This window comes from Phascolarctos cinereus, unplaced genomic scaffold (assembly GCF_003287225.1).
Source record: "Phascolarctos cinereus isolate Bilbo 61053 unplaced genomic scaffold, phaCin_HiC Scaffold_5;HRSCAF=322, whole genome shotgun sequence".
Lineage (NCBI taxonomy): Eukaryota > Metazoa > Chordata > Mammalia > Diprotodontia > Phascolarctidae > Phascolarctos > Phascolarctos cinereus.
Window position 1 is genome coordinate 294,188,874 of NW_027555958.1, and position 287,747 is coordinate 294,476,620.

The 287,747-nt window shown below is 44.4% G+C and overlaps 7 protein-coding genes across 20 annotated transcripts; 3 read left to right on the plus strand and 4 right to left on the minus strand.

The window, feature by feature from the left end:
* Positions 1-17,178: 17,178 nt before the first annotated feature.
* On the minus strand, positions 17,179-34,611 carry HEXIM2 (HEXIM P-TEFb complex subunit 2). The gene is given in 4 exon segments (XM_078155956.1): positions 17,179-30,382; positions 31,945-32,074; positions 34,281-34,338; positions 34,341-34,611. Coding segments are annotated over 4 exon segments (1,167 nt in total). The 5' UTR covers positions 34,524-34,611; the 3' UTR covers positions 17,179-29,586.
* Positions 34,612-41,532: 6,921 nt separating this feature from the next.
* On the minus strand, positions 41,533-43,750 carry HEXIM1 (HEXIM P-TEFb complex subunit 1). Its single transcript, XM_020997454.2, has one exon. It carries the CDS (start codon positions 43,003-43,005, stop codon positions 41,932-41,934), a length of 1,074 nt encoding a protein of 357 aa, XP_020853113.1. The 5' UTR covers positions 43,006-43,750; the 3' UTR covers positions 41,533-41,931.
* A 5,426-nt stretch (positions 43,751-49,176) lies between these two features.
* Positions 49,177-67,508, minus strand: ACBD4 (acyl-CoA binding domain containing 4). Of its 9 annotated transcripts, XM_078155958.1 has the most exons (12): positions 67,403-67,508; positions 65,143-65,613; positions 64,798-64,931; positions 64,531-64,697; positions 64,028-64,148; positions 63,841-63,925; positions 63,443-63,563; positions 62,845-62,931; positions 61,397-61,497; positions 61,154-61,238; positions 60,204-60,340; positions 49,177-51,979 (listed from the first exon to the last, which is right to left on the minus strand). In XM_078155958.1, the coding sequence occupies exons 4-12, from the start codon at positions 64,616-64,618 to the stop codon at positions 51,929-51,931; spliced, it is 876 nt and encodes a 291-aa protein (XP_078012084.1). In that variant the 5' UTR covers positions 64,619-64,697; positions 64,798-64,931; positions 65,143-65,613; positions 67,403-67,508; the 3' UTR covers positions 49,177-51,928. The 9 variants fall into 9 exon arrangements, with proteins under 9 accessions (XP_078012084.1, XP_078012086.1, XP_020853015.1 ...); XM_078155960.1 differs by lacking the exons at positions 49,177-51,979; positions 60,204-60,340 and adding an exon at positions 55,639-55,868; XM_020997356.2 differs by lacking the exons at positions 49,177-51,979; positions 67,403-67,508 and adding an exon at positions 55,660-55,868 and having other exon boundaries at positions 64,531-64,637; positions 65,143-65,504.
* Positions 67,509-67,564: 56 nt separating this feature from the next.
* Positions 67,565-95,149, plus strand: PLCD3 (phospholipase C delta 3). Of its 4 annotated transcripts, XM_020997350.2 has the most exons (17): positions 73,660-73,954; positions 74,557-74,643; positions 77,885-78,046; positions 78,377-78,605; positions 80,329-80,458; positions 83,644-83,872; positions 84,262-84,463; positions 84,887-85,031; positions 86,270-86,422; positions 86,721-86,825; positions 89,466-89,636; positions 90,908-91,067; positions 91,781-91,897; positions 92,784-92,950; positions 93,505-93,640; positions 93,848-93,997; positions 94,391-95,149. In XM_020997350.2, exons 3-17 carry the CDS (start codon positions 77,914-77,916, stop codon positions 94,477-94,479), a joined length of 2,316 nt encoding a protein of 771 aa, XP_020853009.1. In that variant the 5' UTR covers positions 73,660-73,954; positions 74,557-74,643; positions 77,885-77,913; the 3' UTR covers positions 94,480-95,149. The 4 variants fall into 4 exon arrangements, with proteins under 4 accessions (XP_020853006.1, XP_020853007.1, XP_020853011.1 ...); XM_020997347.2 differs by lacking the exons at positions 73,660-73,954; positions 74,557-74,643 and adding an exon at positions 67,565-68,171; XM_020997348.2 differs by lacking the exons at positions 73,660-73,954; positions 74,557-74,643 and adding an exon at positions 67,565-68,171 and having other exon boundaries at positions 86,724-86,825.
* Positions 95,150-99,002: 3,853 nt separating this feature from the next.
* Positions 99,003-156,185, minus strand: NMT1 (N-myristoyltransferase 1). Its single transcript, XM_020997412.2, has 12 exons — positions 155,926-156,185; positions 129,789-129,900; positions 126,419-126,563; positions 113,934-114,052; positions 112,921-113,012; positions 110,597-110,713; positions 109,451-109,621; positions 108,654-108,762; positions 106,425-106,595; positions 105,425-105,592; positions 104,240-104,377; positions 99,003-103,062 (listed from the first exon to the last, which is right to left on the minus strand). Exons 1-12 carry the CDS (start codon positions 156,060-156,062, stop codon positions 103,042-103,044), a joined length of 1,500 nt encoding a protein of 499 aa, XP_020853071.1. The 5' UTR covers positions 156,063-156,185; the 3' UTR covers positions 99,003-103,041.
* Positions 156,186-164,116: 7,931 nt separating this feature from the next.
* Positions 164,117-186,667, plus strand: DCAKD (dephospho-CoA kinase domain containing). Of its 3 annotated transcripts, XM_078155961.1 has the most exons (6): positions 164,117-164,629; positions 172,617-172,786; positions 178,120-178,291; positions 178,869-179,072; positions 183,016-183,103; positions 185,936-186,667. In XM_078155961.1, exons 3-6 carry the CDS (start codon positions 178,180-178,182, stop codon positions 186,210-186,212), a joined length of 681 nt encoding a protein of 226 aa, XP_078012087.1. In that variant the 5' UTR covers positions 164,117-164,629; positions 172,617-172,786; positions 178,120-178,179; the 3' UTR covers positions 186,213-186,667. The 3 variants fall into 3 exon arrangements, with proteins under 3 accessions (XP_078012087.1, XP_020853234.1, XP_020853236.1); XM_020997575.2 differs by lacking the exon at positions 172,617-172,786; XM_020997577.2 differs by lacking the exon at positions 172,617-172,786 and having other exon boundaries at positions 164,117-164,437.
* A 75,749-nt stretch (positions 186,668-262,416) lies between these two features.
* Positions 262,417-272,255, plus strand: C1QL1 (complement C1q like 1). Its single transcript, XM_020997782.2, has 2 exons — positions 262,417-263,241; positions 271,417-272,255. The coding sequence occupies exons 1-2, from the start codon at positions 262,642-262,644 to the stop codon at positions 271,594-271,596; spliced, it is 780 nt and encodes a 259-aa protein (XP_020853441.1). The 5' UTR covers positions 262,417-262,641; the 3' UTR covers positions 271,597-272,255.
* Positions 272,256-287,747: the final 15,492 nt, after the last annotated feature.

Here is a 287,747-nt window from a genome sequence, read left to right on the forward strand (position 1 = left end):
ACATTTCGCTGAATCAGTGTCTGGGGAGAGGAAGGCAGTCCTGAGAGGGCTCTGAAAATTAGTGGAGACAAGAAGAACCCAACTTTGACTCTCCCTCTCTTCACAACCATTTGCAGAACCACAAATAAGAATTTTTATTAAGGGGCAGTTAGGTGGTACAGTAGATAGAGCACTGCCCTGGAGTCAGGAGGATCTGAGTTCAAATGTAACCTCAGACACTTGACACTTACTAGCTGTGTGACCCTGGGCAAGTCACTTAACCCCATTGCCTAGCCAAAAAAAAAATTCATATTAGAAGGTGGGGCAGGGCCCAGATTCCACGTAGTCATGGGGAGTTTGAAGGCAGAACCATGGCTTCCTTTGAGTCCAGAGCTGGGCAGGCAATACTGACCTGATGTAACCCTTTCAACTGCCAAAGTCACTGTACACTGGTCACCATAAACTCCAGTACCCCTAGATGGTACATCCCCCACTTCATTTCCTGGAAGAGGATATAGAGGTGGAGTAGAGGGTGGAGTGAGGTCTGGACAAAAGTTCCTCAAGAAAACACTAGGAATCTGCTGAAACCCTAGACACCATCAACCCTTGTTCTAAAATCTAGTCCTTGCCCCTTGAGCTCTGTTGGGGCTAGAAAGCAGTCAAGACCTTGAGCTCTGGGGCTACTATCCCTTGATATTAGAGGAAGCAGCTACTATAAATCCCCCATTATATCTTATTGAATTCAGCAACAAGCATTTTACTGAGTGCATAGGCACATTTAACACAATGTGTTTAAGGACCAGGCAGGCACTGTGGGGTATGCAGAGATTCCACTCAGTAAACATTCAAGCACCTACTGTGTGCACAAGACATTGTGCAAAGTTGGGGATACAGAGATAAAAATGTATCTACCCTCTTCGGGCTTGCATTCTAGGGAAGAGAGAGGATAGAACCTGTATGCAGATAAGTTATATAGGGCTATTTGGGGAAGGAGAAACCATTAACTGGGGGATAAAAGTGGGGAAGAGAGGGATTATGGGGGCTTATTTCAGCCCTTCAAAGAGCTTACAATTTAGTATGGAATATAATAAGTATGCACAATTGTAATATATACTAGAATGTGATGAGTGCTACCAATTCACGGAGGAGGGGGCATTTGATGTAAGAACGACATCTAAGGTGGAAAGGTTAGCATTTCACAGGTCAGAGACAGAGGATGAGGACATGCTGATGGCAGTGAGCAGCCTGAGGAAAGACGGGGAAGGACGTGGAACGTTCAGCAGTTTGCACTCACTAGAACATATGTTACGCAAGAGGGACTGATGGGAATTACATCTGGAGCCAGAGCTTGGAAGGCCTTGAAGGAGTCTGTATTGTATTCAGCAGACAACAGGCAAAAGCTTCGAAGCAGAAGCCAAGGTGGTCACGTGAGTGGTAGTGGTGGGATAGTCTAACTGGAAAGCAACAAGCCTTTATTTAGCACTTACTGTGTGCCAGGCACTGTGCTGCTCACAGCAACACTAGGAGGTAATATGGGAGGTGGAAGACCGGGAGGGAGCTGTGTATTGTCTGGGGGTGCCTGCTGTGGTCCCCACACCTGGGATGCTGTTATCTAATAATAAGTGCAATTATTATTCTCCAGGTAGGGACACCGAAGAAGACAAATTAAGTGGCTTGCCCAGGGTTACACAGCTAGTGAGTGTCTCAGGCCAGATTTGAATTCAGGTCTTCCTAACTCCAGGTCCAGGGCTCTATCTCCTACACTATCTAGCCACCTAGATGGAGAAGGTAAAACTGGAAGCAGAGAGACCAGAGGCTTTTACAATGATAATAGCTAACATTATAAGGTGCTTACTATGTACGAGGTAATTTATAATTATTATCTTGTTTGACTCTTACAAGAACACTAGGAGGTAAATGCCATTATTATTCCCATTTTACAGATGAAGAAACTGAGGTTAAATAACTTGCCCAAGGTCACACAGCTAATGTCTGAGGCCAAATTTGAACTCAGGTCTTCCTAACTCCGGAACCAGTGATGTATTCATTACACCACCCAGCCACCTACACGGAAGAGGTGAAACTGGAGGCAGAGAGACCAGAGGCTGTGACAATAGACTAGATGACAGGCCCTGAACCAGGATGATGGCAATTTAAGGGCTCACAGCTTCAAGGGACCTTAGAGTCCTAGTCCAACCTCCTCATTTTACAGATAAGGGAACTGAGCCCCAGGGAGTTGACATAAGTCTTGGCCAAGGTCACACAAGAACTAAGTTAGAACCCAGGTCCTCTGACTCAATGTACTTCACCACATTGCATAAGAGAGAATTTCAAAGGCAGATCCTGGGGGCCCGGCAAATGGTTGTTTTGATGTGGAGAGATAAACCCTTCAAGGTTCCTGGTCGCTGGCTCCTCCATCCCCTCCTTTCTCCCACTCAGGTCCTCTCTCTCTGGCCTGGAAGACCATGCAAGGTTCTCAGTGAAGCGCACAACCTATTTCCCTACTCCTGAAGTGTAGGCTGACAGTCTATAATGGGTCTGTGCTGCCCCCTTCTGGGAAAAGGAGGTCTAACACCCAGCACAGGGACTGGTGAAGGGCAAGGTCAGGGAGACCAGTTTTCCAGGGTGCCATGAAGAGTTCCCGGGATACTGTCCCGTGTGACATTTTAACTTCTCTGAGACCCCGCTTCCTCATCCATAAAGCAGATCTCATTCTATACAACTCTTGTTCATTTTTACCCCTTGCATAAATCCTGAGTAGGCATGCTATGCAATGTACTTCAAGACTTTGTCTAGGTCTTTGAACATCACATGGGATCAAATTGCCCAGTCCGTCTTTTATCTGCAAAATACACTTGGCGGGGCAGCTAGGGCACAGTGGATGGGACCAAGGGCCTGGAGTCAGGAGGACCTGAGTTCAAATCCCACCTCAGACTACTAGCTGTGTGAATCTGGAAAAGTCACTTTAACCCCATTGCCTCCAAAAAAAAAACAAACCACACACACTTAGCCTTGCCTGTCTCACAGGGTGGCAATGAGGATAATGTGGAAACACACTGTAAACTGTGAAAGGATATGCAAGTGTAAGGTGTCAATATTTTGCTCACAGAACCATAGAATTTCCCAGCTGGGTGGGACCACAGAGGCAATGTTGTCCAACTATCTGACCAGGGATCCCCTCTGCAACAAAGTAGACAAGTAAACGCCAACGTCTGCTTGCAGAATTCCAGAGACGGGGATCTCATTACCTTCCAAAGCTGCCCCTGTTACTTGGACAGCACTAATAGGAAGTTTTTCCTTGAATGGAACCTAAACCTCACTCTGAAATTTCCACCCATTGCTCTTAATTCTGCCCTCTGGGGCCAAACGGAATCAATCTAAATCTTCTTGAACCAATCGGTTTCTTGGATACCTGGGAATGGCTATCATGCATGCTCCCTGTACGACTCCTATTTTCCAGGCTAAACATCCCACTTCCTTCAGCTGACCCTCTGATCACACCATCTCTACTTCTCTCATCATCCTGGTCACCCTTCTCTGGGCCCTCTAGCTTGTCAATGTTCTTACAGGCGAAGGACTCAGTGCAGAATGAGACAAATGTTTTTTTGGACGTGGCCCATGTGGAAATTTTGTTTTAATTGACTATTTGTTGTTGTTCAGTCCTTGCAGTTGGGTCCGACTTTCTTGGAGTTTTCTTGGCAGAGACACTGGAGTGGTTTCCCATTTCCTTCTCCAGCTCATTTTATACATGAGGAAACTAAGGCAAAGAGGGTGAAGTGACTTGCCCAGGGTCATACAGCTAGGAAGAGCCTAAGGCTGGATTTGAACTCAGGAAGATGAATCTTCCCAATTCCACTGCACCACTCAGTTACCCCTTCATTGACTATATATTTTTATGAGTTTTGTTTTTCTTGTGTTCTCAATTGGGAAGGTGTTGGGGGGGGGATTGGGGAGGAGAGTAAGAAGGAAGATCTTGGCTGTTTAAAACATTAAAAAAAAATTTTTTTTTAAACATGCAGTACCCAGAATGCAACATAAGCTTCCATATGCAATCTGACCAGGGCAAAAAAAAAGTTTATATTTACAGTCCTTGGTTGACTAATTGATGGTGATTAAAGTGATGGCCATGGTGAGTAGTATCTGAGTTTCATCTAGATACACTCTGACATATGAGATCCTGAGAGATCAAGAGGGTGAAACTTCCCTGAACTTTGTACAGTCATGTATTCATTCATCCAACAAGCATTTATTAAGCAACTACTGTGTGCTAGGGGCAGCTCGGTGGCACAATGGATAGAGCACTGGGCTTGGAATCAGAAGACTTTTCTTCCTGAGTTCACATCTGGCCTCACGTACTAGCTATGTGATCCTGGGCAAGTCACTTCACCCTGTTTGCCTCAGTTTCCTCATTGTAAAATGAGCTGAGTTAGGAAAAGGCAAACCGCTCTAGCATCTGTCAAGAAAACCCCCAAAATGGGGTCACAAAGAGTCGGACATGACTGAACAATAACAAAGCTGCATTAGGAGCTGGGGATACAGAGACCTAAACAAAATAACTCCTGCCTTTACATTCTATTGAGGGAAACAAAAGGTATACATATCCTTGTAGTCCACGCTTTTACATCACCTCATACTCAAAGGGGAACCGAGGGTCCAGGAAGTTCTGACAGCAGGAGACAGAGCATAATTCGTGAGACATCCTGCTGGAAGTGAGGCCACCCCAATTCTCTAGAGAAAACAGCAGAGAACAATGGAAGCTGTTTAACTCTGTGACCTTGAGCCTCCCTGGGACTCAGTTTCCTCATCTGTAAAATGAGGGCTGGAGCAGATAGCATTCTAGGTCCCTTCTAGCTATAGGTCTATGATCCCACGACAGTGGAAAATGTCCTATCCCAAGTGGACTTGTGCCAGAAGCCACACAGAAGGGAGATGGAATATCGCTATTTAAATCCAAACCTCTCATTTTACAGATAAAGAAACTGAGGCACATGGGGATGAAATAGCTTGCCCAAGGTCATACGGGTAATTAGGTGATCAGAATTCAAACTCAGGTCCATAACTGGCTTCCTCCCTTCCGTCCACTGACTTTGGAGTCAGGCTTCCAGGTTGCCATTAAGGGGACAGGAAGCTACAGGGGCTGGGGCTTTGGGGACTTATGCTGCTACATCCAGAGATGCAAGCATCCAATGAAATCCTAAATCATGGATCAGAGACAGGAGCCTCCATGGAAGGCCATTCAGAGACAGGAAAAGATGCTGAGTGCTAAGACTGCCATCTATCATGAATGCCACTTTCCCTTTTTTTTCACGGTCTATGATAAAGTAAATCCTTTCCTATAGGAGCCTATGGTCAGGAAACCCCCAGTTACTCCTGAAGATCTAGGAGGTCAAGAAGGAGGAGGTGTAGGAGATGGCTGGAGGCAGAGGTCTTACAAAGAACTGCTTACTAGATTTCTTTTCACTTTCTGCCATGTACAACAAAGTATGTCATCACAGTATGCCAAATCTTTGAATATATGAATATGGGGAGTTGAGAACTTAAAATGGAAAGGAGACAGAAAGTCCATAAACTGTATATGGGCCATAGTCTTCATATTTTAGTATCTTGAGTAATATTTGTTAACCAAACATATTCCATTTCATCCTTTAGATTAATTCCTGACCTGACCAGTAGGGTTTGCACCAAATCTCCAGGTGCAGCCACAGAAGCAGACGGCTTAGGATGGGAGAGGGAGGCAGTCTAGATGGCATTATAGGTGGGTCCTCTGATGGCCAGTGTAAATACTACAGCCTTTTAGGAAGGCTGATTCCCTCTCATGCCAAAAAAAAAAAAAGTGGGCTGGTAGTCCCAATAGACAGAATACCACCTGATGGGCAACTCAGATACTGAACTTGAAGTTCACAATTTATTAAGGGAAAGATCAGAATACTATAGATGTGGAGCCTTGGCAGGGGTATGGGGGTGGGAGGCCTGGCTGGGCAGCAGAGGTTAAGTGATTAGCCCAAGGTCATGCAAAGAGAAGCCCCAAGGACTGCTTTCAAATCCAGGATCTCCTGACCCCTACACCCAGTGCACTTTCTGTTGTACCATACTGAGCAATGAACCTATATGATAACAACACCAGCTAGCTATGTGACCCTGGGCAAGTCACTTAACTCCTACTGCCTCAAAAAATAATAATAATAACAGCAGGCAGTCTAAGTTCTAAAGTTGTGAGAGGAGGGTGGGACCACTGTATGATCAGGTCCTTTGACTCAATGGATTGGGGAGAAGAGGAGGAGACTTGAGCTGGGTCCTAGAGGATGTACAGGATCTTCATAGGTGGGGGATAGGCAAGAGAACAGTAGGAAAGAGCCCTGCATATTTTTTATAAAATATTTTAATAATGGCATAGTTGACATACTTAAAAAATTTGAAGAAGAACAAAACTTTGAGAGATAGTAAGTATATTGGATGACTAAGTCAGAATCCAAAAACACCAGACTGAATTTAATAAGATGAAATTTACTAGGGATCCATGGAAAATCTTATGCTTGGACTCAAAAAGTCAACTACACAGGTATGTATTTTTTAATTCAGTTTTATTTTATTGTCAGGCCCAAATTCTCTCCCTCCTACTTCCTCATACCCACACTCACCCCACATTGAGAAAGCAAGAAAAACAAAACCCATTATAAGCATGTATAATCAAGCAAAACAAATTTCTGCATTGTCTATGTCATATATATGCATATACACACAGATATCATATATACACATGTGTATACATATATAAATTGACTACATCTTTATATATGTGTGTGTGTGTATACATACAACTAAAAAGTTGTTACTAAACATATATGAATACATATAAGTACATACATATGTGTATATATACATATACATATATATATATACACATATATATATGTATATGTATGCCTCAGTCTGCACTCTGAGTCTATCAGCTCTCTCTATCTGGAGGTAGGTAGCATGTTTCATCATGGGTCCTCTGGAATTGTATTTGGTTATTACACTAATCAGAGTTCCTTAGTCTTACAAAATTGTCTTTTATCATATTGTTGTTATTATATACATTGTTCTCCTGGTTCTGCTTACTTCGCTTTGCATCAGTTCATATGAGTCTTCCCAGGTTTTTCTGAAACAATCCTCTATCATTTCTTATACCACAACAGTACTCCATCACATTCACATACCCTAACTTGTACAGTCATTCACTAACTGATGGTCACTCCCTCAATTCCAATTCTTTGCCACCACAAAAAGAGCCACCATAAAAATTTTTGTGTATATGAGTCCCTTTTCTTGGTCTCTTTGGGGTATAGACCCAGTAGTGGTATCACCGAGTCAAAGGATGTTCATAGTCCATTAGTTTTGGAGGTAATAGTTCCAAATTGCTTTGTAGATTGACTGGACTAGTTCAAAGTTCCACCAATATCCACAAGTGTAAAATGGGGAAGTACAGTTAGGTGATACTAGTTTCTTCGAAAAACATCTGGAATTTTTAGTGGACTGCAAACTCAAAAAAGCTGAGGCAATTTTAGTTTCTGTTAAGTTATTTAATCGGGGGCAACTAGGTGGTGCAGTGGATAGAACACCAGCCCTGGAGTCAGGAGGAACTGAGTTCAAATACAGCCTGAGACACTTGAAACTTACTAGCTGTGTGACACTGGGCAAGTCACTTAACCCCGAATTGCCTAGCCCCCTCCCCAAAAAAAGTTATTTGATCAGTCAACAAGCATTTAATAAGCATTCACTATGTGCCAGGCACTGTACTAACCTCTGGGGATGTAAATAGAAACAAAAAAAGAGTCCCTGCCCTCGACCAGCTTACATTCTAATGGAAGAAGACAATACATAAAGGAAGAGCTGAAAAGGGGAGGGGAGGTGCCCACATGGGGGAATGGTGGTGAAGTCCAAAGAATGATATAGTCAGAGCCACCAAAGAGAGATATGGTGTCCAGGATGAACAAGGTGATAGCTCTGCTATATTTTTGCTCTAATGTGGAGGATAGCAGTCGTTATTAACCTCTATTTGCTGGACCAGCAGTCCTCAGACTTTTTGCTCTCTAAACCTTTTTACACTGTTAAAAATTAATAAGAGGGCTTTTGTACATGTAGGTTGCAGCTATCAATATATACCACATTCGAAATTAAAACATGTTAGTATTATTATGAAAATAGCTTTAACCTCATGGACCCCTTAAAAAGAGTCTTAGAGATCCCCAGACTATACTTTGAGAACTACATGGTAGACATATACTCAGTTCTTGAGCTGTTTCTTTCTGCTTAAGTTCCTGCTTCTCAAGAACCAGATCCCTCTGGTTCCTGCCTTCATCTTTCTTTAGAGTGATAAAACCTTTATATATCACATGCCTTAACCCCTTGACTCTGAAGGTATTGTGTATAAAGATTTATGTCTCTATATGCAATCCTCATTTTCATTTCTACTTCGTATATGGAAATACTTATCTTCTTTGGAGTTTATTAAGCTCAAAATTTAAAACAAAAAAGAAATTGAATTCCCTTGATGGATAATTACTATGGTAGCATGCTATCTAACTGAAGGATTAAGGAAGCACTGGAAACACAAAAGCAGATCTGAACTGTTTACACAAGGAAACATAAGTAAATACAAACTGTGTTGAAAGTAAAGAGAAAGCAATTTCAAGGGGAACACCAGCAACAACTTGGGGGAATCAGGACAGGACTCCAGTAGGGAGGGGCACTTGCGCTGATCTCTGAAGGAAGCTATGAAGGGTCTTAAGAGGGACAGATAAAGAGGGAGTGCATTCCAGGTATAGGAGAAATCTTGTGAAAAGGGAAATGGGATATCACGTACAAAGTACAGCAAGCAGGCCAATCTGGCTAGAATTCAGAATGCATGATGGAGAGTGAGTACAGTGAGTGGGGAGGGGTAGGGTGGGCTGGAGCCCGACCGGTGAAGGGCTTTAACTGCCAGACAGAGGAATTTGTATTTTATCCTGAGGCAAGAGGGAGTCGCTGGTGCTTCTCAGGTAGGATGGTGGCAAATGCCCTCCTGGTTTAGTCTTTCCATTGGCAGGGGGCTCTCCTCGGATGGAGACCATTAGATCTGGCACTGTCCCACCTTGGGTGCCACTGCCCTTTGGTCATTGGCCCTTCATTTAAGAACAACTTCTCATTGAGCAAAGCTAGCAAAGGAAGTGATGGTCAGGGTTGGCAAGGCCGAGGGACTCCCTATTTCGAGAGGTAATCCATCCTCCTTGGCTGAATACTTCAGAGCAGCCAGTGTGTTAAAGTGGAAACAGAATTCAATTTGGAATCCAACAACCCACATTGGAATGCCACCTCTGCCACTTAATTGAGAGACTCTTAAATTTCCTTTTCTGTAAAATAAAAAGGTTGGACTAAACAATCTCTAATGTCCAACTCTTATTGCCTTAACCTTAGTGTTGACAAAGGACCATACTTTCTAAAGGCTCTATCCTAAGGACCTTTTGGGTATTTGAGGTCACTGGGTAGCTCAGTGAATAAAAGGCTGGACCTGCAGTCAGGAAGACCTGAGTTCAAACCTGGCCTGAGATACTAGCTGTGTCACTTAATTGCTGTCTGTCTCAGTTTCCCCATCTGTAAAATGGGGGTGATAACAGAACTCTCTCCCAGGGTTGTTGTGAGGATCACATGAGATAATATGAGTAAAAACACTTTGCAAACCTTAAATCATTATATAAATTCTAGCTATTGTTAATTTTAGACTTCGATACAATCAGAAGCGTTGAAAGACAGGGCTCTCAGAAACACTGAAAAATAAGATGCAAGGGCTGAGGCAAAGACGGTGTCTTTACTCACTCACCTTGGTGACTCCCACCTTAGGCAGGACTATATCTAAGTCCCTTCATTATCCTGATCACCTATGTTCATAAAACAGCCTTGTGATTTTTACTTGATTTCTCAAATTGGCTTTCTTACTGGAGAAGGGATTTTTATATTAGAAACTCTTCTACTGGCTTTCTGATGTCCATCAGTCCATCTTATGAGTCTGGGCAGAGAAAGGCAGTTTTCTCAGGGCCTTTCTGCAGCCTTTGCTAGGCAGATCTCCAGGGAGCCCAGAGGTAGCAATGACCTGGTGGGAGGACGCCTCTCCTCCTCTTGGGAGGCTTGTGAATATCAATGCACCAGCTGCACTGGCTTCTTTATGATTTGTCCCCAGCCTTCCCCTTACACCCCTATCCAGGGCAAGAATCTATTTTAAAAACACCTGCCACCTACACATCTCTGGAAGAGATGATGCAGGATACAAAACAAAAACAAAACAAAATCTGCCATTCCCTTCACAGAGATTATGGATAAATGTAAACAGATGAGCATATACATGGTTATTTGAGGAGGGAAGAGAGAGCCCTAATGACTAAATGGACCAGGAAAGGATTCCCATAGGAGCTGAGGCTGGAAGGAGACCAGAAATTCTAAGAGGTGAACAGGAGGAAAGAGCACATTCCAGGTATGGGAAGAAGCTTGTGCAGAGGCCCTGGGGCACACAGATCAAGTTCCAAGTTCAGAAAACAGTAAACGGCAGCCCAGTTTGACTGGAACACAGAATGTGTGGAAGTGACATGTCTGGAAAAGGGGTGAGAATCTTTAAGTGCCAAACTGAGATGTTTCTATTTTATCCTAGAGGTAATAGGGAGCCACTCAACATTCCTGAGCAGGTGAGTGACATGGTCAGACTTGGCGTTTTAGTGGAGTTATTTTGGCAACTGTGTGAAAGGATGGGAGAAACTGGAAGCCAGGAATTTAGTCAAGAGGCTTTTGTAACAAAACGTTATGAAAGGATGAAAGTCTGTGGGTATACTAGTAAAACAGAAATTGACTGGATATGGAGGGATGAGGGAGAGGGAAAAGTTAAGGATGACTCCAAGGCTGCAAATCTGGGTAACTAGAAGGTTGCTGGTGGTACCTTCAACAGATATAGGCGAGTCTGGAGGAGGGAAGGAGAAGGACTGAATTAAGTGCTTATATGGACCAAACACCAAATTAAGAGCTAGCAATACCATGCAAAGAAGATCCCAGCCCTCTAGGAATGTACATTCTAATGGGAAGACAATACACATAGGGGAATCAAGGTCAGAGAAAGGCACTTTAGACAGGAAGTTTACCAAGATGGGTAAATGGGTCCATAGGAGATTAGATGGACACATAATTCCATAAATAATAGCAATACTCATCTGACCATGGCTCCAGAACTAGGATAGAGAGGGCACTGATTAATGTGCAAGGTTTCAGGTGAAGCTGTTGAGATGGCCCAGAGATGGTCAAGAGTCTGGAGTCAGAAGACTGACTGCAGTCTTCCTGAAATAGCCAGGAGAGACGGGCACCAAAACCATCCCTTCTCTACCCAGCTGCCAAAGTGATTTTTTTTTTTAGTGAAGCAATCAGGGTTAAATGATTTACCCAGGGTCATACAACTAAACTGTATGTCTTCGCATTTTTTTGTTTTTTTATTTTTATTTTATTAATTTTTTATTTATTTTTATTTTTTGCTTCGGCAATCGGGTTAAGTGACTTGAGGGTCACAGAGCTAGTAGGTGTCAAACGTCTGAGGTCAGATTAGGTCACATTTGAACTCAGGTCCTCCTGACTCCAGGGCTGGTACTCTATCCACTGCCCCACCTAGCTGCCCCAAAGTGATTTTCTTAAAGCATAACTCAATAAACTGCAGCAGCTTCCCATTACTTTTAGGGCCAGCAAAATATATGTGTGTGTATATGTATATACGTGTATGCATGTATATGTATATACAGATATGCATACCTATATAAACAACACATATACGCATACATATATACAGGTAGGTTATACATGCATGTGTGCATGTATGTATACTCTACCCATGTACATGTGTGTATATGTATACTATACCCATGTGTGTATGTGTATATATTTCAAATGCCAGGTGTGTATGTACACACATGCTCTTGTGCGCGTGCGAGCACACACACACACACACACACACACACACACACACACATCCTCTGGCATCTGAAACTCTTCACAATCTGACCCCTCCTAGCTTTCCAGTCCAGTACTTTTCTCACTCTCCTCCTCTAGTCTGCCTCTCTCTCCCTCTTCTCCTCCCTCCCTTCGTCAGCTTCAGTGTCTGCTAAGTCCCTAGAAGCATCCCTGTAGCTAGACACTCCTTCCCCATCAGGTACTGATTTCCCACCTAAAACATGGTGTCTGACCTTGAAGGATAACTAAAAACCCTAAAGAGAAGAGCCACCATTCCTAACTACCTGGAAAGGCACCTTCCAATGATCTAGAGATCACCTAGGCCAACCTCCTCCTTTTACAGAGGAATTATGCAGGAAGGGCCATAAGATCACAGGCTTTTCTGATGCCCTGTAGCTGGAAGGAGCTTAAAGGCCATTGAGTTAAATTAAATCCCTCTTTTTACTGATGAAGACACAAGCAGCTTAAGTGACCTACCCAGGGTTATTTGGTTCATAGTAAGTCTTGAGGCAGGATTTGAACTCAGGTCTTTTGGACTCCAAACCCAGTCCTCTAACCATTGTGCCTTGACTATTAAGAGATTGAATACTGTCTAACTTGACTTATCCATTTGGAGGTAGAAATGGGATTTAAACCTAGTCTCATCTTTATCAGGCTAACTTACAAAGTTAAGTATCATCCTAAATGAAAAAAAAATGGACATTTAACAAACTGAAAGACTTTCAGGTTTTTGTGACAAAAACCCTAGAACTTAAGGGGAAATTTGACATGTAACATCTAGGAAAAATATAAGATAAACATTAAAAACCAATTACAAGGAACTTAATAAGGTCAAATTGTTTACCTTGTATATATTAAAATATTAGCAGTACTCTAATGATTATCATCATTATTTGGGTAATTTGAAAGAAAGGCACAGGCTGAACTGAATATGATGGGGTGATTCTAAAAAAATAAAACTGTGTAGGGAGACATAAAAAGGAGTAATTATCTCATACAAATGAGGCATAAAAGGAAAAATTAATACAGAAGAAGCTAGAAAGGGGGAAGGCCAGTAATGCTGGAACTTTACTCTCATTGGGAGTGGATTAAAGAGGGAATTATATATCTAGAAGAATATAAAAGTCTTTAAATTAAGAAACAAGAGGGCAAGGGGATTGGGTGGGGGAGAGGACAAGGAAGAAACTCTTAGAGGGGTGGGTAGGTTAAGGAATAGGAGGGCAAGGTAGCCAGTAGAAGTAAAGCAGAGGAGTGAAGATGGATAGTGAGGAAAAATAAGGAGGAAAATACACAAGTAATTGTAGCTTAGAATGGGAATGGGACAAATTTACCCATAAAATGGAAATGGATAGCAGATTAAAGATTTGAATTCAACAACATGTTGCTTTCAGGACACATTATGAGAGATATATACAAAAGATAAAATAAAGAGTGGGAATAGAATTTGGCATGTTAAAAAAAAGCAGGTATGGTAATTAGGAACTCAGAAAAAGTTAAAGTTAAAATAGATTTAATCGAAAGTGAAAAATAAACTATACTTTGTGTCAATAATATTATTCAATATTGTTTTAGACCATTTAAATACCTAAATAGTATAAAATACCTGAGCATATACCTGCCAAAACAGACACTGGAACTATATGAACATAAAATATTTTTATATAAATAAACTCAGATCCAAATAATAGAATATTTATTGTTCATGAGTAAGCAAAGCAATGTAATTTTTAAAATGGCAATTTTACATAACTAATCTATTTATTTAATGTCTCCCCAATTAAATTACCAAAAATTATTTTATTGAATTAAAAGAATAATAACAAATTTCATCTGGAAGAACAAAAGGTCAGGAACTTCAAAGAAACCAGGGAAAAAAGATGTAAAGGGAGTAGATTCAGTAGTATCAGACCTTAAACTATTTTATGAGGTGAGAGCATTGTTGAAGTGTAAAAAGAGTAATTGTGATTATTTTAAATTAATATTTTCTTATATAAATAAAACCTATGTAGCCAATAATAGAAGGAATGAAGAAAAGTGGGGGGGGGGGTTTCATCGACAACCTCTCAAATAGGATGTGATTGGGTTGGAATATTGCTGTAGTATAGGAAATGATAAGCTGGTTGATTTAGAGAAACATGGAAAGACTTGAATCTATGACGGAAGATGCTATCCACCTTCAGAGAAACAGATGATAAGAAGAAATAAGCATAGTACAGTCTTATATATATATGTGTATGACTGTATATATGTGTATGTTTATAGATATCTATGCATATGGATATATATCCACACTTAATTGTAGCCTTCTTTAGGGTAGTTAGTGGGAGGAGGCGGGGAAAAAATAAAGTAAAAAGTACACAGCAAACAAAAGAAAACCACCACGGAAGCAAAGAAAAGCTGGACACCCTTGAAAACAATGTGTAGTATTTATTATATAGGTTTTCTTGAAATGGAAATTTATCATATTATATTGAATCCTCTCTTATGGTCTGCTGTGTACATGGCAGTTTTTTTTTCTCATTTTATATTTAAGTTTAAAATTTAAAAAATTTACAAAAAAAAAATCAGGCTAACTTCATCCCCAATAACTATGCTCACTACAGTTGGCTTAATTACCAGAGTGACTAGATTCTACAATAGGGCTCTGGTGGCTGATGTCACCATCCTGAACACCTCCTCCTCCTCCTCCTCCTCCAGTGACCACAGAAGCCACCCCCTCCCTCCCTCCGTTGTCTCGGGTCAGCCACTGGTCTTTCGTAGTCTGACTGCAGAGGAGGCCCCAGGGATTTCAGAGCAGAGATTTGACTAGTCTTGCATCCGGAGGGACTCTGCCCCGAGTCCCTTGCTCGCGCGGGTCGGGAGGAAGGCTTCTCCTCCTGCAATGTACGGCCAAGGCCAGCAGATGTCGGTGTCGAGCTGAGACTGAGAGAAGGGGGGGCGGGGGGAGAAGGGAGGAGAAGCATGTGGGCGTTCGAGAGACCAAATCTGAGTTGTGTAGTTTCTGCCGAGGATCCAGGCTCCGCCGCCGTCTGGGGGGCCTTGGGTGGTGGGGACAGCCTCCTGATTTGCACATCCCGCCCCCCACCTCCGAAAAGCCCCAGCCCCTTCCCAGATTCAGGGTGAGGGGCTGGATCTGTGCCCTTGGAATGGACCACGTCGGATGCCCGCTGGAGAAGGGGTCGGGAGGGGAGGCTGCCAAAGAAAGGGATGGAGCCTCGCTAGGCGTCCTCCCCAGCGCCTGGCCCCAGGCCAGCTATTTTCAAAACACTCACTCCGCCCATTTCCTTCCCCCAGGCTTGGCCGGGGGCCCTTTCCCCAGAGACCGACCCTCGGGGGGAGAGCGGGGAGAAGGAATGAGGGTCACGGGGGTCTGGTCTGAGCTGGAGAGTAGGAGGAGGATGGGGGTGCGTAAACTCTGTACTGCTTTCTCCTTTCAACGCTGTCTCCTCGGTTACACTTTCTGCCGCAGTGAGACAGAGATGAGAGAGGAAGGATGTTTAAAGAGGTGATCCAAGACCAGCCCACAGAGATTCCCCACCCCCACTCCCTGCAAAACACCCTCAGGGGACAACGGGATGTGCCCCGTTTTAGCGGAGTAAGGGGCAGGGGGAAAGGAGAGCGGCTGTTGCCTGAGCCCCTGGAAACATCCCAATGTCCGAGTCACGGAGGTTTTCCCCGGCTGCCTTTGGGAAAATCACCCCACCCCACAGTCAGGGTGCCTTCTCTTTCTTGCCTTAGGGGTACCTTATCAGCCCCACTCCTACTGTGATGAGGGACCATATAGGAAAGCAATAATTAGGTTTGTATACTGAAAATAGGAGAACTGATCGAAGCTAACTGTTTGGGGGGGGGTTACAAATGTACACAAGTCCTGTTCAACTCCCCCCCCTCAAGATTTAGGTGGATTTAAAGAGCACCCCATATGGATGGGGTATGAATAATCATAATGTAAATTGGGTTGTAGACATGCTGGTGTTTGTCCTGAGCCAGAGCTGTCTGACAGATGGGCTAGACGATGGTCATGACAAGAGTAGAACCCTTAGGTATGGGACTCCAGGCAGCAGGCATGAAAGGCATCTTAGAGCTTTTAAATGAACTGGGAGTTCAGAAAGCATGAGAAAATGGGAGAAAGCTGCATTAACAGCCACAGGGAACAGTCATTATAAAAAGACTTAAAAGCCGAGAGCAGGCTCAAGGAAGACTGCATCACCAGGAAGGAGACAGACTGGTTCAGGGAGATTTCTTTTCTAAAAGGAAGACCAAGAGAGTCTGAGCTAGTAAGGATTTGGGTGTCTGGACCTGAGAGGTGGACACTTGACAGTGCCCCCAGGAAGTTGACTTAGACTTTTGGGGAGGGGAGGGAAGAGCGGAACTAGAAAAGAAAAATCAAAGAATCTAAAGATTGAATCTAAAGGTGCAATTTGTTCCTTGTCTAACTGGAAAGAAAACCAGGAATAATCACCTAAGAAATAACGGAATCAGCTATGTAAATACAGAATGGATGTCATTTGAAAAAAAGGCCTGAGGATTTTTAGTGGACAGAAAGGTAAGCATGAGTCAGCAGTGTGACCTGTCAATAGAAAACAGCTAACTTAAATTGGAGATGAATTCACAGAGGCGCAGAATCCAAAGTGATGGAGGTGACTGATTCCCTAGTCAGGCAACATCTAAAGTACTGTATTCCATTCCAGATGCTGTATGTTAAGAGGGACATTGACAAACTGGACTTGGTCCAGAAGAGGGTATCTGGTGCAGTCAGAGGACTAGAAATGATGCTGAGGACTGGAGAAACTAGGGATGATTAACCCTGAAAAGAGAAAAGTGGGAGCAGCACACATGGTAGCCTGTGTCACAGGTGTGGGCTACATGGGATACCTGGAATGCAGCAGCAGCCGCTACAGCAGCCCATACCCACTTGTTCACTTGAGCCTATAAAAGGCAAGGATATCACTTTATTGGTCACCCAGTGATGGAGTGTAAAATTGGATTCATCTTTCCCAGGGATGCTACACTCAAGTCACCAGGCATGTCATCTGGTTGAGTTTCTCTCTTGTGGGTACATGTGTGTAAGCCTCCTAAATGTCAGAGTAGTGGATGATAAAATATAGCTCAGAATTATTGAAAAATTATAGGAATAATCCATGGCTCTGTCTGCATCCCCCATTTGGAATTTCCCTTCTCAATAAAAGATTCACACACACACACTTATTAGTCACTTAATTCGCTGTGGCCATATGGTTTATTAGACACAACAATGCCAGGAAAATGGAGAACCTCCACCCAACAGCCTCCGAGACCCTCTCTACTGTTTCAAGACTCCTCATACTTGATTCCCCTTCCCAAATTCGAAGATCCATTGCCACTGGCCTACTAGTCTTCTTTGAACTAGACATTTCATGTGATTCTGTTTCTGAAATACTCTGCCCCATCACTTCTATCTCTTAGTTTCTCTGGCTTCCTTCAAGGCCGAGCTCGATTCTCACCTTCCTCAGGAGGCCTTTCTTCATTACCTGCGGCCTTTCCCCTTTCGGATTACCTGAATCTACCCTGTATGTACCTTGAATGTTCCTATTTGTTTACAGGTTGTTTTCCTTATTAGGATGTGAGTTCCTTGAAAGTACAGACTGTTTTTGCCTTTCTTTGTATCCCCAAGACATAGCCTAGTGCCTGGCACACAGTAGACCCTTAATAAATGCTTATTAACTCATTGACTCCCAACTTTTCTTTCTGGGGTACATATGTCAGGGCTTGATCCAGGAGTAGTTAGACCCCCAAAGTTCAAAGGAAAAGGGTTAACTGAGATCCTGTCTGCAACTAGGTCTGTAAACCCAGGTTAAGAGAAAAGGGGTGCTGATGTGCAGGCCCCCCAGCAACAGATCCCAGAATAGGAGAGTCAAAGCAAGAGGAAAGCAGGGAGGGCAAAAGGTTCTCAACAGCTGCCGAGCCCACTCCCGTTCCTTCAGGGCTGGACTCTGAGTCTGGGCCGCCCTTCAAGCTAGTCTTCATGCTTAGTCACCTCCCTGATGGTTTCACCCCTGGAGCCAGGCTGGTCTCGGTCCTCCTGCCATCAGCAGCTACTGGAAGTAGAGGGGGCCTAATCCCAAAAGTCGTGTTCTTTCTGCTCTCTCTACCCCCCAAGAAGGGGGTGACTCTCAAAAAAGAAGTGACTCTTGAGGGCAATAGAAAAGGAGGAAATGGGAAGACCTGAGTTCAAATCCTGCCTCCCACACTTGATCACTTGATACTTAGCAAGTCACTTAACCCCAACTGCTTCTCCAAAAAAGAAAAAAGAAAAAAGAAGGAAATGGAAAACTCTTAAAAACCTGCATGCTTCTGGCAACTTGTGGAAACTTCCTCAGGACCTCACCAATCTATTTCCCATTATTGGGAACTTTAGGGGATCTAGTCTGTTCTGGGACAAGGACTATGTTCGTAGGAACATTAATACATCAAAGAAAGAGGAAAAATACAATACGCATAAGAATATTTGCAGCAGCTCTAGAAATGAGAAGGATATTCCTCGACTGGAAAATAGTTGCGGAAAAAGACGGTATATGAGTAATGGAATATTATTGTGCCATAAAATGGAGTTTCACAGAAAACTGGGAAGACCTCTGTGAAACATGCAGAAGGACTAGGAGAACAATGTACACAAAGGCAACACTGTAAAGGAAAACAGCTTGGAAAGATTTTAAAACTATGCCCAATGCAATGGCAAACTGTAATTCCAAAGAACCCAGGATGAAGCACATGACCCCACCCACTCACTCACTCCTGCCATGGAGATGACTAAATTGCAGAATGCGACATTTTTAGACACGGCCAATGTGGGAATCTGTTTTGTTTGACTATACATATTTGTTATAAGAGATTTCTCTTTTTTCTTTTTAATTGTTTAATTGTGGGAAGAAGTAGAAGGTAGAAAAAATAAATGGTTATTAATTGGAAAAAAATTAAGCTAGAAGGAAATAAATGAATGAATGACTAAATAAATACACATATGTACATAAATGAGATACCAGTACAGCTATCTTTGAGTGTTTAAAAGGCTATTATGTAGAAGGATTAGATATGCTTTACTGCCTGGTCATCTCCCCATCATGCAACTACAAGTACATTCTTCCAAACTCTCCTTTGTCCAACTATAGTTCTGAGAACAGTCTCTGTAATAAAGTCAAGGATCATGTCAAGGGACATGTCAGTCATTAGCCCTATAATTCCCATCATCACTCCTTTTTTATTTCCATGTCCAAAACACTTCTCTCCAGCCATCATTCATATAAATATACATGTTTCTAGATATACACAGGTAGCTAGGTGGCACAATGGATAAAGTGCTGGGCCTGAAGTCACAAAGACTCATCTTCCTGAGTCCAAATCCAGCCTCAGACACTTATTAGCTGTGTAACCCTGGGCAGGTCACTTAACCCTGTTTGCCTCAATTTCCTTATCTGTAAAATGAGCTGGAGAAGAGAATGGAGAAGAAAATGACAAACTGTTCCAATATCTCCACCAAGAAAACCCCAAGTGGGGTCACAAAGAGTTGGACATGACTGAAAACAACTGACCAACAACATCTACATATGTATATATGTATGTATGTATGTATGTGGGTATGTGTATATATGTGAGCATATAAATATGGGGTATATATGCATATATATGTGTATGTATATGTATTTGTATGTATGTGTATATATGTATGTGTATGTGTGTGTATATGTGTGTGTGTGTGTGTGTGTGTGTGTGTGTATATATATATATATATATATATATATATATATATATATATATGTACACTAATGGCAGAGATCACCTTGGTTGCCTGTATTTGCATCTGTAGCACTGAGCACAGTGCCTGGGACATAACAGACCCTTAATAAATGCTTTTCATCCATTCCGTCATTCATTTGTCCCCAGAGAACAGAACCAGAAGCCATAAATGAAAAGCATTTCTTGAGGTCTTACTATGTGCCCAGGGAGATACTAACATACAAGAAAGCTTCTGCCACTGGGCTGACATTCTAATAGGATGAGACAAAATATATAAGGGATTGGTGGCCAAGAAAGGGTGTTTTGGTCTGGTAAGTCACTGGAATAGTGAAAGGACCTTAGGAAAGTTGATTGATATGCCCTTTCCCAGAAGCAATGGTAGTATTGACTTAATTACAACTCCTAGAGTAAGAAGGGGGGGGGCAGGAATACTGGCTTCAGCACAGCTGCTGGAAAGGACACAGCCAGTACACAGTGGCTAGAAGTGTGGTATGATGGGCCAGGGCCAGGGCCAGGGCCGGGCAGATAGATCCACCTACATGAGTTTGCTCTTTCATATCAGGACAGCCCAGTCCTAGAGTGGGAGTTCAAAAACTGAGCTGATCAAGGCTCCTGGGGCATGGTTTCTGGAAGTTCATTGGTCCACAGGGTGTAAGATCAAGGCAAGTGGCAAGATGGCCAATAAGTCAGGTATGTGTGCAAGAGATAGCTCCAACAAGCTGACTGTCAAATTTTCATTGTGAGCAGTTACACCTCAGAAATCAGCAACTACTACAAATCAAGGCTTGAGTTATTGTTTTATTGTCTAAATTTGAGATAGTGATGGAGAAAATGTTAATAATTCAGATTAAACTTGATGGGTTGAATACATTTTCTGGAGAGCCATTTGTTAAACATTATCAGCACACTCCCAGGGAGGCTGCCTGGAAGTAATAGATGGAAGTGTGAGGCAGCATATATGGTATTTGGATAAACCTGCCAAGTAATCAGAACTGTACTCCTCCCCAATAAATGGATAGACGGATGGATAATAAATAGATAATAAATAAATAGATGCCTCACTAGGTAAGGAGTTGTCTGTCACCTGAGGTCTCCAAGTGAAGCATAGCTGACTCTGTGTTAAGATGGAGAAGAGGGAATTCCTATTCAAGTGCTGATTGGTCTGATTTCTGAGCATTTATTGAGAGCTTACTGTGTGCCCAGTGAGATACAATTATAAAAGTGAGAAAGCCTCTGACCTTGGACTTATTATCTAACAGGGTGAGACAGAGAGAGGAGTGGTGGCCAGGCAAATTGATAGCCCAGAAGTAATGATAATATTGACCTAATTCTTAAGTCCCTTCCACCTCTGAGGTTTTGATTCTAGAACCCAAGCAATGAATGAAGCTTCAACAAAGCTTGTCTAAGTTAAGAGCTTGTGTACCTGTAATTTACTTAATTTGTCTACAATTTATACCCTGAGATTTCCTTATGCTGTAACAATTTTTGGATTACAAAAAGTGGCTCATTGAGCATGTGCTGAATGAAAGAGGGTTCCAAAAAGAGTCAGAAGGAGAAAGACTGTGGTCTCAAGGGTACATGGTCTCCAGAGTAAAACCCGTCAGTTTGTTTGGCCCACTTTCTCACAGTGCTATCCTAAGGATGAGGCCCCCAAAGGTTTCAGTTCACTTCTGGTAGAGCGCTCTAGGCCAGGATAAAGGGGTGGGTGGGGGGGCCGGCCAATGTAATCTCCTTGGGTATAGCCAGTAAAAGAAGATGAACCAGTCGGGGCCCAGCTGCCCATGCTGTCCCTTTGCCAGAAACAGTTGGGGCCTGGGCCTGCCCCCACTCCTCCCTCCAAGTCTACAATGGCCTTTCTGTCTCCTGATCTGGAGGGGGGTAGGGGTGGAGAAAGGGGCTGAGCTGCCTCCCCCCAGAAAGAAGGCGGATAATATCTCCAATGGGAGACAAGGGCACGGGGCCCAAGGGCACAGGGCGGAAAACTGTCTTTTGTCCCCCTCCCCCACCTTCCACCAGGCCTCAGAGCTGAGGGCTTAGGCAGTACTGTCCCCCAGATATACATACACACATACATACAAATAGGTCATAGGTCAGGTTAGGGAGAACACTGCAGACCAAGGGTAAGTAAATGTCAGGACAGCCCGGAGGAAATCCCCAGGAAAAGATCACGTAGACAATAATGCATTGCAAATTTATTCAAATGACCCATAACCTTCCCACCCCTAAGCCTCACCCCAAATCCACTAGTAAGGAAAGATTCTAGAAATCCTGTCTAGTCCAAGGCCTTTATTTTGCAAGTGAGGAAACCGGGGCCTTGAAGAGTTTAAGTGCCCAAGATCACGGAAGGCAGAGCTGGGTTTCCAACCCAAACTGTCTGACTCTAAATCAAGCATTCTTTCCACTGGAGATCTCCCCTCCCTCTGAGACCATCTCTCACATAGCTGCCTCCCTAAAAGGCAGGTTTGACCATTCACCTCTCTAATTCAAAAAACTTCAATTGCTCCCTATCATTTCCAAGATCAAAAGTAAAGGCTTTTAAAACCCTCCACAACCTGGTACCTTCTTACCTTAAGAAGGCAACTGGTGGCTGGTTGGATAGAACTTACTCAGGGTTCTGCAGTCAAGAACACGAGTTCAAATCCGACCTCAGACAATTACTAGCTATGCATGAACCTGGACAAGTCACTTAACCCCTGACTGCCTTAATTTCCTGAACTGTAAAATGGGGACAAACAATAGCCCCTACCTCCCAGGGTTGTGGTGATCAAATGAGGCAATATTTGTAAAGTGTACAGTACCTGGCACACAGTAGGCCCTACTTAAATGCTCATCCCCTTCCCTTTCCAGGCTTCTGACACCTCACTCTTCTCACCTTGGTTTACTGTCCTGTGTCACTGCCCTCCACCTCCATCCAGTGTCCCTTCACCAGCTCTCCCCAAGCCTGGAACGCTCCCCCTCTTCACCTCCACCTCCTGGCTTCCTGTTCAAACCAAAGCTAAAATCTCACCTTATACAGAATCCTTTCCCAATCTCTCTTAGTGCTAATGCCTTCCCTTTGCTGACTGGCTCCAATTTATTTTGCTGTCTTGTTTCTACATGGCCGTTCACATGTTGTCTCCCCCATTAGACCACGACCTCTTTAAGATTAGGGGACCATCTTCTGCCTTTCTTTGCATTGCCCAGCCGTTAGTACGGTGCTGGTGCATGTTCAGTCTGATTCTTTGTGACCACATTTTTGGGGTTTTCTTGGCAAAGATCCTTTCTTCTCCAGATCTCTGGTACATAGTAGATGCATACCTGTTGACTTGAAGACTTGCACTGAGCCAGGACTGGTAAAAAGAAATCATTATAATAGTCCACACTGCTATGGAAACTTAAGGTGGACAAAGCCATTTTCCACACACCAGGTATAATTGCCCCTATTTCACAAGTGAGGAAACTTAAGGTCAGAAAAAAAGTATATCTCATGCACAAGGGTCATACAGCTAGCAAGTGCTGGCTAGGTCTTCCAACCAAATCCAGTACTCATCTACTAAGCTCAACCTGCCTCGGGGTGTTGCTTCCACTAATTAAAAAGCACACAAAGCTCTCTGGTCTTTGGAGGACCCTGAGGAGGAAAGGGGAGACCAAGGAAGAGAGAGAAGGCTCACCAACATCAAAGGCCAGGAAGCCTTAGCTGTACGATGCAGGGTGGAGCTGGGGGAACAGTAGGCTGGGCCCTTTCCCCACTCCATTCTCAAATCAGGGCTGCCCTCCAGCTAGCTACCCCCTGGAAGACTTCTTGGATATGTATTTATGACCGCACACAGCTACTATGCCAGGCCCAAATGCCAGGCTAAGCAAAACAAATGCATGCCTTGGCAACAGGAGTCCCAGGAGATGTGGGGGTCAGGGAAGTGGCAGAAGTGTGGGGGGGGTGTTTCTTAGTTTGATTGAGCTGATAATTCAATAAATATTTACTTAAGACCTGGTGCCTACCCTCAAAGAGTCTGTGATCTAGAATAATTTCAACAATTAAATTTCAGAATCCTGCACTGCCTGTTCTCTACAGAAGGAGACCAAAAGGTACGTTTATGTACGTGTCTTTGAGGGTGCGGGAGTAGGAAACAAGGACCTCATGACCCTTTGCAATTCACGTCCTCTCCTTGGGTCATCTGCAAAATGAAAGGTTTAGACCAATTGTTCTTGAAGGTCCCTTCAGGCTCAGGATGGGGCAGAAGGTATGGGAGAAAGTAGAAGTGATATGGGGAACAGCATGAGTGAGGCTCAGGTGGATGATAGATGAGGACACGCTGGCTGGCTAGAGTAAGCACCAGCAGAGAGCATTAGGCATTAGGCACGAGGTGGGCTGGGAGAGGCCATGTTGAACAGTCTGGATTTGATTCAGATGGCCAATAAGGAGCTACCGTAGGTTCTTTATCGGCAGAAGAACAAGATGAGAAGGCTTGTTCCAGGAAGATGATTCCTACAGCTGAGCTCCAGGCCTCCTCCCGGACTTTTTGTCTGTCACCCGTTCCCCTATGGCTTTAGATTGGTAGCACCCCATGGTGGTGATGGTAGAAGTGGGGGTAACGACAAGGGCCATGCCTTTTTAGCTTGGGCACTGATAGATTTGCCTCTCCTAACATCATTTCACTGACTTCAGAAAAAAGGCAGAAAAGGAGGAAGCCCCTTCCCCCACGCCTATGAGAAGCAGCATGTGCTCAGGCAGGTGGCCCTGTACATGAATTCCATGTGCCACATGCGCCTGGGGCAAGGGGCTGCCAGGGTGGAAGGGGGCAGGGGTGGAAACTGGGTGCTTGCCAGAGTGAAGCTCTATGTCTACATCCCCAAAGAGCTGAAGGACAGAGGGCACTCTGCTGGGCAGAGCTGGGCAACTGCCACAACCAGCCTTCTTTCTGGTCCTCAATGGATCAGAGGTCTCATCACCCCCAATGTCCAAGAGGGTGTCTGGTGGGAGTGGCTGGGGCCTGGGATCTGGGAGCAGATAAAGGCATCAGCCTTTTCAGCCAGAGAGGAAGGTAGGAGGCTAGGGGGTGGGGGAAGTCAGGACTGGCAGCCTGTAGGCAGTTCTGTAGAACCCATTTGCCTCCCTCCCAACCAGGGCTTAGGCTCTTGCACATGCCCAGAATGCCCCAGATTTGTGGCAAAAGGCAGAACTGTACCTAGCACCCCCACTTAAAGGGCCAGTACCCTCCCTGGCCATATTTGGCACGTACAAGTGTGTGCACGAATGCCCGTGCCTAAGCATTCACACACCCACCTCCACACGCCCACCCACAGTCCCTCTTCTGGTATTCCTCCCAGGATGGCAAGATGACATTTTTTTTGCCCTCCACCATTACCGTCCTTGGTCCCTTCCAACCCTCTTCCTAAGCAATTTAGTCAATGTGGAGCCCCCAAGGCCATAGTCTCTTCCTTCCCCCACCCCCATGTCTGTTGAACCTTTAGGGCAGAGTGGTCTTTGTTTGGGGGCTTCAGGAATCTTATGGCCTGGACCTCAGTCCTTGAGATCTGATATCAATCCTATAAAAGTCCCTTGGATATTTTCATATCCAAGTGTAGCACAAGTCTAAGACCTCAGAAATGAATTGGGAGGGGGCACCCCCAGTCTAAGTATCCTGGGGGTTCTCTTGCTTTGACTCCCCACACCTCCCAATTTAAGCCTGATAAGGGCAGGCACGTGGATAGCAGAGAAGTATCTCTCTGGGAAGGGAATGGGGACAGAAAGGGGAAAAAAATGAGGCCTAGAGCTCTGTGGGCTTCCCCGGGCCCATACCCAACAGGCCCATTTTGCTGAGGGAGCCTCTATCACCAGAGGTGCAGGGAACAGGATCTTCAGTGCATTCACTGGCATCAGAATAACATGCTTGGTTTTTAGGGTGCTGGACTGGGGGAAGAGAGGTAAAATGAGGCTGGCGGTGGTAGTAAGGAGGGCTGACTGAGAACTAGGATGTTGGTTCAGGTGCCCCACTGGAATAAAAAGATAGCACAGCTCTGGGAAGTCAGGAAGACCTAAGTTCAAATTCTATGCCAGAGACCTGCTGAATGTGTGACCCTAGACAAAGTCACTTAGCTTTCACAGGCCTGTTGTGAGGATGGAACTGGAAAATGTAATGCAGAAGACTTTTTAAAACCCCAAATTGGTGTGGTGGCAGTCTTAATCTGAACTATGCTTAACCCGGTAGACTATATGAGGAGTTCCATCTAAACCCTATTTCAGCTTACAAAGCTTTTCTTTGCCTTTATGAGGGCTGATTTACATTTCACCACCCGTGGAGCAGTTAAACATTCCCCCTCCCCCTGCTAGTTTATAGTAGTGATAATTTCTTGTCTCATGTCTCTAAGATAAAGTGTTAAAAAAAAAATTCTCCCCTCATAGCCTTCCTCACCTATCTTTCAACACTGTATTACCATTCACCACCACCACCACTAGCTACAACAGGGTTTCTTCATCTTTATTTTGTGTTTTAGGCCCCTCTGGCAGTCTATGGACCTCTCCTAAGAATAATGTTTTTAAATAATGGAAAGAAATGCTACGTTTTAGTTAGAGGCCAATGAAAATAAAAATGTAATCCCACCTAAGTTTACAGGCACCCCCCCCAAATCTGTCCACAGTTGGTAGACCCCAGGTTAATAGCATAATAATTAATAATAATAATCTACAAGGTCCTTCAGTGCCCCTATTCAGTTTTTCCTAGAGAAGTCCCCCATTCTGTCTTCAGGCAGCCTAGGCCCCTAACATCAGGGTCCTGGAAGGCATGAGATCAAATGTGTCAAATATCATTTCTGCTCTACCTTCAACCCTGGGGGAACTGAGGACAAGGAGTCGGCTTGGTCAAGGGGGGTACTCAGGCATGGGGAGGACTTCCTCAGGGCAGGAAGGGATCTTCCTTAGCTTTTCTTCCTCTAATGCTTTCCCTCCCTCCCTCCTTCCTCAAAGTAAGACAATTTGGTTGAAAAGTGCCCGACAGTGGCCTCTGCTACTGAAACAAATACGGGGTGGGGGCCTTTAACAATCTCCCCAGTGGTGATGTTTCAGGCAGCTAGAGAGAAGGTAAGTGTTTGTGTGGGCCTGGAGGTGGGAGGCAGAGAAAGAACAAGCTGGTCCCTTCTTTCCCTGTAATCTCCCCTGGTGTCAGCTACCCCGCTAAGGACTGGTCCAAATAACTCACCCTTCCTCCTCCCAGCTCTAATGAAAGCTTTCCATTTAAAGAGGACAGTTTAACACCTATGGCACAAGCAAGCTCACACAGATCTGGGCTGGGGTACTGCTATAGTTATATAACCCATTCATCTCCACTTCCCTCTCACCCTTCTAGATCTATAGGCCTCCTCTAACACCCCACAAACACTCATCTAAATCCCCTCGTTAACTCTAGCCAATTCTTTCAAACATAATTCCTTCAGTCTTTACCCTCTCAGTCCCTACCTCCATCAGACTTCTTCAGTGCCCAGAGTAATGTCTCCATCCCCCACCCCCTGAAGGATATCTTCCTTCTGCTCCCCTTTGTAATGTCCCCTGCTTAGGCATGATTGCACACAGACAAGCCAGAAACTTGTCACCTGAAAATACAAATCCCCCAAGCATTTGTTCCCAAGGGCATAGCTTTGCTTTATCTAGAAAATCCTTCGGGGGTAACCTTTGATACTCTGGTCCCTGGTGAGAGAATCTGTCACTGTACCACTGAACCATCCGGAAAAGTCCCCTACATCCAACCCTGCCCCAGTCAGGTGCTAGAGGGGGCTAGCAGCAACAGGGCCTAAGCACCAGCTGACCCTGTGACTTGTCAGCAATTCCAACTATCTCCCTTTTCTGGGCTGTCTCTAGCTCAAAACACAGTCTCCCTAATTACCTTCAGGAGAAGGCAATCCCCTTCAGGGACTTTATGGGAAGGGGGGGTGGATTTTACAATTTGGGCTGAACCGAGTCTGATCAATCTCCTGCTTTGGCTCAAGCAGGGGGCTAATGTGAACCCCAGGGCTCACCCGTGAGTAGATTGAATCCTCATGCTGTATCTCAAAGGATCATTACAATAAACCTTGAAGGAACATCAAGGCTACAGTGGAAAGAGCATTTGATTTAGCATCAGGGGACTAGGGTTCAAATCCTGGTGCTGCTTACTGCCTGTGTGACCTTGGGCAAGTCATTTAACCTTGGTGGGCTTCAGTTTCCTCATCTATAAAACAAGCACATTGGATCTGGCCCTTTCCAGCTTTAAGTCCCATTTAACTCCCCTCCTTCTAATCCCAGCAGAGCTGGAAAGGAGAGCCCTGCCTGAAGGGGCTGGAGGTTTGCGTCCATTACCAGATCTCAAAGGTAAAAGGCAGACCTTGTTTTTGCTGCTCCTCTGCCCTAAGCTCTAACAATCAACTGAGCTGAACCTAAGGAAGAGACCCTGCCATAACCTGGCTGTTCCATCCCACTCCCTTCAACTTCAATTATGTGCACTGATTCAGAGAAGGTGAGCTGGGCTGATCATGGCCCAACTCTGAATACTCCCCTTATAGCTCATACCTGACGAAGGACTGTCCCCATTAAAATGTCAGGATCTTCGCTAGAAGAGAATGTTTCATCCGCTGCATTTGTATATCCCCAGTGCTTGGCACACAGTAGGCATTTAAATAAATGTTTGCTGATTGACTTAGGGGATGGATATCAGCCCCTCCTCTACTTCTGTTGAGTATACTGCCTTTTCTATGGCTTCCCTCACTTCCTAGGGACCTACTACTTAAAAAGCACATGCGAAGGCAGGGAACATAGAATATACACAGAATCCCAAAATGGCTAAGGTGAGGTCAAGATTGGATGTCCAGGCCACCCAGATGATCCTGCTTTTGCATAGCTAGCAGGTAGGTGGCACAGTGGATAGAATGCTGGGCCTGGAGTTAGGAAGACCTGAATTCAAATCCTGACTCAAGACACTTACTAGCTATGTGACCCAGGCTGAGTCACTTAATTGCTGTTTGCCTCAGTTTCCTTATCCGTAAAATTGAGATTATAATAGCACCTATCCTCCAGGGTTACTGCAATGATCAAATAAGGCAATATTTGTAAAGCACTTAGCACAGTGTCCGACACATAGTAAGCGCTATATAAATGCAAGCTATCATCATCATTACTGCATAGTACAAGCGTTCTGATGTCAGCTCCATTTTCTTGAAGGAACAACAGAGGTGGGGAAATGGAATGGAGCAGGCCATTCTCTGGACATTTTTCCTTTGCCTAAGAGAGGTTACTGTTCTGTTTTAGGATGTGAGTGATAATGGTCCTAAGTCCCTTAATTCTTAGCCCAAGTAGCCATTAACTCAGGGAAAGTCAGATCTCCTTGGAGATTCAGGTGGGGCCCCAGCTGAATAATTCTCATCCCACCTGGAGGGGTGACGAGTTGGGTCTAGTACAGGTCTCTCCATCTCACAAGGATGTCTGGAGGGTCCTTCCAGACTCCATGGTGCAATATCCACCTAATTCCTCTTTACCCTCATCAAGACATTTTAATTTTACTAAAGAAAAAAAATAAAATGAGACAACAAGATAACAAACTCAACTTGTCCTCACCGAACTTCTACTCTGGGGCAGCATGCTGGAGAAGGAAAGAGAAGTTCAAACCTGCAACTTTGTTCCTAGTGGTCTCTGTCCAGAACTAGGCCTTGAGTCCCAAAATTTACGTGCAGGGCTTCTCAGGAATACAGATGGTGCAAGTCTCCTTCGATGCAGTGCTGGGCAGGTGAAATGAGTACAGACAGAATGCCTTCTCCTTGCCCCACCCTCCCACATTTGCTAGAAAACCTCTAGAGTGCTACCAGGGGATGCTGGGGAGAGGTTAGCAAAGGGCTCCCTTAGGTGCCCAGATCCTCTCTAGGGCTACTGCCCTCTCGGCCCCACATTTCATTCTCTCGTCGAAGCCTCTGGTTCTCCATTTTCAGTCGCTCCACTTCAGCTGCCAGTTCCTGGGCCCGGTAGCAGGGGTGAGGACCAAAGGGGTTTCGCTGCTGTTGCAGTCGCCGTGTCTCCTCCTCAGCCTGTGAGAGCCGTTTCTCCAGCTCTAAGTAGTCCCGTACCAGTTCTTCCTTACTTCGGCCCTGCAGGCTCTCCACGTGGTAGTGCTCATAGGCTTCTGAGAAATCTCTTTGGAGGAACTCACCCTGGGCCTTCCCTCCACCATCAATGTCCCCAGTTCCCCTACCTTCCTCCTCATCTTCCTCTTCCCATCCAGAACCCTGGTGGGGTAACCCCTGGGGGTTACCCAGGTCTGGTTCCTCCAGGTCATGGTCATCCATCAGGAACTGAGTGGTATTGTAGGGGGCCACAGCCTGCCCCTTGGCAAACATCTCCTCTCGAACCCTGGAGGCTCGCTGGCTTTGCTGTTCATCTCGCTGCTGCTTCTCTGCCCAGCTCAGCTCCAGGTAGGGCCTCCAACGATGCCTTTTGCGTTTTGAGGACCGACGCCTATGTTTCCTCCGACCCAGTGCCTCAGCATAGCCACAAGCTAGGCTCTCAGTCTGGGATATCCCATTCTGTTCACTGCTGCCATTGATGGTCCTTGCTGGCTCCTTCCACTCCACTGGGCTGTCCATCCCAGGGTTCAGGGGCCTACAACCACCAGGGTCAGAAGACTCGGGTGGCACACTGGGGCTGGAAGAGATCCCAGAGTCCTAAGATTAAAGAGAAAAGAAAGGGAAGTGTGAGAGCTCGGACAATTAAGACACTGGGCTGTGGCCCTCGGATAAAACAAGACAACAGAGTGAAAGGGGGTATTCAGAATTTGCAAGTGTTGTGCAAAAGGAATAGGGACATAAACATGCAAACAAATTTGTAAAAATAAATAATTTAAGAGAACAAAAAAGAAATTAGGTAGTGGGCAGGGAGAGGAGATCAATACTAGACAGACCTGTCCTTTCTATGAAATTCCATTTGGGGGTAGAAAAAGAAGATAAATCGGGCTGACTGAAGACAGATTCTTATTTTCTTTAAGAAGGGTGATTCTGCAGCAAAATCCCCCTCAGTGGGTAATGGTGACAGCCAAGACGGAGAGAGAGAAAACAAATAATGAGGAAGGGTATTTTGTGCGTTTGAGAGACTAGGAAGTAATCTATTCAGCTCAGCATGAGTCTGTCAAATGAGGGGGCACTCCCTCACTTATGTTGCTGTGATGAGAACGGTGTGCAGGGGATGTGTACTACGTTGTAGTGAATGCATATAAGGTGCATATAAGGGTACTCACAGTATGCATGCATTAAGTGTGTTTTTTTCACAACATACATATTATTTTGTGTGTGCAAGACTACGCATGTGAGAATATGCTGGGAGGTGTATCACTCTTGGTGAAGGGTTTATATTTGTCCTTAAGGATGCTGGAGAGGAGCTATTTCAGAAGAAGGACAGAGTGAGGGGATGTGAGGGTGTGGGGAGGTCAAGGGACTCTCTGCAACATATTAATTACCAATTCAAAGGCACAAGAGAAAAGAACTCAGAGGGACAGACCCTGTCTCAGTCAAAGGGGTTCCCTCTAAATAACAACATGGCACTGCTCCACTTGGGAAAAGCAAGTCAGGTAGGGGACATTAGGACAGCACCTTTTCCCAAGCCCACCAGACAGGAATTCCTACGCAAACTAGTTCCTTCACTCCAACCTAGCCTTACACCTCTAAATGCCCAATTGTGGCACTTTTTTCCTCTTTCAACACCTCCACCAGAAAGTCAAGATTAAATATGAATCCTGGGCCGGTTGGGGGAAAGTGTATGTGGTGGGAGGAGGGGGATTTTCTATCAGGAGATGACTTAGCTCTGGGAATTCTACAAGGTGGTGAGCACAGACCAGGAAGAGGGGAATTGTAGACCATCTGAGACACAAGGGGCCTTAAGAAACCACAGACGCTAAACTGAAGCTCAGAGTGGCTGTGACTTACCCAAGGTCACACTGATAATAAATGGTACAGTCTGGCCTTGAGCCTAGGTCTCCAGGTCCCTAGTTAACTCTTCTCAAATCCAAAACAAACTGCAGAGACACTTTTTCTATGGGATTTGGCCCCCAGCTTCTACAAAATGGGGTGATGTCTGATATTTTCCCCCACATCACCAGGCCTGATAGTTATGCTCTGGGTATGCTCTCCACATCATCCAAGTATCTGTCCCTTCCAGACATTCAAGTTCAGGACACGGGTCTAGGTCATTCCCTGTCAAGAAAGCAGCCTTACCTTTGTCTCCTCCAGATTAGCACAGGTTCAAGAAGGCTCCTTCTTCCAGGAGGTTTGGGAGTAGTGATGGGGAGGATGTCTCTCCTTCCTCTCAAAACAGCGAGTAGAAGCTTCTCTATGGTTTTCTGTGCTGTAAAGGAGAACAAAACAAAAGCCTTATCCCTAACTTCAAGGGGGGATTTTCTCAGTCTCCTCCTGGGACTCCTTGAGCAAAGGGAAGAGGCCATTTTGTGGCAGGTAAACCTGAAAAGAACTCACAGTAGAAAGAGGACTGAGGCTGATCTCCTAGAGCCTGGGGGAAGTTATTCTATTCCCCAGCTCCCTCCCACACCCCAAGTTAAGTAAGGTCAAATTTAGACTGGGCTCAGAAGCCAGATTTTTCCCCTACGGCCGATCTCCCAAACAAATCTGCCCTCCTTCTGTGCCACCTACACCAGGATTGAGAACTGCCAACCCTCTGATTACAGAACACTAGAGACTTGGATGGGGTGCGGGTAAAATCTACCACAAGCAAGACAGCTGATGACCAAGTCCTTCGTTTCACTCCTAAACTAATATGACGCTTCTCCATAGGCCCGATGTTTAAAGGTGGAGGGGGAAGTGGGTAGAATTGGCAAAGTAGGCCAGGCATCACCCGTTACCACCACCCCACTCTAAGATGTGAAAAGCTGGGTGGAGGGTGGCTAATGAATTAAAACTGAGGGATCTAAGGACAGGGGAGGGGCAGTAATTTTATAAGAGCAAGATGAGAGGAATGTAATGAGATTCCTAGCCGAGGCTAAAGTCTCGCTGCAATAAAGGGGACAGAGGGAGAGCCTGGGGAGACGACTTGTACGAACAACCCCTTGCTAAAGGGTCATTTACTCTGATGAGGTTTCCGTAACCACCGACACCAGTTCTTTCTGACTGAGAGGTGAGAGAGCCGAAGCCACCTTCCCCGGGAAGCAGAGCCTCTCCCATAGCCCACATGCCTAGGGGTACAGCGTCCATGCCTGCAAGGACCAGGCCCTGCTCCCTCTTGGCCCGTGGTACCGGAAGTGGAAAGAAGGGGGAGGAGAAACTGGAGTCCGAACTGACGGGGCAAGAACCCCGCGCATTTGGTAGCTGCATTCCCCCCAAAACACACAATTTCCTGGAAAGGGTAGTGAGGCTCAATTCTACTGGATGACGAGATGGTTGGAGATGAGAGCTTTGGGACTGTAAACTGACCTATTTGTTGCCAAGGGCTGCCACGCAAGACAACGGCCGCGTGCCTGCGCGGCAGCCTCTTGCCTGCAATTCCTATTGCCTAAGCCCTGTACCTTGAAGCGACTTCAGCAACCGCTCCAGCAAGCCGCAAGCGCACGAGGACGTCGAGGAGCAGCGGGGGTGGGGCGAAGTGGGGTGGGGTGGGGCGGGGCGGAGTGGGTGGGAAGACAGTCAACCGCGATACCTGCTGGGGATTGTATTTTCTCTAGTCAGGAAAAGAGGACCAGAATCCCGTTCACTTCCACAGCCACTCCCTAAGAACTCCAACACCCAGCAGGCCCAGTTCGGGCGCACCGCCTCTAGGTCTCTGATTGGTCAAGAGCGCTTGTCTCTATGTCCATCCTTATCACCATTCGCTGGTTGACGAATCGAAGGCGGGGACACCACTTCCCCGGCCCAGTTCAAGAAGTTATCGATGGAGTAAAGCGTTCCAGGGTTGGAAATAGATTCGAAAGTGGGGTGGGGGTGGGGAGCGAAGCGAAGGGTAGAAAGCTGACCGGCGGGACGCGTCTGGAGCGCATGCGCGTGCGGAGGGATCCGTGGCCCAGGAGGGAGGGGAGGGGAAGGGAGGGAAGGGAGGAGGCTGGGAAGGCGGGCGACGAAGAGTCCGGGGCCGCCGCCATTTTGGGCTGGGAGGAGGTAGCGGAGGGAGTCGCTGCGCTGTGAGAGGACCCCCGTGGGGGGGCGGGCCGGGCGCGGGGAGAAGCCTGGCCAAGTGGGGGCTGCTCCGGGGGATGGCAGGGAGCGGCCCCTGGGGGCAGAAAGAGGGGGGTGGAGGAGGAGGACCGACCCCAGGGCAGGGCCGGGCCTGCGGCCTCGCCCCTCACGGAGCCCTTGGCCTCCCTGCGCCTCCGCCGTTTGACCTAGGGGCCTCGGAGAGCACCCCGACCCGGAGCGGGGCGGCAGGGGGGAGCGCGATCAGGCCCCAGCCCTTTCAGCGCCCTCGGGGCCTCACGGACGGTCCTAGCGGCCTGGGGAGGGTCCCCGGGGGCAGCCCCTCGCCCCGGCCCCGCCCGCCAGCCCAGTGCAGCTGCCTCCCTACCACGAAACCCTTCTGGAGCCAGCCAAGGGGTGGGGCGGTTAGAAACCTTCTGGAACCCTAAGCTTGGGGGATCTCCAAGCGCGCTCGGGGCAGGACCTCCACCCCACCCCCTCCATCCCCGTCCAGCGCCAGCTTTCTCAGAACACCGTCCTCCTTTCTGCTTAGAACCAACTTGGGGGGGGGGGGCGGAGGGGTAGGGCCGGACCCTCAAGTTTAATTTCCTCATACCCTCCTTTCCCAAACTGACACCCACCCCTGTAACTACAAGTGAAGTCGGGGAGGGGGTCATGCGCCCCTTTTAAATATTGGGGACAAAACCCAAATACCCAGCTCCGGCACGTCTAGGAAATGAAGCGTAGCTATCCGTTTTCTTAGGCCAATGGGACATCTGTTTGCATTTTGAAATCTGAGCGTAACGTTTGACCCAAAAGCCCGTAGAGAAATGTTTAGGAGTAGAGGGTGGGGGAAGAAAATCGTTTCAATCCAGTCTATGCAAAGTTCTAAAATTAAAGAATTCCGTTTTACCAAACAAGGTGTAGGGTTGTGGGTTGGGAAGTATTTTGTGGCATCGGTTTCATTGTTACTAGGAGCTTTTTACCCGGCACTGTATGTCACTGGAGTGATCTCTTGCTTGCGTGATCTTGATCCAGCCTTTGCTGCCACATAAGGGAGAATAGAATTTTGAGCTCTTCTCTGTGGCAACTGCATGATAAACCTAACTTTCAGTCTTCTCTCTCTCCGTCTCGATTTAATTGTATTGCTACTGCATCATCTGCCTAAAGAGTAAAGCTGTGATATGGCGTTACTAGCAAAAGCAAAGAAGATAATTTTGAAAGCTTGGCACAGAGAGAAATCTGTAATATTTGATGTTCTAAAATAACAGGTTATTTATTTTTAAAGTTACAGTTAATTTGATGCCAATTTAGAACCTGAAAGTGGGTAAGATTTTCTGGGTGACTGGTGTGTGAATAGTGCTAGAATTGAGACTCTTACTGCCTGATAAGCCTGTAGTGCTCTGTTCAATTCTCATTGCCAGGAATAGTCCAAAATTAATCATTCCAGTGGCTTTGATACTCAAGTAACCTAAATGAGCTCAGAACTGAAGCTTATAGCTCCTATGGTACCTCTTTAAAAGTAAAAAGGGTTTGGGGGGGGTTTGAGAGGGTTGGTGGTGGTGCTCTAATTGTAGCCATTTTTCTATCTTCTCAAATTGTTTCTAAAGGAAGACTGAGAACCACAAAAGCTGAATAACAAGATTTGTATTTTAATCCAGATTTGGAACAACCACCCCACTAAATAGACAGCAGTTCCCTTGAATTAAATTCTCAATTGGCTGTCCCTTAGGTATCAGTCTGTAGATGCCAGAGTAAAAAGGTGTATTAGGAAAAGAGTGTGCAGGATTGGGAATTTTAGAGCTAGAAATTCCTTTCTAGATCATCTGTATAGGTGGTCGGTAATTCATGATTTGGGCAAAGGATGACTATTGTATTTGACTTCACACATATATGCACACATTCTGGGTACCAACATTTATTGATCGTGTTTTTGGGAACCATAACCCACCTGACTGCATCTAAGGTCAACCAGTAAGCTGTTCAGAACCTCAGTAAGAAAACTAGAATGAAACTTTTTTAAATGGACAAAACTTGAGACTGGTGGTTAAGAACTCCAGGTTCTATTTCTGTCTGTGCTACAACTTCAGTTTGGCTAGGTGCCAGATATTGAAGATGAGGCCAAACTGCTTTTTTTTTTTTTTGCTGAGTCTAATGTTCACCCGGTGTTCCATTATTTTAGGGGCTTTTTGATATGATACAAAGGTCATTCAGAACAGTTCAGTAGCCTGCTTCAAGAAAGTATCATGGTAGCATCAGAAGTTAATTCCAGCATTGGTGTTAGACAGTAATTTTTGGATAGTGCCCTTTACCTTATGGCTAGGTTCTATAACTCCGGCAATGTATAGAGAGATTATTGATCAGTGGCAAGATTGAATTTTTTTCCCCCAGCAGTTTTTTGTTGCATATTTCCTTTTCTTATGATTACTCTTGCTCCTGTCTCCTAAGGCCCCCAATCTCCTATAAAATTATTCAAAGACTTTGTGGTTTAATAAGTACTGATGATTTTCCCACACCCCACCCTAATGAATTTGGAACCATCTTGCTTTTTTTCTAATCCCCAAATGAGCTTCCAGGGTTGATCAGGATTTTCAGTGTTGTGTATTAAAAGCAAGCTTCCAAAGTCATTTTTTATTTCCTGCTCTGACCTATTGTGGATGGAAAAAGTCCTAGTGAACAAGTGGTGTTGTCTTTATTAGTTTTACTTAGATGAAAGTGTTTGGAGCGCTCTAATGCTCTCGTGTTGTCTTTAAGGAGGATATTTTATGGTTACAGCAGACCCAGAACTTTTTAACACTTAACACATTGAACTAGATAAGAAAAATTCCCTCCTGAATTTTTTCCTCTTTTCCTCTTATTTTTAAACCAAATGTTGCTATTGGTACTTTCTTTATAGAGGGAATGATCATACTTGTTATATTAAAACACTTAACCATACAATCTTGTAACAACTCTAATGGTTTTGTGGACATTCAGAATATTTATTAGAAAATTATGATTATTCCTGTTGGTGCCCACCAAAGGTTCTTGCTGCAACATTTACCATAATTAAACCCATCTTTGGGTGGAAAAATGCTATTCAGGAGCAGATTATCACAGCTAAAATTAATGATATATCAAACTGATCCCCCACCTCACGTCCACCATTCTTTTTTTTCTACATGAACAGAATGGAATGGCCAGCTCTCCAGTATTCAACACAGCTGGCCAAGATTGAATCAGCTGCCATCTAGACCAGGGTTCTAACCTTTTTTATATCATGGACCATTTGGCAGTCTGGTGAGATCTATAGACTCCTCAGAATAATATGCTTTTTAAAGTTCATAATTGAAGGAAATGCTAAATTTCAATTAGAGCTTAGTGAAGATATATCTTGTCCATTCAAGTTGAGGGATCTCCTGAAATCAGCAATCTTACTCTGCCAGATGGTCTGTTGTTCTACATGTCCTATTTTAAGGAAAACCAACAGTGTCACCACACTGTACTTAGTAAGTGTAAAGTGATCACTGGCCTCAAGAAGGGACTTGTGATTACCTCAAATCTGATTAAATGTGGTCAACTATTTAGCTGTGAGTTTTCCAATCCTTTTGATATACCCTGCTTTCTCCCGCCCCACTCCTTTTTGGGCTTTTTTTACTAGTCCTTCAGGCAAGGAATATTTGAAAAATCCTCTGTTCTAGGGAAATACTTTGACGAAAATGAAAGCCCTAAGCCCAAAAGGAACCCAGAGAGTAAATGTTTTCTACTGCATGCCAGGATCCCTTTTCAAATTCTAATCTTAATGATAATGCTCCCTTTGAAAACTATAAACACCATAGAAGGTGAAAACATTTGTTTCATTAGATTCTGACAAACATGCCATAGGCAGCCATTTTACAAATGAAACTTAGGATGGTAAGTGGTATAGCCAGGACTACACCTGGTCAGAAAAGACTCATTTACAATGATATTTAAAAAAAAAAAAAGATTTGATACCTTTTTTGTCTTTAAATCAGTCATTTCCAAGCTCATCCTCCTTTGAACCCTATCTTATGACAGAAAAACACAAGTGTCAGATGCAAATGACAATCTGGCAATGTATATAATATTCAGTTCTAGTCATTTCCTTTTCTGCTATGATAGTGGAGGAATGTTTCATTATGTTTTCCTTTTTTTTTTTCCCCGTTACTTAGAGTTAACTTCCTCTTAGAGATTTTTCCATTTGCAGGAAATATTTTTAGTTCTGCTTACTTCGCTCTATCAGTTCATGTAAATCTTCTCACATTTCTCAGACATCCTTATATTTTTAAACTGCATGATTCTATTACGTTTGTGTTCCATAGTTTTTTCAGTCATTCATCAACTAAGGGGCACTTCCTTTGCGACCACCAAAAGTGTTATGCTTATTTTGGTACAATGTGTCCCAAAGTCTTAGCAGAGTTTAAAACTGCTCTGACCGTTTGGGGCATCCTATATATTGCATCTTTTTTTTCTGACTCCATGGGTATATTCCCAGTAACTGTGTCAAAGGATTTGGACAGGTTAGTCACTTTTTTTGCATAATTCCAAACTGGAATCCCGAATAGTTGGACTAATACTGTACTCTCCCACCACAATATTCCATCAGTAGTGTATTAGAGCACCTGTCATTCTCTCCACTGGTTCTCAACTTTTATCATTTTTCCAGTTAGCATTATATAGGTGAAATCGCAGATATTTAAATTCCCATTTCTCAACTATTTGTTTCGAGCATGTTTTCATGTGGTCATTTATAATTGACAGTTTTACCACTTATAGGAGAATGGCTCATGGTCAGTTCAGGTCCCTCTGTATTTTGGATATGATACTCTTACCATGATTCCTCCCCTTTAAGAACAACCAGCATCCTTCACCATAACCAAATGAAACTAGGACTCGAAAGAATTGGTAAAATGGGTAAGATGCAAGCTAGCCATTGGAGAATCTCTTTGAATCACAGCCCCACCCAGAATTGCCTGGCCTCATTCAGAATTTGAGCTCAGAATTACACCAAGAGGTGACAGTGATTAAGTACCATTGAGTATTTAGGGTACAGCTTAGCCAAACCTAAATATTCCTTGCCTTGTTTGGTAGTCACCAGAAAGTTAAATGGTCCTTTTCTAATATGCAGTAATTCTCAAGCTTCTTGGTTTCAGGACCCCTTTACACTCTTTAAAATTGTTGAGGATTCCAAAGAGTTTTTATGTGAGAGTTATATCAATGTTTATTAAAAATTAAAACAATTTTAAAATAGTAATTTAAATAAACCACTGCATGTTAACATTTTATGAAAAATAACTCACAAAATTAGAAAATGGCATTCATTTGCATATTTTTATAAATCTCAATGCCTGGCTTAATAGGAAAGAGTTGAATTCTCTTATTTCCTGCTCCAATCTGTTATAATGTTGTTTTGGTTAAAGTATATGAAGAAAATCTAATCTCATGCTGATAGATAGTTGGAAAAAGGAGCACTTTCAATAGGCAAAGTCTTATGAAAAATTTTGACCATTCTGAAAGGGTCTTTCAGGGATCCCCTGGAATCATATGGGTCCTTGGACCATATTTTTGAAATCCACTCTGCTAAGGGAAAGGAAAAAATCTGGAATTTCTAACACCTAAACATGTCCTATTGATCAGTTCTGCCAAAAGAAAAATGTCAAGGGGTTGCTGTTATCATTAATTAGAATGGATTTAAGGATCATTTGTGGATTCAGTGCAATACCCTGTTAGAACAGATAATTAAGTTGGCTTATTTTCTCCCTGCCAAGAATGCTATAACTAGCTAAGTGTTTTATATAGTCCCTACCCTTATTGTAGAAAGTTATGGTACTTCTATCTTGGACAGGAAAATTAAAAATTATAACACAGAACAGTTTTAAGGTTGAATTTCCCATCTGTAAAATAAGGGCATTCCAAGAGCAAAATTCATAGGAGATTACATGACTCAGGAAAATCAGTCATTCAAAAATTATTTGGAGTGGTAAAAGTAAAACTACTTTAAAAGATAACAGCTAGATTTTTGCCAAAAGGTGACCATAGGATTTCTTTATTATGAGTAATAGTTATATGATTTCTTTCCAAAATTCCTTAAGACTTCATTCTTCCAATGCTGACAAAAGAAGATCTAAATAACCTGCCTTTTTACTACGTATAAGCCCTATGACCAAAGGTTAACTGTTAACACTCAAACTTAAAAAAACTACTACTTAGTATGCAAAGCCAGAGGGCAGTGTTGTCGTTCTGCCATCATAGAACAGTTTGCTGGTGCTGCTGTATGATGTCATGTTAGAAGGAGAATTGAAAACGCAAAAACTATTTACCAAAATAAACCTTTAATGTCATTTAGTCCAAAGGAAGAACTGATAATACATATTTCCAGTGGAACATCTGTCAGAATAAGGCCAGCTCAGCATTTAGTAGTCAATCTTGTCCAACTCTGACTGGTTGTAATTTCCCTGGATTTGTCCTTTATCCTAAAGATACATTTTGGTATTTTATTTTCACCCTCTGAATTTTCCTCTAGTTACATAATAGTATGTTCCAGTCAGGACAGAGTTTTGGGTCTTTCCCCCTAATGTTAACCTGCAAAATCCTCTTAATCAGAACTCCTATCAAGGAGTTAAGTACCTTGATTTTTCTCTTAGGTTCCACTGGTACATATGAACATGTTAATTGGAAACCATTTAACAGACAAGTTAGACAGAACATTTAAAATGGCTACCATTTTATAAGGGCTTAGATTGGCTGTGATTTTTTGAACCAGATACCAATGAAGTGGTGTGGTATGGAGAGTTCGTTCACATTCCCTTGAGTCAGTATGGGGCAGAAATTACCTTGCACACACTGATCATCATCCTAAGAATTAGGAGCAGGGCAGTTGAAATATCAACAGCTCTTTCTCTCTCCTGGGAATCAAGACAATACCTCAGTGGTGAGCATTTAAGATTTCTCACTACCTGCCTTAAGGATTTAAGCACTAATCCATAAACCTGTAGTTTCTTCATGGTAAGCAGCTACCCTGTTGAACAATTAGGTTCTTGGAATTCCAAAATAGCCATTCCCTCTTTTAAATACATTTTTTCCTCCACAAAAAGAGGAGCAGCCCAAGTTTATCTAATCTAACTATAGCCAGCACTTAAAAAAACAAAGGGTTTACCAACAACCACTTCCAGAACTCCATCCAGCTTCACTGGAGGGTGTAAGATTGCTGAAAACCAACTTGTACCAATGAAATTGGGACTGTCAGTTGACTCTTGCTAACTGCCAAATTTTATTTACATATTTGTCAGCAGGTTTTTTGAATGGCTATTAGGAAAAAGAGTTAAGTTCCAGGCTCTGGAATTATAAACATGCAAAACCTTGCTGCCACCTCCTGCTGCCCCAAACATCTTGCAGTTTCCTTTCCAGCAGCACAGGAAAAAAAAAATACCAAGGCACTAGAAAGCAAGCACAGAATTAACATTGCGGTACTTTGCCTATTATGTATTGTATTGAACATTGAAAATTTACTAAAAAGGGAAAAACGTATATAAATTGGAGAACCTCCCATTAAGGCTGCATAACTGTTTTTTGCCTCACTGACCAAATATGCCTTTTTTAAACACCCCAGGATTAATACAAATCCAAAAAAAATTCTCTCCCGGAGAATATTACCTTGATATCTCTAGAAATCACACTGAAACTATGTTACATTTATAAATATTAAATTTATTGTAACTATAGAATGGACTTAATGGTTTTCAGATTTGGGCACCTTACAACTCCCTGTTTTGAGGGTTTTTTCCTTTTTTTTTTGGTTAAACAGAAAAATGCATTATAATTTGAGTCAAATTTACTTACATCCAAAAAATACACATTCATCTCTTCTAGTAAGAACAAGAAAGCAACCCTTCAGATTCACATAATTAAAGAACAAGGAAAAAAAAACCACTACATTATAGCTAAAATTTTAAAACAATACAAAGCCATGGGGTTTTTCATTTTTGATTATGTCATAAAAAGGTTCACTGTCATATACACATGTATATAATGTTACATTCCATCACCGTACAAAGTCCCATTTTTCCCCTCCCCCAAAAAGTTTGACTAGTCTCCAAACTTGGAAAGAGGCACTCTCTCCTGCTGTCTGTGCAGTTCGTTCTCTTTCAACAACTGGAGATTCTCGGCTTTTAGCCTATCCAGCTCCAACTCTAGTTCTCTTACCCGGGAGTCCTCCCCAAACTTCTTGCTCTCCAACCGCAGCCGGTTGTTCTCGTCCTCCATCCTGGAGAGACACTTCTCCAGCTCCATATATTCTTTGATCAATTCCTGCTTGCTCATGTTTTGGAGGCTCTCCGCATGGTACCGTTCATAGGTCTCGGAGAAGTCCCGCTGGAGAAACTCACTTCCGTCTCCCCCCATCCCATCACTGCCCCCGTCCTCCTCCCCTGCCTCCTCCAAGAAGTCCTCATCACTTGTATCGTCCGACTTGGCCACCGCCCGCTTGGAGTAGAGGCCGGTTTTGAGGTCCGGCTCCTCCTGATCGTGGTCGTCCATCAAGAACTGGGTCGTATTGTAGGGGGCAACTGGCTGGCCTTTAGCGAACATCTCGGCTCGAACCCGGGATGCCCGCTGGCTCTGCTTCTCGTCGAACTTCTTCTTCTCCTCCCAGGTCAGCTTGTAGTAAGGCTTCCAATGCCGCTTCTTTTTGGAAGGCCTCCTCCTGTGCTTCTTCTTCCCCAGCTGTCTTTGCTGTTGCTGCTGTCGCCAAGCCTCCTCCTCCTCCCCGACAGGAACTGCAAACTTGTCGCCCCCATAACCTTGGCACGACTGCGGGGGCTGGGCTCCGGGCCTTTGCCCCTCACCCAACGGTGGTGCAGCAGCAGCAGCCCCGACAGCTGTCAGATTGTCAAGGTTCTGGCCCTTCTCGCCCCCCTCTGGGCAGCCGGGGTCTAGGCACGCCACAGTCGCCCTGGGAGGCGAGGCTGGGGCTGGGTTCCCTCCTCCCTCCTCTTTTCCAAGGATCTCATCAAGTTCAGGAGAAGCTCTCGATTGCCACCTACAGTCCTCCCCGGGGGGCTCGGTATAACGCTCCGCTCTGCCCATAGCACCTGTACAGTTGGAAGAAGTTTGAGAAGTCTGTTGCTGCTGCTGACACTGAGACAGAAATGGCTCGGCCATGACTGGACGGAGTCCTCTTCTGGAAGAGTTGGAAGTAATATTTTTTTAAATAGCCACAAAGTCCCTTCTTTTCTCTTTTAAAAGAAAAAAAAATCTTTTTAAATGTCCCGCGGGTCTTCTCTTGAACGCCGGCAGCACTGATGGACGGAAGTATTCTATTGTCAAGCCTTCCGCCTACAAACTCCACTCCAAACTTGGAAAGGGCGCTTCTGGGTCAGCAAAGGGTTAAGCACCCCCTAGACCGTCGGGCGGGCTAGCTGGCGGGACCCAAGATCTGCAGCACCAAAAACAGTATGTATGCGGGTGTACTGGGGGAGGGCTCGCCTCAGGCCCTCCCCCCCACCCGAAGAGTTGGGGGCAAAGCCAGCGAGAGTAGCAGAAGCAGCAAGGTGAAAAGTCCAAAGGGTTAAAAAAACCCAGCCCCGAAAGGGTTAATGCCACCAGATGACGCGCCCGCGAGGGCCTGGGTCCGTAAAGGGTTAAATCCCCTGCCGCAGAGCCCACAAGGGGTTAAAGTCCCAGGACCACTTCCGACCACTTCCTCCCACTTCCACGGGTGTCGCTCCGGCCCCTGCTTCCCCGCTCCCTGGCCCCGGCCGGAGCCTCAGCCGAGAACGGACAAACTCATCTCCCCCTTGGCTCGGCGCTCTGCTCTGAGCTCTCCTCCTCCTCCGCCTCCTCCTCCTTCTTCCCCCCTCCCCCTTCCGACAGCACTGCTTCCGCCTCCTCCTTTACTTTTCCCCCTCCCAACCTGCTTCCTTCACCTGCCAACTTCCAACTGCTGCCTCCCAGCTCTCTGTGCTGCTTTATATAAAGGAGCCAACCCGCCCCGCCCCCGCGCAAGCGCGCCGTAGACTCCTCCGCGGCACGCCGGGACTCGTAGTCCACTGTCTCTTGGGACTAGCGTCCCCATGCGTTGGCCAGACCAGCCAATCGTCAGGCACGCGGAGGGTGCCTCCCAGCCCCGCCTCCTCGACCGCCGGATCGGTGCGACCGAAACGTGCACTGCTATAGGACACAGTGACCGAGATGAGCGGAGCGAGGCTAGCCAATCTCGGGAAGATTAGGGCGGGTTCTGGACGGTACCATGGTGTTTCAAGAGTAGGAGAAAATTCGCCAGCTCCAAATGAGGCTTGCAGCGTAATTGTTCAAGAAAGATACGTTTTAAAGGATAGTGTCAAATATTTTCCCCAGTGAAACAATTCTGAGGCTCGTCAATGTTCCCTGTACTAAAGGTAAAATGGTTCATTCCAAAAAATAGTCCCCGAGTATAATCGGCTTTTGACCCCTTCACAAAAAGGTATTAAGTCGAGGGAGTTGAGGATAATATCAGAATCTGCGTCCAAATCAGAGTCAGAGCCCAAGGGACTGCCAATATTAGGTTTTCAGAAAAAAGTGATCCTGAGAGCGCCATTTGCGGAGGGATACCTAAAACATACACCTTTTGAAACCCGGAAGGGGCGAAAGAAGACGTAAACAAATCAAGAAGAAACGTGTGCCGGCTTAAAGACACAGGGAGGCTCTCGCAACCCAGTCTCGGCCTAGGCTGAAGTGGTTGACTGCGTTCCTTTGCCACGGGTTCGAGTCTCACGTCCTCGTGGATTCTTCCAGAGGCCTATAGAAGAGGGGGAAAGGGTGCTGGCCTGAGAGGCTTGGCCCTGGGTTCAAGGCCTGCAGGCGAAGGAGAGGGAATTGTAGCTCGCTTCCGGTTCTAGCGCCATCTCTGGCTTCCCTGCCTTCTAGAAGCCTCCTCCGCGCCCCCCCCATCTCTGGGCCCGGGGCCCTGTCTGGGGAGGGGGAGGGGGGAGGGGAGAGAACCTTGATCGGAGAAAGGGGGCTAGAATTGGAGATTGAGCCCGTTCGGGGCTCTGTGGTCGCCCACCACTTCCTAGGGGTAGAATCCATTCTTCCCTAAACGTTAATACGCTTTGAGATCTTCCTAATAGGCCTTCTGTCTTCTTTTCCAATCATGCTCCACTGCACTGCCCCAGGGTTGTTCCTAAAACACAGGTCTGATCGTGCCCCCTCCCCTCCCCCCCCAAGCGGCAGTGGCTCCCTGTCGGTACCTCTAGGACCAAATCTATTGGAATGCATGCTTTTTTCGTGTAGGGATTGTTTCATTCCCCCCCCCCGTATACAATAGGTGCTTAATAAATGTGTGATTGATTAATTGACTGATACAAAGGCCTGTTTAGGCATTTAACACATCCTCACGTGTTCTCTAAGGTCTCCAGCCATGCTGTTTGTCACACTGAACATTCTGCCTTCTGCCCTGCTGTTACACAGGCTGTGTCCCCCATTATCTGTAATACACCCCAAGTGTTGAGCACAGTGCCTGGCACATACTAGGAGCCCAATAATGCTAGTTGATTACTGACTGACTTCTGCTTCTTCCAATCCCAAGCCTACTTCGAAGCTCAATCAAGTGCCTCCTCTTATAAGAGGCCTTTCCTGATCCTCCATTTGATAGAGCCTTCCCTCTCCCCATCCCCCTACCATTACTTTATACCTTGTTGTTCAGCAACGTCCAACTCTCAGTGACCCCCTTTGGGATTTTCTTGGCAAAGATACTAGAGTGCTTTGTCGTTTCCTTCTCCAGCTCATTTTACAGATGAGGACACAGGCAAACAGAGTTAGATGACTTTCCCAGGGTCACATAGCTAGTAAGTTGGTTTTTTGTGTTTTTTTGAGGGTATTTGAACTCAGGGTTTCCTGACTCCAAGGGTATATCCAGTATACCACCAAGCTACTCCTGTTTGTGGGAGATTTGAACTCAGGGTTTTCTGACTCCAGGGGTGTGTCCTCTATACCACCTAGGGGCTCTTTCTATGTGTATTTGTTGTCTCCTCTCCTCCTTCCCCCCCCAACCTGTAAGTTTCTTGAGGGCAGGAATTGTTTGTCTTTGTCTTTGACTCCCAGTGACTAACAAAGTGTTTAGCACCAAAAAGGCAATTGATAGATGCTTGCTGATTGATTGATTGATTGATTGATCCTCTAGAGATTTGCCTGGGTCCTGGTTGAGGGGCGCTTTCTTGAAGGAAAGCTGGATGAGAACTGAACCTTTAAACGTTAAGACATTTCCTTTCCTTAGCCCATCCATGAAGGATATAACCCTGTATTACTAGACTGAGTTCTTGGAGAGGGGTTAATGGATTTTGGATTGTCTAGTCTCTGAGGGAATTGCAAGCAGGTCTTGTGGCTATGAATTTGGAGGCCTAGTTTCTGATTGCACCCTGCCAACTAACTGCCTTTTCCCTCTCTGAGGCTGTTTCATCCGTTGTAAAATGGGAGCCTTGAATTCTGGAAAACAGTTTGCAACTAGGCACAAAAAAGAAAAAAAAAAAACCTTAGCAGTCTGTAACTAGAATCCCCTTTGACCCACTGATAATCCTGTAAGGCCTAAAGAAAGAGGAAAAGGGTCCAAATGCACCAAAAGATAGCTCTTTTTTGTGGTGACAAAGAACTGGAAACTAAGGGAGTACCATCAATTGGGAAATGGCTCAACAAGTTACAGTATGTGAACGATGAAGGAGAAAACTGGAAAGATTTGTGTGAACCAGTGAAGAGTGAAAGGAGCAGAGTAATTTATAGAAAGACAATAATATTGTAAAATCAAAGAAGTTTGAAAAACCTAGGAATTCTGATCAGGGTAATGACTAACCATGATTCAGAGGATTAATGATGAAACATGCCACCCACCTCCTGACAGAGAGATGAAGGGCTCAGAATGCAGAATTGGAATTTTTTTGTCACGTCTAATATGAAATTTGTTTTGCTTGACTATACGTATTTGTAACAGGGATTTTATTTTTCTTTCTTTTTCATTGGGGAGGTATAGGTAGATAAAGGCAGATTTTTGCTGATAGGAAAAATAAAATTTAATTTAAAAAAAAGGGAGAGAAACAGCATAGTCCCTGGCACAAAGTGAAGTACTTATTGATGAGTTTATTTCATTTAAGCCTCATCACAACTCTGTGAGGAAGGTTCTACAGGTATCACCACCACCACCACCACCACCCCATAGTCTAATGTTAAGGCAAGTAGACTTTAGTTCCATTTTGGGATACCCTCAGTGAAGCTGTCCTTGTGAGACAGTTTTGAGGAGTTATTTAAGCACTGTGATGGAATCTGTCTGACCAAGTAAGGGAGAAAGGCCTAGGTCCCCTGAGTCCTTTGGGAGACATTCCTGGTAGGGGCTTGGAATTAAGTGATGATACCAGACAATCATTTATTGAAGACCTGCTGTCTGCCAGACCCTGTGAAAAGGGCTTTACAAATATTATCTCATTTGATCCTCACGATAGTCCTGGGAGGGAGGTGCTGTTGTTCCCATTTTAAAGATGGAGTAAAAGGTTAAGTGATTTGCCCAGGTCACATAGCTAGTAAGTGTCTGAGGCTGGATTTGAACTCAGGGCTTCCTGACTCCAGGCCCAGCCCTCTACTTCACCACCTAGCTGCCTCTAATTAATTTAATTAAATGCCTCTCTTTGCTGACTTAACATCTGTCAACCATCCTTGGTTATACACATCATCCTTCACTCCCCCCCCCACCACCACCACATCCAAATCCTTCCCTATCTTCCTTCTCTCTTGTGATCCTTCCACGTCCAATTTCTGGGTTTTAGTCTTTCCATTCTGGCAGTCTTGATATCCAAGAGTGGAATATTAAATAGCCTAACAGGTCCCCCTGCCTCTAGTCTCCCATCCATTTTACACACACAGGCCAAAAAGTAATCTCTTCCTGAAATGCTGCTTTGCACAGGGAGCCCCACCTTCCCCACCCTCAGCTAAGTGATAAAACCTCGTGGAGTCCCGAGCCCAGACAACACTGTCCTCCAAAAGAGTTAAGTCCTCACTGTGTGTTGATGACAGATGAGAAGTTTACAGGCTGAGCTGTGCAGCTCTGTGAAAGCAGAAGTCCCTAATTATATGAGAAACAGCCTTGGAGTGCCCACTGACTCTCTGGAGTCTGCAGTACATCTGGATGAATCTTTCAATGGATCCTAATTTCAAAAGATCATAAATGAAGTGGTGGAAGGAACCTCAGAGATCATCTTGTACAACTCCCTCATTTTACAGAAGAAAAATAAATGAGGCCTCAAGAATGGAAATGCCTTGTCTGAGATCACATATGTAGTGAGAGTCAGAGGTGGAATTTGAACCCCCGGGTGCTCTGATTCCATAATCAATATACTTTCCCTTCAGTTCTCCCAGAAAGTCACAGGCCCACATCCCTTCCCCCGCCAAAAAAAGTTTCTAACAGATGAGGAAATTGGGACACAGATTGTGATTTGTCCAGGGTCATACAGTTAATAGATGTCATTGGTAGGTTTTGTTTTGTTGGGGCTGGGGGAGGTTTGTTTTTTCTATTTCCAAGGCAGCTAATAGGCTCAGTGGCTAGAGCTCTGGGCCTAGAGTAAGGAAGACCTGAGTTCAAATTTGACCTCAGACATTGTATGACTCTAGACAAGTCACTTAGCTGCTATCTGCCTCAGTTTCCTCATCTGTTAAATGGGGATAATAATAATAATACTTACCTCCCAGGATGGTTGTGTGAGGATCAAATGGGCTAATAATTGTAAAGCTCTTAGCACAGTGCCTGGCACACAGGCACTATATCAATGTTAGTTATTATTACCTATTTTTAATGGCTTTAAACTTAGGTTTTCAGACTTCCAAGATGATTGCTCTTTCTACTTAGATCTTCTAACCGCAAGAGTAGGCCTTTTGGAATTATACGCTGTCTCTAAATTAGGATGTGTCAGAAGGGCTGGAGCAGAGGTTCCCAAAATGGGCGATGCCACTCCCAGGAGGGTACTGGAATGATTCGGGGGGCAGTAATAGCCTCAATGCAGTTGGGAGGTGTTGAATAAAAATAAGGGGGAGGCGGAAGAATAAGGAAAGAAGAGAAGATAAATTTGAAAACCATACATTTTGGGGGGCAGCCAGATAGAGTAGCAGTCCTGGAGTCAGGAGGACCTGAGTTCAAAATCCGGCCTCAGACACTTGACAATAGCTGTGTGACCCTAGGCAAGTTATTGGGACAGCTAGATGGTGCAACGGATAGAGCCTCAGACACTTAACACAACTAGCTGTGTGACCCTGGGCAAGTCACTTAACCCCATAGCTTGGCCAAAAAAAAATTAAATTAAAATATTTTTAAAAATCACACATCTTCATCTTGTGTAACAGTTAAAGTCATAGTGATTACATCATTTTTCAACTAAACACACAAAATGCAAGTTATAACTGATCAGTGGTCAAGTCCAACATCAGGTCTTAACAAGCAAGTGTTGGTTAGTGAGTACGTTGAACATCGTAGGGAAGTCCAGCATTCATCAGCAGGAATATGTGTGTGTAATGATACAGTTACATGATGAAATATTGTGTCATGAAAATTTCAATACAGTAAACCCATAGATTTAAATTATTAAATTTAAGATGTGTCATTTTAAAAAATTACATATTTTTGAAACAATACAAGTTTAAAAAAAATGTTAAAGGGTTAAAGAAAATAGATTTCCAGGGGGGCATGGAGTAATTTTCTTTTTTGAAAAGGGGGAAGTATGCCAAATAAGTTTGGGAACCTCTAGCCTGGAGCTTCCCATAGAAAGATACCCATAGAAAACTGGTCATTAAAAAGGGGTCTTTCAGAAATTACTCATATATATGATGGCACAGTGGATAGAGGGCCAGGCCTGGAGTCAGGAAGATTCATCTTCCTGAGTTCAAATATGGCCTCACTTACTAGCTGGGTGACCTGGGCAAGTCACTTTACCCTGTTTGCCTCAGTTTCCTCATCTGTACAATGAGTTGGAGAAGGAAATAGCAAACCACTCCAGCATCTTTGCCAAGAAAACCCCAATATGAGGCCATGAAGAGTCAGACTCGGACTGAACAACAACAAAAATGGTTTAATCAATGGAAATCACATTAATGAAAATGCATTATTATTTGATTTGCTGCTGGGGTGGGACAGCTTTCCATATGATTAATAGCTGAAGCCTCTTGTCTCCTCCTATACTTTATCCATACTCTAGTATGACCTCCTTGAGAGCAGGGAGTATGTTTCTTTTTCTATCTGTATGACCAGGGCTTAGCACATTTAAATGCAGTATTAACAACTTAATAACTGTCTTTCATATGCTGCTCCATATCTCTACAGCCCTTATTCTCTCCCCAAACTCTTAAGAACCGATTTCCAGCTACAGAATTTTCAGCTGTGTTTCTGTGTATGTTGTGGATCATGACATCTTCCCACTGGAATGGGAGGTCCCCAGTGGCAGGGACTTTGTTTCTTCCATTGAACTGGGAACTCCCTGAAGGCAGAGCCCTTACAGGGCTTGATGGAAAAGAGCACTGGATTTTGATATTAGGCAAGGGCTGGTGGGAATCCTTGGCCTGTGTCCCTTATTGTCTGTATGGTCTGGGGTAGGCTGCTTACTCCCTTGAGGGAGCATCTCCATTCAGGCCCTTATTACTCCTCACCTGGACTATTACAACAGCCTGCACTGCATCCTGCACCATCTACAGGCATCCTGACCTATGTTTTTCCACTGGACTCCCATGCCTGGAGGAGAGAGTGAGGCTGCTGACCTTGCACAGCTCTTCCTCACTTAAATCCAATTCACTTGCAAGTCAAGACCCTCCCAGTGTCACTGGTCCCCTTGGAGAACAAAGGACAAACAACAATGACAATAGCCTACTAACTGATCTCCTCCCATCATACCTCCCTTCTCCAATCCATCCTCAACCCCTCCAAAAATGACATTCCTAAAGCACAGGGCATGGTGAGCACTTTGATGCTCAATAACTCTAAAGGTTCTTTATTTAACCCCTAGCATCAACTAGAAACTCCTCTCTTTGGCCCTTAAAGCTCTCTACCATCTGGCCCCTTATCTTTCCTCTCCAGGATCTTGACATTGGGGCCAAATTGGCCTATTTGCCATCTTCACCCGTGACATTTCATCTCCATGTCCCATCTTGGTGTCTTTGCCTAATGCAGGAAGTAATTAAAAGATAATTTCCTTGAGGACAGAAACCTGTTTTGCTTTTCTTTTTATATACAAAGTGTTTGGCAAATAACAGGTGATAAATAAATGCTTGATTTAAACCCGTTCAAACCTGGCTCCAACTGCTTTCCCAGCTTCTGTGTTCATATGAGAACACACTTTTATATTACTCCCTTTCTATTTGTCCGTAGTCAAGCTAAACTTGACTTTTGCTGTTCCTCACACTTGACATTCCATCTCTCTCCTCAATCTCCATGCCTTTGTAAGGGGCTGTTGCCCACGTCTGGAATGCACTCCATCCTCCCGGCTCAGCCAAATTTTCTTCCTATCTTCACTCCAGTCCTCCTACTTCAAGCCTTTCTGAATTCCCCTCAGCTCCTTCTCCCCACCCCCACCCCATTACTTTGGATTTATTTTGTATATATTTATATGTGCTAGAATATACATAATATATGTCTGTATTTACATATACATATTATATATATATATACACACACATATACATTACATTTACATAATACAAAATACAGGTATACATTTACATATACATAATAATACAAAATATATGTTTATATTTATAGTCTTTCTAGTCTATTGAAATAGATTGTAAATTCCTTGAGGGCAAAGAATTTTGTTTTTCCTCTTTTCATTCTCTCTCTGCATTTGCACAATGCCCAACAAATTGTAATCAATAAATATTCATTGATTGCTTCATTTCTGTCACAATAAAATGACAGGTTTGGACTAGACCAACGATTCTTACCCTTTTCCCTATCATGAACTCCTTCCTCAGTTTGGTGAAGCCTATGGACCCATTTGGGACTGTTAGGTGTCGCTGCAATCGATAGAGCCCGGGGCCTGCAGTCAGGAAGACTCCTCTTCTGGAGTTCAAATCTGGCCTCAGACACTTACTATGTGACCCTGGGCAAGTCACTTAATCCTGTTTGCCTCAGTTTCCTCATCTGTAAAATGAACCGGAGAAGAAAATGGCAAACCACTCCAGTATCTTTGCCAAGAAAAACCCAAATGGGGTCACGAAGAGCCAGACATGACTGAAAAAAACGTTAAAACAATGAAATGTACTCATTCTCAGAATAATTTTTTTAAATTTTCAATTTATTTATCAGAATAATTTTTAAATGCATAAAATAATTACATAGGATTACATAAGAAACCAGTTATATTGAAATAGTTACCAAAATATTGTTTAAAAACAAGTTCAGGGACCCCAGGTTAAGAACTGTTGCCCGAAGCAGACCTTTTCTTCCTAAATGCACTAGATGACCTCTAAAGTCCCTTCCAGTTTCAAATCTGTGATTCTATGAACCAGTGGTCATAGTGGTCATCTCCCACATCAGACAAGGCGCTTCCTTTGAACAAGGAATTTCTCTCCCACCAAGCTAGGAGTTCTCTTACAGAAAATGACTTTATCCAAATGGAATCTGGAGGTGAATATCTCATCTTTCTCACCCTCATACCCCAATTCATAAGAAGCTCCTGTAGAACGGTTTTGTTTTGTTTTGTTTTTTAATCAGTAGGAAAGAGAAGAGGTCACTCTAGAGTAGAAAGAATGAAGCATCTGCAGGCAGTTCAGCATCAGGGAGCCTTCATACATTACTGGCAAGAGTCAGCCATCCTAGCCTGCAGCTCTAGGCTTCCCTGAGACTGCCTAGACTTTTCCAACTAGCAGCCTGGGTTCCCATCCCCTAGTTTTTCCCTGTTCTGCCCTTGGCCATCCTTATCACAAAGGCTTTATAGAGTCCACAGCCTATAGCCCTGGGCTTTACCCGAGGTGGGGAAGGGAGCAGCACGGCTTTGGGGAGCTTCCGGAGGATTTGTTTTGTTTTGTTAGGCAATTGGTGTTGTGACTTGCCCAGGATCACATAGCTAGTAAGTGTCAAGTGTTTGGTCTGAGGCTGTATTTGAACTTGGGTCTTCCTGACTTCAGGGCCGGTGCTCTATCCACTGCACCATCTAGCTGCCCCCCCCATCTTCTGAACTTGAGTGGGAGAACCTGGCATCCAGAGGACTGAATATTGAACAAAGATAACAGCTGGCTAAGTGAAAAGTTGATTGACATTATATACAAAGAAGAGGCCACAGCACCTCTGGGTGGAAGAAAATAGGAGAATAAGGGGAAGTCAATTTTTAAAAATTAATGAAAAATTTTTCAAGCTAAAAAGTATTTCCATAGAGGAAGTGGGGGTATGGAGGGATTCTCCTGTCCACTCTAGTTAATACAAGAAAGTGTCTTCCTTTCCTGGATTTTCAAGAGTCACATGAATTAAGGGGCAGGGCGTGGTGGGCTAGAAGCAGAGGGAAAATGAAGAGGGCATTAAAGGAAAATCTCAGAAAATTCCAGGCTTTTGGCTTAAGGCAAAGAGTAAGGAACTGGAAAAGCTGGGGGTGGATCCCAGGAGAGGTGATGAAGGGGAAAGCACTGAGCAGGCCTGGAGGCCGAGCCAAAGCCCTGGGATGGGCAGATGACAGAGTCTTGGTGTGCCAGAGAGGAAAAAGAACCATTTGCAGCCAACACCATACACACACATGCATACTCAGACTCCCATTCTTGCACAGAATCACTCGTCTGCAACAGACACAGGAGGCTCCAGATGTGCACACACAGACAGACACACATAAGGAGGCTAGGACAGACAAACACAGATGCCTATAGCCAGCCTCAGCCTTGGCCCACTCCCCTAGCTGAGTTGTCGGAGGGCTTCCTATAAAGTGGCTTATTAACACAGATAATCCGGAAAGAAGGTCTTAAAGTCCCGTCCCCCCGCCCCACCCCCGAGAAAGGGGTCAGATTCAGGGACTGATAGCCGCACCTTTTGGGGAAAGTTTGTGTGGGTGAAGCTGCATCCCAGCACTCGGGGCTGGGGTAGATCTGGAAGGGGGTGCAGGACTTGGAGGGGGGCGGTCGGAGATTCAGGGGTTCGGAAGGAGAGGATATCTGGAGAGGGACCAAGGGGCAGTGCCTAGAGAAGGGGGCTGGGTGCGAGGATCAGTGCCAGGAGCGGGGATAGGGCGGGGCTGCCAGCTGGATGGAGGAGGGGGTCCAGTCGAGACCCGGGGGCGGCGGCCGTCCTCGGGCTCGCTCCGGCCTCCAGCCACGGCGTGACCGTGACCGTGACGCCACGCGCAGCTGGGACCGCCCCCTCCTCTCCCTTCCCCTAGGCCCCGCCCCGACGCCGCAGGACCATGCCAGTCCGCGGGCCGGGGGAAGGGGTACTGCGCTCAACCCCCCGCGGGAATCCCGGGATGCTCGCCAGAACCTCAGACCCTCCGGGGCCGCGGGGATAGGAGCCGGACGGGGCGGGTCATGCGACGTTGTCCAGATGCAACCTTCGCCCCAGTCCATTTCCCCTCCCCCCACTCGCAGGCGGCTGTTTTCTTCAGATTTGGGCACCACCCCAGGACACTGAGACACGCAGACACCTCCCTTCCCTCCCCCAATTCTTCCGAGGCTCACCGTAGCCCGCAATCTGCCCCTCACCCCCGGGGGGCTCTCGTCTTCATCCCCCTCCACCCCTAGGGAGCCCACCCCATCCCCCTTCTGCAGCAACGACTTCGGAATCTCTGCATAAAACTGCTGGTCAACAAACAGAAGGGAGGGGGCCCCGTCGTGGTTGGGGGTGGGGAGCCAGTGTCCATAGCAGGGAGCCTGGCCCTACTCAGCCCTTCAACCCCAGCCCACTCCCCATGCCTGCGTCACCCCATTCCCCCTTGGGATGGAACCTCTCCAGAGCGGAAAGTTTCATTTATTTTAATACTTAAGGATCTTCTGAGCGGATGAGAACCTGAGTATAATCCAAAGGGTAGAGGGGACATGTGACCAAAAGCAAGTTCGGTGCCTCCCCCACCACTCCCCTCCCTTCCCATCGATATAGATCTCTCTGTCTGTCTGTCTATCTATCTGTCTGTCTATCTGGCCTCTCAACTGCCTCTGGAAAGCAGCCTGAAAAAGCCTCCCCAAACACCCTTCTCGCAGCAAGTCAACTCTTCTCTTCTACCAAACAGCTAGAATAGACGCCCAGGCCACTGCCTCAACTTGCCTGAGCTAAGGTACCTCTGGGAGGGACTGGGATGGGGGTGGGGAATGACAGTCAAGTGACCTGAGGCCGGTGGGGGAGGGAGCTCTGTGGGAAGGTGGGAGGGAGAAACGCAGCGGTAACGATCTGGTGCTGGTGGTGTCCCAGCATCGCTGGTGCATCCTGAATCACCAAGGGGCCCTGGGGCTCCCCCATGCCATCCACAGTCGGGGAAAACGAGTTATTTGCCCTCCTGGAGGGGAAGGGCCGCAGCCCAGAGCAGGGGCCACCAAAAAGGGCTGAACTTATTCCATTCAGCAACCAGCAAATACTGATTGGTCATGGAATTCCAGAATATCACCTAAGAGGCAGTTCCACTGGGTAATTTTACAGGTGAAGAAACTGAGGCCCAAAGGAGGGAAAACGATTTACCTAAGGTCACACAACTACTTAGTGACATAGCTCATAGACTGAAGAATAAGGGTTGGAGAGGACCCTTAGAGATCTAGTCGGACACTCTCATTTGACAGGTGAGGAAAACGAGGCCAGCTGGTGAGGTCCAAGCCCTCCCTGCTTCCCCAGGAAGGCTCAGGTGCAGTGTGGGAGACTGTGGAGGGCTAGGAAACAGGAGGCACCTTCCTCCCCCCTCCCCCCATCATCCCCTCTGGCAGCAGCAGTGTCCCCTAAGGTCCAATCACCTCTTCTGTCTCCGAAACTGTTGGTAGAGCCACTGGACAACGAATGGCCACAGGAGGAGGAGAAGGAGTGTGGGGGTAGAGAGCTCCAAGGCCCAGGGCCCCTGCTGGGATGGGGGATTCTACAGGAGGGAAGGAGAGGATAAAGGTGGGGGGAGAGGCCCACAACCTGAACCCAAGCCTAAACTCCCCTCAGCCCTTGACCCAGGTCAGTCTCCTCAACACTGGCCTCTTCCCAATATCCCAATCAATCAGTCTCCCCTCTAGTCCTCTCCCCTCCCTAAGCCTGCCCCGCCCTCACCCTCCCAGCCTCTCTTAGAGATGATCAAGCCAACAAGGACAGGGCCAGGGAAGGATATACCAACCAGGAAGGCACGCAGTTAAGAGTTAGTTCTTTTACCCAAAATCTTTACCTGCAGCCCCAATCTTGCTATCTTTCATATGGTGATCTTTAAAACTCTACTTTCACATAGATGGCAGTGAGTGTGTGTGTGTGTGTGTGTGTGTAGGAGTTATTGGGCCCAAATTAAGTTTAAGGCTCATTCACTACCCCTACCCCCATTAAGGCCCTCAAACTAAACTCAGGCCTTCACATTCTATTAAAAAAATTTAATACACTCTGAGGTATGAAAGCAAAGGAAGTGAACATTAGATTCAAGGAGAAAGATCCTGTAGCAATGATGAAGGAGGGTCAGTAGAGATTGGGTACTGATGTCTAACCTTATGAGTTCCCAGGGATGGTTCTTATATCAATCGGGGGATAGGTGATGTTCAATAGTGAATGACTCTTTATGATCCCATTTGGGGTTTTCTTGGTAGAGGTATTGGAGTGGTTTGCCATTTCCTTCTCTAGCTCATTTTACAGATAAGGAAACTAAGGTAAACAAGGTTAAGTGACTTGCCCAGGGTCACACAGCTAGTAAGTGTCTGGGGATGGACTTGAACTCAGGTTTTCCGGACTCCAGGCCTGAAGCTCTATCCACTGTGACACCTAACTGCCAACTCGAGGGATAGATAGGGTGAAGTTAATGGTGAAGGGAGAAAGTCCCAGGGCCAAAGGTAGGTCACCTCTGGATTGGTTCCAAGGAAGAAGCAATCGGAGTCCAAAGGACAAATGCCTTTTCCCACCACGCTTCAGCTGAAGCCACTATCTAAACCCAGAATATCCCCTTCCCTCTTCCACACCACCATCCCTTTTAAATCCTATCCATCTGTTAAAGCACAGCTCAAGGGCCACCTTCTCCAGGAAGCCTTCCCTGATCTCCCAATCTGTATCAACCTTGACTTCCTTTACACTCACCTAACAGTGTTGTGCACCTGTAATGTATAATTGTAATCTGTGTATGTGCCATCATCCACTAAAGCCATATTTGATGCTTTGATTGTGAGCTGAAGGGGCCACAGGCTTTTGAAGGCTATGTGGATGGGCTTCTAGTGCATTAAAGAGCCTGCTTGCCCACTGCTTAAACCAGCCTGGCTAAATTCAGAGACGCTCATCCTCCTTATGAGGTCGAACACCAATTACTGAACTATGACCTATGAGTCCATAATAAGATTTAAAGACTATTTAGTAAATTTCAGACTAAGGGCACTTAACCTGGACTCCAGAAACTTGATTAGTTGATATTAAAAATATTTCGATCATGATTTTAGTATAATTGGTTTCTTTGTAATCTTAGGTATTTGATTTTGTACATTTAAAAACATCCTTCTGAGAAGGGGTCAATAGGCTTCACCGTAATGCCAAAAAAAAAAAGTTAAGAACCCTTGTTTTAGAGGGATCAAAATTTGCATCATCTGAAGAACACAAACCCTTCCAGTATGGAAGACGTTGTAAGCATGCCACATTCTCCTACAAGACTGCAGAGATAGAAGACTTACCCAAAATCACACAGCTAATGAGTGGCATAGCAACAGACTGAAGAATATAGGCTCCATGAGGGTAAGAATGCTACTTTCCAGTATATTTGCATCAAGGTTATGCAATCATTGGGCACTTAAGAAAAAATGTTCCTTGACTTGAACATAACTGAGATACCAGCTAGTGAGACTGGAAAAATAGATTCACTGGGTCAGGATGGAGGCCTGGATCAGATAAAGGGCTGCCCTGCCCCCCCACCTCCACACTGCTATGAGGGTAGCTTATACATCTTTTCTCCAAACACCCTCGGGCCCAGCCCCCACATCTTTGGGAGGGTTTCAATCTAATGGGAACGAGAAAAGATGAGGACAGGCTTTAGAAAGCCGTGTCAAGTATTCCCAGGTCCTTCCCCGAGTCCCCAGTTGCTGAAGGTCAAAGTGTGATAACTATCCTCGCCTAGCTGGGAAGTCACAGCGGTCTAGTGATTGCTTAGTAAGTCTGATGCTTCTGGACCCCAAAGATATTGGAGTGGTTTGTTTGCCATTTCCTTCTCTAGTGGATTAAAACAGTTAACTTGCCCAAGGCCAGGGAGCTAGTGAGTGTCTGAGGCCAGATTTGAACTAAGGTCTTCTTGACTCCAGGCTCTTGATCGACCCACTGGGCAACCTGGCTGTCTCCCATCTCACCCAAGTTCTAAAATGGAAACCTTTGGCAGGGAAAGGGGTGGCAGGAGGGGTAGGGGAGGCAAAGAATAAGAACTCGAGGACTTTCTACATGCAAAACATGTCATCAACCATAAGAAGCCAGAAGAGAGGGAAGGGAGGCCCCCAAGAGTCCCTGCCACTCCCTAGATTTGGCCATCTCCCACTTGAGGGCTTTCCAAGGCCAGATTTGGCTAGATCAGGAGATCAGACCTACTTACAGGCAAACTTTTCCTCTGTAGTCAGAAGACCTCAGGACTTCAGAGACAGAGACAGAGAGAGAAAGAGAGAGAGAGAGAGAGTGTGTGTGTGTGTGTGTGTGTGTGTGTGTGTGTCTGTGTGTGTGTGTGTGCACGCTACTGCATCTGTGTATATATATCTATATATAGGACAGCTAGGTGGTGTAGTGGATAGAGCTCCGGCCCTGGAGTCAGTTCAAATCCAGCCTCACACAGCTACTAGCTGTGTTACCCTAGGCAAGTCACTTAACCCTATCTGCCTCAGTTTCCTCATCTATAAAATGAGTTGGAGAAGGAAATAGCAAATCACAAGCTGTGTGACCCTAGGCAAGTCACTTAATCTGGTTTCCCTCAGTTTCCTCATCTGTAAAATGAGCTAGAGAAGAAAATGGCAAACCACTCCTTGCCAATGGCAAACCAATCTTTGCCAAGAGACCCCTAAAAGGGGTCACAAAGAGTTGGACACAACTGAAACAAGTGAACAACATATGTCCACATATATGCCTCTAGAGATCCGTCTGTGTGTGACTGTAATGAAGAAGGAATAACTGTCAGGACTGCTACAGATGGGGGGGTGAGAGCAGGCACAGGTGAGAGCTCTCACGGCTGTTCAGTGTTAGGGGGCACTGGCTGCCATCTCTTACCCCTCCCTCACATGTAAGTATGAGCAGCCTGGATAGAACAGGAGGGTTAGGGGGTGTCAGCCCCGCTGCCCCCAGGGACAGTTCAGCCGAGGCAGCTAGAAATCGGGAAGGGCCTAGTATTGCCAGCATTCCTCCTACTCCCCCTTTCTGTTCCAGGAGCCAGTCTCACTTTCTGGATTGAGGAAGCACAAAGAGAAGGGCTGCCTTGGGGGGAGAAGATCCTACACACTCGTTGCCTGGATGCTGAATTACAATACTGGGAGCAAGATCCTTGAGGAGAGGAGCCTGGGGCCCCGAAGGCACTGGAGAGGCCAAGCCAGGACAGGAACCCAGATGTAATTCAGAGGCAGCTGCGTGGCACAGCTGATAATGCTGCAGTCAGCTGAATACCACCTCAGGTACTTAATAAGCTAGGTGACCTCTCAGCCTCAGTTTCCTCATCTGTAAAATGGGGATAATAATAGCATCTCTCTCTCAAGGTTGGTGTGAGGATCAAATGAGATAACATATATAAAGCACTTTGCAAACCTCAATGGTCTATATGAATGCTAGTTGCCGCTGCTACTACCATGACTGCTACTACTATTATCCTAGAAAAAGGTTTCTTGGTTTCTAAGGGGACTATTGCTACTACTACTGCTACTACTACAGCTGGTATTGCTACTGCTGCTACTATTACTACTACTACCACTATTATTATCCTGGGAAAAGGTTTCTTGGTTTCTAAGGGGACTACTATTACTACCACCACCACCACCACCACTATTATTATTATCCTGGGAAAAGGCTTCTTGGTTTCCAATGGGATTACTATTACTACCACTACCACTACCACCACCACTATTATTATTATCCATGGAAAAAGGTTTCTTGGTTTCTAAGGGTGGGAAGGATAACAGAGGGCCACAGATGGGTAAGCTGAGGGAAAAGGGCAGATCTGGCTCAAATCCCAGTCTCTCACTGGCCCCTTTCTTCCTTCTGATTGGTGGCTGTTGCAGGAAGGGGGGCTCACCTGTGTAGGGCGGGGCAGGCTCTCCAGACACCTCAGCCTCCCCTGGACATCCTGCATGCTCTCTTGCAGGGCTTGAACTGTACTGGCCAGCCAGGCTTCAAACTCCTGGGGACCCGGGGGAGCCCTTCCTACCATCTCTGCACAAAAAAGATAAAAAGAGGGGCTGTCCTCATTCTGTGGCATCCCCCTGGACCTGCCCAGGTTCAGATGCCTGGTAGGGTAGGTGAAGGGCAGGAGTAAACCAAACCTCCAAGTACTCAACTGTCCCTTGCATTTCTATAGGATTTTTGCCTGGGGCATCGAGGTGGCACAGTGGATAAAGCACCGGCCCTGAAGTCAGGAGGACCTGAGTTCAAATCTGGCCTCAGACCAAACACTTGACACTTACTAGCTGTGTGACCCTGGACAAGTCACTTAACCCCCATTGCCTAAAAAAAAAAAATGTATTTTCTCAAAGCCTTCCTAGCACATCTATGAAGCCTGAGCTATTTTCACACCAGTCCTGGAAGGACAGGGATTATTCTCCTTAATTTGCCCAGAAGGTTGAAGTCGACTAGATGAGACTGGAACAGAGGGCTAAGAAGTCCTGAAGGGAGGGGGTGGCTCTGCCTCCTTCACTGCTGTCCGTAGAGGGGCACAGGCAGAGGAGGGAGAGGCAGGGACTTTGCCCAGCCCCACCCCCTACCCCTTTCCCCAGTAGCTTGAGGTTCTGAGAGCCAAGGGCATCTGCCTGTGTGGCAGCCCTGGGCAGAAGGCTTAACTTCCCAGTGCCCTCCCCAACCCCTCTCTAAATTAAAATACTAACCCTGGACTTTCATCCCAGCAGTGTCCCAAAGGGGAGGGTGGGGATGGAAGAGCCAGAGGTGAGGGCAGGTGCTAGGGACAGAGGAGAGAAAGAAGATCCCAGAGGAAAGGAAGGTAGGGGGAGGGCAGGGCAGGGTTCGAGTCACCTCTCTCTCTTGGAAGCAAGTGGTCACTACTGACATCAGTCTCTCCTTCATGCGCCAACTTCAGCTCTTCCTGAAGCCACTCATCCTGGAGGGAGAAATCCCAGGGCAGGAGAAACTCAGACTCCATCACCTTCCTGATTCTCCCCCCAAGCTCGATCCCCTGGGTCTTGAAGGCTTGGGTGGGAGAGGCAAGGCAGGAGTAGCCTTGAGAATGGGGTGGCAAGGATAGAAGAAACATCTCACCTGCTCAGGCTCTAGCTGTTCCAAGGAATCACAGAAAACCTCAGAATCCAGGTCCATGGAGGCTCTCCCATGGACACTGGGCACCCTGGGTAGCTGTGCTTCTGTGAGAGGAGCAAAAAGAAAAGGGGTGAGGGAAGGGAGAGGGCTGCTGGCTTCCCAAGGCCCAGGTAGAGGCAGCAGCTAGTGCTCTCTATGGTCAGGGGGAGGGGAGAAGGGAGGGGGAGAGAGAGAGAGAGAGAGAGAGAGAGTAAAAGAAAAGGAAAAGAGAGAGAACAAGAGAGAGGAAAAAAGGAAGGAATGAAGGGAAGAAGGGAAGAACAGACCCAAGGAATCAAGGACACAGGTCAAGTGAATAAGGCCTTGGGAATAAGAACCTCAGAGCCATCCTATTCCTTGACCTCTGGCTGATACATCCTCCTTTCTAAGCTCGGTGCTCTAGAACCCAGGGGTTCCACGGGGCATGAAATATGAGTATACCCATTCTCAGGTTTTATCTTCTCCTTCTAACACTTCTTCGTGGGGTGTGGGGAGGTCAGGGGGGTTGGTCCTTCATCATTTTATTATCTGCCCCAGCTGACTCCTCCCCAGTCCGCTTTTTTTTGGTGTGCTTTTTGGTGAGGTAATCAGGGTTAAGTGACTTGCCCAGGGTCACACAGCTAGTAAGTGTCAAGTGTCTGAGGCTGGATTTGAACTCAGGTCCTCCTGACTCCAAGGGCGAAGCGCTATTTACTGCACCACCTAGCTTCCCCCTAGTCCATTTCTTAACCTCAATTCTATGAACTTTAAAAACAATTGATAACTATATTTTAATATAATTGGTTTCCTTTGTAATCTTATGTCTCCTGTTTTATGCATTTAAAAAGCCAATTCTCCTGAGAAGGAGTCCAAAGGCTTCACCAGACAGCCAGAGGGGTCCATGACACAAAGAAGGTTAAGAACCCAATACAGGGAACAGGATATGTGCTCCCCCCTAGTCTGCATTGTAACCAAACTTGCTTGCTTGTTGCTTTCAGGGGGAAAAAACACACCCATGTATTTCCACATATATACACACTCACATGTGTATATATATATATATATATATATATAATTTCCATTTCCCACCTCCATGACATTGCATGGTAAGCATAGACTATACCTCATGCTTGGAATGTTCTCCTTCTTGGTCCTACCTCTTGGACCCTCCTCTCCCCTCCCCCCCAGCTCCCTTAAAGGCTTAGATCGAGTCTCACCACATACAAGTGGCCTGTCCTGACTCCCCCAGTTGACAGTGTCTCCTCAAAATGATTTTCTATTTAGCTGTGTGTGTATGTGGTTGTTTTTTCTCTCTGGTAGACTGTAATTTCCTGAAGGCCAGGATTATTTCATTTTCCTCTCTTGTATCCTCAGTCTTGGCACACAGTATACTCAACGTTGTTGAATGAAGTCAAATCTAGGTAGATAATGACCTGATGTCTGGCAGGCTGGTTCCTCAGGAGGTGGTAGGGGCTCAAGGACGGTTCTCATGTCTCCATTTGGCATCTTCTCCTTCTGAGCTGCAAGGGGAAGGAGGTGGGACAGATCGACACATTCCACCCAAGTCAGCCCCCCAGATTCCCCTTCTCCCCGCCCCCAAATACAAACATATCTATTTATTTCCAGGCAAGAAACAACAGCAGTAAAAACCTGCACCAATCCCACATCCTCCCCCTACCACCCTCATAAACAACCATGGCACTGATTTTAGGGCTTCCTTTCATGTGGAATTGGAAAGACCATGGGTTTTGAAGTTGGAGAACCTGAGTTCAAATCCACTTTCCTATTTCTAATCTATGTGATCCTGAGTGAGTTACCTCACCTCATTGGGCCATGGTTTCCTAGTCTGTAGAAATAGGGGTATTGACAAGATGATCTCCCATAACCCTCTAGGGATCCCACAGTTCCTTCTTCCATGGCTGGGTAAACCCCTTCTCTCAGCCCCATGATGATAAGCTGAGCAGTTCAGAACCTTGGCCTGACTCTGAGTCTTCTCCATCCAGTGCTGGCCCTTTTGAGGGGGAGTCTGACCTGTGAGTTTCTTCAAGAAGGTCTCTGGGGGCTGAGGCATGTCAGGGATCATCTCGTACAAGGGTACAAAGTAGTCAAACATGCCATCGTCCACCTCTCCCAAGGGAACCGTGTCTATCACCTTATGGGAAGAGGAAAAAAGATGGTGGGTAACCCGACAGTAAATGTTGCCACCCCTGTCACCACCCAACTGTGTCCACTGAAGGCTCAGCCCTGGCTTAAGAACCACTGGGGAAGGAGTCAAGGGAGGCAGAGGCTGGCCTGCTGGCTTGGTTCACTATGAGAGAATTGGAGTGGAAACAGCATTGGTTAATAGGAGGGAAGATAAGGGTCACTGAGAGCAAGCACCAGAGTCCAAATGACTCTACACTTGGGAGGAAGCACGAGGAAGACTTTACCTTCTGGGCCACCACCTTCATCTCTGCAATATAAGCCGCCATTGCCTCCTCCTGGCTCATCCTGCCCAGACTGTGCCAGGCATCCCTGGAGGGCAGAGTTCTGGTCACCAAAGAGGCCTCCATGAAGGGACACTGCCCCAAGAGGACAGTACCATGGAGCTGGGGCAGGGGGAGGAGGGTGCATTACCATTTATAACGTCCAATAGGGTCCCAGAAGCCAGGCCTGGGCACATGACAGGGTCCCTGGGTAGCCTGCTTGTAGTAGCTGTAGAAACGCAACATCTCCTCATAGGATGGGCGATAAGAACCTGAGTGGTTGGGGTGGTGAGCAATAAGAAAGCCAAGAACCATCAGATCCCCAGCTTCAGGGGGAAGAGGCTGGGGGAACTTTGGAGTGTTCAGAGAAACAGAGCTTTGCTGATGCTGCCTAAGGACATGCTCCCTGGGGTGAGGAGAGGGCTAAAGCTGAGTGCTGTGGTGGGAGGAGGCTTACCTAGTGAAATATCAGGTAAGTCAAGGTGTCCAGGGCCAGAAACTTCTCCTCTACTGGAAACTTGTGAAGACTCCAGGGAATGACTGGGGGAAAGGGGGGACCTCCAAACTACAGCTTGGAATCAGCGAGGATAGGGAACACGGGAGGTAAAGGGCAAGGGGGGTGGGGTGGGATGGGGAGACTGTCACTGGCCTCACCATTCTTGGGTAAACTCTGGATGACAGTAACTGCTGCGTGGAATTGCTTCTGGCAGTCTGGCTCTGAACCCTGCCTTTCTGTCCCCATCCTGAGCTAACTGTAGCCACTGGAAATGAAGAGGAGCTTGGGTGGGTGGTGGTGAAGATTACCGTCTCTGGAAGACTTCCTATAATGACAAACTTGTGAGAGTGCTCATCTTAGACAGGGACTGCAGCACCGGGGCCACTTTTCCCCCAACTCTAGCCTCCCATACTCCATAGCCCCACCTTTCCGATGAGAAAACTGAGGTCTTCCTTTATAGGGATTCACTGAGAATCCAGAGCGGAGACTCGAGTCTTTCCCAAAGTTGGACGGGTTCTCCCCAGGGCAGGTGGGTCCCAGGATCGGTTTGGAGCTGGTCCTGAGCCCCGGAGAGTCAAGTGAGCAGAAAGGACGGCTTGTGCCCCCAGTATCTTCCCCCTCTCCAGATATGCCCTTAGCTGTTAAGCTCCCCTTCCCCAGATGTGTCCCTAACCACCGCGCACAACTCCCAGGGACGCAGCCCTCCAGCATGCAGCCCTCCACCCCCGGGTCCCCCCATGCCGGGGGTCCCAGCGCCTCCTGGCACTCACCCCGGCTGCCCCTCCTCGGCTCGCCGGGCTCGGACGGGGGGGGGGGGGAAGTGGCCCCTCTCCCTAGTGCCCAAGGTTTCCGACTGACCTCCCGGCGCAGTTGGAGAGGTTCAGGGCGTAAGGAAGAACGGGCAGAAGCCTCAGCCAATAAGCAAGTCCGTTTCACTCTCGCCTTCCGCTTTTCGTCCACTAGGCGTGGGTCTTTCAACTTTATGCAAATCACCGTGCTGCTGATTCCCAATCTGGCGGTAGCATTACAGCTCTCCCCGCCGCCCCTCCGCTAAGACTGAGGAAGGCGGTCAGCGCCCTCTGGTGGAACAGAGAGGCGCCTGACGCGAAACCTGTGCGTCCTCTTGCGGGAGAAGGGGACCACAGCCACCTGGGCCCGGGAATCGACGTGTCAACTTGCTGGGCGTTAGTCAATCAAAAGCTGGGTTCTCTGGTTGAATTGAGTTGGATTTCCGAGGGACACTGAAGAAGAGAGACACGAGGAGACATCACACATGCGAGGCAGTGGCGGAAATTTGAGGAGAATAGGGGGGATGACAAAAAGGAGGATGTATACGTCAGGGGTGGGGTAATTGCGGACTGTCAGGAGTGCGTTGCATGCCCCAAAGTAGCAATAGGTGGCGCTGTGCTCACGGATTTCTAACCCTGACCCCTAGGCACACGGCCACAGACACCCAAACGTACTGTCCCGGTACCCGTGCACATCTACACCTCTACTCTCTTGGGAAGAACTTAGATGCTGCGTGCATCGGTGACGCATAAAGCAGTCACGCATATACGCACCCCAGCTCATCACTGCATTCGTCACTGAATATCACGTACACAAACTCCCACAGGGACACCTCGAGGGAGAGGGAGGTGAGAACCTGGGCCCTAGGGAAGCTTGGCTGACGTTCTGGGAGCAGGAACCGCAATCCAGGGCTCCAATCTCCAAAGCAGGAAATTGGAATCCGAGCAGGCACTGTTTTCACTTTTTTGTATTTGTATTCTCAGCTCTTTGCATACGGTAAGTGCTTAATAAATTCATTTAAAAAATCGATTCTTTTATTCATTCATTCGTGCTAAGGTTGCCAAGGCCTGCTGATTTTACCTTGGTAACATCTCTTTGCATCCACCCCCTTCTCTCCTCTGACACTGCCACTGTCTTGGTGCAGGCCCTTATCTCCTCATGCAATCACCTGCTGGTTGGTCTCCCTACCCTAAACCTCTCCTCACTTGGGTCTATCCTCCACTCAGCTGTCATAGCGGTCTTTCTAAAGTGCAGGTCTGACCATGTCACTTCCCTAATTAATAAACTCCAATGGCTATCACACCTTCAAGATCAAATATAGAATCTGCTTAGCATTCAAAACCCTTTATAACCAGCCCACTCTCTCACCTTTCCAGTTTTATACCTTGTACCCCTTTCTCCTCCTCCTTGTCCCCACCCCCAACAATCCAGTGACAGTAACTTCCTTGCTCTTTCTCGAACAACACTCCATCTCCCGAAATGGGGTATTTTTTTTTTTTGGCCAGGCAGTTGGGGTTAAGTGACTTGCCCAGAGTCACACAGCTAGTATCAAATGATCAAGTGTCTGAGGCTGGATTTGAACTCAGGTCTTCCTGACTCCAGAGCCAGTGCTCTATCCACTGCGCCACCTAGCTGCCCTCTAAATGGGGTATTTTCATTGTCTGTCCACCATGCCTGGAACGCTCTCAGTCCTCTTCTCCACCTCCTGGTTTCCTTGACTTCCTTAAAGTCCTAGCCAAAATCCTACATTCTACAGGAAACTTTCCCCAAACCTCCTTAATTCTAGTGCTTTCTCTCTATTGATTATTTCCAATTTATCCTGCACATAGCTTGTTTGCATGTTTGTCTCCCCATTGGTCTCTGAGCAAAGACTGTCTTTTGCTTTTCTTTTTATCCCCAGCACTTAGCATTGTGCCTGGCACAAAGTAGGCGCTAAATGAATGTCTATCGATTGATTGACAAAGTCCCTTCCACCTCAACTCCAGTGAACGAATTCTTTCCTCCTTCCTGTGTACGGGTATTTATCTGATAACAGAGGAGGCATCCTCTGGCGTCATGAGGGTTAATCCAATGACATCACGAAGCTGAAGTAGTGGAGGGGGAGATTCCTCTCTCCTCCCTCCTTTCTGCATCCTTCTTTGCCCTCCTCTTTCTCCACCTTCCCCAGTTCTCTGACACCCCGAGTCCCCAGTTCGGTCATCGCAGGTCTAATCCAGTCTCCGAGTTGGAAGAGTTCCATACCTTTGACCAGGTGGCTTTTGCCCATCTTTATTTCCCTGACACCACACCCGACTGCCCGAGTTTGAGAGAGGAGGAGGAGCTTAGTGCACAAGGGAGAAGAGGAGGCCGGAATCCAGAGTCTTCAAGGGGCCCGGGAGCCCTCGCAAGTCCAGCACCGGGGCTCGAGGAAAAGCCGCGGCTGCTTTCCCCACTTCCCCGTCGCGGCCCCACCCCCACCCCCACCCCCACCCCTCCCACGCTAAAGCTGGAGCGACCTCTTGGTGTTTCCGAGTCAGTCAAGTTCAGGGTTCACGGGGATGGGGGAGGGGGCACACAGGGTGGGCATAAGGGGCACGGAACGAACTGAGGGGAGAGTTTTGATAAGGTGAAGCACCGCACAGTCACAGTCGGGTAGGGGTCACACAGCTTGGCCTCAATTCCTAAGACCTGGGAAAGCGGGAGATCCCGCCCCCATGGTCCTGGCCTCCCTCTCTCCCTCCCTCCCCTTTCCTTCTCTTCCCACCCTCTTCTCTAGCTCACTCCGCCTCCTTGTCCGGCTCCTAGTTTCTCACTTCGGAACCTAGGAGCCAGAGCCCTGGCCGGGCCCCGGACGTCTATTCGTCCCTGCGCCCCGCCGCCACTGTGTCCCCAGACCAGACTCTGCCTCGGACTATGCCGTGCCCCCGATGGAAGAGACGGAGCGGCAGGGAGCTGGAGTCCTCGTTCCGGATCCTGGTCTCGGACGGCAGGAGCCAGGAAGGGGCCGCGCTGCGAGCGCTGAAAAAGATGGGTTAGTGACAGGGGTCGGGTCGGGGCCAGGAGGCTGGGGAACCCGGCCTGGGTTGATTTGGTGGGGCGAAGACAGGGCGTTCTGTAAAAGGGGGAAGAGGTCTGGGCTGCGCCGTCGGGTCTAGAGTGTGAGTATAGGCTGGTGGCCGCGCCACTCCGCTGGGGACTCCCTGCCCGGGCAGTCCTAGGATGGGACGAGAAGTCCAATGCTTTTCTCCCTGCTAGGGTAGCCATCAGAAAAGTGTTAGGCTGTGAAAAGAACTGGAGGTTGGGGGCTGTAGAGGCGGAGGTCGTAGGAATTCGGCTGGAAAGCTGAAGGCGTTAAACAGGACTCGTCCACGGTCTCCCTCCTCTTGGACTCCAGAAACTGACACAGAAAAGTTACAAAAGTTTGTTTGCAAGGAAAGTGATCTGGTAGAGGGGCAAAACCTTTTTCCTGTGGAAACAGTTCTAAATGGTTGTCAGGTTGCTATGCCAACTCACAAGCGCCTACGTAACCCGTAATGTATTATATTATATTATATAAGGTATCAAATTAGATTGTGAGCTCGTCGAAGGCAGGGACTTCTTTTTGCATCCCCAGCGCTTAGTACAGTGCCTGACACACAGTGGGCGCTTAGAAAATGTTTATTGATTGATGTAGGGAAGGACTCTATACACTGAATAAAGACCAGAAAATCATAGATTTGGAACCTGGAGGAACCTTAGAGTCGTCTGGTCCAATCCTCCCCAAAAGAGGTACAGATAATTTGAGATTTGCCCAAGGTCACCTAGCTCAACATTAGAGACAGGAGTGACAACTGGGGAGGTAGGCTGAGGATTATTAGATTTATAGATTCTGGGAACTTGCATTTAAATGTTGACCTTACTTGCTGCCCGCCAGGCAAAGTGACAGTGGACAAGTCACTTTACCTCCTAAGGTGCTTGTTTGTGTATCAGATCAGATGCACCCCACCTGGTGAAGAAAAGGGAATGAGCATTTATTAAATGCCTGTTATGTGCCAGGCAAGGTGCTAAGCACTTTACAAATATGATCTTATTTGATCCGTTGGGCTGACCATGAAAAGTTCCTTGATTCCACATGTTAGGTGGATCCCTCTTAAGGATCTGTGGGAGAAGAAGAAGCAAGGAGTTTGAGAGAACAGTTGTGTAGGAACTCAAGGATCCTTGAAGCATTTAATAGTAAGAGTGGTGACAGTAATACTCCTTACCCCAAGCAATGTCCCTTTAGTTTAATTTGTTAAATGCCATGTTATATACAAGATGCTAGTATTAGAACTAATAGTAATAATTATAGCAATAACAGTAATTGGTACTCTAGGAGTGGACATTAATAGAGCCATACCAACAGAGAGGCAGCCTGGTGATTCGAACAGGGAGCTGGTCTTGGAGCTAGGAAGACTTAGGTTTTAATTCTGCCTCTAACATATACTGACTGTGAGACCTTGGGTGAATCATTTAACCTCTCTACCTTTCAGTAGAGGACCAAAGGTCTGGATAAAAGAATAGAGTTGGGATGGGGGGTGGGTAGGGAGGGAAGATTGTCTTGGCTCTGCCATTAATGTGTAACACTGGGCAATTTACTTCCTCCCTCTGGGATTCAGTTTCCTCCTTCCCAAAAAGAGGTCTACTGGATTACTTGATGAAGTCTTGAAGATAAGATTTTCTTCTAATAGGACATTGTATGATTTCAGTGATCTAATAGGATTATTCTAGCTATATCATTATGGTTTGAATAGGCTTGTGTGAACTGACCTGGTAATATACAACTATCACATACACACATATGTATGCATATATGTATATATAATTACATGGAAATATGTGTATGTAATTTTTATGTGCACAGGTTGCCTTCTGCCAACCTGGAATACTGCTTCATACACAGAAATACACATTTTGAGACACACCTGCCCTCACCAGCTATCTTTGAATAGGGAAAATGTACAACTGCATAGGGGAAAGAATGCTGATCAGAGGTCAGAGGATCCTGCCTCTGCACTGTTCCCAGGGAAAGTCATCTTCCACTTAAAAACCTTCAGTGAGGGGGAAAGCTCCTACCTCCTGGGGCAGCCTAGTTCACTTTAGGACACTTATAATTACAGAAGGTCAACTCTAATTACTTGGGCATCCAGATTCCTCTATAGTCTCTTCTTTCCATGTGTCACTTTTCATGTTTGTATGACCTCTTCCCACAGTGCATGTATGGAAAGCCAGCAGGCTCCCCAGTCCTCAGCAGTTCCATTGGCTAGACACAGACTGAAGTCCCTGGCTCCCTCCCTCCCTCTACCCAGTGGAGGTGATATTCCAGGGAAGATAATGCATATGAAAGAAAGCACTTGAAAATCTTTGTCTCCACTGTTGCTATGGAGAGAGGGCTGGGCTTGAAACCAAGAACCGCTGGGTTCAAATCCTGCTGGGTTCCCTTACTAAATGGGTGACTGTAAATTTCTTAACCTCTTTATGTCTCAGTTTCCTTATCTATAAAACAGAAATAATAATTGCACAAGGATTATTGTAAAGATTAAGAGATGAGTCTAGGTGCAAAGCTGAGAATCCAGAAGACTCTCCTCAGGTCTGGGTGTGTGAAGCATGAAAATGACCTTCAGGAGTTCTGAGATTTGACCCCCTCCAGCCTTTCTTGTGCTTTTATACTTACTCATCTTTTTCCAGTGGCTTGAGCATATGTCCCCAAGCTATGGATTCTTTCTTTGAAGTTGGGGAGATTTTATCTCAGATACAGCAGACTAGAGAATGCTTTTCTAAGTGGGACAGGTTGATAGAGAGGGCAAGGGAGGGAGGGATTAGGGTATAATGGGAGAACCCAAACTTGTAGGAGAGGGGAGGGAGACCTGTCTCACAGTTGGGGAGGACTCAGTGATGGAGCCAGGCATCCTGACTCCCAGCCTCCTACCTCTGGACCCCACTTTGAATCCCAATCTGCGTGAACAGGACATAAGGGTTGTTTGCAGGACCAAGCAGGCCTCCTGATTGGGGGACGTTTGCCCAGGGGTGAAGGACTCCTACTTCTGGGTACCTCCACAGTCAGGGTCCCCAGAAGGGCAAAGCCTGGGCTGTGCCAAATGTTCCTCCTTCCCTTTCTGCCCCACCCCACCCCCACCCCACCTCCAATCTCCCCCCCAGGTCCTCTCTGAAAAGATGAATGGGATACACCAGGCCCCTGGAAGAAATATCGGGAGAGAATGAGAAAGAGGCTTGGGTTTGGAGTCAGAAGACCTACGTTTGAATCCTAACTCTGCTCTTTACTCGCAGAACGCCCTTGGATAAGTCACTTAGAGGCAGCTGTCACAATAGATAGGGTATTGGGCCTGGAGTCAGGAATATCTGAGTTCAAATCCTGCCTCAGACATTTCCTAGCTGTGTGATCCTGGATAAGTCATTTAACCTCTGCCTCAGTTTCCTCATCTCTTAAATAGATATAATTATATCACCTACTTCCTAGGGCTGTTGTGAGCATCCAATGAGATTATAATTATAAAGCCTTTAGCACCATTCCCAGCCCATAGTAGGTGCTATGTAAATGCTAGCTATTATTATTCCTTAATTTCACTGGGCCTCAGTTTCCTCTTCTATGAATTAAGAGGCTTGGACTAGTTGACCTTTGACCAACCCTCTCCCTCCCAGGCTTCTGTGAAAAACCCGCCCCCTACCGTATAATTCCCTAATCCCTTGACCATTGTCAGACCCTGGTTGCTGAGTGTACAGAAACCCTGACTTTTCTAGTCATAGGACCAATCAGTAGGCCAGGCAGCAGGCTGAAGGAACGCTCTCCTTGGGCAGGGACCTGGCTGGCTATGTTCTCCTTGAGCCCTCTCTTGAAAGGTGAGTCTCCAGGGCTGGGTAGGGTCCCTTTTCCTGTCCCCAGATTGTTCCTCTCTAGCCAGCCCTGTGAAATGAAGGTTGGAGAAGGTCTTGGAACAAAGGAAATTTAAGCCTGGCCAGCCCTGGTGGGAGGTTCAAGGGCAGGACTCAGCACTGATGTTGGTAAGGAGTGGAAAGGTATCTTGCTGCGTCCCAGGGGAGCTGGCTCTATCTGTGTGGCCTCCCCTCTCCTAGTCTCAGTTCCTCTGTAGCTTTCGTGAGAACTGACTTCCATTCGTTGATAAATGTCCTGTGACTTTCATGTTCCCATTAACCCTACTGAAGCTGGACCCTTCCTCAGAGCTCTCAAGGCTCTCCCATGGGTGGGCAATGCAATCCTAGGCACACCCACCCTCTCCTCCTTTGATAGCAGGTTCTAGGGAACCAGAGGCTCCTTCCTTAACTTTTTCTTTCCTGTCTTTGTTATCCTTTTGAATGAATTGTTCTAGAGTTCTTTGTACTTGGCACCAATGCTAGTCAGGGTGGGGCTAGCCAGGGGGAATCTAGCTGGGGGAGTTGTTGATTAAGAATCCCAGTGCAGAGTGGCAAATATTGGACTACAGGGCTATGAGGGGACTCCAGTGATGTGATCAGAAGCTAGCTTTTTCTTCACAGATTGGGATGGGGAAACATGCAGACCTCCTCAGTGTTTTATCCTGCCTGTGTCATCAGGAAATGCCCCTCTTCCCTCTCCCCCCTAGCCCTGGGGTGGGGTTTGACTTTCTGCATGTCTGACATTCCTGCTGCCAACTCACAAATCCTCTCCAGGCTCTCCTGAACAGGCGTACATCGCTCTACATATGCACGCACGGAATGCCCTATGCACATATCCTCTCAGCACGTAGACTGTCACCGGCTTTGCTTTGGAGGGCCCAAGCAAGGTCTCTCCCCAAGCCAGTACCTGGAACCTCCTACAAAGGGTCCAACCCCATGCCTTGGGCCAGAACAAAGAAAGCTGCTCCCCCACCTCCAAGGCCCCCAACTGCTAGACGTTTTCTTTTTAAGAGGTCAGTGGAGGACAGAGCATAGAGGCCTAAGCACATTCTCACCATCTCTGGGCCTGGCTTATGGAAGGTGCCTGGACCTGGGTGCTGATAGGAGCTAAAAATAACTCCAATGGGGGCTCCTGTGAGGGAGGACAGGGGCAGCCACTCTTCCTCTCTCTCTCCTACCTCTGTCCATTCCCCTTCAGCTGAGAAGGGTGGACAAGGAAAGGATCTGCCCAACCTGGGGAATGGGATAAAATCAGAGAGAGATCCATAGCCCTGATCAGGGTTGCTCATATACCTAGTTCCCTCTCCCAACCTGGGTAGGTATGGCTAACTACCAATGTTTTGCCTTGATTTCCCTCCTTGTAAACCAAAGGACATGAAGGAGGGACTGTGGGAAAAAAATGTTTTGGGGTCTTCTGGTGGATAGGGCAAGAGGAGGAGAACAGGGTCTGACATCTTCCCTACTATCCATGGGGCTCCTCAGGCCATTCCTCCCTCCCTCCTCCCTTCTCTCCTCTCTTAAAGTGTTTTAATGTCTTTACATGGTTATGTCAGGAGAAAGAGAATAGGGTCTGACATCTTCTTTACTGACCACCTTTCTCCTCTCCCCCTACCCCTTTTCCCTCTCACTCCCTTTTCCCTTCTCCCTTTCTCCTCTCCCCCTCCTCTCTTCTTCCTCTCCCCTGTCCCTTCTCCTTCTTCCTTCTCTTCTCTCCCCTGTCCTCTCCACACTTGCCCTCCTCCCCTTCTCCTTTATCCCCCTGTCCTCCTCCCCTCCTCATCTCTCAGCTTCCTCTCCAGCCACATCACTGAGCAAGCAAAGGATGGTGGGCACAGCTGGATCTTCCAGCAGTTACCTGGGATGGAGGGAGAAGTGGTCACTGGGAGATGGTGCCACTGAGGTTGAAAGGTTTGAGCTGGGAAGTAATACTACTACTACTACTACTAATAATAATAATAATAGCATTTTCATAGTGCTTTAAGATTGGCAAAGTGCTTTACATATGTTACCTCATTTAATTCTTATAATCCTTATAATCACCCTTTGAAGGTGCTATTATTAGTCCCATTTTACAGAGAAGACTAGTACAAACTGAGAGGCTCTTGCACCTGTTTGGGTCAAGCCCAGAGCAGGAATGAGGAAGAAGATAAAACATCAGGTGCTGGTGACACTTACATTTCATTTGGTTGGTGACAGCCTGAGGCTCATACCTAACTCCTGGCTTGGGCCTCCCCAGCAGCTCCTATCCTCATTCTCCGCTGATCTCTCACTCTCCTGGGTTTGGGGTGGGGGGCAGGCAGGGAAGATAGGTGAGTCTGCCCATTTCCCAGGCTTGTAAACTGAGGCATACAAACCCCAGACAGACCTCTCATTCTGTCAATTGCTGTGTTCTACCTTGCCCCTTCTCCAAAGGATAGGAAGGGGTCCTAGGCCAATGCCTGGAGGCAGGCTATGTGAGTACTCAAGAGGGCAAAAGGTGATGGGGGAATGACATATCCTTCTCCCAACAGGTCACTCTGGTGTCCAGAGGTGGCCCTGGTGAAGAACAGGTGGTTCCATTGACCCCAGAAGATTCTGTCAGGGCTGTGTGTGTATATGTGAGTGCTTAGTGAATTAGCCACTGTCTTGGGGAAGCCACAGCAGAATTGTCCGGGTGTGGGGCAACACCACAGACCATTAGGCTGTTTGCAGAAAGAGTTTGGGTAAACCAGCCCCCGGGAGTGAGTGACTCACCTCCATTTCCGGTATTAGTCATTTGCTTCCAATGTGTGGGGGGCAGGGAAATGGGAGAAGAAGAGGGGGCTGGGCCCAACAGCTGTAACTCTGAGGCAAGATTGGTTGGTAGCTGTCATGGGAACAAGGGTTGGTCCATCCCCCCGGCTCTCTATTTGCCAGGGAAGTGGTGGGAGTGGGCCCTCTGCACTCAACCCAGTGCCAAAATAATAATAACTCACATTAAAGAAGGAAAAAAGTATTGTTCACCAAATGTTTATCATCTGTCATCCTCTGAGCCTCACAGCAGCTCACTGAAGTAGGTAGCACCATTATGATGATAATGGTGCTACCTGCTTCAATGAGCTGTACGTTTTCCAGATGAGGAAACTGAGTTGAGGACCTTGTTTCCAGTCCCACCTCTGATACCTCTTACCTTTGAGACCTTGGACACCTAGCCTCTTAGTGCCTCAGTTTCCTTATCTATAAAATGAGGGGTTTGGACCAATTGGGCTTGCTCTAGGTCTATGACCCTGTGACTTGGTGGCTTCCTAAAGTACCTTCTGGGGGCGACTAGGTGGCATAGTGAATAGAACGCCATCCCTAGAGTCAGGAAGACCTAAGTTCAAACCCGGTCTCAGACACTTACTAGATGTGTGATCCTGGGCAAATCACTTAACCCCGATTGCCTCCTAAAATAAAAGAAATGAATAAATGAACTGCCTTCTGGATCTCAGTCTATGATCCTAAGTAACAGTGATGAGCCATGTCTGGATTTCATCAAAGTTACTTCCATGGGCTACCAATATTTATGAGGTGAGGAGTGAGTGGGGAAAAAATGGAATTTGTAACAGTGTACCTTCTTTGATTTTCATCCCCCCTTCTCAAGCCATCCCCCCAAAAAAAGAATGTATCATGGAGAGGTTGGCTAGATGGGGGGGCAGAGAAACATTGGAGACCCTAAGAATCAGGGAATGATACCTCTTGCTTCTTAGCTAAGAACGTAGGCATTGTCCACCCCCCTCTGACCCTGTGAGAGCCTGCACACACATGGTTGTTTCTCTAGCCTGGGTTGGGCCCATATACTTGAAGAAAGATGTCCATTCTCAGAATCCCAAGAGCAGAAGTGAGATGGGGTGATGTGGGAGCAGGAGTATTGTGAGCACAACAGTCACAATCTTCCCCTGGTCCCCTGTGTGGTCTATTGCTTAGGCCCCAGCCTGGGATTTGGATGAAGACAGGGCTTGCTGGGTCTGTCCTGGGGAGGAGAATATAGGCAGGAGGTTGGTGGCAGGGAATCTCAAATTAAGAGGTTAAAAAAAGAACTAGGAAAGGGAGAGGCCTAGGATAAGTGGGAGGCCAGATATCGGCTATCTCCAAAAACAGAGTAGGTCACCCAGAGATCAGCCCCACCCAGCCTTTCCCACCAGGGTAGCAGCCAAGCTGGACCTGTGCCCAAGAGTCCATGGCTCTTAGCTTGCTGCTCTAAACTGCTCACCTGGAGCCGGAGAGCCTGAGTTGTCATTTGCACCCCGCCCCCAGAATTGGATAGGGCAGCAGGGAATGTGAGGAGTGGGGCTTAGGTTGCAGCAAGAGAGATTTAGGTTAGATAGGAAGAAGAACTTCCTGACTATCAGGGTTTTAAGCCAGGAGAAAGGCTGTTTCTGGATGTCTGGGGTGTGCCAGGTATTGAGCAGAAGGCACGAGAAGCCTTCTCCCTAGAAACTGTCGAGGGCTGGAGACAAAGGGGTCAAGGATATGAATTCAGGTGGAGGGTGGAGACATAGGCCTGGGTCTCTAGGTGCTGCCAAACATGTACTTCCAAAGTCTCGGCTTCTTATCCTTCCGGGGGGAAGGACATTGACAAGGTTGGAGTGAGAACAAATAACACGTCCCTCTCTGCTTATTAGTTTATTCAGCACTTCCAAATAAATGCCTCTGAGAGGGCCACATTGGGGATGTAGCAAGAGTGGCTTAAAACAGTTGTTCAGTTTCAGCACTGGGGACTTGGAAATGTATGAGGGGAGAACAATTGGGACTTCCTGTATAATCCTTTTTTAAAAATTATTTATTTATTTTTAGGCAATTGGGGTTAAGTGACTTGTCCAGGGTCACATAGCTAGTGTCAAGTATTTGGTCTGAGGCTGGATTTGAACTCAGGTCCTTCTGACTTCAGGGCCAGTGCTCTATCCACTGTGCCACCTAGCTGCCCCCACCAAGTATAATCCTGAGCATCAGGGGTGTGTGTGTGTGTGTGTGTGTGTGTGTGTGTGTGTGTGTGTGTGTGAAGGGGATACTAGAAAGTATCAGGAATGGGGTCTCAGTGTTGAGAATGAAAGGACTTGGAGCTAAAGATCATCATGGGATGAGTTTAATGCAAACCCATCATTTTTACAGATGAGGAAACTTAGTCAAACAAGGTTAAGTGACTTGCCCAAGATCACGTTGTACTATAGAGCTATAATGTGAACTCAGTTCCTGCAACTTCAACTCCAAGACAGGGATATTCAGTGTCAGAGAAAAACAAAGACAGAGCAGCTTAGTATTGAGGAGGGGGGATTCTGAGCAGGAATGGAAGGGTCAGTAGCAGAGACGGGAGGGCTTAGTGTTGAGGAAGGGGGCCCAGGGATGGAGGGCTCAGTATCAGCACATGTGGGTAGGTGAATCAGGGATGGGGGCATATTGTAGGGTCTTGCAGTAAGGGTCTCCCTGATTATTCTCCCTGGGCAGCTGGGTGGTGCAGTGGATAACATGAGGGAGGCTGGACTCTAAGGTCCTTTCCAGCTATGAATGTCAAGAATTCTACTCAACTAATCAGGAAGAGGATAGAGATAATCTTTGAGTAGGCCACTCTCTAGCATCAGGGTCCTCCCCCAGAAGCAGAGACTGAGGATAGAGCACCAGCCCCCAAGTCAAGAAGACCTGAGTTCAAATCTAGCCTTAGCCACTTACTAGCTGTGTGACCCTGGGCAAGTCGCTGAACCCTGTTTGCCTCAGTTTCCTTATCTGTAAAATGAGCTGGGGAAGGAAATGGCAAACCTCTCCAGTACCTTTGACAAGAAAACCTCAAATGGGGTCACAGAGACCAATATGACTGAATCGACTCAATTATTTTCCCTTTCTCAGATCTGAACGAAGATGAGGATGTGCTGGCTATGCTGAAGGGCTCTCAGTTCTTCAAGATCAGGTCGCTAAAGTGGCAGAAGATCCGCTTCTACAGGCTGCAGGAAGACTGTATGACTGTGTGGTTCCAGCGCCGCTTCCGACACCCTAAGTCTCATCACGTCTGTGAGTGACCCCGTGCCCTCAATTATAGCTCTCCCCTCCCACAGAGAGAGGGTGTTCGCTACCCTCCCCAAGTGTTTCTTGCAAGCCCCCACCCCCTATCTTGGAGCTGATCGTGGTGGTCAGCCTAGCCCTTGTGTCCCCCACTCCAACAGCTGTTGCTCTGAGGTTAGGGGTTTGAATCCCAGCTCTGCCACCGACTTGCTCCGGGGTGGGGGTGAGATGGGCTCCCAGATTTCTAAGTCCCTTCCAGCTCCGTTTAAAGCTGATTCGGTGACTCTTCGACACCTCCCTCCCCCCCTTACATCCCCGTCTTGCCCTGTCCCTGCGCAGTCTCCTTGCAGCACATCGAGGCCGTGCGCCAGGGCCATCAGTCCGAGGGGCTGCGGCGCTACGGCGGCGCCTTCCCCTCCAGCTGCTGCCTCACCATCACGTTCAAGGGCAGGCGCAAGAACCTGGACCTGGCGGCGTCCACCGAGGAGGAGGCACAGCGCTGGGTGCGTGGCCTCGCCAAGCTCCGGGAGCGTCTGGACGCCATGAGCCAGAGGGAAAAGCTTGACCAATATCTTTTCCTGGAGCTGGGGCTGAAGCAAGATTCCCGGGACTACCAGCAGGCCCTTCGGTCTCCCCCAGGCCTCAGGACCTAGACTGTGGCCAGAATTGTGTGTCTGTGTGTATGTGGGGGTGGGGAGGGGGTAGTTCATAGTGAGGAAGACGCTTTGACCTAGACATGCCTTATTGCCTCAAAAAACAAACAAACCAGCCGTAGACTGAGGAAGGTAGTCTATAGGGAAGAGGATGTAAGAAAAGGCCCTAGGGAGGGTCCCTAGGGATTGAGTTTACTTGCCCAACCTCTTCTGACGTCAGAAACTAAGTAGGGTGTGCCTGGCTTTGGGCTAAGCCCTAGGGATACAAAGCAAGCCTTTGACTTAGTTCCTTCCCTCCGGCAGTCAGTTAACAAACGTTATTGCGCTTGTGCTAAACCGGGGGATACAGAGGCAAAAAAAAAAAAGCATTCCCTGCCCTCTAGAAGCTTACATTCTTGTTTGTTTGGTTTTTTGCTAGGTAATGGGATTAAGTGACTTGCCCGGGGTCACGCAGCTAGTAAGTGTTATGGGTCTTAGGCCACATCTGAATTCAAGTCCTCCTGAATCCAGGGCGCTCTATCCACTGTGCGGTCTAGCTGCCCCAAGAAGCTTACATTCTAATGGGGGAGACAACCTATAAACACCTATGCAAATACTACTGACTGACTGAGTAGATAGAAGATAATCTCAGAGGATAGGCAGGATTTAAGGTTTGGGGGAAGGTGTGGGGGAGGAAGGGATCTGGAAAGGCCTACAGCAAAGGTGAGATTTGTGTTGAGTCTTCGGGGAGACCTGGGAAGATCTGAAAGGAAGATAAGGAAGGGAGTGCCTTCTAGGTAGGCTTGGAGGATAGACAGTGAAAAGGGGTGAGATCAGGGTGGGGAAAGAGTCAGGAAATGGAGTGTCCCGTAAGAGGAACAGCAAATAGACCCTCTATCCTAGTATCCAAGTAGCTCAATCATAGAGTAGGGGAGAGAGAAGTAGAGTGTGAGAAGGCTGGGAGGCTGGGAAGGGGTCAGGTTGTGAAGGGTTCCCAGCCAGTCTAATAACACACACACAATGATTGCCTTCGTTGTGATGGAGGAGGCTCAGTGGTTATAGTCCTGAAGCTCCCAGTCTCTGCCCTCAGGGAGTTTCTGGCTGGTGGATTGGGAAGGCACAGTCAACCTATCAATCCATCTGTCAATCATTTTATTAATACTTAAAATGTGCCTGGCATGGTGCTATGTGGGGAATCGGAGACCAGAACAATCAGTCTCTGCTCTCAAGGGACTCCCATTCTATGGACACGTATGAATACAATGTATACAAAATTAGCAGCTGGGGCAGGGAGAGGTGGAATCAGGAAATGCCTCCTTTGGAGTTGGTATTTGAGCTTAGTTTCAAAGGAAACCAGGGATTCTAAGGGACAGAGGTGAGGAAGGATTGTATTCCAGGCATGAGGGACAGCCTTGGCAAAGGTACGAAGTCTTGTGTGAGCAACCCCAAGAGGGCTGATTTGGAAACTCAGCATGCTGGGGATGACAGTCCCAGAGGGGGCTTCAGGTCTAATGAGAAGACAAGGCACACACCCAGGACAGAGAAGAGCAGGCCAGGCAGGGAGCCCTGGGCAGAGGGAGGGGGGGAGTGTATGAGAGGGAAGGTGGTAGGTGCAGGGGTGCAGATCCTCTCAGTATGTGGCTTCCTGAACTTTCTTACTTGGATCAATGGCTACCTATATCAGGCAGATTCAGACCACGACAGCAAGATGAGTTTCAAGGAAATCAAACACCTGCTTCAGATGGTGAACGTGACCATGGATGACATGTATGCCCATCAACTATTCAAGGTACCCCTTTCTCACCCAGCCTCTCCCCCCACTTCCCAGTCTGACGCCATTTTGCTTTTCTTCTTCATCTCTTTTCCTGGGACCCTCCTTCTTTCTTCTTCATTCTAGAGATCCCTTTGTTTGATGCTAACTGAATTACTCAATCCCTAACCCCCGTCCCTGCCCTTCAGCTCTCAGACCACCTACTTCCATTGTAGAATAATAGGCTTATAGATTTAAAGCTAGAGGAGACCTCAGAGAACAGCCAGTCCAACCACCTCTTTACAGATGAGGAAACTGAGGCACAGAAAAGTTAAGCTATTTGTCCAAGGTCACACTCTTAATATATATGGCAGAGCCAGCATTCAAATGCAGACAAGTTTTCTGATTCCAGATTTAGACTTTTCTTCTCCCATCCGAGTGTTAAGCAGGCCCAACTCTACTTAGCTTCTGAGGTCAGATGAGATTAGGCATGTGAGCCCATCCTCTAGGGTCCCTTCCTTGGGCCTTTTCTTTCATTCTCTTCCCCTGACTACCTATTTTTTTTTATTTTTAATTTTTTTAGACAGTCAGGGTTAAATGACTTGCCCAGGGTTATACAGCTAATAAGTGTTTGAGTCATTTGAACTCAGGTCCTCCTGATTCCAGGGCTGGGTGTTCTATCCACTGTGCCACCCAGGTGCCCTTTTAGGGGAGGGACCCTGATGCTACAGAGCAGCCTACTCAGAGAACTGTCCCTACTTTGTTCCTGATTAGCTCAATACAATGACATTCAAACCTGGAAAGGACCTTAGAGTCTAACCTCCCTCATGTTACAGAAAGGGAAACTGAGGCACTTGCCCAGGATAAGGAAATGGCAGAACTGAGACTAGAACCCAGTACTCTTGCCTCCCTGTCAAGCACTTTATCCACCCCTACCCCTTTTTCTGGAGAATTCGCTGACTCATCACTACCACCTCCCTCCCCAGCCCCTTGGGCTCAGCTGTTAGTGAGAGAGCAGGTTCTTCTCTCTGGAGTTAGCAACATCTGGGACTCGTTACCTTAACTGTCAGGTTAAATCAGGCCAGGGTGGGGATACAAGGGGAATTTAGGGGTCCTGGCCCTTTATCCTACAAGGAAGCTGGAGAGCCTGGAGGCTCAAACTTTTTTTTTCTTTATGTGTCTACATTTTAAAAAATTAATTTTGTGAATGAATAAAAATCTATTTTATTTCCTTACCATCTTCCATTCCCCACTGAAAAACAAAAGAAAAAAAACATCCTTGTAATAAATATACATAGTCCAGCAAAACAAATTCCTTAATGGCCTCATCCAAAGAGAAATATGTCCTATTGTGTAGCTTCCCCTATCAGGAGGTAGGCAGCATGCTTCATCATCTGCGCCTCTGGGATCAGGAGCCTCGAACTTTGATTCCTCCTTTCCCCCCAGCTGCCCTCCTCCTAGATCTCTAACCCAAAGTAGGTGAGGGCCCCGAAGGATGGAAGTGGGGAGGAAAGGAAGAGTCTAGCCCACATAACCATCCCCACTTTTGGTTTGTTTTGCTAAGCTTCGGCTGGTCACACAGGGGAGCATGTGTGGACACGCGCTGGGCCCACGTCAGCACAAATACCATATTAGTAGCGCTTGAGCACACGCTAGCCTCCTCTACCATTTGGATTCATACAGGTGAACACAACACATACCTTGCAGACATAGTATGTGGGCCTATGGGCTCATGCTATATAACTGAGGAGCATTTAGCCTGAAGGTTAAACTTGTTTTTGTTTTTCATTTTAAGAGGCTATTGGACATCTCCAAAAGTCTCATGATGGAGGCAAAAAAACAGAGTTAAATGACTTGCCCAGGGTCACACAGCTAGTAAGTGTCTGAGGCTGGATTTGAACTCAGGTCTTCCTAATTCCAGGCACAGTACTCTATCCCCTGTACCACCTAGCTGACCATTCCTGTCTGCATTTCCCCTTAGGTTGCTTGCTTTGTGGGCAACAGTACAGTGCATGGGGAAGAGGGCTGGGCTAAGGCTTCAGGAAATCTGAGTCTACTCCTCCTGGCTCTACCATACACTAGCCATGGAAGGCAAATGAGGTAGCCAGGAAGCCCAGTGGCTAGAGCCATGTACTCAAGAAAGGCTCCCCCTACCCTACCCCACCCCAAACCTCCCCTGCTTACTAGCTGTGTGACCTTGGATTAGGTCGCTTCAACTTTTCTATGACTCAGTTTACTCACCCATATGATGGGGATAATAATAATAATAATAATAATAATAGCATCTTCCTCTTAGGGTTGTTGTGAGCATCAAATGTGATAAATACAAGGAATCCCAAAATTTGTAGGGCTGTTTTAAGCTATTAAAGGTAAAAATGGCACTAAGATTTTTAGGACACCTTATCTCTGTCAAAGCACTTTGCAGATTTTTGAAGTGCTATGAAAAAACAACAACTAGCTATTATTATTATTTGACCTTTGGCAAACCACAAGTCATCAGCTTAGGTCTCAGTATTCTCATCTGTCAAATGGGGCAACAATCCCTGCCTTACTTCCATCCTGGGAGGATGTAAAATGCAATGGTTGTCTCTGATAGAAAAGGACATGTTGTGCTTGTGAGAAGACTCTTGTATCATATAGAACGTATGATAATGTTAGGAGCAGTAGTAATGATGATTGTGAGGTCATAATTTGTCAGAGGTGGGAGGGGATCCAGTAGTGCTCCTTCCTTTTATAGACCAGGAAACTGAGTCTCAGAGATGAGAAATGACATGACACAGGTCACAAGTAGCATGACAAGAATTTCAACTGCCTACAAAGCCATTGTTGGGGTTTTTTTTTTCTTTTTTTTCTTCCTCCTTCTCTACAACACCCCCTTTAAAGACCTGGGTCTGAGGCTTAGCTCTAATGCTTACTGTGTAATCCTGGGCCAAGTTTTGGACCTCAGTTTTCCTTCTCTGCAAAATGGGGACAGTTCACACTTGCAGTCCTGTTGTGGGTAAAGGACTTTGTCACCCTAAAAGTGTTTTAGAAACATGTGCTGCTGTCCTCTAGTGATATTTTACAAAGCATAGTGACTCCATATGCTAGCTAGTGTTATTATACTGGTATCATTATCATTATAAGTTGTTTGTATTTCGCTGGACTTTGACAAGGCATCCGGTGGGAGGGGAGTGGGGTGGGGAGCCCAGGTTCCCTCATGTAAGATCTGTCGGTGTCCCTAGGAGTGTGACAGCTCTCGGAATGAGCAGCTTGAGGGTGCTGAAATCGAGGAGTTTCTCCGGCGGCTGTTGAAACGGCCGGAGCTGGAGGAGATCTTTTACCGCTACTCTGGGGAAGACCGAGTCCTGAGCGCCGCTGAGCTGCTGGAGTTCCTTCATGATCAAGGAGAGGAGGGAGACACTATGGCCCAGGCTCAGCACCTAATCCGTACCTATGAGCTTAATGAGAAAGGTGTATGTGTGGGAGAAGATGGGTTGGGCGAGGGTTGCCGGGGCTAATCTTGGAAGGAAGAACAGAGGAGATAGCTGGGTGAAGGATGGGAGGAAGGGATGAATTTGGAATGAGTAAGGAAAGGGTCTAGACATGAGGGTGGGAATGGGGGTGAAAGGTCACAGGAAACCTGGAGCAGGTTACGAAGGTTTGGGGGAATGAGTGGGGGGAGGAGGAGAAGGAGGCTGGGGTGCAGACACCTGGGGAAAGAGGGGTGTGTCACACTCCAGAAACCAAAGGAAACGTGTCCAAAAGGCTGTGAGCAGCCAGAGGTGGGAAGGTTACCTCTACCCTCTTCCCTCCTGCCCATCCTCTCACCAGAGCTGACTCCTCTTCCCTCCTGCCTGTAGCTAAACAGCACAACCTTATGATGCTGGATGGTTTCATGATGTACCTCCTGTCGCCTGACGGCGCTGTCCTGAACCCGACCCACAAAGACGTCTACCAAGACATGAATCAGCCCCTCTCCCATTACTTTATCTCCTCTTCCCACAATACTTACCTGACCCAGTCCCAAATTGGTGGTGCCAGCAGCACAGAGGCCTATGTCAGGTATGACTAATGGAACCCCAGAGTCTGAGGAACTCGTACCTGGGCCCTGGGGACCCTTCCTGGGGCAACACCATGAAGGCCAAGAGAAAACATGCATGTTCATAGTTGTGTGAGCCAGAGCTGCCCAGGGTCAACTTAGTCATTGAAAGATGGGATCCTTAGTACTCCAGCTCCCATCTCAGGCCCCCTGGGACCTTGTCTCAGGCCCACTTTGTAGTATAGTGGAAAGAATGATGGATTTAGAGTCAGAAGACCTGGGTTCAAATATTACCATTTATAAGCTGTATGGCTTTGGGCAAGGTATTTAGCCTCTGGGCCTCAATTTCCTAATCTGAAAAATGAGAGGATTAGATTCAATGGCATCTCCATCCCTTCTTGCCCTGCCCTGAGCTGGGCCCTCTCTTCTTCCTCGACCCCCATCAGGGCGTTTGCTCAGGGCTGCAGGTGTGTGGAGCTGGACTGTTGGGAGGGGCCAGATGGAGAACCTGTCGTTTATCACGGGCACACGTTCACCTCTAAGATCCTCTTTCGGGATGTCATCCAAGCCGTGCGGGACCATGCCTTCTCGGTGAGCTGCTTCCCTGCCCTGCCCTGTCCCATCCCATCCTGTCCTGTCTCATCCCAGCCCTTAGCCCCAGACTCTTGTGTGATGAGACATCTGTCCCATCCCAGTCCTGACTGTGCACTTCATTATCCCTCAACCTTCCCCAAGACTTCCACAGTGACCCGCCACCAACGTCCTCTCTCCTTTGTCTTGTGACCTCTCAAGTGAACTCCTTCCACCCCCTTGCTCCAAAGCCTCGTGACCCTGCGTTTTGGGGGTTGGAACAGAGTTCAGAGGGTCCTGCTATTTGATTTCATAGAATTAGAATCAGTTAATCAGCATTTATTAAGCACCTTCTATATCAATCAACAAGCATTTATTTAGCACCTACTACATGCCAGGCATTGTGCTAAGTGATGAGAATACAAAGAAATAGTAAAAAAAAAAAAGCCCCTGCCCTCAAGGAGCTTACATTCTAACAGGGGAGACAATATGTACACACACACACACACACACACACACACACACAGAGTAGATGCAAGATAACTTTAGAGGGGAAGGCACTAGCCTTTGAGGGGTAGCGTATGACCACTAAAGGCCTTGCGCAGAAGGGTAGATCTTGAAGGAAGCTAGGGATTCTAAGAGGTGAGGACAGAGGGCATTTTAGGCATGGAGGAGAGCCAGTGCAAAGACAGACTAAAGATGTAGCATCATGCGTGAGAAACAGCAAGTAGGCCGACGTCATTCACAAAATCACAGATTTAGAGCTAGAGGGGACCTCAGAGGCCAAGTTCAACATTTTTTGCAGATGGGGAAACTGAGGCAAACAGTGGTTAGCTGACTTGCCCAGGGTCACATACCTAGTAAGTGTTTGAAGCAGGATTCAAACTCAGGTCTTCCAGCACTCTTAACTATACCACAGAGTTCAACAGTGGGAGTAATGTGTTAAAAAACTGGCAAGTTTAGAAGGGGCTAGGCCTCAAAGCTGCAGATTCCCCACTAGGTTGTAAAGAGCCTTGAATGCCAAACAATCATAGATTGAGAGGTGGAAGGAACCTCAGAGGCCATCTAGCCCCGTCCTCCTATTTTTACAAATCAGAAAACTGAGGTTTCGAGAGGTTACATAGATAGTAAGTGGCGTCTGACTCCCTGCCTGTCTGGATTGCCCACTTTTCCCCTGTATTTCTTGTCTTGGTGGGGGTGGGGGTGGGACTCAGCCTGAGGATCCTGAGGAACAGAACCTCCCTGCTCTCCTTCACCAGCTGTCTCCATACCCCGTCATCTTGTCCCTGGAGAATCACTGTGGGATGCAGCAGCAGTCCACCATGGCTCGCTACCTACGGACCATCCTGGGGAACATGCTGGTGACAGAAACTCTGGATGGGAAAATCCCTGAGGAGCTGCCTTCTCCAGAGGTGATTGCCCCAGCATACTGGCAAGGAGTGGGGAGTGAGGGCAAACCCCTCCCCTCCACATCTGGGTTTGGGAGCCTCTGATTGGGTCAGAACTCAATGATAAAGCTGGGCATCCCAAGAGGGGAGACAGATCTTGGCTGAGGGTTCAATGTGTTGGCAGGGGAGAGTACTGGGAAGGGAAATGTGTCCTGAGCAATGGGGCCATGAGGTCTGGGAGTTTGTAGAAGAAGCTTGGCCATCTGTGTTGGGACAGCAAGGTGGGAGGGAAGGATTGACACTTCTCTCTTGATCTCCACAGCAGCTGAAGGGCAAGGTGCTGGTGAAGGGCAAGAAACAAATTGTCCGTCAGAAAAAAGAGGCCCAGTCCGACCTGCCTGAGGAGGACAAAGAAAATGAACTTAAGGTGTGGGAGTGCCTTCAAGATCAAAAAGCCTTGGGGAGAAAGGGAAGGAAACAAGTGTTTGTTAAGCACCTACTGTGTGCTAGGCCCCATGCTAAGCACTTTCTGAATATCTCATTTGATTCTTACAAAGACCCTAGGAGGAAGGTGCTATTATTATCTGCAGTTTTACAGATGGGGAAACTGAGGCAGACAGCAGTTAAGTGACTTACCCAGAGTTACTCAACTAGGAAGTACCTGAGGCTAGATTTGAACTCAAGTTTTCTGACTCCATGACCAGCCCTCTATCCACTGTACGGACAATCCTAGTTGCCTCAAGGGGCTATGAATAATTCAGCTCAAAGCCTTAGGCCCTGTAGAGTATCCCTCAGCTTCCTGAGGGTTCTAGGACCTTTTGGGAATAGCTCTAGGAGGCTTCTGCCTAGCAGGTGGGTGAATAGAACACTGTGCTTGGAGTTAGTAAGACCTGGGTTCAAATATTTCCTTAGATATTTTTTAACTGAGTGACCCAGAGCAAGTGAAATGAAGCTTTTACTTAGACTCCCTCAGCTTCTTTGTCACTTTTAGGAGTGGACTCAGTGACCTCTAAGGTCTCTTCCAGGTCTAAAGCTATGATCCTCTGGTTCCAGGTTTTCTGTTTTGCTTTGTTCTAATTCTTTACTAATCACAGTACCCTAACCAGAGAAAGCCAGCTTTTGGAACCTTCCCATTCCCTGACCTGGCTCTGTTCTCTGGGTCCAAATGTCTGCTGTTCCCACCCCCTAATTACCTGTTGCCATCATAACTGTATGCCCAAGTCTGGGGTCTATCTATTCACATAATTGTGGGTTTTCTTATTTTTCTTTTCTTTTCTTTTTTTTTAAGAGGGGATTTTTCTAGGGCTTGTTTAGGGGGCAACAGAGAATACACAATTTCATAAACAGCAGTTACTGGGCAGCTAGGTGGCACAGTGGATATGGTGCTGGACCCAAAGTCAGGAAGACTTCCTCACCTTCCCCAGTTCAAATCCAACCCTAGATACTTAGTAGCCATGTGACCCTGGTAAGTCACAACCCTGTTTACCTCAGTTTTCTCATCTATAGCGTGAGCTAAAGAAGGAAATGGCAAACTACTCTAGTTAGTATCTTTGCCCAGATAACTCCAAACGGAGTCATGAAGAGTGGGACACGACTCTTTTTACTAACATTTACTAGAAATAAAACTAGCATAGGGATTCTTTTAAAAAAATTATTACTTATATTAACATTTATTTAAAAAATTTTTGAGTTCCCAATTCTCTTCTTCCTTCCTCCTCCTCCCACACCCACTGAGAAGGCAAAGCAATGTGAAATCATAGCATAGGGATTCTTAACCTTTTTTGTGGTTGAGGACTTCTTAGACAGGCTGGTGAAGCCTATGCACCCTTTCTCAGAATAATGTTTTTAAATGAATAATATTAAATCCATAGGCTTACAAAGGAAGCCAATTATGTTGAAACATACTTATCCAGAAAATTTTTTTTTAAGTTTCAAAGATTTCAGGTTAAGAGCCCTTAGTCTAGAAGAAAACAACATGTTCCTGGGTTCCGTGGTATTTAAGTTTTCAAAGTTATTCCAGGGGCAGCTAGGTGGTTCAGTGGATAGAGCACTGACTCTGGAGTCAGGAGGACCTGAGTTCAAATTCGGTCTCAGACACATAACACTCACTAGCCATGTAACTCTGGGCAAGTCACTTAACCCCAGTTGCCTCACCAAAAAAAAAAAATGCCGTCAAAGTTATTCTAGCCAGCTGGAGTTCCCTAGTTCTACTAGGGTCCATGATCCAGGATCTGGAGTACCATGATGTCCAGCCCACGGAGAGAGTAGCCACCCCAGAATACCCCCATGCAGATTTGGGATTTGCTCAGTTGGGCTCTGTGGATTGTATTCTGTAATCCAAAATTTACTCTCAGACAATGATAGCTAGCATTTATGTAATACTTTAAGGTTTGTAAAATACTTTTCAAATATCATTTCTTTTGATCCTCACAACAAACCTGGGAAATAGGTGCTATTTTTACCCCCATTTTACAGATGAGGAAATAGATGAGGCAGGCAGGGGTTAAGTGACTTCCCCAAAGTCACACAGCTAGTAAGCATCTGAGGCTGGATTTGAACTCAGGTCTTCCTGACGCCAGGCCCAGTGCTCTATGGTGCCACCTAGCTACCACGTTTGATTGCATGATGTTTGATGGTGTTTGAATGTTCCAACACCTCTCTCATTTCTCCTCCCACCCCCACCCAAGTCATTCTATCCCAAGAGTGGAAAAATAAAGAAATATAAAAGATGTGGTATAATGTTCCTCTATTATGTCAAAACATCAAAATAGTCCTAAGGATACCCAGAGCACCTCCAAGAGTCACAGAGACAATCCCTTTCCTTATACGAGTCTGATGGAGGAGATTATTGAATTATATTAATAACAATTAGTATTATGTCATTTTATATACTTAAAAATATCATTCTGCCGATGGCTCCATAGGCTTTACCAGACTGCCAAAGGGGCGTATGGCCCAAAAACGGTTAAGAAACCCTGGTTTGGCGGATTGCAGAGGGAGTCTGGATATGGAAAGGGAAAAAGAGGGCGTCTTGAAACCTGTCTTCTTTGCCCCTGCCCCACTTTAGTTGCCAAAAGTCAAATCTTTCACGAAGAGAAGAAAATCATCCACACATAAATTGGAAGAGTCTGTCCTACCCTATATAGAGGAAGAAGAGGAAGGAAAGGAGGAACAAGATGAGGAATCTGAGGAGGAGGAGGAGGAGGGAGAGGCAGAGGCTGGAGAGTGCAATAAACAGGTGAGCTGGGGGCTGAGGTCCAGAGGGACAGGGCCAGCTAGAGTGCTTTATGTGGGAGTTCAAAGACCAGAAGGAAAAACGGAAGGGGAGATGGAGAAAGCTAGTGTTTCCTCTACCCAGGTCTTTCCCTATTCTCTTAAAAATTCTTTTTTTCCATTTAAAAGTTTTTTCTAAATTTTATTTTTCCAAATTAACAAAAATCTTTCCCCCTCCCTCCATCGGAAAAAGGAAAGAAAAAACAAAACCCTTGTAACAAATTAGCCTAGTCCAGCAAAACAAATCACATTGGACACATTGACCATGTCCAAAAAAAAATATATATATATATATATATATATGTATGTTTCATTCAGTAAGTAGCCTGAGGCCATCAGCTGTCTGTCAAGAGGTGGGTAGCATGTTTCTTTACCATCTTTCTGTAAATCACATTTGGTTGTCAAGTTGATCGGAGTTCTTAAGTCTTTCAAAATTGTTCAAATGTTGTGTCTTCTAAGTCATGACATTGGGGCAACTAAGTGGCACAGTGGATAGAGCACCGGCCTTGGAGTCAGGAGGACCTGAGTTCAAATCCGGCCTCAGACACTTAACACTTACTAGCTGTGTGACCTTGGGCAAGTCACTTAACCCCATTGCCTAGCCAAAAAAAAAAAAGTCATGACATTACCTTCCTGATTACCTTGGTTCTCTTCAAGAATGAAAGACAAACAACATTGTTGTTGCTGTATAAATTGTTCCTGTTTCTGCTCACCTGACTCTGTATCGGTTCATACAAGTCTTCCCAGGTTTCTTTGAAGCCATCCCTTTTATCATTTCTTACAGCGCAATAGTATTCCATTACATTCATATGCCATAATTTGTTCAGCCATTCCCTGACTGATGAGCCATCCCTTAATTTTCAGGGTTTTTTGCTACCACAAAAGAGCTGCTATAAATATTTTTGTGCGAATGGATTATTTCCCCTTCTTTGATCTCCTTATTCTCTTCATACTGACTTCAGGATTCCCTTCCTCCTTCCCTTACTCCCTGTGTATGTGAAGATATTCCTAAACTGTTCAGGATTCCCCTCCTCTTTTCCTTACTCCCTGTGTATGTGAAGATATTCCTAAACTGTTCAACATAGGACATCTGAGTTGGGATGGGGGAGGAAGGAACAATACAGGCAGGGGTCTAGGGAAGGGGTCTGGATGGTTAAGGCTTAGGTTGGGAAATGGCTGGCCCAGCCCCAGAGCTTGTGCTCTGAGCCTGGGGCTGGGATTGTTTCTCCCTCCCAGATCAAGAAAAGACCCCAGATCTCCTCCAGGCTCTCAGACCTGGTTGTCTACTGCTGGTCCTCTCATTTAAATGCCGTGGACCTGCCTGGGATCCAACCTCAGCCCTGCTGGGTCCCTTCTCTCAATGAGCGCAAAGCCAGGAAATTCATCAAGGAAGCCGGTAGGAGTCCAAGGGATGGGGAAGACTGTTGGGAAAGAGCACAGGGGGAGGTTGTGGAGGCTGGGAGGGGCCCCTGATTAGGCAGACCTAGGGAGGAGACCCAGGAAAGGGGGTTGTGAAGACCAGGGGAATGGGCACAGAGAGAGAATCTCCAGGGAGGGCACTCAGGGGCTAGGGGTAGGGTAGAACTGGGAAGTTGGAGAGACAGAAGCCAAGTATTTATGGAGCACTTGACAAGTGCTAGGCACTCAATGTTTTACAGAAGTCTAAGATATAGGCTCTGCCTTCATGGAACATGACAGTCTACATGTTAAACAAAGCTTCAAAGCAGTATTGCCAAAGGGTTAGTATAGACAAAATATTCAAGGCTATCTAATGGAAGGAGAGGTTGACATGGGCTGGGGTGGTCAGGGTTTGAAGAATGGGTAGGATGGATGAGGAAACCGCCAGAAGATACCTCCACAGGGAGTATTGGGTGCCTGGGTAATCCTCTCCAGCTCAGGCTGAGAGTAGCTGGAGTGGGCAGATTTCTGACCTGGGTGTGAGATCCCCCAAGGTATGCCAAGCCCCTATCCAGGGTTCTGCCATATCCATATTCATTGTTCCTGGGTGGTAGATACTATCTGAGGTAGTGATGGGAGGAGCGGGGGGGGGGGCTGGAGGGGACAGAGGGTGAGTAGGACAGAGGGAGCTGACTCTCTCATCCCACCCAGGAAACAACTTTGTCCGACATAATACTAACCAGCTGTGCAGAGTCTATCCACTGGGGCTCAGGATGACCTCTGCCAATTATAACCCCCAGGAGATGTGGAATGGGGGCTGCCAGTTGGGTAAGCTACAGGGGATGGAGGGCACATGGACATCCTAGATGCATGGTAGGTAAGGGCACAAGAAGCAGGATCATCTAAGTAGGGGGAGAGGGCATGTGGGAAGGATGAAGGGCACTATTGTGCCAATAGGAAAAGCTTTAACTAGGGAAGCTGGTAACTGGAGGGCACAGATAAGTGCCAGGGGAGCATGGGGAAGTTGGTATCTGGATATAGGGGGTACCAAGAGAGACAGATGAGAAATAAACAACTGACTGAAATTAAAAGGGTGTGTGTGTGTGTGACCAGGTATAACCCAGTACAGCTGGGGGATTGGGGAGAGTAGACACTAATAATGGTTAGGACCCAGGCTTGACTCCCAGCCCCATACCTGTGGTACTTTGTGTCCACCCTATTGCCCTTTTCACCTTAACTGGACTTTCTCTCTCTTTTCCCTAGCCTCGCCCTGCCTGTCTCTTCTGGCACTGACTCAGCTTAGGGCAGTATATGGTGCTCTGGGTGGGATGGATAGTGTCACCTGCTGGTGCCTCTGAGGTTTGAGCCTTGTTAGAAGGGGGACCTTGGGAGAAGGGGGTGGAAGAGGAAGGAGTTGTGTGAGGTCTGAGTAGCAATGATACTGCAGGGGAGAGGGAAAGTGAGCAACCAGCAGGACAAAAAGGACGGATCCACATGCTAGCTTACCCAGTATCTGTGCATTGCTTTGAGATCCCTTGAATTCAGGTCAATAAACAAGCATTTATGTCGCCCCTGCTATGTGGCAGATACCAGGGATGGATGAAAAAGGCAAAAACCAAGATAACAAACCAAAAACAGAAGAGGTGAAGGCAGATCTAGACCCCTGGCCCTGCCTATCTGAGGCTCCCTCTACCCCAATCCATTTCTCCCACAGTGGCCTTGAACTTCCAGACTCCTGGGTATGAGATGGATCTGAACAATGGCCGTTTCCTGGTGAATGGGAAATGTGGTTATGTCCTGAAACCTGCCTTCCTGCGGCAAAGAGACACAACCTTTGACCCTGAACGCCCTGGGCCCCCCCAGACCACCCTCATTATCAAGGTTGGCACCTCAGACAATACCTCATGCCAGGAGGCACTAGTTTGACTAGCTTTTTGTCTTTGGGGGCTGGTGGTGGATGGGAGTGAGAAAGAAAACCACCCCTCAGCAGCAGAAGTAGACTCTTCCAGCTGAAGGGGGCTCTAGACATTCAGGGTTGAGACAGTGAGGAGGGACTAGAGGGGCTGAAGCTGGGTGTGGTGAGGAATGGAATGTTTTTAGAGGAGAGAAATGAGCAAGAGGACTGAGGAGGAGGGGAGAGGAACAGGGGTTAAGGAGAGGCTTTGCAAAGGCCTGGGAGGAGGAAAAGGTGAGGCATGGGCAAGTAGGGGCAGGCGTGCTTTGCCAGTGTGAAATGGAGACAAAATCAGAAGCCCTGGGAAGCTTGGGAGAGGAGGGGAGATACAGGGTTGGTGGGGGCCTGACCAATGCCAATGAGAGGTTTCCTACTAAGGCTTTCAGTGGAGGTAGTTGGGATTGGTTCTGAATTCCAGGACCCAAAAGGGGAAGAGGCTGGTGTGGAGCCCCCCATTATGTTCTCACCTTTCCCTTATCAGGTGCTAACAGCTCAGCAATTGCCCAAATTGAACAGAGAGAAGCCAAACTCTATTGTGGACCCGCTGGTTCGGGTGGAGATCTATGGGGTACCCAGGGACTGTGCCCAGAAAGAGACTAACTATGTGCTCAACAATGGTGTGTGCAGACAATGGGAGAGGGGTTTAGGTTTAGAGGGTTGGGCACACCATCGGATTGGGGGCCAGGAGCATGGGGAAGGAGGCAGGGCAGGAGAGAGTGGGCTTGTGCTCCTATGGGAGGAGGAATGGGACAGGTTCTAGCACACACTAGTGCCTGTTTTGGGAGGAGGGAGGTAGCCTGAAAGGCCCTGTGCTCTATCTACAGGCTTTAATCCTTACTGGGGGGAGACTCTGCAGTTCACCCTTGGGGCCCCAGAGTTGGCCTTGGTCCGATTTGTAGTGGAAGACTATGACATCACCTCCTCCAATGATTTCGTGGGCCAGTTCACCCTACCCATGTACAGCCTAAAGCAAGGTGAGGACAGTGGACTGGAGAGGGAATAAGAAGACCAGAAGGGAGAAGGCTGGAGGGGTGATGACATGGAAGTGATGGGATGGAGGGGGAGGTGAGCATGTGATGGGATGGAGGGGGAGGTGAGCATGTGATGGGATGGAAGGGGAGGAGTGCCAGGTGAGAAATAGACCCGTAGGCCTAAGTGTGGGCCAAGGACTACCTCTGCCCTCTCTGTAACTCACTCAGATCATTGTCACAATGCTCGGGACTCTGAACACTGGTGCTCTTTTCCCAACACATTTGTTGTTGGGTGTCAGTCCTCCTACTATGTTGGCACAGGGTGGCTTGGGTGTCAGTCCTCCTACTATGTTGGCACAGGGTGGCATTGATCCTAATGCCTGGTTTCTCCCACAGGGTACCGACACATCCACCTGTTCTCCAAGGACGGGGCTTCTCTCTCTCCAGCCACACTCTTTGTCCACATTCAGATCAAAAACCAGTGAGGACCGATTCCCTCATCGCCAGCTTATGCCCAGAACCTGCCTTCCTCCTTGGAACCCAGAGGCGTGGTTTTGAGGAAGGGGATGTTTAGGCCATCTTCCCAAGCAAGGAGAGCCTGTGGAATTGTCATTATCCTCTCCTGGGCCCAGAACAGTTGGAACCTCCTCCTCTGTAGTTTCGGGTCCCATTCAGGAGATCTGTGGATATGAGAGGGGGTGCCTGTGTCCTTGGGGCTCATCCCATCATGAGCTTGCACTCTTTGGGTTTTAGTCATGGGGCCTTACCCTTGCCTAGATGCCCAGAGTCCTGTGCCCTGGGAAATGGGGGGGGGTGTCTCTCTTCGAGGTGGTGCTCTTTTGATCTGATTGGCCATTTTGGCTATACTGCTGACCCCACTACCCTTGGGGCCAAAGCCCTAGTCTCCTCTTCACTTCCACAGTGCCAGGATTTTTGACAGTCTTAGAGCATCAATGCCCACACTGACCCCATGGGCTCTCCTGCCCCACACCCTTCTTTGGAACAGACCTATGTTTCACTCTTCCCTAGGGAAAGTGGAGATCAGGAGATAGGGGAGACCCTGAAGCAGTTTTTTTGTTTTCCTGGGGATTCCTCAGGGGCAAATAGTATTACAGAACAATCTTATAAAGAATAAAGAGTTTATTTTAACATTTCTATCTCACTTTACTTCCTTTCCTTGTCACTGCATTCCAGCCACAGGGAGGAGTGGGATGATTGTCCCCTGCCGTGATTCAGGCCAACAAACATTAAGTATTTGTTCTTTGCAGGGCGTCATGGCCATCAAAAGGAATATCAAGACAAAAAGAAAGAGGCTTGCCCTCAAAGAGCTAACATTCTACTGTAGGGTGCCCAAGAAGGAGAAATGTAGACATATTGAGTAACTGCCTCTAGGTCTAGAGAGAAGACCCTAATAGCTGGAGAATAGGCCTGCCCCCAAGGATGAGAGAAGCTAGGAGGGAAAATTGGATTAGAGATCTATCTCCCTAGGATTTGGTATGCAGGGGTCTGCATAGGGTCATAGTGATGGCCCTCACCTTGGGGATACTGCAGAAGAAGGTCCTGGGGGAGCCTCAGACCAGACCCCAGCTCTAAGGGATCAGCCATAACCAGACCAGCTTCAAACCCGCAGTTAATTATCTTGCTGTGATCAGCTCAAGTGGGTTGAGACCAAGTGACTAAGGTCTCCCCAACTCTCCTGCCCATTTTTCTTTGCCGGGTTTGCATGAAGATATCAAAAGCATGCCTTGGGACCACATTAAAAATCAGGATTTTTAAAAATCAGGGCTGGAAGGATGGTCAAAGAGGTGAACCTTAACAGGGATAAACACAGAGTCCTGATCATAAGCTCATAAAACTAACAGCAAAGCACAGGGCAGGAGAAACTTATTTGAAAATGATTCATGTTGTAAAGGCTGGGGGGGGGGTGTTAGTGAACTAAAAGCTCAGAGTGCTGCACTGTGACAAAAGTGCCCCCCAAAATCATGACCTTCAGCTGTATTAACAGAAAGGTGGGGGAAAAGAGGGAAATGTAGGTGATTTAAAAGCAAAAGACATAAGTAATTTTTTTTAAAAAAGTACACTGTTGAGAAGGAGGTGACAATTCCACCACGCTCTGGGCTGGTCAGACCATATTGGAGTACAGAAGTGGTCTCTGAACATCCCCACTGAGAAAGTGGACCTGGTGGTTGGGGGGAAGGATCTGGAAACCATGCCATATTTGGAAAATAGGGATAATTAGCCTAGAGAAACTACCATCTTTAAATACCTCAAAGGAAGGACAATGTTGGGAAATGTGATTCAGAAGAGGAAAGTGACATTTTGTGTAGATGCAGTGAGGGGAAATTACCAGGAGGCAAATTTCAATATAAAGAGCTTTCTGACAATCAGGTCCAAGAGGATCTCTTGAAGTAGAGGGCTCCCTCATCAGGAAGTGTTCAAAAAGGACTGAATTAGAATCTTTCAGTGATGTAGACAGTATTCCTATACTAGGTGGACTGCATTCTGAGGTCCATTCCAACCGTATGATTTTTCTAACCTTTATGGGTTCCAATAGTGACAAAGAATACACAGTTCCTGCCACCTTTAGGGCTGGACAGGCATGTCAACTCTCCTTGGTATAGTTTATCTACTAATCACCTAATCAATAAACATTTATTAAGTACCTACTGCATACTAGGCACTGGGGATAAAAAGACAAAAATTAATCGGTCCTAGCCTTAACGAAGTTTATGTTTCTAATTGGGGGGAGGGGACAGTACATATACAAAATAAAAGCAAACTCATTTCTGGGGAAATACTAGCAACTGGTGGAAATCAGAAAAGACTTCTTGTAGGCAGTGGCAGTCAAGATAAGTCTGAAAGGGAATAGGGAGTTCCAAGAAATGGGGATGAAGGAAAGCATTCTAGGCAGGGGGGAAGTCTGTGCAAAGGCAGAAAATGGTACAGGGCATGGTAAGCTGGTCAGTTTGGCCTAAAAGTATATAATCAGCCTGTAAAAACAAACCAAGGCCAGAATATGAAGGTTCTAAATGCCAAATCGGAGTTATTATTTTATCCTAGAGGTAACAGAGAGCCATTGAAGCTTCTTGAACTGGGGAGTGACATAGTCAGAGCTGTGCTATAGGAACGTCGATTTGATGGCTCTTTGGAGGTTGGATTAGAAAGGAGAGAGAGGTTGGTTGTAGGGTGTCCAATTTGGAAGCTATTGAAACAGTCTAGGGCAGAGGTGATGAGGGCATGAGCTAGAGGGGTTGTGGGTGTGAGTACAGAGAACATGATGGATGTGAGAAATACTATACATGACTTGTCAACTAGATGTGAGGCAGGAGGGGGAGATGAGGATGAATCCTAAATCAGGAACTTAGGGGATTCAAAGAATGATTTGGGGGGCAGCTAGGTGGTACAGTGGATAGAGCATTGGCCTTGGAGTTAGGAGGACCTGAGTTCAAATCCAGCCTCAGATACTTACTAGCTGTGACCCTGGGCAAGTCACTTAACCCTAATTGCCTCATACCCCCCTACCAAAAAAAAAAATTTGCCCTCAACAGAAGGCGAATGTAAGGATTTGCTGATAGGACAAGAACCCCAAGGCTCAGCGATGTGACTTAAGAGGGATGAATTCTGAGTCCTGAGGTCATCAGGCTGTATGGGAAGGGAGTATGTGACCTGAGAGATTCAATAGGGACCTTGAGGATGGAGTCCCAACCAGGAGGCAAAAGCCTTTAGAGCTGGGATTCTTAACTCAGCGGTCCATGAGCTTGTTTTCTAAATATTTTGATAATTCTATTTCAACATAATCAGCTTCCTTTATAACCCTATGTAGTTCGATGCATTTAAAAACGATTCCGAGAAGGGGTCCAGGACACCAAAAACATTCAGAAGCCCTGCTTTAGAGGCAGTATACAGATGTCTCTACAAAATGACATTGTCAAGAAACTAAGCACTGAGGTCCGAGGCCTTAATGTTCTAAGCAAGAGCAGAGGAAGGGGGTCTAGCTTCTTAGATTTAAGTTCCCAACCTGTACCTGACTCCAGTGGCCTTAAAGTCCACAACTCAAGCTCACCCAGGAGGAATCATGGTATCTATTGTTACACAGATACAACACTCTTCGACTTACAGAGTGCTTTCATCTTCCTTTTCTCATTTGAATCTATTTCAAATGAGGAAAACATCGAAGTTATTTGACTTGCCTCTGGTTACAGCCCTAGACTAGTTGCTAAAACCCACTTCTCTTGACTTCCAAGTTTTGCCCACTATACCACACGGCCTGTCTTCCCTGGAAAGGCCAATGGAGAGACTCTGCCCCCACAGGAGGTAGTGAACTTGACCATAGTGGATGACACGCTAATTAAGGGGCTAAAACTTCAACCTAAAACTGGAGGCAAGGATAACAGTCACAGGTACGCTGTCCCTACAATCCTTTGCTGTTGCCCCAAGTATCTTATGGTTTATGGGGGTCCCTGAGGCCAGGCCAGTTGGGCTTACCCTAAGGCAGCCCTACCTGGATACCTAGGCATTGCCAACCCTAAGCACCTCTAGATTCTAGGATCTGTCAAGACCCAAACTGTGAAAGCTGACCACGTGCCCAGCGCCTAGCCTGGCCTGGCTCAGGCTTCAGTCCCCTTCAGAGGGGAGCCCATTGGGTAGCCCAGGGGGTAGGAGCTCATTCTTGCTGGCAGCCACTCCCAGAAGTGACCCTATTCTGGGGACTCTGTCATTCTTCTCACACTCAATGAGCCTTAGAGACAGCACTGGCTCCACCATGGCTGTAGAGCTGGGGAAGAATGAGGAAAAAGCCAAGTTTGCTTTGAAAGGCAGAGGAGAAGCCAAAGTAAGTTTCCCAAGCTGGCCCGGCCTCGTGGTCATGAGACTAAAGCTCAAGCTCTGCCGGCCCCTTGGAGCTGCCATGGAGAAGTATCCTGCCTGCAGGTCAGTGAAGGGTAACCAGCCCAACCTCACCTCCTGTCCCAGTGCCACCTGATGCCGACAGGAATGCCAGGAAAGCAGAAGGGTTTCAGCTGCTTTATTAGAATTAAGGAAATTGCAATCACTCATGACCAGCCACACACAACTTCTTTATCCCTTGTTCCTCTGAAATGGAAGCTACTTCACCAAACCTCCCCCTCCAAAATGCCTCCATCTTTACCCCAATACACCAAGAAACTTGAGAACAAAAAGGTGAGGCTTCATTTCCTCCCCTGGGCAGCATCCAGAGAAACCCCCCCAGCCTGGAGGACCCCCCACTATTCAGGGCCCACCTGTTAAGATCCATTATCCAGTGTTCTCAGTGGCAAACCCACCTTCCCCGGGGGGGAGGGGGAGACACCCAAAGTCACATTTTTCAGTTCTACCAAGTCACACAGTAGAAAGTTACAAACTGATGATCTTATGTCTACCTTAACAAGGCTCTCAAAGGAGGACCAGACTCCCACCCATCTCCCACCCCAGCTGAGCTCGATATAAGAGGCAGGGAGTTCTGGGAGGAGACAATTCTGGCTTCTCCCCATCACAGGGCATCACCTTCTTTAGCCCAAGTCTGGATAGCAACACCCCTGAAGATCTCATCATTCACTTGCTTTGGGACCATCATTATTTAGTCCACTGCAGGTAGCCTGAAGCCTTCCTAGCTCAGCTCCATTAGAAGTCCACTGAAGTCTACCACACATTTCAGTTTTTAATGGTTTATCTTTTGGGAGGTACAATTGAGATGCCTCAACATACACAAAGGAACTTCCATCTAGGCTCCAGAGTGGCCTAAGCCAGAAAAAAAGGAAGGAAAAGGAAGCTGGAGGTGGGTCCGAAAAAGCAGGACTTAATTTTCCCTCCAGACTTGAAGGGCAAACAGCACTGCTTTAGTGTGTCCCCACTAAACTGAGGTGGACTGGACTGGTTTGTTTTTGTTTTTTAATCTTCACCTTGGAACAAAGCTTCTTCAGAATAGCACTCATGCAGCAAAGGGTAACTGGGGGTGGGGAAGGAGCTGGTGTCACAGGAGGCCTTCTCCTTCAGGTTTCTGGCTCAGGCAAGAGAAGGCTTTAATTGCAAGAGCCGGTGGGAGCCTACCAAACTGTACCATAGGATCAGCAGTCACATAGTGAGAGCAATTCCAAAGAAGTCTTTGGAAAAGGATGTGTTTAAAGCCAACCTGGGTAGCAATGTATGAGGCCAGAGGGCCAGGGCACCACAATAAAGAAGCAAAAATTCACAGGAAATCACAGGATGCCACCTGGGTCCATTAGATCCCTTTGGTAAGCCCCCCTCTAGGGATGTAGTGGCACCACTGACCATCAGCTTCCCTGGTTACTCCAAGAGCTGGAAGGAGGACCTGGGATCTTACAGTGGTTCTTCCTTCTGGGCTTAGGCCTAGAAATCCCAAGGATGGGATAGAGGGTGGGATCAAACTCCAGGGGCTGGTTTAATAACAACTCTATGCTGACTCTTGAAGATCTAGATGAAATGGCACAGCAAGCAGAAAAGGATCATGGGAATTCAAAGTCTTGGCATTTTGATCAAATGATGATTGTATTCATGAGCAAGCCAAGGGACTGGTGCTCAGGATCTCACACCTGGCCACATGGTGCCAACTGTATAAAGGCCTTGGGGCTTCACAATCCTGGAAAGAAATCTTTGCCAAGGGTTCTGTACATTCCTGGGCCAGCGGGGTTAAGCACCTGAGTTTCCATTTCATGATCCACGCTAACCAAGATGAGCAAACTCATCTTCTCATCCCCTGAGAAAGCTTGAGACAATTGAAAGAGCGCCCCAGAATCCCACACATGCCTCTCTGATCATGGCCTTGTCTGAGGTGGTTCAAAGCAGCTCTAGGACAGGACTTTCCCCTTTTCACCCCATTGCCTAAGGCAGGAAAAGAGTGGGTAATTGGGTTTGTTAGACTTTGGTGGACTTAAATCTCGATAAAGAAGACCAAGTCTGGGACACCTTGGCTTCCTGCTCCCTCCCATTTAATTTTCCATGAGGATACTGCTGTCCAATAGGCAGCTGCTTTGGTCTCAGTAGCCTTGCTTTAAGGGGCTCAAAGATCCACTATTATCCACTGGGTCCTGAAGTGATGAGTGTTCTTTTTAAAATAATTCACAGGGTAGGGATGGGGGGGGGGGGAATGAAAGGGTAGGGCTCTAAAGATCTTTGAACAAACTTAACTCCAGTGCTGGGGGGACTTTGACCCATTCCTATACGTCTACAGAGGGCAAGCAGGATTTCCATAAATCCCAACACCACCCAATTAGTTCAGTCTTCAAACACATCGTGGTCAAGTTCATACGAAAACACCCCTTACTTCAGAACTGTCCCCTGAAAATGCCAACCAAACCCATACCTTGGAACAAACCCGACTCTGGCAAAGGTGGCTTCAGTCAGTGGGACCAGAGATGGCTTCGCCTGGCCTTCCAACTGAGGTTTCACTTTCACCTGAAAGAGCCCAAAAGGTAAAAGGAGCAAGAACACCCCTGTACATCATGTTCTCTGTCCACCACTGAGGTTTTTTTTTTCTCTCTAGAACAAAAACTATGAGATTGTACTTGGGTGAAAACAAAACTTGGCAAAACAATGCTCCCTGGCCCCACTCTGTTCAGCACCTCTGAAAAATGATTATATTACTCTTTTTTTTTTTTGTAAGTTAAGGGCCATTACAAGCATGAAACCACCCAGCACTGAAATACAGGCCAAGACAACAGCATGAAAAACCCCTTTCTTTCTTATAGCTGAGTTTCCTAATCTGTCTAAAACCAAAATCCCTCTCCCCAGCCCCAGCTGCTCCATGGGCTGGTCCCTGAGGAAGCACAAAGGGGTATCCAGAATGGGCAGTGGGGAATGGTTAATGTGATGAGAACAGCTGGAAGGCACGGGCTCATGACTGGTGGCAGAAAGGCATTTGGGTGAGCAGCCCCATGGCCATCGTCATCTCCTGACAGTTGTCACTCATGCACACACGTACCCCGGGCAGTGGGACATGCTTCTGCTAACAGGAATGGCACTGCCATGCACTCAGTACTGTCCCAGAAGCTACAAGGAGGTCTGAGGTCCCCTTCGAGCTGACAGTCACACTGAGCAGATCTAACATCCCACAAAGGGGATGTTCTCCCTACAAAGGATGGCAACAACTATCCACATAGCCCTTTAAAAAAGGAATCAACAAATTAGTTTCTTAGAGAGTAGAGACTGTAATGATGGTAATGGAAGGAGTAGGGAATAAGTTAAATCCTTACTGGAACTGCCCAGGAGAGCTGTGTCCATAAAACTTTCTCCCCTACCCATTTCCAACAGACTCCGTGATGCTTTTTGGGCCCAGGTAGAAGCATTGGCAGCGTGGGCCTGACGCTCACTCTACAGCTCTATCCATGGGACTCCATCTCAGCCTGGGCCCACGTGTCATGTTACCAGCCCTGAGCACATCCGTAGGATTCAGCAATGACCTGAACTTCTCTTACTCTACTCTGCTCCTACTTAAATACCTACCCCCTTCACCTGTTCCACTCCCAAAGCAGATGGGAACCAAGGGGGAGGTTGCTCACACTTGCATCACCCTTGCCACCCCACCCCCAAATGTCAATGCCAATGCCATTCTTCTGAGGGCATTGACTGGTGGCACTAACATGCTGAATCCCTGGCTCTTATTTTAAGGATTTTTGCCGGACACAGCTTTTCATTAGGGACCAAACATCCTTGTAAGTCTGGAACATGAAAGATATTTAAAATATTATATATATATAATATATATATTTTTATTATTCACCCGTTAACTCCATAATATGCCAATCATGAGCTAGTTTTCAGCAGTTACATTCCCTTGATCATGGCTGCATGAGGATGTAATGAATTGGAAAACAGAGACCAGAGAAGCTGCCAGAGGTGACGGCCTGCGCCGTTGTGATACAACTGTCAAAGTCAGTGGCTGTTTGGTATAGCTGGTTCTGTTCTGTTCCCTCAGCTGGGGATTCTCGCTTCCATGAAAATCAGACCAACAGCGGCGGGTTCCACGTCCTGCTCTGAATTCTCAGTGGCTTTGTCCAATTTTCATTGGCAGCTGATTACTGCAACACCAGTCCAACCTAGGGCAGCCAGTTAGGAAGAGGTTAGATGGATGTTTCCCAGAGACCTGAGCTGTCCCCACTGCTATCCTGAAGATCCAAAAGAAATTCAATTGGCACAAAACTAGCATGGCTTTGTGGGAGGGAGGAAACCTGCTTAGGGAACTGGCCTGAGCTAATATTTTGACAGGAAGGACTAACACTGATGTTATGGGACTTTTGCACCAAATCTCTTTGACAAGGATTTACACTCTTTATTGAAATGTCAGAGAAAAGTGCTGGTTCTGGGTCCTACAGCAACACTGCTCAGGAGATAAAATTCTTCGGCTACCCTTTTAAAATGCTGCCTGACCAAACCACTTGCCCAGCAGCAGGGAGGGGCAAGGAGAGTAAGACCTCGGGAGAGGCTCCCGGGAATGAGGCTTGGGGAGAGGCCAATAACCAAAGGCAGCAGGAACCATCCCCCAACCAAAGCAGCACCTGCACAAGACAAAGCATGGAGGTCTAGTGCTCCTGACAAAGAATTTGTAGGCCTTCCAGAGTGTCTCACCATTCACAGGAAACTCTAGACTTACCACAAATTATCTATGTGCTAAGGAGAACAGATCTGCCTGGTGTGCAAAAATGAACTTCCTCACTGCAGCTCCCTTCATACATGTGGTACCCCGGGTAGCCATTTACTTCACTTATACCTAGGCACGCTCCATAGGCATGGCTCTGCTCCCAGGGCAGCTCCAAAAAGCTCATGTGGACTAGTTACTAAAGTCCTGGGTCCTCTGGGCTTCCTAAAATGACCCAGAAGGCCCTGAAGAAGGATGAGGTGGCTCACCTGGTAGCAATGCCCTTCCTACTCTGAGCTCGCTTGCACTCTCGCGCTCTCTCTCTCTCTCCCTCCCCCTCTCTCCCTCCCTACTTCAGGGACAGCCTTTACAAAATACGTAATCAGGGCAAGGCTGGCTTTGCTGGTCAGGACATCAGAAAATTTTGATTTCTTTAGGGCCCAGGAGGACAGTTCCTAACAAAGACCTAGAGCTCAGAAGAGCCTGTGTCCCAGTCTATGGGACTATCTACCATAAGGACTGAGGAGCTCAGATACTACCAGAGATGCCTCGACCATTGCCTGGGCTCCTAACTCCTAACTCCAACCACCCAGAGGAGCTGCCAACAGGTTTGAGGAGCAGGGCCCATGGATGCTTACCTTCTCTGCTCCCATGCTGGGGCATTTCCAATTGTAGAGATAATACTGCAGGTTGCCATCCCCGATTCCAAATTTCAGCTTCTCCAAGAATGTTTTATTTTCCATGAGATCCAGTGCATTGAATACATCGAATCCTTTCTGTGCAGGTGGCAGCAAGAAGTAAGAGGAGTAAAAACAGGAAGGCTAGCTAGGCCAGAATAATTATCCTACAATACTGTTTTCATCATGCCATTCTCTTGTTCTTCATTTATTGGTGGCTTCCTATTGTCTAGAATATCACAACCCAACTTTTTGGCCTAGAATTCAAAGCCTTCAATCATCTGGTTCCTCGGCTTTCTGTGTTTTTCATTACTTCCCCAGCAACGTCTTCCCTCAAACTAATCTCCTTAATATCACAGGTACAAGGTTTGCTCATCCTGGGCCTTTGCTTACGCTATATTCCCTCTACCAGAATGAAAGCCTTTCTCCCTTATAAACCCATGTGCAAGATCAGACTCTAAACTCTCTTCAGTAAAGATCTCTCCAGACTCTGTTTTGATCAGTCCTCTTGCCTTTACGTCTTAAAAAACCTCATATTTAGTGTATGATTTTGCACTTGGTGACATGTTGCTTTGTAATTGTTCTTAAGTCATTTTATAACATGCAATTGGTTTCCCAAATTAGATGCCCCAAGTTCAAAAGCCAAGGATTGTGTTCTTTCTCTTTCTGGCACATGCTCCCTAACAGTTCTCCATACCAGCCTTGGTACACATACACACAGATTGAGCTGGGGGACCTACTCAGCGTCTCAAGGAAGCCTGAGCTACTGTGCACACTCTCATCAGAAAAATGACTCACCAAGACAGAGACCAACCTGCCCTCTCCCACGATGGGGAAGATGGTAGGAGAAACTCTTTATTCTCAGGGTAGGCCTGGCTATTCAGAATCCTTGGCAGCACCTCCCGTGAGAACCAAACTCACTGAAATAAATCAGGAGGGATTCAGAGAGGCTTTCAGTTTGGAAAGTTCTTTTCTAGCTTTTTGGAAGGCTGCTTCGAAAACAGCTGCGATCCTACCTAAACAAGGCTAGAAGATGTCCTGGGCTGTAAAGCCTCCTCTTTTCTGCCAGCAGCTACCATCCTGGAGCTCTGAGTGTCTGGCCCTGACTGCTCACCCACCCCTGCCTCTGCCAGGCCAATTCCTCACCAATTTGGCGAGGACCAGAGCGTCACTCATGAGGTCTAGAAGTGGGGTCTGGGTGTGAACGTTGTAAAAGGAATAAGCAGCTTTCAGGCTCTTGTGGATCGGGTGGTTCATGATGGTGGAGGGCAGAGTATAGAAGCTCAGGAAGTCCGTCACCTCACCATTTGCATTCTGAAGGAAGAAAATGAAAAGGGTCATATGTGGCAAAAGTGTGAGCCCCAAGCAAAACAGATTACCCATGGTGACTTCAGGTGAGAGTTGGGAAAAGGAGTCAGGCCTAACTTTCTGGGAATGGCCTGTGGCTCTCCCTTACCCCATCTGGAGGAGGGCAGGGTCTAGACCAGTCTGGCCCTGGGAAACAAAAGTGTCAGATGATTTCAACCAGGGCCAGGAAAGACAAGGCTGCATATCTTACCTCTAATACTTGTTAGGGATCATGGCTGGGGAGACTGCATGAAAAAATGAGAGTAAAATGCTGCCAAGTATAGGAGGCAGGAGGTCAGGTCTGGACTCAGTCTGATGGATTTCAGGTTAAATTGGGTCCTAGGCCCCCCCCCCCGACCCAAAATTTCTAGAAAGCTTTAGAACAGGAGCATCCTAACCTTTTTTTTTTTTTTGGAGGTGATACCAAGGACCCCTTAGTTTGGTGAAGCCTATGGACTACTTCTCAGAAGAATGTTTTTAAAAATACAATACACAGGATTACAAAGGAAACTAATGAAACAGTCATCAAAATACTAAACAACAACAACATAAGAACCTCTGCTCTAGAATGAGCCCAGTCTCTCCAGGGTTGGACCACTATCAGTGGAAATCAATTACCTGTCTCACACCTATCTCACATCAACTCAGACTTGTACCACTAGGGTTAAGCCAGAACCAGACCAACCTTGGGCACAAAGTGAATTCAGCATTCACCTGGCTTGCTGAATTCTACTGCCTGTCACCCAGGAGAGCACTGGTGGAGGCCTCAGAGTGCCAGAGATCACAGACCATCCCTCACCTCCACCACAAAAGTGTCAATGATGTTCTCCTGAGGGAAGAACCAGTGCTCCACCTCTTCCTGGCTCATGACGGGGGTCAGGTGGAACTGCTTCAAGTACTTGGTCAGGAGTTGGTGAACCACTGGAATGTCCTTCTTTTCCATGGGTCGCAACCCAGATGTTTTTGGAGTCTGAGGGGAGAAGACATGGTCAGATGGGCTCTTGGGTTCCAAAGAGAACCTAACATTAAGCTCTATTCGCATCACCCAGAAATCAGATGTTGCCACAGGTACAGGTGGTGTTGTTTGGTTGTGTCCGATTCTCCATGACCCCATTTGGGATTTTCTTGGCAAGAATACTGGAGTGGTTTGTCATTTATTTCTCCAGCTCATTTTACAGATGAGGAAACTGAGGCAAGCAGGGTTAAGTGACCTGCCCAGGGTCACACAGCTAGTAAATGTCTGAAGTCAGATTTGAAGTTAGGAAGATTAGTCTTTTTGACTCCAGGCCCTGGCACTCTATCCACTGCACCACCTAGCTGCCCTACAGTAGCCGATGAAAAAGATGCCAAATTCCTCTCAGATCTAAATCTTTTCATAATTATTTTCTTTGGGACAACTCCTTAGCAGAATGAAAAGGTGGAAGCAAATGCTATGGTTAGGTCCATCCATCTGAAAATGATTTGGTGGAGTTAACAATTTAGTCACTCTCAGTGACAGCCTGATACAACCTGTTTTCCCAAGACCATAAACTATTTTCTAAGATATCCTCCTAAGATAACAGGCAGCATGGATAAAAAACTGGCCTTGAAGCCTGAGAGACCTGGGTCCAAGTCCTGTCCTTCACACATCCTGGCTGCGTGACCTTGGACAAATTGCAATCTCTTGATACCCCAGGCAACTCTCCAAGACTATGAAAGTTATAGAGAAGGTGCCGACCTGCACCTGAACAGGAAGGTTCCTTACTGGGAGTTCCCTATACTGATGAAAACACAGCTCCAGCCCAATTCTATCTCCAAGGTTTTGAAATTCACTGCTACATTGGACCTAATTCTCACTTTCTGGGAAGAAACAATCTGTCCCCAGATCAAGGCTGGAGCTCCTACAATGACACATAAAGTTCTATGCAGGTCTAGGATACAGAATAGCAGTGGTGGAATTTCAAATAAATGAAGAACACGAGTGACTTTTCTGAGTACTACATCCTACCTCATTGGCTCCCAGCACCTAGTGTTTGGTAGAATTATGGAAACCTAGCACTGAAACAGGGGTGAGGAAAGACACATTTAGAAAATCACCCAAGTGTGTCTTCTGACAGAGGAAGTGTGCTTGAACCTGTGCTGCAACTCATTTTCAGGACAGGGCATCAAGGGGCATCAAACTGGGAAGGAGAGATGGGCCATTAGCATCTGCAGTGACTCACATAACAGGTCAGGCACCTGGTAAATCTAGGCCTGCTGTTCCATCCCCAGCTCACAGTACAGTGTGCATTCAAAGACACTTATCGATTGACGACTGAGTAGAAATTTTCTGGAGCCAAGACGGGGCTTTGAAACATTCCCTCTTTCTAGGATTCAATGGCACTGGCCTCATTTTGCAAAAAAAAATTAAAAAAAAAATCAACCAACCCTCAAGCTCACACAGAAAACATGGGCTCAAGACCTGGTCTTCACTACTAACTCAGGAGAATGGCTTCTGTAAAATCACCAACTGTAAAATGAGAAATGAAAAGGCTGAACTAAATGTTCCCCAAGAATCCTTTCAGTTCTGAAATTCTACAATCCTATGAAAATTGACTGGTCACCCCTAGAAGAAAAAGCAGAAACAAAATCTAGGGATTTAGACACCTATTCCAAATTCTGTTCATGAGCCTAAGAATGTGCATTTAATTCATAAACAGTTAGCTTAATAGACATGGAGCAATGTGATGAAGGTAGTAAATAACACAGAATACATTTGTTGGCTTGGAAATGCATTACTGTGCATGAATTCTGTGGCAACAGATTTACTTACCAATTTCTCCATCTTTTGTAAAAGGGAGTGGCTGGGCTATTTGACCACAAAAGTTCTTTCTACTCTGAAAATTCACAGGTTCTAATTGTTCTTTACTTAGACTAATATAAAAATGAACTGGTATTCTCTAAGTACATGGCAACTGATAGCGAGGCTTCTCTGCCATCTGCAGAATTTGGCTTTCAATCACAGCAAGCACCACCACCATCCAGATGGTGACCACCAAACAGCACCCACCTCTGGTAGTCGGTATAACTTCATGGTGCGCTGCATGGTCATGTTCCTACTCAAATGTGAGAATTTCACTTCAATCAACTTCCGTGGGTTAAGGGATCGGTGCCAGTACCTGTAGAGACACAAGATGCCTATCTTCAGGAGATGCTGGCTAACATAGAAGACAAGGACATGTAAGTCTCTAGATGGCCAGAAGATGGCATGAAAGACCCACACTCAACCTGGGATATAAACAAACATTTCCCAAACACTGAAGAACAGGGCCATGCTTCAGATCCTCAGACGGCTGTACCACGCGCCATGAAACATCCAGCACTTTCTCTGTCTGTGTGTCTGTGTCTCTCTTTCGCCACTTAAAGAAGACTAAAGCTCAAAAGGCAGCCCTCTTGTTTTTTCACAGCAAGTAAATGAGGAGAGAGCCAACATTCTTTCTCCTGGAACTTGGGACCAAGTCAACAAAAAAAGGCAATTGTTATTTCTACTTAATGCCAGTGTTAGCATGATTATCACCTCTTGAATTTATCTAGTGCTTTTACTTTTAAAAGATAATTCATATTTTTTACTTCAATTTATCCAAATAAATCAATAAGAGAGTCAAACCCAAGTCTCTCTTTCCATTTTAAAGAGAAGTTGCTCCAAGTCCAGCAGCAATTTAGGGACATGGCAGCAACAGGAACCTAGGTTTTGGGAATCCCAGTTTAGGGTCTGCATTGGGCTTAGCGAAAGGAGAAAATCCTTGAGGTCATAATGCAAACACTCATCAGAACTATTCCCAGGACTGAGCAGGGTGGGATTTTTACCTGCAAGTGCCGACAGGTTTGGGTAGTACTACCCCAGCAGTGTAAACAGCCTGGAAGATGCCCTCCAAGTGGACTCTCCGGGTTATCTCTCTAATCAGCACTGGTGCCACCCGCTTGGAACGCAATTTCTTGTGGACACACAGAAAGTTGATCTCTACCATCTTCTTCTCTCTGGAGCAGGAAGGAAAAACAGCTGGAAACACCAAGCCCTTCTGGTAGAGAAACTTTTTCCTGCCCTTCTTTTATTAATTGATATATTTAATACTGAGGAAGAACTACTACTGTGCTTGGGTGCTGGGTGAGGAGCCTGCTTGCTGGATCTGATTTTATTCAGATTTACCTCCCTTCACTTCTGACGGTCACAAAAACCACACTTCCCTGACTGGCTAGCTATCCTGCTGTCTTCCAAGAAGTTCCCTGGCCTTGTTAATTCAGAACAGTTTAGGATATGTATTCTTTGAGGGGAAGGTAAGGGAAGAGGAATTGAAGATGAATTCTATCCATCTGGAGAAATAGAACAATGGGGAAGCTAAGCTGTCTGATTTCCATGGTCAATAATAATGATAATAGCTAGCATTTCTATATCACTTTGAGGTTTGCAAAGCATTTCACATATCATGGCCACATCTGTGCCCTTGCAAGTCATCTGGCTGTCTGGAGCCCAGTGCCCTCATCTATAAAATGAAGGTGTTAGATTAGATCACCTCTGAGGATCTTCCTAGCTCCAAAGCCATGACTCTATGACCATCACCAGGTCAAGCCAGAGAGGTGGGACAGTGCTGGGAACATAGAGAACAGAGTTCAAACTTCAATTTTGAATGATCCATACTTGGAATCTGGTACAAATCTTTGGGGGCTCACTTTGTCTTCCATTTCTAAATGTGCAAAAATGAGAATTTATGGCTAGGTCAGGTCAGGAACTTAAAGAAATTGTCTTCTCCATGCTGCAGCATGCCACCTTAGCTGGGCATCCGGCAGATGCTTCTAGTCACCAATGACTGTAACTGCAGCATCACAGAGGAGAACAGGAGGTTCCTGTTATGGAAATGTCCCTAAGCTTAGACCTTTTCCTCCTCCAATGTTTCCTTGACCCATTCTCTCCAAGGAAGAATGAGGTGAACCTGCCTGGGCAACAGTGAGACTTACGTGTCATAGATATGGATCCTTGCAGGAATGGCACTGATGAAGCCCACCAGTTTGTTGCTTGAGATGACTCGGACTCCACAGTGCCATTGGGGGAGCCAGCCCGGGGGGCGAAGAGCCCTGGAAGGTAAAAGAGAAGACCCTGTGCCATGACTCTACTCTTAGCAGCCCACACTCTTCTCTCCAAGGGCTGCATCTCTTCAGGGGAGAATTCCCTCATGCAACTGGAACATGAGACAGCCCCTTTCGCCAGCTCATCTCTCTTGGCTTTATCATTTCTCACTGAATTCGAGATTCACCAAGAAGAAATTATCCCATTCTTTCTCACCTACTCTGCCAGTCATATCCTCTACTGACCACAAAGCAATAAATATTATAATCAATAAACGGCCCTTGCAGAAAGGCTTCAAATTTAAATGAGAGGAAATAATTTAATCCTAAAGAGTGGATAGATCGAAGAACAAATCACAGAAGCAACAGATCATTTTAATAACATACCAAAGGTTTGGAGATGCAGCCTACTTACTTTACCATTTCAAAACAACAAATGAACAGAATTCCTTTCAGTGTTTCACTGACCAACAATTCCCTATGGCTAGTGGCTAGCCATCAATTTCCTTTAGTCTCTTTTTTTGTTTTAAAAAAAGATAAATTTTTGTATTAAAATAGCTAAATTTAAGGAAACATAAAAGCAGATGAAACATTTAGCAAATAAAACATTTTCAAGCAAACAAAGGCTTAGATATCATGAGGCATCTTCATACTCCTCAAATGGTACAATGTTCCTGGGCCTGCTGTCTTAGGCCCCTCCTTAAGGCTTTGCTGCTTCCCTCTCACTTTCCTTAATGGTCAGTCTAGGCCCTGGTCAACGAAAGATTCTGCTAATTAAATTAAGGCTATGAGGTCCCAATTTTCACACAACTGAGTATACTTCCTTAGCTGCTTAAAAATGGAGGAGGGGGGAGCAATTCCCTTCCCTTTCCTCAAAATGGCTTTTCCACTTGTTTGCTCTTTTAACAAAACTGAGGGTAAAGGTGAGGCACACAAACTCTGCCGTCTCCTACGGTTCACTGTCTGTTATGACAGCTTCAATGACTCTAATGATTTCAACACTCCATTCAAGGTTAAGTTCTTCCTCTTTCACTTAGGCTTAGGATGGGCAGGTGATTTGCATTAGGCACTAAAATTACACCATAATTCTTTCCATTTATCATTTGTCATTTCCATTTGTCATTCTGAAGTGGACAGCAGTTCCTGGTGCCCAGAATCTACCCACCTCCCACTCTAGCTGCCATAAGAAAGCACTCAAGATATGAACAGACAGTTCTCAGATGAAGAAATTAAAGCCATCTATAGTCATATGAAAAAATACTCTAAACCGTTATTGATTAGAGAAATGCAAATCAAAACAACTCTGAGGTACCACATCACACCTATCAGATTGGCCAACATGACAAAACAGGAAAATAGTAAATGCTGGAGAAGATGTGGGGAAAATTGGAACCCTAATACATTGTTGGTGGAGTTGTGAAATGATCCAACCATTTTGGAGAACAATTTGGAACTATGCCCAAAGGGCTACAAAAATGTGCATACCCTTTGATCCAGCAATAGCACTTCTAGGGCTATATCCCAAAGAGATCAAACAAATGGGAAAAGGACCCACATGTACAAAAATATTCATAGCAGCTCTTTCTGTGGTGGCAAAGAATTGGAAATTGAGAGGATACCCATCAATTGGGGAATGGCCGACTAATTTGTGGTAAATGAATGTAATGGAATACTATTGTGCTGTAAGAAATGATGAACAGGCTGACTTCAGAGAAACCTGGAAAGACTTATATGGTCTGATGCTGAGTGAAGTGAGCAGAACCAAGAGGACTTTGTACACAATAACAGCCACATTACGCAATGACTAAGATTGTTAAACTGAACCCTTCTCAGCATTACAAGGATCTAAGACATCTCCAGAGGCCTCGGGATGGAAAATGCTGTCCACATCCAAAGAAAGAACTATGGAAGTCGAATTGCTATCACTTATTTTTACCTTCTGTTGAGTTTTATTTCATCTTTCTGATGGTTCCTCCTATTGGTTTTAATTTTTACTTACAACTTCACTAATATGAAAATATGTTTAATGGGTATGTAAATGTAAAGCCTATATCAGATTATTCGCCATCTTGGGGAGGGTGGGGGGGAGGAAGGGGGAGAAAAAATTTCAACTTGAAAGCGTATGGAAGTGATTGTTGATAAATCAAAATAAATTAATAAAATTTTTAAAAAATTTAAAAAAAATTAAAAAAAAAAAAAGAGCACTCAAGACTCACCACAAAAGGAACTCAGGTGAGTAGTCAAATCGGAACATGTTGTCATCATCTTCCACGTAATTCTCATTCAGGAGGGTGTACAGTTCTTTCAGCTGAAGAGACACAAGGGGATCTATTAAAGAGCTGTCTTTGCTACACCAGGGGCCAGGCTTGAAGACTGCTTGGCCTCTTTTTTTCATTTGTACAGGGCTTGATGAAGATGAAACTTTGAGCTCTCTTTACTCCAAGTTTGGCAGAGATTCTAGAAACAAATGCTGTAGTTACTGATGGAAAGCTGAGGCACAGAGGGATAGAGTAGTGGTCTCAAAATAGGTTAGTGATAGAGTAAGAATACCATTCAACTTGTGCTGAACACACTATAACAAAAAAGATTTGTGAGTATTCCAATTTACTATGTGTAAATGTTTTAGGGAAAACTGTAATTCTCAGAAAATGATTTTAAAAAGAATGTTCTAAGTAAAATCACAACTAATTTCCACTATACCCTGGCTACCAGTCTTTGGCCCAACCTGCTTTCCTGTGGAGTTCTCATTTTGTTATCTGTTACCAAGAGACCTGAATTTGTCATTAAAATCCAGAAATGCAGAATAGTCTTTACCATTATTTCCGAAGATCCTAATGAGTAGAGATGCCTCAGTGGAGTAAATATGCTTTGGGGAATTCAGGGTAACATGGGGCAGAGAGAAATCTTCATAAAATAATCAGTCAGATACAGACTAGGAGGACAAGGGGGAAAAAGACATTTGAATAAGGCAGCTGAGGAAGATAACCTGTCAGAAAAACCAAGACAAGTTCACAAAGAGTCAGTCCCTGAGCACAGTATAGAATCTACTTTGAATCTCAAGTTTCTTTGCTTCACCTGTGAAAGAGGATTTCCCCAAAGAAGTCCTGAGTAAAAGCAATCTCAGGGTGGTTCTTTCTCTCAGGTGGGGTTAGTTTCAGGTGTTATCCACTCTAAATATTTGCTCACTGGTTGGCTAGGAGACAGTCAGCTGGGTCCAAGGCCTACTTACCACACCTCGATCCCCTAGGTCCAAGGCATCCCAGGTGAAGCCCTGGGGCAGGGTATAGGGCTCTTGACGGATGTTGTCTTTGTCAGGTTCCACGGGACCATGGGTATTCACCACTTCTCCTACAAGAAGAAAATTGGGATAAGCCTTTCTTCCTTTGTGCCAATTCATTTTGAGTCCCCTTAGCCTGGGGGTGGTGGTGGTGGGGATTAGAAAAAAGGTCTCAGCTCAAAATCAGCTAAAGTAAGTTACTTGTGTTCCTGATCTAAGAGCACACACTATATCCCTGGAGTAGTAGCCAACTTCCATAGCTATTGCTGGCCTGGAATCTCAGCCTGTCAGTCCTTCACCTCAGGACAATTATCAGGATTCAAGATGGGTGAATTTTTGAAATCCTTTAAAAATGTCCCTTTAGTAACCAAATAACAAATATTTGTCTCCAAAAACTTGGCATGTTCTCTCTTGGTCAATTTGGAGACTGTTCCTATCCCTCTACCCCAGCCTACCACTCCAAGAGGATTTAACAACAAGGTTGTTTTTGTGTAAAGAGCTACAATGGCTTATAGGGAGGGCAACTTTCTTGGATCAAACCATCTTTCTTTAGGCGCCAGGCTCAATGTTCTTGATGCCAGCTCTGGCTTTCAGAGATGTGAATAAGTTTGTTACCATTGCCAATCCAGGGCCTTTCATGTTCATAGGGTTCCTTCAACAGTGGCCTTCCTATTGAAACAGTGACTTACCTCTCAAAAGGGCCTATGCTCTTCCAAGAAGTGACCCTCCTGGGCAGAGATCCTATACTACTGGCAATCTGTCTGAATTCTAATGCAAAAGTTCCTTTGAAGCGCAATGCAGGCCTGAGTTGTGCTCAGGCAGCACAAAAAGCCAAGGCCTCAGACTTTCTACCCAGACTTCTTCCTAGATGAATTCTGGTAAATCGATCAACTCACTCTGTGTATTTTGGCAAACCAGAGACTAAATCATCAACCCTCAAGGAGTGGGATTTAAAAAAAAAAGTTTTCGTGATATGCTTTCCCAACAAAGCACAGTTATAAAAAAGCTTTCATGTCACTTCCCTGCTCAAGAACCCAGAGAAGCACCTGTGGTCAACTATATCCAACCTAAACTCCTCTTCCAGGCATTTAAGATCCCTTAAGAAGTGGTACAACTCCTGATGTCCCCTCTCATTACTTTACTGTATTTACTCTCCTTCCCCCATCGTATTTCCACTTCCTCATGTTGAATTATTAGTTAATGATGGACCCTTTATATTTTTGCTTATTTGTTTCTGAAACTTGAAATGTTCTTGTGTTTCTTTTTACCAGCTTAGGCACACAACCTGATGATTTACAATAGGCTAGCCTTTTCTGTTATGAGCTCATGGGCTGCTCTAATCCTCAAAAACCCTACCAACCTTCTTTGTCTCCCTAGGCCTGACCAGCTGTTTAAGAATCTTTGAAGCAAGTCAGCCTCTCCAAGGGGTGTTGTATAGAATCTGTGGAGGAGAAAGGTGAAGAGCAGAGGAGGAACTATGAATCTGTTACTGTAGTACTTGGTAATGGAACCAACAAAATCTCCCCAAAATCAAAATTAATCAAAAGGCTTCAAATTTTAAAAAGGGAAGGAGTGAGTAAGGAGACCCCCTTATATACATCACCTAAGTTAGATAAGGAAGGGGAGAAAGGAATAAGTATTTATATAGTGCTTACTATGTGCCAAACACTGTACTAAGAGCTTGACAGATATTATCTCATTTGATATCTAGGTACTATAAAGAGTAGCCACAAAGGACGAATAGCAGCTGAGACACCTTGAAATTCATAAGAGAAAAAATCTAAGAAAGAAGCCAGTAGTAAAAACCATGGCCTTTAATGACTATATACAAATGCCCAAAGTTTTGGCAACAAACTAGAGGTCACTAGAGATGTGCTAGAGGTCAGAACATGTGACAGACACATATGACTTGGGAAAAATCCACGATTGAATTATGGCTCTGGATGGTTATAAATTATTTAAAAACAAAACAAAATAAAACCCACAACACAGGATAGGTAAGAGGGGTGAGTTGTGTTATAAGTTAAAGCCATGTGAAGAATCCAGGAAGTAATGGGGAGAAGCATGACAGAAAGTATTTCAGTGAAGGTCAAAGAAGAGAAAAACAGAAGTAATTCTGTCATTGGAGCATATACTACTACAGACCACCTGGACAGAAAGAGAAAATAGATGAGTTTGGGAAATAGAACAAAATGTTGGTACAGAGGCATGATATGGTAGCGATGAGGCAATTACCCAAGACACCTGCTGAAGCTCACTCAAGCATGTGCTCGCGCTCTCTCTCTCTCTCTCTGTATGTTTGTGTGCGTCTCTGTCTCTGACAAAAGCACAGCAGCTAATAACTTCTTGATTTGTTTTCTTCATGATTTTATCATTCAAAAAGTAGAGGAACCAACATGGGGAAATTCTATCCTGGATCTGATTCTCACTCTGGGGTGGAAGTTATGGAAACCCTAGAAGGAAGTAGCTACGCCATTCTAGAATTTGTGATAGAGAAGAGCAAATCTGGGCAGAGTCTAATATGTAGCCTAGATTTTGGGAAAGCAGATTTCAAACTGTTCAGAGGACAGAGAGGCAGGATTCCATGGACTAAAATGTTTCAGGAGAATTTAGCCCAGGAGGGATCAGAGATGCTCAAGAATGAAATTCTGAAGACACAAAAGGAAACAATTCCAATGTGAAGGAAAAATGGGGCATGTCTGAAGAGACTGATGTGGCTGCACAGGAAACTCACCTTTTAGATTTGAAAAGGAAATGTGGAATTCCTGAAAATGGAAGCAAAATCAGGTAACAGAAGCTGAATGGAAGAATATCAGCTGAGACATGGCACAGTCCTATAAAAATAGTGTCAGGAATGCTAGGAGATCCAGCTTGTCAAAGATCTCTTGAAAAAGCAAATCAAGAAGGATCTCTTGGGGCAGCTAGGTGGCAGGCTGGATAGAGCTCTGGCCTTGGAGTCAGGAGGACCTGAGTTCAAATTCGACCTCAGACACTTGACACTTACTAACTGTATGACCCTGGGAATGTCACTTAACTCTGAATGCCTCACCAAAAAAAAAAAAAAGTCGTATTTCAGCAGCCCAACTTTCAACTCATTCTTGATGCTGCCATGGCCCTGGCTACTGGACTGATGGCCTGGAATTCATGGGAAGCAGCCTGTGACCTTGGAATCCTCCAGGGATGACCCTGGTCAATACCTCCTAACCCTCCTCTAACCTTCCTGTGCCTCACCCCCAGGTGAAGTATGGCTGCAGGTATCTTTCTTTCTTCTTTTTTTTTTTTTTGAAGCCGAATGAAATGATCTAAATTCCAAAAGACTCATGATGGAAAATGCTATCCACATTCAGAGAAAGAACTATGGAGTCTGAATGCAGATCGAGATATACTATTTTCCTTTTTGTTGTTTTTGTTTTTTGTTTTTTCTTTCTCATGGTTTTTCCCTTTTGTTCTGATTCTTCTTTCACAACATGACTAATGTGGAAATATGTTTAATATGATCACACATGTACAGCCTATATCAGATTGCATGCCATTGTGAGGAGGGGAGAGTGGAAGGAGGAGGGAAGAATTTAGAACCCAAAATCGTATAAAAGCAAATGCTGAAAACAAAAAATTAATTAATTAAAAAATATAAAGCTGAGTTTGAAAAAAGGAAATCAATAAAAACCAGATATGGAAATCAATACCTAACAGACTTCTCTCTGCAGTAACTCATACTAAGATGACAGGTAGGATCATGGACTGCTCTAGTAATAGACGGGCCCAGAGATCTCAAACTCAGAAACTGGGAACTTGGAAGGAGAGCTTAGATCTAAAAACCTCAGCCCTGTGAAGGCTCCTCTCCTGAAGAGAACACTTAGGGTCCTGTTCCCCCCTCCCCCCAACTTGTCTTTTATCACTCAGGTCGATGTCAATCATTTAGTTGATGAGACATTTCACTTAGAATGGTGGTAACTTGTTGGGGTGGAAAAAAGGGAGAGAGAGAAAAAGTATAAAGCTGCCACAGTGTGTCCACCATTTAAACACCAAAGACAAAGGTGAAACCCCTGGTGGGATCATAGCCTGTATTGCTGGGCCTGGGAAGCAGGCTCCTACCCTGGAAGGGAGTTTTATTTTGGTTACTTCCTTTGACAGCCCAAACTTTACTTCCCTCCTGGATAGGACACTTCATGTGAATGCTAAAGCATCCAATTAAGTTTATACTTTAAAAAAGCCCTAAGAAGCCTCTGCCGGTTTTCTTCCCCCCCCCCCCCCCCCCCCCCCCCCGTCTCCTCAGCACTCATGTGCTCAGTCAGTACTTGCTTGTTACACTGCTTCATACTTTTTTCTTGAGTGGTTTTACGTGGACATGATAGGTTTGGTCTCCTCTGCTCTAATGTCATCTCCTCCCAGGCAGGGATGAGCTGGTCTCTCTTCTGTGCTCCTTCTCTTCACACTGCCTATTTGGCTCTGAGCAAGTGCTCTCAGGGCTCTTTGGACTACCAAGGGAAAGTTTATAAATTTGTATCAAAGAAATATATGAAATTTTGTAAATTTATAAACTTATAAAGTCCAATTGATCTGGAATTAGAGGATTCTTTGACTAAACCAGGGGCCCCAGTATTTCCTTCAGAAGGCGGTCATGAAATTTCCATAAGGTCTCTCTGATTTTCTAGCACAAAAGGGAACTACCAAAAGCACAAAAAACGTAGGGTTCACTTCAGTCTGTGGCTTGAAAAATATAAAATTAGCTGTCAGGTTCAAAGCAAGCTATCAAGAGCTTAAGGAAATGTCTGGGGGTGCCCTTCCAGTCAGCCTATGAGGCACAGTGTATACTAAGTCAAGTACCAGACTTGGAGGCAGGGAAGCCTAGGTCCAAATCCTCTCTGATACCAACCAAGCAGTGTGACTTACAGGAACAATAACTCCTAAGACTGGAAAACGACTGCTGGCATACTTCCCCGGTCACTTAAAGTTATAACAAGCCCAACAGACAAGTACCTGGTGTTCCTTGGTCTCGGTGGGCTCCCTCCTGCCATGCAAGTGAACATAGCAAGGGCAGTTGTGTCCCACTGAACTACTGCTGTCCATTTGATTAATAGCCTTTCTATGAAAGTTTACAAAGCATCCTTCTGCAAAATGTCATATATTGTTTACAATTGTTTCATTCCAATCTTGAGCCTGAACCATCAGACAGTCCTGAGTCAGATCTGCACCAATATTTTTGGCATAGCTGTTGGTGTTTGCATAAAATGATTCAGCAGCTGACTTCTTGATTGACATGGGAGAATGATGATTAGAAGGCTTGATAAGAACTCTGGAATGCTGTGACCACTGTTTCTGGCCACATACTTTGAGTTCTCTCAATAAAGAGAAATGATGCGGTAGGATTAATCCTCTGGGTGTCTAAGGAAGTTGACAGAGAAAGTAAAGGCAAGCCTTTCCTGGCTATTGCTAACATCCCCAAAAAAGCTAGATTGCCAATATAAAGAAAATAAAAGCAAACCCTCCACATGCATTCAGCAACTAAAGAGAGAAGAATGTGTTTTGAGTTTTTAAGAACAATACTCTGAAGGCATAGAGGCAACTCATGAACTTAGTCAAAATTATTTGGGGGGATCTGGAGAGAGGGAAGTTTAGTTACTTGAGTTGAGACAGGACCATACAAATGTTAAGCTGGTATCTATGATAAACAAAATGTTGTCTGCTGCATTTAATAACTGTTATGATTGTAACCTCCAGGCCCACCAGCTATGTTAGGTGCAGACCTTCCCTAAAGACACAGTCTAAAAACTGCGTTGAATAGACTGTTTTGGACTCTTCATATGGCATTTAGGAGGCTAATAGCAACTGTATTATATGGTCTTTGGTGAGACTCTAGTGCAAGTTACAATGAGAAGCCCTTGAAAGGACAATATTTGAGTCTCCCCAGAGAACTTTCCATAACTGAAGATGTAGTCAAATACAATCAAGTTGATCTGAGGATAGCAAATAGTTAGCTGGACTTATGATAGGTGATAATAAACTGACTTCTGGAACAACACAGAATCCATTGCTCCCCTTGATAGGGGTGGCTGCTTCAGAGAAGAGTGGCCACTAAGCCAGGAGGAGCCACCCACTGATTAAACCTTAAAAGGAGTGCCCTGCCCCCCCGTCCAAACTCGGTTTGCCAGTTGTGCTGGGACTTGGCAAGCCTCTTTGGGACTTCCCATAAAGATTTTGGAAGGGGGTCCCTCCATCCCAGAAGCATACTGACAGCTCTCACATGGCAGCTAGAGCATATATACTGGCTTGGCTTAGATGAGCATGAGACTGGACCTCCTATCTCTGGATAGTTTTGATTTGTCTCTCCTTCCCCGAGCATAGATAAGTGACAAGTATGGGTGAGATGGATGTTCATAGCCACAGTGTCAATCTTATGGGTTTGGGAGGTCAAGAATTCATGGTCCCCAAGGACTATGCCTCCCTTCTACAACTATACTCTTAGGGTGGATCTTAGGATGACCACTGACCAACAGGCGGAGCGAAAGCTGTGGCTACACCCTCCCAAGTGGCTATCCCTGACTTATTAATAAGTTAAACCAACTAGCAGCAATGGTGGCTTAATAGGGACCAGGAATACTAAGGAGGTGCTTGGTTTTCTAACAACAGGGCAGTCAAACTGTCTACTGACTAGTTAGTTATAACTAGTCAGCCTCTGTGGAAGAAGAAGGCAGTCTTTCAGGAGAGGCCTCTGAAAGGAAAAAGATTTGGTATGTTCCCTCACACCTTTCCAGGGCTCCTAGGGAAGGAGAGGTCCTACCCTGTGGGCCGGGGAACACTGAATGGCTGGTGGTATAGGTCAGATTTTTATATCAAATTAGACAAGTTGTAAACAAGAAGGTAAATTGTGCCTTAGCTATCTTACTGCATATGACCATAGACCATAATAAGGACTGGTGATTACAACAGAAGAATCACTGCGACCTGTGCTATAGCCCTAATGTTTTAGGTACTGCTCCTGCTAACTGTCACCTTTTGACATGGGGAGATCTACTGTGAAATGAGCCTGACATCACTCTCACCACATGGACTGTACTCCTTCAAGGGGCTGTTTGATTTTTTTGTTGTGTTTCCTTTTCCTTTGTGTTTTTCTCCTTTTCTGCCAAATAGCCCTGAGGTCAGGGTTGTCTAGTAATAGCTCTAAGGTCATTTAAGTGGTAGAAGATTCCCTAGGACACCATTAGGACCAAGGATGGGATTAGTAGGAGCAACATATATTAAGACCAAAAAGTCCTTATGAGGTAGGTTACGCTAGTTTTCCTCTAAAAGGCAGCAAAACCATCCTCAAGACTGACCTGGCCCAGCAGACTAAGGCTCAAACCACTGACATAGCTCCCCACTGACATGTCTAAGGGCACAGGGAGCTGATGTTCCTCAGGCTTGACCACACAAGTTAATACAACTCCCCTGACCAAGCATGCCTCCATGAAGAGTTGAGGGCAGCTGTGTCCAACTGAATCAACACTATATTTTTTTGCTGATCATTCCTTCCTTGGATTGTCAAATAAGCTTCCTTTTGTAAAGTGTTACGTGGTCTATGTATGTCTCATTTCATTCCAATTCTGAGCCTGAATCACTACACTAGACCAAAACATTGACCATGGGCAGGCTATAAACCTCTGCCAACCTCAATGTCCTCATCTGTAAAATATGGATAATACTTGCTCTCACTATCACTTAGAGTTTTTCTTTTTAAGATATCGGAAAATTTTTATTCATCATCCAATACAACACATATTAAAATTCTGTTCAAAACCATAATATAATAAATGTTTTCAGCAGAAATAAACATCAATTTCATTAATTCAACTGAATATCCACAGATTTTATGACAAAATGAAGTAATTAATTTGCTTTGAGGAAAACGCTTAGCAGACCAAAAAGCCCTATATAAATGTGAATTATATTTTATTACCACCCTAGCCCACTGGAGAACCAATGGCTCAGAATCACGGGATTTTACCTGATTTTTGTGGTAATTGTTTCATTCTTTACAGTGTAGCCTTTTGTCTCAGTATTAGACAGCTAAAGAGAACTTGCTGCTCTCTAACCTCTATAGGAAACTCAGGGAGGGAGGGAGAATTTCAGGAAGTACTAATGATGATCTTTAACTCACTTAAAAATTCCACAGGAAAAATCCTATCTTTTCCTTTTTCTCTCTCTCCATTCTTCTCCCCAGTCTTATTTGCTCCCCTGGCCTTTAATACAGGAACCTGAAGATTAAACTATGATAGTAGACCAAAGAATAGAAACAACACTTGAAAAGACATGAGGTACCTAACCAATGAAGCAGAACTGTGTTCATAAAAAACTCAGATTGGTAAAGATGACAAAAGATGAAAAGATGAAGATGGTTTATACTGAAGGGGCTAAGGGGAAGACAGGCACACTGATGCACTGCTGGTATGATGATAAATTGATCCAACCACTTCAGGAAACAATTTGCAATAAGAATAAAAGTGTTAGTAAACCATGTCTACTCTTTGATCTTGTGATAAATATCACTAAATTCCTTGAGGCAAGGCAGGAAAGGTCCTACATATGTAAAAACATTTATAGTAGCACTTTTTGTCATAGAAAAAAATGGGAAAGAAAGTAGAAGCCCATCAATTATGGGACAGCTGAACAAACTGGGGCACAGGAATATAATGGAATATAATTATGCAGTAAGAAATGATGAGTATGACAATTAAGACATTTGAGGAGTCTGCAGGAAATGCTGTAGGGCCAAGGAAGCAGAAACAAGGGGATGATCACAATAATACAAAGGAAAAGAATACTCGACTTCAGAATTGGATCAATGCAGCATCTAATCATGATTTCAGAGGACTGGAAAGTGGAATGTGCCTCTCTGGGCACAGAACAGGCCTGCATTTTGCAAGCCATGGCCAATGTATTAATTAATTTTGCTTGGCTGTACTTGTTTACAAAGGAAAGCAGGTAATTTAATGGAAAGTGACAATGGAATAAAAAAATCAATTAAATATTTTACAAAAGAGGGAGAGAGGTGAGGAAAAGTAAATTTTCTGAGGAATAACATAGGAGTCAAATAAATGGAAACTTTTTAACCCTATTCTTCTCCTTCCAGTCCTACATGTGGCCAAATCATAAGACTTTGATCTGAAGCAAGAACAAGCAACCATCTCTTATCTTCTGAAAAGAGAAAAGGGGAGACTTAAGAAAAGCTAAAGAAATAGGATATCCTCTACCTAGTCACAAAAATCAATTCAATTTTAGGTAGGCCTCTGAGAAAAAAGTTAAAAAAAAAGTTTGACTGTTTGGCAGTAAAAAAGAAAATTACTACAGATATCCAGGAAACTTCCTGACCCCTTTTTGGGGTTTTCTTGGCAAAGCCACTGGGGTGATTTGCAATTTCCTTTTCCAGCTTAGATGAAGAACTGAGGCAAACAGGGTTAAGTGACTTCTAATGTAACTGGGAATACTTTAAACTTCTAAATAATTCTGGCTTTGGTGGAATAAATACCATCTAGTCACAACTCCCTAGTAATAGGGGCTAGAAGGCCAGAAGATGTTACCTATAAAAAACACCATGAATGGAAAATGCTATATGACTTCAATGCACTACTAGGCAGTCTGTATTATTAATAAATAGTCAGGCACTTATTTTATACTAATAATAGAGGCAATAAACCGGAAAAGAACCTGCCTAGGGGTCACACAGAGGCAGAGTTGGGATAATGCCTCAGTTCAACAGAGTGTCTTAACCTTACATGGGGTATTTATACAGGTTAGCCCATTTAAAAAGTCTCCCTTAATTGGTGCTGAAGGCTTCTTGATTAATTACAGGTCCAACAGGCAGCCATTTTGACCACTCTTCTACAAAATCCAACTTTATGTTCTGTTCACACTTCTGTGGTTGTTTGGTCTTCTCAGCTGGATCCAGCTCTTCCTGACCGCTTTTTGGGGTTTTCTTGGCAAAACCACTGGAGTGATTTGCCATTTCCTTTTCCAGCTTAGATGAAGAACTGAGGCAAACAGGGTTAAGTGACTTGTCCAGGGTTCCATGGCTAGTGTCTGAGGCCAGATTTGAACTCCTGATTCAAAGCCCAGTGCTCTATCCACTGGGCCACCTACCTGTCCTCCGCTCACACAGGCTATCAAAAATACTTTTTTTATTATGATAGTTTCTGTAAAACTTGTCCAAATATTCAGGAGAAACACAAATAAATTATCTCAACATATCTTTTCCTGAAGATTTCAGGGCCTCTATCTGCAATTATATAGATTTTCATGATAACTCTAAAAGGAAAGTCAATGGCTCTGCCTCTATTTAACAGATAGAGAAACCATAGCACACAGCAAAAAAACAATTGGTTCAAGGCTACCTATGAGGTCAATGGTGAAAGAAGTAGGAATAAAACTCAGTTTCTGGTCAGTACTCTTTCCCCTAGACTCTATTGTGCCTCCCCACGTCAAGGTAAGTCAAGTGGACCATTTTAAAATTCCTAAATGAACAAACTCAGTGAATACAGATTGGTAATGTTACATATATTAATTACAATACACCTCTTCATGCATTTCAGTGAATGGAGAATAATGCTATGCTATTCTAATCTCTCTTACTCCTTTAGGAAGAGATTTTCTCTCACTTCACTTCACTCTCACTCCCAATATTCTGTCCCAAGTAAAGGCATCTTTGGTCATCTAAAGCCTTGCAGGAGGGCTCAGCTAGTAGGCCTTAACTGAGAAAGTGGATAAGGAAGTGTGGGACAAGGAGATCTGAAAAGCAGGCTGTATAGCTACCTCAGTGCTAGTGATGACTGTGGCAACACACCTTCAGTTTCAGCTTTACACAGTCTCCACAGCCAACCCACTCACAACAAAGGAAATCTCCTTTGGCTTAGTCGCTTCACTCTTCAGTGTTGTCAGTGCACTGACAAAGCTTACTTACTGGCAACTAGGTGGATGGTAAATTTCTTTCTCCTGACTCCAAAATTCCTCCTGAACAGTGGAGATCTCTTCTGGCACACAAGTTGAAAAACACTGACCTGAGGTGGCTTTCCAAGGGACTACACATATCCACACTGAGGGCTAGGTAGGTAGCTCAATCTGCACCTCCCAAAATAGAATGATGGAGGGAGGGGCAGAGAGTTAAACTTAACCTACCTGCCCCAAGTGGGATTTCACATGCTGGATTACAGCTTTCCCAATTCAGTTAACCAGAGAAAAGTTCAATAAGAGGAGGTTGGAGAAGCTGCACATATGATCACATCTCAATTGTTTGTGTTTGTTAAAAGAAGCAGATATATAAATGATACATTATTGGTATTTGATGTTGCAATATAGCATATGACTTTTCCTACCTGCGTTGGAAGCAAGCTTACCTGAGAATTATATTTTTGGTCAGTACCATCTCTTGGAATGATGAGCTCCTTAAGTTGACGTGAAGCACTAATTCCTTTCATCTGTCCTAAATGTTCCTAGCTAAGGGTGTCAGTTGCCTCCTTTCTGTATTTCAGGACCTGATAACCAAATCTGGGTCACCCTGGGCCAGACTATTTATCGCATCCCCTATCAGTTCTGATCTTCTAAGGCTGAAGTCTCAATATTTTCCACAGGGCAGTACTCCCAACCATCCAATATTCTTTGGACTCACTGCTGGCTCCACGATGTCTTTCTTGAAGTATGTTAAGCAGAAGTATACACAGTAATACAGGTAGGTATGGTTATACCACTCCTACTTAGGTTCAGCTCATTTTAGAATGACCTTGCAGTCAGTTAACACACACTAAAAGTAAAAAGGAATTGATTGGGTGCTTTGCTAAGTGGTATAAGAAAGCCAGACCAGGATTAAAATTTGCCATTGGTAATCAAGTATTAATACTCTATCTCTGCATACAGACACACATATTTATTCTGTTCTGTACAAACATATAGCTGTCCTTTGCAACTCTGTCTTCAGTGAAAATATACTATGTGGCTACTGAGGTTCTCAAGAACCTGGGCACCATTCTACTTATCCAACTTTATTTTGAACTATTCCTCAATATTATACAAGTAAAAGATGTTTTTTATTAAAAAATACTAATAACAATATTAATTATAATAATAGTAGCTAACATTTTTATAGTACTAGGCATTAGGCTAAGGCAGCACTTTGCAATTATAATCTCATTTGATCTGTGAGGTAGAAGTTTTTATTACCCCCATTTAACAGCTGAGGAAACTAAAGCAAACAACTTGCCCAGGATTCCACAGCTAGTAAGTATCTGTGGTTGAATCTGAACTCAGGTCTTGCTGACTCCAGGCCCAGTGCTCTATCCACTATGCCACCCAAGGCCACCAGACTCATATGGTTATAAGGAAATAAGGTGACCATGAAGTAATGTTCCAAGTCCCTCTCTGGTACAGGGAAGACAGATTCTGTGTCAAAGACAAAGGAAAGAAACACCTACCAAGCTTAGGTACAGGCTGGGTGTCCCAAAACTGGTAACTACGCTTGCTGGCTTCCTCCATTGTTTTGGCAGGTCCTTGGCCTACTGAAAACAGCTCAATGGCTTTCTGTATTTCCTGGATTCTCTCCACTGGTAAAGAGTTCACCTAAGCAAGAAAAAGTTGGGGGAAGAGAAAACACAATATACTACTAAGTCATGTTAACTCTATGAAGTACAGGGACTTAAAATTTTTGGCAAAAGAGCTCCCAGTGGCAGATGTTGTGGGATGATGGACTAAAGCACTGGTGTAAGGCAAGGGCTGCAAGATTTGCAGTCAGTTCCTTTACATTTAAAAAACCCTTTAAAGTACTCGATTTCAAACCTTATAGTGTGAGGTATAAAGCTTCTATTTTGACCCCAGGAAGGCTTCGGCTTAAATCCCAGCATTCCTCTTAGGGGTCTCGCAAAAAGAAACTGAAAGCAAGGCAGCAGCTCTCTCTAGAAAAGAGACAATGAACAAAGTGGCTTCATCACATTTTATATGGGCTCTTGGAATGGGTGTTTAAGACTATCTAGCCTAAGCAGTATTTCTAGATGAATAAATGAATCAATCAACAAGCATTTATTAAATGCCCACTATGTGTCTGGTCAAGGGTACAAAGACAAAAGCCAAACCATCCTTAGTCTATATAAGCTATATCTATATATCTGTATCTATATCTCTATCTATCTAAAATAAGTACAAGATAATTTTGGTAGAGAAGACACCAGCAGCTGAGGAGAAGTCAGGAGGAGCCTCATGCAGAAGATGGTGCTGGAGCTGAATCTGGAAGGAAACTAGGGATTCTAAAGGATAAGGAAGGAATTTCCAGGCCTGGGGGTGAAGCCTAGGCAAAAGTAAGGAGATAAAAGACGGAATGTCACAGTGAGAATGGCATGGCCAATTTGGCTAGACTGCAGTGCGTGTGAAGATGAGTAACACATAAAAAGTTAGGAAAGGTGGGTTGGAGCCAGTTTGGGAAGGCCTTTGTATGCCAAACAGAGTACTTTGTATTTGGTCATAGAGGTAACAGGGAGACCTTGTGGTTTATCGAGTTAGAGAGGAACATGGCCAGATCTGTGCTTAGGAACATCACTATGATAACCATATGGAGGATATACTGGAGACAGTATAGATTTGAGGGAGGGAAACCAATTAGGAGATTACTGCAACAATCTAAGCAAGAAGTGATGAGGGCTTGAACTTCAGGTGCTGACCATTTGAGTAGGGAGAAGGGGAAAGATGTGAGAAACATTGTGGAAGTAGAATCAATAAGATATGGCAACTGATTAGGAGTGGAGAGCGAGGTGGTACAAGGGAAAAAAGTCCTAGCTTCAGAGGCAGAAGACCTGGGTTAAAAAATTTCCTTCTGTCACTATCTGTGTGACCATGGACAAGACACTTAACCTCTTTGTGCCTTTGTTTCCTCATCTGTAAAATGGAGAGAGAGGAGAACTGGATAGCTTTTAAGGTTTTTTCCAGCTCTGAATCTATAATCCTATGACTCCAAGGTTGTGAATCTAGGTACCTGAAGGATGGTGGCACCCTTGACAGAACAAAGGGAGATAGTGAGTCCAGGACAGATGGATGGAGTTAGAGGTGGCTTTGTGATCTAGTCTGAACTGTCTAATAGGGAGCCAATGATACATGATTAGAGCTCAGGAGAGAGGCTAGGGCTAGATGAGAGTTATCTTCAGTTCAGTTATTTTTCAGTTGTATCTGACTCTTCGTGACCCTATTTGGGGTTTTCTTGGCAGAGATACTGGAGTAGTTTGCCATTTCCTTCTCCAGTTCATTTTACAGATGAAGAAACTGAGGCAAACAGGGTTAAGCAACTTGTCCAAGGTCATACAGTTAGTTACGTGTCTGAGGCAAGATTTGAACTCAGGAAGAAGAGTCCAGCACTCTATCTACTGAGCCACCTGGCTGAGAGTCATCTACATAGAGATAGCAGGAACCGATGAGCTCAGTAAGAGAGCTAGTACAGAGCAAAAAGTGGGCCTATGAGGGAGCCCTGGCATGTACCCACAATTAGGGGGTAGGCTATGGATGATGACTCAGCAAAGGAGCCTGAGAAGGACCAGACAGGTAGAAGCTAAGACGCACCTAGAGAATTTGAGAAGAATGAGGATTGAAAACAGGTCATCAGATTTGGCAATTAAGAGAACACTGGGGGCAGGTAGGTGGCACAGTGGATGGAGCACCAGCCCTGGAGTCAGGAGGACCTGAGTTCAAATCTGGCTTCAGACACATAACACTAAGTAGCTGTGTGACTTTGGGCAAGTCACTTCACCCCACTTGCCTCACCAAGAGAATAATGGAAATTTCAATTAAGGAATGAGTTTTTACAACTCCTCTTTTCAATTGTTGTCAGGGCCTAAAGTACATGGCTTTGATTACTTTCAATAATGACAAAGCACTATCCTTTGAAAGTGAAGTTAATTTTGGAAATAGTGAAAAAAAATCATTCAGCAGTCAAGTTTTATAAATAAACTAGGCAATTACTGTTTGGAGTCCAAAATGAGGTATACTGTAGTAGTAGGTAGTCAGATTTCCTTAGATGGCTCAAAAACTGGCTTTGATATAGATTCCAACAGAACACCACACAAACATCCTGAATCTCAGTACAATCCCTGGGGTAAGTGCACAACCTCTCATGATGACAGTGAACCACAGCACTCATTTAGATGAGTGACTTCTGACCTATCTGCTTACAAAAACTTTATTGTCACAGGCAATGCTTCCATCAGTCTTGGGTTTGGAACTCTGGGATGCAAGGATCACAATTATGCAGTAACTATTCAGTAGCATCTAGGATAGCATGATAAGCAATAATGCAATGAATAAGTGGTTTTTTTGATGATAGTGAGCAGACCCTGGAGCCTCAGGCTTGGGGACTCACTATTGTGTTTAAAACAGTGAAATCAGTTTCCACCCAAATATTAACAGATACTACAGCACCAGAGACTCCCACATAGGGTCTACTTCAGAGAATTCACAGGTACTAATGGCAATTTGAAGAGATAGGTCTGGAAAAGCACAGGTATACAACTTTTATATCTTGAAGAGAAGCATGGATAAAGCACTAGACTCAAAATCAGAACATGTGGGTTCAAATCCTGTCTAGGTTACTTTCTAGCTGTGTGATCAGAGATAAGTCATTTAACTGCTTACAGCCTCACTTTCACTCTGCACTACTTATGTCACCGGGTGGGTGTGAGGGAAGTACTTTTCCAACCTCAAAGAGATGGCTTTTTTTTTTTTAAAGCAAGTGGTGGAAAGAACCAATATTTCCCTTACAACACTCTTATCTGAGAAAAGCTCTGGGCCCTTGAGAATTAGGTCTTTTACCTTCACAGGCTGGTCTTGGGCAGCATCCAATGTTTCATTGCTTTTCTCTTTCTTTTTTTTCTGCTTCTTTTTCTTCTTTTTGGCTCCACTGTCATTTGCTGGACTCAAACCACTGCAAGACAAAGCAAATACTAATGTAAGATTTAAGAAAAAAATAAACAGTTTGGGACCACACTGACTCAAACAGAAAGCTGTTCTGCCAGACCTCTTTGTGCATACTACCAATGGCTCTCTGAAGCTGATGAAAAAATCTGGGCCCCAGACAGGGCATTTAGAGGAGACCACTGGGGAATACAGTTCTCCTTAATACTCCAAAAGGGAGGCGAAATGAAGAACATCTCATTTATCTGGAGGGAGCTTTTCCACTCCTACTCCTAGTTCAGATGGTATGTTCTTTTTTTCTTTAGGTTCCTATAGTGGTGGGACTAAGTTTAAAAAACAACTAATGACAAGGCCAGAAACTTCTGCCTCACCTGTCACTAACACCCCTTTAGATCACTCAATTAGACAGGATGACAGTCAAATCACGGCACTCTCTTTAACCAGTAATGCTCTTCTCTGTTTACTCTGGCCTTCCCTTTCTCTTCCCCCACTGATCCATTAGGTTACGAGTTTCCCCCGCTGGACCTAATGCACAAAACAGCAATGGAAAGTGGGGGGTGGGGAGGGGAAATTGAGAGAATAGCAGTTCAGCACTGTTGAGACTTGTAGGGAGCACCAGTCTACAGCCAGGGTACAGTGAAATCAAACACTCATGATGAAAATGGGCATGCAGATGGACAGTATGTGCAAAGCCCTAGATGTGCCAGGGAGGTGGTGACATGGAAGAACCTGTGGGATATGAGAAATTTGCCACCCAGCAGAAGAGACAAGACATTAAATACAAAAGAACAGAAGGAAAATATACCAAGGGCATACTGACACTGGTGGGAGGAACTAACTATTAGCAGCCAAGTCAGTGTAGTTAGCAAACAATTTACCTCCTTTGTTCAACCTTCATCCTTGTAGGTGGTACCTCAGGGTACAAAGAGCTATCAGGCATAATAATGGGTGTCACAGACAGTCCTGGTCATTTGCTAATAGTTCTGCCACCATTCTGGACACTATGACTCTTCACGCAGCCCCAGTTTGTGTGAACTTTCTAGGCTGCCCCACATATTAGCTCACTGAAGTTGCAAACCCCTCACCCAACCCCCCAGATTGTTATCAAAGGAACTGCAGGCTAGTTATCTCTCCTCCACCAAGTATAAGACTACATTTACCTCTATTAAACATCATCTTATTTGCTTTAGCCAAATGTTCTAACCTGTCAAGACTCTTGTGGATCTTGCCTCAGTCATCCAGTGTTAAATCCACCTAACCGTAATTACCACCTGGTATCTTTTCCACAAGAACAGAATGCAAGAGTTTACTAAATGTTTGCTAAAATCCAGGTAATTAAATACTAGAGCATTCTCCTGATTTACTAGTTTAGGAAGGTAAGTTTGTCATGACCTTTTCTTGATGAAACTATGCTGGGAACCTTTGAGGTCACCACTTTCTTTTCTAGATGCTCACTTACTATACCTTTAGGAACATATTCAGGAATTTTTACTAGGAATTGAAGTCAGGTTTACTGGCAAGTGCAGACTCTACTCTTCCCCACCTTTTTTTTCCCTCTGGGGGTGGGAGGGAGAGGGGGAAATACGCCATTCTTTGATCCCACTCTCCATGATCTTTTATCAGTGCCAGTCAGGAATAACATGCCAAGTCTTCCAGGACCCTTGGCCATCTGGGCCAGGAGACTTAGACTTGTTGAGGGGATTTTGTACTATCCTTTCTCAACCAATGGTCATTCTCCTTGGCAGTTGAAAACAGAAGCAAAATAAGAAGTGATGGGGGCAGCTAGGTGGTGCAGTGGATAAAACACAGGCCCTGGATTCAGGAGGACCTGAGTTCAAATCTGACCTCAGACACAACACTTACTAGCTATGTGACCCTGGGCAAGTCACTTAACCCCCAATGCCCAACCAAAAAAAATAAAAATAAAAAAAACTTTCTAAAAAAAACCTCATAAGTGTTAGGAAAAATATTTATGAAATAATGCAAAGCCAAAACAACAACAACAACAAAGTCCAAAAACCCAGAAAAAAAAACAGAACACACTAGCTGCAACTATATAATAAAAAAGTAAATAAGAATGAACAAAAATCCTAATATGAGATTAGAAGGAATAAATAGTGTTGACTACACAATAAATAAACTTTGAAAATTATTAGCTGCTCTGATCCTGGGACATAGAATCCTCCAGCAGATCGAGTGATTTCTTTCCTGAACTTCCTTCTATTTCCTCTTTCTGCCTAGGCAGTCTGTAGTACATGCCAATGACAATCCAAACACCCTACCATGCTCACCCATACATAGCTTCCATCATATAACAAAATCTTCTTAATAAGCAATGCCACCCCAAAGAATTGGAAATTGAGAGGATACCCATCAATTGGGGGAATGGCTGACCAAGTTGTGGTATATGAATGTAATGGAATACTATTGTGCTATAAGAAATGATGAACAGGCTGACTTCAGAAAAATATGGAAAGACTTATATGGTCTGATGCTGAGTGAAGTGAGCAGAACCGAGACAACTTTGTACACAATAACAGCCATGTTATGCAATGACTAAGAATGTTAAACTGAACCCTTCTCAGCATTACAAGGATCTAAGACATCTCCAGAGGCCTTGGGATGGAAAATGCTGTCCACATCCAAAGAAAGAACTATGGAAGTCGAATCGCTATCACTTATTTTTACCTTCTGTTGAGTTTTGTTTCATCTTTCTGATGGTTCCTCCTATTGGTTTTAATTTTTACCTACAACTTCACTAATGTGAAAATATGTTTAATGGGTATGTAAATGTAAAGCCTATGTCAGATTGTGCGCCGTCTTGGGGAGGGGGAGAAAAATTTTCAACTCAAAAGCATATGGAAAAAAAAATTTTTAAAAAAAATTTTAAAATTAAAAAAAATATAAGCAATGCCACCCCCATCCCCCCCATCCTGTTTCTTTTAAATGAGGTATACTCAGAGAGAACCACACTTTAGTCATGGGTTTTATCTCACTAAATCTTAGTTATCCTTCAGAAGGTTAAATTTGCCCCGTTGTTTGAGGATCTCTAGTTCATTTTGCTTGTTACTCATATAGTGTGTTTGTATATAGGTATCTGAAGACTTGGGTTTTTATTGCTGGCTTCTTTCTTATGTTTTGTCTCTCATGAGCATATGGACCTTTATTTGCTGATGATTCAGAAACAACTTTCAACTATTTTATACATAGAATGTGAGCTAAATCCTGTCACTTTCTCCTTTAAAATGTCTCTTACACTTGATGGTAGTCAACACTCTTAATCATATCAGTGTGACAGCCACCTTCCTAACTCATATCCTCAGCTACTTCCTGAATATCTAATTAAACTTCCATATCTCTACAGAACCTTCCTAAAATATTGCTTTTCAAGCTCTATGTAATAATAGAGATCCACAGTTTCATGTACAATTTCTCTGTTCCAATATGCATATGGAAAGGCTTATTTTATGTTTAAATTCAGAATTTAAATTTTCTTTTTCTTTTATTTCTTTTGTTTTTTTTTAAATTAATTTATTTTTAGTTTTCAACATTCACTTCCATATGCATTTTTTTTTTGGTGAGGGCAATTGGGGTTAAGTAACTTGTCCAGGGTCACACAGCTAGTGAGTGTTATATGTCTGAGGCCTGAGGCCAGATCTGAACTCAGGTCTTCCTGACTCCAGGGCTGGTGCTCTATCCACTGCGCCACCTACCTGCCCCTTCCATAACCTTTTGAGTTTTAAATTTTCTTTTTCTCTCTCCCCCCCACCCAAGATGACATGTAATCTGATATAGGCTCTACATATACAGTCCTTATTTTTTTTTCCCTATTTTTTTTTTAAAGGCAATTGGGATTAAGTGACTTGCCCAGTGTCACACAGCTAGTAAGTGTCAAGTGTTTGGTCTAAGGCCGAATTTGAACTCAGGTCCTCCTGACTTCAGGGCCAGTGCTCTATCCACTCCGCCACCTGGCTGCCCCCATATACACTCCTATTAAACTTATTAAAATTTTCTTTTAAAAAAATATCGCTTTTATCACTTAAAATGGCTCCTTATTTCTCTCATCAAGTCCAAATCCTCTGCCTAACTTTCAAGATACTCAGTAACGTGGTCCCACTCTACATATCCAACTTTATTTTGAATTATTCGATAATATCTCATCTCTACACATTGGTCCTTGTAATTCCTAAAAAGGCCTCTCATACCTTTGGTCAGGTTATTCTTTCTACACCTTAAACATATACCACTTCTTCCCCTATTTATCCAAATCCTATCTATCCTTCAAGGTCTTCCATAAGTTTCACCTCCATAAAACATTATTGGACTTCTCTTCCCACAAAGGCTTCTGAATGTTTAATTTTTTACTCTCAACCTGTTTTCATTATTTATATGGAAAAAAATCTTTAATCATACTATGAGGTTTTCAAGAATAGAGGCCAAATAAGATATTTTATATAGCCCATAGTATATTGTAAAGTGCTGGGCACACAGTTAGCCATCGATGCTTGATCAAAATAAGTACAAGAACTGGGATGAATTTCTGTCATTCTAGGATTTCATCTGGGAATTGTTTTATTGATTGAATATCTCTGATATCCACTTGTTAACTTACCATCTAGCCCTCATGTAAAAGGGGAAGGGGGGACAGCAGCAAATCTTCACCCAGTTGGTGACCATAGGATGTACTCACTAAAGATATTAATGTATTAACAAGGTATTAACACACACATAGCTTCTTTTATAGTATGAACACCTCCTTGATGGAATCAGAAGGGGGACAATGCGGACTACCTGTGTGACCTTGGAGGAGACCTTTAGTCTTCCTAGATTTTGGTTTTATCATCTACAAAATGAGGAAGTTGAATTAGATACTGAGGTTCCTCCTAGCTCAAGATCTATGATCCTATGAAAAACACTGGGTGAGCAAAATGGGCCAGGGCTTTAAACAGGCAAGCCCTGGAGATAGACCTGCAGTTGGAGAACGTAAGGCATTCCAGGCTCGTACCTGGCAGTGGAGGAAGAACCAGAGCCCTAAAAGGAAACTGGGGAAGGGGAGACAGAAATGAAAGTAAGAGATTTCTTTCTCCCCACCTCTATCACTAGCTCCAAGCTCCACTTAGAAGCAGAGCTACTTGACCAGGAGGAGATATCACATCTAACAAGAAGCTTTGTGAGGACTCCACTAGGAGAGTAAGAGCATCAAAGCCCTGAAGTTCTGTAGTTGTGTGTTGCCCTAGCCACATATGTTCCCTATATATACATGCCCACTGTACTCCAGACCTGAAGCGTTAGGAAGTACCCAGGTACTTCCATGGGCCCTGTTGTAGTAGCTGCTTTATGGGGATTCTATCAATGAGTGCCACTTTGGGGAAGCAACCAGAGGAGGCACTATACTCTGCTTTGGAGAGCAGAATATGTAAAAGAAACTGAGGTACCTAAGCTTTTCACTTTTTGAGATTCCTGAGTAACAATTTACTAAAGTATCTCTTTAATTAAAACAAGATCAAACACAACAAAACTAACAGAGAGGTAGAATACACTAGAAAGACTGTTGGATTTGAAGTAAGAAGATTCATGTGTGAATCTAACCCAGAACATTTCTTCCTTTCTCACTGAGTTCAGTTCCTGGATCACAGTCTCCCTCTTTACCCTAACACTTACCCTTATACTAGGGTATGTGATGTTCCCTCAAATATCCAACTCCTCAGTTCCATCTACTTAATCCCCCTAACCTACTCATTCTGCCTCACCTACACACACAGTAATGGTTACACTCTTGATCTTACTATCTCCTCAAAGTATTCCAGTCATACTCTCCTATTGTTTCACCTACAGAATTTCTTCTAAACCCATTGTTCCTATGCCTTATTCGCCTTAAACCCATTCTTTGTCCTGACGGTGACCTAAAATCCGGCTATGTCTCAGTACTTTCCCAGGCAACCATGGCCTATGTGGCTACACTGTCCTTTCAAATCTGAACCACTTAACTTTGAACCAGTAAATTGGTTCAAAGAATCAAAGAATTGGAGAGTTAGAAGGGACCTCAGTGGCCAACTAGTCTATAGTGTCTCCCCTATTAGAATGTGAGCTCCTTATTAGGGATGGACTGTGGTTTTGCCTTTCTCTGTACCTCTAGCTCTAAGCTCAGTGTCTCATGCATAGTGAACACTCAAGGAATGTATAAGAATGAATGATCCCTATAATATAACTGAGGGGTCTTCCAGCCTCTAAGATCTCTAAGGGGCACTCAGTATCTCTTCAGGGACCCCATTCCATTTTGGGATACCTCTAATTGCCAGAAAGTTTTTCCTGACATGAAGCTTCAACTTGTTTCTTTGTAACTTCTACCTACTTCACCTAGTTTCATCCTTAAAGAAATCTAATCCCTCTTCCACAAAAAAAGCCTCTCAAATACTGATAGCTACCATGTCTACCCCAAGTCTTCTCTTCTCCAGGTTAAACATGCCCAATTCCTTCACTTGATCCACAGACCTGTCATGGCCTCGAGGCTTTTTATCATCCTGGTTGCCCTCCTCTGGACAATCCAGTTTGTCAGTGCTCTCTATCTGCGGTTCCCAGAACTGAGCACAACAATACAGACAAGGGCAAAGTGGGATTATCATCTCCCAGTTCCTGGAGGGTGTCCTCTTCTTGATACAGGCCAAGATTGCATTTGCTTTTTTGACTGCTACATGACACTGACGACTCATATTAAGCCTAAAGTCCATTAAGATTCCCCTATCCTTTTCAGAAAACTGCTTACCACACCTTCTCCATCTCATACTTGTGAAGCTGACTGTTTAAATGTAAAGCTTTACAGTTTTTCATATTGAACTTCATCTTAATAAATTCAGCAATGCTCTATGGGCAAACTATGGATAGAAGGCCAGATCTGACTTGCTCTTGTTTTTGTTTACCCTTGTTTGCCCACCTGCTTTTCTTACTGTAGGATTGTAGGATTCTGACTTGGTAGTTCAGGGAGTTAGCTATCCTCCCCAGCCTAGTGTCATATGCAAGTCTGACAAAAGTACAATCTATATCTTTATCTAAGTCATTGAAAAAATGTTAACCAACACAGGGCCAAGCACAAATCCCTGGGGTGTTCCACATGAAACCTCCTGCCATATTATCAGTGAACCACCAACAACTATGCTTTCTTTGAGTCTGACCATCCCCATCTGATCATATGATCATCTAGTCTGCATCTCTCCATCTTTAAAAGCTTTGCTACAATGTAGGTAATCCACATTCATGGCATTCTCCTCCATCAGCTTAGTGATCCTGTCAGATTAATCTGGCATGACCTATTCTTGATAAAGCCAAGGAAGCTCCTTAGAATAGCTACTTTCTTTTATGGCTATTTGGCAGCCATCTTTTAAATGATCCATTCTAGAATTTTCCCAGGAATTGCCCACGATCTTTCAAATCTCATTGACAATTGTTTGGCAATCATATGTTCTAGTTCTTTTGGGACCTATGGATGTATATACTTCATCTGGGGCAGGAATTTGAATTCATCAAGGTCAGCTAGGGGCTCCCTCACTATCTCCTTACCTACCTTGTATCTATCATCATGCTCACCATTACAAATCTCTGTCGTGCCATTTCCTGTTCAATTATACATTACCCTGTATTTTTAATCCCTTGTCCCTTGTCCTATCACCACACACACCTTGACAACACCAACCATGAATTACACCTATCATTCATCTCTTCCACTCCTACTCACATACTACCGGATGGTGTACCCAACTGGATCATTATTTAACTTCAAAGCAGCCTTCACTTTAAGGTAATCCTTTTTCTCTTCCTCCCTACCTAATTCTCTGTTTTACTCTTAACTGAGGCAACTGCAAACTTCTTATCTCCACCACCCTCCCTCACCTTCACTCCCCCAACCCTCTCAACTGAAGGCCTGGACTCATGATATAATTAAAAAACAGAGCCATTTATTGTGTGCTCCCCCCACCCCTTCTCTTCACCTCTAGGCCACCCCTCTACATGTCTCTGATCATACCCCCTCTCAATTCCTCCAGTGGTTCACTGCCATACCCTACTAATCCTTCAATTTCTCCCTATCTACTGGTTCCTCCCTGCTGCTGACATGGGTTTACAGATGACTTATATGACCAGGCCCATTCTCTCTCCTGCGCTCCAGTTCAGCATCAGCAGCTGCCTTTTAGACTTTCTCATCTCCAGACATCTCAAAAGCAAGACCCACCTTTTCCTGCAAATCCAACCCTTTCCCAAACTTCCCTATTTCTGTTAAGAGCCCCACTATCTTTTTAGTTATCCAAGTTTGCACCTGTTTTTGTTGTCCTCTGCTCCTTACTCCTGAATTCAATCAGTTTTCAAATCTTGCTGTTTCTACATCACCTCTTCCATTAGTTCCCTTATCACTACTCACACAATCACCACCTATCTAGGTTTAGGCCCTCATCATCTCTTTCCTGGACAACTGCAATGACTTCCTAAATGGACTCCTTGTCTCAAGTCTGCCAAGTCCTTTACCAAGCTGGAAAGAGTATGGGACCCACATATGAAAAAATGCTCTAAATCATTATTGATTAGAGAAATGCAAATCAAAACAACTCTGAGGTACCACATCACACCTATTAGATTGGCCAACGTGACAAAATAGGCAAATGATAAATGCTGGAGAAGATGTGGGAAAATTGGAACGCTAATACACTGTTGGTGGAGTTGTGAAATAATCCAACCATTTTGGAGAACAATTTGGAACTATGCCCAAAGGGCTACAAAAATGTGCATACCCTTTGTTCCAGCAATAGCACTTCTAGGGCTATATCCCAAAGAGATCATACAAATGGGAAAAGGATCCACACATACAAAAATATTTATAGCAGGTCTTTTTGTGGTGGCAAAGAATTGGAAATTGAGAGGATGCCCATTAATTGGGGAATGGCTGAGCAAGTTGTGGTATATGAATGTAATGGACTACTATTGTGCTATAAGAAATGATGAACAGGCTGACTTCAGAAAAACCTGGAAAGACTTACATGGTCTGATGCTGAGTGAAGTGAGCAGAACCAAGAGGACTTTGTACACAATAACAGCCACGTTATACGATGACTAATATTGTTAAACTTAACCCTTCTCAACATTACAAGGACCTAAGACATCTCAGAGGCCTCGTGATAGAAAATGCTATCCACATCCAAAGAAAGAACTATGGAAGTTGAATCATTATCATTTTTCCCCCTTCTGTTGAGTTTTGTTTCCTCTTTATGATGGTTCCTCCTATTGGTTTTAATTTTTACTTATACTTCACTAATGTGAAAATATGTTTAATAGGAATGTAAATGTATAGCCTATATCAGAATGTGTGCCATCTAGGAGAGGGTAGAGAGGAGGAAGGGGGAGAAAAATTTTAAACTCAAAAGCATATGGAAGTGATTGTTGATAAATCAAAATAAATTAATAAAATTTAAAAAAAAAACGACACGCAAAAAAAAAAAAGAGTATGGGACCGATGAGTTAAAGACTTTAAGGACCAGCTTGGCTATGTTCAGAAAACCTTGGCACCAAGAACAATTTTTTTTTCGCCACAGCAACTCATGAAATCATCTATTAAGGAGCAAAAAGTTATAATATACATTAATGGGTGAAGCACTGATCCTGATGAAATAATTGATCTCCTAAAGTAATAAAATATGTAATTCAATTTTGTTAATACACAGATATATCTGCTCAGTCAGCCCATTTATATTCATTGAGTTTACTTATTCAGGGGATAGTAATCCTTTTCCATCAGCCCCAGGAGTTCTAGAGAAGTTACTAAACTTAAATTCTAGTAGTTGTTAGGTGATGAAATAGCTCCCTGCCCTTAATTCCTCATTTATATCAGTTTATGGAATGTATGACCAAGCACTATTAAATGACTTAGATGAAATCATGTTCATAATACAGCAGTAAAGGAATGATGGCTAAAAAGGATCAAGATTAAGGTACTAAGATATTGTTCTGTTGGGTGAAGTGATGTAGCACAGAGTATGAACATTAGGAATGAGGAAGAAAAATCAAATTCAAATGAGCAAAGTGTATGTGATGACTGCTTTTATTTTGGGAAGTAGGAATGGTCGAAAGATGAGCTCACCCACTTCACAAATTTCCAAAATTGAGCTTGTGGTCATCAAAGGCACGGCAAAATTTGTAATCCTGCTTATAATTATTTCCAATTTGCTTTGGATAGCCAATAGAAATATTTTCATGCTACTGTAAGTATTAGTAGCTATGGAAGAAGAAACAGTAGTAGGAATCTTGTTTTATTTTATATATTATCAGTATGAATGCCAGATTAACTCCTAGGTACACGAAGACACAAAAAACTAAGAAGTTGGTATAGTTTTCCTTGTACAGGCTTGTACCAACGAATGGTGTAATTGGGGGTGGGGGGGGAAGTCCTGTCTTAACCTGCTCACCAAATATACAGAGTTTAAGAGCTCAGGGAGGATAGAAACTTGGTCCTTTTACAGAACTCCAGGTATTAAGCCACTTTCTATAAAAGTATATTGTGAATGCTCAACTTTTTCTACATCCAAACCACATTAAAAGGACTGCCTGAGGGGAGACTTCCAAGTAGTCCAACTTGATGCACAACAGTAGCCCAAAATTTGTTCTTTAGAATTATAAATCTTTCATTACAAGAGATTGGGCCAAATGCCTTGAGCATTGCAGGAAACTACAGGGATCTAGTAAGGCAACTGACCAGGCTTAGGCTGCTAAATCCCTGGACATCCCTAAACCAAAGAAGTCAAGAAAAATCAGAATGGGCCCAAATGCTTTGGTTCCATTTCTGAAGAAACCAGGATCCAGGTTCATCAGGGACATCATCAAAGGATATTTCTGCTCCCTATAAACTAAGATTCAAACCATAAGAAGAGTTCTAGAATTCAGCTAATCTCTTTGGTGTCCTTCACAATGGAGTCCGGCCAGAACTTTTACACATAGCATAGCAAAGCAAGTACAACTTACTTTATTCAGCAATTAAGTTAGTGCTGGAACCTATCTTCAAATCAATTATAGAAGGTTTATACTCTCTGGATGGCACCTGATATTAACAGGAAAAGCCTAAAGTAAATCACTTCACTGAGTCTTACCTTACTCATCTGTAAAATGAGAAAGTTGGACTCCATTACCTCTAGCTTCCTTTTCATTTTTAAATTCTAGGATCAAAGGTAAAAACACAACAGTCTTTCAGAACACTGTTGTTTTTTCTTGGAAACAAAATTCAATGGAGGAATGAACAGATGGATAAGGTCTAGCAGAAAGAGACACTGAAATATTTCTATCTTTGAACAATTCCTGTAAAAAAGATATGACTGTTAGTGGGCCAATGGTATGACATGGCATCTTAAAAAGCTAATGCTATCCTAGGCAGTGTTAAAATAGGCATAAAGTATGGACCAAGAGAGGTAATGGTTCTGCTAACTTCAGCTCTATTTAGATTCCAATGAACACACTGTGTTCAGTTATAGCTGTCACATTTTAAAAAAGACATAAATAAGTGGAGATGTGTCCTGTACTAGGTGAATAAGATAGAAAGGGACATGCCATGAGGAACTGTCGGAAGGAACTGGGGATATTCAGATTGGAGGGGAGAAGACAAAAAAGAGACAAGATAGCTGTCTTCAAGTACAAAGAAGGTATATTACATGAAAATGGGATTAGACTTGTTCCACCTGATTACAGAAGGCAGAATTGAGAGCAAGAAGGTAAGTTACAGAGAAGCAAATTTAGGCTTAATCTTTAAAAACAAAAAACCAACTTTCTAGCGATCAGAACTATCCAAGAGTAAGATGGGATGAAATGACGCAAGAGGCAGTGGGTTTCCCTTCATTCAGAGGTCTTCAAAATAAGGCTTGGAACTACTTGTTGGGATGTGTGGTAGGAGGGATTCTAGGGCAGGCTAGACAGCTCCTGAGGTCTCTTCCAGTTCTTAGATCCTGTGACTTCCAATTTCCTTTATCTTCACCCCTTTCCAGAGGCAGGGTTTCTATTCCTAGGCCTTTCCTAAGAGTAGATGGGTGCTGACAACTGAGGTTAAGTATAGATAAGTGGTAAGAAGTGGGAGGTATGAACGTTTATCTCTTCTCCTAGAAAATCCTGCTTACCTCCTAGGAGGCTCAAGGCATAAATCTCAGAAAGGAGCTCTCCTACATGGGATAAAGCCTCTTTTCTCTGAGCAGAAAGCAAGGAAGTAGGTACTCTTTCTTCCTCCTTTTTCTCAAAAACAGGTTATGAATCTGACTGAGAATTAGAGTTAAAAGAATTGGAAGAAAAACAGTGGATAAAGGGAATATATGCAATCAAGAAATGGTACTTTGAAAAGACAAATAAGTAATTTTAAGTCAAAATGCCTAAAGAGAATATAGTCAGATGTGTTCCTGTGAATCAAGGATGAAGGAAGAAATGGGGGAAGGGGGTAGGTAGGGGAGAAGCCACAAGTTAGTAAGTCAACTTAATGCTTTTTATTAGGAATAGGCTGAAGTGTTCATTTGACCATGTCCAGAAGACCAAAGTGGGATTTTCAGCACACTGAGAGACTTCAGAGATAACATGAACTCTATTCTATAACTCTGCTCCTCTTCCATATCCAATGGGATAATAAAATCTACTTGAGGGTGGAACAGAAAATATATCACAGTAGGGGATGGATTAGTCATCTAAATTCTAATTCAATTCAACACTTACTAAGTGAATATTATATGTAAGGGCTGTGTATCATGGGTTGCCATGGCCAAAGAATTCATCACCAAGTGGAGCCTACTGGTCAGCCTACTAGTCTACCTCCATACTTAGCCCATTTTAGTACTTGAAAGGAAGACAAAGTCTATAACCAGAACCGGTACTGAAGCCTTTTCAGCACAGCAGAAGCTACCAGAAGTAGCACTATGCTGGGAATACGCCTTTAAGAACAAAGAGTTACCTGCACACTACGATGAGGTAACTCAGTGGTGCAGAATTTGGAGGGAAGGGTGGGCTGTAATATACAGCTTTGGAAAAGTACCCACATCATGGAGATCATAGAGCTATCAAAATATATACAAAGACATTGCGCTAGATACTGAGAATAAAAAAGATGAAAAATGATCCAGTTTCTACATTCAAGGGCCTCAAAGAATTTACAATCTAATAGATGGGTGATTATACAAATATGCATGACACGAAGGATGTTTTAGAACAAAAGAGTAATCTAGACAAAGAACACTGAGAAAATGAGGTAAGAAAGGGAACTTTCAGCTAGAAAGAATCAGGCAAAGCTTCATGGGGGAGACACACCTGAGATAGGTTTAGAAATGAAGTCCAAGCACAGTCTAAACAAATACTACTTGCGGGGTATGCTATAGCAGGGATTCTGTTGTGTATGGAATGGGCTATGTGGCCAGTAGGGTCTCCTCCAGCTTTCAAGTTCTGTAATTCTGAGAAATGCATGAAGGTATGAGAATAGTTAGTAGTGTAGCTGGGCTTATACAGATGAGAATAAAAAGGAAATAGTATGAAAAATGACTGGAAGAGAGACTGGAAACCTATGCCTTTAGTAGCAGCCTAAGGGGTCTGTATTTTATCCTACAGTTTGTAAGGATTCAAGGGAGTTCCATGGTCATACCTGTGCATTAGGAAGATTATTATGGCAGCCGTGGGAAGGATGGTCTAGAGCAAGAGTTAGGAAACTACTACTGCCTGAAAGCTGAATCAGACCTGTGTAACCCCTGCAAGCTACGAATGATTAACATTTTTAAACAGACTTGCTGGGCCTCAGTTTGCTTACTCTTGGTCTAGAGGAGTAAGACACTGGAGGCAAGGAGACCAGTTAAGGAGGATATAAAGTCCAGGAGAGAGATGAGGAGGGCCTAGTGGGAGTGGGAGTAGAAAGATAGGGATGAATACAAGAAATATTGCAGAGGGAGAATAGACAGGATTTAGAAGCTAACTGGACATTGGCTGCAGGACTGGGAAGATGACTGACATTTCAAACCTGGGTGACTGGGAAGACAGTGGTCCCACTAAAAGAAATAGAGAAATTGGCAGGTGAGATAGGTTTAGTAAGGAAAGAGAATAAGTTAAAATGCAGATTTATTGAGTATGAAGTGCCAATAGCATATCCAAGTGTAGATGTCCAGAAGTCAGTCAGAAATATATCAAAGTCAATAAAACTATGCATACCCTTTGATCCAGTAATACTACTACTAGGGATGTATCCCAAAGAGATCACAAAAAAGGGAAAAGGATCTACCTGTACAAAAATATTTACAGCAGCTTTTTCTGGGGACAAAGAAGTGGAAATGGAGGGAATGTCCATCAATTGGGGAATGGCTGAACAATTTGTGGTATATGAATGTAATGGAATATTATTGTGTTATTAAAAATGACAAGCAGATATATTTCTGAAAAACCTGGAAAGACTTACATGAATTGATACTGAATGAAGTGAGCAGAAACAGAACACCGTACACAGTAAAAGTAACACTGTGCGATGATCAACTATGATTGACTTAGCTCTTCTCAGCAATACAATAATTCAAGACAATTCCAAAAGACTCATGATGGAAAATGTTATCCACATTCAGAAACTATGTAATCTGAATGCAGATTGAAGCATATTATTTTCACTTTTTTTGGTGGCTTTTCCCTTTTGTTCTGTTTCTTCTTTCACAACATGGCTAATGTGGAAATATGCCTCCAAATCCAATCTCTTTCCATTTCACCATGGAAGACACAGACTGAGAAAAGGTCCCTGAATCTGACAATTAAAAGTACCTGGTGACCCTAGAGAGTGGTTTCAGTGGAGACAAAGCCAAATTTCAAGGGACTGAGTAAGTGGAAGTAGCAAGTATAGATCACCACCAAGAGAGAATGATCAATGGGGCAAGGTCTTCAAGACAGTGGGAAGGGATGGGATCAAGGCTATTAAGTAGAAGGGTAAACCTACCATCTTCTGAACCTGGAAAAAAAGGAGAAGAAAATGGGTAAAGCTAAAGAAAAGATTTAGAAGTGCAGAGGAGAGACACAGATGGCCTGAATCTTCTCAATAAAGTGAGAGGCAAGGGCAGCTACTGAGAAACAGTTATAGGTGGAATTACGGGCTAGAGGACAGAGGTTTGTAATAGCTGCTACAGGGACTGGATTAGGAAAACATTGATGAATAAAAAGATTGCTATACAAGTCAAGCTGAGTTTAAACAGTGTGAATTTGCAATTAGCAAAATTTCATGACTTCTAGCAGTTCTGGGTAGCTTACAGATGGAACAGGGAAGACAAATACAAAGATGTTTCAGGGTTGGGTACTTTAAAAGGACTGGAATATCAGGAGGATTACAGGGCAAGCAAGGGCTTTGAGAGTGGAAGATGACGTCCTGTTGACACGGCTGAAGGTGATGGGAAAGAAAGGGAAACCACAAGAGAGAGGCAGTCCAGTCCAGTGGAAAAAGTGGTTCTCTGGAGCCACAGAACCTGACTTGAAATCCTGTCTCTGAGGCTTATGACATGTGTGAGCTTGGGCAAGTCTTTCAACCTTTTAGGGTCTCAGTTTCATCTATAAAATGCAGGGATTGGACTGCCTGAGGTCCCTTTTTGGTTTTAGATCCTATGAACCTTCTTGGGCCTCAGTTTCATCATCTATAAAAATAACAGGTTTGGACCAGATGGCCTCTGGGGTTCCTCCCAGCTAGGTGGCACCATAGGCGACAGCTGTAAGATCCTGGGCAAGTCACTTAACTGCTGTCTACCTCAGTTTCCTCATCTGTAAAATGGGGATCATAATAGCAACTGCCTTCCAGGGTTGTTGTGAGGATCAAATTAGATATTTATAAAGCAGTTAGCACAGTGCCTGGCACTTGATAAATGCTTGTTTCTTTCCTTCCTTCCAGTTCTACATCCTATTACCTCATAGATCCCATCACCTATGACTGAGAGAACAGGGAGGGATGTAGGGACCACAGACCATGGTAAAACTAAGAAACTAGTAGGAAAAGCAGAAGGACAGGAGATCGTGATCAGAAGAAACTTTTAAGTTGCAGATTTTGAAAATGGACAAGTGTCAAATGATGGTAATGTCTAAGGTATGTAAGAAAATAATGTCTGAGATATCTAAGGTACCATCTAAGGTAAGGTATGACCAATACCACGGATGGCCAAAAGAAGGTGAAAGTGGATATCACTAGAGTAGAGGAAATTGAAGAACTGGCCAGAGTACCAGGAGGGTCTTCAATTCTTAACCATTAATTTCTGTTTCATCAAATAAGGGCCCAGGAGGAAAGACTGCATTTTCACAGCCCTGACTTTTCAAGAGATGCACAAACAAAATCCCTGACTTTTCTACCAAGGGTAATACAATTAAAAAGTATTGTGCTTCAAGTCAGGAGACCTAAGTTCAGACCCTGCCTCTGCCATTTGTAGTGCCATGGATAAGTAATTTAACCTGAGTTTCAGTTTCCTCATTTGAAAAATAGGAATTAAAAAATACCCATAGTACTTATCTCAGATGGATGTGTGTGGATCAAAGAAGATAATGTATGTCAAGTGCTTTGTAAGTCTTAAATCCCACTACAGTAATCCCTGCTCTCCTTCCCATATTTTCAATAAGAAATGTTGGCTTTATTGTTAAGACTTAAATAGACTTGGCCTGCATAACCATTTGCCCCACACCAATTTTCCTATTTCTGTTAACATTATCATTTTCAAAATATTGAAAATAATCATCTCTCTCCTTAATCTGTTCTATCCAGTCAGTTACCAAAATCCTTTTGATTTTTCCTCTCCATTTTCTTCACCTCATGTCTAAATGATTGCAACAACCTTCCCATTAGTCCTCCTGACTCCATTTCTCCTCCCACCGAGCCATCAAGCACACAGCTGTCAGCATTTCTTTTCTTCCTTAAATATCACTTTCACTACAACACTGCCTTGCTTTAAAACTTACAATGGATCTCTGTTTCTTAATGCATTTAGTCTAGACTCCTCTAGCTTATAAAATCTACCTAATCAACTTGATGTCTTCCTAGCCCCCCCCCCCAAATATACATTCTCCCCTTCATGCAGGCAGGCCCATGAATATGCTGTGCTCAGTCCTACCCTAGTGCCTCTGCACTTGCTGGTCCCCTCACCTAAAATACCTTTTTCTCTCCTTTCTGACTACCAAAATCCTACCTCCCTTTAAAACTCTGCTCAAGTTTCCACTGTCTCCACCAATCAAATCATGGACTCTGAGAGATCATTTTGCACACTGTCTTTCCCATTTTATAGATAAGGTAAACTAAGGCTCAGGAAGATTAAGTAGATTGCCCAAAGTCCCCTGAGTAAGAAGAAAGTTCTTACCATTATATTCTGCTGCCCTAATTTCCAAGCTTGGTTAATCTCTCTCTTTTCCGATACTGATTTTGTATTAGATACAACAATTTCCCCCTCAAACTTTTCTGGCAAACCAATTTCTTCTGATGCCTACACTCAGCACAGGGCATGACATGGGCTCTTAGAGGTCATATGAAGCATGAGCTATAGTGGGACCTACAACAAGCTGGAAAAGCTTCCAGCAGGATCCCAGGGCACCATAATGTCTGCTGATCACAGACCAGGCTAGTCACGTTCTAAAAGACTCCTCATCAACAGGTTGGCCACAGGGTGATGGATGTTTTGGTCCCTCCTGATGACTTCCTACTAAGCCATGTAGGGGTTTCCATTTGTATTACATAGAAGCAGTACCCACAAGAAGGTTCACTGTTGTCTCGTGTCACTTCATTAAATTTTAAATTTTTTGAAAGTAGAAAGCAGTGTAACACATGGTAGGTATTCAATAACTACTTATTGATTGCTTGATTAAATCCAAAAAAAAGAAAGAAAATGTGAAAGTTCAAATAACAAAGACTGCCAACAAAAACACTTAATACAGTCTATGGAAAAGGACTCTGGTGTTTTTGTTTCTGTTTTTTGTTTAATTAAAAGAAAATCAAAATTTTTTAAAATCAAAAGCATGCTATGAAAGCAAAGTAAATATACAGTTTCAAGCTACTGGCTTAAGTTTTTAATATATATTTCCTATTGCCCTGTCTTCCCCAGTGCCAACACCATTCTTACTATAATAGATAACACTGTAATTTTTTAAAATGGCATCAATATCTAAAACATACATCATAGTTTTAGGTTATAGCCTAAGACCAAGAAAAAAATAATTCAGGGAACAAATAAGCAACTTATGCCTCTCAGTTTCTGCCCTAAGAAATATCAATTTATCTGTTTGTCTACAAGTCAGATTTTTGGGACAATTTAGTGAAAACAAACTCTAGTCTTTAATATCCTTTTGATTCTATTTTTAGACATAGGGAAATCTTTCTGGCAAACCAATTTACTCATGAGGTATGATACTTACATTTGTAATCCTATTAGAATCCAGACAGCCCCAAGAATGGCAAATGAAATGGTATTTATAAGGGGCTGTCTAGATGGCAGATCACATAGCGTACAATGGAGTATTCCAGAGTCCCAGTTCACATACTGTTGAGTATGCAGGACCATTAATACAGTACATAAGGTTCCACATGTTTGCACTGGTCAACAATTTGTATAAAACCACCTCTGGCACTCTTCTGCAAAATACAAAGATTTTAGGATTGCCACAGAGGTTCAGTGAAAAAACCAAAAACTAGTTTGTGGCAAAGAATTTTTAAAATTTCAGCTTTGTCCCACCTCATTCCCCCAGCTCACTAGTCAAGCCTTCAGTATGAAAAACTCTTTGAGGAAAATTCATTTTGGGGGAACAAGAGGGTACAAAAGGCCTAGTATTTCCAGGAAGAGAACAAAAAGTATAAATGCTATTCTAGACAATGGCCTATCAACTCCAAAGTAAAAGTGGCTGTTGTCTATATGTAATTACTACCATGGTTGAAAAACTTCTTCCATGACTTTATTTAAGCACTGACTGAAAACTGTCACCAAATTTGTATGGTATAATGGTCTATGTGGAAGAAATTGGTGAGCAACTGGTGGTGCAGTGCATAGAGAACCTGAGTTCAAATCTAGCCTCAGATATTTACTGGCTTTGTGACCCCAGGCAAGTCACTTAGCCTGCTTGCCTCAGTTTCCCCATGTGTAAGATGGGGATAACAACAGCACCTATCTCCCAGGGTTGTTGTAAGGATCAAATGAGATTATAATTGTAAAGCACTTAGCACAGTGCCTAACACAGTAGGTGCTATAAGTGTAAGCTATTATTATTAAAGCCAAATTAAAAGCTACAAAATCCATATTAACAAACTCAGGAAAAGGTCAAAGATTGAACTGACTGAACTGGTCCAAAGGCAAGTACTTTCTCCTCTTACTCCTTCATATTCTCTACCTAGAAGAAAGCTTAGCCCATTAACAGGAAAAGGCATCAAGGAAGTTGGGAATGGAACTCTTTAGACATCTCAGAAAAGTCAGTGGGTTAGAGAGATAAAGAATGAGCATCACTACAAAGACTGAGTTATGACCATCTACATCTAATTCTAGATGTAAACATCAGACATTCCTGATACGGTCTTATAAACAAAAGATGTGTAACAAGGCTGGAAGTCGTGTAGGTAGGGGCCAGGGTGTGAAGGGCTTTAAAAGGCAAAGAAGCTTTTACTGGGCAAGGGGATAGTGATATGATCAGACATATATTATAGAATTATCGCTTTGGCAGCTATGTGGCAGAAGATTGGAATTGGGAGAGACTTGAGGCAAGGAGACCAATTAGGAGGTCACTGCAATTGTCAAGGAAAGAAGTGATAAGAGCCTAAACCTAGATGGTGGCTGTATGACTAGTGATAAAGGTGACAGATCAAAGAGATGATGTAGAGGTAGAAATATCAAGATTTGAAAACTGATTTGACTATGGGGAGTGAGCAGCAGAGGACAACAAAAAAGGTGTGAACCTGGAGAACTACAAAGATGGTGAAGTTCTTAACAGAAATGGAGAAGTTTGGAAGACAGACAGGTTTGCAGGGAAAAATGAGTCCTGGTTTAGAGATGTTGCATTTAAGATGTCTATATTCAGATGGAAAGGTAAAAAAGGCAGCTGCTGATGCATGACTGGAGGACAGGAAAGAGACTGGGGCTGGATGCAAATATCATCTGTAAACCCATGGAAACTGATAAGGTTACCAAGTGAGAGTATAAAGAGGGAACAAAAGACTGCTAAGGACAGAGCCTTGAGGTGAACGTAGTGGGCATGACATAGATAAAGCTCTAGCAAAGCAGAACCAAGACACATCAATTGAAAAAAACAAAATCCAACCTAGAGAGGAGAGAGTATCCAGGAGGAGAGGGATGGTCAACAGTGTCAGATGGTACAGGGAGCTCAAGAAAAATGAAGTTTAAGAAAAGTCCACTAAACTTGTCAATTAAGAGAGCACTGATAACTTTGGAGAGCTCAGTTCCAGCTGAATGAGGTTGGAAGTCAAGCTGCAGAGAGCTCACAAGAGAATTAGTAGAGAGGACATGGAAGCAACAAGTGTAAACAGCTTTTTAAAGGAGTTTAACTGAGAAAGGGAGATACAGGATAATAGATGGATAGCGCCCTAGTGAGTGTTTTTAAAGCATGTCTGTAAGTAACTTGGAAGGAACCAGGGGAAAAGGAGAGGTTAAAGATGAGAGGACAGTTGAAGATAATAATAGGGGCAATCTGCTGAAGGACTTGGGAGGGGCTGGGATCAAAAACAACAGGTAGTGAGGTGGTGAGAATGGCCACCTCTTCATCAGACAGAGTAAAAGAGGATAGAATGTAAGGCTGATTCAAGGAAATGTAAAAGGAAGAAAGGAGGAAAAGGGAGCTCAGGATGAATTTTTTCAGTACATTATAAAGTGAGGCCTTCTGCTAAGGTGGGGGGAAAGGTGGAAAGTTTGAGGGAAAAGGAGGTCTTCAACAGTCTCTTCAAGTGGGATAGTATGTCAATTAGGAAAGGATAAAAGTACTGACTTAATGCAGTGAGGGCCCAGTTGAGGTCAGATAACATAAATTTGTGGTAAACCCAGTCAGCTCAATTGGGTGACTTCCTCCATTATGAAGCATGTGAGTAGGAAAGGAGATGGATAGCAGGAACTACCCAGGATTAAATTTTAACAAGGCAATTTCGGCAAAATACAAGGTGACAAGGGATTTGAGCACAGGGCAGTGTAGAACTGAACTGGTTAACCATAGGATTGAGAACAGGAAGAGAGAAAATTAAATCAGAACCCAGGTAATGAACTGAGAAAGTACTAAGGGGTAGAGAAACTGAAGGTCATGATGAAGAAAAAGAATAGGAGAGGGAAGCCATAGAGAGGGATGGAATGACAGGTTTTGATCAGACCGACTGATGAATATCAGTTTTTGATCTCAGAGATGGAACACTTCTGAGTAATATCAAAATCAAAGGTGTAGTCATCGCTGTGTGTGGCTGAGATGAAATGCAAGAGTTCATGAGGTTTGAGGAAACAGTTAGCTCATAATTTAAAATAAAAAAAATCATTAACTAAAGTTGGATCTTTTAATTATATCTTAAAATAAAAATTGAGTTCCACTAAATAAATCAGAATTCCTTACCAAAAGTCAGCACTTTGAACAGCAGGCTTGAAGAGAACGCTATGTATCTGCTTGAGTCTTTTAACCCCAAGATAGCAACAGTATTAACTGTTAATGTTAAATTAATAAACTGTTAATAAATAATTAATAACTGTTAGTAAAACTAGGAAATAAAACTGGTGAGCAGGTTAGTCTAGAAATGTGAAGAATCAGCAAAACTGGCTTGCCATGAGAAGCAGCCTCCCTGAAATAGATTCTCATTTACTCCTCATTTCTTCTTCTTTTGAGCTTCTCTTCTCTTTGAAGCAGTCCTTGATTAGTTTCCTTTTAAATCTCCTCTTAATTGGGAAATAAAATTAGAAAGCTTATTTGATATCAGTAATGAGGTTTCTCTGTTTCTGCTTTGATCTGGTTTTGAAAACTGGATGCTGGAGGGAAAAAGGAAAAACAGACTGAAAAAGATTCCTTCTCTTCATGAGCCTCAAGCAAACATAAGCCATCAGATGGGTATAGAAAGTATCATACACGGGGCAGCTGAAGAATAAAAACAAAACTGCTTAACTAAAAGCAAATTTATATAATATACTTCTAAGACCTTTCTTTTCTCTTGTGCCTCTCCATGGAAGATAAATCCTTCTGACTGAGAGGTAGGAGAAAATATTAAAATGATCCCTCCAGTAGAGTGTAAGCTTCTCAAGGGCTGAGATGTCTCTATTTTGTAATTCTACCCCATCTCCAAACATAATGCTCAGCATACAGCAAGCATGTTGACTGAATATTGAGTTTGGAAAGTGACAAAGAATTGGAAACTGAGAGGATGTCCATCAATTTCAGATTGGCTGAACATGATACATGCATGTGATAAATACTATTGTGCCCAGAGAAATGATAAAGGGGATGGCTTCAGAAAAACCTGAAGACCTGTATAAACTTATGTAAAGTGAACATAACTAGGAGAACAATTTATACAATTAACTGCTGTATTATAAAGATAATCAACTTTGAAAGACTTGGTAACTCTGTCCAACACAATGACCAAACACAATTCCAAAGGACTCATGATAAAATATGCTATGTACCTCCAGATAGAGAGGTAAGAAGACTCAGATTGCAGATTAAAACATATTTTCTGTCTCTCTTTTTCGGACATGGCTAATGTGTGAATTTATTTTGCATAATTATAGATATTTGTAATGGATTTTATTTTTCTTGCCATCTCATTGGGGGGGAGAGCAAGATAATTCAGAACTGAAAATAAAATAAAATTGAATTTAAAAAAATTTTAATGAATATGCCATTGTAGAGAAATATATAAAGAGAATATGTTCCCATCTCATGACGGAGAAAATGCCAAAGAATATGCGCACCCTGATCAATGGGCTTTTAACCCAAAGGCTTATCAGCATCTCAATGGGATTGGTGACAAGGGAAATCAAAAATAATTCTGTTTTGATATTGCACAGCACAGAGGAACTCTCCTGAGAGCCTAGAGTATATATTCATTATACTAACCACTATGAAATTCAGGAAGTAAATTGGATCCATCCCTCTCATTCCGAGAAACATCGATTATTATTTTTTCTCTATTATGGTATGAAATGTTTTGTACTACTACTACTTCTTTGGAAGTTCCACATTAAAAAACAAATAACAACAACAAAAATACCACCATCATAAAGCATACAGATCAGCAAAGGCTTCTATATAGCCTTATCATTTAAAATAACAGAATTTTAGTAAGGGATCTTGGAAATTATCTAGTCCAAGATCATCTGTCCAGAAAAAATCATCTTAAGACAAATAAGAATATGAATTTTATTTATTCAAATACCTAATACCCTTCTTAAGAAGAACACCCTTTCTTAGAAAATTAGAAGAAAAAAATTTGCACACAAGTTCATTTTTCTACAGCATTCACCCAGAATGCTTATGTTCTATTAATTAATAAAGAATGCAAAATTACTAAGAGATCAAGACTTAAGTCATTATCTCACAGTCTACTGGGAAAATCATGTGAGAATATCTATGAAAGCACTTCATCATGTAATGTTTTAAAAAATTAATAATGATAACTCCAAGACATAAAGAGTGTGCCTAATTCAATTTCAAAGTCTGTTACCATTTACTCAGTGAACTCATATGTGCTACGATCAACACCAATATAAAGGCCTAAGAGAATACCTTTCCTACTATTAATTTTCACTGGGTACTCTATAGAAGGTTTCTACCCCACATCTAAAGATTATAAAATTATTTTGGCACTTAACAAATGCACAAAATTTGTAACATTAATCTTTGGAGAAAGAAAAAAAAGGTGGTGGAAGTGAACTGTGATTTTTTTTCACTCTGTGCATAAGGGACTGAAAAGAGTCTTACACCTGTGGGACAAGGGCAGAATTGAGTCCCTCTGGTTACACCAGAAGCAAAGAACTCAGATAAGAGCTGCACACACATTTTTAAAGTCTAAGGACCAAAACTAGTGCCTTCCCTCTACAATGCAGCCTTCATTTTTCATTTATTCACATTTCTACACCTAGACTGACATTAAAAACTCATTTGTGCCAACAGAACAAAACCAAGTATTGAACTTTACTTTCTAAAAAAGCTGCCACTTTGTTATACTGTAAATAACAACAAAAAGGTTCTGAGAAAGATTTCTCAAAAGGATTTTAGAAACAGAAAAGGAGACTACAGAAAACAAAACTAGCTTTAGTCCTATAGACAGATGACTGAGAGAGGAGGATGTACTCACAGCCACCGTTCTGCAAGGAAGGTTAAAACAAATTATCCAAAGAGAAAAGAAAAAGACTAGTTCTCCAGCTCCAGAAATGACTTTCACTTTCAGCAATTCTCATACCTGACTTTAACCTCTCCCTGGGACAACAACTGCAGCTTCCTTCCTGTTCTGCTTCCTCCTTTTAAGTTATTTTCAGCAATCTGCCAAAATGTAAGCTTTTATAACAATGTTATCTTCTATGAAATACTTCATTGCGACATTATATTAAATTATAAAACCAAAACTCTGAGGATGTCTTTTTCTCACTTCTTGGAGGATTCTTGTTGCTAGGCCAAGACCAATACAAGAAATTATCAGCATGGCTACTATGATAAAACTCACACTCCTTACCACACACCACCAGACCTTTTGGTAAAGAACTTAAACTCTGAAACAGTGTGAAAATAAATGGCTGGCTCTAGCTTGTAAGCAATGGTTTGGATGCTCTAAGGCAAAAACCTGACCCATACAAAAAAAAATCTTTCACACTCCTATGCCCAAATCAATTTCCTTCTTTTTGAGGATAGTACTGTATAAAACTGTTGTCTTAAGGCTAGAGAAGGAAGTTTAATAATCACTACTCTCCTCAAAATGCTGAACAAAGGATGCAGTATTAGACCCAGAGCCACACAACTCCATTCTATGGAGCTGAATTTTGTGGGAGAAGGTACTTGGATGGTTTTGTTTTTGTCTGGACCAGTGATTTTATCAATTCATCAAGTATTTATTAAGCCTACGCTGTGTGCCAGGCACAGTAAATACAAAGACAAAAACCATACAGTCCCTGTCATCAAGAATCAGCCTTTATCTGGGAACTCTCAGTATTGAAATTCCTGATGCAGATGCAATCAGCAAGTCATCTGTAACTTATAAATTTTACAGGGTTGCCTAGAGCACTAAATGACTTTCTTATTCTCACAAGGCTAGATTTCAGAGGTCCAACTAGTGCCCAGGTTAGCAGCAACCTGGGAGGCCAGCTCTCTAACTACTATGTCTGGCAGCCTCTAACTTTGACAGATAACGGTACAAATATGCTAGTATACCTAATTATATGATGTTCATGAATCTTATGGCCTGTTTGGGACAAGGGGCATCAGATTCTTTTAACTACCACCTAGAGTTTATAAGGCCCTTCAGACTTAGAGATCCTTTGGTGGTGACGAGCAGCAACATAAGGATACAAAATATTATTTTACAATGTAATTATGGTTTGTAAAGCCTGTTGAGCTTCTTCGCTGGTAAAAGCACTATACTAAAGGGAACTATTTATTGCTAGTTTATTGGCAATAGGTTATTCTCTACACCAGGCATCTCTCTCTCTCTCTCTCTCCCTCTCTCTCTCTCTCTCTCTCTCTCTGTAGCTTTCCGTTCTTTGGAGGACATTGTGATTGGGATCCAAAATGTTGTGCCACAAAAATTATAAACAAAAAACACCCCTCCCTCAGTTGGGCCTGTAGCACACTGAGGTACTACTATAACAGAGAACTTTTATATAATAGGAGTATTGAATATCTCAGGCCTAGATTGCACTGTCCCCACCCCTGGTAATTGACAAAGAAAGTAGCCAATCACCAGTCAGAATCCCATTGCCTTAGCAAATGAGAATACGAAGGTGGGGTTAGGCTAGGCTCCGGGCTGTTCCCCACAAGCCCCCTTCCCCCTTCCCCGAGACCCAGGTTGTGAGGAGACGGATTAGGAAGCGGGCTCGGAGGAACTCGTTACCCCCGGTTGTAGCTGTTCTCCTCCTCGTTCTCGCAGTCGCTGCAGTGCTCATGGCCATTCCCGTTCCCTTCCATCAGCTGCGGCGTCGGAGGCGGCGGCGGCTGCTGCTTCACTGCTGTCTCACTCTTATCCGCCATCTTGAGTTGGGAGAGCCGGGCTCCGCGCCCCGCTTCATGAGGGACTGCTATTGGACGAGGAGGAACCGGCGATGTTTTCTGGGCTTTGTAGTCTTTACGGAAGGGAACGAACGGGTAGAAGGGGAGGGTTCATTTTCTGAGAACCGATAAGAACGGACTACGTTACCCAGAAATCACGAGGTCAGAGGGCGGGTCGCAGCTAACAGTAAAGTCGCCTTGGAGGAGCGACGGTCCCCGTAGGTCTTCAGGATTCGGATACCCTTCGAGGAAAGAGGGGCCTCAAAAGTGAGGGAGGGTGGACACTTTCTTAAGAGCACGAGCTGCCCCGTAGGATGCTGGGAGTTGTAGTTCAGTGCCTACCTAGGGTACCTCACATGGACTTTTCCAAGACCTGAGATTTGACCTTAACCTAACCCTTGGCTAACCCAAAGCCCTAAGCGAAGCAGTTTATTTGCTGCCGTTAATAACCGTTACCGTTCTGGGCTAAGTGAGAGACAGAGGCCCGAGGGTGCAGGCAGGAGGGGAATTCTCCAGGGCTGGAGTGTTTCTTGTGGGGAGGGTTTGGGGGAGAAGGACTAACTGTGGGGGGTGGAGGGGAACGGGAGAGGTTCTCTTTAGCCCATAGCTAAAGGCTCAGGTGGACCTCCATCCAAAAGGTGAGAGCTAATCTACACCCCCTCCCGCCCCCCCTTCCTCCGCTCCACCTGGTTCCTGGGCAGAGTGCAGCAGATTAAATTCCGATGTCTACTAAACCCATCAATGAATGATAGGAGCAGTAGCTTTTTTCATGGAGGATGAGCTGGTTAGTAGTTGGGGAGGCCCTTTCATTTCAAAGAGGCTTCTTTGCGTCTTGAGGCTTGGGAGTTGGGTTCAGAGATTTAGCTCAGTCACTGAGTCAATAAGAATTTATTAAGAGCCCCCTGTGTGCCAGGCACTGTGCTAAACCTCTGGGGATACAAAGAAAGGTAAAAGACAGATCCTGCCCTCCAGAAGCTCATCTGCTAATGGACAAATTGCTAACAACTATGTACAAACAAGCTGTATACAGAATAAATAAGAAAAAATGAGCAGAGAGAAGGCACGCTGCAGTATGAGGACTCCTTTCTGACCTAGCCTGACCATTGCTAGGGGTGAATGTGGAGTAGCCAGCATTATATCTGAATTGTATCCTTTTTAATCTTAAGAAAAGTTTTTCTTACATTAGAAATAATTTTTCTTATTGTTTACTTAAGCATACTTATATGGAGCAATGGATAGAGCACTGGAGTCAGGATTACTGTGTTCAAATCCAGCCTCAAACACTAGCTGTATGACCTTGGACAAGTCACTTAACCTCTGTCTACCTCAGTTTCCTCAACTGTAAAATGTGGATAATTATGGCATCTACTTCCCAGATTTGTTGTGAGGAGGCTGTGGGTAGAAGGACTGTCACTCCCCATGAAGGTGGGGGAGAAAGCTGGGTTCAGGGACCTGGGACCAAAGGCAAAGACACCACACTTTTAGATGAGCACAATAGCTCGGGAGCCTGCCCCATTGGCACTGAGAGACAGCCCAGCTCAGGGATGGGTAACCTGGGACCTCCAGGCCAGATGTGGCCCTCTAGGTCCTCAAGTACAGCCCTATGACTGAATCCAAACTTTACAGAATAAATTCCCTTAATAAAAGTATTTGTTCTGTAAAATTTAACAGCAGAGAGCTCATAATCTACAAAGTATGAGCCTGAGCAAGTAACTTAACCTCCATCTTACTGCAAAATGGGCATAATAATAGCACCTAACCCCCAGGGTTATTGTCAGGATCAAATGAGGTAATAATTAATTGTAGAGTGTTTTGCATAGTGTGGGGCCTCTAGTAAGTGCTATATAGATATTAACTATTGTTGAATGCAGCTAACCAAGAGCTGACCTTGCCAGATCCAGAGCTACAAATTGCCTGAGGAGAACTGATAACAGTTAAAAGAGGACCATCCCAACTAGTTTTAAAAAAAAAGAAAAGAAAGAAAAGAGGACTAGCTATTAGGACTCCTGAGCCTCCTTAGACTCTTCTATGGACTTTCAGTTGTTATACAAAACAGCTTATTTAATGGCTTCTTGAAGCTGTGGCTCCCCCCTGGGACTCCCTCCCTATTGAAATGTATTTAACCCTACCCCTCTTGGACACTCCAGTACCTTGTTACTTCCTGGTGTCTCTGAATTGTAATTCCCTTGCCTCTATTAGAGATCCTATGTTTTGCTACATTGGTAGTCTTCTTTATTTCAGGTGAACATATATGACACTACCATCATCGTTATTAAATATTTATTAGATGCTTACCATGTACCAGGCACCGTGCTAAGGGAGGAGGCCTCCCATGGTGGGGCAGGGGGGAGATGAGGGGAGTGAGGGATGTGGTAATGAAAAAAAAGATAGTCCCTGTCTGCCCTCAAAGAGCTTACAATTTAATTAGGGAAGAACACACACAAAAGGAAGCTGAAGAAATGGGGGGGGAGTTCATGGCTCTACTCTCCAAAAGTGGGACAGAGGCTAGTGATGAGGTGGAGTACCAAAGCTAATGGGATTTTACAGGATAATGAAGTTTTCCCAATAATGGACTATCTGGGACATGGTAGAAAAGTCAGGGAAGTCTCAAAGTAGTGCAGCCAGGTGGAAAATGAGGGGATGTTCTGAGGTGAATGAACTCCTTGGCACCTTTCTGAAAGAGAAAGCATGTTGAATCTTTGTGGAATTGGAGTTGTGAATTGCCTTGGCCACATGTGTACCCTACACATGTTCTTCATAAGTCTGGTCTCACTCTTCTTCCCAGAGGGATTGAGTGTGTTCATGGGAGACCATGCCCCTGATAATTGGGAGAAATACTTTGTAACTACTGACCTTGCTGTGCCATTTGAGTTCTTTGCTAAAAAACTGAATCTACTAGCTGAGTAAAGGGAAGCCTACCAGTAAGAGCTTTTGTTCTAGTATTTAGGAGAAGAGTCACCCATAGGGTTGTCCATAGGACCCATGCGTAGTAACAACCGCTCCTCTACAGACCCAACCTGCTGCTGGTCGTATGAGTTGAGCAGCTGAGCCCTGACTGGAATGTCTCAGTATTAACATGAATTCTGAACTCTGGAAGGTCACAGCATGTCCTGAATTTATTTTTAATTAAAAATTTCTAACTGAACTTTATTTTTTTTTCCTTTCCAGGACAGCTTTCTTTTATCTCATTTTAAAATTAATCTTTATGATAGCTTCAGAATTATTTGGAAACTTTTTAGATCATGATCTTCCCACCCTCATGACCTCCCACCTCCTTACCTCCAGAAGTCACCCTCTAGATGGTTGGTAATAAGGTGAGACTGAGGTTCTCTCACTACTGGAGAATATTCTCAGTTCTCATCTCATCTTTACTCCCACTCCCATTCTCTTCTCTTATATCCCTGATCTCAGCAGTATTCACATTTATCAGATCATTGTTATTAGACTCAGTGTCACCTTCAGATTTAATGGCTTCAGTGGTGCCATTGACTTCATTCTTAGTATCACTTTCCTTCCATTCCAGTATTTGTGTTTTCACTGTTTTTCTTGACTTGTGGACTTCACACTTTTAAAAAAAAACTTCAAATTCCCTCTTGTCTTACGGAAAAGTCTTCTCTTTGTACTTTATGGTTCTTTCTTGTGCTACAATGTGAAAGAATTAGGTTAAGATAAGTTAATTTTATTTTCTGTCCTTTTCTCTTAGATTTTCTGTCTTGTTCTCTGTCCCAGCTTTTTCTTCTATGTTTGTATGATTTTCAGTCTTGGCTTGTTGATCTCCTTCGGTCTTGTTTATAAGATCTAACTTTGGGCTCAGCTAGGAGATCTGATATTAATTTCAAAGCAGTCCTGTTTGTTTTTTCTTCTAAATTTCCTTCAGTTTTCTTCTGTGCATTTTCTTTTAAACAAATGGATGTTGGTACAAGCAGAATCCCCATATCACCTCAGGCCAAGAAACAGATTGCCTGCCGGAGACATGACCTCTTAGCTACTTTGTCTTAGATGATCCAGTCCTGTGATGGGGATTGGTGATGCTGTCTTCTGTGACGTGAACCTGTTTTCCTGGCATTGTTCCTGGTTATTGTGATTGTCTTTTATAAGAAGATCTACTCTGATACTCTCACTATATGAATTTTTTACTTTTAAAAAATTATATTGTTTTATATTTTTATGATTTGTATTAAGCTCCTCCTCCAGGTCTACTTTATGCTAGGTTCTTCTGATGAATGCAGTGATAAGAGAGAATATTTTATCTGGTGTATCCTTTTTAATATTAAATAAATTTGCTTTTATTGATATACGTTGTCCACTAGTGTCTCACTGCATTCTAGTCCTGAGCCAGAATCACTGGGTTGGTCTGAATTAGGCCTGGTTCAGAATACCAACTCTTTTAGGAATCCCCTTCCCGACCCCTCACCTTAGTACTTCCATCTGGGATCCAACTGCAATAGAAACTCATCTTTGTTGAGTTAGGTATGCACCACTCCTGATTTAGATTCCTTAAAAGGGGCAAAGGATGGTCAGCATCTGAGGCCTCTTTACTGATTTTATTGGCTTTTCAAAAATAGATGGTCTGTGGGTTTCCCAAATTGATGGAAAACTGCTGGGAGGGGCTCTACATTGGTTATTTGGGAGCATGCCCTCAGCAGCTATTGTTTTTCAAACTTCTCCTGCTCCTATCATGGCCTACAAACTTCCAAAGTGGTGAAAGCCTAACCACCCTCAGACCTCTCCCTCCCCTGGCCAGCAGCAGTAAAAGAGTGCATCTGTGGCTCTCCTATTAGCAGGGATGATTCCCAGCTCCTCTCCTTACTCCTGCTTACATTCTCTTTCCTATATCTCTGATCTCAGCAGGATTGAACATATTTTCCAGTTTGAGCTCTGGGCTAGAGAACATGCCTATATAACCTGTGGGTTCCCACCCCCATCACCATTGTCTCTTATTTGTACAGTTACCAAGTCCATCAGCTGCCCCTCTGCTTAAAAAAAAAAAGCTAAGAGGTCTTTCTTCAGTTGGTGAATACACACAGCTTACTCATTTCTTTTTCCTTATGCTAGTGATCCAGTTTTTCTAGCATCATTAACACTAAAAAAGAAATGTTCATCTTGGCACTATCATTATCCTCTACATCAACCTTCTTTAGCACCCACCAGGTTAATCCATTTGGGCCAATGTATGCCCTCCTTCTGTCCCACTGAGAGGACTTGCCCACCAAAGTCACAGGATGCCTTCCTCCACTTCAATTATGAAAACCATGAGCTCATTCTGATCTATTCCACCTAATTATGTGGCCAAATGTATGCCAGGTACAATCAGGTTAAGCCAGTGGTTCAGGCTTGGAACTGGAACAAAATGAGATATTCGCAAAGCAGAAGTGTCAAATTCTGTCTAGGTAGGAGTGAAGCTTGGACCAGATTAAAATGTAATTGGGAAATGTTTAATAAAATAAATAAAAATACAGTCGAACACAGGAAATGTTATTTTGTGTTTTTTTCTAAGTAAATTCCTGGCAAAGATATGTTTCTATTTGAGTTTAAAATCACTACTGCAGATCACTTTCCCAGAAGTTTACTTATTAACAATAGCACTTTCAGTCAGCAATGACATAGCACTAGTTCCACAGATAAATTCCCCCTAGTTTCCATAAGGAAATGCATCTGGTCCAGCAGTATGTCTGGTCAGATGGGGGTGGTGACTTGAATTTTACTTTTTAATGATATGGAAAGGCTAAACTGTCTTTTTTTATTTCCAGCAGTGGCCCATCTATCAGGTCTGAAGGCCTCTGGACTACTCATGGGCTGTTTTTTTTAATGTCATAGGTGAATGGAATGCTGAGTCAACTTCTTGAGCCCTAGGCCCCTAGACCAATTAAGCTCTGGCGACAAAAAGTGAAGACTACATATCAGGGATCTTAGTAAATATACTTCTCCCACACCTTTCATTATCTCCTGGGGTATATGGGGTATTCAGGATGGCCTAACACCCCTGGTGAGAGGGCTTGCCAAACCCCTTTCAGGGCTGCTCATCATTTGGTGTCCACCTATCACCCAGCTCTGATATGTGGCTCCAGGAAGCTGTAGAATGCTTAGTGCCCACATCCTGGTAAACCATCTCAGCAGAAGGTCTGAACCAGATTGAGGGTAACCAACAGGCCTCAAAGCCCTCAGTGAGTTAGCTTATAAAGCTTATAAAGACTTCCTTCATCAGAATGGTCGATGAGAACAGTTTATTTTCAACAGCCATGTAGAAGATTGAAGCAGGCAGTGTCTAAGGCCCAGAGCTTATTCAGACATTGAACATGCCAAGGTCATCTACTGAATCCTGGGCCATCACTAGTTGTCTTGACTTTTATCCTGCCACTGGGCTTTGATGACTAAGGAAGAGGGAGACTGCCAACTTTGTGCAACTCTGCCTCACCTAAATCCAATTCATGAGCCAGTCAGGATGTTACTCCATGATGTCATTGGTCCTCTTTAAAAGGAAGGATGAACAACAATATTATTTCCCTTGATTGTAAGCCCCTTGAGAACAGGTACCTGGTCCAGCTCATCTTTGTTTTCTTTACTGGGTAAAGCAGGTAAGAAAAAAATGGTTAATACCTTTTGGGTTCTAACATGAAGTATGAAGAAAAACAGATAAATGTTTTTATGAAGCTCAGAAATGGACTCTGAAGTCAGTTCCAAAAGAGGAGTTGCCAAAATGTCATAAATGTTAAATTTCATGAAAATATAAATAATACAGTCATTTTTCTGTTGTGCCTGGGAAGGCTGGTTGAAGGCTAACTCTGACAACAGCCTTTTCTTAGAAAGGGTGTGTTATGTGCTTGGTTCTTCTTTGAAGTGGATGGCTGGCAGTAAGTGAAATTGTGAAATAAAGGAAATTTGGTTTTGATACACCTCTTCTCAGCCTCCTACCTCCTGACAGGTGCCTAACTTTTTTTTTTATTCCAGCAGTACTTTGCTCTCCAATAACTGTCCGAATACCCATTAACATTAATTCAATTTATATTCATTCAATAAATATTGAGAACTATGTACAAGGCACAGTATTGGACTTTGTGGAGCCTACAAAGAAGTATTAACACTCGGTCCATCTTGGAGGAAGACACACATGAAAAATTAAACAGCAACACAAAGGATTGGATAAGTGCCAAATGTATAGTACAGGTGGAGCTGTAGAAGTTTAATAAAGAGAGAGATGGCTGGGCTAGGTCTTTCAGGGAAGGCATTAAAGAGGAGATTGGACTTTATCTTGGCTCGGAAAGATGAGTGGGATAATAGCCAGCGTTTATATAGTGCTTTTAAGGTTTGCAAAGCAATGTACCTGTTATTTTATTTGATACCATTAAGACTGAGGAGGAGGAACAGCAATCTCGGCAAAGGTGAGGAAGTAGGACAGTCTGGATAAGATTTAGAACTGGAAGGGGCCTTAGAGATCACCCTTTCCAGCATCCTCATTTTACCGATGAGGTGTGGTATAACGCTTTCAGAGAGGCTTGCCCAACATAGATAGTATGTTGCAGCTCCTGTATCCCAACTCTCAAGGCTCTAAAAGAACTTTTCCTAAGCAACAGAGTTGCTAAATTTACTTGCTAGGAGAAAGAGGCGGAGGGCCTAAGTTTCTGAATTAGAAACTTGCCCTACATTCTAGTTTACGATTATTTCATAATTAGCTCTGCATCGTCCTGTAATTGGTAAACGTGCATCACTCTTATTTTTGCAACTAGAAGATAAGCTACTGGAGGGGCCGAGACTCCATCCTCCGTTGGGGTAGGCTGGGCACTCAAAGAAAACTCGTTTGACGGATTCTCCCACTCATTTTCTTCCATCTACTTCTTTCACCCTCTACTTTATCCCTAGCTCAGACCCTAGGAGGAGAGGGGAGAAGTCACGCCCCTCCTCGTTCCAGCTTCGGGCCCTGGGCGAGATCTCCCAATAAGCACGGCCATGATTGGATCACTGGCCCGGCTCGCCCCAAGCTGACCAATGGTGGTGCTGCCTGTTGCTGGGTCGGTGAGGCCGTGAGAGGCAGCTGTTTGAAGGGAAAGGAGAGATAGGGAAAAGGTGGGGCCGGGCCCGCAGGTGGAGGTGAACCTCGGGAGTCCCTCCGGCCGGAGCTCCTCTCCTGCTTTGTCGTCCCATCCCAGGCTTCCGCAGCAGGGCGGGCGGTGACCGCGCGGTCACCCGTGACCGTGCCCCTTGATCTCGGCCGCCCGTGGCTAGGGGCGCGCACGGTGACTGGGCAGGTGACGGTGGCGTGGCGCGTGACGCCACGGCCGGGAGCCGGACCTCTCCCCGCTCCCCCCAGTTAGAGCCGCGCGGTCTCGCCTCGTTCTTCCTCCGCGGGCCCCCGAGGCCAGGTAGGCGAGCAGGTGGCCAGCCGTCCCCTCCCTGGGCCCCAGGAGCTGGAAGCGAGGGACGGAGCCGGGACCACTGCCCCGCGCCACCCCGTCCGGCGGAGGACCAGCTCGGGGCAGGAAGGAGGCTTCCGGACGGGCCCTCTCAAGCGTGGCTCTTTAGTTTTACCAGGAGAGAAGGCGGTTTTCAGCCAAGTGAGCGCTGCCCCGAAGCCCCTGATTTCTAAAGGACCTTTAAAGGGCTCAGGCCTTTTGGGGGTTGTGACCCAGCTGGGTGGAGGGGACGGGAGTTAGGTTAAACGACACCTCAAAATAAGTCAGCCTTTCCTCCTCCCCGCCCCCCACCCCCGAACACGTGTTAAAGCTCTAGGTGAGGAACAGGTGAGCCTCGAGACTTTATTTTTTTGCTCAGAAAAGCCCCAAATAAGGTGGTTGAGGCTCATCAAAGTACTCCCCCAGTAGCAAAGTTCTTTGAGGGCAGTATCTGTTTAACTTCTACGTCCTTCAGTGATTGGCACCTAAGTAGTGCTTACCCTAGTCAACCGATTGGTAAATGCTTGGGTGGAGTCTGTCCGTCAGCTTTTTTTTTTTTTAGGTTGGGAAAGAGGGTAAAAATACCCCCAATCGTCAAACTGGAGAAGGGATTAGGTATGTCAGAAGTTAGTGCTTTAGTTGACTCATCTGTGAACTTGGGATGGTGCCCCCTTCGAGGGATGCAGCAAAATAAAAATGATGCAGAGGTTTTTTAGCTTTTCTGAGTAGGTGATGTGCAAATAGATGTCTGTTCTTACTGATCTTACAATGAAATCTCCCTCAGTGCCTTCAGCCCCTTCTGAGTCACGTTATAGTGGCCTAGTCTGGAGAAACTTTGGATTTGGATCGAGTTAGGTGTGTTCAAACTTTTTCTCATCTGTAAGAGAACAGAGACTTGAAAGGGGATTTGCTTCTCCCAAATTCTTCTGCAATCTTTGTGATCTTGTACAATCTTTGTCAGTTTAAACTGCCAGATGGCCATATAGTGTTGTCGATGCTTTGAACTCCCCTTATACTTTTTTTTAAACTAACTTTAAATTAGTCTTCCTGGTGCTCCTCTCAGAGAAAGTGACTTTAAGAAGAAGCCAGCCTGACTGTTATGCCAACCAACTTCATTAACTCTTTTCTGGTTTTCCCCAATGCCACTATCCCTAGTGAATTTACTGAAAATATAGATTGCAGTTGAATACCTTTACTATCGTGGAGACCATTTTCTTTTTTGGCAGGGAACGGTTCCATCTTGAACAGATTGGAAGTAAGAGGTAATTATTAACTCCTACTCAGGTGATGTCCCGGACAACTTAGTTTGCAAGATTTCAATTGAGTGCAGTAACTCCACACTCTACTCCCCACCCTCCCTTCTCTCTACTAGCAACATAATTCATTTGAACATCTACTAAGTAGTTCAAGACCCCATGCTAGTCACTGAGTGGGCTATTAAGATTACTATGACATAGGTCCTGCTCTCCAGGAGCTTTTAGTCTAGTATAAAATCTATATGATGTCCACACAACAATGTATCAGAAGCAGGATTTGATCCCTTTTCTCTCTCATTTCAAGTTCAGCACTATTGGCTGTGCCATACTGCTTCTCATGATACGAAGTAAACTGTAATGAATGACACTTTTTCACTATGCAGAAATATGGGCTGACAATCCATTTGTGTGAATTTGGAACCAGTATAATAACTGGACCTGCAGGATTGATGTCAGTTTAGAACAGGTTTCCTGAAACTTGTGGTTTAAGGAAGCAACAACAGCTAAAGTTCATTATAATTGGTTTCCCTTGTGGTCCTGTGCATTTTTATTTTAGTTTGTGCATTTAAAAATATTATTCTGGGAAGAGGTACATAGGCCTTACCATAATACAGAAAAGGTTCAGAAACCTTGACTTAGAGGGAGTTGCCCCAAGGATCTGTCCTTGGCCCTTTGCTATTCAATATTTTTATCTGACTGGAAGGCAGAGAAGACATACTTGTCAAATTTACAGAATAACATGACACTTGGAGAGATAACTAGTATGTTGTATAACAGTCTGGATCAAAAAAGAACTCATCAGAGTAGAGTGATGTGCTGCACGGAGTAAGATTTTGATTTGGGTTCGGCAAGTCAACTTCACAAGTACAGATTGGGGGAGACATGTCTAGACAACAATTCCTATGGGAAAAATTCTGGAGTGTTTACTGGATGGCAAGCTTTTCAGGAGTCAATTTGACATAGAAGCCAAACAAGTTAATGTGATGCTAAGTTGCCTTTAAGAAGAAAAAAGGCATAATGAGCTCAGAAGGAAAGCAATATACTTTGATCTGGTCAGGCCACATCTGAGTTTAGTTCTGGGTGCCATGTTTTAGAAAACACATAGACAAGCTAACATAAAGAGGGAGACCAGAATAAGGACTGTAGAGGACTATAGAATGTGCCATGTGAAGATTTGTTGAATGAATGAAAAACTTGTATTAAGTAATTACTAATACAAAATTGAGTCTTTACCCTCAAAGAGCTTACGTTCAAGTGGGAGGATAACATGTCTAGGGGAGTAGTGGCCAGGGAAGGGTATTTTGGCCTAGAAAGCCACAGGGATGGTAAATGGAGTAAAAGGGAAGTTGATCAACTTGACTGCTCTGGAAGCATTGGCAGTATTATTTTGATTACAGTTCACAGAGCAGGTAGCAGGTAGTATACTTTAGGGCACAGGGTGGATAGCTGGAAGGAAGCAGGGTCTAGTGGTTGTTGGCTGGCAAAAGAGAGGTGCTATATGAGTTTGTGCTCATTGACTCATTAGTTAAGACAGCTCAGTCTGAGTAGGGGAGTTTCTCCTCAAGGAGTCCATTTCTTATTGGGGAGGGGAGCGCACAAAATCTAACATACGTAAATATATACAAAATACAAGCTTGTTTTGGAAATTGGGAGGCAGTAACCCCTAGTGGAATCAGGAGAAGGTCTTGTGGGGTCAAAGAAGCATAAAAAAATACACGGAGAAAAAGATATACAAAGGATCAAGGTAATTTTATTGTTACTATTTTGCATTGAGTATATGTTTTTTAAACTATGTAACTAGTTTGCAGTTTCATATATAGTGCTCTTCCATTGGTTGTATCTTCAAACGTTTGTGGCTCTGTAAGTTTGCAATAGAAAATAAAATGTATTTTTAAAGGCTTTGTGTAGGAAGTATAAGCTAAACTTGGAAGGAAGCTAGAGATTCTTAGGGATGAGGACAGAGTGCATTCCATGGTGTTCAGTCTATGCAAAGATAAGGAATTATGAGATAGAATGTTTTATGTGAGGAGCAGCAAAGAGTGTATTTTTGTTGTACTAAAGGATCTGTGGAGGGGAGTATAATGTGTAATAAAGCTGGAAAAGTAGGCTGCGGCCAGGTTGTGAAGGGTTTTAAATTCCCAAGACAGTTCCTAGAGCTACAGGACTTTGACCTGACAGGCACCTCTTGAATACCCCCTGGCCTCCTCACTGACTCTAAATCAGGGCATAGGGTGAATAGCTGGAAGGAAGCATGGTCTAGGGGTTGTTGGCTGGCAAAAGAGAGGTGCTATAAGACATCTCAGTCTGAGTAAGGGAGTTTCAAAGATAGAAATAGATCTGTATCTGTCTTTCCCCCCAGCTAAGAGCAATGGATTTACTCAGGAGCTTCTACTGAGCTAGAAACATAATTCAGATCTCAAGACTGCTGGTCACTTACCCCAATTATTGTGATCCAACTGTCTCTCAGTATAGAGTTTGATTCTATTATGCTTCTTATTCTCTCTTGAAAATTCCTGACACCTAAGGGGTTGGTTGGGTAAGCAGAGATGAAAGAAGGCAAGAAGGTATGAATGTGAAACTATAAGCAGTATGGATAGAACCCAGAAAATTTCAGGAGCCTTTTTTTTTTATTGGCTAAAAACATTAGTAGCTACCCAGTGGCATTTGGGATGATCTCCTCAGAGTATAGAACTCGGTGTTAGAACTCCTGGGTTCTTTTTCTCTGTTGACCACTGAATGAAAATGTATCTTCCCTAAAATGAACTTTGGTTTCCATCTTTTCTGCCTGGGGACTAGGATTAATTCTCCCATGTTTCTGTCTTCCAGGAGTGAAGGTGGTGATGTCCAGAAGGTGCTTTGAACAAAGAAAAGACTCTTGTTTCACATCCACTTCCTTCCTCCCAGTGGCACTGCTAGCCTTCAGATAAAACTAAGAGATGGCAGCCTCATGTGCTACTTAGAAGGGAGTGGCAGCACCCACTGACTCATCAACATCTCTTCACTCTGGAGGCCAGTAATTGGCAGATTGGAGAGGAGTGAATAGTGCAGGCTGCTTAATAGGCTGAGTGAGGATTGAGATCACTCACTGGTTTAAATAGCTGCTTCTCCCCCATAATGAAAGATTAGGAATGAGGAAGCTGTATATAAAAATAGTACTTAACAGTTAACTGTAAAACAATATATTTTTGCAACTGTTGGTTCCATGAGAAAATAATTGGGTCCCAAGGCAGGGAATGACTCGTTTTCCTGAATGATTATATTGATCACTGGAGCAAAATATATACATTCCCTTTGGTAAGCAGTGAGAGGGGAAAGCTTCTGGCTTGTGTGCATGCACCGCATGAAGTCCAGGGAGCCAGATGAAAGAGGGGGAATGTGCTGCATTAGAGATGCAGGTTAATGAAGAAGAGGGCCCCTGGCTTTGTGTAAACAGTCTTTTGCCTCTATGCAGGGTAAAATGAGAAACCAGAGACTTGGTTTCTCCCCTGAGTTCTAAGCTTTTCTGTAGGGAATGGAGGATTGGAAGGGCTTTCTCCTTTCAAATCTCAGTTTCATGTTCTCAACAGATCCATTTATGGAATGTTTTTTAACAATTTCAGTGTGAGAGTCTTACCGTTGGCACGTGCTTATGTAGAGAATTAGCCAGGCTGAAAAGTAGATGCCCTTGGTTCTAGCCCAAGGTTTGTCCCAGTTTTCTATGTGACTTTGCTTCTTGATCTTTGTCCCCCAACAAAAAGCCATCCCTGTCTTGATGGAGTTAGGACCACTGGATTAATCCTCTGTATGTTTAGACACTTGGACCTATGAGGTAGCCCACAGTTTGCAAAGTGGTACTATTTTCACCCTTACCCTGCCCCCCAAAAGCATATTATCTTGGACAGGGGTTCTCAATATTTTTGGGGTCCTTTATCCCTTGGCTTTTTGTAAATCTTCCCAATTGCCCATATACATATGAAACAGATTAACGTTCTATGAAAAAAACTTTATTTGGTACATAAGCCTTTTTTTTTAGTATCATAAAGTTGTTAAGAATTCATTAGAATAGTCAAATGAATTAAAAGACCCTTGATTCTGTTTCCTGTCAACTGACAATTTTATTCTTGGTGTGGTTTTTGAAAAAAGCTATCCAAATATGTTCACTCTCCAGTTTCTTGCTTTGGATTTGATTGAGGACTGAGATAAGTTGTTATAAATAAAAATCTTTTGTGAACACATTAAGTAAGAATGATATGTGCTTCTCCAAGGATACACCAAAAACTTTATCACTGAATTGGTTAGAAATCAGTTTGGAGTTTCTAGTTATTTTAGCAGTCAATTAACTCATCTTTCACTGGATCATTGTTGCTGATTCCCCCCCCCTTTTCATATGAAAAAGTTTTCATATCCAAACCTTATTCATTTGGCTTTGATCAGCAGAAATTATTTTTGCAGCTGCCTCTTTCAGATGTGCTATAAAGCTTCTCCTTTTTCTACCCTGCACCAACCACTTCACCTTTGTTCTTTCTTCAATCCACAAAATTTTTCACCAGCAATACTATTTCAGTAGTATGATATTTCACCAGTTGAATACAGTAATTCACCAAATATAGTCTGTATCCCTTTGACAGACTTCTCCTACACATTAGTAACCCCCTGGTCTGAGGGAACATACACAGTATGATCACATACTTAGAGACTTTCACGGGATCATAGAATTGGAAAGGACCTTCAAGACCATCTAGTGCAAACCCCTTACTTTGGAGGTGAGGAAGCTGACTCTCATGACTTTTTCCTCAAAATCATCCTGTCTTCACAACTTTCCTGTTATTTTTGAGGGCACTGCTATCCTCCAGCTGATCCAGGCTAGCACCCACTTTAGTACTCAAACTTCTCACTTGCACTCACCCCATGTGCCCAACTGTTAATCATGTCTTATCATTTCTACCTTCACAATATTTCTCAGATAAATCCCTTTCTCTCTACTTACACACCTGTCCCTCTGGTGCTTGAACTATTGCAGTAGCCTTTTGGTTGTCTCCCTACCTCAACTCTCTTTGAACTCTTAGTATATCTTCTACTCAACTACCAAAGTGATTTTCCTAGGGTCTCACCATGCCACCTCCCTTCTCAGTAAACTCCAGTGACTTCTGATTACCTCCAAAACAAATACAAAATGTACTGTTCAGCATTTAAACCTCTTCACAGACTGGCCCCTTCCTACCTTTCAAGTCCTCTACTTGACTCCCCTGGTCATCCACTATTAATTATCCTGCTATGCTGGCCTACTTGCTTTTCCATCTCCAGACTCTGTGTCTTTTCACTGACTGTATCCCAGGCCTGGATTGTGTTCTGATCCACTGCTGGTGTATTCCTTTTGAGACTACTTTCACCTACTTTGTATGTATCTTGTACATACATAGTTTATGGCATGTTATCTCCGCCATCAGAATGTGTGCTCTGTGAGGACAAGGACAGTGTTTTTGCCTTTCTTCCTCAGAGCTTTGAGAGTGCCTAGAATATAGTAAGGGCTTAAAAAATGCTTACTGACTGACTGACTTGACTGGCATCATGCACCTAGAAAGTACCAGAGGTGGGATTTGAAGCCAGGTCTTGTCATCTCCAAATCTAGCACTGTATCCACTGTGTCATGCTGCCTCTGTGAGGCTGCTGTTATTCTTTTTTTCCCTCAGCTACTGCTAGTTCAGGTTTACAGCCCTTCCTCCCCTTTCCCCATGTGTGATGTTCCTCCTTGTTCGGACTTGGATTCCTTTGATGTGGAAATTTGTGGGGGTTTTGGACATCAAGGAGATTTGCTTGTCCTCTTGTGCAGATGGTCTAACCCATCAACCAGCACGACTTTGTTAAGTACCTACTGCATGTACACTTGGTGCTAGGGGCACAAAGATAAAAATGAGTGTGATCCTTGCCCCCAAGGATCTTCTGTTGGAGGAGACAACTCACACTTATATGTGTGTTAAATTTAATGTGTTAAAAAAAATCCAAGATAATTGTTTTGGAAGAAGAAGGCATTAACAGAACGATCAGGAAAGGCTTCATATAGAGCTCTCTCTTCTTCTAAATTTGTAATCTAAAAACTGTAAAGAAACTTAATCCAGGAAAGAAGACAATGTGGGAGGTAACTCCAAGAAAGAGGCTGTTTTATTTGCGAGGTGACCCTAGAACTGTGATTTGAAAGAAGCTTATTTTGGAAGAGAGCTTAGACTGAGAATTCCAAAAAAGAAAGAATTGGATGTAATTATAACTGTGAACTGATCCCCCAGTGTCTTTTCTGTGGCCAGTGATTAAATCATCTGGGACTAATTACCAATTCATTCCTCAGTTTGCATATTTAATAGGTTCTAACTTGTACTATATAGTAGAAAGAACCCTGAACTGGGATTAATATGTGGATTGTAATCCTGGTTCCTCCACCCACTACACTACAATGTCCAGGGGTGTTCTGGTAAATATTTAACAGCCAGCTTTCTGGTGTGTGGGTGGTGGTGGGGGAGAATATGGTCATAAAGGCCTTTGAACTTTAATCTGCATTGTTAACGTTTTATTCATAATTAATTCTTAAGTCTAGACAATCAACAAAACAGTAAATCAAGTCCTGATTTTGTAGCTTTTGAAGGTTTTAGAGATGTTGATGTTTAGCAATGTGCTCTCCTGGGCCAATTCAAGCTAGCTTCTGCACACCCCTGAATGTAACCTTGGGCAAGGAGTTCTTCTAGCTTTTCTGCTTCCTCTGTTAAGTGGTGGGACTGGATGAATGAGCTTAAAATTTTCTTTCAGCTCAAATTCTTTGATTCTATGATTACTACCTATGGAGTTTAACTAACTGGATGCAGTTGATTGTCCTGGGGAAAGAAGCTCCTAAAAATTGGCCACTCATTCAGTGTTTTGCTTTGTAGGGGTAGTAGAAAAGAAGTATAGACTTGGTTCATGCCCAGAAGGAGTACTTGTGGTCTTCCAGAATGCCCCACACATGACACTTTATAGCAATAAGTAAAAGACTCAGAAGACTAGAGTTGGAAAGAGCCTTAAGAGGGGTCATCCCTCATCTTCTAGCAATGGAAGGATTGTAAGTACTTCTCCACTAGTCCATCTTCCTAGAACCTGTATTTGAGCAGCCACCTGGGGAGGAAGAGACTCCTCAGTATCTAGTTCTGAAGTTTGTACTTCTCATCCATCTACTGGCATATAAGTTGTCCATTTTTTTTTTCATTTTTCTATCCTGTCTCCCTAACTAGACTACAAGTTTCTTTTTTAGGTAATTAGGGTTAAGTGACTTGCCCAGGGTCACACAGCTAGTAAATGTCAAGTGTTTGGTCTGAGGGTGGATTTGAACTCAAGCCCTCCTGACTTCAGGGCCAGTGCTCTATCTGCTGCGCCACCTAGCTGCCCCTAGACTACAAGTTTCTTGATGGAACCATGTTTTCTTATGTCTCCATACGCAAAAGGGCTCTATGAATGTTTGTACAATTAGTTATAGTGTACTCCTTAACCTTTAAGCCAAGGAGCCCAAAGCCATCCCATCCTTGTATTTTTCATGCTCCTGGCTTTCTGCAGAGAGAACAGCTGTGCTTTGTTTTCACAGACAAACACAGACAGATGAAATGATTTGCCAGAGATAAACCTGAGGCTAGAACTTGGGTTTCCTAGCACTGTATCCTGGCTGCATTGCTCTTTGTGATTCTGTCCAGAGTTAACCCTCTCCTCTCCATGAAGGGGGGAGGTGGTGGTAATGGTATGATATTCAAGAGAACCAGATCATTTCTTTTTGCCTTTGGAGTGTATTATTGTTTCCCTCCCCAGCAGATTTATCTTCCTAACTATGATTTCAATTAGATTAATGTTAAAATGAACTTGTGGTCTTTGGATGTCCTGAGAAGAGCAGAGAAGGGACATAGCCCAGGTTTGTCACGTTAAGTAGGTTAGGAAGAAGGCTATTACACTGGGTGACCTTCGACAAGTTCCCTAATTTTTCTGTGCTTCTACCTCATCTGTCAAAAAAAAAGGTTTGGAACTAACCGTGTTTAAGGTCTCTGCAAGCTATAAAATTGGCTGATTCTGTGTCTCTAAGGTTGGCAATAAATAGGGTGTATCCTGTGAGTACCAGGGCTCCATCCAAACTCCCTTAGTTAATGTCACCGCTTAAAAAAAAAAGGCATGCTGCTTGATGATGCTGAGCAGACGAAAATATATCCATTTTACTTCAAGAGAAATAGGCATAGAATGGGAACAAAGAGCTTGGATTATAATGTATATTGTTGGGTTGTCCACTAGCTAGGTGATGCAGTGGATAGAGTACTGGACTTGCATCAGGAAGATTGGAATCCAGATCCTACCTCAGACACAACTATGACCTAAACAAGTCACTTAACTTCTCTAAGTCTTAGTTTTCTCATCTGTAAAATGAGGATAATGTTAGCAGTAACCTCAGAAAGTTATTGTGAGGAGCAAATGAGATAATATATGTAAAATGCTATGTAAATGCCAATTGTTTTTATGTTTCAGGCTCGTTTGAATGAAATTCTCATATCTCTTCTATTTGTAATGTGGAAGTTGTCTCAGGTGACCCCATTAGAGAAAAAATGATTACAATTGCAAAATACAGAACCAATGAGTCCTTTGATTTTGGCTTACCATTTTAGACGACAAATTCTTTGAGGGGAGGGTAATTCTTCATAGTGTCCAGTCAGTTGTCAATTATCTGTGTGAATTTTCCATAACAAACTTTAAAATTCTAAATTGGCTTTCCCTAGCACATATTTGGGTTGTTTCTTCCTCCATCACTTGATGTGTCCTTAGGGGAAGAAAATTAATTTCAGTATCAGCTAACATAATCATAATTAGTATGGTAAATTTGCTGCTGCTGCAAAAAAAAGTAGTCATATGACAAATTTGAAGGTCTGTAAGAAATGGTTTTAGATTAACAACTGTTTGGGGATTATGTGTCCTACTGTTCCCTTCAATCCACACAGATATTTGAGCCCTGATTCTAGATGACAAGAATATGGAACAACTACCTCTCAGCTTAATTTGGACCTAGAATGCCCAGAAATGGTATCTCCATTTGTTCTATTAGCTACAAAAATGCAACATTGCTTTAGCAGTGAAATCATAAAAGAACACTGGGTCTGGAGGAAAAAAATAGTTTTTTCTAAAATGGGATGTGTCATCCCTTTTCCTATAGGCGGGTAGGTGGTATGTTAGGCCTAAAGTAAGGAAGACCAGAGTTCAAATCTGGCCAAAGACCCTTACTAGCTGTGTGATCTTGGATAAATCATGTAACCTTTGTCTGCCTCAGTTTCCTTACCTCTAAAATGGGGATAATATTAGTATCTACCTCCCTCTCCCAGGGTTGTTGTGAGGATCAAATGTGAGAATATTTGAAAAGCATTTAGCACAGTATCTGACACATAGTAGGTGCTAAATAAATGCTTGTTTGCTTCCTCACTTCCCCATTACTTTTTAGAGTATGAATCCTAGTCAGGGTTTTTTATCTGAAAATGAGATGAGAAGGTTTCATGAATGGCCATGTTTTTAAATCTTTGATGGGGTTACCTTATATTAATCTTTTATCCCTGTGGGTCACTGACCTTCATTAACAGAAAAACAACAACAACTTCATCCTTGTCATAGGTTATATAGTAGATTCATTTATAAGCACAAACATTTCTGTCTTTAGTACCCCTTCTGCGTCACAGAGCCTTCTCCTGGATTCTAGGGGAAGACCTAGAACCTCTGTTCCTCCTTTTTTTTTCTCCCTCTTTAATCTGGTCTCTGGCTAGCTGTGTGACCCCGGGCAAGTCACTTAACCCTGTTGCCTCAGTTTCCTCATCTGTAAAATGAGATGGAGAAGGAAATGGCAAACCAGTCCAGTATCTTTGCTAAGAAAAATTTGCAAAAAGGCATCACAAAGAGTTGGACATGACTGAACAGCAAACCTTTCTAGACCTCAGTAACTTCATATGTAAAATGGACTTGATAAGCACCAAGGTTCTTTTAAGACTCTGTGATCCTGTCATTCCTCAGGAAGCCTGCATATGTGAGAAGAGAAAGGACACATCTGTGAAAACAAAAAAGCATGAAGAATACATGCAGGAAAAATGTGCTACCATGTACAGGTGAATTACATTGTAACTCACCACTTCTCTTTGGTAGATTCCTCCTGGAAACTCCATTTTGAGGAAAGGACCCTGGCTGGCCATCCTTCCATTCCTCTCCTGGCTCTGCTTCTGATTCCAGGCTTTACTACTTTGCCACCAATAGAGAACTCAGTGGGTTCCCCTCCCCCCATGTCATATTCCACCATTAGGATGTAAACTCCTTAAGAGCAGGTACTATCCTTGTGTTTGCTGCCTAGCACTTCACCCTGTGGCTGGCACATAGCCTTTAATAAATGCCTGTTGATGACTGATAACTAGTGGTTGTAAGATAGTAAATGCCACTACTCAGCTTCTCCTCACCTCCAACCCCCCAAAATCACTCACATTGATGCCTTGGCTTAGCTAGAACCTCCCATGAAGACCCCTTTTGCTTCTTCCTCAGCCCCTCTTTGCCCTAGAATTTCTTCTTGGCAAAAACCCTTGCTCCAGCAGGCTTAGTGGCAGCTGAGCATAAGCTGCTGTTTGCTTCTGAGCTCCCCATCTGGACGACTCCTAGACAAGAAAGGAAGGATTATTTATCTCAGACAGACTAAACTCACTCAGCCTTGAGTCCATTATAAGCCTGAATTGTGGGATTGCTTTGCCATCTTCCTGGGAGGAAGCCTTAGAGAATTTCTGGCTAGAGGGCTGGACTGAGTTGAGTACCTGGGCACCTAGAGTGAATTTTTAAGGTCTTTAGTGATTTTTTTTGTATGCTTACAGGCATGCTTTTTCCTTTCAGTGAGCCTCAGTTTCTTAGTCTGGAAAATGTCAGGTGACCTATTTTTCTCCTTTAGACAGAGGGAGCTTACATTTTTAAATCACATCCTTAATTTTATCTATGGCAACTTCTGCTGTGGAACTCCCTCTATCAATACAGATCATCATTTTCTCTGTAATGGCGTCCTAGAGAGTTGTCTCTGGCAATGAAAGGTTAGGTGACTTGCCCAAGGTCATATAGCCAGCATGTGTCACAGGTGGGAATTGAACTCTCGTCTTTCTGACTCTAGGGTGAGCTCTCAAACCACCAAACCACCTTGCTTCTCAAAAAATGGTTTATAAGAATGAAAGATTGCATCCTGCACGTACCTTGAGCTCTTCATATGCAGCTGCCAATCTGTATTCCTCATTTGAAACCTGACTCAATAAAACTTGTATCTATTACAAGGGAAGTATTTCTTAATTAACCCTACTTGACCTTGTTCAGATACTTTCAGTACTTACACATTTATGTAATACTGTGCAGGTATATAAACTCCATGAAGACAGGGGCTGTGTCTAAATTATCTCAGTGTCTCCCCTAGTGTTGCTACACTGTAGGCACCATTTATTAAAGTGGTTGGTTGAATGAACATTTATTAAGCATTTACTACTTGGCAGGTACTGTAGTAAGAACAGGGAATACAAAGAAAGGCAAAAACAACCCCTGTCCTTGAGAAGCTGACATTCTAGTGAATAATTTGCCATCATAGAGCTTACAGTGTAACATGTAGGATTGTTGCTGTTCGGTTGTTGCAGCCGTGTCCTGACTCTTTGTGACCCCATTTGTGGTTTTCTTGGCAAAGATACAGGAATGGTTTGCCATTGCCTTCTCCAGCTCATTTTACAGATGAAGAAACGGAGGCAAACAGGGTTAAGTGACTTGCCCAGGGTCACACAGCTAGTAAGTGTCTTGAGTTCAGATTTGAACTCAAGATGAGTCTTCCTGATCCAAGGACTGGCACTCTGTGCACTATGGCGCAACCTAGCTGCCCTAGCAAGTAGGATAGGACACTTTAAATATGCAATGACTATAAATCATCATAATGCAGAATAGAATATGATGGGAAGTACAGTATAAGACCTGAAGTAAACTGTATGAAATAAATGGCATTTGTGCTTATTGAAGTTTCTTAGTAAGAGTGTTTTTCATTCCTTTTTTTTTTTTTGGTGAGGCAATTGGAGTTAAGTGACTTGCCTAGGGTCACACAGCTAGTTGTCAAGTATTTGAGGCCAGATTTGAACTCAGGTCCTCCTGACTCCAGGGCTGGTCAGTGCTCTATCCACTGTGCCACCTAGCTGCCCCTTCATTCCTTTCATGTAGATGTGTTCTATCCTCCCTCCTTGAGCTTCCTCAGACTATAAATTCCTCAAAGGCAGAGACTATATCTTTCAGTTCACACTGTATCCCTTCCCCATGACAGACAAAAACATGCTTTATTGGAACAGTTGCACTCTTTCCTGAATTCCAGTCTTAATCATCTGTGTTTGTTTTGTTACCTAGGGATTCCCTGCCCCCTCTCCTGTTGGGCTGGCTGAGCTGACCAAGTCTTGCTGAGGCAGGATGTTCCTGGTGGGCCTGTCAGGGGGCATTGCCTCAGGAAAGAGCTCAGTAGTTCAGGTGTTCAGGGATCTGGGCTGTGCTGTGATCGATGCAGATGCCATTGCCCACCAGGGTGAGTTGGAGGATGGGAAAGGAGGGGATTCAATTCAACAAACATTAAGCTGTTCCTTTGTTCAGAGAGAGACGTCCTGCACTCGGGGGGGGGGGGGGGGGGGGCTTATAGTATAATAGGCAGGAAACAATAGACATCTCCTCTTCTTCCATGTCCCCAAATACTTTTAACAACCTTTTCCCCTCTCTCTTTCTTTTAGTTGCCCAGAAGGAGTTGAGGGTGTTCCTGCTATTCTTTTAGGCCCAATAGGTGGCAGAGTTGATACTTTATTCTAATTTCCTTTTCTCTTTTTCTGCTGCTATCACTGTCCTCTCTTTTAAAAATACTTTTTCTTTTGGAACCCGTTTCTGAGATAAGGAATTATTTACTCTCCTTAGTCCTCTAATTCTGCATCTTTATTTTTTTACAAGTAAAAAGGTAAACTATACCTCTTCCTTTAGGATATTCAAGCCCCACATCAAAGTACACTATCTATCAGATTACATCACCATTCTTGCCTGGAGACTTTTTAACTGCAGTGGGATTATATCTTTCAGGGTCTAGTCCTGTGCTTACCTCTTTTCCCCTCCCTTGCCAGTGGTAAAACCAGGCTACCCTGCCTACCATCGTATTGTGCAAGCCTTTGGACGTGAGATCCTGCTAGAGAATGGTGAGATCAACCGCCAGGCTTTGGGAAGCATCATCTTCCGCCATTCTGAGAAGCGGAAACTGCTGAATGCCATCACCCATCCAGACATTCGTAAGGAGATGCTGAAGCAGATCCTGAAGTACTTGGTTCAGGGTGAGATGCCAGAGGCTGGAGACTGGGGGGGCAAGGAGGGAGGCTGAGGTGTGATGTTTCCATTTTGAATTCTGGGACTTCCCTGATGACTATTGGGACAACAGCCTTTGTCCTTCTTACCTTTGTAACAAGTCGGTTATGGTAACAAGGAGAGAGTGATGGTGGAGAGTTGGACAGTAAGGCCAATCAATCAAAACATTTATTTGATACTTAGTACAGAATTCTATTCTAGGCCCCACGAGAAGGAAGGATACATGTGGAATAGAAGACATATTGTCCTCACCACTGAGGAACTTGAAACTTTACATGATAATGCTTTTGATTCAGTCTAGGGGAGGTGGACTTGTAGCTGACTTTTCTCCCTGGTAGTGAGAATGTATTATATTGAATTATAATTCACTCTCTTCAAATTCTCTTCCTAACATGTGGTATTCATTTTTGCAAGATGGCTAATCTATGGTTTAAAGGTGCTACCTGTGAAATAGGAATTTTTCCCCATTGGGAAATAGGTAACCTTGACCTTGGTAGCATCATGCTAGAAGTATCTGAAGTAACTAGCCCCCAGAACAAATGGAGACAATGCAGTCATTCGTGAAAGTTATAGAAGAATACATACATAAGGACTAATAAATATAATTATGAGGAGTAACTAGTGTTCAAGGGAATAAAGAATAGAATGGGACAATCAGAGGGAGCATTTTCAGTGAAGGTTTTCTGGAGGAAATGAGTCTTCAGCTGGAGCTAAAACAAAGAAAAAGGGATGAAGGAGTTCTCAGAGATGGTCCAACTAGGGGAGGCTAGCCTGGAAAGGTTTTCAGGTGAGAGTGAGCCAGACATATGGAGGGACACACAACAAGATGATTTGCTGCAAAAAAATCACTGACATTTTAAGAAGACTTGAAGGTTTATAAAATATGTCTTTTGAGTCTCAAAACACCCTTCGAAGGTTAGTACTACAGGTATCTTATCTCCATTTTAGAAATGAGGAAACTGAGATTCAGAGAAGTTACAACTTACCCAAGGTCATACAATTTACATTTTGGAGGCAAGTTTTGGACCCAGGTAGCTCTTGATTCCAGATGCACTCCTCTGGGCTGCCTGGCTTCTAAGACTGGAAATAATGGAAGAAGAAAGTGGTTTGAAAAGGTTAGAGAGTAGGAGTCATTTGGCTATTGCTTAGGTTAGTATCCTTTCAAAAAATGCACCAAAGTTCCCACATCTCAAAGAACTGAAGTATAGCAGCAGCAATAGGGAAAATGTAGCCTTTATTCTCTGACACATACACCATAGCTGTCACTCTCAGAACTAATACATTTTTAATTTCTCCCCCCCCCTTTTCCCCAAACTCCTGAAGGGCAATCTTTAAAATTCCCTTGTGGAAGTGGCCACAACTACTAAGAGAAGCATTATATTTAGAACATTAGATCGGGAAGCAGGATTTCTCCAGCCTATTTCTGGCCTCCAAGTAGTGTGTGTAGCCAAGATCTTTTCCTTGCTACTTTGCCTGCTTCTCCTTTACAAAGCCAGGAAATGTTCCTTCTTTCCTCATCTTTCTTTCTGTCTCTCTGGGGGTCTTTGCTGACAGTGTAAAGACTCTGACTCAGGTTCAGAATGGGACCATGAGCTTTTACCAGTCTGGCTTGTTTGTCCTCTCTCTCACACTGTCTCAGCCCTCCCCTCTCCTGTCTTCTTTCTGGATGCTTGTGCCTTTGTGCTCCTTTACCACTATCCCACCCCCGTTGGCTCCAAGAATGGAACCCTGTGCCTTTCATTTGTGCCCTTTGCATTCCCTCCCAGGCCAGTTACAAGTACATCTGTAGGGCTCGAAGGCGGCAGGCAGCGTAGCTTTCCTTCTGAGATTACTCATTGGATAATGTCACCGGCTCTGAAACATTCTCTGCACTTCCCCCACCCCACCCTGTCTCACTTAAATAAAAGCCAGTAAGCTCTTTTCAGCTCGATAAGGTGAAAAATGGGGATGACAGCTGTGGCTTCCACAGTCCCAGTTTTCCCCTGATGAGTGTAACAAATACAACTGTCAAAGTTGGTATAATCAAACGTCAGATAAGATCACCAGCTGTTGGGGGAGGTCTCTGTGTAGGCAGAAGAATGTCTTAATAGAGTCAGGATAGTTTGCAGAGCTTATCAAGCAGGAGGGATGTGACAGCTGAATGGACCTTTACTGGCGAACCAAAGCACTGGCCATAGGCTCCCATGAGGAGCCCGAAGGAAAGGACACACGGAAGGGAGAGGCAAAGGGAGATAAGAGGTTTTAAAAGGAGCTTGTGTTGGCTCTGGCCCTGACGTGGGTAAGCAGTGCTGCCAGCCTCCATTCTCAGTTCCCTTCATGCAGTCTGGTCTTTGTTGCTTTGGGGAGTCCCATGTGTTTCTCTTGGGCTTCTCAGTCGGCAGAGCTGGGTGATTGGGAAGCAGGTAGCTTGGGTTTCCTCCCTGGCTCACTGATCTTGAATGTCAGCTCCACTGTGAATCAAAGAGGGAATAATCCTGGAGCATTTATGTGTAATAATAATCCCTCATATTTGTGGCATGTTTTACAGATTCCTGATCATTTTCTTTTTTTCCCTTTCTTTCTTTCTTTCTTTCTTTCTTTTTGGCAGTTGGGGTTAAGTGACTTGCCCAGGGTCACACAGCTAGTAAGCATCAAGAGTTTGGTCTGAGGCCGGATTTGAACTGACTTCAGGGCTGGTGCTCTTTCCACTGCGCCACCTAGCTGCCCCTCCTAATCATTTTCTAGGGGGCAGCTAGGTGGTGCAGTGGATAGAGTGTGCTGAGCCTGGACTTAGGAAGACTTGAGTTCAAATATAGCCTCAGACACTTACTAGCTCTGTGACACTGGTCAAGTCCCTTAACCATGTTTGCCTTAGTTTCCTCATCTATAAAATGAGCTGGAGAAGGAAATGGCAAACCACTTCAGTGTCTTTGCCAAGAAAACCCCAAATGGGATCCCAAAGAGTCAGACACATCTGAAAACAACTAGACACACAAGCATTTTCACTGAACATTTTCTCATTTGACCTTCACAAGATCCACTTGAGTCAGGACAGATGGTATTATCCTCATTTTGCAAAAGAGAAAACAGGCTGAGAGATTAAAAGCCTGGTGCTAATGTGGCCATTGGTTTTGTCCTCTCCAAAATCAACTTTGCATGCAAAGACAATTTCCATTCCCTGCTGAGAGTTTTATCCCTTGACTCCAGTCCGTCTTTTTACAAATTCCATTTGGTCATGAGGGGACTAGGTAACTGCAGCCTGCCATCGTAGGAATAGAATTCCAATGACATGTCCCACTGATGTTTAAGGGATGTCATATTCAAATATGGCCCAGGCTCTTTAGAGAGAACATCCAGTCTGGGCCTTGGCTTCAAAGGACCCCATGTACTTGGTCTCATTGGAGGCAGTGTGGCCTTGCTTAAGCTATCAGCTTGGCTACCTCGGGCAGATAAACACGTCTTTCCCCTCAATCTCTGTAGCCACAAGTCCCGGTGTTCTGTCTTTGCCTATAATTCCTCATTTCAGTGCCTTTGCACCTACCTCTCAATATGTCACTGCTCTCCTCTCTTCCTTCTGCGCCATCCCACTTCCCATCTAAAACAAACAAACAAACAAACAACCCTTTGGTAGTTCCATGCTGCCTACTGAATAAAGTCTAATTTCCACAGCCTAGCATTCAGTGCCCTCTACATTTGGTTCCACACAGCTTTATTTGTTTCCTTTCATTAATCTTATATTTCAACCAAACCAACCATTCTCCAATACAAGGCCCCAAGGCCTTGCCATTTTCCTAGGTCAAAATCCAGCTCGTCAGCTGAGTCACGGTGCTTTTCTTGTCACTTAGTTGAATAAAGAAAATAGGGTATCTAGAGCGGGAAAGGATGATGACTGGCTCTTCTTATTCTTTTGGGCGTTTTCCTTCCTCTCCCCAGGGTACCGATATGTGATCTTGGACATTCCCTTGCTGTTTGAAACTAAAACAATGTTACGCTTCATGAAGCACACAGTGGTGGTATATTGGTGAGTTGGGATTCCGAAGTGGAAAATGCCTGCTGATCTTGGGATAGAGAAAGATTCCCTCAGGCAGTGGTGGGACATTTGCCTGGGCAACATCGTTCTCTGTTTGTCAAGATGAGAAGTTAAGACCCCAATGAACTGGGCCCTGAATATTGACCAGTCTGATGTTATGCAGTTGAGCCTGGTAGGGAGGCGGTCCCACTCTTGCTGATTTTTGTCACTGGGTCTCAGGGCTTTATGGTACATGGGGAGAGCTCCCCCTGCTGGCTGTTACAGGCGTACAGGCAGTTAAACCAAGATGAGCAAAGCTGTCGTCTGTAATAGCCTTTTGTGTTCAAAACAGATTGCCTTCATGTCCATTTTCATTTTATCTTCCCAACACAAGGTAGGACAGGGATAATTATACCCATGTTGCCAATGAGAGAGACACAATAGACACACAGACATTTAGGGACTTGTCCAAGGTCACATAGTGGTTGAGCTCCTATACATGGAGGAACTATGAGAGTACTAGTGAGCAAGTGAAGCTGATTTATTCTACATTGACCCCTCGGGGGTAGTGGGACAAAGCAAATAAAATCCAGGCTTAGCAAGTGGAGGAGGATCAAACTGTCAAGGAAGAATGAGTCATGGTCCCTAGTGATCCAGTAAGCAAGAACAGATGAGATACCAGGGCTGTCTTCTGCTCAGATGCTTCCTGGATGCCTCCCCCAGTTATTTGGGAGGCACTTGGTTTCTCAGGTGTTTTGGATTCAGGGTGGTCCCCAGGAGAGGATATATAGGAAGCACATGATAGGAAGTAGTATTGGGCATGCTACCTTAGTACACTAAATATCCAAGACTACCTGCTTTGTGGCCCTTTGCCTTATGTTGTGCCCTGTTTTTATCTTAGGAAGTGACTAAGTGATTATCCTTTTCTTTTTTTCTTTTTTTGGTGAGGCAGTCAGGTTAAGTGACTTGCCCAGAGCTAGTAAGCGTAAAGTGGAGTCAGGGCCTCCTGACTCCAAGGCAAGTAGTTCTATTCACTGCACCACCTAGCTGCTCCAAGATGTGATTATCCTAGGGTATAGTCAAGTCATCCAAACTATCACATAGCTGAATATGGGATCTTCCCTCTAGACTATCAGTTCCCTAACACTATGAGAATGAGCCAGATTTCAAGTTCCTAGGTCTCCAATTGACTTGCTTCTTTATCTGTGAAATGGGTATGATAATACTCATGCTACTTACCTCACAATGTTGTCAGCAAAGTACTTTGTAAACTGTAAAGCATTATATAAATGTGAGCTGCTATTATTAATGCAGAGCCAAACCGTCCCACCAGGAACTGACCCCATGACTTAACCTTATTAGCTGTGTTCTGCAGTGAAATGCCAGTAAGATGAAATAATTGGGGAGTTCATTGTGTGGGTAAGAAGAGTTTGTTGTATATGTCTAACCCACTTATTCCTCCCTTGGTTGTCTTGCCAAATTCCAATATATGACAAAATCTTCCCATTTTTCAAATGGAGAAATTGAGGCTTGGTAGAAAAATCCAGGAGACCTGGAGGCTGACTCACAGCAAAGATGGCAAGAATCAGCTTTTATGTCCAAATTTCTCTAAAAGCTGCTACTAACCTCTGCTGTTTTACCATTTTTTTTAATCAGCCAAGGTTGTCCACTAATCTAATAGGTATTAAAATAACAACATTTCTAGTTCCTATGCAACTGGCCAGCCCATTTTACATTTGGGGGAGACAAAAGGCCCAGAAAGGGAAGGCACTTGTGGGATTACAGGGTCTAAAATGGGGCTACTGCACATTTCTTTTCTAGGCTGGCTTGTCTTCCTTACAAATTCACAGTTATTCAAGAGAGGAAGGGACACCTCAGGCATAACAGGGAACCTACTGAATAAGTCTTGGGACCTTGAAAGTAAATTCTAGGTGTGAAAAGGATCTTTGGATTTCTAGCAGAAAAATCACTGGAGCAGCAGGTAGCCTTACATTCCGGTAATTAGCTGACCCCAAGAGCTGAGGTCATTTAAAATTCCTTCCAGCACCAAACACAGTGCATTGGACAGGGAAGGCTTTTGATAAATGGTAGTTCAGTGTTGACTGAATGTGGAAAGCCCTTAATTGTCTCTAAACCCGCCCACTGCCCAAACACATATAGCCCTTAACTTAGCCACACTGGCCACATCCTCAGTACAGGTTGGTTGCTCTGCATAGCTTTCTGGATTCGGGGAGTGGCAGTGGGAGGAGTTGGGACCAATCTGCAAAGGGAGGAGAAGCTTCATGATGGCCCTAGGAAGCTATTCAGAATTCAGCCAGCAGCCCTAGGGCCTCAGGGGAGCTAACTGAAAGGGCTTAGCTGGTCGAGACAGCCCTTTAAGTAAAGGTCACACTGACTTGGCCAGAAACCCTAAGGGGACAAGAGGAGAGAGCTAATGTCACCAACTTGGATTGCTGTTTATGAAGGGTTAAGTTGAAATTCTGGGCTGCAGGGCCATGGCATAACTAACATTTCATGTACCTGGGGTTCATTCTAAGACATGTTCTTTTCCAAAGGCATATTAAAGAATTGGGGAAGGGGACAAGAAATATAAATGGAGATTGTTTTCAAATCCACATTCACTACTAACCTTGCCTGGAAGCACAGATCTGCTATATCCTCTCTAGGATATAGTAGGACTACAGTTGAACTGGAACCAGGGTATCTGAATGAGAGGGACCCAGTATGTACTGAGAAGCATTTCTCTGTGCCTTTCTTCCAAGATAAAATGTCCCTAGTGGGTGGAAGTGGGGTGAGGGTCTTCTTCTTATTTGAGCACTGTCCCCTTTCCCTTCCTCTCACCAGTGACCCCCAGACCCAGCTGTCACGGCTGATGCAGCGGAATGGGCTGAGTCGAGAGGAGGCTGAGGAACGGATTGCAGCCCAACTGCCTCTGGAAGAGAAGCGCCAACTGGCTCAGCACATCCTGGACAACTCAGGGGAGTGGGAGGCCACTCGCCGTCAGACCCTCCACCTGCATTCCCAGCTAGAGGATTCTCTGGACTTTTTACCATTGAGGCTTGGCCTGTTTGCTGGTTTTGTTGGCATCATATACCTGTTGTCTCAGCACCTCCTGCTTTAATAAGGCCCCCAGCCCCTTAAACACCCACTTCCAGGGCTGACAGCCTGGCCTAATGATGCTGAGGCCAAGCAACAGGGTCTTGGACGCTGCTGAGGAGAAGGCAATGTTCTATCCTGTCCCTCCCTCCCACAGACTCTGAGCTCTTTCCTTCCTCTTGTGTTGGGCAAGCCTGCTGGGCTGAGAGATTGGGGGAAAGGTTGGCACTATTGTCATAAAAGAAACAGCCTTTGGAGGGGACACTGACTACTCCTGAGTTAGGAACCAATTTACTGATGTCTCTTTTTCCTTATTCTGTCCCAGTGGCATCTTTGTGTGCATCTTTAAAGAAAGTTTCCTTTCTCCCCTTCCCTCTCTTCATCTGCATTGAAGTGGCTCCTGTGGAGCTTTGGGTAATTGTAGCTCCCTAGTACAACATGTTGTTCCTTGCTAGTTCAATAAATGTCCATGAATGAGCACTCTTCATTTCTCAGAGACTAGGACCTATGTCCTCCACTCGGAGCCCTTGTGGGTGGGTGTGCATGCTTATGTGTTGTGACATGTATAGACAGAATGTAGTATCCTTTCTATAGGCCATGGTCTGGAGTCCATGCACCCCTTTTTGAACTGTCTTGGGTGCTTTCATTCCTGATAGTGTGCCTACAGTGGAAGGATGAGCCATTCCCCCCCTCCACTGCCAGGTTTCTCCAGGGTCTCTTCCTCTCCTCTCCTCTCCCCCCTTGCCTTGTGAAGTTAGTGAGACTTTCCAAGGGGAGTCTCCCTCTCAGCTTGGCATTCCTGCCTGACTTGGATCAAAAGGAGGTGTCTCCCTCCAGGGCCCCTATCTTCCCCATTGTTACTGCACCCAGGGCAGCTGTGTCGCTTGTGCTGCCCTAGTTATGCCACTGCCTTAGAGTGACAGCGACATTTGAACCCGATGACAAGCACAGGATTTCTGGATTTGGTTCATCGCCACAAAATGGGGCTGTGTCCAGCTTTGAAACTGGAGGCTGAAACGGATTTCCCCCAAACCCAGCCCCCCTTACTCTTTGTGATTCCATTCGAGCCCCTCCACTTGGCTGAAGCACATATCCCTACCTAAGCCTGCTGGTGACTCTTGCTCAACCGCTGCACCCCCTCTACTTTTCTGTGTTCTTTGCCTCACCACCATTCCTTCTATCCCTAGGTATATATTGCAATAAAAAAAAAAGTCTTTTCCTTCAGAACATAGCAGACCTGCTGATGATGTGTTCATCCTGGGGCAAGAACATCCTATTAAGCCTAGAAATAATTGTGATAAATGCTAATAGTGCAGTGGCCACATTTTGTGCACCTTTCCTCATAGCATGGTATGCTTTAGAGACATCAGCTCGTTAATACTTAGCAAACCCCCAAAGGGGAAATAGGTTCCTCTGGTTCACTGGCTGAGGAGAGATAGGCAAGGAGGAATTATTGTCCCTATGGCCAATGGGGTGGCATTACCATTGGTAGGGCTTCCCAGGTCACCAAAGCTAGCTTTTAAATGTCTCCTCCACTGCCACTACCTTAGAAGGAAAAGAGACTGGAAACTTGGGGAGTTCTTTCTAGAGGTAAGAGCTGCCCTGATGACCACAGTTCTTAGAGGGGAAGAGATGAACAGGGTAGCTGTAGGAACAGCTCCATTTTTTCTCCCTACCCCACCCCACCATTTGGCCCTTAGGGCTTTCTCTGCTGCTGATTGTTAGGGGCATTCATATGCCTTGTCCACTGGGATCAAGTAGGATCCCCAAACCTATCCACTAAATGACCTGGAAACTCCTATTTGTTTAGAGTGCTGGGCTATAGCTGGCTAGAAGAGAGGACTTGGGCCACCCAGAAACAATTAAGACATGTGGTACCCACCCAGAAATGGACCCAGAAAACAGATTCCAGAAGCCCCAGAGCAAGAGTCACACAGAGGTAAAATCCCTTTTCCACCAGTAGGTGGAAGCAACATCCTGAAATCAGCTCCAGTCTCTAGAGGAGAGCTGAGAGATGGAGATTACATTCTCCCTGCTGTTGCTGCGGCCTGACATTTCCTTCTGCCATTTCTCCCCATCTTGGCTTTGAGAATGGGCATAGGCACCCTCCCCTCCCTTTTCCCTTCCCCTTTAGCAGTCTAGTGAAGCCTATAGACCTTTTCTCAGAATATTTTGAAATGCATAAAATAAGATTGCAAAGGAAACCAATTATATTGAAATACACTTATCAAAACTTTTTTTAAACCAAGTTCATGAACCCCAAATTAACCCTTGCTGTAGAGGGAAAGCAGACCAAAGGGGCATAAAAAAAAGAGGGACAAGAGAATAACCATAGCTTTGAGCTTTCCAAGGTCTAGGGGCTTTCGTTAAAATTGCTAGGCTTCTGGCATCTTTATTCCTTCAGGCAGAAGTAGGGGCCTCAGACCTGGGGTCTGCCTGCCCATTTACTTAGATTACCCAGCAGGTGTCCCAAAGCATACTCCAAGGTCAGGAGTTATTTTCTCCTTTAATATAGTCACAGAGACAAGAGACGGTTAGGAATTGGTTCATGTAATGTGAGATTTTGTGATAGAACCCCATGAATCCTACCACCCAAGCTTTGGCTCTTAGGCACTTAACCCTTTTCCTATCCTTTTGCTAAACTGCATGACTTAGAAGGTAAAGGAGAAACTCTGGTACAGGTTGTAATCCCAGAAATAATGAATGAGTCCAATCTGTTCGACAAACATTCAATTTAACAGATAGTAAGATCTTACTATGTGCAAGTTCTTATGATAAGAGTTAGGAATATAAAGATGAAAAATGACATAGTCCCTTCCCTTAAGGTGCTTACTGTATAAAAAAGCAGATATGACCTCTTTGCAAATAAGCATGCTACAAGGTAGGATGTGAGAGACCCAGGAGAGATCTAGATAAAGTATTTAAAAGAAAATTTGAGGCGGGATAGATCCAGCCAGCCCAGCTTCCTGTGTCAACAATAGCATCATGGGAAAAAAGATTGGGGACAATCCTGGCACTGACCTTCTATAAAGTCATCCCCAGATTAGGAAGTATACCACAAGATATTCCTAATGCCCCTGTATTTACACATCAGGGATCTATAGATGATCTAAGAGTCATCACCATATTTTTGACCCCCTATAAACTCCGGAGAATGAATTTCATTTGTTTGTTGTCTACTTTGCGTAAAAGCATTTCTTCTGATTCCTCCTAAAACTGTTTCTTCAAAATCTGAGAGGGTACATATAGTAAGCATTTAAATTTTTGTGTGAGGAATAATGCTATTGGGCTTCTAATCTCTTAATAGGAGATGAAGAGGAAGGCAAAGTTCAGGAAGAGTCTGCTGCATGACATTAGGATGTGAGGTGAAGATAGGATTGGAGCTAGTGTGGGAGAAGGGTCACTCAAAACCTGGAGCAGACACACACAAGAAAAGATATAGAGGTATAGCTCAGGGCTTGTGACAGCTGGGGAGGCAAGTTGCTTTACTGCTTCCTTTAGTGGCCTTAAACCCCTATCCCCATCCCCAGTACAACTTTCTGGAGACTAGGAGACAAGTCTGATTCTCATCCTTTGGCTCAGCCACAGCTGATATAGGAAAGTCTCTTTTCCTTTGCCTCCATCGCATCCCACCCCAACTCCTCACCTCCTCCCCCTTCACTCACATTCCAATACAATTTTCAGCTAACCAGCACGTCAATAGAACAAGCCAGGCGACCAGATTGCTGGCCAATTACAGGAAATCATTCTGCTCCACAGCTCCTCTGAGAGCTCTGAAAGGGATGGGGAGGAGTTGGAAGCCTACACTCAGATTCCCCACACTCCCAGCAACCAAGCACATGGCCTGTGTGTATGTGTATGTGTGTGTATATGTGTGTTGGAGGGGATGACACAAGGCTGATTTGGGAGAGGCAATTACTGCAGTCCACCTAGGTGTCTGTGAACAGATTGGGAGTAGAAGAGCAGAGGGAAAAAGCTTCTGGCCAACAGCCCTGAATTTGACTGCCTCCTCATGTTTGTTCTCCAACCAATGTGGAACCTACTCACTGTGTGGGAAAAGGGACCAGGAGTTGGGAATTGAAGTGGTAGATCAAAGTGCTCTGATCTAAGAGGGATAAGGATAGGGGTTAGGTTTGGGGGTGGGGAGAAGGAAGTAAGTCTTCCAAAAAGGAGAGATAATTCAAGGTTATATGTACTGGGATGTGGAAGAGCACCTCCTTGTATACAGAAATTTGTTACGCATTGAGATAAATAGAAATGGGAAGTCTGGAATGGAAGCAAAGGGAAGCTTTAGCAGGGTGGGGGCTTATTGAGGCCAAAATGCTGTCAAGTCTGGAAAACAGCAATATAGTGGAGCACATGTGGCACAGTAAATAGAGAACTAGATTTGGAGTTCAGATCTACTTAAGTGCTTGACACAGAGAAACGCTTATTAACTGCCTTCTGCTGCTCATCTGTGTTACTGATCTTTAGAAAGTCACTTTGCCTCTGGGCCTCAGTTTATTCATCTATAGAGTGGTCATCTCTCTCTCATGCACATCTTTCTATTTTATTGATATCCATCTTTATTTCTTTGTCTCTGACACTGTCTTTGTCTCTGTCTCTTTGTCCCTGTGTCTCTGATACTGTCACTCTGTTTCTGTCTGTTGCTGTCTTTGTGTGTATGTCTCTCCCTGACACTGTCCCTCCCTAAGTTCATTTTTTCACTTCTCATCTATCATTCATCATATGTGGATATAAGTACAGTATGTATGTGTGTATTTAACATTTCTGTATCACCTTTCCCTGCCCTTCAGACCTCTCTCTGGTGGAGGACCCACGGTTGCTGCAGGTTCACCTGTGGTCACTCTGACTCCCCAGCAACACAGAAGCCAAGCTGGGTCTGTGCCAACCCTCTGAAAGCTGAGATTGTCAGACACTGGGCGCTGGGACAACTGGCTTTCTGTGCTGGTTTTGCTTACCCAAGGAGGCCTGTCTTTTCTTCCATTTGGGCAGGGTCAGAGGAGAGATGTCTTTGTGCTGCCCTTCCCTGTGTCCCCTAGGCCAGGCTCACACTCCTTATCCCAAGCCCTATCTCCAGCCCAAGTCCCGGTCACGTCCTTCACTGCCACCCACACATCCTCCAGGGCCCGAAGCGTGCTCTGTGATTCGGGAGAAGGAAGGAGAAAAAAAGCATTCCATTGCCCTCGTCCTCTTCTTGCTTAGCACAGCGGCAGCGATGCGGGCCGAGTCAGAATGCTGAGAGGAGCTGTCCGTCCCATCGATCGGGCCCACGGAGAGCCAGCCCCGCAGCCCGCCCCGCCGATCCCTTCCCCTCCACTACATCACTCGCTTTTAATTGAAGTTTGTTTGAGCAGCTCGCTGAGCAGGCAGAGGCAGAAACCAAATATTTAGCTGCTGCAAATTGGCAACTCCAGATCAATTACCCACCCAGTGTCAGGGCCTCGAGCCCGCCCTCCTCCCACCCTCACAGGGCTGGAGAGGAGCAGAATGCCAAGCAGAGCCCCCCTCCTTCCTCGATGTCCTCCCCTCCCCGGTCCTGGCCGGGCCGCCCCTCCCTCCGCCCCCAGACCGCTGCTTCTGTCGCCTCCATTCCTGGACACGTTTCTCATCAGACCCAGTCATACATCACCCGGACCCAGGAGGGGAATAGATTTTCAATGGGAAAAATTCTCGATGAGGGTCCTAGTTGTGGATTCGAGACGCGCCCCAACTCTGTCTGGTTACAACAGTCCCTGTCCCTATCCCCCGCCCCCACTGCAGGCTTCGGGACTGGGGAGAAAAAGCCGGTTTTGTCTGACCTCTAGGAAGGGCCTTCTCTGAGACCCTAGGGGTGATACGATTTGTCCAGTGACTGGCAGTCTGTGGATACAGGACGGTCTGCTGGGAGGAGGAGGATGAAATGGATGGACTAAGGGGTGGACACGGAGACAGGATTGGGGGATAGCTGGAAGAAGCCAGTCCATCTCTGCCACTTTCCTTTCGGGTCACTGGCAGATGTGACATATTAGACTAGAAAACTCCAACTATGAGTTGTGTATATGGGGGCTGGTGTCAGTCAACTAGCACTCATTAAGCACCCACGTTGGGCCAAGTGCTGTGATAAGCTCTAAGGATACAAAGAAAGTGAAAAAAAAAAAACAAAAATAAAAAAAAGTCCAGGCACAGTCTAATGGGAGACACAACATGTAAATCACTGTACAGACAAGATATATACACAAGATAAATTGAGGGTAGTCTCAGAGAGAAGGCACAGCTAAAGGCTTCTTGTAGAAAGTGAGACTTTAACTGAGACTTGAAGAAAGCTAAGGGAAACAGAAGGAGGGAGAGCACTCCAGGCTTGGAGGACAGCCAGTGAAAATGCCCCATTCAGGAGATGGAGTGTCTTTTTCAAGTAACAGCAAGGAGGCCATTATCACTGGATCCTCTCCAGAATAATTGGAGGGAAATAGGGTTTAAGAAGGCTAGAAGAGTAGAAGGGGGCCAGGTTATAGAGGGCTTTAAAAGCCAAATAAGAATTTTCTGTTTGATCATGTGTTTATCTGGCCACAACTGATAGTGATATGGGGGACCATCTGTCTGTCTCCATGCATGACAAGTGGCTTAACTTCCTGTTCTTCATCTTTAAAATTGAATAACAATATTTACATATCTGTGTAATTAGCATACCTGTGCAAATGTATCCCTACCCAACTCCCAAATATAAGCTCCTTGAGGGCAATAAGTCCTCCTTTTAGCTTTGTATCACCTGTACCACTTCTTCCCCTCAATAATGTTATGGGCATAGTAGGTGCTTATTGAATTGAATAGGATTATTGTTAGGAAAATGTTTATGGATCTTCAAGAGCTACAGAAATATATGTTGCTGCTATGTGCTATTATCCCAACCCCAGCAGTTTTTATTTCTATCCTCCCCCACACACACACACACACACACACACACACACACACACACACCTCACACACAAAAAACCATATATTGTCAGTCTGTCAAACTACATAGACGCTCAGCATTTGAAGAAGCAGGGAAGAAAATGTAGGAAAAATGAGTGAAAAGAAAGGTCTGGTTCATCAAGGACTTTCCAACTAGTTAGGGAAGAGCAGTATTGAAGAAATACCTATGAGGAGTACCCCCTCTCCCAGCCCACCATCTCAAATTCTCTTCTTCACTGTGTGTTACAAACTCTAGGTTACCTAAGAGCTCAGAGCAGAAGAAGGTTAAGAGATACTGGGGCTTAGGCCATAGTTGACCCCTTAGGTCATCATCCACACTTCCCAAATCACACATGTGGATTTTGAATGGAGCTAGAGGAACTGAAATGTAATTGAATCATACATGTACTATTCCTATGCCGCTATTGTCTGATAAAAGACAGGAATGAGGGCTCAGAGATGTGATTCCTTGAGAGGATATGAGTTTTGGAGTCCTAGATTTAGACTTAGGGATCTGGGAAAAGTGTGGAAGTATAAAGGCACTTGGTACCATCACAGGAAAAGAAAATAGATAGCTTGGGACAATTCAAGATGAGCTGATAAAGATTTGCACAGGTTGGGGGTACAAAGAAAGAACAAAGGAGGAGCTAGAGGAAGCAATTTCAGTAGGTAGAATTTTAGGGATGCTAGTTTTGACCTTAGACTTTGGAAGGGACCCAATGCCAAGAAAATAAAAGATGTCCTGTCTTTGATAAGTAAAGGAGCTAAGAAGAAGAAAGAGAATGAGTAGTCTGGGAGCGAACTAACAAGAAAGGATAGTGGCCTCAAAGATGTGGACCAGAAATGGAGCCAGCCTATTGGAAGAGGAGAGGAATAGGAAATATCTGGAGGGGATTGATTCATTGGGCTAAGTAAATTGGGTAACTTGAAACTTTGTGCCTTGATCTTATCAGGTCTGTATGTCTCATGTACCCTCTGCTTCCTTGAAAGTGTAGTAAAATATCTGTGCACTTTCAAACTGGATAGCCCTCAAAGATAAGTGAAAAGAGCAAATCCTGAATCCCAAAGGTATGTTTTTTCGACAAGAAATTCCCTTACTCCATCTTCTGACTTCTGCAATGGAAATTTACCTAGAGAAACAGGGGAAGATGCTCTGGGGGCCAGAGTTAAGGACTTCCCAGTGACTTCTTTCCCCTTCCTTTTACCAGGACTAGTCAGTGGATCCAGGAAATTCTAAGGGTCAGGTACCAGCAGGGAAAAGGACAACTTAACTAGGGGAACTTATCACCTATATGAGCTTGGGCAAGCTATTTCATCTCTGCATGTTAACTTCCTCATCTGTTGAGTAAGGTTAGACTAAATGACCTCTGAGTTTCACTCTAGCTCTGACATTCCATAATACTAGATCTCTTCCTCTCACATTTTTTCCACCTTCTGGTGCTCACTGAAACCTAGTGTGCCACATCTCTTGGCACTCTCTCCTGGTCTAGCTGCTTCTTCTTGAATGCACAGAGCCAAGAGGAGCTGGCATAGTACTTGGGCTCCGCTGTCATGTTCTTTTCTCTCTTTTTTGTCATTCAATTTTATTTCATTTTCAGTTCCAGATTCTCTCCCTTTCTAACCTCTCCCCTTCCCTCACCCATTGAGAAGGCAAGAAATATAAAACCCATTACAAACATGAAGTCATGCAAAACAAATGTCTATAGTAGCCATGGGAGGGGGAAAAAACCAAAAACAAAAGAAAGAAAAAAATATACTTCAATCTGCATTCTGGGTCCATTAGTGGTCTCTCTGGAGGTGGATAGCATTTTTAATCATAACTCCTTTGGAACTATGGGGTGGGGGGCTCACTGTGGTGATCAGTTACTAAGTCTTTCACAGTTAATTATCTTTACAATATTGTGGTTACTGTATAGATCATTTTCCTGTTTTGCTTATTTAATTTTGCATCAGTTCATAAAAGTCTTCCCAGGTTTTTCTGAAATCATCCCTTTCATCATTTCTTACAACACAAAAGTATTCTATCACATAACTTGTTTAACCATTCCCCAATTGTTAGGCATTCCCTTAGTTTCCAATTCTTTGACACCACAAAAAAAAGCTTTTATAAATATTTTTGTACACATGGGTTCTTTTCCTTTTCCTTTGATCTCTTTGGGGTATAGACCTAGTAGCAGTATTGCTCCATCAAAGGGTATGCACAGTTTAATAGCTTTTTGGGCATGGTTACAATTTGCTTTCCAGAATGGTTGGACTAGTTCATAGCTCCATCAGCAGCGCATTAGTATACCTATTTTCCCACATCCCCTCCAGCATTTATCATTTTACTTTTCTATTTTCTTAGCTGATCTAATGGGTGTGAATCCACTGTTACTTTCAGAGCCTCTCTTTACCACCTTAACTCAGCCACTGTTTGCTACTCCTTTAGCATTCATATTGATGAGGAAACAGGCTCACACAGAGCAAAGTAATTTGCCCAAATTCACACGGGTAGTGAATGGCAGAGCCCAGATTCTAACTTGAGTTCTTTGATTCTAACTCCAGTAAATTTCCCACTGTACCATGACAGGAAAATTCCAGAGAGGCTGCAAAAGTGAAGGAGAAGAAAGGCATAGCAATTGGGGGAGGGTTAAGGGCTGCATTTTGATGAAAGGGGCAAGGCAGTGACTACAGTGACAACCTGCTGGTATGTTCAGATCTCTATGGCTGTCAGATGTTGTCCTCCAGGTTATTCTCACTCACCCCTCCCCCTCCAAGAAAGTCAGTAGCACCTGGATTACAATCTTCTTCACTCTAGCCCCCAACCCATTAAAACACATTACCCTCCCAGGTTCTCAGCCTCCCCAACTCCCATAACCTTTAATTTCTAATTACCTCAACCGTGCACAGGAGTGGCCATACCTTAGAAACCTCCCTTTCCCCTCATCCCCATCCCAACCAGCTCAAGTGAGCTGGTTGCCAAAATTCCTAGTTACTGTTATGCTGGTAAGAACCAAATTCATTTAGGAAATGCCTTGTTCTCCTGTGAGTCCCTGAATTTCTAAGGTTGTCCCAGATGTTGCCATCTCAGCCTCCAACCCCTGGAGTCCTACCTTATCTGATTCTCTCAGACACTGCCCATAGAAAGATTAGTGCAGAAGTTCCATTCAGAGCCCCTGGACTCCACAGCTGTTTTAGGAAGGAAAGGAAAGGAGGAAGGGAGAAAAAGAAGAAGAGAGGAAGAAAGGGAGGGAATTAGAACTACTTCTTTCCCCCTCCTTTAGCTAGGAGGGTAGCTCAGAGCCCAAAGTCCTATTACACAGATCTTAGAAACACAGACTGTCTTAGAACCCAGGAGTCCTGGTCTCCAGACTGCAAATACCCTACCTAGTAACTGTGATGCGTCTCTCTGGATAAGCTACAAACCCCATGCTCCTCTCAGTTTCTCCATCTGTGTAATTGGACCATAGGTCCTTAGTTGCTCATTATATGCCAGAAAATGATGGAGAATGGGGGTCCTTTAGATTATAAATGCCCTCCAGAGGTCATTGAGTCTTTCCTCTTTCCTTCTGCAGGTCCTTATTCAAACCACTCCAGAAATGGAGTTGTCTTTTCTGAGAAGGAGCTGCCTCAACCTCTTTGTGAATAATTCTGTCCAGTGGCCCACAACTTGTCAAATCAGGAAGTCCTTCCTAGGCTCTAGCTTGCCTTCCTGGGTGGTGATGGGGGAGGAGAGAGAATTAAGAAACAAACAAAGGAAGATAAATGCCCATGTATGGGAGACACTGCACTATTTAAATAATAATAAAACACAGCCCCAAAGAAAGGGGGAGGGAGAAATTACCTTCGGACACAATGCTCTTTAGGCTAAGCATCGTGGTGATAAATATAGCTATGTAATTTTTTTTTCTCCCTGGCAGAGAGAAAGGCTGAGACTGGGCAAGAAGGCAGAGGGACCCGAAAATATAAATCAATATGTGACTTTAATATATGTGCTCTCGGTGTCTGTGTGTGCTGGGGGATTATTAGTAACCTTGATTCCAGCTCTGTGTCCATGCAAGGCAGGGAGATGTGGGACCCCTGGGGGAGAAGAAGAGAAATTAGGAAGCCAAATTCTCCTCCTGATTGACACCTGAGTAAACATTATCCCGACAGAAGGAGAAGAAAGATGATCAATGCTGGGTATTTTTAATCACGTTCTAGGCGTGGGGGGGAAATTAAAGAAACAGGCCATTGCTTGATTTTATAGCTCTATCTGGAAAGATGCATGGGGAGGGGTCCTGGCAGCAACCTCCTCCCTGCCCACACACTCACAGGGTTTGGGTACTGGTGGGCAGGAAAACTGGCTGGGTTACCAAATCTCTGGGGAATGATGCTTTCTGCAGGGACCAGATCACTGGGGTTACCGGGGATGGGGGAATGACAATGGCTTTCACAGGAAATTGGGGGCAGCCGCTTTGACAGGCACTCTTCTTCCAATGGGCAAAGGCCACTGACTTTAATGGGAGTTTGAAGGACACCAGCTTTAATGGGGGTGGGGTTCAGGAGGCATTGTGTCTAACAGGAGGTCAATTACACTGTCTCCAGTAGAGGGTTGGGAGCGCTGGCTTTAATAGGGGGTTTGGAGTCCCTGTGGTTGACTGTGGTCCATTTGTGGAGGGCAGTCTAGAATCGTATGGAGTCCTCCCTTCCATGCCCAGTCAAGGGCTCTGGAACTGGGAAAGATTTCCTTCTGAATTCAACAAAAAGCCGATGCGGTGCCTCCTATTGACACTGCAGAGCTGTGGCTAAGAAAGAGACACAGCAAAATACATAAGGGAGCTAGAAATCTCCCAAGAGGGGAACTCTTTGTAGGAGGATAGCCTGCTTGGAGTGAGGGCATGGGGCCACTGTGGTCTCTGCCTCTTCACTCCTCAGTTTCATCTGAGCAGGTCCCTTATTTATTTTATTATTATTATTGTCATCACATCATTTATTTATCTATTAACTCATTTATTTATTTGCTGGGTTGTTCATTTATTTATTTGTTAAGTTCTTACCCCTGCCTCTGAGATTCAGAACAGATCCATAGCTGTTACTCATACCCTCAAGAATGCCCCCGAGAAAAAAAAAGAACGCCCCCAAGAATGACTCAAGAAATCATAGATTCCTAGTTTGAAAGGACCTTACAGAACATCTAATCCAAGGGTTCTTAGCTTTTTTTGGGGGGGGGTCATGGACCCCACTGGCAAGCTGATGAAGCCTTAGGACCCATTCTCAGAATAATGTTATTAAATGCGTAAAATAAAATATGTAGGATTATACTGTTATACTGAAATCATTATCAAAATATTTAAAATCACATTCTCAGGCCTCAGGTTAAGAACCCTTGATCTAGTCTAATATACACATTTAACAACTGGGGGGAACTGAAGCTGATAGGGCTTTGTCCAAGGACGTAAAGGTAAGTAAGGAGTAGAGTCAGCATTTGAACCCAAGCCCTCTGACTCTAAAGTCCAGTATGATTTCCGCTACATCACAATGCCAACTGGCAAGGAAGATCCTGGTGGTTATTAGCCTTGAGAGGGTATGTGACTTGCCAGAAGTGACTCAGCCAATCTAGGACAGGCAGAAATACACTGAGATTTGACATGATGGTTTGGAAGACAGGATGTGTAGAGAGCCTATTGCTCTGTCCCTTTCAGCACCAGGGAAGTGGGACGGGAAAAGGAAGGCATGAGATTTTTTTTCCCACAGAGGTGGGCACTTTGGTGACTGGGAGGCAGGATCCTTCTGCCCTGGATTTGTAGCTGCCAAAAATTGGAGCAGAAGTGTGGAAGGGAGGCTATATTTGAACCTATGATTGACTATTCCTAGAGACTGAAGAGCGTAGTGGCATCAACAGTCTCATTGTGTCCTTTCATCTTCCTGCAGAGTCTGTCTCTGTGATGGAGAGATAGAGTCCCTGGGAGTCCCTTGGGGTCAGGGGTACATGTAATCATATTAATCCAATCCAGTGGAACAAGCACCTCAAGGTTTCCAGAGTACTTTCCTCACAGCTTTATCATCAAAATCAATCAAGTCATAAAATAAGGAGATATTACTTGGCCACCATAGTGGATAATGGAGAGGGATTTCCTATAGATCATGAGGTCCCCTAAATGCTTCTGTCTGTAGGTGATATTGTACTGATTACATCAAGCTCTGAACATTGCAGAACATCCTAAATGAGATTCATAATCACTCAGAAGTGTTTGGTGCAACTATCCACCCTAGAAAAACTAAGCAGTTTTGTGTTTATCATACCAACTGTGATATGTAGTTGTGTGGATGATTCACCCATAGAGCTCATGCCTGTGTGTAGATCATGGACACACTGGATGATGGATGACAAATGGAGTCCAAAATGGAACAGGAGGAGAGTGAGCTGGATGGCCTTTGAGGCATTGTGCAATGCTTTTCATGACCCCAGGCTTCTCCCTGAAACAAAGGCCTCTTTTTTTTTTTGGCTAGGCAATGGGGTTAAGTGACTTGCCCAGGGTCACACAGCTAGTAAGTGTCGAGTGTCTGAGGCCAGATTTGAACTCAGGTCCTCCTGACTCCAGGATCAGTTCTCTATCCACTGCATCACCTAGCTGCCCCCTGTGCCACCTAGCTGCTCCAGGCCTTCCTTTTTAACGTCGGCCTTCTTCCAGTGATACTGTATGGCTGGAAGTCATAGAGGGCAGCTAGGTGATGCAATGGATATACTACCAGGCCGAGTGTCAGGAAGACTCATCTTCCTGAGTTCAAATCTGGCCTCAGACTATAACTAGTTGTGTGACTCTGGGCAAGTCACTTGACCCTGTTTGCCTCAGTTGCTTTATCTGTAAAATGAGCTGGAGAATGAAATGGCAAACCATGCCAGTGTCTTTTCCAAGGAAACCCTAAATGCTGTCATAGAGAGTCAGACACTACTAAATAACAAGAACAAGGTGGTGTAGTGGGTATGGTAGTGTCCCTTCTACCTAGGAGACACCTACTAGCTACATGACCCTAGTCAAGTCACTTAATCTCAGTTTTTCCTCATCTGTAAAATGAGGGTAATAATAGAACCTACTTCCCAGGGCTGTTGAGATAAAATATGATAGTTGTAAAAAAAACCCCACCACTTTGCAAAACTTAAACATAGGCAAGTACTTTACATATATTATTATCTCCTTTAATCCTCACAGCCACTCTATGAGTTATCCCCATTATAGATGAGGAAACTGAGATTAAGTGACTTGTGTCTGTGAACAGAAAAGTATAGGGTTAACTTTTTAGGGCCCCAGTTTCCTCATCCAGAGAATGGGGATAAAAATAATAATTATGCTACTTACCTTATAGGGCTGTTGTAGGAAAAAGAAGTGCCACATAAATGAGTTATCACCCCTCCCCCCATTTTGTCCATGTGGAAATTGAAGATTAGAGAATAAGTTTTTGTCTGGTTATACAACCAGTAAGTATTGGAAACAGGATTCAACCCCAGGTCTCCTAATTCCAAATACAGCACTGTTCTTCTCCATCTTAGCTGCCTCATGTATACATAATGGGATACATTATGGAATGGAAATACTGACAGAAGTCAGAGGATCAGAGTTCGAATCCAGACTCTGCACTTTCCTATCTGTATGACTTTGAGCACTAAGTCAACCACACTGGGCTTTAGTTTCCCCATCTATAAAACATGGAGTTTGGATTAGATGACCTTTAATGTTCCTTGAAACTCTAAATTTGTGATGTAATAATCTGTATGGTCCCTTATAGCTCTAACCCTGTGCTTTTCTATTCACAGATACATTCGTACATTTAATTCAACAGTCACTTAACCTACCTGTGCCTCAGTTTCCTCATTTGTAAAATGGGGATAACTCACAGAGTTGTAAGGATTAAAGGAGATAATATATGTAAAGCACTTTAAAAAACTTAAAGCACTATATAAATGCTATCATCATCATCGTTATTGCTAGCCTTCCTTTTCAAACTTATCTTCTTTTGTCTCCTATTTTTCTGTTGTTCAGTCATTGTAGTCATGTCCAACTCTCTGTGACCCACTTTGGGGTTTTCTTGGCAGAGATACTGGAGTGGTTTGCTATTTCCTTCTCCAGCTCATTTTACAGAGGAGGAAACTGAGGCAAACGGGGTTAAGTGATTTGCCCAGGATCACACAGCTAGGAAATGTCTGAGGCTAGATTTGAACTCAGGTCTTCCTGACTCCAGGCCCAGTCCTCTAACAACTAATATTTACTCTATCCAAACTGGTCTGGGGAACCATTTACCCAGCGTTTTCCAAATATGTCTTGTGCTTTACTCATTTTATATCTTTCTATGCTTAGAAAGCCCTCCCCAACCACCCTATCCCTGTCTATTGAAATTCTACCTAATCTTCAGAGCCCTATGCAAAAATCAGCTTTTCCATTAAACCTTCCTCCATCACCCCACTTAGACATTCTCTCCCTTCTCTGCTCTACTATTGCATGCATTATTTGCATCATTCACATGGGCATTTATCACAAACTACCTTCTACTATGCCTTGTCTCTCTTACTAGACTGTAAGCTCTTTGAGGGCAGAGGTTATGTTTCATGGTTCAGGGCCTCTTCACAAAGTAAGCATCCAATGTTGGGGAAATGTGAATGAATGTTTTCTGGAAAACAATTTGTAACTATGCCAGAAATAAGGATATGAACAGGCAGTTTTCAGATGAAGAAATTAAAGCTATCTAGTCATATGAAAAAAAAATGCTCTAAATTACTGTTGATTAGAGAAAGGCAAATCAAAACAACTCTGAGGTACCACATCACACCTATCAGATTGGCTAACATGACAAAACAGGAAAATGAAAAGTGTTGGAGATATGGGAAAATTAGAACACTAATGCATTGTTGGTGGAGTTGTGAAATGATCCAACCATGTTGGAGAGCAATTTGGAACTATGCCCAAAGGGCTATAAAAATGTGCATACCCTTTGACCCAGCAATAGCACTTTTAGGGCTGTATCCCAAAGAGATCATACAAATGGGAAAAGGACCCATATGTACAAAAATATTTACAGCAGCTCTTTCTGTGGTGGCAAAAAAATTGGACAGTGAGGGGATGCCCATAAATTGGGGAATGGCTGAACAAGTTGTGGCATATGAATGTAATGGAATACTATTGTGCTATAAGAAATGATGAGCAAGCAGACTTCAGAAAAACCTGGAAAGACTTTTATAGATTGATGCTGAGTGAATTGAGCAGAACCAGGAGAACATTGTACACGGTAACAGCCATGTTGTGAAATGATTAACTTTGATAGACTTAGCTCTTCTCCACAATGCAAGGATCTAAGACATCTCCAAAAGTCTCATGATGGAAAATGCTATCCACATCCAGAGAAAGAACTGCGGAGTTTGAATGCAGATCAAAGCATACTATTTGCTCTGTTTTTTTCTTCTCTGTTTTGTTTCATTTCTTCTTTCTTATGGTTCCTCTTATTGGTTCTAATTCTTCTTTACAACATCACTAATGTGAAAACATGTTTAATAGGAATGTATATGTAGAGCCTATATCAGATTATATGTTGTCTTGAGGAGGGAGGGGGGAGAAAAATTCAAAAGCTTATAGAAGTGAATGTTGAAAACTAAAAATAAATTAATTAAAAAACCAAATTACTAACTGTTCATACCTTTCGACCCAGAAATCCCATTGCTGGGCATCTATCCCAAGGAGGTCAGAGACAGAAAGAGAGATCCCATATGAACCAAGATGTTCATAGCAGCACTTTTTGTGATAGCAAAAAACTGAAAACGAAGAAGTTGTCCATTGATTAGGTAATAGCCAAACAAACTATGGTTTATGGATATAATGGAATAATATTGGCCAGTAAGGTATGACAATGATGAGGAATTCAGAGAAACATTGGAAGACCTGTATGAACTGGTGCAGAGTAAAGTTAGCAGAATCAGGGGAACCCTACACAGAATGACTACATTACAATTACAATAATATAAAAGAAAAAAAACCATTAAAAGGATACAGATCTCAGAGCAATTGTAAAGACGAATCTTGGTCCTAGAGAATAGATAATAAAATATATCTTCCTCTTTTTAGGAGAGAGACAGCATGATAAAGTGGAAAGAACACTGGCTCTTGTCAGAGGACCTAAATTCAAATCCTGCTTCTGACATTACTTAGATGACCTTAAGCAAGTCACTTAATCTGCCTCAATTTCTTCATCTATAAAATGAGGCAGTTATACTAGTTGACCTATAAGATTACTTCCAGTTCTCAATCTATGAATCTATCAGATCAATGATGAAGGTTGTGGGATGTGTATGCTGTCAGGTAAGGTCATGACATCAGCTTTTTTTGCTTAATACTTTCTTTGTTACAAGAATGCTGGTCATGCATGTGTGTTTGGGGAAGAAGGATGCAGCTGAGATAGTATATCCAGAGAATATTGTTATATAAAAACAAAAGATATCAATAAAATTTATTTCAAAAATAAAAATAAATGTTGTATGAATTAATGTACATATTATATTTATCTCACCCATATGTATGTGCAGTAGGTACAAGTACATTTTGCAATCAGAGGGATCTGGTGGAAAGATCCCAAATTGAGACACAAGAAACCTACCCTCAGGGGTATGTTGGTAAATGTGTAACAACCAGCTCTCTAGAAAAAAAAAGTACACATGACACTTTTTTTTTTTGCTTTTTGGTGAGGCAATCAGGGTTAAGTGACTTGCCCAGGGTCACACAGCTAGTATGTGCCAAGTGTCTGAGGTCACATTTGAATTCAGATCCTCCTGATTCCAAGGCTGGAGCTCTATCCACTGTGCCACCTAGGCACCTCAACACATGACACATATTTTAAAAGACATTCACTTAAAAAAAAATTTCAGTTCCAAATTCTTTCCCACCCTCCAGGCTTCTCCCAACCCTGAACTGAGAAGGCAAGCAATATGATAGTCATTATACATGTGAAGTCATACAATACATTTCCACGTGATACATTTTAAAGTTTAATTTGCATTATTAACATTTCCTCCATCATTTTTTTTTTTTGGCTAGGCAATGGGGTGAAGTGACTTACCCAGAGTCATATAGCTAATAAGTGTCAGAGGCCAGATTTGAACTCAGGTCTTCCTGAATCCAGGGCTGGTGCTCTATCCACTGCACCACCTAGCTGCCCCCTCTCCATCACTTTCTTAAGTCTAAACAATCAACAAAACAATAAATCTAGTGCTGATTTGCATTTGCCAACTCACACTGAACATTTAACAATCAGCTCCCAAGATAGTTCAAGCTGGCTCCAGCACACTCCTGATAATAACAATAATAATAATAACGATAAATAATAATAGCTAACATTTCTACAGTGCCAGGCACTGTGCTAAGTGCATTGCAATTATTATCTCATTTGATCCTTAGAACAACACCTGGAAGGTGCCATCATTATCCCCATTTTACAGATGAGGAAACCGAGGCAAACAACATTAAGTGACTTGCTCAGGGTCACACAACTAGTAAATGTCTGAAATGACTAAAAGATTGAATTTGAACTCAAGTCCTCTTGATTCCTGCCCCAGCACTCTATCTTACTTTATCATCTAGCTGTCATAGAAAGTCCCTGTCTTAGCTCTGACTCTGATCTATTGGATGGTCTCAATCAACTCATTTTCTCATGCTGGGTCTGCATCCCCATCTGTATGTCCTCAGGACTCCTTACCCTACATAGGTACCACAGAGGAAAAAGAAAAGATGTAAGGAAGTCCTTGTTTCATAGTATTTCAACTTCCTGTGATGCCCATCCCAGTAGCTCTGTAAGCTACCCTGGTGTTCTTCCTTGGAGAGGCAGCCGTCAAGCTCTGTCACTCAGTCAGTCTGTTTCCTGTTGTCTCCTAGCATATATGATATGACCTCATCCTCTCAACTCTCCTAGGCTCAGGCGACCTCCCTGCTCAGCTCTCCTCCCAGTATCTTTCCAGCTCCTGGCCTCAGGCACAACTCTATCTCCAGGCTGGGCTATTTCTTTTTTGCTCCTAGTCAGTCTTCCCTTTCCAGAGGACCTCTTAAATAAAGAGAATTAGCAACATGTATGTGACTACCTATGGTGTGGCCCTGTTTAACTGATTTATGTGCATTTTAGAAAGCTTTCTGCTTTACAGTGTGTAGGCATATCGTTCATACTTGATTAACTGTGTTATTTTGGTAATTCCTATAAAAAGATGGACATTGGACCCCTGGTCTGGAATGTAAGCCCTTATTATAACATTATTTCTTTAGGGAAAATGTAATTCAACCTATATCATTTTGACTTGCAGTACCTTTTCTGGAAAGAAAACCAGCCATAAGCTGGAGGACTCCCTGTAGAGGTGAAAATGCTTTGTAAATAAAAATACAGGCTCTTATCTGTCTCCTCCCCAAAATCTTCCCTGACTCATTTCCAACCTTGGCTCTGTTCCTTCCATTCCACCCCCACCCCTCCTCATTCTCCTTGCACTGACTGAGACTGTCAGACTCACAGAGCCCTAGAGCCAGAAGAAAACTTAGAGATTATTTAATTCATCCCCTTCATTATAAAAAGGAGGAAACTCGGGCCCAGAGTGGGGAAGAGACTTGTCCAAGGTCATCTCTAGCTCTGTGAGACTGAAGAGTCTGCCCTTGTTTCTCTTTGGGTCTCCATCCTGGAAACGTATTCAGACTAAGGGTCTTCAAAGGGTTCTCAGTTTCCCTTCAGACTGTTTTTCTCCTCTGGGGCACCCACCTTCTCATTTCTGACCCATGACCTCATCCACCTCTCCAGGGGCTCTAGGGCTGATCTGGGGGCAAAGAGGTAGCAAAGGTAAGTCCCAGGCATTCAGTCTGACCACCCAGAACCTGGGACCCTTTCCTATGCCCCAACTCCTATCTCTTCCCCATTTTCCCCACACCCCCAATCTGCAACCTCAGCGCATTCCATCTGTCTGATTAACTCAACTGATTAATTAAGTTCTAACCGGAGTGGTGACTCACCCGGCAGCTGCTGACTGGGAGGCCAACTGTGCCAAAGAAGGTAATGGGAATCCTAGTTGTGGTAGCCAAGATTATTGGTGTGGGTATAAGAGGGTCCAAGAGCCAGGATGGCTTGCAAGTGAGGGCTTCTTGGGAACTGGATGGTAGCATCCAGCTCAACAAGGTTCAGTCAATCTGTCAACCAGCATTTAATAAGTGCCTACTATGTGGTTACAGCTCTCACAGGAGCCATAGCCTTATTGTAAATATATCTATAAGAGAAGGAGAAATAAGTGGCAAAGACAGAGGAGTCAGTCATGGTGAGCTATGGTGCCCCATTAAAAGCTTGATACCTTCTTATACCCTAGTAAAAGGGAAAGGGCTAAGTTGGGTTGGGGGAGGGGTGAAGTTAGTGAAGGAATGTCATTGGCTAAGAATCCTGGGATGGGTAAGAAAGTCTAGAAGCCCATTAAAAAGCAAATGCTCTGGTTTCTGGAAGAACGAGTCCAGACGCCAACTGAATATACCCAGCCAACAGCAAAACCCAGACTCCAGCAACATCTGGGCTGGAACCTGGCCATGGAGATGGCCAACTCAGCACCTCTTCTCACCAAAATAAAACAACCTATAATCTGGCCAGAGCATGCTAGGAAAGGGACACTCAGTTGGAAATAACATCACTGCCAGAACATAATATACTGGAAAGACTGTTGACTTGGGAGGCAGAAGATCAGCGTTCTAATCCCAGCTGTGATTCCACTGGTTATGTGACCTTCAACAAATTGTTTGGTCCTTTGGACACCAGTTTGTTCATCTTCAAAATGAGAGGGTGGGCTGGATGATCACTTCCAACTTCCACTATTTCAGGGTACCTCCTAACTATTATACTTCACTTCTCTCTCTCCTTTCTGGGTACCTCCTTACCAGGGCAAGATCAAGGGTATATACCCTTCCCCCATGTCTCCTTAAGTTCTGGAACTATGAACTATGGTTAAATCAACTCTGCTACTGTTCCTGAATGGGAAGTGTAGATCTTTTCCCTATGGCCCCACTTGCCATTTCTGTAACTCTTTGGACCAAAGTGCCCCACCCTGACCACAACTCCTTCTATGTGTTGTTTCTCACACTAGAATGTAAGCTCTCTGAAGGCAAGGACTATCTTCACTTTGGCATCTGTATCCCCAGTGCTTAGCATATAGAAAATACATGCTTTTTCATTAATTTTTTTCCATTAATTTCTTTTACTCACTGGGCCCTCACTATTGCATGGTAATTCTATCTCCTACCAAGGAGTTGAAAGCACTTTATGTACCTCTTACCTTAACCCAGGATTAGCTCTTATATTGTCTTGTGGTATCTCATTCCCCACTCTCTTCCAGTATCATTTACCTATCTGATAAGTGAACTCACCTCAGTATTGAGTGAGAGTGTGTGTAGAGCAGCAGATTTCCTTTACAGCTTTGTAAAGTCCAGCCCAGCTGAGCAAGCTAGCAAACTCTTCAGTGCCTATAAAATCTTCTGGGTACAGATCAGAACAGAGCCATAGGCCAAGCTTTAAGGAGGATTTCTGTCACCTGGAGCAATCAGGAGGCTGGGAGAAGAGGGGTGAAAGATCCTGAGGCTGATTCTATAGAGGCTTTCAACAGAGGAAGCAGCACAGTGAGGCTGGATTAGGAGGAGTTCACCTGGAGTATCAGACAGCCTTGGGAAACCATCTCCAGGGTGTGCTAACCTTTACCTTCATTCTGCAACAGATGGTTTATGCAAATTACTCTCAGTCAGGTACAGTCATGCTGAGGAAAAGGTAGCCTGTCCCCTAGTGAGTCCAGACTGTGCCCCCAAAGCACAGTCAAAACCCTTTCCCCACTCCCTCAAGCCCTGGAATAAAGAGGAGAGTGGGGAAGGTGGCAGGTGGGGATGTGGTACTGAGAAAGGCATGGTGGTAGTCATCAGTCTCAACCCTAAGATGTGGTGAGAATGATGTGGGGTGGAGGGGCCATAGTGCTATAGAAAAATCATGTCAAAGAACCATCCCAACCCAGTATGTCCTTTAAATTTTGGCGCCTTGGGAAAAGTCCTGTTTAGCCCAACCTAGTTATGGCTCTGATCATAGCAATCACAAAAGTCTCAACATTTGAATTGACTTCAGAGATTATATCGTCTGGCATCCCTTCATTACAGAATTCTCTTCTAGAGCACCCTTGACAGGTGGCTATTGAGCCTCTGATTCTAACGTTTGTCATTCTTGACACTGAGCCCCACCTCATTCTTGGCACTGAGACCTTATTTCTCAGTATCGAACCCCTCCCATCTCTGACATTATATTGGGCATTAAGGAATCCTGACTTTGGCCAGATCACTTCCTTTTTCTAAGCATTGATTTCCTCAATGAGAAAATGAGAGGGTTATTCAGTCTCTCCCAACTGTGCCATTTTATAACTACTTCCGGTGCTACCGAAATAAACAGCTGGAAGACTTCTCCTTTCCTTTTCAACTTAAGCCTAAGTGTGGACAGGCTACATATCAGAGGTTCAGAGATAAGAATTTGGAAGTCTGGTTCCTTCTCATATGAATGATGCTCCTAAAACTTTGGGAGGAGGTATTTGTCTTGTTACATTCTGAATCAGAATGGTTTGTGTGGAGCAGGGTGTTCTAGTATGTTATGCCAACTTTGAGCAACAGGGTGACCAAGGAGACCTACAGATACAGAGAAATAATAATAGTGGTGATGATGATGATGATGATGATGATAGCTAGCATTTATATGGCCCTTTAAGATTTGCAAAAGTATGTTACAAATATTACCTCATTTGATCATCAGAACAACCCTATGATATAAATACTATTATTATCTACATTTTGCAGATGAGGAAACTGAGGTAAACAGAAGTTAGGTGACTTGCCCAGAGTCATACATCTAGTAAGTATCTGAGGCCAGTTTTGAACATGGCTCTTCCTGATTCCAGGTCCAGTGTTCTATCCATTGCACTTTTCAGCCATCTCCTAGGCAAAGGAAGTAAGCTCTTTGAAGGCAGGGATGATCTCATTTTTATCTTTGTATACCTTGTGCCTATTATTGTGCCCGACACATAGTAGGTATTTAATACCTGCTTGTTGAATTCAACGGTCATACTCTACCTCTAGAGTTTTACAGAATGAAGGATGGAAGAGAATGGAAGCAGATGTGGGGGGAGGAGAAAGGGAAGGGGGATGATCAAGGCAATCCCCCTAGACAAAAGGAGTATGAAACACAGCTGGAGAGGAAGGACTGTAGTGTTAGGGTTCTGTGGTTACTGACAGGCAGATGAAATAATAGGGAAGAGCTCAGAAGGTTTCATCAAAGACAAAACTATCATTATGTCATGATGCAATTTCATTGCTCCTCAGTGTTTTATATACCTAAGGCCTGAGGTAGCTCACAGCACAGCCCAATACACAACCATCTTCCCAAAGACACACACAACAAAGGGGAAACCACCCAGATTACCAGACTCCCCAGAGCCATATTGCTCTGCCCCAGCAAGGTCTGTCTTACCCAGCATGCTGCTCTTGATAAGTTAAATCACCAAGCTCAGGTAAACTGAATGCTTGGGGATGGGGAAAAAACAAAAACAAAAACTGATGGCAGGTATGACCATAGAACCACTGCTGGTGATCTTTGAAAGAAAGAGGGGATCAGGAGAGGAACTGATAGATTAAAGAAGGGCAAATGTTGCCCTGATCTTTAAAAAGGGAAGAGAATGGAGCTTATAAATTTCTGATAAAATTCAGAATGTATTAATAAAAAGATGATCAGCAAACATCTAGAAGAGGGAAATAGGGATGAAAAAAAGGGCTGTCATGGTTTAATCAAAACCAAGCCATTATAGATTATTTTACTTTCATTTTTTTTTTGGCAGGGTGACTAGACAGATAGATCAGAATATTATAATCTATCTATACATATATAAGGCAGCATGGCCTAGTGAAGAAAACACTGGACTTGGAGTCAGGAAGGCCTGGATTCAAATGTCACATCTATATTACTATCTGTCTGACTATGGAAAATCACTTAACCCTTCTCAGCCTCAGTTTCTTCTTCTGTAAAATAGGGATAGTATTACTGTAGTACCTACCTCACAGGGTTACTGTGACATTCAAATGAGATAATGAATGTAAAAGGATTTGTGAACTTCAAGTCATTATATAAATATTAACTAATACTGTTATCTATATTGTAGAGCAGCAGATAGAGTGCTAGCCCTGGAGTCAGGAGGACCTGAGTTCAGATCTGGCCTCAAATACTTACTAGCTGTGTGACCCGGGGCAAGTCATTTAACCCTGTTTGTCTCAGTTTCCTTATCTGTAAAATGAGCTGGAGAAGGAAATGGCAAACCACTCCAGTATCTTTGCCAAGAAAACCCCAAATGAGGTCACAGAGTCAGACACAAGTGAACAACAAAGATTTTTGTAAATCCTTTGATGAAGTCTCTCATAGCCTTCTTGTGGAACAGATAGGGAACGTAGGCTTGATGATAGTATAGTTAGGTGGACTAAGAACTGGTTGAATGACTAGGTCTGAGGAGTAGTTGATGTAATTTGGGAAGGGAACAAGCATTTATTAAGCACCTACTATGTGCCAGGCACTGTGATAAATACTTTATAAATATTATCTCATCTGATCCTCACAACAGCCCTGGGAGCTGGGTGCTATTATTATACCCATTTTACAGCTGAAGAAACTGAGGCAGACAGGGGTTATTTGACTTGCCAGGGTCACAGAGCTAGTAAGTAGCTGAGGTTTGATTTGACCTTAGGTCTTCCTGACTCCAGGCCCAGAGTTCTATCCACTAAATCATCTACAGATAGTGTCCCAGAAATCCCTGCTCAGCCCTGTGCTGTTTAACATTTTAATCAGAGACTCAGGTAAAGCCTTTTCTAGCACGATGATGAAATTTACAGATGACCCCAGCTTGGGAGAAGGGGTAGCCAATAAGCTGGGTAACAGAATTAGTGTATAAAAGGATCTTGACAGGTCTAATCCATTAAGTAGAAAGAGGGATAAATGTAAAATCTTAAATCTTGGTCCAAAAGATAAACTTCCCAAGTACAAGATGATGAAGGTGCAACTTTGCAGCAGTTTGTCTAAAAGAGATCAGTGTTTCTTAGTGGATCAAAAGCTCAGCATAAGTCAGTACTATGTCATAGGAAAGCCCTCTTCTCAATGAAAACAATCTTAGATTGCCCTCAGCCCAGAGGTAGAATGGAGATGACCAGGGAGGAGATGGTCCCATTGTACTTTGCCTCGAATCATCTGCAGTATTGTCTTCCATGCTGGATGTCATGTTTAAGAGAGGATAATTAACAAGCTCTAAGACATCCAGAAGAGGGCAACCATGATGATGAAGGGCCTTGTACTAAGGATGGATGAAGGTAAGTTGAAGGGGCTGAGGATTTGAAGCCTGGAGAAGAAAAGGCTGAAGGGGGTGGAAATCAAGCCTAAATTATATTCAAGATTCTCCATAATATGGCTCCAATTTTCCTTTGCATTCTAATCTCCTTCTAACATTTTTATCCAGGGGGCAGCTAGGTGGCACAGTAGATAGAGCACTGGCCCTGGATTCAGGAGGACCTGAGTTCAAATCCGGCCTCAGACACATAACACTAGCTGTGTGACCCTGGGCAAGTCACTTAACCCCATTGCCTAGCCAAAAAAACAACAAAAAAAACATTTTTATCCAGGCAAACTCACCTTTTCACTGTCTACTGGGCAATTGAGTGGCACAGTGGATAGAGCACTGGCCCTGGAGTCAGGAGGACATGAGTTCAAATTTGGCCTCAGATACATACTAGCTGTGTGACCCTGGGCAAGTCACTTAACCTGATTGCCAAAAATAAAAAAGCTGGCCAGCCTCCTTTGGGGTAAGTAGTAGAGGGGATTCAAGTTTAGTACATTAGTTCAAGATTCAAGCTCAGTGGATTAGATGGCTTCTGAGGTCTTTTCCAACTTTGAGATTCTTTCTTTTTTGGAGAGGCATTCAGGGTTAAGTGACTTGCCCAGGGTCACACAGCTAGCAGGCATCAAGTGTCTAAGGCTGAATTTGAACTTGTCCATCTGACTCCAGGGCCAGTGTTCTATCCACTTAGCTGCCATCCCAACTCTGAGATTCTTGCACTAACTCTTGTCAGTGCTTGCAGATCTGGAATACACAGAGTTCATTTAAGAAACACTAGCCCAGAAGCCTGAGCTAGCTCTGGTTCTGCAAAAGAATTGCAGATATCCTCAAAGTAGGAGACAGGCTGATCTCATTAGGAGGATAAACAATAACTACCATCATCCCGCTCTGATTTCACAGCCCTCCTGATCATGGTAAAATTGTGAAAAGTATCTCTGGTTAGGGGAATGAACTCTGCACAGGGTTAGAGGCAAAAGAAGATTAAATGGGGGCGGGGCAGTGAGCTGAGCAGTCTATGCTGAAATTACTGAGGTGAATGAAAAGTAGAATCCTTGCCTTTAGTTGATCAGAAGTGGGATTAAGAGAAGGAGGTGAAGCTAAGACAGTGAAATTCTCTCTCTTTGCTGGGGGTTAGATAGGGGAAAACAAGGCATGGGGAGGGTCAGGTCTAGAGCAATGGTCCCAGTGAATTCGGTGGCTTTGGTGGGGATGCTCTTCTTCTAGTACCCAGCCTCAAGCTCTGACCATTAGCACAGCTTTTCTTCTGAGAACAGAAAGATCCAGAAGTCGGTCAGCTGGAGACAATGGCCACATTGCTCTGGGGGAGGAGGGGAGTTCGTCCAAGATGCAGGGCAGGGCTCTGATCAGTGATTGCAAACCTGCCGGGCTACTCCTCTGAGTCTTTCCCCAGTCGCCAGCCCCCTCAGATTCAATTACCAGCCCAGCTTTCAAATCAGGCTCCAGCCGGTAACTTTACCCGAGAAAATGATTATTTGATTATTTCAACCTTGCTCCAAACACTATTTTAATTGAATTGAGGAGAAGGCGATTTCAACATGAAGGGGGACACAGGGGAAGGCAGATGCGTGGGAATGTAAGGGAAGGGAACACAGATGAAAAACTCCTGAGGCTCTGTTAGAATAGGTCCTGATTGCCTGACATTGACCTCCTCTGGCCCAACAGTGAGCCCCCTACCCCTGAATCTGAGCCCCACATCCCTGGCACTGAGTCCCAGCTCTATCACCAGACCCTTTTACCTCTGATATGAGCCTTGATCTCTGATACTGACCCTTCTTTTCTTTTCTTTTTTTAAAAAATGTAAACAGTATTTTATTTTTTCCCAATTATATGTTAAGATAGTTTTCAACATTCATTTTTTATAAGAAATATTTTGAGCTCCAGATTTTTCTCCCTTTCCTCCTTCCCTCTCCCCAAGAGGGCAGACAATCTGATATAGGTTATACATGTGCAATCGTGTTAAACATATTTCCATGTTAGCCATGTTTGGAGCATTCTTTTTTTTTTTTTTTGGTTGGGTAATGGGGGTTAAGTGACTTGCCCAGGGTCACACAGCTGGTAAGTGTTATGTGTCTGAGGTTGGATTTGAACTCAGGTCCTCCTGAATCCAGGGCTAGTGCTCGATCCACTGCGCCACCTAGCTGCCACCTAGCTGCCCCCTCATGTTAGCCATATTTGAAGAAAGAAACAGAACAAAAGGGAAAAAAAAGCACAAAAAAGCCAAAGAAAGTGAAAATAGTATGCTTCGATCTGTATTCAGACTCCATAGTTCTTTCTTTAGATGTGGATAACATTTTCCATCATGAGTCTTTTGAAATTATCTTGGATCATTGTATTGCTGAGAAGAGGTACATCTATCACAGGCATTGCACAGTGATGCTGTTACTGTGTACAATGTTCTCCTGGTTCTGTTCATTTCAATCAGCATTAGTTCATGTAAGTCTTTCCAGGTTTTTCTGAAATCCACCTTGAGCCCTCCGTTGACAGTGGCACCCCCATCCTCAATGTTGAGTTCCTTATTTCTAATACTATTCTCTCCCATTCTCAATACTGAGCCTTCATTCTTGTCATTGAAGGCCCATCCTTGATACTGATCACCCATTCCTAACACTGACCTCTTTCATCCCAGACTCAGCCCTCACCCCTGAATCTGAACCTTTCCCACACTAAAACTGAACTCTTTTATTTCTGAGGTGAGCCTTTATTCCCCACAGTGATGACCACCCTCCCCCCTCCCCCCTTCTCCAATCCTTGACAGTGGCCTTCTATCCTCACCATCTTCATCTTTAACACTGACTTACCTGTTTTTTTTTTACAATTGGGTTTAAGTGACTTGCCCAGGGTCACACAGCTAGTAAGCATTTGGTCTGAGGCCAGATTTGAACTCAGGTCCTCCTGACTTCAGGGTTGGTGCTCTATCCACTGAGCCACCTAGCTGCTCCTTGACTTACCTATTTTTAACATCAAGACCTATTTTTAACATCAAGCCTATCATTGGGCCCACCCTAAGGCATGACATTAAGCCCCCATTCCTAATAATGAACTTTCCTCATTCCTCATTCCAGACACTAAAACCCATCCTTCAACCTAAATCTGAACCCTTCATTTCTTTTTTTGTTTTATTTTGTTTTTGCTAGGTAATGGGGTTAAGTGACTTGCCTAGGGCCACACAGCTAGTAAGTGTTATGTGTCTGAGGCCAGATTTGAACTCAGGTCCTCCTCAATCCAGGGCTGGTGCTCTGTCCACTGCACCATCTAGCTGCCCCTGAACCCTTCATTTCTAACACTGAGTACCCAGCCATGACACTGCACTTTTCCCCATCTATGACATGGAGTCTTCTGAGAGCCCCCCATCCTCAACATTGTACTCCCTATTTCTACGACTGAACCCCCTCCCCATTCTCAGAACCGTTATCAACTCTCAGTGGATAATATGCGATAACTTTCCATAAACCATTTGGGGAGCAACCACTTTGTGAATTATTCTTACCAGGTGATAAATGTTATATTGGCTCATAGTATCATAGATTTAGAGTTGGAAGGGACCTTAGAGGCCATGGTATCCAACCCCCTTATTTAACACAAAGAGAAACAGAGAATGAGAGAAATTAAGTGAGTTGTTCAATGTTACCTGGTTAGTAAGTGTCAGAGGCAAACCCAGGTCTTCCTGGCTCCATATCCAGTATTTTATACACTAGGCCACACTATCTCTCCTTTCATAACCCTGACAGGTCCCTCAGGCCTTCTCTGGTTACCTGCAAAGAATAATAAAAAAAAAAGTGTGTGTGTGAGTATATTTGTGTGTACGCATGTGTGTGTACGCATGTGTGTGTACATGTATATATATATATATATGTATGTGTATATGTACTTATGTGTGCTCCATGAGGGCAGAGTGACTCCATTAGACTAAGAGCTACTTGAAGGCAGAGCAGCGTCTCTGTCATTCAGTTTGATTCACTTCAATTCAACAAGCATGTACTTTGTTCGAGGCATTATACTCGATCCTGGGGATACAAAGACAAAAAAGGAAAATAGCCCTTGCCCTCAAGGAGCTTACATTCTTCTGGGAGGAAATATCATGTTCACATCTAAGTAAATACAGGCGTCTCCATTAGATTGGGGAGGAGGGAAGGGAAGGCTCCTTGAAGACAGATTGTGTCTATCCTAGTGGACAGACACAAAAAATTAGGGCTTAACACTCAGCCTCTCAGAGACCCAGAAAATTAACTGAAAGTTGACTCTCCTGCATTTATTCATCCAGGGCACAAGAATTGCACTGGATACTCATTCACCTTTCTCCTCCCTGTCCTTGAGGCCTGGCACTGGGTAGCAAAGAGATCCTACCTGGGAGGGTGGGGTAGGTGTTACAGTCAATAGAGCACGAGATTTGGAGTCTAAAAGATCTCAATAGTCAAATAAACATTTACTGAGTGCCTACTATGTGCCTGGCACTGGGCTAGGCACTGGGGATGCAAAAAGAGGCAAAAGACAGTCTCTGATCTTGAGGCGTTCACAATCTAATGGGAGAGACAGCAAGCAAATAAATAATTACAGGCAAGCAATATACGGGATAAATAAGAAATAATTGAGAGAAGGTACTAGAATCAAGAGGGCTTGGGAAAGGCTTCTTGTAAGAGATGGGATTTTAGCTGGGACTTAATCTCAGTTTGAATCCTGCCTCAGGTACTTACTAGCCTTGTGACTCTTGGCAAAACAATTCATCCCTGCTAGCCTCAGTTTCCCCATCTGTAAAACTGAAGAAGAAAGCACTCCTAGAGAGTTGTTGTAAAGATCAAATGAAATAATCTAGGTAAAACTTCTTGCAAACCTTAAAGGGCTCTATGAATGTTAGTTATTACTACATAGCACTCCAGAGCTCTCTAGTGCTCCATCACGTGTCTGGTCTACAGTTCCACCCCTCCCCCCTCCTCACCTACACCCCCCACCAAAGTGTTCTTGAGTGGGGTACCAGGAGTCCATGGAGTCCAGGAGTTCATAACACATACTAGGGATTCCTCGGTGATTAGCATTCTCCCCCAAGATGACATAGCTGGTTAATGACAGAATCTAGATATGAGGTACAGTCCCTTATTCTTTCCACAGCCTTGGAGGATTCTAAAGTGTAATTTATTAGAAAGCACACACACACACACACACACACACACACACACACACACACACATGACTTAATTCATCACTATCACCCTTAGAAGTTAATATTTTTCGCTGCTATTTCAATCAATCAATCAATCAATCAATGGTTGTTGTTCTTCATTTTCAGAGAGGACCAAAATGACATTGGAATCTAAGTACAATATGCCTGACTGTGGCTGATCAGACCAATACAACCTTGGAAAGCTCTACCACGGGCACAAATAGTCCATATGAACATTTGGAGTGGAGATGGCTCTGAATCTGTGCATCTCAGGTTTCCTTTGAGCTCCTGCAATTCTGCTGAGCTCATAGAGCACAGCACCGTCTTTCATGCAGTCATACCAGGCTGCGTGTTCTTTTGCTAGAGTCTCCCGTGTAATGCAGCTAGGTGGCACAGTGAATAGAGCACCAGACCTAGAACATCTTCCTGAGTTCAAATCTGGCCTCCGACACTTACTAGCTGTGTGACCCTGGGCAAGTCACTTAAGCCTGTTTGTCTCAGTTTCCTCATCTGTAAAATGAGCTGGGGAAGGAAATGGCAAATCACTCCAGTATCTTTGCCAAGAAAACCCTAAGGGGGCCACAAAGAATCAGACACGACTAAAAAAACTGACTCAACAACAGGGTCCATTCTAACTTCAACATTCTATGACTGTGGCTTCATTGCTTTCTTCTCAGGGTAGGAAATAACAGTCCAAGCAAATAGGGTTTCCTAGAAATATTAACTTCAAAAGAATTTCTAGGTACAAGGAGATATATGTAAAAGATCCAAACAATATGCATCTGACCCAAATTTTCAATCAATCAATAAACATTTATTAAGTTTGTACTATGTGCCAGGCATTGTGTTAAGCTCTGGGCACTATGCTAATCTGATGATGGATCTCAGCACAGGGAGAAAAGGAAATAATCAGAAGAAAGTGTACCCAGTCTTGGAAGCCTTCCGGGAGGAGTATGATATGAAGACAAGTCTGGAAATCATGGTGATTGATTTGTAGTGATAGGAAATGGGTGACGCATTCTACATTAGGAGAACCAAGGAAACGAAGGTGGGTGGGGAGGAGCAGACATGGCAAATCTTAGGGGACTGTGGGCTGATTGGCCAGAGGTTGGGTCAAAGACTAAAGACCTCTATTCCCTGAAATCCTTAGGTTGGAGTCAACCTGGCAACAGGATCTCAGACAAGCAAGAATGCCAAGCCTTTGAGCCAAGCATTCCACTGAAGATGAGCGTTTCAAAAAAACATATCATATGTGGAGGAAAATTACATTGTCAGAAAAGAAAACTGGAGCCTTCTTCATTCCTTCACTCATTAATTTCTGGGGAAGTATTAGATATCAGCAACCAGCAGCTCTCAAAGTCAAATTACAAAATTTGAATTCTTAATTTCTCATAATCCATCATTGAACTGCCTTCCCAGGCTAATATTAGCAGCACCACTCTGTTCAAAGTAGTCATTGCTGTCTCCCTCCCTTTGCAAAAAATCCCAATTGATGGAGTAAGGGCTAGGGCTCAGGGGCAAAAGGTTATATGAGGGAAAAAATAGGAATTTAAGAATGAAGGAGAGAGACTTGGAGAGGAAGACAGAGATGGAGGAGAAGACAGAAAAGAGATGGAGAACCACAGAGCCAGAGAGTTAGAGGGGGTTAATAAGGGAGGTCAGTCAGTTCACAAGCATGTATGAACTGCTTATTGTATTCCAGAATGTGCCAAATAAACACTGAAAGACAAAAACGATCCTTGCCTCAGAGACCTTGCATTCTGATGGGAGGGAGGACACTACATGTAAACAGCTAGCTACAAACAAGATATATATGAATGAAATAGAAAGTTGTCTGAGAGGGAAAGGCACGAGGTACTGGAGTATGAGCTGAGATTTGAAGCCAGGGAAATTAAAAAACAGAAGTAAGGAACTGCAGCATTCCAGGCAAAGACATAGAGAGAGGAGATGGAAAACTGTGTTGAGGAACTTCAAGTAGACCAATGTATTTGGATCATAAAGTTCAGGAGGGAGGTGTACACACACATACACACACACACACACACACACACACACACACATACACAGAGGCAGAGGCAGAAAGATGGAGACATAGGGATACAGAAATGGAGAAATGGAAAGATAGAGACAGAGATAGAGACAGAGAAATGGAGGTAGTGATGGAGACACTAGGACAGAGAGAGGTGGAGGTATGATGAAAGAAAGAGCAGGACAGTGGGGTCAATGACAGATATAAGACCTCCCTATCCCAAATGAGGAGAGGGAAGGGAGAATAAAATAAGCATTTATATAGCACCTACTATGTGCCATGTACTATTTTAAGTGATTTTTATAAATATTTTCTCATTTGAGAGAACAGAAGAAAAACCATTAGGAATCACAGACAATAAGGACAACCTTGCCTTTTAAAAATTTATTTTAAAAGGAATTTTGTTGTTTAGTTGTGTCTGACTCTTCATTACCCCATTTGGGGTGTTCTTGGCAAAGGTATTGGAGTGGTTTGTCATTTCCTTCTCCAGCTCATTTTACAACTGAGGAAACTGAGGCAAAGAGGAATAAGTAACTTGTTCAGGGTTACACAGCTAGTTACAGTCTGAGGTCAGACTTGAACTCAGGTCTTCCTGACCTGGAAGGTCTGGCACTCTATCCACTTCACCACCTAGCTGCCCCTAAAATTTTTTTTAAAGGAAAGCAAGTGCAAATAACAGACGATTACAGTTTCAAGTATAACCCTCTCCTGTTCCAAGTGTATATGGAAATGCTCATTTTATTTGGTATTTAAGTTCAGAATAAAAAGCCAAAATGAAATTAGAAAGAAGAAACGAAGGCAGAGATGCTAACACAGCATAGGGAAAAGCAGAGACAGAGATGGAGACACCAGCCGGGTGGAAAAAGAAAGAGATATGATCACAGGAAGCTGGAGACGAGCAGTAAAGAGGATGAAATGGAGAAATGGAGGACCTCTCAATTAATTTCCACTTTAAAAAAATTTAATCATGCCAGTCATTAGGCAGTGTAGGCAAAATAGATGCTTGCACGACTGTTTTCTTTGCAAATCGTTTTTCTGGAGCCCGGTAGACACAGCCATTGTTCCCTCACATTGTGTTCTTCCTCTCCTTTCAATCACAGCTCGAAGGCCTTTTCACTGAGAAACTATCCTTCCAGCCTTCTGCCATAGGCTTTCTCCCAGCTCTGCCTTCTTAGTACATTTTTATAGTTGAGTGATGAGATTTGTGATTTAAGACTATTAAAGTCAGAATATGGTATAATATAGGTCTCTCATCTTTAGTCTCATCCAAATTTAGGGAGAGGATCAGCTCCTAAAGAGATCAGAAAGCCTTCTCAACGTGGGAGGGGAAGAGGGAGAGAACTTGGAACCAAAAATAAAACGAAAATTTGTATTAAAAAAAGAAAAGAGATCAGAAAGTTCTTGTTATGCTGTGATCTCATCAGAACATCATTCTAAAGCAAAGGACAACAGTCCAGGATAACATCTTAGCAAAGCCTCTGGTATACCAATAACTCCTGTCCATGATGAATATTAGATTATTTGCTTTGGTCTTGGCTACTTCTTGTTGATTCTACTCTGTTCCAGTACACCATGACAGCCAAGGGGAGGAAGAAGGGAATACAAAAGCTGAAATGCAAGAAGAGAAAGATGAGGCAGAGGCCTCATGTGTTGACTCTGGAAGCCACAAGAGCAGAGATATGACATGGCAGATGTGGTCATGACCAAAACAATGTGGGCATGCCTCCCTAGGAGGACAGTACCAGCTCTCTCTCCTGATTCAGACTTCTTACTTCTACCATCTGCTAATACAACATTCTTACCACCTTGAATCCTCTCTGACAAGGGACATTCATTCCATCTTTTTTTTTTCTGAGTCAATTGGGGTTAAGTGACTTGCCCAGAGCCACACAGCTAGTAAGAGTTATGTGTCTGAGGCTGTATTTGAACTCGGGTCCTTCTGATTTCAGGGCCAGTGCTCTATCCACTGCACCATCTAGATGCTCCAGACTAATTCTTTTCTTTTGGCTGAGTATAGCATTTGTATAATAAATCATCTTTAGTTATTTCATTGAAAAACAACTAGATTATTACCATTTAATTTGTCAAATTAAGGTATAACCAGAGCTATAACTAAGAACTTTGGCACCCAGGGATTGAAACATGTCCTCAAATTAACTTTTCAAGACAAATTTAGTTTGGAAGGAGATTCTAAGATGTCATCCTATGGTGGAGGGTAGACAGAAACTTTGGGATACCTTGAGGCTGCTGCTGGTAAGATTGTCATGGTAGGGATGGGAAAGGAGCTGAGTGGTACAGGGCCTGGGAAGAGCTCACTTAGGGGTATGGTAGAGGAAGATGCTGTCATCTAATAAATTCTTATTTTTACCAATTTTTCTTGCTATAGATAGGTGCTGAGCTAGAATTTGAACCTAGGCCTTCTGATTCCAAAGTTGGTGCTTTTTCCACTAGGCCATATAAGTATTGTATAAATGTAAACTATTATTATTGGACTACTAGCAAGAAATGGAAATTAAATCTAGGCACAACACTCTGATACTCAAGGTTCTCCATAATTTGGCTCCAATTTGCTTTCCCTTTCTTTGTTATTGTTTAGTCATTTCCAGTCGTGTTGGATTTTTAGTGACCCCTTTCTTGGTGGATTTTCTTGGCAAAGATACTGCAATGGTTAGCCATTTCCTTCTTTAGCTCTTTTTACAGATGAAGAAACTGAGGCAAACAGGGATAAGTGATTTGCCCAGAGTTCACCTGGTAAGTGTCTGAGGCAACATTTGAACTCATGTCTTCCTGACTCCAGGCCCAGCACTCTATGTACTGTGCAACCTAGCTGCCCCTTTCCTTTTCTAATTTCCTAGAATTTTAATCCAAACAAACTGACCTCACTGTTTACTGGACATCTGAGTGAAACGCTTGGTAGAGCACACTGCCTGGAATCAGGAAGGCTTGAGTTCAAATCCATCCTCAGATACTTACTAGCTCTGGGCAAATCATTTAACTTTGGTCTGCTTCAATAGCAGTTACCTCCCATGGTTGTTATAAAGATCAAATGAAGTAATATTTGTTTTTTCTTTTTTGCTAGGCATTGGAGTTAAGTGACTTGCCCAGGGTCACACAGCTAGTAAGTATTAAGTGTCTGAGGCCGGATTTGAACTCAGGTCCTCCTCACTCCAGGGCCAGCACTTTGCCCACTACACCATGTAATGTTTGTTTTTTAAAAAGTGCTTAGCACATTGTAGGTGGTTGCTAAATGCTTATTTTCATTTTTCTACTGAGCTCACCTTTCCTGTTCCTAAAACTCAAGTTGCTCATGTGCTGTCTTTCTCTTCATTTTTCATCCAAATCATCCCTTCTGGCTCTCAATCAGTCCAGTTCCTGGCTGTCTCACTAAAAGCTGTGTGACCCTGGGCAAGTCACTTAACCTTTTCTGGCTCCAGTTTCTTTGTCTGTAAAAGGAAGGGGTTGGAACAGACAGTCTCTGAAGGATCCTTCCAACTTAGTCTATGGTCCGAGTTGCTCCATGGCACTTAGCATATGCTGCCTCACTATGAGCTTTATAATGCGTGAAGGTCTTGTTCCTGAAACCAGCCGGTAAACTGCTCTCTAGCAGGGACCATGTCTAACACTCCTCTGCGTGCCCGAAATATCCCGGCGCTGTGACTTGCGCAGTGAAGGCGCTCAGTAAATATTTGTTGAGCTATTGATTGATGGAGGCAGAGACAGAGCAAGAGATAAATGGAAACTGGGAATTCAGCAACATTCTTTTCAGCCCAGAGTAGTGAATTCACCAGGAGAAATGTCAAGAGACAGAGAAGCAGGAAAGAGATTCTGTCGGCCTGCCACCCCAAAATCTCTGGGACCTGCGCCCCTTATTATCCGTTCCAGTGGACCTTGGGCAGGTCACTACATCTCTTTCCATCTCTCTTCATTTACAAAATGAAAGGGGGCAGATGAAAAGATCTTTATATTCTTCGGTCCTGTTATCCTCATATAGCTCGTCTGTAGTCTAGTCCAGGATGAAGACCCGCTGCCAGATGTGCCTAACCAGATGTGTGCATCATACCGAAACAGATTTCGGATTTTATTTCAGCATCCTCCCCTCCCCCCTTCTTTCAACGACTTTTTTTCCAACCTCCCTAGTAACTCCAAGAACAGGGGATTAAGGGGGCAGGTGGGGCCAGGAGAGGGTTGTTCCTTCTGCTCAGGGTATGCTAGGTAGCTGGAGTTTATTCCAATTTGGGGGTGGCAGGGCTTAAAGGTGAGGTTATCTTCTATCTTGTTGCTTCTTGGGGTGGGGGTGGGGGGATTCCTGATGGCTCTTCCCTTCTCCAGCACCCTTAGGCTATCTCCTGAGTTAAGTTCGCTGCCCCTGCTGATTCGGTGGAGGGAGCAGCGTACCCACTCACTGGAATGAGAAACGGCAGCCCCACTCCACCCTCCAACTGGGCCTTCTATCTTTGAGGGCTGTCTTCAATGGGCCTATTTTGGGCTTCATTGCTAAATTATATATGACCAGTCCAGCAGCTCCAAATCCATCTCCTTACCCCAATGGGGTGAGGTGGTAGGGGGCGGGGTCCCAAAGCAATCACTATTTTCCCCTCTAAGAAGCTTGCAGGTAGAAGGGGTGGGGGGTGGGGATCCTGCTTGTGAATCCCCTAGGAATAAGAACAGCTTCTGACCACTCAGTTTCAAAGGTGTGTTTGAATCTGTGACTCTCATGACTAAGGGTCAAAAGACCTGGGTTCTAATTTCTTCTGTGACACACTCACTACTTCTGCGATCTTAGATAAATCCCTTCCCCTTTCTGGGTCTCAGTTTCCTCCTTTAGAACATGGAGGGGCTGGACTGAATGATCTCATAAGACAGGACCACCTCTGATATTTGGTGGTGCCCTGAGACTCTCAGGTATGTCTATATTTAGGGATTCTCAGAGGTCCAGAAAGGTCAGAGGCTGTAAAAAAATTGAAGACATGAAAACAAAAGAAGCACTTCCTCGGATCCCCAAAATATGACATAACTGACTTTTTTGTTTAGTCATTTAACACATATTTATTAAGCACTTACTATGTGCCAGGCATTGTGCTATGCACTGGAGATTCAAGTACAGAGAATGAAACAATACCTGCTTGCAGCATGCTCATTATATTCTAGTGGGGGAATGTATATGGAAAAATTTTAAATATATATATATATATATATACATATATATATATATGCACACATATATGTGGGTGTACATATACATGTTATGTAGGTATAGCATCAATATAAAGTTAATAAATACATACAAAGAAGTTAAATATGAGGTAGTTTGGGAGAGAGGTCACTAGTTATTAGGGTCATCAGGACTTAATCAATGTGTTCTAGGTTTCTGTGCAAACCCACAAACTTTGGAGGGGAAAATAGAGCTTTCATTCTCTGTCAAGTTGAAATTGGCCAGTAAAATCATTTCAATTCTTTTGTCCTGTAGATGAACAAAAGTAACAATTTTTTGTCCCTGGGGCAGGTAGGTGGTATAGTGGATAGTGTGGTGGGCCTAGAGTCAGGAAGACCTGAGTTCAAATCTAGCCTCAGACACTTACTAGCTGTGTGACCTTAGGCAAGTCATCATCATCATCATCACCACCACCAGCACCACCACCATAGCATGTATAGCACCTACTATGTTCTGGGCACTGTGCTAAGCACTTTACAAATATCTCATTTGAGTCTTACAACAACCCTGAGAAGTAGATGCTATTATTATTTCCATTTCACAGTTCAGGAAACCGAGGTAAACAGATTAAGCGGCTTTCCCAGGGTCACAGAGCTAGTAATGATAATAATAATATTTATATAGCACTTACTATATAGCCAGGCACTGTGATAAGCCCCTTACAATTATTATCTCATTTCATCCTCACAACAACTCTAGGGGATAGGTGCTATAATTATTATTTTATTGTTATTATTATTTTTTTGCTTTTTGGTGAGGCAATCGGGGTTAAGTGACTTGCCCAGGGTCACACAGCTAGTAGGCATCATGTGTCTGAGGTCAGATTTGAACTCAGGTCCTCCTGACTCCAGGGCTGGTGCTCTGTCCACTGTGCCACCTATCTGCCCCAGTAGATGCTATTATTATTATTGCCATTTTACAGATGAGAAAACTGAGGCAGACAGCGGTTAAGTGATTTACCCAGGGTCACAGAGCTATTTAGTGTCTGAGGTTGGATTTGAACTCAGGTCTTCCTGACTCCAGGCCAAGCTCTCTGTCCACCTACTCCCCCTTCACCAAGAGGAATGGGTTCCTCTTGGAATGAGTTACTTTTCACTGCTGGAGGCCTTGCTCAGTTATTTTCCTTTAGCTTTTCATGAATTCTCCCCCACTGGACTGTAAGCTTCCCAAGGGCAGTGATGAGTTCACTCATTTGTTTCAGATCCCCCCCAGAGTGCCCTAGCACAAGGAAAGGGATCCACACCCTGGAAACACTCAGTCAGTGCTTGTTTGATTGACAGGCTGATGGACTGCTGAAGGAGGTCTGGGAGCTGGGCTTGGTGTCTAGCTAGAGAGCTCAGGGTCACAGGGGGCCAAGGGACAAAAGAATGGATTCTCCAAATAGCAACAAATTGCTCATTGATTTCTGTCCGGTTGGGGGGAGCTTTGGGACCACAGGAGAATGAGATTGAGTTTTAAATAGAGAGGCTGGAGAATGACTCATCTTGGGGGTAGGGAGTGTGGGACCAGTGATGAGGACACCGAGGTCCCTCCTCTGCTTCCGTCCAGAAAGGGCCTTCACACCCGCCAATCTGATGGGAGCATTGTGTCTCATACCTCTGAGGACTCCTCATTGGCAGCTAGAGCTGGGTTATTCTACTCAACCTAATTGGATTGCACCCGAAGAGCTAGGAGGAAAACAGAATAGAGGGAGGGACCTCTTTGGAGCTTTCAAAGCAAGAGAAGAGAGAGTTTCTCTGTCCTCAAGCAAGGCTGCAAAACCCAACTTTATCCCTGTGTGACCTTGAACAAGTCACTTAAGCTCTGTGGGACTCAGTTTCCTCACCTGAAAAAAAGAGTGGGGCTGGACAAGATGATCTCTAAAGACCCCTCTAGCTCTGTGACCCTAGCAGTCTTAGCCTGGGCCTGATCAACATGTGCTGTGTGACTCTGTACTGGTTGCTCACCTTCTCTGAACCCTATTTAAATAAAGGAACAGCTGCAGTTCCATCTTTTCATTCTTCACTTCCTCAACCTCCTACAATTCAGGAGTGACAAAGAGAGAGGGATAGTAATGGAAGAAAATATTCAGGCGACATTCCTGGTTCCTTCCCTTTGCCTCTGAATTTATTTTCAATTATTTATTTTCAGTTTCTTTATTTTTACTCTGCACGTATCTTAGATGTACATATTTACTTGTGTGTTGTCTCTCCCATTAGAGCAAGAGCTCCCGGAGGGCAAGGGCCATGTTTTGCCTTTCTTTGTACTCCCTGCACCTGGCTCACAGTAGGCATTTAATAAATTCTTGTTGACTGACTACCTTCTTCTTTATTCCTTTGCTTAGGAAATAGACAGCATCTAGTGCCCTGACCTTTATGTCTGAAGGCCTTTGTCTCCTAGGCCAGAAAGCCCCAGGCAAGAAGGGATGAAAAGAAATTGGGGACAGGCAGACTTTAATGAAGATCTAAGTAAAATATTAACCCTAATCCCTCTCCCCTGCAAAGCCCCAAGTTCAGGGCAGAGCCCTCCCAGCAGGGAGGCATCCCATCCCCTTGTTAATACCATGTAGCCATCTCTGTTTATTTCCTCATCCTTCTAAATACCACAAAGATGAAGCAGTAGGAGAGAGCTGTCCTCTGTGCTCAGCTGAAGTCAGATGTGTACACAGGCACCCATATCCTCCCAGAACTTCCAGAACTGAAGAGGATTCCCCTTGCAAATGATTATCTAGCTTACATTCGAAGCTCAAAGGTGGTGGTAAACTCTACCTTGCGCAAGGCAGCCCAACAGAGCCTTCCAAGGTTCTCTTGGTGCGGGCAGCTCTCATTTTTAGGTACCAAAAATCTGCTTCCTTAATGGCTTCCATTCGGAGCTTTCTGTCCTTGTGGTATGGAGTGTGTGCAGGCTGAGGGTGAGTACTTAGGTGTAACAATGGTCCTTGCATGGAACATGTGTGAGGACACATGTACACAGTAGCAGTAGCCAAGGTCCATGCCTAGTCTCTATGAGAGGGCTGTTAAATCCAATCCAAGGAGTCAAGTCCATTAAGGACTGAGAAAGTCTGGAGGCTCATTACCTCCTGCTGGGGTTGGGGAGTTGGAGAGCATTCCAGCTCACTGGATCAGAAAGGAGAAAAAAAAGTGAAAAGTGAAATTCCTGGAATTAAAGACAAAGACAAGCAAATACAAAGTAAGGAGGAAATTACAGTATTCTCCTTTCCTTCCTGGAAAGAGCTTTGTGGGGTCCTTCCTTCATCAGAGTGTCATTCAAAGTTTGATATGTCACTGCCACACAAGGAAAGAGAGCGGGGATGAATCTCCCCATTGCTCAGCTGGGGAAACTAAGGCTGAGGGAAGGAATAACAACTTTCCCAAGTCACACAATGAGTCAGAGTCAAGCATGGGAGCAATATTCATAGGATTCTGTCCTTGGGTCTTCTGGCTGGGAAATGGAACCTGGTGTCTTGCTTCTCAGTCCTAAACTCTGGCCTTACAAACTAGAACAGGGATAAAGGATTGTGGTCTCCTTAAAAAGATTATAATGGTGGGGCAAAGGGAGATGGAAAAGTGACCAGCATATTCCCACCTCGGCGGCCAGGGCCACAGCTGATGCTCCCAGGAACAGTGATTTCCTGTCACTGGCCAGCCTGTCTGCCCAGGATAGCTGCTACCTCCATGTAATTAATGGCTCCTGTTTCAGAGTCCTTGATTAAGGGATAATGAGCAGTTATTCAGACTGAACCACCAAGGAGCTCTTCATTACCAGTGGGGTCAGAAATTATTAGAGAGAGAGAATACAGGATGAGGGTAGGGGTGAAGGCCGGGGGGAACCCCCATTCGCACCACATTTTCCCCATATCTGCTCTCCCAGATGTCTCTCTGGCCCCTGCCACCTCCCTCATCTCCTATTCTGTTCTTCTGTCTCCCACTTTCACATCCTCTATCCGTTTACTCTCCTATTCTCTGTCTGTCTCTCTTTCCCTTGATCTTCCATCTCTGGGTCTTTTCCCTAAATCTAACCCTGCCTTCTTGCCAAAGCTTGGATTTCCAATGCCCATCTCCTTTCTTATGCCTTCTTCCTTTGGCTGTTTGGATCAAGCTGGCAGGTTTGCTGTTTTCTCTGACCCCTGCCACTATTACTCTGATGCCACCCTTCATTCTTTCACACTCCATCCCCAAACTACAGGATTTGGAGCCAGATAGAACCTGAGAGGTCATCTATTCTCCCTCCACCCCCAACCTTCTCAAATAATCACATATAATTTTATAGATGTGGAAACTGAAGCTCAGAAAAGATTTAGAGTCAGAGGATGCCACCACTTATAAACCTGTGTGACCCTGAGTAAATCCTCAACCTCCCTGGGACTCAGTTTCATTATCTGGAAAATGAGGGACTTGGACTAGGTAACATCTAAGATCTAGGAGACAATGAACTTATGAATGGTAACCCACACAGCAAGTAGCATGTCTGCTCCAGAAGGTTCCAGCAGTTCTGTCCACCTAGCTCTGGGGGACCCCTGAGATATGAGAAACCCTGTGTTTCCCCCACCCCTCCCTGTGGATGAAAGGAACTACCTACCTAGAATACCAAGGGAATGGTAGGGGAGTCTGGGTTCATGTGACAGGGTTTGGGTTTGGGTGGAAAGCTGGGTTCCCAGTCTAGTGCTGACCCTTTCTTATTGATCAACTTCGGACAGCTTGGCCTCTGATTCCGGAATTTGAACTGGACTCTGATCTAAGTCCAGTGATGGTGCTGCCTCCCCCTATCCCTGGCCAGCCTACCTCCTGTAGGAGAAGGAGAGGGGTACAGACAGAAGGCAGGAGACAGAGGGCAGGGCCCCCCCTCTCCATGGTCATTAAGAAAGGAACCTCTCTCAGCCGGCAGCTTAGATCAGCAGCAGTAAGGATCTCACCAATCAGGCCTGGCTCTCTTTGCAGTGGAGATAAGCCCCCTGCCCAGAGTAATGAACCACTCAATAGACAGTTTCTCTTGACAACTAAGTCCCTAGCTCAATGAAAAGGAAAAAAGAGGCATCCAGCCCTTCTGGAGACCTAATTCTTTGGGAAGAACTTGGGGGAGGGGAAAGAGAATGAGAAGAAAACATCTCCCTGCTCAAACTAGGACAGAGGAAGATGGTCAGTATTGACTGGTCAGCTTTGGGTATTTGGCTGTCATGGGTTCCTAGATACAAAGGATTGTAGAGATGATCTAGTCCAACTTCCTCATTTTACAGATGAGGAAACTGAGGCAGAGGTTGAGTGACTTGCCTAGGGTCACAGAGCTAGAAAGTGTCTAAAGCTAGATTTTAACTCAGGTCTTCCTGACTCCAGATCCAGCTCTCTACCTATCCACTGTACCACTGAGCTGCCTCTGATGAGAGATGAAGAAACAGGCCTACAGAGGCCTAAGTGACTTGTCTAAAGTCGTGCAATAATGGATTCAAACCCAATTCTTACTCCATAGCCAGCTGTCTTTCCAATGTAGGATGCTGGACGATATGGGATGGTCAGTTTTCCATAGTCACTGTTGGGTGGTAAATACTGGCTGTTCAGTTTCAATGTTCAGCTATCAGTATTGTCTGGTTAGTGTTGAGAGGTATGTGGTCATGGCTGATTATCATGTGCTGCTAGTAATGGCTGATCAGTATTGAATAGTTGGTTAGTTCTGGACTGTCGCTTTCCAGGTGTAAAGGTTACATGATCATCCGTATGTACTCACGCCTCCTTCCTTTTCCCCCTCCCTCATCATGTTGCATTCATTGGCACAGAAAAAGAATGACAATAATAATAATAATATTCAAGGTTATTATTATTATTATTTTATTATAACAGCATTTATATAACTCTTTAAAGTTTGCAAAATGCTTTATATGTGTTATTTTATTTTTAGAGGCAATCAGGGTTAAGTGACTTACCCAGGGTCACACAGCTACTAAGTGTCTGAGGCTGGATTTGAACTCATGTCTTCCTCACTCTAGTGGCAGTACTCTATACACTGTATCACCTAGCTGCCCCCATGTTATCTTATTTGATCCTCACAACAACACTGTGAGGTCTTCTTGTTATACAGATAAAAAAACTGAAGCAGAATGATTTGCCCAAGGTCATATAGCTAGTAATTGTCCAAGGCAGTATTTGAACTCAGGTTCAAAGACTCTATCTACTATGCCACCTAAAGGGATGAGCATGAGAGATTATAAAGAGTAAGGGAAGGTGGAAGGAAGGAACCTGATATTGCTTATTAAGGCAAGGTCAGTACTGGACTAGGAGTCCAGTTTCCTACCAATACCCAGACTTTGGTGTGATGGGTAAGCAGGGACTTTTGTCTCTAGGAGGGGACTTTCATCCTCTGAGGGTCCTCCAGGGCTAAACGGGTAGAGATGCTAGATCCTTCTGGACCTGTGGGAGAGAAACATCGCTAAGGCAGAGGAGAAAAGTGGAATTAAGGGGCTAGTATTGATGCTCCTCCAGGGGCTGGGGGAGTGGGAGGGAAGGGCAATCATTGATGAATCGATTCTCATTATTGGACCGCTTGGAGAAACTTCGAAACACAGAGCTAAGGGAGAGGATGAGATCCCCAGGGGAAAAAGACAAACCCAGCTCTACCAAGTGGAATGCAAATGAGCCAGTCATCCTGGCTAACTCTTTTTAGCCTTCTGTGGTACAGGTCTGTGGCATGGGAGCAAAGCCCCAAAGGCAGGCAGTCAGGCAGTCAGGCAGTTGATAAGCACTTATTAAGTCACTACTGTGTACCAGGCGCTCTGCTGAGCACTGAGGAAACCAAGACAGGCAAGATTGTCCTTACTCTCAGGGAACTCACAGTCTAAATAGGGAAACAGTTATGTAGAAACAAGATGTGTATGGGATAAATTGGAGGTAATTGACAGAATGAAGGAGCTAGTAGTAGACGGTATCAGGGAGCCCATCTTATAGGATTTTAGCAGGGACTTGAAGGAAGCTGGGAGTTGGAGATTAAGTAGGAGGGCATTCCAGGCCTGAGGAATAGACAGTGAAAATTCTTGGAAGTGGGAGATAGCGTGGCTTGCTTAAGAAACAGCAAAGAGAGCAGTGTCGATAGATCACAGAATATTGGTGTGTGGGAAGAAGTAAGATGTAACAAGGCTGGAAAAGGTAGGAAGGGGCTAGATTGTGAAAGGCTTTGAATGTCAAATGGGGTTTTATATTTGATGCTGGAGGTTATAGGGAGCCACTGAAGTTTATGGAACAGTAGGAGAGGGGAGGGACATAGTAAGACCAGCACTTTAGAAAGCTCAGTTTGACAGCTGAGTGGAAGATGGACTGGAATGGACAGATAACTAAGGCAGAAAGAGCAACCAGCAGGCTACTGCAATAGTCCAGAGAGGAGATGATGAAACCCTGGGCCAAGATTGGGGCAACATCAGAGGAGAGAAAGGCACATGTAGATGAGATGGTCCAAATGTAGAATGGACAGACCTTGGCCACCAATTGGATACTGTGTAGGGTGGGGGGTAAGAGAGAGTGAGGAGTTGAGGCTGACTCTATGTTTAGAGCTTCAGTGCCAATGGATTGTAGAAGCCCCATGCTGGACCCCAGTGAGGTGTAGAAGTGTATTGTGGGATGCATTCCCATGGCTGCCAGTGACTGATGCCACTATGGTCCCTGGCAAAGCTTCAAGTAGGTCAGATCTGTTTTAGGCACTGATCTCAGTATCCCCTCCCTCAAACTTCAATAGCCTAGCTCTGTCCTCCCTGATCTTGCACCCCGCTATCTTTCAACCCGAGATTTTCTCTGTCAATCTCTTCTACTGAAACTTTCCTGACCTGAATCCCATTCAAAACAGAGGATCAATCAACTCATCTAAGCAGTTAATCTCTTCTTATTCTGTGTGTAGCATGCTTGGCACACAGGAAGCACTTAATAATTGCTTGTTGCTTTGCTGCCAAGGTCTGTCAGTTAATGAGCATTTATTAAATGCTTACCATCAATCAATCAGTCAGCTAGGTGGTATAGTAGATAGAGTGCTGGGCCTGGAGACAGGAAGACTCATCTTCCTGAGTTCAAAACTGGCCTCAGACACTTACTAGCTGTGTGACCCTGGGCAAGTCACTTAACCCTGTTGGCCTCAGTTTCCTTATCTATAAAATGAGCTGGAGAAGGAAATGGCAAACTCACTCCAATATCTTTACCAAGAAAACCCCAAATGGGGTCATGAAGAGTCAGACACAGCTGAGCAACAATGTCAATCATTCAATATTTATTAAACCAGTGCTATGTTCTAGCTGAAGATACAAAGAAAGGCAAAAATAGTCCCTGGCCTCAAGGAGCTTACATTTTAGCAGGGGAGAAAACATGCCATAAATGATAACATATATACAGAATAGATGGAAAGAAATCTCAGAGGGTAGGCAAAAGGGAGAGAGGAGTGGGGGTCAAAGGAGGTGGACTTGGAAAGGCCTCCTGCAGAAGGTTGGATTTGAACTGTGTCTTCTTGAAGGTAGCTATGGAAGCCAGGAGGCAGAAATTAGGAGAAAGAACATTCCAGGCATGAGGGAGAGACGGTGAAAATGTTTAGAGGAGGGAAACATAGTTTCATCCTCCCTCATGTGGGAGGACCTACATAGAGGTCAGTGTCACAGGATGGCAGAGTATATGGGGAGGGAATGAAAGGAAAAGTAAGGTGTAACAAGGCTGGAAAGATAGGAAGGAGCTAGGTTGTAAAAGGCTTGGAATGTCAAACAGGGTTATGATCTTGGAGGTGATAGGGAGCCACTGAAGTTTATTGAGTAGGGAGAGGGAGGTGACAGTCATTTTAGGAAAAAGTCATGTTGGTAGCCAAGGAAGAATGGATTGGAGGAATTAGGGAGATGGGGGACTTAGAGCAGAATTAGAATGCTTGGATGGAAAGGACAAGAGGAGAATTTTGGCTCTATACAATGAAGATATTTTTAAAAATTGGAGTCTTCCTGAAACATTTTGGTGTAGTGGGTAGAGGGCTAGTCTCAGAGTCAGCTAGGCCTGGAATCACATCCTCTGACATGCTGGCAGTGTGACCTTGGGAAAGTCACAGCCTCTCAGGGCTCCCCCCACCCCAAATTTTTAAGTTAAAGAGTAGTTGTTAATCTGCATGGGTGGAAGGATTTTCCTCATTTTCACATCTGGGAAATTCACTATACCAATGAAATCAGAAGTCCAGACTAACCCCCCCCCAAAAAAAAATCAGAACTGTCTGCAATTGAACTAATTACTGGGTAAGGAAAATGACATCTTCATCCTTGGAAATTTTGGAGCAGAGTCTCTTTGCAATAATAGTACCTTTCATTTACATAGCATTTTAAAGTCTACAAAGCAGTGTTGTAGAGGGAATTTCTGTTTAAGTGTGAATTAGACTAGATGCAAGGCAGCTAGGTGATGAAGTGGATAGAGCATCAGGTCAGTCAGGAAGACCTGAATTCAAACCCAGCCTCAGATACTTATTAGCTGTGTGACCCTAGGCAATTCACTTAACTGTTTGCCTCAGTTTCCTCATCTGTAAAATGAGCTTGAGAAGGAAATGGCAAACTACTCCATTATCTCTGTCAAGAAAACTGCCCCAAAGTGTGTCACGAATGGTCCAACACAACTGAAAACGACTTCAGCAACAGCAGACTAGATGCCCTTTGAGGCCCTTTACTACTCAGAATTTCCCTTTCTTTGAATGAACTTAAAAAAAAATTAATGTATTTATTTTCAGTTTTCAACAATTACTTCCATAAGATTTTTAATTTAAAATCACCCCCCCCCAGACTTTGTGCAATCTGATATGAGCTCTACTTACACAATGAATGAACTTTTAATAGTAGCTCACAGAGTTACAGAACTTTTGAGTTGGAAGGGACCTCCCTGCCTGTTAAGTTTAATCTATACCTAAAAAGATTCTCTATAGAACATATCGGACAAATGGTTACCCTTCTATTGTTTGAAGACCTCCAGTGAAGGGCAACCCATCACCTCCTTAGATAGCTCATTCCATTTATGGATAAGTCTAATTGTTAGGAAGTTTTCCAAGGCATGATGTCTTAGCCCAAAGTGGAAGGGGTTGCCTTGAGAGAGATGAGTGAATTCTCCCTCAGTGAGGGTCTTCAAGTAGAGTAAGAGTTCTTACCATGGTGTACCTAAACTTAATTCCTAAAAATTATGTTGATAGCTATTTAATAGAATTGGCTTCTTTTCTAATTCTATGAATTTTATTTTATGCTTTTAAAAAATACTCCTCTGGGGGCAGCTTGGTGGATAGTGGATAGAGCTCCAGCCAAGGAGTCATGAGTACCTGAGTTCAAATCCAGTCTCAGACACTTGACACTTACTAGCTGTGTGACCCTGGCCAAGTCACTTAACCACAATTGCCTCACCAAAAAGAAAAAGAAAGAAAGGAAGGAAGGAAGGAAGGAAGGAAGGAAGGAAGGAAGAAAGAAAGAAAGAAAGAAAGAAAGAAAGAAAGAAAGAAAGAAAGAAAGAAAGAAAGAAAGAGAAGGAAAAAAAGTAAACATACTCCTCCGAGAAGGAGCCAGTAGGCTTTACCAGATTGCCAAAGGAGTCTATGACACAAAAAAGATGAAAACTCCCTGGAATAGAGGCTGGATGGTCTCTTGGTTACATTGATGTTGTTATTTGTCCTTCGTTCTCAAAGAGGACCATGACATCAAGAAGATGATGCCATACCTTGCAGGTGAATTGGATTTAAGTGAGGGAGGACTGTGTAAGGTCATCAGCAATCTGGCTTTCAGGAAGTCATGATCATCTTTATTATCTAACTTGTTAGTGACTCCCATAGTAGGAATTTCAGCTTAGGGTGAGCCAGTCAGAGAGGTATTTAGGGTAAGGTAGGTCCTTTCTTGAAATCAGAGGAACTAGATTACACCAGACAGTTTGGGACAGTTTCAGAGAAACTTGGGAAGACTTGTATGAACTGATGCAGAGTGAAGTGAGCAGAACCAAGAGAATAATTATAAAGACAAACAACTTTGAAAGACTTGGGAACCCTGATCAATTCAATGACCAACCACAGTTCCGAAGAACTCATGATGAAACGTGTTGCCCACCTCCTGAGAGAGAGAGAGGATGGATTTCATAGTGATTGAGATATATATATATTTTTTTGGACATGATCAATCTGGGAAATTTGTTTTTGCTTGTTATGTGTCTGTAAAAGGACTTTTGTTTTTCTTGCTTTCTCAATATATGTGTGGGTGTGAGAGAATGAAAGGGGAAGGAAAGAAGGCAGATCTTTGAAAATAAAATTCAATTAAAAAAGGTTGTACTAGACAAGGGGAGTGGGTGACTGGGCTCACCATTTCTGACTATATAAACACCATCATAATTATGTTGTTTTCCCCAGTAGAATATAATCTTTTCAAGGGGAGAGACTATTTTTAAATTTTTACTTTTTTTTGCATCTCCAGTATCTAACACAGTACGGAAATATGGAATAGTAGTCTGCTGATGGGGCCATAAATACAGATAGAGCTCTGGATACCTATGGAACTCTTAGGCTATACCACCCCTAACTCCATATTCTTATTCCCTGTTTTGTTATTATTAATAATTATAACTAACATTTATATAGTTGTGGTTTTTTTTGGTAAGGCAATTGGGTTAAGTGACTTGCCCAGGGTCACACGGCTAGTGAATATCATGTGTCTAAGGCTGGATTTGAACTCAAGTCCTCCTGACTTCAGGGCCATTGTTCTATCCACTGCGCCACCTAGCTGCCCCTTACATAGCATTTTAATAAAGGTAGGCAAATTACTTTACATATGTTCTCTTATTTGGTCCTTGCAAAAGTCATGTGTTATTATTATCCCCATTTTACAGATGAGAAAACTGAGGTTGAGAAGTTAAATGAGTTACCAGGGTCACAGAGCTAGTGAGTGTCTGAGGCAGGGTTGGGACTCAGGTCTTCTTGACTTTTAGGTCCAACTCTACACCACCTGTTTCTTCTAAGAATGTCTCTCTAAAACAAGACGCAGGCTCCGTGAGACACACAATCTTTAGTTTCCTTTCTAGCATCCATGAAACCCAGTCTCATGCCAAGCAACAAAGAAGTACTGTTGACTGATATTGATATTGGTGCTAGGGGAACAGGGTGAAGATGGAGAGAGTAAGACCAGGTAGAATGAGAAGGCTCCCAGGAAGAGAGGGTTATAGGTGTTTGGAACAGGGCTGGAGAAGAAAAGAGTGGAGTCAAGAGGCCTGGGGTGGCAGAGTGAGGAGGGCAGGCATCTTGGGAGAGAAGGAAATGGATCGTGGGAAAACTGGAAAGTAACAGTATAAAGACTGGAACAAAGGAACAGGATGCAGATTTTCTTGGTTTGTGGAAAGAGTCCCAGAGATCCCAGAGGTGAAATGGGAGACGAGGACTTTGTATTGCCAGCACTTAGCGTAGTGCCTGGCACATAGCAGATTTTTAATTAATACTTGTTGGCTGACTGTTTGCCTAGTGGAGGAAGCACAGTTAGAGAGGACCTCTTGGGGAAAAAATGATTCCCTTTACAACTTACCTGGCAAGTCTCACTCAGTCTTTCCTTGAAGACCTCTAATGAAGGAGATGCTGCAACTTCTTCAGGAAACGTAAACCACTTTTGTTATCACTCTACTTGTTGGGACATCTCCCCCTCCATCCTGTCTTAATTCACCTCTTTGTAACTTCCACCTCTCCTTCCCAGGTTTTCCTTCAGGGATCAAGCAAAATAAAACTATTTGTTATTCCACGAGATCACCCTTCAGATATATGATGACAGCTATCATGTGCCCCTGTCTCTTTTCTTCTCCCAGCTAAACTTCACTGGCCCCTTCATTGGACCCTCCTGTAGCATGAACTTGAGGCCTTTCCTTATCCTAGATGCCTATACTCTTTCTGGCTTATCAATGTCCTTCCCAAAAGTATATTACCCAGAACTGAACACGATATTCCAAATATTGTCTTACCAGGCTGGAGTACTTCAGGACTCTTGGTTCCTTATTCCTACAAGTTATGCCTTTCTTCATGTAGCCCAAGATCCAATTAAGTTTCTGGGCTGCCCCCATCACCTTGATGGATCTTAATGAGCCTGTAGTCCATTAATACCTGCAGATCTTTTTCAGATGGACTGCTATTTAGCCACACTTCCCACATCTTGTATTTCTGGGGTTGGTTTGTGGGATCTGAGTGGAAGAATTTATTTTTAGATCTGGACTGATTCTCTTCTGTCAAGATCTTTTGGGATCCTGGACTCAGGATGTTATCTATCCCTCCTTGCTTTGGTCCATCTGCATGTCTAATAAGCCATCCATTCCTTCATCCAAGTCATTGATTAAAATGTTGAAATACACAGGGCGAAGCCCAGACCCAAGGGATCCTCTTGACCATAAACTCAAAGGCTTTTTATGTGTGGGTGGGAGGAAATCCAGTCTGTTACAATAGGGTTGCCAAGGATGAAAACTCCAAGTCCACAGCTGAGGGGAGATAAGGAACCAAGTGTGCTGACCCACAGTTGCCAAATGAATTCTGCTTTTAGTGTTGCCCTTAATACCATCCCCCTCACCCCCCCTTCATACATCTGCCTCCAAGTCCCTAAGAAATGAGTGAGTTTTCTGAAGCTAGCAGGAAGACTGATAGACTCAGAGGATATCAAAGGTGGGAGGGGCCTTAGAGACCATCTAGTCTAACCCCCTCATTTTACAGTTTCTATTGGGGAATGGAAGTAATTTCCTCAAGGATACACAGTAAGCTAGTGGAAGGATCAGGACCCAGAACCAGAGATGTGCTCATAAATGTTTAACAATAGGCTCTCTGAAAAAGAAATGTATACAACACACCTTTAAGTTTAATCTGCATTATTAGCATTTTCTCTATCATTTTCTTTTATCTAGACAATCAAAAAACCCCAACAAATCAAATACTGATTTGTAGCCTTTGCCAATTTCCAAGGCATAAATGATCACACTGAAAATTTAACAATCAGCTCTCTTGAGCTGGTTCATGTTGGTTCCAGCACCTTCCTGGTAGAATCCAAGCCTCTTGATGGGGTCCAGGTGTCTTTCCCCTGCACCACAAAATCCCTAATTCCAAGTCAGGAGAAGCAGCTCCTGTACTAGCCAGGGTGTCATTTCCTCTCATCCTTCTCTGAGACAAACTGTGTACACACACACACACACACACACACATCACATGATCTCATGCATCACAAAGATAACAATTATATACATTAATTAGGTATTTACACATCTCATAGGTGCCACCTCCTATAGGAAGCCTTTCCTGATTTTTTTCCCACCTGCTTTGATGTTCTCACCCTCTTGAAATTATCTGGTTTTATTTTTGGTGTGCTTTGTGTTTTTTGTGTACATGTAAACTCCTTGGTGACCTCATCAGCTCACGTGGGTTTATCATCTCTTTACTAATAACTCCTAAATATAAACCCAGATCAGCCCCTGTCCTGAGCTCCAGTCCCTCATCATCAATTGTCTATTGGACAAATGTCCAATGGATGTCCCAAAGGGCATCTCAAACTCAATAGGTCCAAAAAGGAATACATTATCTTCTCCTCAAATCCACCCCTTTTCTAAATAAACTTCCCTATTTCCGTCAAGCATACCACCTTCCTTACAACCTCAGTGTCATCCTTGATTCTCAACCCACATATCCATTCAACTGCCAAATCTCATCTTATGTATTTCTCTAACATCTCTCAGATCTGTCCCCTTCTCTCCACTTATACAGCCACCATCTTAGGTCGTGTGCTCATGGCCTCTTTCCTGGACTATTTCAATAGCCTCCTCTCTTTCCTCTTCAACCTGTTCAAATGGAACTATTTGACTGTGCCTTTAAATTCAATCACTCAGGTTCTCACTGAATTGCAGATCTCAGCCCCAGCCTCACTTGCTCATTGTTTGGGTTTTAATGGCTCAGAGTGAGTGTAAATAGTCACTGTTTCTATTCTGGCCAGAAACTCTAAGGGTCTTCCCCTCCTAGACTGATTCTTTTGGGAAGTCAACAGAGCCATCTTTTGCCTCGTTCTTACCTAGCCTTTAATCACTGAATTACTTCAAACAAACCAAGAATGGGAAAGACCTTAGCTTGCAAAGACCAAGGTCTCCCACTGTATCAGGGCACTCACTAGTCATCCTGACCTATGTTTTGCCATTGAACTCTGATGACTCTGGAGGACAGAGTGAGGCTGATGACTTTGCACAGCTCTCCCTCACTTAAATCTAATTCACTTGCAAGTCAAGACATGACCTCTTGATGTCATTGGTCCTCTTTGAGACTGGAAGGACAAACAACGACAAATGCACCACCCAGCATTTTTCTAAAGCACGGGACTGGCTACATCCATGCTCTACTCAATAAACTTGAGTGGCTCCTTATTTCCTCCAGGATCAAATAGAAAACATTGTTTGGCATTTACAACCTGGCCTGAACCTGCCATTCTAGCCCTATGACACATTACTCTTTTTCACACACCCAAAACTGGGGACACACAGTACTTCATCTCCTTGTCTTTGTCCTGGCTTCCCCCACACTTGAAAAATATTCGATCCTCCCCAGTGTCTCATAGAATCCCTGGTTTCCTTCAAGGCTCAACTCAAACACTAGCCTTTCCTGACCACCTCTAGCAACCAATGCCTTTCCCCCAAATTATTTTTTACTTTTACATTTACATAATTCTTTTTTATTTTATTTTTAAAGTAAATTTTCTTTGTTTTATCGTGAACTTAACAATCATCAACAAACATTTTGATGTGCAAAAGACAACAAAGAGGTTTATATTTTATGTCTATTTTGTGTCTATATGTATACATACATGTGTGTGCACATAAGCTATTGAAGCTTTAAAACTTTACTAAGACATGGGGCCTGGGGCAGCTGGGTGGTACAGTGGATTGAGTGCCAGTCCTGCAGTCAGGAAGACTCATCTTCCTGAGTTCAAATCTGGCCTCAAACACTTGCTAGCTGTGTGACCCAGGGCTTAACCCTGTTTGCCTCAGTTTTCTCATCTGTAAAATCAGCTGGAGAAGGAAATGGCAAACCAGTCCAGTAGCTCTGCCAAGAAAACCCCAGGTAGAGTCCTGAAGGGTTGGACACCCCTGAACAATAATTATATATGCCTTCTCCTGCTGTGTGTGTTTGTGTGTGTACACATGTAGGCACACATGCGTATTAAAGCTTAAAAACTGCATTAAGACTTGGGACAACCTGCATAGACATGTGCTGTGTCCTTATTGCTCAGATTGTAAAGTCCCTTCAGGACAGAAATAGTTTTACTTTTTAATTTGTTATTGTTGATGAGTTGTTTCAGTCATTTCTGACTCTGCATGATCCCATTTGGGGTTTCCTTGGCAGAGATACTGGAATGGTTTACCATTTCCTTCTCCGGCTCATTGTACTAATGAGGAAACTGAGGCAAACAGAGTGACATGACTTGCCCAGAGTCACACAGCTAGTAAGTGTCTGAGGCCAGGTTAGAACTCAGGAGGAAGGCGTCCTGATTCCCAGCCCAGCTCTCTGTGCTCTATGGCGCCCCCTAGCTGCCCTCTGAGCCTGACACTATGTACTTAATAAGTACTTATTGGCTGACTGATTGTTTTCCTTACCGTAAAATGATCTTTAAATTCTCTTCCAGTTGTAAACCTGATGATCTTACGATCTTTCCAGCTCTGGTAGTTCTATCAATCGAAAATAGGGAGTAAAGGTTATCATTTAACACCTCTATTGACCGCCTGCTCTCCATCTTACTGCCCCCTCCATACTCCATCTTCGAGCCTGGTCCAGCTGTGCCAGCACTCCCCAGAGGTGGCTGCATTTGAGCAGATGTGGAGGCAGAGAAGGAGGGGAGACTGAGGACCTTGGCTGCTTGCTTCCTAGTCAGCCCTGCTTATCCATTTCTGTGAGTACTATTTTTTCCCTGTTCTCTTTCCAGAGTTGGGGCATGTTTGTATGCCCTGGGCAAGGTTCAAAAATTGAGCCCCTTGGCTAACCCTCTCCCACCTTAGACCTGGAGCCTTCACTATAACACCCATGGAAAACACAAAACAAAGGCCTGGATGCAGGAGAGCTGAATTTTCTGGCATTAAAAATATGTGCACTTATTTTTTAAAAACACATGTTTTGTATAACCTATATCAAATTGCTTGCTGTCTCAGGGAGGGCAGAAGGGAGGAAGGGAAGGAGAGAATTTGTAACCCAAAACTTAAAAAAAGTTAAAAATTATTTTTACATGTAATTGGGGGAAAATAAAATATTATTTAAAAAATACATGTTTAAAATATCCTTCCTCATGAGCCCTTTGCATATTTGTTGAATTGAAATTGAGTGTGAATATATTTGTAGATATCTAAGCACCTGTATATATGTTTGTATATACTGTAAGAGTATGTGAGCATAGGTATGTTGTATGTGAGGACAACTATATGAGTGCATGTGAATATGTGGGCACATAAGTGCATGTGAATGTATGTGTTGTGTGCACGCAAATAGGTTGCATCCTGGGCAGGTGAACTGTCTTGCCTACACTTAGTCTCTGCTCCAATCTCAAGGGGTCTCTCCTGCAAGATCCCCTCACACATCATGACTCAGAGCAGGCCCCACCTCTGTCCTTGCCAGGCCCCATCCCTCCTTCATAATTATGGAAAACAAACAAGAGCTGCCGATGGTGAAGAAGATGCTATTAGCTTAACCTTTAAGGGGGCTGCAGGCTGGGCACAGTATCTCCCCAGCCTGGGCCCAGCTTCTGAGGGTTCCTGGAGACATGAAAAAAAGGGTTTGGCTACAGCAGAAGGTGGACAGAGCAGGAAAGGGAGGAACCGCAGAAGAGGGGATCTCTTCTGGGTTACTCAGGAGATGGGGAAGGGGAAGGGGAGGAGGGGAGGCTCAGACAAGAAGGGTAAGGGAAGAAAATGGCAGAGATCAGATATTTGGATCCCACGTTACAAGAGACACACAGAGTGAACAAGCTGCATTGGAATCTCTAAATGGCCCCTTAGATGTTATTTAGATCAGTCTCATTATTCTATTTATTTAATTTTTTGGTGAGTGGGGTGGTGGTTAGTAAGTACTTATTGCTAGAGACCATTCATAACCCAAGTGGAAGGGAGAGGCAAAAAATATTTTTAAAACAGATAAAAGAACTCAAAAAAATTCTGGAGCCAATACTAAAATATTCCCCAAAGCATATTTTGAAATATTGTATAATAATTGATTCTCATAATCATGACCTCAAGTCATCATGAAAAAGTTAACCAACCTCATTATTTTAAAGATGAGGAGACTCATTTTGCATGACTGCACATGTATAATCTATATCTAATGCTTGATTCGCAGAGAGGGGGGAAGGGAGGGATGGAGGAAATTTGGAACTCACATTCTACATAAATTGCAAAAATTATGAAATTATTTTAAAAATCCTAAAAATTGCTTTTACATGTAATTGAAAAAAAAAATAAAATAAAAACATTCTTAGTTAAGGAAACTGAAGTCCAGAGAAAGGAAATGAGCTGGGGCAGCTAGGTGGCACAGTGAATAGAGTACCAGCCCTGGAGTCAGGAGGACCTGAGTTCAAAACTGACCTCAGACACTTGACACTAGTTGTGTGACCCAGCAAGTCACTTAACCCCAATTGCCTAGCAAAAAGAAAAGAAGAAAAGAAAGAAAGAGAGAGGAAATGTGCTAGCCCAAGTCTCCCTGAGTTAGGGACAAAGGTAAGACTAGAATCCAGGTCTCTTGATTGAGACCTGATTAAGAACCCCCAAGCTGGATGATTTAATCTAAGGTCCTGTCCAGTTCTGAATCCTGTGGAAGGGGACAAAAGAAAGGGACCCCCTCCTGCTATGGATGGGGCCCCAGTCTAGCCCTGCTCCCTAGGAGAGCATAGGCATGAGATAAGAATTCTAGGGATGTAAGAATGGGGCTGGGATTTAATGTTCCCAGAGTTCAGTGTCTCCTGCATGGTCCAACTTCTGATTGTAACATAAGAACTCCCCCACCCCCCAGAAGGGGAGCACTCTGTAAGTCCCAGTCCCTTTCCTCCTACCTCTAGGCAGTAACATTCACGGTGACCCTGTACCTCTTAGACTTATCTCAGGGTTCCCAGAAGAAGGGGGATGGGAAACAGCGGAGATGGGGGATGAGGAATTGGGAGGGGGACCTGACTCACATTTAGCCCACAGCTTCGGCAGCGGCGAGACAGCAAGGAATATTTTTAGGAGCTCATTAAACAGGGAAGAAAGAAAGGGAAGGGAAGGAAGGAAGACGAGGATTATGCATTATTTTTCATCCGAATGACAGCTCTGAGCATCTCCACTGGATCTGTCATGCAAAAGAAATGGCATGTCTAATATTATTATAGAGTGAGTGTGTATGTGTGTATGTGTGTGTGCCTGAACACACTCATGCTCGTGTGAAACTGGCTGGGTGGTGGGTCTGACTTTTGAGTGTGAGTCTGTGACAGTCAGACTAAGACACAGACATACAAACAGCAAGAGATGTGTTGGGGTGGGGGGCACACAGGGAGAGAACTGGGAGATGACAGTGTATGAGTGTGTAGCACATCTACATTTGGGTGAGACCAGAGAGTGACTTATGAGCCTGTGAAGCTGAGGCTGGGTTTAGAATTGTGTGTGATTGTCACTGTGTGTATGTGTGTGTGTGTGTGTGTGTGTATTTATGTATGTGGATGAGAAAGGAAGAAACCAAAGTGTGTCATTTTGATTCTGTGAGGTTTTATATAATGGGGTGTGAATACTGGGGGGCAACCTGGCTTCTGTGTAATGGGGTGTAGATAATTCTGGAAGCCTAACAGATGAAGGGAGAGAGTGAGAAAAATGTGGGGAGGGAAAGCACAGCTGAAATTGTATGAATGGAAATCTATAGTCTGCTTGCACATGTGTGTGTAAATGGGGGTGAGTGTGAGTCCTGGCTGAATTCTCCCCAGAGGGTAATAAAGAAACTCTGGTGTTGGAAAGCTGCCTAACTTGTCCTTTTCCAGACAGGGATTAGAAAAGGGGTGAAGGGGCAAAGACTTAAGGTGGGAGTGAGGGGGCGGGGAGGGGGAGGCAGTAGTGAGTAGGAGTTCGTTTCTAAGAGAATGGGAAGCAAGAGGTTGTATGGGTCTATTAAAGGGCTAGGTGAGTGTATGAATGAATGAGTGAGTGAATGAATGAATGAAAAAAGATTTTATTAAGCATTTTCTACTATGTGAAAAGCACGGTGCTAAGTACTGGAGATACAAATAGAAAAGTAGAAACATTCCCCACTCTCAGAGACTTCCAATTCTTAATGGGAGAGGCTCAAAAATGATACTGAGGCAACAACTATGATAATGCAAATGAAAAGAATGACAACAATATTAAAAAGAAAAGAAAAAAAGGCAACAACCCCCCCCCAACCCTGAAACAGAACTCTGTGTAATTATCATGACAAAGCTTGGCCCAGGAGAAGAGATGAGAAAAAAAAAAGTACAATACTCTCCCTTCCTTGCTGAGGTGGGGAACTATGGGTGTGGAATGGGGTATATGCTGTCAGACTCCATAGGTCAGGTTGGGTAGTTGGGCTGAAATGTTTCTTTTTCTCTAAATTTGTTTTTTCTTACCAGAGATGGGAAGGAGAGGAAGGAAAAATATACTCAGAAATTAAGGTGATGTAAAAGCGAAATATATCAACCCCCTCCCCCCCTGAGTTTTTTTTTAATTAATAGCATGGGTAGAATTTGAGTTCTAATAGCAAGGTTAGAAGTGTTTTCTATGGCACCTCTGAGCACCCAATTCCCATTTTATGAAAGAAAGTTGGGACAACAGTAGAGATCCCAGCGCTACTCTTACATCCCTAGAATTTTAATCCCAAGGCTTTCCTTTCCTAGGGAGCAGGGGAAGATTGGAGCCAAAGCCTCTCAGTCCCTAAGAGGAAGGAGTCCCTTTCTTTTAACTCCTTCCCTAGGATTTAGAGCTGGATTGAAGAGATGATCTAGCTAGGGGTTCCTAGCCTGAGCTCCATGAACTTTTAAAAGGTATTTTGATAACCATATTTCAGTATGTGGCAGCTAGGTGGAGCAGTGGATAGAGCACCAGGCCTGGAATCAGGCAAACCTGAGTTCAAATGTGACCTCAGATGCTTACTGTATGACTCTGGGCAAGTCATTAACCCTGTTGACCTCAGTTTGTTCATCTATAAAATGAGTAGGAGAAGGAAATAGGAAATCAGTCCAATATCTTTGCCAAGCAAACCTCAAATGGGCTCATGAAGAGTCAGATACAACTGAACTAACAACAATTTCAATATGATGGGTTTCCTTTGCAACCTATGATTTTATTTTATGCATTTAAAAAATTATTCTGAGAAGGGAGGGGTCCTTAGGTTTCATGAGACTGCCAAAAGAGCAGTCCATGACACTCACAAAAAAGTTAAGAACCCCTGGTCTCATTAACCCTCTTCATGGCCAAGAGAATTAGCACTAGCATGTCCAGCGCCAGTCAGGAAGTAACATAGCTGCTTTTTTTTTTAAATCTACATTCTTGGACTTCAAATCCGTTACTTCCACTCCATCTATGCTCTGGGATCTCGGACTTTTGGGAGAGAGGCTGGACACAGTTTTGGAGAGAGAAGTAGATTCTGGATCTCCTGTGGGTGGAGATTCAGAGCAATAGTAATAACGATATCAACAATAATTGCTAGCATTTATCTTTTTTAAATTTAAATTTTATTTTCTCCAATTACATGTAAGCAAAAGTTTTTAACATTATTTTTTAAAATTTTTTTGAGTTTCATATTGCTTACCTCCTTCCTTCTCCCTCCCCACCAAAGACAAGCAATTTGATATAGATTATACATGAGCAGTCATGCAAAACATTTCCATATTAGTCATGTTGCAAAAGAAAACACAGACCAGAAAACAAAAAAAGCAAGAGTAATGAAGAAAGTAAAAAAGTATAACATTCATCTTTTTTTGCTTGCATTTGTATCCCAGGCACTTAGCACAGAGTCGGGCTCATTATAGGTACTGAAATAAATGTTTGTCGAGGACTACCTCAGTGCTTTATAAAAGAGCTTTACACATGTTATCTTATCTAATCATCACAACAACTCTCGGAGGTAGTTGTTCTTATCATCCCCATATTACCAATGAGGGAACTGAGGTTAAGTGACTTGCCCGGGGTCGCACAACTAGTAAGTGTCTGAGGCAGCATTCAAACCCAGATCTTCCTGACTCCAACTCTAGCAACACCTCATTCACTCTGCCAGCTAGTTGAGAGTCCTCCCGGCCAATTTATAGCAACAACGGGAGCTGGGGAAGGGGCTGCCTTGGTCCCCCAAACTCTAGCTTCAATCGGGGTTCCCTTCAGATTACGCGAACCCTCTACAGCTTCAGTCCACCGATAGCACAGGCTTGTCCAAGACAGGGAAAGGGCATCACGGAAGATCTGCAGCTCTGGCCTGGACGGCACTCTGTAACTAAAGCCGACCTCATAAGTGACTAATTGATTTCTGTTCCCTGATTAAATGTTCAGCACTTTACATGGCAGCAGAAGGAGGTCAGCGCTACCTCCTCCCTCTCCCCCCCCCACCCCGCCCCTTCAGCAACTCGTGGGGAGAGACAAAGAAATTGATTTTCCAATCGATGCTCTGAGCAATGATTAAATGTTCTCTGCACAACGGCCCTAATGAGTCCCGGAGGCGCGCCGGGCCTTTAATTAGAGACTCCCGTGGGGGCCAGAGCTAGGGGGCTGCCCAGGGGCTAGGGGCTGGCTGAGAAAAAGGGTTGGGTCCCAGGAGATCTATGCGCTGGTCGCTTGGGCAGAGATCCTTCAGAAGGGTCTAAAAGATATGTGTGTGTGTGTGTGTGTGTGTGTGTGAGCAGGGACTTTGGTGTATCCATGGTCTAGGATACCAACTGCACCAACGTGTAGCATGTACATTAGTTTGAATGCAGGTGTATTTCGGAAGCCTCGGCTTCAGAAACGCTTCCAGATCCTCCCCACCCTATACACTCTTTCCCAGGGCATCGGGGTAATCAGAGTCAGGGGGGCGGGCTCTCAGTTCTGCCTCGAGGTCAATTTGGTTGCTAGAATGGCACCCGGAGGCTCGGGCAGGAAATGAATCCCCCATAAACGCCACTGTGTTTTCATTACTCGCTGCCCGGCCCCACTGGCCTGGCAGCCCCATTGGAGGAGCTCAGACTAAAGACTTTAGAAATTCAAATGAGGCTCTCGGGGGAGAACTGGGCTTAAACATTCCCCAGCGCAGGCGGCTTTATTGAAGGAATAAACTATATTTGCAAAGTAAGATATTGAGCCTGTCACTTTCTCTTAGCTTTATAATGAGATCGAGTGAGGGAAGGAGGCAGGCAGGATGGAGTCCCCAGGGAGAAAGAAGCAGGGGCAGGGAGCCTCTCCCACCCTTCACTCTCCATCACCATCACCACCACCACCACCACCACCACCACCACCACCACCACCACCATCACCACCAGGCACCCTGCCACTGGGCTATGGGCAGATGCTCACTCCCCCCTCTCCTTTCCTTTGGTTGGGAATTCCCATTCCCTCACCTGACTCCTTATACCTTTGTACAAGACCCCCAGGATGAGAAGAGGTCAGTGTGTAGGCAAGAGGATGCTCAGAATGCTATCTGCCAGGCCCTGGAAGCCTGAGTCAGTTTATTTCCCCTTCAGCTCACTCTCCAAACAATCTGTAACCTCTGCCCCATAGTCTACCTCAACACAACATACCTGGGGCGGAATTCTGAGCCAGGATCTTGGGAAAAGCTGGAGGAAGGAAATTCTGTTCTCTGGGTTTTCCTAGTCTTTTGATGGTGGTGGGGGTGGGGGTTGGGGCAGGGGCAGGGAAAAAGATGTAAGCCCCAGAATTAGTTAGAGACCCAGAGGACAGATGCTCAGGAGTGGGGAAGGATGAGTCAAGATAGATTTCTTACTGAAGGGGGTTATGAAGCAGAGCTGAGGACAGGAGGGAGAGAGCAATAGGGCTGAGAGGACTGTTGTAGTGCCAGGGGTTGGTGGGGAGTAAGAGAGGGTTTACCTGACTGGAAGAGAGGGTATGAGTGAAGAAATCCCCACAGATCAGAGGTCTCTTGGACCCCTTTGGCAATCTGGTGAAGCCTATTGACCTCTTCTCAGAATCATGTTTCTAAATGCATAAAATAAAATTCAAAGAATTACAAAAGAAACAAATTGCATTGAAATAGTTATCAAAAGATTAAAAGTTTCAAGTTCATGATCATCTGTTCACAAATCCCCTTGGGAGTCTGTGCACCCCAGATTAAGAACCCCTCTCATAGATGAAGGGGTAAAATCCTGGCGTGGCAAAGGATTTTAATTATGGCTAAAAGAAAGAAATGCAGGGTTCTTTGGCCTTGAGTCAGGCCCAGATGTTTCTCCTAGGGACTTTTCTCAGCTTCTCTGTTTTAGCACTGGTCATGGGGACCAGCTGTCCAATAAGGGGAATGAAGGACATACTGGCACCATGAACATAGCAGGAGGGTATCAAAATGCCAAATGTGTCCCTCCTCCCTTGCTCAGCTCCGCCCCTCTCCCATCCCCCTATCCATACCCAGTGCAGGGTCAGGGAGGGAATTACACAGTTGCTGATCAAATGAAGGACATCTTCAATTTTATTTTTTCCAAATTAAGAAAAAAAGTTGTAATTTTTATGACCATTTCATTTTTTTTTTCAAACTGAAGGACAGGGTGAAGTCAGGAATAAATTGGTATAAGCTTTTGGGCTTGAAGCTCAGTTTTACAAGCCCTGATTCTCAGAGAAACCCCTACCAGCCTTGAGCCCAGCTTTCCCCACCTCTGGGGCCTATAGTACCAACGAGAGCAGCTGTGGCTCTGTGGCTGTGCCATGTCACAGAACAGTGCCAGACCTGGGGGAAGGGGCATCTAGTGTGTCAGGTCATGGAACAGCTGGCTTATCACTTGTGCCCTGAGCCCCAAGAAGAGATAGGACTGACAGTGCATCTGGTGGAGAGGCAAAGCAAGGGATAGGCCAGGAACAGGCAGAATAGACCTTCACAGGACTGCAGGATCGAAGTCCTTCCTGGGAAAAGGTCTAGGTGGGAGGTACTAGGTCCTCTCCTCTGTGGAACCCCACTCCAGCACAGAAGCTCCCCTCTTTGGGGATGTATGTAACTACTACACAACAATGTTCTCTCCAGAGCTTGACAGCAAGGGAGGGGTGGCAGCAGTCCAGGGACCCTGCAACACAGAAAGATATTGAGGGCAGCCACAAGAGAAAGCCAGATATCTACATCCTCTAAACATCTGACACCTGGGAGGAAGAACAAGATTGGTTATAGGTAAGAAAGGAAACAAGGAAATAAGCATATATTAAGGGCTTACACAGTGCCAGGCACTGTGCTAAATGCTTTCCAAATATCTCATTTGATCTTCACAACCCTGGGAGGTAGATGCTATTATCATCCTCATTTTACAGTTGAGGAAACTGAGGCAGGCAGAGATTAAATGATTTGCACAGGATCACATAGCTAGTAAGTGTTTGAGGCTGGATTTTAATTTAGATTTTCCTTGCCACTGTACCACATACTGCTTCCCCTCCCTGCCCCCCCACCCTGATCTTTCTCTCCCTCTTCACCTCCTCTCTTCCCCCTCTGACCTCTCTGATCTGTCTCTCTCTCTCTCTATCTCTGTATATATACATATATGTGTGTGTGTGTGTGTGTATACATATATACACACACACACACACACACACATATGGTATGAAAGCTGATCTAGTGAAGTATGAATTTCTGGGGGCCCACCTCAGACTTCCTGTGGAAGTCCTTTTTCCCCACCCTTTCATCCTTATGCCTATGGTTTTAGGGTGGCTTCCTTGCTAAAATCCCACCTTCAGCAAGAAGCCTTTGCTCCTAAATGATTATGTCTTTTCTCTGAGATTATCTCCAATTTATTATGTATATATCTTGTTTTCACAAAGTTGTTTGCATGTCCCTCTTCCCTCTCCATTTAGATTGTGAGCTTCTGGAGGTCAGGAACTATTGCCTTTCTTTATATTCCCAGAGCTTAGCCATGGCGCCTGACACATAGCAGTGGTTAATAAATGCTTAGTGATTTGCCTTGATTATTATTTCTGGGGCTCAAAGGGAAGCCTGGACAGGGTCAAGAGCTTTGGTTGCTAATATCCTAATGTGGTTTGCTCCTCAATGGCATTCCTTGCCTTTCAGTATCCTATTAAGGAGGTAATCTAGCTCCTACCCCATTCCTGTGATCCCTGGTGATACAGGTAGCAGAAAACACGTCTCTTAAGGGGTACTGGGAAGGACTGTGCCATCCTGCCTGCGCCCAGCTCCTCCTGGTGGCAGGTGAAGCATGTAGGTATGATTAACTATCAAGCTAAGGAAAGGTCCCTTATGAAGAACAAGCTAGAGCCTCCCCCTGCCCTCCCACCATCTCTAACTGCAGGAGATAATGCCTGAATGTCGACCTCTCTTGGCCCTTTCCCTGGATCTCAGCTGTGCTTCCTGTGGGTGATGAAATGGGCAGTGATGGGTAAGCGTGGCAGCAGGGCGGTAGTGGCAAGGCATGCCCGCCCTTGGCACTTTCTTTCCTGACTTGTCACCACTCCCAGGCTGCCCAGCCAGCCATCGATGCAAAACCACAGTGACAAGATCCAGAAAGGGAGGGAAGGGGAGCTGAGCCTGGGGTGTGGGGGAGGGCGGAGAAGGGAGAAGAGGGAAGGGAGAAGATGTAGGGTAAGGGCTTTTCTTACAATCCAAGGGAACAGTTATGTGACAGCTTCCCATCTGGGGGCCAGTTCCCTGGGAGAAAAGACAGGGAGAGCAGTGGGAATCTGTCTCTATGTCTGTCTGTCTCTGCTTTTGTTTCTGTCTCTCTCTTCAAGACTGATGCCAGCTCTCCCTCTGTCTCTTTTTTCTGTCTTCTTTATCTAGCTCTCGCTCTGCTTTTGCCTCTGAGTCTGACTCTTTTCCTGGCTCTTTTCTCACTTTCCTCGATTTTTGTCTTTGTACCCCATCTCTCATGGTCTTTCTCTCCATCTCTCTCTGACAATATCCCTTTCTGTCTCTGTCTCCCTGACTCTCTTTCCCCCACCCTTTTCAAGTACCATTGCATTTTCTGTTTCTTTCCGTGCCCCGGTCAATTCAGTTCAATAAGTTTTTATTAAGCACTTATTATGAGCAAGCTGCACTGTTGGGTGCTGGAGATACAGAGACAAAAATGAAGCAGGTTCTGCTTTCAAGGAACTTCCATTCTATCAGGAGGATACAACAGATAAGTAAATATCTTTGTCTGCTTCTCCTTTCTCACCTCCCATTCTTCTTATCTCCGATGTCCCCAGAGGTGAAACAATGAAGTTTCTACCTACGACATAATTAGTTAGGACCCTAGCCGCTGGGCCATCCATGCCTGAATGTGGGTGTATGTTTAAGAGAATGTGTATGTTGTTGTTGTCAGTCATTTCAGTAGTGTCTGACTCTTCATGACCCCATTTGGGGTTTCTTTGGTGGAGATACTGGAGTGGTTTGCCATTTCCTTCTCCAACTCATTTTACAGATTAGGAAACTGCGGCACATGGGGTTAAGTGACTTGCCCAGGGTCATACAGCTACTAAGTGTCTGAGGCTGGATTTGAAGTCACGTGCTCCTGACTCCAGGGCTGGCATTCTATCCACTGCACCGTCTATCTGCCCCTATATGTGAGTATAAATGTGTGTTAAAGGATATATAGGAGTGTATGAGAACATGTGATTTTGTGTGTTTGTATGTGTGATTTGTGTTCAAGGCAGAGGTTGCTGGGAGTTTATGCATACTGTATCTCTAAAGCAGATGCTCAAACATCTCTTTGGAGAGTATGGGGCAGGGTGTTTGCGTGTGTGAGATTTTCTTCTAATATCCTCTCTGACCATAGCAGGAAAGCTCCTTGAAGCCAGGGCCTTAAAGTCTGGTTATTGGATAGTATATTAATGCTTAATGATAACACAGTTACAGTCTTCCCTCTAAGAGAAGAGCACACAAAGTCCCCAATTCCAGCCTGTTTCCCCACACACCAGCCTCCCTCAAATCAGGTCAGGGTTCTGGCTAAATCAAGGGAAGTGGATGGGAGTGCCTGGTAGGGTCCCTACCCCCTCTCTATGCTTGTCAGACTCTGATCTGTTCTGTGTTCCTATAAATATTTACAAATCTCAGTTGCTGAGAAGCAAGACATCTTTCCTCTGGCTGAAGCCCATAGGCTTAGCAGGGAGAAGCCAGCAAAGAGAGGAGAGAAGGAAGGAATGCAGGAGTGGGGTTGGGTACCAGGACTCCAGGTTTCTAATCTCAGATGTGTTTGAACTAATACCATGTCCTCCAGCATCTCTGTGACTTGTAAAAAGATAGAAATCTAGACTCCCCACGTCTAGAAAGGTCACTCCATCTCTCCCTTAGTGGTATCATCCTTCCTCCTGCCTGATGGAAGTCCCTGTGGCAGCTATCTCCCCTCTTCTCTGAACTTCTAAGGTCCATCCTTCTGCTTCCAGGCAAGCATGATACATCCCTCTCCCTCAGAGCAACTAGCTTTTCAAAACAGTCTCTAGAAAATCTCTTTGGGACCTAGTATTATTATCTCCTTATTCTTAATGTTGCCCTCAGGGCACCCCCAATTAACTCGTCTACAAACCCCCTAAAGCAAAACCTTAGAGTGACACCACCTAGGCCTGAAATCGGGAAGATCATTCAAATGTGGGTTCAGATACTCACCAGCTGTATGACCCTGGGCAAGTCACCTAACCTGCCTGCCTCAGTTTCCTCCATTGTAAAATGGGAATAATAATAGCACCTTCCTTCTAGGGTTGTTTCAAGGATCAAATGAGGTAATATTTGGAAAGTCTTTAGCACAATGCTTGGCACATAACAGGCACTTAATAAATATCTGTTCTCTCCCTCCTTCTAAATCTTCTCCCTGAATACTTCTGGGAGTTTGTTTTATAACTTGTTTTATAACTCTCTAATTCACTTATTAAGTAATATTATATATTACAGTTATCTTTCCTGATATCTTACACTCAGACTGTAAACTGGTGGAGGGCCAGGGTCATGTCTTTGTATCCCTCTAGATTGGTTAATTTCTTTATCTGTATAGCATAGAAGATAGAGGGCTAAAGTTAGAGTCAGACAGACCTGGTTTTCAATCTTGTTTCAGGTACTGACTAGTTATGTGACTCTGGACAAGTCATTCAAATCTCTATGAATTTCAGTTTCCTCGTTTGTAAAATTGAGATAATGAGTCTATAGAAGCAAATGATATTATCTATGTAAAGTATTTTGTAAAACTTGATGTGCAATAGAAATGTCAGTTGTTAAGATAATGATGATGATGTTTCTCCAAGTACTTTCTCTGTTTCTTCTAGTAGCAAGTTTGATCAAGCCCCACATTCCAGAAGGCAGCTCTCTGTTTCCCAGATGAGAGATGACCCCCTCATTTCCACAGTTCAGAGATAATGAAGATTCCAAGCGAGCCCAGGCTCCAATATTCCCTAGAATCACTATAGTCTTGGGACTCCCTGACCCTGTGTAGACTCCCTGGCTGGAAAGGACAGAGTTAATATCTGGTCCTACTGGCCAGTTTCTAATTGTCCAGACTGTGCCCATGGCCCTCGTGGGAATGATCAGGAGGTAGGAAGGACTGAAGACCTCAGGCTGTAGAGCAGGAAGGAAAGCTTTCTACCATGGAGTGAGTCAATTCTCCCTTTGGAAGGACTGGACATCTCTGTTGGCCAATGACCCTGAGGGTGAGGGGAGGGTGGATCTGGGACAGAGGTGGAGCGGATCTGCAGGTGAGTGGGAAAGTGGGATTCTTTCTTTTTCTCTTCCATTCCCCCAATATTGCTTTTCTCAGGAAGGAGAATTTAGGAACACTTCGATTACATGGGTTGGGATAGAGTGGGGGCGGAAGGAGGAAGTATGACCCCCAACTTTCCACAGTTCCTTTAGCCTAGAATAAGAAAGCTAGAAAGGTGTGGGGGAGAGATGGAGTTGAATGAGAATGAGGAAGAAATGAGTTGAGGAGAAAAAGAGGGATGGGAAGAGAAGGGGGAGGAGCATAAGGTTGATAAATGGGGTGAGGTTAGACCGAAGCTCTGATGGTAACAGTCTTTTTATTTCCCGAATTTGAGATAAAAGACCAGTAACCTCCCTGGTTCCTAGGAAGGAAAAGCAGGGGATTTGGGGGGTGGGAGACCAGAATATGCTCAGGAAGAGAGGCCCAGGAGAGGCAGAGAAAGAGTTAAACAGATTCTGAAAATAACGAAGCCGAAGCAAAAGCTGAAGCTGGGTATGGTGAGTGCCTCTCCCGGAGAGACGGATCTATAGAGGGAAAAGTCAGTGCCGCTCCCCTCCCTGCCGCCCGCTGCCTGGCATTGGCTGCTAATTAAGCCTCCTCTCCATACCCCCTCCCCTTTCCTGAGCTGGCATGCTGAGGATCCCCAAGCACCATCAGGTTCTGAGAGGCTAGAGAAGGAGGGGGAGATGGGGTAGGTAAGGGTGGACAAGTGCCTCCCGACTTATCAGAGCAACTCCAGCAGGGACCCAGAAGGGCTGTAGCCCCAGTGGTCACATGTACAGGACACACACTAACATGCACAGCCCTGGCCTGGGGCTAGAACAGACAGATAGGAAAAGGTACAGAAAGACAGACGGACCTGGTAGGTGCTCAATAAATCTTTGCTGCTTCCAGAAGTAGGGTGGTCTGTAAAGTACCTAGGGATGGTGGAGGAGGGCTGAGACCAGGTGAAAAGCAAACAGATCAAAATGCCCATAGAATCCATCAAAATGCTCAGTTCAGGATGACCTAGAGGCAAAGTGAATGGGGAAGTCAGAAAGCCAAGCCATGCCCTTCCCTCTGAGAAGGAAGGGCAGTACCTCAGTTTCCCTGCCCTCCCATAGCAGTGGGATATTTCCTAGAAAACACTCTAGCACAGAAAACCCCTGGAGGCATAGACAATCAATCACTTTTTTGCTTTGTTTGAGAGCTCCCTCAGAAAAGGTAAGGGGCTGGCCCCTTCGAGCCTCAGCCCAAACCCCCCATTTGCTTGCTTCAGCAGCTCTGGTTTTGCGGTTCATGCTCTTTTTGGAGGATGGGCAAGGTGTCTCAGAGGGAGAAATCCTAGAGGTCCTCTGAAAGCAGAGAATGTAAGCCCCCTAAGAATAGAATGGAAGCTCTTTGACTGAAGAGACTGTTTTTGTCCCTCCATCTCCAGTGCCTGACACGTAGTAGGCACTTAATAGATGCTAATCCAGTGAAACGGGTGGCCCCTCTCTTCTTCTCTCCAGAGGGGAGAGAGCTGGGGTAAAGGCTTTCCCTGCATCTAGGGATTAAGGACCCAAAATTTCCTATCACCCCCCCTCCCAAAAAAAACCCCACCCTCTCTCATGGGCTCCCACAAGACCAGCAGAGAGCTTTCTCAGAAATTCATGGAAAAAAATCTGCTTTGCTTCTCTCTTCCCTGCTGGTCAACGAGCTTCTCCGCCCCCCCCATACACATATACACTGGGGTGGGGGTGGGCATCGGGGAACTTGGGGGCCCAGAGGATGGAGGGCAGGTCAGAGCCCTATGTGGAGGGAGGGTGGAAGAGGAGCTGGAGATTCATATTCACTGGGGCTCAGCCTCCTGCTCCCAACTCTCTCCCTGTGAGTTGGAGGCATAATTGTGCTGCCTGTCACTTGTTCATAACGCTATCTGTCTCGGAGGCTGACCCCGTAACACCCGCCATTATATTGGCTCCTGTTGGGGCTGCCGAGCCTCATTACTTATACATGCAGCTCGGAGGAGCGGGCTGGGCAGGGAGGGGGGAGATGGCCCCTCTGATTAGGCAATTTTCCTGATCCAGGGCCTTTGGGGGGGGGGCTAAAGAAGCTGTTTTCCCATCTGCTCTCCCTTTTCTCCTCCCTTGCCCTGCCGCCCCTACCCAGACGCTTGGGTTTTTTCGGGGCAGAGAGGGATGGCCTCCCCCTGCTGGTAGGACAAGAAAAGGACCAAAGAGGGACCAAGAGGGCTGAAGAACCCAGGGGGTTAGAGTAGATAGGGCTCAGGCCCCAGCTGCTCCCTCAGCTGACTAAAAGAGTAAACAGAAAATGGGCAAATGCTTCCCCCTACCCCCCACCTTCAGCATATGCTCTCTGAATACCATGAATAAGAAATCCACTCCTCCCTCCTACCCCCACCGCCACCCCACCAATCTCTGAGACCATTAATCTAGGATGGATCAGCTAAAATGCCTTGCTAAGTGTCAGCCCGTGTTTTGGGCAGGGCAAACTAGGGATAGGGGACTAGAGAAGAGGGGATAGATACCCAATAGGGTCAAGCTAGGTCTCTCTACCCCTCCCCAGAAGAAGAAGAGTAAAAACCTCACTTCCCATTCCTCTCTCTATGAAGTAGTAGTTCACTTTCTAGCCACCATACCCCTCCAAGTTTCCACTAATACCCACAAACATACACATACACATGTAGGAATTTCTCTGCAGCCTGGCACCTTGGGAAACTGGAAGAGTTTGAAGAAAGCCCCTGTCAGCATCATCACATTTAGAATTAGGACCCAGGAGGCCTGAATCCCAGAGTGTTGCTGAATCTTGTAAGTTTTTTCCTGACATGGTGCCTACTCAGATTACATCACAATCCCCAAAAGTACACACAATCCTTTTCATTCCCTTAAAAGATGATAAATCATAAAAGGGGAGAGGTGAGGGAGGAAAGGAGGAAGGCACCTTAAACTTGGCTCTTATGTATTTTTCAGTATTGAGTATAAATTAATGGATTTTCCTTTAACATGTCAGAGCAGGAATGGACCTTAGAGGTCTTATTTTCCCTCATTTTGCGAATAGAGAAAGTGAGGCCCAAAGAGGGAAAATGTTTTGTTAAAGGTCACATAGCCAATTGGAGACAGTCAGGACTTGAAATCATGATGTCTGTCACCTAGTGCAGTGCTCTTCCTATTATCTAACGTCACAAAGTCAGCATTTTGGGGCCCAAACAGAAAGGAAAAAAAAACACCCCCAAACTGAAAACCTTATTCCACCAGAGTCCACAAGAGGGGGATAAAGCCAATAGCTTGAACTAGGACTAAAGAGAGAAAGCAGAGAGGGATGAATGAATGAATGTGAATGAATGAATGAACCTGACTAGGAGTCCCTAGAAGGGAATCTTTAGTGCTTCAAAACTGTGCGAAGCTGAAACACATGATCCAGAACTGTGAGAAGGCTCAATTCTACATAATTTCCCCCTGAAATTTCCCCAAATTTGGTTATGTCCTTAAACCCTCTGGTGCGCTGATAGGCAGTAGGTGATATGAAGCAAAAGGGGTCCCACCAGATAAGGCAGAGAAAGGGAGGGAAAGGCCAAGATGCAAGCACCTGATCTTTTGACTGATAAATTCCTGCCCCAGCCTTCTTCTATCCCCAAATGATAGCTTCAAAGAAGGAAGCAAAGACCAGTGGACCAGCCATACATCATCACACACACCCAAAAGGACACAACCTTAACACATTCACACAGATTCATTCAACTCCACTCCACCATAAGCATTCACATCCACATCCCAACTCACACTTCCTCGGAGTGACATACATTCATAGTCTCCCTCTGTTCCCCTAACTCTTTTGCTCGAATTGTGAGTATCATTGGGAGTGATGGGAGGTGATGGAGGACTTCTTACCTACAACCTAAATGTAGTAAAATGAAACAAAAAACCTCAAAGGAAAATTGAAGACATCCAGTTCGTTGTCCTTCCCTGGCTCCCAGACAGAAACACAGATAAGCTCTCAGCTGTGTGGGGCTTTACCACCCCTGCTCCAGTATTCATGTTTCTTTTCTACTAACCTAGGTTCCCAAGGGGGCAATCCTTCTAGGCAGCAGGGAAACTTGCTATTCCCTCAGTTGGAAAATCCATCACCCTTATTCATGTCTTTGCATGGACTGTCTGTCCCTTTTCTCCCACCTTTTCTAATTCTTAGTTTCTTCCAAGGCTTATCTCAGGTACCACCTCTGGAAAGAGACCTTTCCTGACTCCCTCCTCCCATTATGCTCTCTCCTTGAATTAGCTCGAATTTACCTATGTTACATGTCATTTCCTTCCAGTAAACTGAAAATTCCTTGAGGTCAAAGTTCTACTTAGCTTTTGTATTTGTACCCAAAGCCCCAGGCATAGTGCCTGGTACATAATAGATACCTAATGAAAGTCGGTTGGGACTGTAAGTGGTTTGGGGGAATGAGCAGTTTAGGTATCTAGATTGCTAGGTTACCATTCCCCCAATCAAAAGATGGAAGAGCAAGATATGTCATTTGTCCTGTGGCCCCAAGTGTCCTTTGGGTGAAAGCTATTGATCAAATGAGATAATACCTGTAAAGTGCTTTGCAAACCTTATACTGCTATATAAAAATAATTATTTATTATTGTGATCAAAGCCCATTCCTGGGGAGTGATAATAATAATATGATAAGTAATACAATAATAAATTATATAGTTTATAATATGATAAATAATATAATAAATAGCAATAATTATAAATATTATTGTCATTGTATTCTTCTTCCTGTCTGATCTTGAGAGTCTGGGCAGGAGCTGGAATGGGTTTTAATAAAAAGAGAATGATAATGATAGCTCACATTGATATAAGACCTTATGGTTACAAACTATATTACATACATTATCTCTTTTTCTTATCATAAGAACCCTATTATTGAAGAAGCAGTATTGTATAGCTCATAGAGTACTGGACATGGAATCAAGCAAACCTGTATTCAAATTCTGCCTCTGGCATTTACTAGCTGTGTGATCCTGGGTAAATCACTTCAGATATCTAAACTTCAGTTACCTCTTCTTTAAGATTCTATCATAACTGTAATACCTATGTACTAGGGGGTTAAATGAAATAATCTATGTAAATTACTTTAACCACTTCATAAACACCAGCTATTACCATCATAGGGCAGCTAGGTGGCACAGTGGATAGAGCACCAGGCCTGGAGTCAGAAAGATTTGAGTCCAAATCTGGCCTCAGACACTTATTGGCTATCTTACCCTGGGCAAGTCACTTAACCCTGTTTGCCTCAGTTTCCTCATCTATAAAATAAGCTGAAGAAGGAAATGGCAAATCATTCCAGTATCTTTGCCAAGAAAACCCCAAATGGAGCTTGGAACAAAGACCTGGAAACAACTGAACAATAATTAAAATCATCAACATACTCATTTGTAAAAATTTTGAGAAACGTTTATCATCCCCAGGTGAGAAAACTGATCAGACTGGTGAAATGTCTTGGTCAGGGTTACACAGTTAATAAATGAGAGTCAGGACTCAAACCCAGGTCTGCTGACTAAATCTAAGGCTCTTTCCATGACCCCCCACCCCCAAATCTAAAGGTGGTAGAGTGTGGCCTCCGTCTGGGGTTCAGAGAAAGAATTATGACCCAGGATCTCCAGATCATGATTGGGGCTTGACTGATTTGAGGATTTGCAGGCTCGGATCTCACCCAAATTAGTCAGTGATGGCCATGTGACACCAGACCAACAGGTAGAAAAGAAAGAGTAAACTGTAGGTTTTCTCTCCCCAGGGCATATGATCACCATCCTCTTGAGAGTCTCCAGTCCTGGAGGGTTCCTCTTTCTAGGATTTGGACAGGGCACTCACCCTTACCCATCCAGCTCCTTGGAGGCAGCAGAAACAGTGCTGGCGGCAGCTATTGGCCCAGGCTCGAAGGCCAAGATGGCTGTTAATTAAAGTTCTGGCACCAGATCCTCTCTGCAAAGTTTGAAGCCGTTATTTTCCACTCCATCGAAGCGGGGAAAATCCGGCTGGGCTCACAGAGACGCCAAGCCGAGCCAGAGGGAGCCATCTTTCGGGATGGGGGCTGGGGGGGGCACCAGAATAAGCTTGCTTCTCCTTAGTGGCATACGTTGTGGGGGCACCCCCCCCCAACACCAGCCTGGCTGAAAAGGGAAGGGCGGTCAGAGAGGAGAGATGTCTCTTCCAACAGCTCCTGGATGGAGAGGAGAAACAGAGCATCACACAGAAGTGAACTTGGGACAAACCCCAAAGGTTTTAGGAAAGAAGGAGGAGATTCTGAAGTGTCTGTTTGGGGTCATGTCCTCTATACAAGTCATAGAATCATAGCAGGACAGATCTGGAAGGAGGTTGAGAAGGTTTAACTTTAGAAAGTTACTTTACACAGAGGAGGAAACTGAGACTGTGAAGAGAAAGGAACTTACCCAAGGTCCCACAGCCACTAAGTGGTTGAGCAGGAAGTTGGACATCAGTCTCTTGACTTGAAATCCAGGGATCTGTCCAGTATTGAGTGCTGTCTCTCTGTGTGCTAATTACAACACAAGTTTGTTATCTAGTGCTTAAGTCAACAGCTCTTCCATTCCTACCCATAAGCCTGAAGCTCCAGGTAGCAACAACTAGGCGAAGTCTAATGGGGATTTTGTTTTCCACTCCTGATGGGAAAGGGTGAGTTCTTCTGAAGCCCTGAATAGCACTGCATTCCTTCATCTGCCGTTCCTTCCTGGACTTCACCCTAGCATTCAGCATCCCCATTACACCCATTTCTCTGGCACTTAGTCCCCACTTTGGGAGTTGAGGACAGTTTAAAATGTTCTCCAGCTCAAGACTCGAGGGAAAAATACCTGCACACATTTTAAAAGTTTCCAACCTTGGGACTAAACACCACACAAGCCATGTCTTCAGTGCACCCCTTTGGTCAAGGAGTCCAGAAATTCCTGAGAAGAGATCAGTTCCTGGGGAGACTGTCTTCAGGAGGGGGAAGGGTAGAGTGTAGAGAGGAGTTCAGCAACCGCAAACTCTGGTGATTTCCCAGAGACTTGATTTCTACTCCCTGGCCTGTTTGGAGAGGGCCTCTGGGGAGGGAAGGCAGGAGAGAAGGGCATTCACCCTTCAGCCAGGAAAGGAGGCATCGCTTGAAATGGCAGAGCCCCTGTGGGCAAGATAAACAGAGGGCGGGTGGGGGAGGCAGTAGAGCAGTGCAGCTCTCTGCCTCAAATAATGTGACAAATATTTTGATGGAAGGAGACACATCTCAGTTTGTGCAACCTAAACACTTTAATGCAATAGAGAAAAGGGGAGCAACCCAAACTTAATGGGAAAAAGGAGCTGAGTGATGAGATGTGGGAGGCTGAGGGGTTTGGGAGTGGAAGGGGTAGCTAGTGTGAGATTAACCCCCTTGAATACCAAAGGGTTTCCTCACTTGTAGAAGTTCTTTTATTCAGATGTTGGGGAAACAGATCAAATAGGTCAATTCTCTCCTGGGGGGGGGGCGGGATTTCTCCACTGACAGTAAGTCAAGGGGTGGGGACGAGGGTTGTGTGCCTCAGAGGAAAATAAAGAGGAAGAGTGGTGTGGCCAGTTTCTTGCTGGAAGCCAAGCATGGAAGGAGGGTGCTGGAGGACTGGAGGTGATGGGAAATGCCTCTCTGTCTCCAGAGGGCGAACGGCCCCATGGCAGATGTGTCAGCAACCTGACTGTCAACTCAGGAGATGAGGGGGCCTCTTCTAGAGCAGCCCAGGCTCTTCCAGAAGCACTCAGGCTGGAATTAAAGCTTTCGACTAGGTGCTGAGCAGTCAGGGCACTATTGATGAAATGTTGGTTTTCACAGCCGATCAGATCCAAGTAATCCCATCTCGTTTTCCATCTCTTCCGCACTGCGAGAGCCCCGGGCTCTGGCCCGTGCTTGTCGGACTTACCCAATCCTGCCTTTATCCCTTCTTCCCCTTCCCTCCTCTCCCTTCTCTGCCCTTCCTTTTCTCTGCCTTCTTTTTTCCCACCTGTCTCATTATCCCTCCTCCGCTATCCTCCTGTCCTTTCCTTTCTCAAATACAAGAAGCGAAAGCCCTTTGAGAACCTCTAAAGCTCGGCACAAATGGAAGCGGATTGATATCATCATCATGACTATCCTCGTTGTACTCATCACTCTTTGTCCACTTCAATTCGCACTTTGTAGTGTGCCTTTCTCTTTGAGCGCTCTCTCTCTCTCTCTCTCTCTCTCTCTCTCTCTCTGTCAAGAAAGACACTTTGGTAGTCTCAATCCTTTTTTGTCTCATGATCTCCACGTCCTTTTCTGAGTCTTTATTTACTGTCTTCCTCCCTCTCGGTCACTCTATTTTCCTGTCTTTCTCCCTCTTTCCTTCTTGTTATATCTGTCTAACCCCTTCCCCTCCCCCGTTTTTAGTCTCGATTTCTCCCTTTCTCTCTCTCTTTTTTTTAATGTGTCCGTTCGTTTCTTTCCTCGTATCCCTCGTACCACCCCCTCCTCCTCAGTCCCAACCCGTTCCCCCTTTCGGGAGGCGGGTCCCAGCCTCCTGCAACCCAATTGAACCCTAGCCCCGCCTGGTACTCTGCCTCTCCTCCCGCCTGCAGAGTCCGGGGGAGCGGCCAGGGGAGCGGCCGAGGGGGCGGGGCCCGGTCGAGGGGGCGGCGGCAGCTGTAGGAAACGGGAGGCGGAGAGCGGGCGGCGGCGCTGCTCAGTTCGGGCCGCGCCGCGGGAGGGAGAAAGGGTGGGAGGAGGGAGAAGGGCTAGGCAGCGCCGTGCGCTCCGCCCGGCCCCATGCCCGGAGATCCGCAGGACGGCCCCTGAACACGGGCGCCCCATTGGTGCCCCCCCGCCCCGTTGGCACCATTGCCCCGACGGCGCGACCGGGCGGCCCGGCGCTTGCTAGGCTCCGCGCCGGGAGGAAGACGCTGCTGGCGGCCGCAGTGGGAGTGGTGATGCTGCTGGTCCTGGTCGTGCTGATCCCCGTGCTCGTCAGCTCTGGCGGCCCCGACGGCCACTATGAGATGCTGGGCACCTGCCGAATGGTGTGCGACCCCTACCCGGCTCGAGCCCCGGGCTCCACCACTGCTGCACGCCCGGACGGTGAACCCCTGAGCGAGCACAGTGGCGCACCCCCGCCCTCCACTCTGGTGCAGGGACCCCAGGGGAAGCCTGGCAGAGCCGGGAAGCCTGGACCCCCAGGACCTCCAGGAGATCCTGGCCCCCGGGGCCCTGTGGGCCCCCCTGGGGACAAAGGTGAGCCCGGGAAACCAGGTCCCCCTGGGCTCCCGGGCCCTGGGGGCAACGGTGCCATCAGCACGGCCACCTATACCACGGTGCCCCGGGTGGCCTTCTACGCGGGCCTGAAGAATCCCCACGAGGGCTACGAGATCCTCAAGTTCGATGACGTGGTCACCAACCTGGGGAACAATTACGACGCGGCCAGCGGCAAGTTCACGTGCAACATCCCTGGCACCTACTTCTTCACCTACCACGTCCTGATGCGAGGAGGGGATGGCACCAGCATGTGGGCAGATCTCTGCAAGAACGGGCAGGTGGGGACCAGGAGAGTCTGGGGCTGGGCTGGACTGGGGAGAAGGGCAGGGTCGTGAGAACAGAGAAACTTTAGCACAGGGTCACCGAGGTAGGTGGGTATCTGGGAATGGGGGGGTGGGGAAGTGACTGGGAATAGGGAGTTCGGGCTCTGGTGACACGGTGTGTAGAAAGCACTGGATTCGGAGTAAGTACCTGGGTTTAGTCTTCTTTCTGCTGCTGTGACCTTGGGCAAGTCACTTCCCTTCTCAGGGCCTCAGTTTCCTTCTCTGTATAATGAGTAGGTTGGAGTAGATGATCTCCAAATTCCCTTCCAGGTGTAAACCCTAGAATCCGAAGAGGGGAACGACAGGTGGGCACTGAGAGTAAGTGGGGAGGGCCCAAGCGAAAGAAATCCTAGAGATGGGAGAGGTGGGGAGGGGGACAATTGGAGATAGGCGGGGCCAGAGGGCCAGGACAACAGGAGTGCTAGGAGTCAGGAAACAGGAGGTACTGTGAGCTTCAGGATGGGAGGGGACAATTAGAGCAGGTGAAACAGGACCAAAGGGACTTAGGGTAGCCAGGGCACACAGGTCATTAGAGCCGAAAACCCTCCCTCCAGGGTCCTATAACCCCCCGGGGCTTTCTAGCTGACCTTTCAAGTAGAAAGATACTGGGTAAATCAGCACCCAGCCCTGTCCCCATTTCCCAGAACCTAGCAAGGTAGTCCCCGTGGGAAAAGTTTGCCTCCCAGAGACAGGGTTTGTGGGTGTCTGAGCTCTGCTGCAGTTCCTCTCTCCTCCTTATTTGCTTAGGGGGAAGGGTGGCATCCAAAAATTCTGCCCAGGAGAGTCTTTTCCCTTTTGCCCACCTACCTCGAATCCCCTGGAGCCCATAAACCTGGGATCGAACTTGGAAATACAGGAAGGAGTTGCTACTGTGGCTGCCTTCTTCACCTGGGGGGAGAAGGGAAAGAGGAAGATCTGAAATTGCAAGCTTATAATGCCACCCCCTGCCTTGTCCCAGCCCCAAACTCATTCCATAATTATTCCTTTGACCCAGCCTGGGCTGAAATGTGGCTGTCCACTGACCTGGGGGGTAAGGTGTATGATCAAGCCAAATCCTCAGATTGTGGGGGTCCTGCCTCCTGGAAAGGGCTGTCAAGCAACTGAGCAGGGGAGGAGGGGACCTTAGCCTCAGATTATTCTTTTTTTTCTAATAGCCCTTGCCTTCTCAGACTGTGCCTGCCTGAACTGAGGCTCATAAGTACAGCTAAAGGTGGAGGGGGTGGATATCAGGATAAAGCCATGGTGGTGTGTTTGTGTCCCTGCTCAGCCTTTCTTATTCTTCTTTCATCTCTGCCCTCAGCTGCTAAATTGGGCAAGCTAAGCTACCCCAGGCCCCTGTAAGGGGTTAGCCTTGATTAGAACACAATTCTGCTTATTAATCACCAATAAAAGATTCAGCAATGTCACCTTTGAAAGCTGAGCCCCGAGTTTCTCCTTTTTCCCAAAGAAAGTTTGAATTTGGAGCTTTCAGGGGTTGGGATGAAGGGCTGTGAGCTTGATCTTTCCAAGACAAGTGAGATACCTACCCTTCCCAGCCCTGCCCCATCACTGGGTGGCCTTAGAGGAGGTGCCTAATGCTAAAAATACACTAATATCACTTATGGAGAAATAATGACAGCTTATTTCCATCACCAAACAGAAAAACAGCCTTACATCCAGGCAAGGGGCATGGTCTGGGCAGAGCCTAGCAAATTAAGGCCCTACTCTTTGAGATGGCATATGGGGATGGGGGGGGGGAAGTTCAGGACCAGTGAATGACTCAGGGAAGCAGCCAGTGGGGGAGGAGAAAGTCCTACCATTTCGACGAACAGACACCTTTACTCGTGTAATCATTGCTTACAACCCTACCCACACGATCAGTCCCTAGACCCTGGCACAAACCCTGACACACACTTCTCACTCCAGTCAAGCTGTCCTTTTGTAACTGTTTATGATATTCATTCTAACTAGGTTGGGAGGGGGACCTAATGTGATGTGCTCCAAGCCAGCACCCTCTCCACCTTCTCCCTTCTAGAACAGCTCTGGATGTAGGCACTTGGGACTAGCCTCATGGAAAGATACAAGAAGAAGGCAGAGACAGGAAAAAGAGCAGAGATAGGAGAAGGGATAGGGAGTGAGGATTGGGAGAAAGCAAAGAAGAAAGGGACGAGGGGAGGAGCAGCACATTTAGGGATGAACCAATAGGGAAGAGAAATTCTTTCCTTTTCCCCCTGGGTCTCTCCCTAAGCATGAGAGAAAGGGCTTCCAGTCACTCTCCAGAAGTCTTCATTCTCCTCTGCTGGGGGTGTCATCCTGGATGCTCTGGGCAGGCCATTCATTTCTGCTATTGGCTACTTCTCATATCTCTGAGGTCCAGCCTGTATTTTTTACTTTCCATTCATGGATGCTCGAATTTCCCTCAAACCCTCCCATCTCCCTGACCACCACCCCATAGCTCTGAACTCTCAAAGGGAAGGGGTGGGTAGGTCCTTAGACCTGTAGACTTAGGTGGGGAGGCTGAGGGTAGGGGGAAAGGGAAGAAGAAAGTGTTGGTTCTGATCCCAGCCGTGTGTCAGGCAATGCAGTTATAATATAGAGGAGTTGTTGCACCACTACCTAGGTCATTTTCCAGGGGCTAATGAGAAGGCCTTTAAAACCTTGGAGTATATAAAGGAGTGTGGAGATCTGTTGGATGTGGGGCATAAAAAGGAATTTGTCACCTTCGGCTAGTATTAGTTACTAAAAGAAGAGGGATTCTAATTCAGCCACTGTGTGACCTTGGGCAGGCTGTTTCCCCTCTCTGGGCCCCAGTTTCCTCTTCTGAATAACAAATGGGTTGGACTAAATGATCTCTAAGGTCCCTTTCAGCCCAGAAATTCTGCAATACTGATTCTAGAAGGATAAATAGTTTTTTTTTCAAATAGGGAAAAGGGAAGAATTTTTAAATATGATTTTTAGAAGAGACTGAGGCAAGAGTTAGCTTAATAGAGGAAGACAACATAAAAAAGATCTGGCCTGGGGCAGCTAGGTGGTGCAGTGGATAGAGCACCGGCCCTGGATTCAGGAGGACCTGAGTTCAAATGTGACCTCAGACACATAACACTTACTAGCTATGTGACCTGGGCAAGTCACTTAACCCCACTGCCTAACCAAAAACCAAAAAAAAGATCTGGCTTCTTTCCTTTCATCGGTTCAGGAGTGTGTGTTTTGCCCCTAAAGCCCAAAGGAGGATTCCGCCATGACTGGTAACCACAGGTGAACTATGTCAGAGTCATGGTCCCAGAATCCATTTAAATAGTGTTGTTGGAAGGGAGGCAGCCCCAGAATCTCTCCAAAGCAATTGAAATTCATTTACCCTGTACTGAGGTTAGTTTACTCATAGTATTGCAGTAGAAGACTAAGAGAGGCTTCCTGAGAAGCCACTCTGTACATCTAGGCCCTTAGTGGGAACTGCCAACTAAGGGAACAGAGCGTCCACTTACGTCCATTCTCCAGTGGCTGGCTTCTTTAAAGTTCCTGCTCAAGTCCAGAGCAGGTGAATCTCAAATAAGCATGCTGACCAGTAGTGGTTTCAATAATACCACAAATGCATGAATTCAAAAATTCCTGCAAGAAATATGATTAGGCTGAGTATCTCTTTCCAGTGTTGTGTCTGTGGAGCTAACTGATCCCGCTAACATTGTTTCACCTTTTCATGGGCCTAATTCTCAACATCAAGCTTTCATTTTAGACCCAGGATAGGAAGGGACCTTAGAGGCAATCTAGCCCAACCTCTCATTTGACAGATGAAGTAACTGAGTCCCAGGGAGATTAACAGACTTGTCCAAAGTCACCCCATAGTAAGTTTCAGAGGAACTATTTGAACCTAGATCTTTTTACTCCAGAGATCTGTATACACTGCCTCCTGTTTCTCAGTTTCCCTTCCAGGGAACTGGTCAAAAGGAGGTGACCTCAGCCCTGCAAGACTTTGAGGCCAGTGGGACGGTTGCTACAAATTCCCTGTTCTCTTCTTCCATGGGAATCATGGGATCTCAGATTTGGAAGGGACCCCAGAGACCATGTAGCCCAACCCTACCTAAGCAGGAAGGGGAAGCATGAACTTGTAGTCAGGAAGCTATGAGTTCAAATCTTGCATCATACACTTATAGCTTAAATAAAACATGAATAGCTTTATGATCCTAGGCGAGTCACTTAAACCTCTTTGAGCCTCAGTTTCCTTATCTGTCAAATGGGTATTGTTTTAAGGGTCACACGTGATAGTGTATGTAAACTTTGCAAACCTTAAAGCCTTATGGAAGTGTTAAGTTTTTATTATATTCTCTACATTATCACCAACAAGTGGTCATCCAGCCTCTACTTCAACATCAGGCATCAAGTAAATGGGTCTTTTCTGTTCCCTTTCCTGATCTCCCTCATCATTTAGTAATCCCAAATCCCTTCATCCTTTCTGTCTCTGGGGTCCTGATTCTTTTTTTTTTTTAAGTGAGGCAACTGGGGTTAAGTGACTTGCCCAGAGTCACACAGCTAGGAAGTATTATGGGTCTGAGGCCAGATTTGAACTCAGGTCCTCCAACCTCAAGGCCAGTGTTCTATCCACTGTGCCACCTAGCTGCCCCTGGGGTCCTGACTCTTGAGGTTCAGTCCCCTGTCCTTTGGAATAGGACTAGAGCAGTACAATCTTGATGCCTCATTAGATAATTAGGATAATTTCAAGAACAACCATGGTAATTAATAAACAATAATCATAATAATTCTAGATGCCTGTCATATCACCAGGAGATTTCTAATGCAAGATTATCATATCATTCATTCAGCAAATATTAAAATGGACTTGGTTATTAAAAATACACTGTCTTAATAAGTTAAGGCCGGATTAATCTGAGTAATAAAAATAAATATCAGCAATGTATTAGCAGAGATAACAACATGCATACACAGTAATAAATGACACTAAGATCAGGGAGATAACACCAAAAGTTAGCTGCCTATTTCTCTGGAGTGCTCAGCATTTCCAAAACCTTTCCCCAACAATAACGCCCCTCCAAAATCCCTTATTTCTTTATCATATCAAAAATCTAAGCTGAAAGTGTCAGTGGTAAAAACAGAATCTTCTCCTCCATCTCCCAAATGCAGAAACTGAGTTTCCCCACCCTATCCTAATCATCCCCTGCGCTTAGCTCAAAAGTGATTGTGAAACCAACCAGAACTTTTTCCAGGCACAGCCTGGAATGTGTCAGGGAAAAGGGACCAGAATTTGGGTGTTTGGACACTAAATGAATGGCATGCAAATATATGCAGGTGCATTTCATTACTGACCTGCATAGAAGGCAGTCAGTTCTCTGGCAGTATTCTCTGCCCTTTAATTGGCTACCTTAGGATCATAAATTGGAAGGACAGTAGATTGGGGAGAATTAGGGAAAGGAGCAGATCAAGAGGGACCCATTCTGCTCCTTAAAGGATCAGAGATATTTCTAAGGTTATAGGCAGGAATAGTGACTAAATGCTTGCCTTGTTTCTACGAGGTTGGCACTAAGATTATCTCATTTCTCTCCACATCCTGAAGTGATTCCTGATCCTGGGATTCAGGCTCAGGGTGACCACAACTGTTCCAGGAAAAGGCAGAGCAGGAACTCTTACCCTAGGCCTCAGTTAGAATCCCCTACACCCAAACACATCTCCTATAGTCTAACACAAAGAGACATTTCATGAGAGGGAATGCAGAACAGGGAAGAGGGTGAGGGCAGCCCTTCAGAATGGACAGTGGGGAAGTGGTTACCCTTCCTTTTGTCATACCAGCACGTGAGGGTTAGGGAGCATCAGATACAAGATTTCCCCAAACTCTTGGTTCACTTTTAAGCTTAATACCTCTAGGGATAGCTAGGTGGTACAGTGGATAGAACACTGGCCCTGGAGTCAGGAGGACCTGAGTTCAAATCAGGCCTCAGACACTTGACATTTACTAGCTGTGTGACCCTGGGCAAGTCACTTAAACCCATTGCCTAGCCACCTTCCCCCCAAAAAATTATCCAAGCTTAATACTTTTATACAATGCTTCCCATATATCAGTTTCCCCTCTAGGGACCAGATCAAAAGGAGGTGACCTCAGCCCTGCTATTGATTGAGGGTAGTTGGACAGTTGCTGCAAATTCCCCATTCTGTCCCCTCTGTAGAAATCATAGAGTCTCAGAATTGGAAGAGACATCAGAAGCCATCTGGCCCAATCCTACCTAAGCAGATATAGCTTTAATACCTTCAAACCATGCCAAGACTTTGGGGACACCCTGTATTATCTCCCTTTGTCCTCACCTGCGGAGGGTAAGCAGTGTATTATCCCCATTTTACTGATGAAACAACTTGCCCACAGCCATATATCTAGTGAGTTGCACAGTTGGGACTCCAACCCAGGTTGGCTGATTCCAAGCTTAATACTCTTTTCAGTTGCTTAATTTGCCTTCAAAAACAAAGAACACAACAGACTCAGGATCCTGAGATTTAAGGTCTCAAGATGAACCAGAGAGGGAGAAAATATACTGGCATACCCATTTCCTGCACTGAGCTGCTGAGGCCTCACTCCCTTTTGTTGTCTGTTTACTTCTATCCCTGAAAGGAAGAAGGAGCCAACTCCAAAACTGGAGAATCTTAGAGGGAAGAGACCATCTGGCCATATCCCTGGCCTTGGGTTAGGTAGGGCCTGCAATGGAGGAAACTCCTCAGCCACATTCCTCAAATATGAGGTGTCCCTAAGTCTTAGTATAGTTTTAAAGCTATCTTGAAACTAGCATCCTCAATTACCCAAGCAAAAGAAGATTCTATCTGAACCCCAAAGTACAGCAATGAGTAGACCCTGACTTATTTGGGGGGGGTGGGGAGAAGGCTCCCTTACCTTCCTCTGAATTATTTCCTTCTGATAAAAGAATTGCCTTTTGTATGTGTAGTAGTGGAAAGACCACTAGACTGGGAGTCAGAAGAGCTGGGTTCTAGTACCTACCACCAACTAGTAGGTAAAACTTAGCTGTGTTATCATAAACCTTGAACCTCAGTTTCTTCATCTGTAAAATGGGAATAATAAACACATGTTCTACCACTTCACAGTTGATAGTGAAGATCAGATGAGATTCAGTGATGTAGGCAAAAAGCCCTTAGTTGACTGTAAAGCTATATATATATATATATATATATATATATATATATATATATATATATATACACATATATATGTATATGTATATGTGTATGCATATATACATATACATACATATGGAAGAAATTATTATTGAATGGGAGAAATGATTAGGAAAGGAATAAAGATGGCTTTTCAGCTACAAAAGCAGAATGCCATCCCAGTCCCCTCTTCAAGTACTTGGGACTTTGGGGGGAGGGGAGGAGAAGAGAAGAACTGTAAGTTTTTCTGGTTCCCTCCTCCTTCCCTGTAAGTAATTAGCATCTGAAGATAGAATAAAGTACAACAGAGCTAAAGAGGGCCTAGAGATGATCTGGTTCAGGGTCCTCTGTAAAATAAGGGGGGCCCATGAAACTATCTGCAAGTCTCCTCTTCTGCACCATCCCCCATCCCCACTCAACCACCCTGTCAAGTCAAAGAGGAAGATTCCATCTTAACTCTAAAGTGTAGCAAAGAGTAAACACTGGTTTGGGTTTGGGGGGGGGTTGCTTTGTTTTGTTTTGTTTTTTGAAGGCGGGAGGGGATTGTTTTCTTCCAAATTATTTCTGTCTGCACAAGTAAATGAAAAAAATATTGGAGATCAGACACCTGAAGGAGGGAAAAGAGGGGGCCATGGGGATGCTCTGCCCCTTTGTCTTCCAGAGGTGCAGCTCAACTCTACGCGGAGCTAACTGCAAGAACTGTGACATTCATTCCCCTAATTTCTCTCCCCCCATTTTCTGTCCCTCTTTCCTTCTCTGTCCTCCATTCCTTCATCCTCTGCCTTTTTTCCTTTCTCCCTTTTCTCTGTTCTCCCTTCTCTTTTCCTCTGCATCCCCCACCTCATCCCCTCTTCCTCTCCTCTGTGTTCTGTCTCTAATCTTCTGCCCCTCTCCTCTCTGTTCTCTGCCCCCTTTCCTTCCTCTCTCTTCTGTTCCTCTCCCTGTGTCTCTCCCCCGGTTTCTGTACCCGAACTCCACCTCGGCACCCAGGTCCGGGCCAGCGCCATCGCCCAGGACGCTGACCAGAACTATGACTATGCCAGCAACAGCGTGATTCTGCACCTGGATGCTGGGGACGAGGTCTTCATCAAGCTAGACGGCGGCAAGGCGCACGGCGGGAACAGTAACAAATACAGCACCTTCTCCGGCTTCATCATCTACTCCGACTGAACCCGGGCAGGGCGGGGTGAGGGCAGGGCGTCTCTCCCTCCCTTACGCCTCCCCGATCCCTTCCCACCTAAGCCACGCCCGAAAGGCAACCTCAGAGCTACCCTCACACCTGGACCAGACGGGTGGAGAGGGCGGAATGTCCCTGGTCTCTTTTTGCCTCCTTCCCCGCCCCCACCTCCCCAGCCAGACACCGAAAGGAAAGGAGGGGCTAGGGGGGTGGAGGATGGAGGCAGCCTCAGCCTGCTGTAACACCTGGAACCTTAGGGGCCACCAGGTGCGCGGCCACAGAACAGGGCCCCCGGGTAGCTCCCGCTCACAGACAGCCCCTTTGGTCCCTGGGCTGTGAAGACCTCCACCCCTTCTGCACTGTATATATGTATAATACGACTGGATATTGTCTCGGGAGTGCCGCGTACCCCTCCCAATTCTCCTAATCCCGGGGGAAGGCTGGGGAGGAGAAATTATCAGAAAGGTAAGCCTCTCCTCTACAGAGGCTCCTCCAGCTCCCTGACTCTCGCTCCGGGGAGGTTAAGGTGGGGGGTGCCCCAGACAGCCTTCCTCATCTCCCTATCCTCTTGCCCCCAGCGATACCCAAAGCCCCCGGCCCGGCTCCGCCGCGCCCCTTTTGACCAAAGCTATAATAAAAACACACACGTCCATCCCGTTGGCTCCTCCTCCCGTCGGCCCAGGGGAGGCTGAGTGAGAGAAGGGTGGAAGGGGGCGCGGTGTGGCCTTGACCCTGACCCTTGAGAGATGGAGAAGAGGTGAAGGTGAGGCCTGATACCTGAGTGACAAGCGAATTCTTTGTGAAAGCAAGAGTTTGCACCAGGTGATTTCTTCCGGCGCTGATCTATGGTTCAAATGATCTGGGCTTTGACAACAGTTTCCTCTTGAGACCCAAGATACTGGAGAGAAGCACACTACTTATTCTCCTTTACCCTGGCAGGGCTTCTAGAGATCATCTTGTCCATTCTCTGCCTTTAGACCAGAGCAAACCCATACAGATGAATGGGCCTTCTGCTCATCTTGCAGGGGTCCTATTTTTCCCCCACAACCAAAGAGAAATGTGAGTCATCCAGGGCAAAGAACTCACATGGGGAGATACACAAAGGGAGAGAGGGGTGTGGAAGTCAGTTCTTCCACCTAAAGAGATTATTTCAGTTATCAAGTCTAAGATAGAACATTTGGCCATTTAAACCCAACTCCACCATCAGCAGGTCCAGTCTGCAAGGCAGGAAAAAAAAAAGTCTGGTACAGTGGTCAATGCTATTGTCATTACTCCTCATTCTTTCTTTTAAAGAAATTACTGATGCCCTTTGGTTTCTATATCAATTCATTTCCAGATATATCCTCACCCCCCCCTTCTACCTACCCTTTCAGGAATACATACATACATGCATACATATATACACACATATGTGTGTGTTGCCAGTGTACCACACCCAGAGCCCTTCCCCTTTCTCCCACCTCTGAAATGAGGGAGGTGCATGGTGTCAACTCTTCTCTAGGGCCAAGCTTGATTATTCACACAGCATTCAGTTTCATATAAATACTCTTCTACATTCTTAATATTCCTTGTTTCTTTCACACATCATAATTTGTTTAGTCATTCTCTAATCAATGGATGCCTACTTTGTTTTCACCACTATGAAGTGCTGCAATTAATATTTTGCTATGTATAGGACCAGAAAAGTCTTAGGATATATGCCTAGAAGGGGGGACTCTCTGAGTCAAAAGGTATGGACAGTTCAGTTAATTTCTTAGCAGAACTCCAATTTACTTACTAGAATGGTTGGAACAATTCATAGTTCCACTTAGAGTGTATTAGTGTGCCTTTCTTTCCACAAGCCCTCTAACATCGACTGTTGCCATCTTTTGTCATCTTTCACAATTTTCTAGGGGTGAGAGGAAGCCTCAGGAATATTTTAAATTAGCATTTTTCTTATTTGGAGCAATCTGTCAAATGTTAATAGTTTGCAATTCATCTTTTTAGACCTGTTTATTCATATTTTTTACCACTTTTCTATTGATGAATGGCTCATCATCATCTATATTTGTGTTAATTCCTTATATATCTTGGATATCAGACCCTCACTAGAGATGTTTGATGAAAAGATTTTTTCCCCCAAATTGACAGTTTCCCTTCTTATCCTAGATGCATTGATTTTGTTCTTCAAAACTTATTGGTCATGTTTCATAAAGCCTACCAGGAGACAAAACTGACTAAATTCAGTCACAGGTTGTGAGTTTAACTGAGGACTAAAAAAAAAGAAAAAGAGATAGTTGAGTCCAATTGGCTGTAGGAAGGAGGAGGGAGAAAGGGAAGGAGAAGTAAAATACAGGAGTAGGGAAGGGTTGGTAACTATGCTGGAAGTTCTATCTTCATAATCTGGAGAGATTGGTACCCCCAGGAATGAGTCCATTTTTATCAAGATCACAGATCTCCCAGGAAGAGATTTCATTTCCAGTTCTAAAATGAAGCATAAATATACTCAATTCTCAATTATCTACCCTAAAGGTGTAGTAATAAGGTATGAATTAAAAAAACAATAACAGGCAATGGAGAATTTAGTTTTATTTGCCAGTGGAGAGAATTCATTTTTTTTTCATTTATGGATTTCTTTCTAAATCTTTTTGGTTCAGGTTAATTCTAAAATGAATTTGCATTCCCTGAGTACACTCTTAGAATGGGGATTAAGAGGGGAAGCCTTTAGCGTATGTCTTGGACAACTCAGACCTTAGGGGTCTCCTATTCAGGCCCAGAAGAGGACCTCACCCTGTGTAGGCACCCATTACAAACAAAACTGGCTCTGTCAGAGACTCCCTGTTTCTGATGAGGTTATGGCAACCCTGGAGCTGGGCATTCTTGTCTCACTTTAGGCAGAAGTCCTACGGATGCCTTTGATAGAGCTGCTCTAGGTAGCACTGAGCTTGGCAGCCAGAGGGCAGTATAGTGTGGGGGAAATGCTATATTTGGAGTCCAAGGACCTGGAATCTAATTTTAACTCTGACATCAGCTATATGATCTTTAAGGGCCTTTCCAGCTCTAAATCCTAAGACCTTTCCTCTTCATCTTACTTATTTCTTGGGAAGAAGAGTGGGAATTGGTATTATGACAGATATCACCACTGCTTAAGCCCCACAGCTTTCCAGATGAGGTTGGGAAGTTAGAATGTGGAAGACACAACTTCACTGTCACCATGCCCAATAATAATAACAACAATAGCTGGCATTTATATAGTACTTTAAGATTTGCAAAGCACTTTATAAATATTAAATTTTATCCTCACATTAACCCTGGGAGATAGGTGCTATTATTATTCCCATTTTACAGTTGAGGAAATTGATACAAACAGGTTAAATGACTCACCCAGAGTCACACAACTAGGAACTGTCTAAGGCTGGATTTGAACCCAGGCCTTCCTAACTCATGCCCCTACCCTCATCCCCGAGCCCTTTGTGCACTATGGCACCATCTAGCTGCCATATTAAAATGTATTTCTAATATTCCAAACCCAGTTTTAAAGTTATCTTTTGTTTTGATGATCTGTTCCTTATCTCCTCTAGAGAGAGAGTCATCTACCATACCACATTTCAGATGTAAGGTATGCTAATTTTTTAAAGCCCTTTTCATTATATTGGTTTATACTTCTGTACTTCGATACTGCCAATAACTGAGGTTTGGTCATGTGTATACCCTACAAATATTCCCTCCTTTGTCATTTCCTAAGGCCTTGGAGGCAGGGAATTCACATCTGTCCTCTAGCTGTTGTTTTAAAAAATCTCCCTTCTGCATTCTCTGATCTCTCCAGCCCTCTGTAATCCTGCCCAGGGATCTCAGATCTCCAGAGGCATCAAAGCCTTCACTTGTTCTTATCACCCCCCAAACGGGATATTCTGTCCACCCTACCCCTAGCACCACTCTTGGTCTTTTAGCTACCTTGGTAGAGGAAGGGGATGTGAACATATACCTGGAGCAGCAGTGTCCAGCTTTCAGGAGCCCCCATTGGCCAAAAGACAGAATATATCTTGTGCCAGTCACTTGGAACACTGTGGCAAAGGAACTTTATCCAGGGAACTTTAGCACTCCAAATTACTCATGCTCTGGCATGAACACTGAAAGAACACTGGAGGCAGGATCTTCCAGCTTTGCCCTGTCCACTTAAGAGGCCTCAGTTTTTTCCTGTCATAGAGGGCAGAAATGTTCAAGGCAAGAGGGTAGGACCAAGCCTAGGGTCCTGAGCTCTCTCTCTCTCCACCCATTTTTTTTTGGTGGCGGCAATCAGGATTAAGTGACTTGCCCAAGGTCACACAGCTAGTTAGTGTCTGAGGTCAAATTTGAACTTAGGTCTTCCTGACTCTAGGGCCGGTGCTCTATCCACTGTGCCACCTAGCTGCCCCTCCCATCCATTCTTGCCACTTAGTTTCTTTATTGAGGTCACGGGTCTAGAACTTGAAGAGATCTTAGAGGGTTATTTAAATCCAATCCCCTCTTTTCACAGGTGAGGGTATTGAGGCCCAGAGGTCAAGTGACTTGCCTTTGGTCACACAGGTAGTAAGTGACAGAGCTGGGATTTGAATTCTGGTCAGGTGACTCCAAATTATTTTTTTTAAAGGCAGTTGGGGTTAAGTGACTTGCCCAGGATCATACAGCTAGTAAGTGTCAAATGTTTGAGGCCAGATTTGAACTCAGGTCCTCCTGACTTCAGGGCCAGTGCTCTATCCACTTCAGCACTTAGCTGCCCCCAAAATCTTTTTCTACTGGGCTACCTTGCTTCCTATCCCAATTCCAACCCCATATGTCATGCTCCTTGGAGCCATTTAATAAAATTAGCTTAATCCTTTTTTTTTTCTTTTATGGATGTTAGAAATAGAAATCTGAAGGGTTCCTGCTTAATCCCATCCCCAACCCCATACCTTATTTCCCATCCAATGCTTTGCAAAAAAGTCAGGGTTCAATAAATGTTTGTTGAATTAATAGTAATAATAATAGATCACATTACTATAGTGCTTTAAAGTTTAGTTTAGTATAGTCCAATGGTCCTCAAACTTTTTGGCCTCAAGACATACTTTTAAAAATTAGTGAGGATCTCCAAGAGCTTTTGGGTTATAGTTATCAATATTTCCCATGTTAAAATTGAAATGTCTTAGTGTTATTATGCAAATAGTTTTGACCTCAAAGACTTCCTTTCAGGAGGTCCCCAAACCTCATTTTGAGAACTATTGGTGTAGGGAATTAGAGAGTACTGGATTTGGAGTCAGGAATCCCAGCCTTGCCTGTCATTAGTTGGGTACCCTAGGGCAAGTCTTTTCATAAGATTATAGAATTAGAGCTGGAAGATACTTGGAGGCCTTGGAGACCAATCCACTCATTTCACAGATGAGGAAACTGAGGCACAGAGAGGTTAAGTGACTTGTTCAGGGTCACAGAGCTAATAAATGTCTGAGGCAGGATTCAGCTGCTGGTCTTCCTGATTCAAAGTCCCCACTATGCCACCTCGTTGCCCAAGCTTAACTTTTTTTAGCCTCAAGTGAAAGTGACAGGGTTAGATTCGGTTAACTTTAGGAAACCATCTAGCTCCAATCTATGATCCCCCAAGCACAACACTCTCAGGTCAACCCTATGAAATAGATGTGCATGAAGCCTCATTACTGATCTTTGCCACATGGTCCCCACACCAAGGTCTGGGAATAGTTGAAACCTCTTTCCATCGATCAGTGGAAGATGCTGAAGAACACCTTTGAACAGCTGCAAACTGTGTGAGCTAAAGGCCCCCCAAAGGGATTGGGTTACTCTGGAGCCAGGATGACAATAGCCACACCATGATTAAGCCATGAAGACGGAACCTCAGCCATTCCAAAAAATATCTAAAGGCTTTTTATTTGGAAGCCTGCTAGGTGCAGGGGCTACATAGAAAAATAACAATAAGACTTCAGTCCCTGCCCTGAAGGAGCTTATAATCTATGGGGTGGGAGAGTGGCCACACTGTGGATAGATAAGCACATATATGTGCAAACCATGGCCCTCAAAGAATGCCAGCCTCACATAGCCTGGGACTAATCTTGGGGACTGACCCTATAAGAATTTCTCTCACTGGGTCCTTGCCCTCATCTGGAATTAATGCAGGAAAATCTCCAAGAGAAAGTTTAGGTAGAGTTTGTGTTTGGGTTCCTCCAAATGTAGGTAATTCAATGTATAATACGGGTATTGGGAATGGGACTGCCTTTATTTCACCTAACAGAAAATACATAAGGAGGTGAAAACTCACAGGGGCCTATGACCTAATAGGAAAGAGGGAAAGAAGCATTTATTATGGGCCTACTATGTACCAGATACTATGCTAAAGCTTTGGAAATATTACCACATTTGATCCTCATAACAACCCTGGGAGGTATGGGCTACCATTATTCCCATTTTACAGGTAAAGAAGCTGAGGCAGACAGAGGTTAAATGACAGAGTCACATAGCTAGTAAGAGTCTGAGGTCAGACTTGAATTCAGGTCTTCCTGACTCCAGACCCAGCATTCTATCCACTGTACCACCTAGCTGCCTCTAGAGAAACATAAAGAATTCAAATAAGGGAGGAGGATTCTCATCTCTACACTACCCCTGACTTACATTCCCCTTTCCCCTAAGGAACATATCCCTGGTGGCTGATGCTGATGTGAAACTATGTCATTATAGAGAATTTCTCTTTCCCAGAGTTCTACACAATCTCCTTAAGACTCATGATATCACCCTGTTGAAATTCTCCTAAGGAAGTTAAACATACCTCAGAGCTTGCCAAGCAAACAAGTCTCTTCTCATCAAACCTTCATGATCCAGATTATTTGCTGGTTTTGTTCTCCAAGAAGGAGGCTGCATGGGAACCAAGGGGACTGTGCTTTTCTTTCTCCAAGTAGCATGCTGTTTCAGGGAGTCTTCTCTCTCTGGAACACTTAGGAACACTCAAACTTAGGATTCCCACAAGGCAACCAAAAGTCTAATGCTGCCCAGGACCTCTCCCTTCTCTGAGTAGAAAGCTAGCTTCTGCGACCACACTGCCTAGAATCAAAACTCCTATAACACCAGAGGTCAAGGTTCAGTAACAGTCTTTGAGCAGGTATAAGCCATGTGCTTCTACTGTAAGTCACCAGTACTGTTCTGGAAGAGCGGTAATACCTTTGATGCGCTTCAAAGAAGGCAGAGTAAGGTCCAAGGAAAGGCAAAGAGAGAGAGAGAGAGAGAGAGAGAGAGAGAGAGAGAGAGAGAGAGAGAGAGAGAGAGAGAGAGAGAGAGAGAGAGAGTGTGTGTGTGTGTGTGAGAGAGAGAGAGACAGACAGACAGACAGAGGAGACAGAGACAGAGACAGAGAGAGGAGAGAGAGGTAGGGAGAGAAGAAAGAGAGAGATGGGGATAGAAGTGGGGGGAGATACAGAGACAGAGAAAGAAGAGAAAGAGACAGAGATGAGAGAAAGAGCCCTCACCAGAGGGAGAGAGAGAGTCAGCTTGCTTTTTATATATCCAAAAGGAGGGGTGGCTTACCTGTCAGCCAGTTATAAAGAGCATTACTATATCCTATCACTTGCTTCACCCCAAATGGTTTTCATCTTGTAATTATATCAGGTTGACTCGAAAATTCAAATTTGACCAGTGACTCCCCTTTATACAGAATTACTTGTAAAAGGAAAGAGTCCTAAGAAATCAGGGGAGTCAGGAAAGGCTTCCTGTAGGAGGTGGCACCTGGGCTGAGCCATGAAGGAATCTGGGGATTCTGAGAGGTGGGGGGGGGGGGAAAGGGAGTGTATTTTGGGTCTGGGGGATAACTTGGGCAAAGACACAGAACGGGGAAAGAACTCCTAACCAGTTTGGCTGAAAAGTAGAAAGCAGGAAGTAGAGTAATATGCTATAAGAATTGGAAGGTAGGCTTGGGACAGATTGTAAAGTGCTTTACAAGGAATGAAGGGTTAACATCAATCTTGAGGCTGCTCAGCCATCCCTCATTGCTTAGACACAGTTCCCACCCACTTTTACCCTAGCAGGAGAAATTGGGTTTATTTATATACATATGTCCATGGCACACTGGCCCTGGGCACAGTCAGTGAATCAGATCCAATCTGGGAATGCCCCAGAAGACAAGGACTATCTCTATCCTGGAAGGAGATTGTGGCCTGAATGCTGGCCAGGAAGGTTGACCTCTGGCTTCTATTCCCTAGGGACCTACTAGTTAAGAAGGGATTCCTCTTTCCCATTTCTCCCATCACCCCTCTGCAAATTTTCCTACCATCTTCCTGAGAGAAAGGTAGAGACTTGAAATCTAAAGTGTTTAGAGATTGCCATCCAGCTATTCCTAATAGTGCAACAGAAGAACTTCCCTCTCCTGATTGGTGACTTCCTTTCCCTGAAAACTCAGGAAAGCCCTGGCCACAATTCACTTCATCCTCTCCTCTCTCTGGCCCCCTCCTCCACAAGCAGCCTCCCCACAGTATGTAGAGCCTCCTTACCTACAGCTTTAGAACCCTGAACCTCGATCAAATCAATCATTCTTGAATGGGTGTGTCAAGCTGCCAGCCCTGGAACTTTCTGTACCAAAATGCCCCACCCTGTTCATGACTCCCTTATATGGATCATTTCCCCCATTAGAACATAAGCTCCCTGAGGACAGAAACTATCTTTGCTTATGTATGTGTATCCCAACACTTAGCACAGTGTTTGGCACGTGGCCGGGCACTTGATAAATGCTTTTTTATCCATTCATTCACATCATCTGGGGAGACAGAACTGAGGTGTGGATTATAACCCCCATGGTTGCACTATACCAGGGGTGGGGAACCTCCAGCCTCGAGGCCACATGTGGCCCTCTAGGTCCTCAAGTGCGGCCCTTTGACTGAATCCAATTCCGTCAAAGAGCCACACTTGTGGACCTAGTGGCCTTGAGGATGCAAGTTCCCCATTGCTGGACTAGACCCTTTTCTGGACTGGAGGACTTTGAGTGGCTTTCCTTCTCCGACTTTCTGTCCTGCCATCCCCCTACCACCACCCTCCAGCTGTGGCCATTTAATAAAATTAGGTTAATGCTTGTTCATTCCCTGTGGGGTCTGGAGATTGAAATCTGCGGGTCCCCACAAACCCAATAAAACCCCTGGCAGGTCAAGATGGAACTGGAGCTTTGGTGGGAACAGTGATTAGATTAGTTGACTTGCTTCCCCTGCTCCCAATCACCCCGCTGCAGCCCCCAGCTCTTCTCTAATGACCACTGATGGCCTAGAATTACCCAGCCACCCCACCAGGGGCTGCTCAGGTGAGAGGCAGTGAAGCTACTTGTGGGGACCACAGGCTTCCCTGGCTTAATTAGAAAAGATAAAGGAAACCACCCTTTGCATGGGTAAGGTGCCTTATTGCTTCTCAGAGCTCCTCTGACTCTCTGGTCCTTTTTTCATGCTGATGCCATCCCTGAGTGGTAGACCCTGAATCGTGTTTTTGGATGAGGAAGCAGGTGTTTGTAGAGATGAAGCCATTTGTCCAGGGTAGGTAGCCGAGGCAGAAGTGGGTCCAAAAAGAATTAAAGATGTCTGACTCCCTCCAAGTCCAGGGCTCTTTTCCCTAAACCACACAGCTCAGCAGCTGTCTGAGGAGGGAAAAGGGAAGTCTAGTAATGCCTTCTGGTCCTATGACTCACAAGATGGATCAAAGCACAAGTATTTGTGAAGTGCCTACTATGCACCAGGCACTAGGGATATGAATACAATGAATGAAAATGACTCCTATTCACAATGATCCTCCATTCTAGTGGACCTTGGATGTAGAGCTGAGACGACCTCAGAGGCCATGGACTCCAACCTCCTCATGTTACAGATGAGGTAACTGAGGCCCATCAGATTCAAGTGACTTGCCCAAGATAGTAAGCATCAGAGTTATGATTCGAACCCAAGGCCTCTGACTCCAGAAATATTGCTCCTTTTCATTGCAGCACACCACTTCCAATACAGTTCCAGGGAAATATGACAAGGATTGTCTCCCATAAGACTGGGAGTTTCTCAGAGGCAGGGACTCTATCTACCCCAATGGCCTGAGAACATCAGTTAGGGCAGGGGCTATATATCCCCCAAACACATCTAGAGCTCCCTAAGGGTAAGGTCTCAGTCTCCCCCATTAGACTGGGAGCATTACTGAGGGAAATCTATTTCCCCAAACACATTGGGAACTCTCTAAGGGCAAAGACTGTGTCTCCCCCAGAGGACTAGAGGCTACCCCTCACTTGAATCTGATTCACTTGAAAGTCATGGCATCATCTTCCTGATGTCATGGTCCTCTTCAAGAATGAAGGCCAAACCACACAACCACAACACATAAGGGGCTACCCCCAACATGGGTCTCCAAAGATAGACTCAGAAGAGTAGTTTGGTGGTGGGGAGGTGGAGGTGGGAGGTGGGATGGATGGACTGAATGGTCCATGCTATCCCAGGATACAAGTGCCATCTGAGGGTGGACACCATATTGGAAGGACATGTTATTAATTAAGGAATAATATTCATTCCAAGGAAGGGTGTAATGAAGGAGATGCCCCTTGAGGCTCCCTCATACAGTAGAAGGAGGGATTGTGCCCAGGGGGTGCAGATCAGAAGTGTCAAGTTTGCTCCTGGATGTAGGGGCTAGGGAGGAGGGCAGTGTGGTCCCACTGCTGGGGGCTGCCCTAATTGGATGACTTTGCAGGAAGGCCAGTCAGGTGAATCCCACTCTCTGCAGCTGCTGGCTGCAAAACACATCCCTGATCACAAGGTCTTGGGGTTAATTGCCTCCAATCTCTCTTGCAGGAACTGATATTTCATTTACTGCTCTGAGGGGAAGCTGCCCAGAGAATCAATCCAGGGGCATGGGTTGTGGGGAATTGGGGAAGATGAACAGAATGGCACCTGCTTTGCTGGGGATTTCTAGGCACATCCAACAGAGAAGGAAGTGAAGGCCCGAGACGATCAGCCGCTTCTTCTAGGGAAAGCAGCCTCCCACCCCTCAGCTGACCAGCCGTGTGTGGGGGACTAGCCTTGGAGTCCTGAGAGTAGCTGCTTTGTGGCTCAGCCGTCCCTCTCCTGATCTTTCTCTTTCCTTTCACTCTGATTCCCACTAAATTTATCAAGCCCCCCCATCCATCTGTGACAGGTTAGATACGTTAGCAGGGCTATTTTCACAAGTGAGGAAGGTATATTTGAAAATCGGAACTGGAGGTGTGAGATCCTCTTTCCCTTCCAGGAACTAAACCTTAAAATCTTACAAATGAGGTGAAAATAAGGTAGCAGTGAAAAAACTACACACAGTGGAGGGTGGGGGTGGGGCTAGAAGGGTTCTGAGAATTGGGGTGGGAGGCAGGGATGGGCAAGGTGGGCCTCAAAGCATACTTTATTGTTTCCAATCAAATTCCCCACCCTCAGGAATGAGAACCATAGAAAGTCAGAACCAGAAAGGACCATGGATAATAATAATAGCTGACATTTATATAGGCTTTCAGATTTGCAAAGCACTTTAGATACATTATTTCATTAGATGTTTACTGGGGCCCTGGGAAGTAAGCGTTGGTGTTATCTCCATTTTAAGGCTAGGAATGGGCATAGGGATTCAAGTTGTGATTTCATTGGTATGGGAAATTGCCTTTACCAATGCGCCTTCTCTACAAGTTGTAATTGTAGGGTTTTCTGGGACATTCAATATTTAAGTGACTTGCCCAGGGTCACGTAGCTAGGCAGGTCTCCTTCCATTCAAGGCCTGCTCTCTATCCATTGTACTACACTGTCTCATCTCCATTTTATATACTAGGAAAATAAGGTTCATTGAGGTCAAGTGACTTGTCTAGGGTCACACAGTGAGTGAGGCTGGAGTTTAGAGTCTAATGTAGAGTCTCACACTTCCTGTTACCAAGTCTATCACTCAATCAACTCCACCAAAACTCCTCATTTAGAGATTCTCTAGTCCAATATTCCTCATACTACAGCTAAGTCCAGAGAAAGGAAGTGACTTGCCCAAGGCCTCTCAATATTAGTTATTGGCAAAACCAAGTCAGGTCTCATATTTCTTTCCTGGTGCCATCTCCCCTGTGTCAGTGAACTTGAGCCAAATCCTTTCCTTCCTGGTGCTCTGTTGTCTTACTCTGAGTCTGAAATATTGAGTATCAAAACATTTGGTGACCCAGTGGATTGAGTTCTCACCTTACAGTCAGGAAGCCCTGAATTCAAATCCTGCCTCAGACACTTCCTAGCAGAGTAACCCTGGGTAAGTCACTTAACCTTCATTTGCCCCAGTTTCCTCAACTGTAAAATGGGGATTAATAATAGTACCTACCTTTCAGGGTTGTTGTGGGGATCACATGAGATAATAATTGTAAAATGCTTAGCACAGTGCCTGGCACTAAACACTATATAAATACTAGCTATTATTATTGGTGTCTTACTCTGTGTTACGGACCTCTTCTAGGCACATGAGAAGGATAAAGACGTGGGCAGTGTGATAGAGTGAAAAGAAGCCTGGTCTTGGAGTCAGAAGACTCATACTGGTTCTGACACTCTATAACTTGTACTATATATAGCCTTGGGCAAGTACCTCAGTTTCTTCCTGTGAAATGGGAATAATAATAATATCATTAATATTATTATATTAATTAATACTATTATTAACTATAATATTTTATTATTATACTAACATATTATATGATATAATACTACTACTACTTTCTGGTCTTACTTAACTCACAGGGTTGTTGTGAAGAATAAGCCTTATATAGCTTAAAGCTCTATATGAATGTGTGTGATTACTGTCATCCAATGCAAGGAATAGCCCCCGGCCTCTGAGTACCTATTCCATTCTGGGAATGGAAGTAGGTCTAGTCTGAAAGGAGAGTGGTGTATGGGGGAAAAAACATAGCAGGCTTGGGCCCAAGTTTAAATTCTGGCTCTGCCTTTAGCTAGCTTTAGTAAGTGATTATGGGGAGGTTTCTGTGCCTCATTTTCTTCAGCTGTAAAACAGGAATAAGAATATTTTCATTGTCTTCCTTACAAGGTTGCTGTAAGAATACTTTATATAGGTCAAGGCACTATAAGAATGTGAGTTGTTATTCAATTGTAAAGGGCTATATAATGTAAATTGTTACTGGAAATGATAATAATAATAATAATAGAGCTTTTACACGGTACTTTAAGGTTAGCAAAACATTTTACAGATATTGTCTCATTCTATCCTGACGATAGTTGTGGGGGTAGGAACTATTATTATCCCCATTACAAAGATTAGGAAACTGAGATAGAAAGAGGTTAAGTGACTTTCCTAGGGTTATACAGCTGGTCAGTGTCTGAAGCTGAATTTGAACTCAAGTCTTCATAACTCTAGGTCTGATGGCTCTGTCTACTTTCATTACCAAGTTGCCAGATATAGGAAATGAATTAGCATTTCACCTATGTACAACCATGCGAAAATGTTACTAGATTTTCTGGAGATGATCTGGGAATCTTGAATTGGGGCTCTGAGTGACGGAGTGAATAAAAAAAGGCATTTATTAAGTGCTTATTATGTACCAGACACTGTGCCAAGTATTAGGGATATAAATACAAACCAGCAAGACAATCCCTGCCCTCAAGGAGCTTATATCCTAATAAAGGAATATTATACGCTAATATATATATGTTTATATGTGTGTATACACATATATGCATACACATACATATGTACATATACATATATACATACATACTAAAGTTGGAAAGGAGGGCAGAAAGGGGTGATTTCCACTTGTTGGCATGACTTAGAGATGACAAGATAATGCTATGGTGATCCTGATTCCTGGTAAGATAAGGTGAAAAGTCACTGATCAGAGCCCAGAGTCACAGGGCTGGGAGTCCAAGCTCCTATGGGAGGAGGAGACCAGAGCGTAGGCAGCGTAGTTTGGAGAAAGCTGGGAAAGTTAGGGAGATTTTCCCCTCCTCGTTCCCTCAGCTCTTTTCTTCTTCCAACTAAGTTATTGTCTTTGCTCTCTTTTCAACAAAAGGGAGGAGGAGGAGGATAATAGAGGAGGAGGGATTTGAGCCTGACAGAAACCTGGCCAGCAAATGTTTGAGATTCTCTCTTCCCTGTCCCTGAGCCCCTGGCTCCCTGGCCTCCTGGCCCAAGTGTGAGTGGAAATAGGTTTGTGGGTGGAAAACATAGGTCCTGGATAGGTCCATCATAGCATCAGAGTCCCTGAAATGGAAGCTCTATTTGGATGCAGCTCTTCTATCTGACCTTCCTTCTCTTTCACAAAAACTCAGGGAGAAAGCTGACTGCTATTTCCCTCACTTTTTTTTTTAGCAGAATATGACCCTCTACCCTAAGCCTCCCCTCTCCTAAGCCTCTGAGCACAGTGAAAGTTTGTTCAGTTGACTTGGGATTTCTAACAGCTCCTGTTCTTTCAGATTAGCAGGGTACATCCTCATAATGATGGGCCCCCAGTATAGTAAACATGGACTCAGGTCACTGCTGCTCCCTTCCTTCTTGCCCCAAGCAAAGTGAAGAGAGGAGGTTTCTTCCCAGACTCTCTGGCACAGTTCCAAGTGGCTTCTATGGGAGAAATGCAGTCAGCTTCCCTGGTCTGAGGCAACTGTTGGTCAGTCAGGGAGAAAATATGAAATCCAGGAGGGACCCAGAGAGGATCTCCTCATTTCTAGGATTCTGCTAACTTATGGACGACCTGACCTGAAGCTAAGGCTTCACATGGTAGTGAGTGTCCCTTCTGAAATAACCTGGGAGATGGATGAGGACAGAGCAGACACCCCTTGAGGCAACAGACAAATATTGGAACCCTATCATGGTCAGTAATTGAATCATGAATTTCTGTGTCCAGAGCAGGTCCCTTTTCCATTGTAGCATCTGAGAGCATCCTGCCCCCCTCACTCCACCACCCTGCATGTAGAAAATCCACACAGGTCCAAAGTGACCTTTATGTCTTCATACACTTAAAAACCACAGCTCACAAGCCCCCACCAATGTGTTTACTTTTATCAGTTATCCAGAAGACATAACTAGTTCAAAGGGAAAAAAAAGTAACTTAATGAAATATCATAGTAAGAAAAGTAGAAATAGAATAATTTGCCTATAAATCTGGGGCGCTCTGTGACATAAATACACATGCCACCAATAGGAAGAGTTGACATATCCAGAGAACATATATGGAAAAGCACACACATAGAGAACCTGTGTGACCAGAGAATACACATAGAAGGCAAGTCATGGGGATATCATTGTACTGTTCTCTGCTGGGCCTGCTACTAACGCACACTGCCTCTCACTGTATTTCTTCTGCTTCTCATCTTCCTCTGCTGGGTTGTTTCGGCCAGCAAATATTTTAACAGTTAAGTGGCACAGTGGATACAGCAATAGTTCTGGAATCAAGAAGACCTGAGTTTAATCCCACCTCAGACACTCACTAACTGACCCTGGGCAAGTCACTTAACCTCTATCTGCTTCATTTTCTTCAACTCTAAAATGAGGATAATAATAGCACCTACCTCCCAGGATTGTTGTGAGAATCAAATGAAGTAATAATTGCAAACCATTTTAGCTTTATACTTTAGCACAGTGCCTGGAACATAGCCAGCATTTAATAAATTCTTGTTCCTTTCCTCCCTTCACTTGTTCTTGCTACGGCCACTCACTGGGTCTCATATGAAGACCTCATCTGAACTTCTACCACATATCTGTAAGAGAATTGGTTTTTCCAGCTCTCTTTTAGCATAGGTACCAGAGGCTAAGCTTTAGCTCTTTTAATGAGTAAGGTGGCAGGAAACAAACATTTATTAAGTGCCTACTATGTGTCAGGTAAGGCAGCTAGATGGCTCTGTGGATTGAACACTGGGCCTGGTGTCAGGAAGACTTGAATTCAAATTCACCCTTAAACACTAACTAGCTGTGCAATCCTGAGTAGGTCACTTAACCCCTGTTTGCCTTAATGCATTGGAGGAGGTAATGGCAAACCACTCCAGTATCTTTGCCAAGAAAACCCCAACATGGACAGCATTGGTGTGATATAGTCCACAGGGTTACAAAGAGTCAGACAGAACTGAACAACAACGGGCCAGGCGCTGTACTAAGCACTTAACTAATACCATTGTATGTGATCCTCACAACTAACCTTCGAGGGGAGTAGTATTATTATCCC

Coding starts and splice junctions, on each gene's coding strand:
- HEXIM1 (XM_020997454.2), bottom strand. CDS start 43,005: ATGGCCGAGCCATTTCTGTCTCAGTGTCAGCAGCAGCAACAGACTTCT.
- ACBD4 (XM_020997357.2), bottom strand. CDS start 64,618: ATGGGGACAGAAAGGCAGGGTTCAGAGCCAGACTGCCAGAAGCAATTC. Junction 63,564..63,840: donor TGAAGGTGGTGGCCCAGAAG/GTAAAGTCTTCC, acceptor TCTTCCCATAAG/GTGATAGACACGGTTCCCTT. Junction 61,239..61,396: donor AACAGCTAGAGCCTGAGCAG/GTGAGATGTTTC, acceptor TTCTCCCTCCAG/GATGAGTGGCTTCAGGAAGA.
- PLCD3 (XM_020997347.2), top strand. CDS start 68,054: ATGCCGTGCCCCCGATGGAAGAGACGGAGCGGCAGGGAGCTGGAGTCC. Junction 86,826..89,465: donor ACAAAGAAAATGAACTTAAG/GTGTGGGAGTGC, acceptor GCCCCACTTTAG/TTGCCAAAAGTCAAATCTTT. Junction 91,068..91,780: donor GAAATTCATCAAGGAAGCCG/GTAGGAGTCCAA, acceptor CATCCCACCCAG/GAAACAACTTTGTCCGACAT.
- NMT1 (XM_020997412.2), bottom strand. CDS start 156,062: ATGGCGGATAAGAGTGAGACAGCAGTGAAGCAGCAGCCGCCGCCGCCT. Junction 108,763..109,450: donor AAACCTGTCGGCACTTGCAG/GTAAAAATCCCA, acceptor GTGTCTCTACAG/GTACTGGCACCGATCCCTTA. Junction 105,593..106,424: donor TTGACACTTTTGTGGTGGAG/GTGAGGGATGGT, acceptor TTCTTCCTTCAG/AATGCAAATGGTGAGGTGAC.
- DCAKD (XM_078155961.1), top strand. CDS start 178,180: ATGTTCCTGGTGGGCCTGTCAGGGGGCATTGCCTCAGGAAAGAGCTCA. Junction 178,292..178,868: donor AGATGCCATTGCCCACCAGG/GTGAGTTGGAGG, acceptor CTCCCTTGCCAG/TGGTAAAACCAGGCTACCCT. Junction 179,073..183,015: donor CCTGAAGTACTTGGTTCAGG/GTGAGATGCCAG, acceptor TCCTCTCCCCAG/GGTACCGATATGTGATCTTG.
- C1QL1 (XM_020997782.2), top strand. CDS start 262,642: ATGCTGCTGGTCCTGGTCGTGCTGATCCCCGTGCTCGTCAGCTCTGGC. Junction 263,242..271,416: donor ATCTCTGCAAGAACGGGCAG/GTGGGGACCAGG, acceptor CTCGGCACCCAG/GTCCGGGCCAGCGCCATCGC.